The sequence below is a fragment of the Podarcis erhardii genome (assembly GCF_964252035.2).
Source record: "Podarcis erhardii genome assembly, chromosome: 4".
Classification (NCBI taxonomy): Eukaryota; Metazoa; Chordata; class Lepidosauria; order Squamata; family Lacertidae; genus Podarcis; species Podarcis erhardii.
Window position 1 is genome coordinate 88081826 of NC_138508.1, and position 288358 is coordinate 88370183.

The following is a 288358-nucleotide window of genomic DNA, read 5'->3' on the forward strand; positions in this document are numbered from 1 at the left end:
ATTTTCTTTGTTTCTGCGTTCTAAAATCTTATTAATTTCAATCATACAGTGGTACCTCGGGTTACATACGCTTCAGGTTACATTCGCTTCAGGTTACATACATTTCAGGTTACAGACTCCGCTAACCCAGAAATAGTACCTCAGGTTAAGAACTTTGCTTCAGGATGAGAACAGAAATCGTGCTCCGGCAGCACGGCAGCAGCAGGAGGCCCCATTAGCTAAAGTGGTGCTTCAGGTTAAGAACAGTTTCAGGTTAAGAACGGACCTCTGGAATGAATTAAGTACTTAACCTGAGGTACCACTGTATTCCCTTATACAACAACAGCAATATTAGTAACTTCTATTTGTGTTGACACATCAAATGATTGATAAAACTACAAGTGAGGAATTCAAACTATATCCTTGTTCTTCCAGTGTGTGGCAATTATTCTGTCTGTGGTGTCTCTTCCTGTCCTTGTAAGATGTTAAGTCTTTCTTTCCCCTGGTTGTTGCTGTTATTCATTATGCCTTGGGCAGGGCTGACATCCCATTTTTGTTCCAGAAATTTCTCAGTCCCTCCATCCTGTGCTGCGTTCTTTTGCAACTTTAACAACAGCTGCAAAAGTCATTCTGTCCCAGTAAATATTACCTGTTGTCACCGTTTTCCCTCTCAGCCTGGGAAGAAGAGCTGTTGAACTGCAGATGATGTCAAACCCAGCTGATCTAGATCTTTAGTAGTAATCTAGAGGTGAAAGATTGTGTATCTCATGAGCACCTCTCTGACCTGAGTAATTTCCCTGCGCAGGATTTACTAAAATGACTTAATTTTATTTTTTTTGGAGGGTTGGCTGTGATGACTTCACTGAATGCCCAGCTCTTAAATTTTCTTCACCTTTAATTAAATGCATTTACATGTTGCAGCCCCTTTAAAACGAGGCGATAGAATAATAGTGTTGATTCATTGCTTGACTGCTCACTTTTATAGCTGGTCCTCTTTCTTGTATACTTTATGGCAGTGCTTCCTCCAACTTTCTGATGGTTGAGTCTGAGACATTCTCTCCCCCCCCCCCCCGCCAAATTAAGATTCCAGGCACAATTTCAGTCTTGCATCCAAAAAAGTTCACTCTTAGGACATATAAACGTAAGGGCCAACCTAGATGTGTTAATTCCATATTTGCATTTAGCATGCAGATTTATAAGTAATGCAAACAGCATCATCTGAAGGGGAAGGTTTGCTATATAAGGGGATCAGAGCTGGCATGGGGAAGGAATTTAACCACTTCATCTCCTGATTCAGTCCTAAGCAGTTGGAAAACATATCTCCTCTGAAGCTACTATTTCGGTTGGGAGGAAATTCTCCATTGGTGCCAGTGGAGGTTTTACCTGCAAAGCAAATGTCAATTTCAGGAGAAGAAATGCTTTCCTTCAGGATCACAGCAGGGGAGAGAAAGGGTAAGTTCTTTCTCCATTCCAGCTGTTAGCCTGTAGATGTCTCCACAGTTGATGCCATTTGCATTTTTAAAAACATGCAAAAGTGCACTAACTTTGTTTTTTTATTATTATTTATAAAATTTTATTGGAGATTTTATTTACAACATAACATAAACCCCCCATACAAAAATCCATCCTCATTAAATGTGAACATAACATACAATAAATATAACATACAACAATACAAACAACCAGATAAAATACTTCCTTTATCCTGTATCTGGCCTCCTTATTTACTTCTTATAAGCTGTTTCCTTTATGAATAATTATTAAGATTTTTCTAATTCTAACTTAAATATCCACGAAGTCTCCTGCAGACATTAATCGAAACAAGTCCAGGTATGTATTTTAGGGCACTGTTTTGTGAAGTATTCTCTGCATTTCCCCCACTTTTGTCTAGTGTGATCTCTAAATGACCCTGTTAATCTAGCCAATTCAATATACTCTAACAGTTTGTCTTGCCATTCCCTTTTTGTTGTCACAGTTTCTTTTTTCCAGTCTTTAGCAATTAGGATCCTTGCTGCTCCTGTGGCATAGAGGAATAGTTTCTGATCTTCTCTTGCTCTACCTGTGTCCGTTATCCCTAGTAGAAAAGCTTCTGTATTTTTCATAAAGTTATACGTAAACTTTTTTTTAAGCTCGTCATATGCTATGTTCCAGAAGCTTTTGATTTTTCCACAGGTCCACCACAAAAGTGCACCAACTTTGCTCCCACCTTAATCCCTGCTCTCTTCCCGCCCCCCAATTAAAAATAGTCGTATGTTTCATTCTTACACTACCCAAGGCTGTGTAAGCAGAGAGGGCTCAAGACATTGTGGTACCTGAGGTGGTACCAAAAGAGGCAAAATCATGAACCATTTTAAAAATCATTTTATATCTCAACAGCTATCATTCAAGTCAGACTGCTTCACCCTGTCTAACGGTAGGGCTGGCCCAGCGTCTCAAGCTGCATAGGGTTGCCATAGATCCAGAAATTCCCGGACATGTCCTCTTTTGGGGGTCCAACATGCCCATCTGGTGGGAATTTTACATTTTAAAGCAAACGGGTTTAAAAATTTTCTCTGTGTGTGCACACAGCTCTGGTTCAGGCTCTGGCGCAGGTGACCCAAACTCTGGCATGGGAAACTCTGGCTCGGTGGCAGTGGAGGGGCTATTGGGCGATTGCCCTAAAAACGCTCACCAACTTTTTGTGTCCGGATTTTTACCTCTTGAAATATGGCAGCCCTAGCATACACACAGGGACGCAGGTGGTGCTGTGGTCTAAACCACAGAGCCTAGGGCTTGCCAATTGGAAGGTCAGCAGTTCGAATCCCCACCACGGGGTGAGCTCCTGTTGTTTGGTCCCAGCTCCTGCCCACCTAGCAGTTCAAATGCACATCAAAGTGCAAGTAGATAAATAGGTACCACTCTGGCGGGAAGGTAAACGATGTTTCCGTGCGCTGCTCTGGTTCGCCAGAAGCAGCTTAGTCACGCTGGCCACATGACCTGGAAGATGTCTGTGGACAAACGCCAGCTCCCTTGGCCTATGAGCGAGATGAGCGTGCAACCGCAGAGTCGTCTGCGACTGGACCTAACAGTCAGGGGTACCTTTACCTTTACCTAGCATACACACCCAAAGGATTCTGGGATCTGTAGCTTAAGAGTGCTGGAAATGGCAGCGCTATGAGGGGGGTAAACTACAGTTCCCGTGGCTCTTGGGAAGACATCATATGCTTTAAATGTGTGGTGTGTATGCTGCCTATTGGTAAGAGCTAAACTAGGTGTGATATGGGAGTCCTATGATTGGATCTCTTGCCGTCTTTTTCTGCCACCCCCTTACTATTAGGCAGAGTCAGACACCGCTGCTGTCACAGCACTGCTACTAACTGCAGCCAGCTGCTAAACATTTTAATTCTGAGAACCACAGCCTGTCAGACATATCGATAATGGCAACTGACACTGCTATGTTAGCAAAGAGAGAGAATTTAACACTGCATGGACTCTACCTGGAGGATAGTACCAACATCACTCAGCTTCAGTAAATGAAGTTCTTCAAAACATTCCGTCCTTAAAGCTCTATAATTGTCACTTAGGAGCACCCTTTTATTTTTAAAAGAGCAGCTGACGAAGGCCGAAACCTAAACATTTTGCCACAAAAACAAAACCCATGTTTTGTTAATCACATCAAGGTATATGCTATTTTAGAGATTAACTGAACCCTAAAAGTAGAGACATCACCTTGCCAACAAAGGTCCGTATAGTAAAAGCTATGGTTTTCCCAGTAGTGATATATGGAAGTGAGAGCTGGACCATAAAGTAGGCTGATCGCTGAAGAATTGATGCTTTTGGATTATGGTGCTGGAGGAGACTCTTGAGAGTCCCATAGACCGCAAGAAGATCCAAGCTATCCATTCCTAAGGAAATCAGCCCTGAGTGCTCACTGGAAGGACAGATTGTGAAGCTGAGGCTTCAATATACTTTGGCCACTTCATGAGAAGAGAAGACTCCCTGGAAAAGACCCTGATGTTGGGAAAGACTGAGGGCACAAGGAGAAGGGGACGACAGAGGACGAGATGGTTGGATAGTGTTCTCGAAGCTACCAGCATGAGTTTGACCAAACTGCGGGAGGCAGTGGAAGACAGGAGTGCCTGGCGTGCTCTGGTCCATGGGGTCACGAAGAGTCGGACATGACTAAATGACTAAACAACAACAAAAGGAATCTGGAGGAAGTTTGCATGGTGCTTGATGCTTTTCCATTTTCAAGGTTTTCCTCTACTTCCATGGGGACTAGAAGCGTTGTTTTGAACAAAAAGAGAGCGAAGAGAATCCAGATCGCAGGGATACAACTCTACCAGACGCAGAAGTGCCCTCGTGATGGGCCCGATCTGGCTATCTAAGGGGAGTTTCAGCATATGGTTTTCCACTTCCACTTCTTAATATTTTGGTCTCCAGTGAATCCGCATAGAAAGGCTTTCTTCCTCTTGCTGGAGTCCACGAATGAAAGGCTTTTCTTTCTCTGATTGCAGGCTAGCTTGCCAAGAAACAAATTCGCACTGGAGAACATCACTTTAATTTATTTATGGGACGCAGATGTCATGGAAGTCTGTCCTCTTCTCAGGCTTTTTTGGAAAGCGTCAGGCTGACCCAACGCAACAGAGTTCATATGGCAGAGAGGCAAACTTGGCCAGGAAGCAAAGGCAATAGTCACTGCAAACCCCTGAACCAAAACATTCCTTTGGTGTTTGAATTTCCCTATAATTTGTGCGGATTCCCTTTTTTTTCAATGAAGCTAGCAGTGGATAACTGGCTTAGTGCAGTCAGACAAAACAACTGTTCTATTCATTCAGTAATTAGATGATAGCAGTAATGCATGCTTTATGGTTTCCGTTCTTCATTCTTTCCTTGCTTTTGAAAGCCCTTGGAGACAAATGTTGGGATGTTTGGCAAAAGGGAGCCTGTTGTCGAAAAATATCCTGCCTTTGTGTGTGTGTGTTAAAAAAAAATAGGGTTGCTAATAAGTCCTGTTCTCAAAACCTAAACATTAGCTCAGCTTAGCAGAAAAAGACCAGCCAAGGGGAAAAACAAATCTACGATCATTATGAGGATGAACTTTTGCTTTTCTATGTTTAAGTTTATGGAGGAAAGCTCTCATTCTGTTTTATCACCAACATATGCCCTAATTTAGAATAAAACTAAGAATATCCTTAATGTAAATAATTCTAAGTAGAGCTAAGCTGAACCAGTCTTGCTCTATAAATGGCACAGGGAACAGAGGGAGAGAAGGAAGGAGGGAGGGAGGGAGAATAGAAAGCCCAGGACTATCTAATACTCTTTAAACCCTACATTTAGCTTTCATCACATAGTAAGGGTTAATGTGGTTGATCATTTATTTATTTATAATTATTTCAGACCTGCCCTTCATTGAATAAATGATGTCAGGGCAGTGTACACTAGAATGCGATAAAACATTTTGACAAATTTAAGCATCAGCAGGGAAGAATTAAGAGAAGGAAAACAAACAAACAAACAAATCAAATACTTGAAAACCTCATTGGCAAAATCCTGCACAAGTAGAGATGTCTGCTGTTGGTCCCAAAACTACGTCAGCACCAAAGGTACCATAGAGGAGAAGGCCTATCTAAAATGAGGTGGCACTATCAAGAATACCCTGTTATGGGTTGTGATGAAGTAGATCGCATGCAACATGAAGACAACTTTGAGGGTCTCTACTAAACATCTTCACTCACAGGAAGGTTGCTATGGGAAGCAGTGGTTCTTTAAGTATTTCACTTCCAAATTGTTTGGAGGTTTAGACACAAGCAGTAGGGCTGCCATACTTCTGGAGTTTCCCAGACATAGGCAGGATTCATTGCAACCCATATTGGAAGTGTTGATTTTGATGATGATGATGATGATTATTATTATTATTTTGGGGGGATTTTCTCAACAACTTTTGTGCTTGGATTCTCACTTTTTGAAATATGGCAACCCTAACTAACAGAAGCACTTTGAATTTGGCCTGGTAGGAAACAGACAACCAGGGCAACTCCTCCAGGACCAGTGTCTGATGGTCCCTCAGTAAATGGCTGCCTGCATTTTACACAAGTTGCAGAAACTGGACCACCTTCAAGGGCAGCCCCGCATTACAGTAGTCTATCTAGGAGGCTACAATGGTATGCGTCATTGTGAGGCAAGAGCAATTCTGTCCAGGAATGGCCATAGGTGGCAAGCCAGCCAAATAACTATTTGTCATTTGTTCTAACAATGTTTAGGGGGGCATAGTTAATCTTTGTTGATTTCTTTGTTCGGTGCAAAAAAATGTTACTAGGATCACCTCACATTTTTGAAATTATGGTCCGGAGTTCATGGAAACATTTGGAACACACATAAAGGTAAAGAGACCCCTGACCACTAGGTCCAGTTGTGGCAGACTCTGGGGTTGCGGCACTCATCTCGCTTTATTGGCCGAGGGAGCTTCCAGGTCATGGTGCCAGCATGACTAAGCCACTTCTGGCAAACCAGAGCAGCGCACGGAAACACCGTTTACCTTTCTGCTGGAGTGGTACCTATTTATCTACTTGCACTTTGACGTGCATTTGAACTGCTAGGTTGGCAGGAGCAGGGACTGAGCAACAGGAGCTCACCCCATCTCAGGGATTTGAACCGCCAACCTTCTGATCGGCAAGTCCTAGGCTCTGTGGTGTCCCTTAGGAACACACATACACACACCTATATACTGTAAAGAATACATGGAAGACCTGGAAAATGGCACCCAAGAATGGCAACTTGGCCACATGGCTGAGGGTGCCTGGGGTCATGGGTGCAAGCAACGTGCATGGCCCTGGCACCAAAATTTTTGGGTGCCTGATGCTCTTCATGTGGAATTTTGTGGGTGCTTGGGCCCCCGGGGCCCCAGGGACTTGGCATATATGATGGTGCCCACAAGCATACAACTCCTCCCTACTCAGTCATGTGAAATAGAAGCTACACCATGTCCTGGCATGATTACAATTACCATTTCCTCTGCCCTGCTGCACAGCTTTGGCTGCTCTTGCCTGAAATCTGGAAGTTATTCTACAGCACGTACCTGGGACCACAAGGCGAGTTCTAAGAAATGTTATGAAGGATGACAGGACAGTAGCTCAGCGGTAGAATATTTGCTTTGCTTGCAGATCTCTGGTTCCAGCCCTGGTATCTCCAGGTAGGGCTGGGAATTTCCCCCTGTCAGAAACCCTGGAGAGCCTCTGTCAATTCGTGTAGACAAAGCTGAGCTACATGGACCAACAGGTCTGAAACGGTGTAAGGCAACTTCCTATGTTCCAAAGCTGCTGCCCTCTGCTCCCTATGAAAGGGGGACCTCTTGAAATCCCACCATGCACTATTTGCAGCTCAACTCTTGTCTGATGCAGTGGTGTAGCATGGGTTGCCAGTGGCCGGGGCTGTGCAGAAAGGGTGAGAGGTAGGGAAATGGATGGAATATGCATGTGCATTCAACTGCCTAATGGCATCTGCATCACCCAGGAGATTGCAGCTGCCGAGGTAAGAAAAGAAGAGTCGTTCTGTTGTCTGGAGAGGTCACTTTCTGGTTCGCATGGAGAAGCCATTTTCAACGGAGCCCAGTGACGGAAGCACACAGCTGTATTGAGGCAGCACCGGGTGTTGAAATTTTGTGTTCTTAACAATTTTGTGCCTGGGACAACTGCCCCTATGGGGCACTGGGTTGATGTCACACCCTTTTCTGGTGTGTCTCCTCCCCGTGATACCTCTTCTTATTCTTGTTGTTTTTAAGGTGCTCTCTCCTGCATGTTTAGTTGCGAGATGCTTTAGGAAAGTATTGACTTCCTCCGTCTCCAAATGGGTCTCCCTGGCTTATGTTTCGTGGTCACATTCCAGTATGACAGAGCCAGAGTGTTAGAGCTCAGGAAACTCACGACTCCATACCTCCTACCAACTTTCACAACGATTAAATTACCCCCGAGGGATATATTAATAGTTTCAAGCAACATCCCAGGGGAGGAAAGTGCTAAACAAATCATTGAGACAGATTATTGTTCTTTGAAAAGAGTTGAAGATTTGTAGACATCACTGTGTTGTCTCTGTTCACATGTTGTTAAGGTTTATGAAAGGGGAAAAATGAACCATACATCAAAGGCTGCATTGGGAAATCACTTATTTCATTTTCCTTATGCTTTCTTACCTGATAATTTCCATATTTTATGTGACTTTTCACATGAAGTGAAAGACAGTTCTGGAAAAACCAGTGGATTTTAGTGAAAGCTCAGCACACATTTCTGTTCTAATTGCTTCCATGAAAAAAAAACCAAAACAACCCCCAATGTAACTCAATTAGCCTAGATATTTGCAAGAGTTTTTGCTCTGTAATTTTCCTGCCATTTTCATGGATCACACCACGTGATGAAATTTGGAGCGACCTTTCAGCATACAGTTCTTTTCTACATGTTTCATGGGTGAAGCATGGGAGGAATAGGGGCACACATGCCCATAAAGGGTGGCAACATGTCCAATGACACCCACTGTTGTGTCACATCACGCCCACTGCTGCGAAAACAATTTAGCGTAACGTGGTGGTAACTTGATCAAAAAGCCACCGTTCCATAACACAACATGTAATGCACTGTAGAAGGAGCATTAGAAATCAGGAGAGAAGTTTCAGCATTGTAACCAGTGAAACTAATGCCACAATCCCTGTATCTCAGAGGTTTTCAACCTTTCAACGGCTCCCTTGACCATTCTTTCTGCAGCACCTCTGTAGTCCTCAGGAGCCCAATTATGTCACCTTTTGCTTGCAGAGCTGGCAGTGTCTCGCCCTTTTTTGAACACCATTGTCCATTCCCAACAGCAAGGGCTGGTGGACCAGCTGGCTGGGCTCCCTCACCCACTTGCTTGCTTACTCCAAGGCCATCTCAGCTCCTGGCAACCAGCACACCCTGAACAGCCCCAGAGGCACCATTGACCTGGGGAACTTGTAGCCAGGGCTGCTGCAACAAACAGCTGCACAAGCCTTTGGGACGCAGAGATGTGAGAGGGCATCAGAGGAGGGAGGGGAGGAAAGAGGGGTGGAGGCCAGTGTTGCCCACAGCACCCCTGACCACCATTCAAGACACCCCAGGGTACCACGGCACACTGGCTGAAAACCACTGCCTGTATCTGAATGCACCCAGAGCCAAACACCATGGAAAATGAGTGGGGAATCTATGTTGCCATATTCCCTCCCCCTCACCTTTAAAAATATCCTCTTCAGATGTTTCTGGACTCCAACTTCCTTCATCCTTGACCATTGGCCGGGCAGTGAAGAAGAGAAGAAGAGTTTGGATTTGATATCCCGCTTTATCACTACCCGAAGGAGTCTCAAAGCGGCTAACATTCTCCTTTCCCTTCCTCCCCCACAACAAACACTCTGTGAGGTGAGTAGGGCTGAGAGACTTCAAAGAAGTGTGACTAGCCCGAGATTACCCAGCAGCTGCATGTGGAGGAGCGGAGATGCGAACCTGGTTCACCAGATTATGAATCTACCGCTCTTAACCACTACACCACACTGGCTCTCCAATGATAGTTGGAGTGCTACCACTTCAGAATCTAAGGAGTTGCAGGTTCCCTACCCCCACCAGAGAATCACAATTCTAATATCACACTACCTTCAGGTCTCTGAAGAAACCATGGGTGGTTCTCAGCACCAATGGATAAGCCTTTTTGGGTCTGAGGGCCACATTCATCCTTGGCCAACCCACTGTGTTTATATGTGTGCTTGCCAACTGGGTCCAAATGTGAACCCCCTTGCACAAAGGCAGTGACAGACAGGACACACACAAGCCCCTCCTCAACTCAGTTATGCAGATCAGCTAAGGAGAGGGGACAGTTCCCTTGCCATGTTCATTAAACCATCCATCCATCCATCTATTATCATCATCATCCCATTTATGAATCATTTCCCATGTGGGGTGTGTGTGTTAAAATAATTGCATATACAGTCTAAAAAACAATTATAAACTTTGAAAAAACAGCACATGCATGAAATTAGTTCAAATCCACGACAGATACCAACCAGAATAAAGATTTTAGGTTTATTGAAAGAGGAATGTCTTTAGCAAGCACTGGAAAGACTGAATACTCCCAAATATTCCCAAATACTCCCTGTCTGATACTCCCAAAGTTAGGTGCTGCCACACTGAAGGCCCAATTCTGGCATTGCGTGGAATGGACCTCCTAATAGAATGGCATCTGTTGACCAGGTAGGGCATGAGTTACATCCCCATCAGGGTGCTGGGCTGGGCAGAGAGGTTTAAATATTTATTCTTTTCTTTTCCTGAGACTGTCAAAATTGGTGGGGTCCTGGGGACAAGGGGTAGGCAGAAAACTCTGCTTGGGGTCTCTGATTCAGTTTGTGGGCCAGGGAATATCCATCCTTGGTCTACATAGTTGTAGACCAATGCACTCGTAAATCACATTATTTATTTTAATAATGGAAAATACCTGCCATGAAGAGAAGCAGGTTGATAGAGCTCCAAATGCAGTAAATCCTTCTGGAAAGACATGGAGGCACCAAGGCATGGGGTATCACCCCATTTCTCAGTGGGACGCTTTCATTCTCTGGTATAATGCATAAATTACAAATGCTGCATGACATGAGCAAATTTCCTTTTAAAAAGAAGAAGAAATTATATAACCTCCCCTATCATTTGTCGTGTGGAGCTTGTTTGAAGTTTGATGTAAGTCTCAATTGAAATATTAAACTTTTAATGAACTGGGAATCTTGGAAATTCTTCTGAGGCAGACGTTTATTTATGATATCGCAGTCAGCATTTCCACGATATCCTCCCATTTTCTGGGATTTATAACTTAGCTATAAAAGTTCGTTCTAGACTGAAATTTGGCACCTCCATTCTCCTCGGGCCCGAGGGAGATAAGCCCTGCAGCAAGTTTGAAAGCAAGCACGTAACTATGTTGTAAAAGGAAGACAAAAATTGTTACAGATTAGGGAAAGCTAAATGGTAGTCTGGGGGCTGAATCTGGATCATGGGGGTGGGAAGAGAAAGCCCCATCCTACTATGCACCTCAGAGGCCTTTTCCTGTCAAAGAAACAGACAGGCAAATGACTTAGCAAAAGCCCTGTAGGTTGGACAACAGGAGCTATCCACTCGTAACAAACCCCAGGTGCTCCTTCCTTACTTGTTTACAGGAATGAGCAGCTGAGCTCTGCCAAAAACTCAGTTACTGTTCACACAGGGAAGAGAGGTTAAAGAGTTCTTCACCTGGATCTCATGGATGAGCAAATCAATGTCCCTCATCTTTTATTCTCCATCTGGTACGCAGGCTGAGACCCTATCTGCCCGCAGACTGTCTCACCAGAGTGGTGCATGCTCTGGTTATCTCCCGCTTGGACTACTGCAATGTGCTCTGCATGGGGCTATCTTTGAAAGTGACCCAGAAACTACAACTAATCCAGAATGCAGCAGCTAGACTGATGACTGGGAGCGGCCACCGAGACCACATAACACCGGTCTTGAAAGACCTACATTGGCTCCCAGTACGTTTCCGAGCACAATTCAAAGTGTTGGTGCTGACCTTTAAAGCCCTAAACGGCCTCAGCCTAGTATATCTGAAGGAGCGTCTCCACCCCCATCGTTCTACCCGGACACTGAGGTCCAGCGCTGAGGGCCTTCTGGTGGTTCCCTCACTGCGAGAAGCCAAGTTACAGGAAACCAGGCAGAGGGCCTTCTTGGTAGTAGCGCCCGCCCTGTGGAATGCCCTCCCACCAGATGTCAAAGAGTAAAACAACTACCAGACTTTTAGAAGACATCTGAAGAAGGCAGCCCTTTTTAGGGAAGCTTTTAATGTTTTATGTATCACAGTATTTTAATATTTTGTTGGAAGCCACCCAGAGTGGCTGGGGAAGCCCAGCCAGATGGGTGGGTATAAATAATAAATTATTATTATTATTATTATTATTATTATTATTATTGGGACAGGGAACCGTTTTCCCCTCCAGATGTTGCTGGAGTTCAACCACTATCATTCATGAGCACTGGCCTTGCTGGCTGAGGCTGATGGGAGTTGGAGTCCAATGGCTTCTGGAGGGCTGCAGGTTCTTTGCCCCTGATTGAAAATACTGTCTCTCTAAACTGAAAGCCAACTTAAAAAACAAGAACTCTCAGACTGCAATATTTAGAGGAGCAGTGGTTCAGGGTTGGGAAGGCAGGTCAAAGACCTATTACTATTCTCGCCACAGGGTCCTAACGGGGTCCCTGTCTCCAGCATTCTATAGCATGGGTAGGCAAACTAAGGCCTGGGGGGCAGATCTGGCCCAATTGCCTTCTAAATCCGGCCCATGGGCAGTCCGGGAACCAGCGTGTTTTTACATGAGTAGAATGTGTGCTTTTATTTAAAATGCATCTCTGGGTTATTTGTGGGGCAGAGAAATTTGTTCACCCCCCCCCCAATATAGTCCAGCTCCCCACAAGGTCTGAGAAACAGTGGACCGGCGCACTGCTGAAAAAGTTTGCTGACCCCTGTTCTATAGTCACCTGATCAGCATGAAAGGAGAATTTTTTAGACTCTTTGTGTTGACTGTAGCAAATCAGAGTGAAAGGAGGTGAGTCAGCCATGGAAGACTGGCTCCTAGAATCATTCTGGAGTAGGGCTGGGTGATATATCAATATATTGTCCAAAACCGGTTTGAAGTCCATATTGTGATACCAGTTTCATAACTGTTGACCTGGCAAGATATTGCGAATCGTGATGTGTGTGTGCTATGCAAAAATCATGATGCGGCAAAAACCGTGAAGCCAGCCAATGCCTCTACATAGCTCCATCCTTATTTCATACACTGTGATATATATTGAGATGTTTAGCTGGTGATATATCACGATGTTGTAAACCAGATATTGCCCAGCCAGCCCTATTCTGCAGAAGGTACATGGGATGAGGATTTGTTATGTATGCTCCAATGCTAAACATTTAGGAACACTGAAAACACAAGTTTTGTTCCATTTCAAGTGAATGGAGCTCAAGTTCTGTTACGTACAATGAAACAACCGAAGTCACTCTGAAAGCACTACAAAACATTTGCCCCAGTCCTTCTTAGGCTGTACCACAAAACCACCCCTTTTCTAAAATGCTTGTAAGGTTTCCATTGCAGCCAAAATGTCAGTTTCCCTTCCCTCACAGAAACTGACTGCTTTGTTCCTCAATCAGTTAAGTCTGTTTGTGAACATTCTGCATCTACATTTTCTGTGCCTACTTGCTCAGGCAGCCTGTCAGAAACTTCCATGGTACAAATACAATGCCTTATCGATTTTTAGCCCCACTCCTGATTATCTGATTTAAAGAAGGGCAATGCTCAGTAGTAGTGATGTATGGAAGTGAGAGCTGGACCATAAAGAAGGCTGATCGCCAAAGAATTGATGCTTTTGAATTATGGTGCTGGAGGAGACTCTTGAGAGTCCCATAGTCTGCAAGAAGATCAAACCTATCCATTCTTAAGGAAATCAGCTCTGAGTGCTCACTGGAAGGACAGATCCTGAAGCTGAGGCTCCAGTACTTTGGCCACCTCATGAGAAGAGAAGACTCCCTGGAAAAGACCCTGATGTTGGGAAAGACTGAGGGCACAAGGAGAAGGGGAGGACAGAGGACAAGATGGTTGGACAGTGTTCTTGAAGCTACTAGCATGAGTTTGACCAAACTGCGGGAGGCAGTGGAAGACCGGAGTGCCTGGCATGCTCTGGTCCATGGGGTCACAAAGAATCGGACACGACTAAACAACAACAACAATGTGGTGTAGTGGTTAAGAGCGGTAGACTCGTAATCTGGGGAACCGGGTTCGCGTCTTCGCTCCTCCACATGCAGCTGCTGAGTGACCTTGGGCCAGTAACACTTCTTTGAAGTCTCCCAGCCCCACTCACTTCACAGAGTGTTTGTTGTGAGGGAGGAAGGGAAAGGAGAATGTTAGCCGCTTTGAGACTCTTTCGGGTAGTGATAAAGTGGGATATCAAATCCAAACTCTTCTTCTTCTTCAGTAGCTTGTGCATTGCATGAATGGCTTTATTGAAGTTGCTACCCTGACTTCTAACAGATATGCATGGATCTGGATAACAGGGAAGCAGCTGTGAGGATCTGGGAATAGAATCCAAAATAAATACCCAAATGTGAGACATGATAGACACTTCTTCTGTCTAGGAAGAAAGACAAGGAACCATGCCCGACAGGATGTATCAGACCCCTGTTAATAAGCATATTGTGTTCAACTCATCAGAAAGCCAGACAGTTTATTTTCTATGAATGTGCTTCAAACTGTTTAAGTCTGAAAACCGCTTAGATGATTAGACAGCCAATACGGGTCCTGTAGACAACAACACAATTTATTACTGTGTCACAGAGTCTTCCAAAATGATAACAACAGCTTTTTCAGCCATCCCCCAGTTCCAAGATGAGAAAGAAGTGAATCACCACCAACTCTCCCATCTGTTTCCATCTGCTTTATTCCGATTTATTTTATTTATTTCCCTTTTACCAAATAAAGACTCTTTGGCAGGGTAAACTAATCTTTCTTTAACAGCTAAAAACGGAGTACGGGGAAGAGCAGTCTGAAAACGTATGTTTCCCGCCACCCGTCTCCTAGAGACTTTGCTTGGAAGCATGCACAAAATTAAATAATTGCTTTATTGTACATTGCGATTTAATGCATGAGAGATTGGTATTTCAACTGCCTGTATCTTCATTTCCCCCCGTAGCCAGTTCCACAACTCATTTGTTGAACTGAATTTAGAACTGCTTGAATTCTATTATTATTATTATTATTATTATTATTATTATTATTATTATTATTATTATATACCCCCCAATACCCAGGATTACCTGATTGAAACTGTTGCTCTAATAACCTGGGAGTAAGAACTATAGAACTCAATGGGACACACTTCTGAGTAGACATATATAGTAATAATAATAATAATAATAATAATAATAATAATAATAATAATAATAATAATTTTTTATTATTTATACCCCGCCCATCTGGCTGGGCCTCCCCAGCCACTCTGGGCGGCTTCCATAGAAACCAAAAATACAGTAAAATATCACACGTTAAAAACTTCCCTGAACAGGGCTGCCTTAAGATGTCTTCTGAATGTCAGGTAGTTGTTTATCGCTTTGACATCTGCTGGAAGGGCGTTCCACAGGGCGGGTGCCACTACCGAGAAGGCCCTCTGCCTGGTTCCCTGTAGCTTCACTTCTCGCAATGAAGGAACCGCCAGAAGGCCCTTGGCGCTGGACCTCAGCATCCAGTCAATGGGGGTGGAGACGCTCCTTCAGGTATACTGGGCCGACGCCGTTTAGGGCTTTAAAGGTCAGCACCAACACTTTGAATTGTGCTCGGAAACGTACAATTGTGCTCGGAAACGCACAATATAGGATTGTGCTGCTATGGTGAAAACCCAAGGGTGAACAAACGCACACATATTTTTTTTTAAAGAGGCATGTTTAAAGTTGGCCGTTTTCTTTGTTGAGGTAAAAACCCCAGCCCAGCTCCACATCAGGACCATGCTGCAGACCAAAGAGGTTCGCCCTTTTATCCCCAAGCAATTTTCTTGTTGAAAACACTTCCCCTTTTTACCACTATTTCCACAGAAGTTGCTTTTTATTACAAGCAGCAATGGGGCGGAGGGTGATTTTCATTGAGAAAATTGCCCTGGGAGGAAACGGTTAATCCCTTCCATGTGCCATGGTCTCAGCTGAGATCAGAGCTACACGGAACTGCTTTTCCCCACCCAGGAAAGAAAATGGTCAGTGCTACATATTATTGTTTCTTTTCTTTTCTGAAAAAAAGCTTTCTTAGCATATTGTGTAGCTTGAGCCTAAGTGCACACGTGAAAAAGCAAGGAATGCAAGCTAGACAGAGTCTGGACAGTACAGTGGTACCTCTGGTTATGAACTTAATTCGCAAAATATTGGAAGACACAAGATCTACCCACTCTGGAAGAATGGCAGATGAAGATGATGGACTATATGGGACTGGCAGAAATGACCGGCAGAATCCGAGACCAGGGAAAAGAGTCGGCGGAAGAAGATTGGAAGAAATTTAAAGACTATTTACAGAAATATTGCAAAATTAATGAATGTTAGAATGATGTTGGACAGAAATTAAGTGGTTTCCAGCTGTAATGCTTAAGAGATATGAAAAATAAGGTTCAGAAATAAGTAAAAACTAATGGGGAGAATTTGCGGAATTAACAATTTGAAATGGAATACAAGAAAGGGAGGTATGAGGAGGTCTGGAAAATAAGTTAAGAGAAAATAAGTAATGGAAATTTTATGTGTTTTTCTTTTATTTGTTTTTGTATTCTTGTATTTTTGTTGTTTTTTTCCTTTCTTTTTGTTTTACAATGTATTATTTTTGAAAACTTCAATAAATATCTTATAAAAAAAAATGAACTTAATTCGTTCCGGAGGTCCGTTCTTAACCTGAAACCGTTCTTAACCTGAGGTACCACTTTAGCTAATGGGGCCTCCCACTACCGGTGCGCTGGCTGGCGCACGATTTCTGTTCTCATCTTGGGGCAAAGTTCTTCACCTGAGGTACTACCTCTGGGTAGCTGAGTCTGTAACCCAAAGTGTTTGTAACCCGAGGTACCACTGTACAGTGGTACCTCAGGGTACATACACTTCAAGTTACATATGCTTCAGGTTACAGACTCCGTTAACCCAGTAATAGTGCTTCAGGTTAAGAACTTTGTTTCAGGATAAGAACAGAAATCGTGCTCTGGTGGCACGGCAGCAGCAGGAGGCTCCATTAGCTAAAGTGGTGCTTCAGGTTAAGAACAGTTTCAGGTTAAGAACGGACCTCCGGAACGAATTAAGTACTTAACCTGAGGTACCACTGTATAGACAAACCACTAAGATGGCGGAACCAGTATTGTCATCCAGGCTTTTTTTATTTTACATGCTAGGATGAGCCCTTGGGATCTGGTATTGAGGCTTGAGATAAGGGAGAAATTTGATCCAGTTCACATTTGTCGGTGAACCTACCTAATCTGCACTTTCAGGAGTAATGTTCCGACTGAAACACAGCCATCTTTCGAAAGTCACAGTCCTTCGAATTTTGCAACGTAGTTCTCAGCCAAGTAATGTGGAGCGGAAACACACATGCTTGGTAAAGTGTGCATAAAATGCACAGAATAGTGACAATAAGATTTTAAAATGTATTATATAAACTAAAATGGTTTGGCAAGGGAAGTATATTCAGCAAAATCGCTGGCAAAATTGCGTGCAAAAATCCACATTAAAATGCTGCTGGATTTTCACCACGACCTGGTTTTTTTTTTTTGAGAAATCGCAAACTGATGTGGAAATTTGGAAAACTGAATTTAGGAGATGAAAAATGAGAAACAGAGAGAAACTGAAATGGATACATTCATCCATTGTTTAATCCCAAAGCTCAATCTTCCAGGCTTCAAGTCAGAACGTAGGACCAGTGGCATAGGAAATAAGATGCCAGAATCTGACTCTTATGAAAGAGGCTTATGAATTTGGAGGTTACTTGCTAGTACCTTACACAGAATTTGGCCCCATATGCAGTATACATTTAAAGCACTATCACACCACTTTAAACTGTCATGTTTTATTCCAAGGATTCCTGGGAACTATGCTTAAAAAGTAAAGGGACCCCTGACCATTAGGTCCAGTCGTGGCCGACTCTGGGGTTGCGGTGCTCATCTCGCTTTATTGCCTGAGGGAGCCGGCGTACAGCTTCTGGGTCATGTGGCCAGCATGACTAAGCCACTTCTGGTGAACCAGAGCAGTGCACAGAAATGCTGTTTACCTTCCCGCCTGAGTGGTACCTATTTATCTACTTGCACTTTGACATGCTTTCGAACAGCTAGGTTGGCAGGAGCAGGGACCGAGCAACGGGACTTCACCCCGTTGCGGGGATTCGAACCGCCGACCTTCGGATCGGCAAGTCCTAGGCTCTGTGGCTTAACCCACAGCGCCAAAGCTACAATTCCTGGAGTGTTTCAACTGTCAATACCTCATCCCAGGGAACTCTGGGAATTGTGGCTCTGTAAAGGGAATAGGGGTCTCTGAACAACTCACAGAGCCTTTAACAAATTACAGTTTGGAGGATTCTTTGGCGGAAGCCATGACTGTTGACAGTGGTGTGATACTGCTTTAAATGCGCAGAGGGGACTACAGATGGAATCCTTTATCCTCGGAGGGAAATAGCAGACAGGAGTAGGTAGGGAGAATATCCTCTTAGTTCTTTGGTCTTTATTTCGCTTCCCAAAGCATCTTACTTGGTTTTTCTTTTGTTTTTTAAAAAATGGCATCAGGACTTTGTTATACGTGTTTATGCTTGTAATGTATACTTAGCTCCTAATATTTTCTATTCCTGAAGTCCAATTTCTCTAATGAATGGAAAAGAAAAAGGAAGAGCAGGTAAGTATCTCTCTTAGTCTATACCCAGATTGTTCCCATTTACTGGAAATAAAGAGTCTAAGTTCCTGCCTTGAAGCACTGTCTTAAACTGCAGTCAGATGTACAATCTTCCTAATCAGGCCTGCGAAGGAGGCCGCAATTAAGGCTGCCTGGCAAAGCACAGACAAGCAAACAAAAAATTATTAACCATCACTCAGGATTCCTGTTTCTAATTTGGAAGAGGAAACGACGCATTAATCAAACCCAAGCCCTCAGCTCAGAGGCACGTTTTAGAAATATCCTGAAACAACAAGAGGAAATCTTTGCAGCATTTAGAGAAAACATCTCCTGATTGGTTCGGATGTGTAGGAAAATAACTTTGGACGTGCAGTGAGGTATGGGGTAGGATTCAGCGTTCTCGTTGCCTCCAAGCGAAATAACGCGAATGCCACTTGAAATCGGAGCACATGACAACACTTAGGTATAGAGCTGGTTTTGTTAAAGGGGAAGCAGTCTTTCCTCCCTATTTATATTTTAGAATCCACGCGCCATTTTCCCAGCAAAGAAAATTCACGGCAAAGATGTACATCTGAAGCCATGGCACCAATCTCTTCTCTCATCTCAAACCCCCAGCCGTGTGCCTGTTTCCATCTTAGACCTAATGCAACAGCAACAACGATGGAAACAAAGGCAACTATAAAAAAAGAAAAGCAGCAACAATTAAAAGCAGAGAACAAGCAGAGAATGGACAGTCCTAAAAGCTGCTGAACTTGTGTGATTACATGTCCAAATGAGTACATCCTGGTGAAAGCTTTCCACAACATTTGTGGTTGAGTTTTCACCATTCACCAAACAGTCTTCCCATGACTGATGAGCTCTCAGCAAGGTAAAAGATCTTAACCAACGAAGGAACAAACTCATCTGAGTAATTATGGTTCATTTTTGGTTTTTCAAGGAAAACAAGACACAAGATAAGATAAGTGTGAGGCTAAAAAGTGTATTACTATTTGGGAAGTTCAAAGACTCAGAACAAACAGAGATGCCTAGATCGGAAAAAAACTGTCTTTACATATTCCTTTAAATGAATTTAGCAAACAGGAAAACAGCCCCTTCGTACTAAGTGGAATCACCTGAAGTCCTTAGTTAGGATTTATATGCGCTGTCAGAAATGGTTTCCATCATAAGTGGACTGTGAAGATAATTTTCCATTTTTTTGGCAAATCAATGTAGACTTTCTGGCTGAAATTCAGGTAAACAAATATGTTCTATATGGAATCATTCTGAAAATATTATTTTAAGGATACTGGAATAAGAAGTCCACATGGCTATGATTTTTCAGAATGAAGGGAAATGAGGGCCTCACGCTACCATAAAATTGTTCCCTATCTTTTTCCAGAGTACATAACTGGTGGATGCCCAGTTTTTGCAAAACTATTTAACCTTCTAAGGGGCAAAAGTTCCTCCCTGCACCACCTGTGCAATGCTTTGTGTTATTGTTTCTGTGATAGTACGTGTACTCACCAAGCCCTACACCCTTTCAATTATACGAACACAAGAAGAGTCTGGATCAGGCTAATGGTTTATCTAGTCCAGCATCCTATTCTCACAGTCGCCAACCAGTGGCCAAGCCTGTGGGAAACCAGCAAGCCAGTTATAATAATTAATATTAGAAATATTAGAGGCGGAACGTTCTAAAGATTCCTAGAGATGCTACCTAGGAACATAGAAAGCTGCTCTATACTGAGTCTGACATTGGTCCATCTACCTCAGTATTGTCTACACTGACTGACAGAGGCTCTCCAAGGTTTTAAGCAGGAGTTTTCCAACCCTATCTGGAGATTTTGGGACCCTCTGGCCACCACCACCATAGTTCATTTCTGTCCCGTTTGCCTGCCTGCCTGTGTGTTTGAGTTCACCTGAGCAATTGGATTGGGCTGCCTTTTTCCTTTCTCCTCCTGGTTGGTTGCAGGAGAAGTGACCGACCAGGTGGAAAGAGGACCTCCTCAGGCTCCTTCTACCAAGACTGGGGCTGGGCTGCAGAGGGAGGGAGTGGGTAGGAGCTCCTTGGCCCAAGCAAGCGGGCAGCCTCCTTTTCTCCCTCCTGGCCAGTCCTCCCTCCCTTCACAGCCCAGCCACTTTTTCAACCTTTTCAATGTTATTTCAGACATCGTGATATATCACTATACAGTCATACCTCATGTTAAGTTTGCTTCATGTTACGTTTTTTCAGGTCGTGTCCTGCGGCAACCCAGAAGTACCGGAAAGGGTTACTTCCGGGTTAGGCTGCTCGCGCATGTGCAGTAGCGCCAAATTTCGCTTCACGCATGTGCACAAGCACCAAATCACGCTGCGTACCTGAGCAGATAAGGTGCTTCAGGTTACGGGCTTTTCATGTTACGAACGGGTCTCCAGAATGGATCCAGTAATACCTCCATGAACGTCTGCCTTGTCTAGCGTCCATTCCGGCGAACATCCTCGGCAAACCCGGAAGTACCAGAATGGGTTACTTCTGGGTTTGCCGCTCGCACATGCGCAGAAGTGCAAACCTCTGTGCGCATGCGCAGACGTGGCGCTTTGCCCTGCATCCTTTTCGGCTAGCGATCGGGGTTCTGGCACCATAATTCAAAAGCATCAATTCTTCGGTGGTCAGCCTTCTTTATGGTCCAGCTCTCACTTCCATACATCAATGAGGCTATTATTGGAATGCAATTGAAAACTAATAAAAATTATTATTAGAAATGCCCCAGCCATATCTGACCTTTCTATCTGATTGACCATCAAATCAACTCTACTACAATATCATTCTGGCTTCTAGATCAGGGGCAGCCAACCTATAGATGTTGTGGACTACAAGTCCCATTTTCCCTGACCATTGGCCAGGCTGACTGGTTCTGATAGAAGTTTGAATTCAAAACAGCTGGAAGATGCTCTGTTGACTGCCTTCCTTCTTTAAGATCCAATTCCAGCTGGTTCTGTTGCCCCTGGATGCTTCAGAGAAGCTGATGGATCTTGCTGTGCATACCCTCACCCAAGGCTAGTGGTCACATGGGCAGGGGCAGAATATGTGGAAGTGGCCTTCAAGGCAATTGCAAGTGTCTCCTTAGGAGGTAGATGTGGATGGAGAAAGAGCCATTGCTCAGTGGTGGAGCTTCTCCTTTGCATGCGGGAGATCTCAGTTCCAATCTTTGGCATCTACAGATAGGGTGAAGAAAGAATCCTCGCTGAAACCATGGAAAGCCAGAATGTCACTGTAGACAATACTGAGATAGATGAACCAATGGTCTGATTCAGTATAAGGCAAGTTCTTATATACTGTTCCTAATTAATATTGGCTTTGAGGCAGAACATTTCAGGTCTTTCTTATTTGAGCTTCCGCTGCTAGCACTCTTTCCCAAGACAACATGCTTTTTTCTGCGTATTTGGTCTTAAAACCTCATGCAACTCTGAATAGAAACTCGCAAAATAGTGTTTCTGAAATGCTACTATTCCAAGCCAAATTCCGATGGATCTCAGGGGAGTAAAATGTCCCAAAACTAATCCATGTGTGTTTGGTGCTAGAAGAAAGCCACTTATACTTCTCTAGATCAGATTTTGTTTGATTTTGTTAAAATCCCAGTACTTTCCACTGATGGGAGTTGGGGTCCAACCTCATCTGCTGGGTCACAGGTTGCCCATTCCAGACTTCTTAGATATAAAGTTCTGTAAAGCCTACTCAGAAATAAATCCAGTTGAAATCAAAGGAGATCACTCCCAGGTATAATGGGTACATGGCAGAAGTGTCAGCTTACGAGGCGGGTGGGGGGAGCAACATAATGAGGACATCACAATTTCCTGGTGTTGCAAGTGTGATGTCAGGACTTTGGGAGGAGCCAGGGGTGAAGCTGAATGAACCGGCCATACAGCTTCAATGGCCAATGGCTCTTCCTCCATCTCCTCCTGCTGCCACCACTGGTGGGTAGCTGCTTCGATCCTCCTTTCCCCCTAAGACAGGAGGAGGAGCCTCCATGTTTTTCATACATTGGTGGGGCCCGGGCCTGACCCACCAAAACATGGGAGTGGGCAAAAGAGCCCTGATACAAAGTTGCAGTCTAACGATATAATCCTATGATGGTCTACTCAGAAGTAAGACATTCAGTGGGGCTTACTCTTGGGTAAAGCCTAAGTGTCCTTCATATTTATAGATGAAGATGCCAGCTTTCTCATTTCCTAAGCATGACTCTCTGTCTCCCTGAATAAATTAAGCAATAATAATAATAATAATAATAATAATAATAATAATATTTTTTATTATTATTTATACCCTGCCCATCTGGCTGGGCTTCCCCAGCCACTCTGGGCCTCTTCCAACTGAATATTAAAAACAATACAGCATCAGACATTAAAAACTTCCCTGAACAGTTGTCTTTTAAAAGTAAAATAGTTGTTTATCTCCTTGACATCTGCTGGGAAGGCGTTCCACAGGGTGGGTGCCACTACCGAGAAGGCCCTCTGCTTGGTTCCCTGTAACCTCACTTCTCGCAGCTAGGGAACCGCCAGAAGGCCCTTGGCGCTGGACCTCCAGAGATGATTTCAGATACATGGTAGTTCTTTGGTTAACAGTTCTCTCCAATTCAGGCATCCTCAATCCCCAGATTACAATTCCTCCCCACTTCACTTATTGACTTTCTTTGCATCCTGTGAGCTGTGAATCAGAATAAATATATTCCTTATCTCTACTGCAAATCAAAGGTTGGAAATTCCACCTGTCACCGCTCATGCCGTATTTATGCCCTCTGTTAACTACATGGTTGAAAGCCATATCTGACCTCATGCTGGGGGTGTTTCTGCAAAATTTAAATGTTTAGAGAGGAAAAGTTACATTTTGCAAATTTCCTCTGATTTAATTACGGTACATGCTTTCCCTGTCCATACAAGTTGTATTCCAATCTATATAAAGTCTGGAAATCCAAAAATGAAGCCTAGCAGACACTGGTCAACAATAAATTTGTTGTCTGCATTTTTTTTCAGTTGATTTAGGACGAATCTGATGCGCTGAATCCAAAAATCACATTGGTTTTGCTCAATCAGGTCAAGTTTTTGAGCTATGGCCACATGTCATTTTTTTTACATTTTTGTTCACATGTACGCTTGTGTGGAGCATTTTAGAAGAAGTTGGTGGGGGTAAAATGCCATGTCGAATAATTGTTTTGATTGGAAATGATTATTTTAATGACAAGAAGTATTCAGGTCCAATAGTTCTGGGTGAAGAACTTTCTGGTAGTGAAGAACTTTATTGGCAACAATAAGGCCAGAAACTATACGCAGAACTTGTCAACAACATGCTGACTGCTTTCAGAAACCTGGGCTGCAACATGAGCGTCAAGATGAACTACCTATTTTCACATATGGACCGGTTTCCTGAGAACCTGGGTTCAATGAGTGACGAGCAGGGGGAGAGATTCCATCAGGACATGAAAGATATGGAGACCAGGTATCAGAGTCGCTGGGACGCAGTCATGATGGCTGACTACTGTTGGACTCTGAAGAGAAACCTCCCTGCCGCTGAGCATTCCAGGAGTTCCAAGAAACAGAAGTTCAAGCCCTGAAGTTTGAAAAATGGTGAAGCAACATGCAATTTACGTGTACTTACCTTTATCAATGCCCACCATTCAGTTTCCAGTAAACCTGACCTGATGGAGAGAAACGGATGCAATTTCCTGATTCAGCAGTGCAAAAATACCCTAAATCAGTTGTAGAAATCTAGACAATATTCAAAAAGTAAAAAATTGTTGCCCAGTGTAATGTATCAGCCGCCATTCTGAAAACAGGATCCCATACTTCAGCCTGCAAGCCTATACACAATTACCTGGAAGCAGTGATGGCCAAACAGGACTGGTGGTCAGGGATGATGGGAATTGTAGTCCCAAAACAGCTAGAGTGCCAATTTTGGCCATCACTGCTGGAAGGGAACCCAACTGAAGTCAATACAGCTTATTTCTGGATGGGACTGAAAAATTCAGATGGGGAGAATTTTGCAAGCAGTCCTAATAGAAACTTTTGGGAGCCCATGGCAACACTTTATTTTTATTCACAGCTGCACTAACTATGTGGCATTGCCTCTGCAGAAAGTAAAAATATATACAGTGGTGCCTCGCAAGACGAAAAGAATTCGTTCAGCGAGTCTCTTCGTCTTGCGGTTTTTTCACCTTGCGAAGCAAGCCCATTAGAGGCTTAGCGAATTAGCGCTATTAGCGGCTTAGCGGCTTAGCTGATAAGCGGCTTAGCGGATCAGCTGATAAGCGGCTTAGCGGATCAGCTGATAAGCGGCTTAGCGGATCAGCTGATCAGCGGCTTAGCGGATCAGCTGTTAAGCGGCTTAGCGGATCAGCTGTTAAGCGGCTTAGCGGATCAGCTGATAAGCGGCTTAGCGGATCAGCTGATAAGCGGCTTAGCGGATCAGCTGTTTAGCGGCTTAGAAAAAGGGGGGGGGGGAAAACCCTGCAGGAACTCGCAAGACATTTTCATCTTGCGAAGCAAGCCCATAGGAAATTTGTTTTACGAAGCACCTCCAAAACGGAAAACCCTTTCGTCTAGCGGGTTTTCCGTCTTGCGAGGCATTCGTCTTGCGGGGCACCACTGTATTATTTGGTTTGATTTCTACATGTTGCTGTTTGGGCTTTTTTTGGTATTTGCTTCTTCAAAGCATCAAGGTGGTGCCACTGTTTCACTTATCAGATCAAAGCTGCAAAGCATTGCACTTGTTGAAAATGAAACTCTGTACTTATGATTTTCCCTTTGGAGGTTTACATGCCCTGTTAGCAGCAGTCAGGTGCAATCCATACCAAAATCTTCTAAGGGAATCCACATAGCTCAAGCTGTCTTTCTGTTTCTTGATCCCAATCCACCTGACAAATGTTAACATGTCAAGTTTCACCATAACCTGCCAAGCAGAATATTATTGCTATCAGAGGTTTATTGGGTTTATTTCCCAATCTGATTTAAAAAAAAGCCGTGATTAGTCCTTCACATGATAGTTCTGCTAGTCTTTTATTGTTCTCTGTTTTTATGGGTGTGTCAAAATTAGCCTTCTTTTGCAAGAGACACTTGTTTTAGCCGAGCATTATGCTCACCACGTTTGCTGGCAAAGAGGCAATATCAGCTTTTTGACTTGAGAGATTAACATTTCCTAGCCATCTGCAAAATAAAATACAGTGGTACCTTGCAAGACGAATGCCTCGTACGACGAAAAACTCGCAAGACGAAAGAGTTTTTCGTTTTTTGAGTTGCTTCGCAAGACGGATTTCCCTATGGGCTTGCTTCGCAAGACGAAAACGTCTTGCAAGTTTGTTTCCTTTGTCTTGCAAGTTTGTTTCCTTTTTCTTAAAACCGTGCATTCACTTCGAGGAGCAACTCATAGCACGCGGTGTGGTAGCCTTTTTTGAGGTTTTCGAAGACTTTGGTGATTTTTGAAGCTTTTCCAAAGTCCGTGCTTCGCAAGACGAAAAAATCACAAGACGAAAAACTCGCGGAACGAATTAATTTAGTCTTGCGAGGCACCACTGTAAATGGGAATAATGTAAGCACATGCAATGGAGTACATATACGTAGACTTTCTTCAGAAAAATTGCATGAAACCATAGCTGAATGTAGACAACCGTTTATTGAGTGATAACTTTCTGCAGTGTGCCTGGAATCACTTGGTAAAGCTGATAATTCTTATCATCTTGCCAAGTGGTAAGGAGAGTGTTACACCCCTCTGCTCCCCCCCCCCGATTTTTTTACAAGATGCAAAAGGGTAGTACAATTCTCCTCACCCTTGGGCTAGATTATATAGAGAGCCTACACATTATTCAGAGAAGAAATCAACGCTGGACAGATGTTCTCCATGCCACAATACAAATTACCCTCAGGGATGAGGAGTCCTAAGACCATGGCTATAAATGCAGCCCTCCAAATCTCTCTCTCTCACTGGTCTTTGGGACACATCCTGGGCCACACCCATCCTCCCCAGGCCACACCCCTCTCCACCTTTACCTCATATTCTCCTTTAGTGTTGTTGCCTGGCTCGAATGTGTCCTGGAACTCAATCAATGTCCCCTGGTTGCCTTGAAGGAGGGAAGAGGGGTGTGTGAGTGTGTGTTGAAACTAGCTTACTGTATGATATATAGATGGCATTTAACCCAAAAGAAGCTAGCTCAAATGTACAAAACATATCAAACAAGTGTTGGACTGTGAGGGGTCATTTTATCAGATGTGGCAGACCTGCAGAAAGGCAAAGGCCTTTTGGAACATGAATACAGTGGTCCCTCAGGTTAAGAACTTAATTCGTTCTGGAGGTCCATTCTTAACCTGAAACTGTTCTTAACCTGAGGTACCACTTTAGCTAATGGGGCCTCCTGCTGCTGCTGCGCCGCCGCCACACGATTTCTGTTGTCATCCTGAAGCAAAGTTCTTAACCTGAGGTACTATTTCTGGGTTAGCGGAGTCTGTAACCTGAAGCGTCTGTAACCCGAAGCATCTGTAACCCGAGGTATCACTCTATATAGAAAACTATCTCAAATATGCATAGACATACATTATTCCCCCTGTACTATTTCTGGGTTAGTGGAGTCTGTAACCTGAAGCGTCTGTAATCTGAAGTGCCTGTAATCCAAGGTACCACTGTATAATGAGATTAAGAATTTTATTAAAACTGACTTTTCCCAAGAGGCCAGGATCTTTGCTGCTGGGGATATTAGACAGTGAAATCCAGATAGAAGCCTCAATGGCACTGCTTCCCCACCCAAAAAAATGTCTAGGGGTGCTCTCTTTTTGACTCAAGAAACCACCATTTTATAGTTCAATTTTGGGAAAATAAATACAGTAAATGGACATCAGGGGTAGCAACGGAACTGATGATTCACCATGTTAGAGAAGAAACAATTTTTATTTTATTTTTTAGTTTCTTCTCCCATTAGATTCACAAAATGTTTAGGGGTATGCATAACCCTGCATCCCCCCATAAAAAAGCACTGCTCAGTGGTATGTATGTGACTACAGCAGCAAGGATTCTCTTTGCACTGAAATGGAAGGAGGAGAGAAGAGCCTCAAAATAAGAACGGTTGAGGAAAATCTTGGAATACGTAGAGATGAGAAAACTGATGACACTGATAAGAGACACAAATTTAAAATCCTTTAAGGAAGACTGGAAACCCTTTCTAGTCTTTTAAAAAAGTTATTTCCCATATGCGAAGAGCACTGTGGGGTTTGAAGTGTAAGAAAACAGCAAAAATATCAAGAAACATGTTACAGAGGATGAAATTGGATAAGATGGAACCTTAATTGTATATAATTTGAGTTATAAACACTGATGTTGGTTGAGAGGGAAGTCACTAGTTCTGTTGTACTGGAATATAACTTGAGTAACAAATGCAACTTTCAATATGAAAAAAAAGAATAAAGTATTATTATAAGAAGCAAAAGAAACGAGCTTACTATACAAAGGTAAAACTCACACCCACCTTGGCTCCACCCACCTCTTTGCTCCACCCACCGTCTTTGCTCCACCCACCTCTGTTTTTGGCCCCGCCTACCACTGGTTGCCCAGAAGAGGATGCAACCTTCTGACTAAAGAAGATTCCCCACTTCTAAAGTACCTCATGCCTTTCCAGCTCGGCACACTGACACAGGTCCCAACTTCACAACCAGATAGAAAGAAATAAGAACTACTTGCTCAGTAGGAGGAAGATGGGGACAGGACCAGAAGGGGCTGGTGTCAGGGACTGGCCGGATGGCAAGGAGGGGTGGGAGGCACCAGTCTGTGAAGTCCCTAGAGAATCTTCTAAGGAAGAAGGTTCAGAGCACAGGGGATGGTGGTGGGACACTGAGGACAGGCCAGAAGATGAGAGGGTGGAGGAATGGTGGGCCACCGAAGAAGCAACAGGCATGATTGAGAGGGAAGAGTGAAGGGCAGAAAGCAGTTAAGACTCAGAACATGAAGCTTCCCTGTCCTACTCTGTTAGATTCTTAGGAGCCAACTCTTAAGGGTCAGGGTCCCTTCAGCCCCCCCCCGAAATATTCAAGGAGGCCAGGCCCCCCAAAGTTGATAGGTATTGCCATTCAAATGGGATTGATTGTGTGGGGCAGTATTTATCTCGTCCCCCAATGTTTTAGTCAAGTTGGAACCCCTGGTTAGCGTCCCCTCCCTCCTCAGCAACAAGGACATGGAGAGCTATGCATGTGAGCAAGAGTTCTTTCCTAACATAGTTTACATCTATGTGGGCAACCTCCAGAGGGGTCTTAGGGGGATGAGGTGAAGCAGGATCTGTCACTCCTGGCAATTGTGCTATGGAAGCTGGTCCTGTCTTGAGGCTACTCTGTGTTGTTTGCTGTTTTCTTGAATGAAGAATTAAGCTTCCTAATCGTCTCTGCCTTTGAGTGCTGACCTGCATCTGAGCCAGCCCTGACACTGAGGACCCCCTATTTTTCAAAAGCCAAGCCATGGACCCCCTACTTTTGAAAATGCTAGTTACCTGTGCAAAGCAATTTTTCTGAAGAAAATGTGGGGCAGGCCCCAATAAGCAAAGGATTTTTTTGGCAGGGGGAGAGACAAATTTAATTCACTGTGCAATTACCAAGATAAGTGAGTTCCCGGGCAGGGGATGACGCTGCGGACCCGCTGGATGTGTTCTGTGGACCCCCAGAGGTCCCCGGGCCCCTAACTGGGAACCACTGCTTTAAGCAAAGTACAGTTGTACCTCTAGATGTGAACGGAATCCGTGCCGGAGCCCCATTCGCATCTAGAAGCAAACGTAACTAGCGACGGCATGTCTGCACGCGCATCGCTTTTCGGCACTTCTGCGCATGCCCGTGACGTCATTTTGAGCGTCTGCGCATGCGCAAGCGGCGAAACCCGTTACTTCCGGGTTGCCGCGGAGCGCAACTCGAATGCGCTAACCCCGAAGCACATTCAACCCGAGGTATGACTGTAAACAAAAAAATTGCAGTGTTAAAAGGGGGGCTAGGGGACAAGAGTGAAAAAGACCCAGGGCTTGGTCCCCACCCATTCTAGGCCACCCCCTGCAAAGTCCCTGTCTCTGCAACAGTATGAGAAGCAGGACAGGAGGCTGCAATGAAGGGGGAACCCACAAAAACGGGCTTTCAACTGCCTGGATCCCTGTCCCACTTATAAACAGAAGCAGTCCTTAGCTTCTTCTTCATCAAGCAGAATTAAATATCAGTGACCCTTTGCCTCTGAAACTCTTTAAAAATATATAAATGAGGTGGGGAGTGGTGGGGATAAAAGCTCTGAGTGAGGATCGCCACATGCGCTGCAATGCTCTGTTCCAACATTAACCACTGTGCGGCAAAGCTGCTAATTCCATTTCAATGATACCGCCAACAGGCTGGTTGTGCAGGCTGCCTTTGATCTACCTTTGACATTCATTTACCTTAATAAGAGCTGGCTTTATAGGACCAATTAAAATTACAGCCTTCCCTTATTATCTCTACTAAGCACGGCAGAATTACAGTGGGTCTCAGGAAATGTTTTCACTTAACATGGAAGTTATGTATTCTTGGCTCCTCCAGCAAAACTGGATTTATAAAGTGCGTTTTCTTTAAACCCACCCCCCACCCCCCACCTCAGCCCGCGTAACAAAGATTTCAGGCCCACGGATTAAGAGTTTCCATTGCGAGAGAACTGGAATGTTTGCAGCCTTTCTTCTTCCTCTTCTTCCTCTTCTTCATCATCCATTCATTCATTTAGATCAGAGGTTTTCTGCCTTTTTGAGTCCACGGCCCCCTTGACCAACTACATTCTTTCTGTGCCCCCCCCCCCGTGGGGCTCAGGAGCTCAGTTATGCCACCCCTCAGCCTCCTCTCCTCTCTCCTTGGGAGTCCTCTGGGCAGCCGCTGCTGCTGCCCCTGGTCTCTGAACTGCCCCCAAAGAGAGGTGCTTCCTCACGCTGCCCCACGGGAGGCAGAGACGCAAGAGGGCATCTGATGAGGGAGGAAAGGAAATAGGGACACAGTCACAGACCAGTGTTGCCCACAGCACCCCTGGCCATCATTCAAGGCACCACAGGGTGCCATGCATAGCTGTCAACTTTTCCCTTTTCTTGCAAGGAATCCTATTTGGAATAAGGGAATTTCCCTTTAAAAAAGGGAAATGTTGACAGCTATGGTGCCATGGCACACTGGTTGAAAACCACTTATCGGAAAAAAGCTCTCTCCAGTGTACAAAGGAAATTGGATATAAAATGCAGCTAAAAGACACACTCCAATTAAAAGCCAATACAGTGGTACCTTGGGTTAAGAACTTAATTCGTTCTGGAGGTCCATTCTTAACCTGAAACTGTTCTTAACCTGAGGTACCACTTTAGCTAATCGTGCCTCCCGCTGCTGCTGCGCCGCCGCCACACGATTTCTGTTCTCATCCTGAAGCAAAGTTCTTAACCTGAGGTACTATTTCTGGGTTAGCGGAGTCTGTAACCTGAAGCGTCTGTAACCCGAAGCATCTGTAACCCGAGGTATCACTCTATATAGAAAACTATCTCAAATATGCATAGACATACATTATTCCTCCTGCTCCTCCAGATACTATGATTCTTCACTGACTGAGCATAGCATACCATGATGTGCTGTTTATCCCAGTTCTGACCCCCAAGAGGCACTATGTGGTCTCTCCCCACATGTTCCCTGTCTTCCAGGTCTCATTTCACAGCTGGATTAACCCCTTGGATGCCTGGACTCCTGAAATGTGCTCTACTTGGGGCTGTCCTGGAAGACAGTCCAGAGGTTGCAGTTAGTGCAGAATGTGGTAGCTAGGCTGTTATTGCTGTTGCTATTATTATTTCCTAGATTTCTGTACCACCCTTCATCCGAAGCTCTCAGGGAGGTACACAGCATAAAATGACAATATAAAAGATAAAAACACAAAATACATAATACAAAGAGAAATGGAACAATATCAGCTACTCCCCAGTGTTGCAGCCTGGTGGAACTATGTGTCACTAGTCCTTAGAGAATCGCATTGGCTGCCTGTGAACTAGAAGGTCCAATTCAAGGTATTAGTACCACTCAAGGGTGCCAACTTGAATAAAATATTGTGGTGGCCCAGATAAGCCCCGCCCCACATAACTGATCACATGATGCAGTGCAACACACTATTTGAATGGGAATGCCCATCAACTTTGTGGGGCCCCGGCCCTCTCAAATCTTTTATTGGTAGTGGGAAGCCCTCATGGCCCCTAGGAGTTGGCTCCTATGGTACCAGTATCCAAATCCCTAATGACTCATAACACAGCCTCCTTAGTGAAGGGTACCAGTCTCTCTCATTATTAACTTTTAGGAGATATTTAAAAGCATTCCATTTAGCTGGGCATTTGATGACTGAAAGTCCTGTTCCTGGCCAACCTTAAAATGCTTGCTTTGGGAGTATGTGACTGCTTTTCGTTGTCTTTCAGACAGTTGCCTTAATTGTTTTTAGAAGCCCTTGTACATAAGAAGAGCCTTGGAGGATCTGAACATCTAGTCTAGCGTCTAGGTAAAAAGGTATAAAAAAGTAAAGGATCCCTGGACGGTTAAGTCCAGTCAAAGGCGACTATGGGGTTGTGGTGCTCATTTTGCTTTCAGGCCGAGGGAGCCGGCGTTTGTCCACAGACAGCTTTCCAGGTCATGTGGCCAGCATGACTAAACCACCTCTGGCACAACAGAACACCGTGACGTAAAGCAGAGTGCACAGAAACGCTGTTTACCTTCCCACAACAGCTGTACCTATTTATCTACTTGCACTGGTGTGCTTTCAAAGTGCTAGGTTGGCCGAAGCTGGGACAGAGCAACAGGAGCTCACCCTGTTGTGAGGATTCGAACCACTGACCTTCTGATTGGGAAGCCCAAGAGGCTCAGGGGTTTAGACCACAGCGCCACCCACATCCCTCTAGCCTCATTCTGGTGAACCAGGTGCCCATTGGGAAGTCCACGAGCTGAACCTGAGCTCTACAGCACTCTTCTTACTAGTGATTCTCAGCAACTGGTATTAAGAGGTTGCCTCCCCTATCAAATTGGCAGCCCACTGTGCCTGCACTTATTTTCCTTAAGGAGAGACACCTCTGGGAGCTAAACTCATGAGTTCCCAGTGTAATGTGTAGTTTGGTCTTAAGTGCCAAGAAAACATGTCTCGTTTATCTTACGTGGTGTGTTATGACACAGTATTTTCAGAGTGGCTTTCATCTCACTGACAGGGAGGGAAGGAATTAGGAGTGGGTTTTGTTGATTTTTTCCAGACAGGGGTGTGCTCTCATTCTTTGTTGTATGACTTCTGGATTTGGCCCATAACAGCAATTACCTAAACAGCCAGTCATCAGTTTCAAATTATTCTGTTTGTATTGATGTACATCCTCCGTTGCAAAACAGTGTTGAGAAAAACTAATATGTAGTAAGATTGAGGTATGGCCAGGTTTGGTTTCATATCAAGAACAGGCTGAGGCAGCCTTGATGCCATGGTTGTTTAGAGTGTTGTAGGGCTTTCCAAGGTTGTGAAATACATGTGTGAGTCTCATTAGCTGAAAAGAATACCAGATGGTTTCACACGGTCTACCTCAACTCATGAGAAAATCATAGAACAAAGCCCAAGTGAAGGAGGAACAAACATCTTTCTGAAGCTAGTCCTGGTAGTCTTGACCTGGTTCCCCAAGCAGCAGAGCATTCTCTGGCATACCCTTTTATAGTGTCTGTTTCCTTGTTAGAAGAATAAAATATTGAGGCTTGTTCACAAACACAGGTACAAGCCTTCTCCAGTCTCTACACATGGACAAGTGTTTGTGTGAAAGAATGTACACCTATTAGTTTGTACAGGTTGACTATTCAGGTACACAAACTGTACACCCATGGAACTTTACATGTGAATAAGTACATGAATGTACAGGTCAACTATTGTGTCCACAGATTGGACACTCACTGAATGTTACACGTGAAAAAAGCATACACATGTCCAGCACAACTGTTGTGTACATAGACTGTACATTTGTGGGGTGGTACTCAATACAAGTCCTACTGAGAGTATGCCCATTGAACTTAATGGACATGATTAACTTAGGTTCATAAATTTCAGCAGGTCTCGTCCAAGGAGGACTAACTCTTCAACTCTTTATGTACACAGGTATACAGATTGTACACTGAGCAGGTGTTGCATCCAGTAGCAAGTAGCCACAGGTCATCCGAAGCTGACAAACAAGCATCTTCTGGTAGTCAAACAAAATCTTAGAGATGGCTATCTTTTAACTTGGCATGCTATAGAATTGCATTCCCATCAAATGCAAGCCTTCCTTTCCCCATTTCCCAGCCATGTGCCAATTTGTTGTATCTCTGAGTGCAGTGGTTCTTAAACTTTCTCATCCTGTGGACTGTAACTCTAGTTTGCTGGCTTGTGTGGGCCACCATGTTTTTGTACTTAAAAGGTCTGTTGTTTCCTGTTTTTGACCTAATCTTATCCACTTGGGGGCATATCCACACTTCCTCTTGACCTGCTGCTTCTCCCCTCCCCCACCTCCGAAAAACCTCTCTTTGGTGCTCACTCAGAGCCAACAGCAATTGGGTTTTCCATAGATATTCTGATGTAAAGCTAAATAGTGGGTTTTCCCTAGGAAAGGAGTGAAGGAAGGGGCAAGCTGCTCAGACCCATGCTTTCTAGCCACGGGACAAGCACTTCCACTCATAATAGCATCCTCCCTGTTCCTTAGCATATTGTAGCATTGGCAAAGCTGTTCCACAAACTTCCTTCAATGAACTTCCCATCCTGGAACCTGAGGCTATTTGGTTCTATTCAATTACTCCTACATTTTTATCCTGCTGAGAAGGCAAGAGGCTTTTCAGTTGGTTTTAATATTTGAACTGGAGAGTAATTCATCCCAGCCATACCTGGTGACACCAGGAATTCAAGATGGGACCTTCTATATTCAAAACAGATGATCTACCACTGAGCTAGGGCCCTTTTCCACAGGGTACAGAACCGTCTTTCTCTCATACTACAGTTGTCTTACATGTATTCAGTAGGAATGGGTAACCTGTGACCTCCTGGTATTGCTAGATTCAAACTCTCATCAGGCTAGTCAGAATGGTCAGTAGTCAAGGCTGATGGGACATCCAGATTACTAGTTTATTGAGCATTCATCCAGATTTGCTCAGAGGTTTACCCAGTGGTTAGACCATATCTAGTCTTCTTTGAGCATTTGTTCTGATTTGTCTGAGGTAATAAGACAAAGAGCATTCATTCTGATTTGCTTCTGTGGAAGTTACATCGTTTCCTGTCAGTCCATCATTATACCACACTTTTTAGTGCATTTCCCCATAACTTTTCTAACTGCAAAAAGTCCATTTGTTTTCTTAAAAGGCAGATTTGTTGTGACAGAGTGCTTTAATCCACTTTTAATTGCACAAACCTAAATTTCCAGTGTGCGATTTAATCCCTCACAAAATTCTGGAGATGACCCTGAAGGGCTTCAGGTTGCCCACACCTGTATTCAAGTCTTACACAACTGCAGAACAGAAATAACAACATGAAACCTTCTTTTAAAAATCTTACCTCCGTACAGAGAGCAGAGCAGAAGACTGGGTCACTTTCAGCCCTGCACTTAAACAACAACAACAACAAAAACTAACAAGCTTTGTTATCCCTTAAGATTGAAATATGTTGTGTTGATTTTCGATTCTCAGAGTTTGAGAACTGTAAGTTGAAAAACTAACCAAAACATTATTGGAGCAATAATGCATGATAAAAGTGAGTCTTGGGATAACTGAGCACTGGTAGCTAGTTCTATAACGAGGAGGAAAACCCACGATAGATTGGCACAAGTCGTGCTCCAAATCTAAAAATGAAAGTCACAAGAAGAATATTTATACATCTGAATGCTTAGAGGTTGGCTGCCAACACACCATACATTTGAAGCATGCAGCATCCTGCAAAGAATTCTGGGAACAGTAGATTATGAAGGTTCCTGGAATTATAGACCTTTGAGAGCGAAAAACTACAATTCCCAGGATTCTTTGGGAAGTTATGTGCATTAAATGTATGGTGTACACACAGTGTGTCAGGAACTGAGTGCTTTGCGAAGTATTTATTCCACATCAGAGACCTTTTCAAAGAATGGTCTAAGTAATAAAACAAGGCAGCGTAATAAAACAAGGCAAGGCCCAGTTTAGATAATACCCTCCACCTATGTTGTAAGCTGAAACCTCTTCCTGGGATCCCCATTTCAATCCTGTGACCACACACACTGGCCTAAACAAGTGCATTTCTCATGCCAGAACTAACCGCCTCAGGCTGTGCAAAGCTGGCATGTGAACGCTCCATGTGCTTAGACAGGTATTTGTGGTGTGGGCATTTCCATGTGACTCTACGCCACATGGCATGAGGACGAGACTTTGGGAGGTAACCTGCTAGGGTTGCCATATGTCTGGGAATTCCTGGATATGTCCTCTTCTGGGGGTCCTACCTGCCCATCTGGGGAGAATTTTACATTTTAAAGCAAATGGATTTTGGTTTTAATTATTATTATTATTATTATTATTTGTGTGCAGGCTCTAGCTCTGGCTCTGGTTCCGGTGTGGGTGGATCTGGCTTGGAAATGGTGGAGGGGGCCTAGAAAAGCTAAACAACTTTTTGTGTCTGGATTTTTACCTCTTGAAATATGGCAACTCTACTGCAGGCAGGGCACAGGTGGTGTTGTGGGTTAAACCACAGAGCCTAGGACTTGCCAATCAGAAGGTCGTTCGTTCGAATCCCCGCAATGGGGTGAGCTCCCGTTGCTCGGTCCCTGCTCCTGCCAACCTAGCAGTTCGAAAGCATGTCAAAGTGCAAGTAGATAAATAGGTACCGCTCTTGCGGGAAAGTAAACAATGTTTCCGTGCGCTGCTCTGGTTCACCAGAAGCGACTTAGTCATGCTGGCCACATGAACCAGAAGCTGTACGCCGGCTCCCTCGGCCATTAAAGCGAGATGAGCACCGCAACCCCAGAGTCAGTCACGACTGGACCTAATGGTCAGGGGTCCCTTTACCTTTACCTTTACCTTACTGCAGGCAGGCAGTAGTGTTTAACTTGGTCCTCAGTCTAAATTGGTGAACAGCTGTGGCTTGGTTTTTCCAGATCTCCATGCCCCTGCCAGGCCTGAATGCAATTCTAATAATAATAATAATAATAATAATAATAATAATAATAATAATAATATAACCAACGATGTTTCCCCAGTGAACAATATGCTAAAAGCAAGTTATGACTGAAACAATGCTCATCATCCATTTCCTCTCTGGGGGGAAATTTCCTCTGTGACTGTGGCTTGAAATCAAAAGCACCAAATTCAGGATACAGCTGTAGACCTTCTTAGTGTCCCCATTTTCCACAACCGGTTCCAGATTTACTGAAGCCACCCCGTTTTCTGATTTGATCCCGGAATGTCCCGCTTTCCCTTAGGACACCCCTATCTGCATTGGAGAAATGTTGGAGGGTATGCATCTGCAAAAGAAGAATCAAGAATGCTATGCAATCTCCAATGCTTGCTCAGCAGACTTTTGCTTGAACAATAGAACTTCTCCTTCCTCTCCTCTGCAGCCCCCAGCTGTCTCTGGTGGCTGAACGTGGCACTTTCTGCATCATGCAAAACATGAACTGTGCCATTTAGCTATGGCCCTCCCTCAGTTGCTGTGCACTGAACCCACTAGTACCCACATGCCTTCTCTAAGTCCACTTTGTGGGATGTGATACATAAGTAGCAGTCAAGTACAACATTCCTTGTTTTCCTAGAGTGGACATGCAGGGGAATGTTTGGTCCAGCCAGTTTAAAACTTCCTGTTTCCTCCTAGACTGAGACATATTTCCTTTAGCATGTGACTAAAGGTGCACGTAACCTTACCTGCTCGGGTAACAAAAGGGCAAGGCACGCAGCACACTTCTTTCTTTTCTACCTTCTTTTCGACTCCTCTCCATCTTCCTTTCGTCGTGTGAACTGCAGTGACTGCCTGTCTGCAGTCACTGGGATTATCCCCCCATATGGGGTAGATCCAAATGTATATACTTTGTAACTAAGCCTGCCTTCAGGGATCCAACTGTGAACTGATGATGTGAGTAAACTTATTTTATATACTTTACACAAGATTGTGGCGTGTTTATTCTTTTAAGAGGGATATAAAGGGGATTTACTGTACCAGGAATCTAATATTAAGGGGCTTAAACAAGCCTGCAACCAGCTATCTGCTGTACATTTAAAAGGGGAATGTAAAACTCTGCTAAGTTATAGAACTTGCTAGCGCAAGTTAGGAAGGATATTAATAAACAATACATCCTCTTCTGCCTCCCTGAACATTCCCACATGCTTGCCTACTATTGGGCAGGCAGTGTTGCAGCATGGCACTGTGGCCCCTGCACAATCCACTGGGTGTTGGGAGCTGGCCGGATCATAGCCTGCCTGCAAATTGGCCAATCGCAGGCAGGCTGCTGTGCAGGATCTCCCCAGGGGCAGCGCCAACTGCGCCAGCTGGCATCACTTGGGTCCACGCCCAGGGAGTCAATCGAAGGGCCTGCCCAGGCCTCTTCACCCAGTGTTGGATGATGGGGAGGTTGTAGCCCCTGCCTGCCCCTCCACAGAAAAGGGGACCGTGAGGAGCTGCTTCTGTCTGGATGTTCAGGCTGGGCCTAGGGCCATCACACTCCTCACATGGGGACCCCTCGGGTATTTGATGTAAATCATAGCCCCTCCGCCCCTGGTTGGGTTGACCCTAGAATACACTCTCAGCAGACCGAGCTAAAACGGTAAAATTTTAAAATCCAAAACTTTCACAGCTGTAATCAAAAAAGTTGTGGCCTATTTGACCCATTCTTCATTTACACTCATCCTATCTGGTTATTTTACTATACCAGGTGCGAAGGGGTCAGGGTCCTTGGCACGCAATAAACAAACCAAAGATAGAGAACCAAGTCAAGGGATATTTTCCTATATCCCATTTTTTAATAGCCTGTGAAGTCAGTGATCTTCCAGACCTCTTTAAACATCACTTTACAAGCATAACACTCAATTATAACTTCATTGAAATACCTTCAGATAAGGAAAATAAAGATGCTTTGAGTCTCATTGGAGGGGAAAGTGAAGCAGCAATGTTACTTCTGAGAGACCTTCCTTTTTGCTGATGAAAACATAGTGTAGTATCACTTTCCTTCCCCCAAAAATGTCTGAGAGGGGCTGATCCAATGGTCCTCTGAAGGACTTTTCAGGTTGCTAAGTGCCATGCAATATTTTCTCTGTTGCAGAAATGGCAACAATATAGACAGTATGCTTTTCATTAAACCCAAAGGTAAAGAATAAAACAAATTTCCATGAGGGGAGTACAGACTGTGTGTCTCCTCTGTAACTGGATGCAAACGCCCCGAGAACAATGTGCCTGCTGTCTGTAGGCACGAAGTCCTCTGAGTGAAATTGCAGAAAACAGATCATGGTATCAGAGCTGCATGGGGCACTTAAACAAATGGCTTTATTCAGCTACAACCCCTTCCAGGTTTGTGCTCCTTGCAAATGCAAGGCTGCTCTTTCAAACACCCCTTCTTTCCCAGATTAATCATTTGAAGACTTTCGCGTGGTATCAAACAAACAAAGGAGGAAGGATGTGCCAGGAAGCAACAAAGAGGTGCACTTTGCTCCAATGAGTGTGACACAACGGCTCAAAAGACATTGCAATACAGTCATACTGCCGGTTCTGCATTCAGTGGTTCTAGAGAATCAGAGACAGCGGGCAACAAGCTATCATGTACAGGTGAACTTCCTTTCAACAGTGCACTCAAGGGTACAGGTTTCAAGAATTGTAGAAATTTGCCACACCATAACTTGCTAACCAGAAGATTTGGTCTTTCTGAAGACCAGAATTAGCACAGACTGTGCGGCCATTCAGTTTTCCTTTATGTGGTGAAGTGGTGAACAATGATAGCAATACTCTCTAGGACCAGGTTTCAAGTTTTCGCCCAAGTGGGGAACCTGTCTGGGTTGTTATACTGTTTCTGGATGTAGGTGATTGGCTTTTATCTGTCGACATAAAGTGGATTTGTATACATAAATGGGGGCGGGGAACTGATTTGATAGCAGACAGTATAACATTACAGTGGACCCTCCAGATACAAACTTAATTTGTTCCTGAGGTTTGTTCACACCCTGAAAATTATGTAAATAGAGACGCGTTTCTGCGCACACGCGTGGCACGATGGAGTGCTTCTGCGCATGTGTGCGCGGCAAACCCCGGAAGTATACACTTCTGGGTTTGCCGTGGCCATAACCCGAAGAGTCCGTATCCAGAAGGATACGTAAGTAGAGGTACGACTGTACAAACTTTCTTCTAGTCATGAAGTTGTAGAAGTCTAGATTCGCATCTTTTTATAAAGAAAATAAAAGAAAAAAGTTTCAGCCCACCCCTTTTACAGATTGTTAGTGTACTCTAATAGACATTCTCCATTGCCCATGTTTGGTTAAAGAGGCCAAGTTTCTAAGAATTCTCCCACATTCCAGACTTATTGCTTCGCCTTCAAGTGCCAAGCAGTTGAGTACACAAGGCCACTCACGGCAAGTCATTTGTCTCTGTTTTCATCATTGCTTTCTCAAAAGAACCACAAAGACAACACTTAAATCATTAGTGCGTGTTTGGCATTTTCCTATCAGGGAGTTGAAATACTGGGAACCAAAAGGAAAGATCCATCTTTGGGAGAAGTTGATGAGGGGAAACAAGGACTGGAACCACAGCCCAAATGTTTATATGGTGATTTAGTATGATGCTAGACATGAACGTATTCCAAAAATGAGCATTTGGAGTCTTCTCTACTTTTGCCTTGGTCCAACAATTAGTTCTGGGAGTACTCCTCCATCCAGAATGGTTTCTTTATCAGTTTCATGGAAGGGAGCTGATCTGGCCAGGTTCAGGTTCCCACTGATGCACACAAAGCAATCTATTTCAGAAATAGAAAGGAATGCTTGATCTGGCGTGTCTTCAAAGCTACTTTGTTCTCTACCCCAGATGCTTTGCTGTCTTTCACTTTGGATCCCCGGAAGTTGTTGGACTATGATTCCCACCATCCCTCACCACATGCTGGCTGGGGATGGTGGGAGTTGGAGGCAAGCAACACCTGAAGACCCAAGGTTGAAGAACATGGACCTAGCTTAAACAAGGATGCTTGAAATTGGCTTCATAAACATGGCAAGGAGAGCAGCAACACTTGATTCACAATCTCAGATAAACATCAGTCAAGGAGCAGGCCTGGGTCACTGACATCAGAGATGCTACAGCCATTGTGACACATTCACAAATGGAACCCTATGTAAAACCAGCATTAAGGCTCCCTGTGTTCAATAGGGCTCCCTCCAAAGTAAGTGTGTGCAGGATGGCAGCCTCAGTTACATGTATTCTATATATCCTCCAGACCTTCTGAGTGTCCCTGTTTTCCAGGGACAGTCACAGATTTACAGAAGCCGTCCTAGTTTCTGATCTGATCCTAGAATGCCCTGCTTTTCCTTAGGACGTCCCTATTTTCTTCGGAGAAATGTTGGGGGGTATGGTAGGATGTCCCTATTTTCATTGGACATATGTTGGAGGGTATGGAGTTATGAAAGCCCCAAGCCAAGGAGAAAAGTAACTATACAACCTTTATGAGACATCTGAAGGCAGCCCTGTATAGGGAAGTTTTTTAAAAATGTTTTATGTTTTATGATGTTTTTGGAGTTTCATTCATCTCTTCTTCTTCTTCTTCTTCTTCATTGGAGAAATGTTGGAGGGTATGATCCTTAAAGTGCAGATTTTGAACAGGAATAGTATTTGGCCTATTAAGCATCACATAAAATATTCAGACCCTGCCTTTCCTCATATAGTTCAAGGTGGCCACATAACATATGATTCTAGGCCCACAGTCTCCAACAGGCAGGTCATGCCTGTTGTACTATAACTGGATTTCCCCTCATCCTATATGTGGACATCTACAAGTACCACATGATATCTGCCCTGTCTTTGCAATAAAGCAATTCCTCAGAGTGGCAGTGCCCAGCCTTTGGACTGATGCCTTTGTTATACTACTTTTGCCATCTGCTAAAAACTGTTGTGCTCCAGCTAGCAGGCAAGTAATTTCAGTGTGCAATTTCAATGTGCGATTTTAGCAGGCATCTTTGTTTTAAAATTGCTTTTTCATATATTAATTTTATTGTTTTTGACATTTGCTTTGATTGATACTATTGCTGGTTTTTTTAGGTTGTCTTTTGTTAAACACTTAGAGGTTTTTTAGTTTGAGTAAGCAACGTATGCATTATGTCAAAAATTAGAGAGAGAGAGAATTTTTGACATCATGAATATGTTATGCATTACATAATGTGGGCCTTTCTTTCACCATGAATATAGTGATGGGTGGAAAGAAGGCCCACATTATAGCCTGAAGTTCGTGGTACAATTTGGTCTTTGAAGGGCTGATATGATATTTTCTAGCCATGGGCAACTTAAGATGGAAGGGAAATTCCTATTCAGAAGATAGTAAATGCAAGTTTGTACATGAAATAGTCTGATCAGTGTTCCTGTGCTTCTTAGATTTTGAGTTTAGAATGGCTATGAGCCATCTTTGTAATCACCACAATGGAAGGCAATTTAATGATTTTCAATATTTATTTGAGATTAGGAGTGTTGACAGATTTAGTGTTTTTTAGATTGATTAATCTTCTGCCTCTTAATGAATCAGCCAGTGAATCTCTATACAAAATTTATAGATATTTGAGTGTTACCTAATCCTTAAAATAGGGGCTTTTATAAGTTCATTAAGTACATGTGAGACTTTATAAAAGTAAATAAAGATGATCAGTCATTTGTCTGGAAGGAAGTCTTTCTTCATTTTTATTCCTTACCACAGTTATGTAACATTCAAAATAACCTTGAAACATACGCAAAATATATTCTAGTGCTAAAAATTAAAAATTGCTTCATTGATTGAATTGATCTTCCCTGATTCAAGGTTTGAGCCCAAACTGAAGTCTACAGATTGCCTTATTTCTCCACTCCATACAATATTAAACCCCACAGAAGATTTTTTAAATATTATTATTATTGAAACAGTATCCCACAAATTCTAAATTTGGTGTGGTGTTGGGATATGTATGAGCCTCAGACTGCCCAAATAATATGGGACATTTCCAGAATTAAATCAACATTTGTAAGTCTTGTATGACTCATTAACAAATTAGTTTCACGGTTGACTTACATTTGTACATGTCAGGGTGTGAATTTTATATACAGATCAACAAGATGGGACAGATTGAGGTGTGGACATATTTATGTAAGGGATCTGTAGGTTTAGAAATAAAGAAAGCAGAATAGGCTCCCTAGTGATGCCTTTTGATTTGCCTTGTTCTTTTTTTACACACTCTGATATCCAAGAAGCTTTGAAGATGACAATTAGATATTGTGTATTAAGTAGAAGCCAAAGGCTTGTGACAGAGCAAGTCAGAAAGCTAAGGATATTTCAAAGCCTTAACTAAATATCGGCATATGCCATGAGCCAACCCTTCACTCACAGTTAGTGGAACACATGTACGGTATTTCTGTCCCCTGCTTCTCTCTCATTCTCCCGGCCAAACAACACACAAGCTGGCCAACAAGTGCCACATTTTCTCAAGCAAGATGAAGAAACAACCCCAGTTGCGGACTCTCCAGTTGCCACTCTTTCGTCTACACCAGCTATTCCAGCTGAAGGAGGAAGGTTTCTTTGAATTTTGAACTTCTTTGAACTGCTTTGAACTAATTTGAATTTGGAGCTGCAAACTAATTTGAACTTGGAGCTGCAAACTAATTTGAACTTTGAACTCATTCAAACTTGGAGCTTCAAACTAATTCGAACTTGGAACTTGGAACCCTTAGCCCACTTAATCCCCTTGGCCCACTTAATTTCCCTTAGCCCATTTAAGTCCTCTTGGCCCACTTAAGTCCCTTTAGCCCACTTAAGTCCCATTAGGCTATTTAGGTCCCCCTAGCCAACTTAGCTCACTTACATCCACATTAGCCCACTTGAATTCACTTTAGTCCCTTTGCGTCACCTTAGACCACTTAAGGGACATAAAGGAACTTAAGATGGCTAATGGGACTTCATTGCTTAAGGGGACCATAGGGGGCAGACTTCCACATTTCAAAAGAATGGTGCCAAACAACAACAGATGGGTGATCAACACAGTTTCTTGCGGATACTCTTTGGTTTTCTCCAGGAGTGCAAGAAAGAGATTTATCACCCCTCCGTGCTCCAGGATAAAGGGAAAAACACTGGAATTGTTGCTCAGCAGTCCACCAGCTAAGTGCTATAGAACTGCATGGGGTTGAGATGTTGAGATGTAAAGCACAAGAGGGGAAAGGGTTTATTGTCCCTTCCACAAAATTTTACTGTTCAGGATCCCACCATTGCTACCAAGTTCCCAAGAGTGTGACATACCGTATTTTTTGCTCTATAAGACTCACTTTTTCCCTCCTAAAAAGTAAGGGGAAATGTGTGTGCATCTTATGGAGCGAATGCAGGCTGCACAGCTATCCCAGAAGCCAGAACAGCAAGAGGGATTGCTGCTTTCACTGTGCAGCGATCCCTCTTGCTGTTCTGGCTTCTGAGATTCAGAATATTTTTTTTTCTTGTTTTCCTCCTCCAAAAACTAGGTGTGTCTTGAGGTCTGGTGCATCTTATAGAGTGAAAAATACGGTACATATAAACAACACCACATCACCTCTCATTTGGCCCTTATGCATAAATCTGTTTCTCTTGCTTACATTACCAGGTTGCTAAATCTTACTGCCATCCCAAGTACAGACAAAAGGGCTAAGCCTGTCAAAATGTTTTGCTCCAGCTATTTGGCAAACAAACTTAATATTCCAGTATTTCAAGCATCTGAATAGTTTTCCATTCTGCTCCTGTTTGTCCTTGCTGTTGCAATCGCTTGAGATCTGGAATGGCTATGAGTTTGAAGTTACAGAGGGAGCCCTCAGAGAAAGACTCTTATCTGTTGCTTCGGGTGTATTTCAAGTTAAGTGTGTCCTTTTGAACTTTGGCTCCGATGTTCTTGAGTCAGGACTAGGTTCAAACTGTTTGGCCACATCCCCATTAGATTTCACTGCATTATCCAAGCAGAGCATGCCAATATCCCTTTCGAAGTCATGAAGATGCTGTAATAAGGTAAAGAAACTCTTGGAGATGGTATGCTCTTTTGCCAGTACTTGAAAATATTACTGATCGAGCTTTCAGTTGTCTGTGCAGTTGGGTCGCAGTGTCTCCAAGAGTGAAACCAGAAATGATGCTAAACAACATTGCTAGAAGTTGCATCTTTGATTCTGTAATTTTGTTGTTGTTTAGTCATTTAGTCGTGTCCGACTCTTCATGACCCCATGGACCAGAGCAAGCCAGGCACTCCTGTCTTCCACTGCCTCCCGCAGTTTGGTCAAACTCATGCTGGTAGCTTTGAGAACTCTGTCCAACCATCTCGTCCTCTGTCGTCCCCTTCTCCTTGTGCCCTCCATCTTTCCCAACATCAGGGTCTTTTCCAGCGAGTCTTCTCTTCTCATGAGGTGGGCAAAGTACTGGAGCCTCAGCTTCACGATCTGTCCTTCCAGTGAGCACTCAGGGCTGATTTCCTTCAGAATGGAGAGGTTTGATCTTCTTGCAGTCCATGGGACTGTAATACAGTAGTAAATAGCCACTGCTATTTTAATTAGGCTCATAAGCATTCAGGGAAGGAATCAGTGGCACGCAGTCAGTGGATTGGGGGACTAGGCTAGTTCCCTAAATGTTCTCCTCTGCCTCCTTTCCAAAGGCTGGGAAGCTTCTGCCCAGCTTAGGGAGGTGCGATGCTCACGTGTGCAACATCCCCCCAATTGCCCTTGCAAGCTGTTGTCTCTGGCCGTAACTGTTCCCCTATGGATTTTTTTTTTAAAAAAATAATTTTTATTTGATTTTACAAATGTAAATTAGTCACAATACGAAATATATATATCTGTAAAATGAGATTTCTCTGGATCTCGAGACTTTCCCCCATCCCCTCCTTGGGTCCTGTTGTCAACCTTTCTGTTATGTACTGAGCTGAATAGGATCCAAATGGCAGCAGTCTGATTGGTCCCAGAACAATAGGATTCAGAATGCAGCAGTCTGATCGGTCCACAGGAGCCACCCAATCCAGCTCCAGGTGGAAGTGAATCCGCGACCTGATTGGCCTACAGGAGAATCCCAGAATTAGCCAATCGCATGGGGCCCATTGTGTAAATAATGTATATAAGTCAAACATTCTGGGGGAACTTCCATTCCTCCTCACCACTATGAGCTGAATAAAGAGCATGAAATCCACTCTCGACTCAGAGTATATTTCACTTTCCAACTGCATATTATTCCATAGTCTATATTTTGTATCTATCCATATTGTCCATAGTGTTTGTTACACTGCAAGTGGGATCAAAATCCTGCTAATGTTTTCATCTGCTTACAGTAGTCTCCTAAATGAATTATAAACTCTCCCCATTCCTTCTTGAATTTCTTGTCTTCTTGGTCTCCGAGTTTCCTGGTCAGTTTTGCAATGTCAGCGTAGTCTAACAGCTTAGTTTGCCATTCTTCTCTAGTAGGGACTCTTTCTTCTTTCCATCTCTGGGCTAGTAGCATCCATGTGGCTGCTGTCACGTACATAAAGAGTCTTATCTGTTCCTATGAAAGATTTCACCTCATGCCACTGGAAGGGATTAACCCTTTCTTCCACATTGCAGGAAGATCCATAATGAAAATGCCTTTCCCTTGCATCTGATATTATCCCTAGGAGGGAAGCTATTCTTGGTTCCAATAAGATCTCCCCCTCCCCAGGGTTCATAGCAGCTACAAAGGTGAGGGAATTTTCGCTGGGACTGTGGCAGGCAGAAAGGACAGTGTTGAACCCCATTCTCTATGCTCCACAGTTCTTGTGAATGCCACCCCTGTGACTGTTATATTTTAACAATCAAATCAGACACAACTTCAAGCGACTCGGCAGATGTCACATCTGTGTAATTAATCTATAGATAAAACCAGACGCTTAATTCCAAAATGCTGCTGCGTCAGCTACCCAGAGAGGCGTATCTCTGCATCACCCATGCCCCAAAGCCAGAATATGTGTATCTGACCTGCTTCCCACCAATCTCAAAGCAGTAGTAATATTTGGCCAGAGGTTACAGATAACCACCTATTCCTATGGCTACAATCACTGTGCAACAGGTTTTAAGTGGCTTCAGGCATGAGAGGTTGCCTGTTTCCCCCAATACATTTTCACTACAATGTATCTATCAGGATGGCACACTGTATTAATACATATATCAGGATGTACAGTGGAACCTCGTGTTATGGACAGGATCCGTTCCAGAGGCCCATCCATAACACGGAACCGACGCAAGCCGAAGCGCCGCATCTGCGCATGCGCACGGCACAATTTAGCACATCTGTGCATGTGGCGAAACCCGGAAGTAACCCGTTCCAGTACTTCTGGGTTGCCGCAGGACGTAACACGAAAATACGTAACCTGAAGTGGACGAAACATGAAGTATGACTATATAGAGCAGCCAAATTTCTTCTTCTTCTTCTTCTTCTTCTTCTTCTTCTTCTTCTTCTTCTTCCTCCTCCTCCTCCTCCTCCTCCTCCTCCTCCTCCTCCTCCTCCTCCTCCTCCTCCACCTTTCATCCATAGATCTCAGGGATGCTTAAAAACAGGAGATTACTTTGCCCTTTTCTCCTCTATCCTAAAAATAACTGCATTTTTTAAAGGCATGTGATATTAGAGAAAGAGTCCTTTCCCCCATTTATAAGTGTGGCTTAAAACAAAAAGTTTCACTGTTATTGCTTCCTAGCTCCAGTTTTTATTATATTACAATATTTTATTTAATTAAACAAATATAAAAAAGGAATAACAATATCCCTTCTTACATATCCAGTTAGGTAGCCGTGTTGGTCTGACACAGTCAAAATATATATATATATATATATATATATATATATGCTTTCGTAGATTTTCACGGGTACAGGAATGCAGGTTTTGGTGTCCTCGGGTGTCTTCCCGTGTAAAAGTTGGGGTGTCTAGGCGACGTTTCGACGAGGTCTCACTCGTCATCTTCAGGCTGGTGCTTTCGGCTTCTTGTTACTGGAACAGAGCAGGATCTCAGTGTTTGAGTTCCTATAAATACTGTAGAGGGGGTGTGGTGTATAGCCTCCAATGTTCTGGAAAGAAACAGGACACGAAATTAATTTTGCAGATTCCAAATTGCTCTTTAACACGGAACATCACCACAAGAGAATAATCATGGAAGCCATCGAGATAGAGAAACACCCTCACAACATGAACAAGCGTGACGACACATCCCGCTTGCCAGACATCTGGAAATTAGCCCTCCCCACAAAAACTGACACCAGATCCAGAGGCACACAGAACGCCAACACCAATCAACCACACCAGACCCAAACCCAGACCCTCTCCACAGATGAATTACAGACACCATCCAGTAGCCAATCCATGGTGACACCTCCGGATGCTGCACCCCCCTGCAATCCCTACACAGATCTGGCTGACACAAGCCACAAAACCACAGCTCGCCCCTATACACGAAGCCAAGCCAGAGCACAACTAAGTACAGTACAGCCATCTTCTCATGAAAACTCTTCACAAAGTTCAAGAGGTCAAGACACAAAGACTTTAGCAACTAATCCACACCTAATGACCCACCTAAGTGGTACTCAGGATATCACTCAAGAAATCACTCAAGATATCTCTCAAGTAATTAAGGAACAAAAGAAGAAAAGGCACACTAGCCTGGGAACTTCCTCTCTGCCCAGAACATTGGAGGCTATACACCACACCCCCTCTACAGTATTTATAGGAACTCAAACACTGAGATCCTGCTCTGTTCTATATATATGCAGGTTTTGGTGTCCTCGGGTGTCTTCCCGTGTAAAAGTTGGGGTGTCTAGGCGACGTTTCGACGAGGTCTCACTCGTCATCTTCAGGCTGGTGCTTTCGGCTTCTTGTTACTGGAACAGAGCAGGATCTCAGTGTTTGAGTTCCTATAAATACTGTAGAGGGGGTGTGGTGTATAGCCTCCAATGTTCTGGGCAGAGAGGAAGTTCCCAGGCTAGTGTGCCTTTTCTTCTTTTGTTCCTTAATTACTTGAGAGATATCTTGAGTGATTTCTTGAGTGATATCCTGAGTACCACTTAGGTGGGTCATTAGGTGTGGATTAGTTGTTAAAGTCTTTGTGTCTTGACCTCTTGAACTTTGTGAAGAGTTTTCCTGAGAAGATGGCTGTACTGTACTTAGTTGTGCTCTGGCTTGGCTTCGTGTATAGGGGCGAGCTGTGGTTTTGTGGCTTGTGTCAGCCAGATCTGTGTAGGGATTGCAGGGGGGTGCAGCATCCGGAGGTGCCACCATGGATTGGCTACTGGATGGTGTCTGTAATTCATCTGTGGAGAGGGTCTGGGTTTGGGTCTGGTGTGGTTGATTGGTGTTGGCGTTCTGTGTGCCTCTGGATCTGGTGTCAGTTTTTGTGGGGAGGGCTAATTTCCAGATGTCTGGCAAGCGGGATGTGTCGTCACGCTTGTTCATGTTGTGAGGGTGTTTCTCTATCTCGATGGCTTCCATGATTATTCTCTTGTGGTGATGTTCCGTGTTAAAGAGCAATTTGGAATCTGCAAAATTAATTTCGTGTCCTGTTTCTTTCATGTGTTGGAAAAGAGAGGAAGTTTTTTCTTCTTTTTTGACGGCATTCTTGTGTTCTGCGATACGTGCATTTATTCGTCTGTTTGTTTGTCCAATGTACGTGGCTGGGCAGACTTTGCAGGGTATTTCATAGATCCCTTGGTTTTCCAACTGGATTTTATCCTTGGGGTTTCTGAGGATATTGGCTATTTTTTGGTTGGTGCAAAAGGCTGTTTTGATATTGTGTTTATGGAGGATTTTGCTAATTTTATCTGTAGTGCCCTTGATATAAGGAAGGAGGGCCATGCCATTGTTTTCTTCTGTGTCTTGGTTTTTGGGGGGTGTTTCCTTTTGGATTAGCTTCGTAATCCTGTTTTGCTGGTATCCATTGGCAATTAACACGTTTGAGAGATTCTGTAACTCAGTTGTCAAGTGGTCTTTGTCAGCCAGGCGTTTGGTTCTGGAGATGAGAGTCTTGGCTACGGAGTTTATTTGTGCAGGGTGGTGGTGTGATTGTGCATGTAAGTAGCGGTTGGTGTGTGTTTTTTTCCGGTAGATAGTGTGTCCTAGGGAGCCATCAGGTTTTTTGTAGATTAGGACGTCAAGGAAGGGAAGTTGGTTGTTGGCTTCTATTTCCATAGTGAATTGTATTTTGGGGTGTAAGTTGTTGAGATGTGTGAGGAAGCTATCCAGTTTTTCTTTCCCGTGTGGCCAAATTACAAAGGTGTCGTCAACATATCTGAGCCAAAGTTTGGGTTTGTGTTCTGACTTGTCTAAAGCATTGGTTTCAAAGTGTTCCATGTACAGGTTTGCGATGACCGGTGAGAGGGGTGATCCCATAGGTGCTCCTTCTATCTGTTTGTATCTTTGTCCATTGTGGATGAAGTACGTGTTGGTTAGGCAGTGGTTGGTCAGGTCCAAGATGTATTCGGGGGGATTGTATTTGTTTTGAATAGCTGTCAAGGCTTCATTAATGGGCACTTGTGTGAAGAGAGATACAACATCGAAGCTCACAAGTAGGTCATTAGGATGTAGGTTTTGCTTCTTTATTGTTTCTATGAACTGGAAGGAGTTTGGTACGTGTGAAGAGATGGATTCTGCATAGGGCTGAAGTTGCTTGGCGAGAAATTTAGCGAGATTTTGTAGAGGTGAGCCTATGGAGCTGACTATTGGTCTGAGTGGTGTTCCTTCTTTGTGTATCTTGGGGAGGCCGTAGAGTTTGGGGCATCTGGATGATTTTTCTCTGGGGATGATTCTTAGCTGGATTTCTTCACTGATAGGAGAGGCTTTTATTTTGGATTTGGTGGTTTTTTCCAGGTAGGTGGTGGGATCTGTTTTTATAGGTTTGTAGGCAGGATCTTGGAGTAGATTTGATAGTTTTGCTTGGTAGTCCGATGTGTTCATCACCACTGTGGCATTACCTTTGTCTGCTGGGAGAATGATTATGTTGTTGTCTTTCCTCAGGTTGGTGAGTGCTTTCTGTTCTTCTTTGTGTAAATTGCTTCTGGGTGGTTTGCTGGAGCAGAGGATGTTGGTGACTTCAAGTCTGATTTTATTGGCTTCATCTGGGTTGATTTTGGTTAGGCTAGCTTCGACTCCGCATATGATGTTTTCCATGGGGATGCGTCTCGGGGCGACTGCAAAGTTGAAACCTTTGGAGAGTACTTTGGTTTCAGTTGTGGTGAGGATCCTGTCTGATATGTTATGTACTGTTTGTTTCATGGGTTGCTGTGGAGGGTGGCTGGGCTTCTGGCGTTTCTCTAGTTTGTGGAGTTTGTTGGTGTGTGTGTCTGTCTTATGTGAGGTCTCCGTTTCAGCTCTCCAGACGGCTAGTTGTTTGCATTTGTCCCAGAGTGCAGGGTGGATTTTGTTACAGAGTTTGAGGTGAAGAGTGAGTAGATCTTTGTTGGTTTGGTCTAGTAGGTATCTTTTCTTGTGTAGTTCGTTTCTGATTAGGGATAGTTCAGTTCGTTTCAGGATCCTTTCGGTGGCTGGGGTTTTAGAATGGAATTTAAGTTGGAAGCATGTGGGAATTAAGTTGTTGTCTCGGCAGTTGCGTAGGAACAAGAGATCACATAAGATGGTGGCTCTTCGGACTTCTAGTTTCTCGTAGGTTCTTGTCAGCTGGAAGGTTTCCTCCCCGTAGAGGTAAGATATTTGCTTTCGTAGATTTTCACGGGTACAGGAATGCAGGTTTTGGTGTCCTCGGGTGTCTTCCCGTGTAAAAGTTGGGGTGTCTAGGCGACGTTTCGACGAGGTCTCACTCGTCATCTTCAGGCTGGTGCTTTCGGCTTCTTGTTACTGGAACAGAGCCTATACACGAAGCCAAGCCAGAGCCCCTATACACGAAGCCAAGCCAGAGCACAACTAAGTACAGTACAGCCATCTTCTCAGGAAAACTCTTCACAAAGTTCAAGAGGTCAAGACACAAAGACTTTAACAACTAATCCACACCTAATGACCCACCTAAGTGGTACTCAGGATATCACTCAAGAAATCACTCAAGATATCTCTCAAGTAATTAAGGAACAAAAGAAGAAAAGGCACACTAGCCTGGGAACTTCCTCTCTGCCCAGAACATTGGAGGCTATACACCACACCCCCTCTACAGTATTTATAGGAACTCAAACACTGAGATCCTGCTCTGTTCCAGTAACAAGAAGCCGAAAGCACCAGCCTGAAGATGACGAGTGAGACCTCGTCGAAACGTCGCCTAGACACCCCAACTTTTACACGGGAAGACACCCGAGGACACCAAAACCTGCATTCCTGTACCCGTGAAAATCTACGAAAGCAAATATATATATATATATATATATATATAATTCCAGTAGCACCTTAGAGACCAACTAAGTTTGTTCTTGGTATAAGCTTTCGTGTGCATGCACACTTCTTCAGATGGTACACTGAAACAGAAGTCATCAGACCCTTATATATAGTGAGAGGGTGGGGGTGGGGTTTTTCTCAGGAGGGTAGTAGGAGGTGGGTGATTGACTCATTGGGTATGGTAAACCTGTTGACGACTGTTAACGACTGCAATTAGTCCTACAGGAAAAAGCGAGGGATAGTATGCAGATGATTAGCATATGTAATGAGACAGGAATCCAATATCTCTGTTAAGACCAGGTCTCTCCATAGTTTTCAGTTTAGTGATAAGTTGTAATTCAGCAACTTCTCTTTCAAGTCTGTTTCTGAAATTCTTTTGTAATAAGGCAGCTGCTTTGAGATCCTGTATTGAATGTCCTGGGAGATTGAAGTGTTCTCCTAAACATTAGGAAGAACTTCCTGACAGTAAGAGCTGTTCGACAGTGGAATTTGCTGCCAAGGAGTGTGGTGGAGTCTCCTTCTTTGGAGGTCTTTAAGCAGAGGCTTGACAACCATATGTCAGGAGTGCTCTGATGGTGTTTCCTGCTTGGCAGGGGGTTGGACTCGATGGCCCTTGTGGTCTCTTCCAACTCTATGATTCTATGATTCTATTCTATGATTCTATCCTACTGGTTTCTCTGTCTTGCGATTCCTGATGTCAGATTTATGTCCATTTATCCTTTGGCGTAGGGTTTGGCCTGTTTATCCAATATAGAGAGCTGATGGGCACTGCTGGCATTTGATGGCATACATGCCAAAGGATAAATGGACATAAATTCATATGTATGTATGTATTCATATATATATATATTCATATATATTCATATACAGTATATGAATGGTACTTAGGGTAGAGATGCAGAAACTATATCTATATCAAACTCATGGTGAGTTTTTTCTTCCCTAGTAAGTTTTTTCTTTTTTCTTTTTAATTAAGAGATTACAAATATTGATTGGCGGAATGTTAATTGGCTGCAAGCAGCACTCTCTGCTTAGATGTGAAGTCCGCCTGAAGTACACATGGGAAGTTTGTCTCTGTTTCTTCCATTTCAGTCTTTAGTAGCAGCCTCTACTGAATGACTGTGAGGATTGTCTGTCTCTGAGCCTTTCAAAAAGCAAAGCATTCACTGAGATGCTTTTTCTTTGCTAAAAGACGTTCTCAGCTTCAAGGATGGCTACCAGCCAGAGAAGCAATTTCCTCTTTTACCCTTGCCTTCTTTTCCATCCACCTTTTTTTTCTTGAAAAAAAGGGTGTTGTGTTTTTTTTAATAAAAAAATCACCAGCTTATATCAGGAAGCAGTAAAGCCCAAAGATGGTATAATGTTTACTCCTTTTATGCAATTAATGGAAGAAATAGTATCCTGTAAGAAAAGTGAGAGGGCAAAGCAATTAAAAATGCCCAGAGGGGATGGGGCATGAGCCTATGTTATCGTCAAATAAATTAGGATGGGAATTTGAAAGAAAAGACAACAACAAGCAGGCTTCATCCATAAATACTTTAGCTTTCATTGTTTGGTGTTACAGAAGCCCATATTATTACGCAACAAGTTGCATTCAACCTTAATTGTAAGGACATAAATTCTCTCTCTCTCTCTCTCTCTCTCTCTCTCTCTCTGTGTGTGTGTGTGTGTGTGTGTGTCTGTGTGACATGGCTCTGTGCTAATAACTGAAGGGAAGTGTGTGTGGGGAAGGGGATGAGATGCAAAATATCTGCATATTCAACTTATAGCAGCCTTCTTGTATTTATTGGCATGGTAACAGATAAGGTTGAAGTACCTTGGATGCAGTTCTGGGTGGAGAACTTACTTTAACTGAGCTCCCCACCAATACTTAAGCCAGTTGGTATCCAAACAGAATCAAGCTGTTCCCAAATGCTACGCACACCAGGTTAGATAATTTGCAAACTGTCTTCACTGGCATTTTAAAATGCCTTTGGACATTTTAATTGTGTGTGTGTGGTGTTTTTTTTAAAGACAGCCTAGTAAAAAGAACGACTCATCCGGTTTCTATAAACTCTCCACACTCGGAAACCCATTTCAGAAGCAATAAATATTGCATCTCCTTGCGGTCGTTTTGAGAGTGAGCAGAGACATTTACCTCAATAAAGTCCTTAAAGGGCTTGAAAAGTTGATGTGCTTCAGATCAGGCAAGGCCTTTGCTTTGATAGCTCTTGCAGTGGCAGAATACTGAAGCATCTATGTATTAGTGCTCAATCTGCCCTATAAATCTAAAGAAGTATCATATTGAACAACTATGGCTTTGCCCAAAGAATCATGGGAGATGTAGTTTTTTTAAAAAAGGTGCCAGGAGTGGTTAAGAGCTACAATTCCCAGAATTCCTTGGAGAGAGGGAATTATAAAAATATGGCGCCCTGTGCAAGGCCAAAACTTTGTACATCCCAAATGGATCTTCTCAATTATGAACCTCCTCAATTTTGCACCCTCTCAGCTCGGTGCCCCATGTGGTGGGAACACCCACACTGCCCTAAATCTCTCTCTCTCTCTCTCTCTCTCTCTCTCTCTCTCATATCTATCTGCCTGACATTCCACAACCAAAGAAATGGGTTAGACCTGGTATAATCTGCATGCAGAGATGACAAAGCTGACTGGAATACTCAGAAACAAAGAGGACAATTTTTTATTTTTATTTTTGTTATAAAAGAATGGGAAAAGTTTATAACTTATCTAGGAGACCACTGTAAGCAGATGGAAACAAGAGCAGGATTTTGACTCACTTGTAGTGTAAGAAACATTATGGATAACATGGTTCGATATTAAAACTGGAGAACAGACTAATATGCAGTTGTAGATGATTAAAATAAGACTCCATGGATGGGATAGGGGGGAGTCACGAGAGTCGGAGAATCTCCATATACAGTATGATTTTATGGATGTGTGTTTATTTGTACTTTTTATTTGTAAAACTAATAAAATGTCGGGTGGCGCTGTGGGTAAAACCTCAGTGCCTAGGACTTGCCGATCGCATGGTCGACGGTTCGAATCCCTGCGGCGGGGTGAGCTCCCGTCGTTCGGTCCCAGCGCCTGCCAACCTAGCAGTTCGAAAGCACCCCCGGGTGCAAGTAGATAAATAGGGACCGCTTACCAGTGGGAAGGTAAACGGCGTTCCGTGTGCTGTGCTGGCTCGCCAGATGCAGCTTGTCACGCTGGCCACGTGACCCGGAAGTGTCTGCGGACAGCGCTGGCTCCCGGCCTCTAGAGTGAGATGAGCGCACAACCCTAGAGTCTGGCAAGACTGGCCCGTACGGGCAGGGGTACCTTTACTTTTACCTAATAAAATGTCTTGGAAACTAGACAGGTATAATCTGGCTTCCTGTGATATCCTTTTCCGCCGGTGGCGGAAAACTCATTCTGAATCAGACCGGACACGGGTTAGAGCTCAACGTCGAGCCTACCAAGTGGCAATGGCGACGGCGAAGAGGGCCTTCTTCACCGCCTCCATTGCATCTGCAGAAAACAGCAGCAGGAGACTTTTTCAGGTGGTTCACAATCTATCAGAACCACATGTACCACCGGGGCCTGGTAGGGACCCCAAGATCTCCTGCAATGCTTTTGCAAAGTTTTTTGCAGATAAAATCACTCAGATTCAGAAGGAGGTAGACTCCACCGTGGGAGCAGGGCCAGGGCGGGAGAGTGCTAGAGTTCTGTCTGGTCCTGTTACATGGGATCAATTCCAATCTGTTACCTCCGAGGATGTGGACAGGCTGCTTGGACGAGTGAAACCGACCACCTGTCTCTTTGATCCTTGCCCATCCTGGCTGATAAAAGCGAGCCGGGAAGGGCTGGGCGATGGGATCTGCGGGGTGGTGAATGCTTCCCTCTGTGAGGGAGCCTTCCCAGACCCGCTGAAAGAGGCGGTCATTAAACCGCTTCTTAAAAAAACATCTTTAGACCCGGCCAATTTGGCCAACTATCGCCCAGTCTCAAATCTGCCATTCTTGGGCAAGGTGATTGAGCGGGTGGTTGCTGAACAACTCCAAGCACGCCTGGAGGAAACGGACCATTTGGATCCCTTCCAATCGGGATTCAGGCCTCACCATGGGACTGAAACTGCCTTGGTCGCGCTGGTTGATGATCTCCGGCGGGCTAGGGACAAAGGTGAGAGCTGTTTCCTAGTTCTGCTGGATCTCTCAGCGGCCTTTGACACCATCGACCATAACATCCTTCTGGACCGTCTAGAGGGGCTGGGAGCTGGGGGCACTGTTATACAGTGGTTCTGCTCCTTCCTCCTGGGCCGTGTCCAGAAGGTGGTGGTGGGGGTGAGTGTTCAGACCCCTGGGCTCTCACTTGGGGGGTGCCTCAGGGTTCTGTCCTCTCCCCCATGCTTTTTAATATCTATATGAAGCCGCTGGGAGAGATCATCAGGGGGTTTGGACTGGGTGTTCATCAGTATGCAGATGACACCCAGCTCTACCTCTCCTTTAAATCAGAACCAGTGAAGGCGGTGAAGGTCCTGTGTGAGTGCCTGGAGGCGGTTGGAGGTTGGATGGCGGCTAACAGATTGAGGTTGAATCCTGACAAGACAGAAGTACTGTTTTTGGGGGACAGGAGGCGGGCAGGTGTGGAGGATTCCCTGGTCCTGAATGGGGTAACTGTGCCCCTGAAGGACCAGGTGCGCAGCCTGGGAGTCATTTTGGACTCACAGCTGTCCATGGAGGCGCAGATTAACTCTGTGTCCAGGGCAGCTGTCTACCAGCTCCACCTGGTACGCAGGCTAAGACCCTACCTCCCCGCGGACTGTCTCGCCAGAGTGGTGCATGCTCTAGTTATCTCACGCTTGGACTACTGCAATGCGCTCTACGTGGGGCTACCTTTGAAGGTGACCCGGAAACTGCAATTAATCCAGAATGCGGCAGCTAGATTGGTGACTGGGAGTGGCCGCCGGGACCACATAACACCGGTTCTGAGAGATCTGCATTGGCTCCCAGTACGTTTCCGAGCACGATTCAAAGTGTTGGTGCTGACCTTTAAAGCCCTAAACGGCCTCGGTCCTGTATACCTGAAGGAGCGTCTCCACCCCCATCGTTCAGCCCGGACACTGAGATCCAGCGCCGAGGGCCTTCTGGCGGTTCCCTCATTGCGAGAAGTGAGGCTACAGGGAACCAGACAGAGGGCCTTCTCGGTAGTGGCGCCCGCCCTATGGAACGCCCTCCCATCAGATGTCAAAGAGATAAAGAATTACCTGACGTTCAGAAGACATCTTAAGGCAGCCCTGTTCAGGGATGTTTTTAATATGTAATGCTGTATTGTTTTTAATACTGATTGGGAGCCGCCCAGAGTGGCTGGGGAAACTCAGCCAGATGGGCGGGGTATAAATAATAAATTATTATTATTATTATTATTATTATTATTATTATTATTATTATTATTATTATCACATGCCAAAGAAACAAAATTTAAGACAGCACCTCAATAAGTAGGAGTAGGCTTGATTTTTTTTGTCTTAGGTCTTAGCATGTATGTTAATATTTTAAACTCTTGTGGGATATGCTAATATACCACGATTTACATAAAACTGGGTAAAAATGACCAGGTTTGTGGCAGCAACTATCATTCTAACCAACTGAAATTTCAAACACTTCTTGACTTTGGTTCTGTATGTATCGACCACTGTGCAAATAAAACATTTTTTCCTTTTTTTCCAGACATCTGCCTATTTCATGATTCAGTGTAATTCATTTATTTTTTAAAAAAAGAAATTAATTTTTAAACCACCTTTTGCAGCCAGCTGTAATGCATCTTCATATGAATTCACCTCAGATTACATTCCTATTTTCTCCATTTATTTGGCTAATTTGGCTGTAATGTGACAGATCTTATCATGTTTCACAGACTTTGTTTTGACACCAAAAGGCTGTGCAAGCCTTTGCTTGCAAAATACGACATTCCATAAGCACCCTTTAAAGCCCTCGCCCAGTTTATTGGTTTAGTCATAAATATTTTTATGCCTCTCCTATGGATATTTATGGATTTCAATGAGTTTACACATAGACTTCACACGGTAGACTTCCCCTCACCCCTAAACATACGAAGGAAATGAAGTAATTCTTTGATGTTCCCTGCTGTTTTTTGAATGCATTATTTTGGTAAATGGAATCTAGATCTGAGATTAAAGTTCTGTAGCAAACATTTCTAGAGGAAAAGGGGAGTGAGGGGAATTTCCCAAAAGATCAACCTCAAATTTACCCTTTATTGTGCCAGCTTGCTTCTGTTTGCATCTGCAGTCTCCATGACTGTCTCATAGGCATCATTTTCTGTAGGGGTTTTTTTTTTCTAAAGACTCTTCTCCTTATTAGTAACAGTGATAGCATTGTCAGATTAGATATAGCAAGATCTCTCTTCAGGTGTGAATATTTGGATATTTGAGATCCATACCTTATTAGAATTGTGTGAGGAGAGTGGGAATGTTTTGACTGCTAAGCCCCATCCCATCAATTCAAATTCAAAAATGTCAAGCGAAAATGGAAAGGCAAGGGGAATCAGCGAAATAGTGACATAATCATGATGATATGATGTGAATCCTCAAAAAATGATACCTTGAAACAAACTGGATATTTTTCCAAGCAAGTAAATAAGAAGATGATTCTGGGTCTCTCTTCCCTTCTCCCCTTGGGATTATTTTGCTTTAAGCTCAGCTGCCTGTTTTATTTAATCTGTTTCTAATTATTTCATTCAGCCATTGTTTGCCCTCTATTCTTAAACTCTGAGTATCTTTTTTCATATGTGTGACTTTTTCACATGCCCACTTGAGTCTGCGTCCAGCAATTTTAGTTCATTTTATTATTTCTCAGCCAATCAGCTAGTCAGTTTTGTGGATTGCAATGATTTTTGTGTGCACAAACACTCGCTGTCGTAAGCAGCAAAGCATCACACAACACACCTTTTGTCATTTCCTCCTATAATTATACAGTGGTACCTCAGGTTAAGAACTTAATACGTTCTGGAGGTCCGTACTTAACCTGAAACTGTTCTTAACCTGAGGTACCACTTTAGCTAATGGGGCCTCCTGCTGCCGCCATGCCACTGCTGCCCAATTTCTGTTCTCATCCTGAAGCAAAGTTCTAAACCTGAGGTACTATTTCTGGGTTAGCGGAGTCTGTAACCTGATGTCTGTAATGCCAGGTACCACTGTAATTCATATATTACCACACCTACTACAATTACACAATAACACCTTTATTGTTAGCAATCCAGTATTCTGTCTAACCATGAGGCAGGCTGTGGTAACATGGAGGTGGGCTTTTTCTGGTGGCACCAAAGATCATAGAATTGTATTGTTGGAAGGGACCCTGAGGATCATCTAGTCCAACCCCCTGCAAGGCAGGAATATGCAGCTGTCCCATATGGGGTTATCAGTGCCATACTCTAACCAACTGAGCTATCCAGTGTTTAGAACTCTCTCCTTGCTGAAATATGAGGTGCTCCATCAGTGCTGACTTCCCGCCAACTCCTGAAGACACACCTGTTTAGGCACGCATTCCCCTGAACTGAACTTCTGATTTTATTGTTTTAACTCTCCCCCCTCCCACTCTTTTAAGTGGCATACTTTTTAATTGCTTCTTTCATTGTACATTTTAATTAAGGATTCTTTTTAGTACCAATGGAATTGTTATTGCATATTTTGATTATGTGTAAATTTTACCGTTGTAAATGGCTTAGAAGCCATTTTGGCATATAAGTGATATATACATTTGATGATGAGGATGATGATGATGATGATGATGATGATGACGCAAGCCACATGGGGCCCCCAGTGGCAGAGTTGGGGGGAAATTGCCGGTCCAATCACTGGCTGAGGTGTATCAGCAACAATCAGATACATCAAGGCAAGGTGCATCATAGCCATTTTATTTGGTACCTGCGACAGGTAACCTCACAAGCACCTTCAGCCTCCCTGGCAGCAAAAATACAGTACAGTGGTACCTCGGGTTACGTACGCTTCAGGTTACATATGCTTCAGGTTACAGACTCCGCTAACCCAGAAATAGTACCTCGGGTTAAGAACTTTGCTTCAGGATGAGAACAGAAATCATGCTCCGGCGGCAGCAGCAGGAGGCCCCATTAGCTAAAGTGGTGCTTCAGGTTAAGAACAGTTTCAGGTTAAGAACAGACCTCTAGAATGTATTAAGTACTTAACCCGAGGTACCACTGTAATAATAAATTAAATTAAACACCTAACAATTTACTACCCTTTCAAGGTATGCTATAATCAGCTGCCTCACTCTAATAAAAGCACCGGTCCTGGAAATGAGGTCTGTTTTTGTATTTGATCCAGAAAAAAAATGTGCTGGTTCTCTGGCGGCATTGTCCATGTGTCACAATTCTGCTTTAGAAGGGACTATAGCAGCTGTAGAGAATCCTTGATTCCTGAACTGATATCTTACTCACCGATAACGTTAGCTGGAAGTTTCTTGAGTCCCTGAGGTAGGCCTCAGGATGGAAAAAAAAGGTTCCTTGCCCCTCCCTCATGGTCTGGCTTCATTATTGTTCGCGAATGACAGGTCTTGCCATGGGATGAGCAAAGAGCTATACACTAAGCAACGCTGACCTGAATGTGAATTGTTGGGCCTATGAGCATCTACTGTACCTATCCACAAGATTTTGGCTGCCCTTTCTTTGCTCCTTGTCTCTGTTTCCCCTCGCAACATAGTTTGGAAAGAAAACGACTTGTTTAGCTGTTCCAAGAGCAGCTGTTTGTCCTGATTGTGGGGACAGCTCTGGGAGTTCATGGCCATTTCTGAAATGTGAAGTGCCGCTGGAGAGCTCATCTTTCTCGGAAGCTCCTGGGCCTTCTCTCTGCAGCTACAATGCAACTCTGCTTCTTGAGGCCAGTTGTAGTTGTGACTGTGTATAAAAGAACACGGTGTTTTGAGAGGAAGTGGAGGTATTTGAAATATAGGTAAAGGGACCCCTGACCATTAGGTCCAGTCATGGACGACTCTGGGGTTATGGCGCTTATCTCACTTTATTGGCTGAGGGAGCCGGCGTACAGCTTCCAGGTCATGTGGCCAGCATGACTAAGCCAATTCTGGCAAACCAGAGCAGCGCCCGGAAACACCATTTACCTTCCTGCCGGAGTGGTACTGATTTATCTACTTGCACTTGGACGTGCTTTCGAACTGCTAGGTTGGCAGGAGCAGGGACCGAGCAACAGGAGCTCATCCCATCGCGGGGATTCGAACTGCCGACCTTCCAATCAGCAAGTCCTAGGCTCTGTGGTTTAGACCACAGCGCCACCCACGTCTTGTTTTAAATATATTCAGCTGCAAAAGGTTGATGTTGACATGTGATGCCTTTGCTTATGCATAGAAGTTGCTTGGATGTCAAGAGGTAGAAAACCAAACCCACCATATGTGGATTTCAAGACAGGTGCTTGCTACTCACCTCTGCAAAGTAAGGATTATCACATAAAAAAACTTCTGCAAATAAACGACAACAACAATTTTATCATTTATACCTTGCCCATCTGCCTGGTTTTCCCTAGCCACTCTGGGCAGCTTCCAGTATGTATAGAACACAATAAAACATCAAACATTAAAAAACTTCCTGATACATGGCTGCCTTCAGATGTCTTCTAAAGGTTGTGTAGTTCTTTATCTCCTTGACCTTTGATGGGAGGGTGTTCCACAAGGAGGGCCCCACTGCCGAGAAGGCCTTCTGCCTTGTTCCCATTGCCAGAATGGTTCAGTCATCAACACCAGTTTCCAGAGAACCCCGGAAATGGTAGCTCTGAGCAACCCTCAGCACCCTTAGAAAACTACATTTCCCAGGAGTCTTTGGGGGGAAATCATGACTGTTTAAAGTGATATAATGCTGCTTTGAATGTATAAAGTAGATGGGATTTTATACAGCTTTAAAAGGGTAGTAAACAAATCCAGGGATAAAAAGGCCGTCAATGGCTAACAACAGCAACAATTTATGACTTGTACCCTGGCCATCTGACTGGGTTTCTTCTGGTGGGTGGCTTCTGACAGCATATAACAAAACACAGCAAAACACCAGACATTAAAAACTTCGCCATACAGGGCTGCCTTCAGATGTCTATGGAAAGTCATAAAATTGTTTATCTCCTAGTTTATCTCCTAGTGATGATGGCTGTGTACCAAGATCAGAGGTAGTAGCCGCAGTAGGAGAAGGCTGTTGCCCTCATTTCCTGCTTGTGGGTTTTCTTGAGGGATCTAATTGGTCACTGTGGGAAACAGGATGCTGTGGTTGAAATGCCTTAGTTCTAATCCAGCTGGGCTACTCTTGGGTAAAGAGAAGATGCTTCCCTTACAGAAGTTTGATCTTTCTTTTTTCCAGCGGGGCAGATCTATTCTTGACATTCACAGCAAAATGATAGGCCAATGTTATGGAGTGTTGGTTTGCGTACCTATACAGTTGTATACTGAATACTGAATGAACATGCACAGCTTCTCTTCTTCGATTCCATGGAAGAGAAGAACTTCAGAGGGGAACAGCTTGTAATGCACCTGAGCATTACAAGCCAGACCACTTTGCATTCTGAACCAGGGAATTACAAACTTCATCTGCGTAAAAAACATTGCCGGCTGCTAACTAACGTAGACATATTTGCAAACCTGGTTTCATAGGGTGCTAAATAAAATGGATGTCTTTAAAGATAAAGGTAAGGTAAAGGACCCCTGGATGGTTAAGTCCAGTCAAAGGTGACTGTGGCATTGCGGCACTCATCTTGCTTTGAGGCCGAGGGAGCCGGTGTTTGTCCACAGACAGCTTTCTGCGTCATGTGGCCAACATGACTAAACCGCTTCTGGCACAATGGAACACCGTGACGGAGACCAGAGCATATGGAAATCCCGTTTACCTTTCTGCTGCAGTGGTATCTATTTATCTACTTGCACTGGCATGTTTTCGAACTGCTAGGTTGGCAGGAACCTGAGACAGAGCAATGGGAGCTCACCCCATTGCAGGGATTTGAACCGCCGACCTTCTGTCTGGCAAACCCAAGAGGCTCAGTGGTTTAGACCACAGTGCCACCCGCGTCCTTACACTCACCCAACTAAAGGTAAATGCTGCCATTACAAATCTGGAAGCAAGTCTGGAAACAAAACACTCTTCTAATGTGTCTTGCAATCCGCTGCATTTTGGCTTCTCCCTCACTTATTGTACACCCTAAGATATCCTCAGCATTCCTGCAGAAGTCCTTTGCTCTTCATATATCTTGATTTCCTCAGCCAGTCAGATGTCTTCACTATTGCCAGTTTAGTTTCTGACTTATATGTTGCTTCTTTCTCTCTCTTGTCCCAGAGACCTCATCAGATGCGATGCAGCTGCAGGAATCTGAGACGCCCTCCGTGCAGAAGCTGAGAGTGTGACACTCCCACATGGCGCGTCTTACGAGGGTGCTGCATCTGCAGGTCTTGAGCCAATTGTTCCTGCCAAGAGGATATGGGAATTTTATATTTCTGGGTGGAAAGTCCCATGGAAATTGGGACATCTGGTACTTTCACATTCCATCTTTAACTTATCACTGAATACTGTAATGCTCTTAAGTGTCAAAAAAGGGGCGATTCCCCCCCTTAAACATTCTGGAATAGACAACAGATGTAGGATTCGTGGGTTGGGAGGTCCAGCAAATGTTTGATGCATGGGGTCAGGAGTTTCTTTCTTGTCCCCATGCTGAGGGACAATCGGAAGAAGCATTAGGGAGCACGCTATGAGGCCTTGTGAAAAGATTGACACCAACGTGAGTTTCTTATTTAAGAAGCAGGCAAGCTATGTTCATGAGGACTACTCAGATCCCTCCTAACTAGGAGCCCCAGCTTCCATTCATATTTAGGTGAGCAGCAACATATGAAACCCCCTTCATGGAATTCCTGTCACGGAATTCTACTCAATATTGATCAAGAGTGGATTCCACCATATAATTGGTAGAGTAGAAACTTAAACATGTTGCTTGTTTCCCAAAAAATAGACCAGAGGCAATTTATGTTTCATCCAGCAGAGCTTTACTGCTACTGAAAGCAAATGAGCATAATGGTCACAAATCCAATACATTCAGGATTGGCATAAGAAATCCAGTTGCAGCAGACTTAACTTCAACTTGCAATAACTTTTAATAAGTCTAAACCTTAACACTATATACAGAACACCACACCAGAAGGAAGAGAGATAGAATGAGAAAGTGAAACCCAGGTTCTTTCTGGCCTTCCTTTTATAGTCAGCATGATCTCGACAGAAAGAGATAGGAGAACCAGTTTAAACCAACTGTACTCAGCTTCTCTGAAGGAATAACCCAAACATCATGAACCTTCTGGTTATTTCTTTCACACAGAGATGCTTCCAGAACCCTCTTGAATTAATTAGAATAGGAAAGATCTCTACACATCAGATCAATACTTTCTACACTAAGAAATGCAAGCTGACACAGATCACCATGTCACCATGTTCCGATACTGTACGAGGGGCATTCATTAAAGATTTCCCCTGATGTACTTCCCACGGACTGAGACAAATGAAACTCGGCACAGTTATTATTCCATCTCTACATAGCTACCAGCAAGAGTCACACATTTCTCCCATCGCTTTATGCAGCCGTGGAGACCTCGTCTGTAGAAGTTGGCAGGTTGCGTCAGAAGCCACGACTTGACCTCAGAAATCAGCATTTCACTGTTTGGAAAAAGCTTGCTCTTCAAAAATAACTTCATGGTTGGAAAGAGGTGGAAGTCAGATGGTGTGAGGTCAGGAGAATAAGCGGGGTGAGGAAGGATTTCATAGCTACACGACCGTGTTTTCATCTGAGCAACATGCGAGTTGTGAATCGGGGCGTTATCCTGTAGGAGGCAGGCATCTTTGGTCAGCATACCACGCCTCTTGATTTTGATGGCCTTCCACAATTTCTACAGCAGTGAAATGTAGTATGTCCTGGTAACTGTGGTACCCTTTGCCAGGAAATCCATCATCACTACTCCACACTGGTCCCAAAAGACCATGAGCATGACCTTGCTCACTGATGGTTGGACATGTGTTTTCTTTGGAGGTGGTGAGGCAGAGTGCTTCCATTGTTTGGACTGAGAAGTCATCATGGTTTTCATAACACATGGCCAAAAGAGCCTGTGAACAGGTGACTCGTTCCTGCTTCTGGAAAGGCACCAGCAGACGGGGAACCCACCATGTGGACACCTTTCCCATGTGCAAATGGTCATGGATGATTTTTTCTACAGAGCCCACACTGATCTTGACATCTGCAGCTAGTTGGCAAACGGTTATGTGGCGATCCTCCAAAATGGCGGCCTCTACTTGCTGGATGGTGTCTTCATCAATGATGGACTGTGGTCGCCCAGGAATGGGAGCCGTTCCACCAAAGTCCAACCACACTTGAACTGATGATGCTAGTGTTTGACTACGTCATATGGTGGGGCACCTTCCCCATAAGTCCCTTTCATCTCATTGAACATCTCCCGTGGTGTGCGCCCTTTCATGTACAGGAACCTGATGACTGCTTCAACTGGTTCCATTATCAGACATTACTCCATGTTAGCACCCGTAGCAGAGAAACTGTTATGAGTTCAGAGGTAGAAATTACCACGTTACCTATAGAGAGATGTATCATTATACATGTGCAGTTTCATCCTCCTATGATAACTGGAAGTGGGTCAGGGGAAATCTTTAATGAGCGACCCTTGTAGAATACACTGACATCTTAAAGTCAAAGTCATTACTTGCAGTATGTCAGGAATGGCTCGTGTAGTGGAGCAGAGCCATATCAAGAGCCTCTTTGCAGCATAGTCCCTTCCACTTACCAGAATGGGGAAGGATGAGGCAAGGCGCTGCATGGACACGCTAGCAGAGTCAGTCCTGCTGGTGTCCCTGTGTAGCCTGGACCTCATTGCTTTGTCTCTCCCCTTCTGGTAAGTGGCACTGATTCTGCTGTTGGGAGGTTACTGCTGCAGCTGCGGGATGGTCTACTCCAGTGGCTTAATGTCACGAGCCAGCATCAGGCCAGCAATAAAAGGCCTAGTGTCAGTGACGTCAACTCTTCATTCAAAGAAAGCGAAACAGCTCAGGCCTAGTGATCACAGTAACTCTTCCTGGTAGGTCTATCCCAGTTTTGGGGATTGAAGGTCCCTGCCTTCCCACCACAGTCCCTATTAACTTGGATTTGAGAGCCTTAAATATCTAGGGCCATGGCCTCGTGTAGCATGAGCTCTTAATTATGCCTTGATTTGTTTTGCAGGACATTGAGGTCACAATCAAAGTATCCAAGGAAGCTGAAATAATCCTTTGCCAATTTCTTGGCGTTTTTAATGTCCGACTTATGCCTATTCATGCACTTTAATAGAGAACACTCCATTAGGCCTATGCAAACATAAACAGGATATTGTTGAAAGTAGTTGGCACTGAGCAATTAAGTATATGGGTCCTTGATAACATTTCTTCTGTTATTTGTCCCTGTAAATACAGTTACTCCGAAGGTGAAGGAATACATTTGGCTCAGGGATGTGTTAGAGCTTTTGCTTTTGCTTTGCACAGTGGATCTGAGCATTTATTTATTTATTTATTTATTTGGGCTTCCACTGTAGTCAAATTTTTATTAAACTTTAAATTCTTAACATATATATTCCAGATTCTGAATTTTTACTACATTTCTCTCTTTCTCTTTTTAATTTTCCTTTTCTTTATTTTTTTGACAAAGTAATAATTATAAATAAATAAGAATAAAATTGTGAACTGCACCACCGAGACCATTCCCTTGTAACTATCCAACCCCACCAAATTTCAACACCTCTTGCGATGGTTTGACCACTTTCCTTTTTAACAATACAAATTCTACATTTCTCTTTAAACTTTGACTTCCCGCTTTTCCTTCCATGCTGTTCTTAACCCCACCCCATTCATTTACATACTGCACTCTAATAAACACTTCACCCAAGAAATCTTTTTCTATTCCATATATTAGCAATCTTCTACCACTACTCATATTTCAAATCCTGCTCATGATTTCATTTGATTATATATATATAGATTTTTAGATTTTCCAAAAAGGGCTTCCATTCTGTGAACGGTCCATCATGTTCATTCCGCATTCCATGACTAATCCCCTTCCCCCTTAAAAGTCCCCCCCAAAACGGAACCCCAACAAAATGGGCATAAAACGGGGTATTCCCCACCTGTAAAAAAAGAAGCTCAACAGCTTTGACCTGAACCCCTAAAAAATGGGGCATTTCCCTTCCCTAAAAAGGTAGATCACTGTCAGATTTTAATTCTGAAAGTAGATCGCAGTCCCTCGGGAGTTGGCCATCCCTAAATCCATTCTTCTTTCATTGGTGTTTTCTCTTCTTTCCTGTTCTGAGCATACAAGGTTCCAGCTGCTGTTGTTGCATACATAAGAATCTGTGCTTTTACTAGAGTTCCTTCTGGTTAATGCAGCCTACAGACGCTCCCATGTCCAGGGAGCCGCTGAAATCTAAATGTTGGCCTTAATTAATACTGTCTTAAGGGTAAGCTCTTGTAAAATCTAGATATCAGAGCTGATGAAACAACAGTGCACTTGCCTCTCAATGAATTAATCATGATGGAGGAGTGTATTCTGAAAAGGATCTTAGAAAAATACCGACAGAGCACTTAGGATAAACTTCTATTTCCTATTATGATTGCACTACACAGAGGAAACACTATGAGAGGGAGGGGCTTCTTTTATTTTTATCTTGCTTTGCCAAATTCACTATGCCTCAAAACCAGCGTTTTCCAGTCGCTTTCTCTGTTGCTTTCTCCACCTCTCCATTTTGACCTTGCAGGGATAGCCAATATGAGGCATTGTAAAACCTAGGCTGGATCTACACTGACCTGTTTAACGTTATTACATATGCCATTCTAAAATTTCACAGGGCATACTTGTTAATTAAATTGTGTTTTCTTTTACCTTGTTTCCCCCCATCAAATGTAAGTAATACCTGGCTCAGGAGTGCCAAATTGGCCCTGTAATCATGAGTACCTAGGACCATGGGTGCCATGCAGCGTGCATGGCCCTGGCACCGAAATTTGTGGGTGCCCTGCCCCTTCATGGGGATTTTTGTGGGTGCTGTGGCACCCAGGGCCCCAGGGAGTTGGCACCTATGTCCCGCTCACACCATTTCCCAAAATTCTGTTTTTCCCCTGCTGCTGGTTGCTCTGCTCTAACCTCTGGTGTCACGTTTTACCTAATTCTTTCTCTTGCCTTCCATGTCCTTTTCTTATCTGCCCCCCAACACCATTGGAGGTGGGGTTTGGAGTTTGAATGCAGTAAGAAAAAGGGTAAAAATGCTACATAGGGCCATATGAGCAGAGTTTCACTAATATAGCAGCATAAACAATTAAATTTTTTTGGTTTCTATGGAAGCCGCCCAGAGTGGCTGGGGAGGCCCAGCCAGATGGGCGGGGTATAAATAAATAAATTATTATTATTATTATTATTATTATTATTATTATTATTATTATTATTAAGCTCTAGCGCAGGGGCCATGCTAATCTTCTCTGCATCGTTCCAATTTTAGTATATGTGCTATGAAAAATTGGAAAAGTGGTATTATACCGACAAAAATAGAGTGGCTTGCCAAATTATTGGAGTATTACAATATATCTAAAACAATGGAAGAAATTGGAAGGATCTCAAAAGAGAAGATAGACAGGGACTGGAAGGTGTTTAAAGGATACTTGCAAAACCATATTGAAAAATCAGAACTCCTATTAGAATAAACAAGTTCTGTTTTAAATACTGAAATACTAAATAAGATGGATAACAGTGTGTAACAGAAAAAGAAGCATGAAATTAGGTTAAAGGTGTGTGAAAGAAAGTAATAAAAGTGGAAAGAAATTGCAATTGAGTAGATTGAAAGTCTAACACAAAAGTGGTGTGAGGGGTGGTGGATGGTGAAGGAAAAAGGAATTATCTGTGGGATTGAGTGTAGGTATGTTTGAACATTTTTAAGGATTGTATGAAATGTACGTTTGTATGCTTGTATATTTACAATATGTGTGTACTAATGCTGAATTATTTTAATAATAAAAACTTTTCAAAAAAAAGCTCTAAAAAAGACAATGTAAAAACACACCATGAATGTAAAAAGTAGGGCGTCATGTGTCCATCTATCAAAACCTTTCCATAACCCGTTCTTAACATTAAAAACCATGAGTGTAGATCTGACCCTAGTTTCAAATCTCTGGCCAGTTTAGCTGTGAAGCTAACCTGGTGGTTTTGCATCAGTTGTGCTGAACCCCCCTTACGGATCTGTTCTCATGAAGAAACCCCATTTATACTGTCCCAAGCTCATTGGAATTGGATGCAGATACAAATTTGATCATTGGCTCTGTAACTAGAAGCCGAGTTAGTGCTAAATCAAACTTTATTATTGATGAAGCCTGCACAAAGTAGCAGCTGATTCTTCCAACCAGGCCACAACACTTGAGTCAGGTCTCTGGCGGGGCTGGCATCCTGGGTCATAGCTTATTCTCTTAAAGGGTCCACATGCCTGGTGTTTAGTTGATAATGCTGGTTCCATCACCCTCTGTTGCTCAAAAGCCACCTAGTTCTTCAAGATTCTCCACCCATTCTTCCCCACTGCTTCTTGCACTTGTTGCAGTCTGCAGAATGCTTGCACTAGGTCATTCTGGTTCCTTCCTTGAAAGCCCTCCTCAAACTGCTTTTCCATGGCACAAGCGCAATAGCATATAGGCAAAATAAATATACCATGAATGAATGAATGAATGAATGAATATCAGTTAGGTCCCAGGCTCAGAATCCAGTGTTGGCTAATCAATAAAATAGCCATTTCTTTCTTTCTTTCTTTCATTATGGAGTGAATACAGACCTTCCAAGTTTCCCTGTTTTCCCAGGGACAGTTCTAGGTTTACAGAAGCCATCCCGGTTTCTGATTTGATGCTGAAATGTCCCTATTTTCATCAGAGAAATATTGGAGGGTATGGAGTTATGCGACCCCCAAGCCAAGGAGATAAGTAACGATACAACCTTTAGAAGACATCTGAAGGCAGCCCTGTATAGGAAAGGGTTTTTTAAAAAATGTTTTATTACATTTTTATATACAGTGATACCTCGGGTTAAGTACTTAATTCGTTCCGGAGGTCTGTTCTTAACCTGAAACTGTTCTTAACCTGAAGCACCACTTTAGCTAATGGAGCTTCCTGCTGCTGCTGCACCGCTGGAGCACGATTTCTTTTCTCATCCTGAAGCAGAGTTCTTAACCCAAGGTACTATTTCTGGGTTAGCGGAGTCTGTAAGCTGAAGCGTATGTAACCTGAAGCGTATGTAACCTGAGGTACCACTGTATGTTGGAAGCTTCCCAGAGTGGCTGGGGCAACCCAGTCAGATAGATGGAGTGTAAATAATAAAATTATTATTATTATTTACTCTGGAATAGGATGTCCTTATTTTCATCAGAGAAAGGTTGGAGGGTATGGCATGCTTCCTGTGACAGTGGAGGTGGAACATAAGGCATCATGCCTAGTAGCCATTGATAGAATTATCCTCCATGATATATTTTCATTAACTATGGTGGACCTCAGCCACTAATACAGCCTTATCCTCCACGAATTTATCAAATCTTCTTTTTGAAGATTTCTACCAGTGAGGGGTGTGAGAGAAGATGGCCACACTGAGTTTTATTCTGATCCTAATCCCATCTGCTGAGGAGAGAAATCAACACAAAGACCTCCCTAGAGAATAGCATGCCATGCTCCCATAATTGGATACACCTTGACTTTTGAGTTGTAGGACAATATTTACTCTCTTGGGGCAACACTCTGTGTCCTCCCTCTATTTATAAATTCCATAAAAGCTTGCTGAATAGGTAGAGCTCTCCTTCTCCTTTCCACCCCTCCTCCAGCCCAGGCTCCTGCTGCACTCACAGTTTTTAAACAGGAAGTGCTTCTCCCAGCACAAAGAGAGCTCTGAGCATCTAATTGCAGCTTTCTGTTAGCAAATGGAACTGGCAAATCACTCCCCCCCACAGCTAAAAGTTACATGCCAAACTCTCTTACAGGCTCCGGTTTAGAGAGAAAGGGAGAGGAAGAAAGGGGAAAGGAACCCCCACCCTCGGAAGGGGGGGAAATCTGCTTTTTAAATTATTCCACTGCTTTGCGGAGAGGAAGTATTAATTACATGACTGCAAAATGTAGATCAGGGTGGGATTTAATTACAGGGCAGGCTTTGTGTCTGTTGTCCGACCAAATTCGACAGGAAGTGTTCCCGATGCCAGCAGTTTCAGGTGTTTTGTAGCCTATTTTATTCTCTCGTTCTCACCAGGTCTGAAAGGTAGATCAGGTGACTCTGTCTGTTGCCCCATTGTCTGCAAATCCACAAAGCTTCCATTACCCACAGGGCAAATACACCATTTCTTTTTCTTTTTTTAACAAGGCAAGAAGTTTCAACATTTTTTTTTTTTTATAGGCAACATAATGTGATTCCAAATCCATTCTGGGTTCTCTCCCCCGCTTTCTCATCTCCCCGCCTTCTCGTTAAAATAAGATGCATGACCCCCCCCCCAATTGCTTTCGGCACAAGGCATGCCTGCAAATATGTACTTCATTTGTCTGCCTAACACCTTATGGCTGCCTGCCTGTTCTTTTATCGTGAATGGGAAGTGTTTTTCAATAGCGAACAAACCGATTGCTCTCGATTTATTTCCAGCTGGTGGGGTGGTGTTTTATGTTCCTTTTTCTTTTTGAAATCCACTGACTGATTTTGGTGAATTTTAGATTGCTTAAAAAATACATTATGTCCTTTATTTATTTAGATCAGGGTTTCCCAAAAACTTGGATCTCCAGCTGTTTTTGGACTATAACCTTCATTTAGCAGGACTAATGGTCAGGGATGAGGGGAATTGTAATCCAAAACAACTGCAGACCCAATTTAGGGAAACCCTGATTTAGATACATAGTGTGCCTTAAGGTAGACAACAGAAGAAAGATCCTGCATCAAAACAGTTGTTGTTTAGTCGTTTAGTCGTGTCCGACTCTTCGTGACCCCATGGACCAGAGCACGCCAGCCACTCCTGTCTTCCACTGCCTCCCGCAGTTTGGTCAGACTCATGTTTGTAGCTTCAAGAACACCGTCTAACCATCTCGTCCTCTGCCGTCCCCTTCTCCTTGTGCCCTCCATCTCTCCCAACATCAGGGTCTTTTCCAGGGAGTCTTCTCTTCTCATGAGGTGGCCAAAGTACTGGAGCCTCAGCTTCACAATCTGTCCTTCCAGTGAGCACTCAGGGCTAATTTCCTTAAGAATGGAGAGGTTTGATCTTCTCGCAGTCCATGGGACTCTCAAGAGTCTCCTCCAGCACCATAATTCAAAAGCATCAATTCTTGGGCGATCAGCCTTCTTTATGGTCCAGCTCTCACTTCCATACATCACTACCGGGAAAACCATGGTTTTAACTATACGGACCTTTGTTGGCAAGGTGATGTCTCTGCTTTTTAAGATGACAAAGGCATCAAAACAGTACTAATTGAAAATTCATCATCTTTCCCTGGTTTTTCTGAACCCCCAAAGTCCAGACCAACCAGGTATGTCATACAGTGCTTCCCAAAGATGCTCAGACTAGCACTTTGGTGAATCAATAGCAGATGGAATACCCACAATGCACCTGTTCACAAGTGGCAGAAGCTAGAAATGCAACTGGAAATCAAGCTTCTTATGTGGTCAACAAAACCTGATATGGCACCATCTCAAAGACTCAAAGTGCTCTAATCACTGGTGGGTTGCTTACCTAAAGGAAACAGCAAGATTTGACTGAAATTGTCAGGATGGTGGAGCTCTCCTAACTCTTAGGGTGGGTGGATCTACACACAAGGGACAACTCGCTATAAATAACTCAGAAATTAAACCGTTATAACAAAAGGGGGAAAAAACGCTATGGAAAATCGCAATTATTATTTTTTTGCTCTCCAGCGCTATCTGGAGATGGCATCCCACAGTGATAAGATCAGATATGCTGCCTTCTCTCTGACAGTTTACAGGCAAAGAATAGGCAGAGGCATATCTCCATCCTTAATGTTGCAGTGCTTAGTGCTAAGACAAGAGATAAGAGACCCCTCATCTCTCATCTTAGCACTTCATGCTTACGTCAGAGATCATAGATCTCTATGCCTGATGTCATATGACACCAGCTGATTGATAAATGCATAGGATCTAAGTCCTAGGGGCCAAGTTTCCTTCGCCCTCCCAAGTCGATGAGCATTGCCATTCAAATGGTTTGTGCGTGCCATGTCATGTGATCGATTGCACTGGGCGGGGCTTACCTGCCCCCCCCCCAATATTTTATTTAAGTTGGCACCCTGGATAGGTGGGTGTGGTTTGTTTCTTGGTTTTATTGCTTTATCTTTTGTAAACTGCTTTGAGGTTTTGTTTACAATCAAGCGGTGTTTTAAATTTATGAACAGACAAACAAACAAATGGTTTGTGGGCAGGGCCGGATTTGGGTTTGATGAAGCCCTAAGCTACTGAAGGTAATGGGGCCCTTTATATGTCCAGCTGTCCTTTGTCAACAACCAATTGTCGCTGTTTTTTGTTGTTGAATATAAGCTATAGGGTCATTTATAGACCTGTTGTTGTTTAGCCGTTTAGTCGTGTCCGACTCTTCGTGACCCCATGGACCAGAGCACGCCAGGCACTCCTGTCTTCCACTGCCTTCCGCAGTTTGTTCAAACACATGCTGGTAGCTTCAAGAACACTGTCCAACCATCTTGTCCTCTGTCATCCCCTTCTCCTTGTGCCCTCCATCTTTCCCAACATCAGGGTCTTTTCCAGAGAGTCTTCTCTTCTCATGAGGTGGCCAAAGTATTGGAGCCTCAGCTTCACGATCTGTCCTTCCAGTGAGCACTCAGGGCTGATTTCCTTCAGAATGGATAGGTTTGATCTTCTTGCAGTCCATGGGACTCTCAAGAGTCTCCTCCAGCACCATAATTCAAAAGCATCAATTCTTGGGCGATCAGCCTTCTTTATGGTCCAGCTCTCACTGGACCTATTAGGTATCTAAAGCCATTTGCCACTGTTGCTGTATGCAGGTTTTTATTTGTTTTTTATCTTATATTACGGAAATGCACATCCAGGGTTTTTTTCTTTATTTTTTTTGGCCTCCCCAAGAGAGTGGGGCCCTAAGCTGCCGCTTGTTTAGCTTATACATAAATCTGGCACTGTTCGGGGGCCAAATATAGGCCATAGATTTCCCACCCCTGACACAGGCCTCTGGTTTGATCCAACAGGGCTCTCGTATGCACTCTGCCTGACACCTGAGTACAGAGACGCAGTGGATTTCTCTTCTGCAATCAGCTCTCTCCGCACTCCGGGTTGTGACCTTGTTTGTTTTGTAATAGCGTGTGTACATCACAAATCTCTCTTTCTGCCTTCTCCTTGAAGCAGTCTTTGATGTCTGTTTCCCCCCACTGCCCCTCCCGAAAGTAGCTATGTTAGCAACTTTTGCAACCCCGGTGGGGGTTTTATTAAAGTGTCAGGATAGCCTGATAATGGAACGGTAATGTAGAAGAGACCATTAGCAAAATGTGAAGGGATACATGTAACTTTCAGTCCTCCTAACAAAGGCAACCTTGTGTAGAATGCAAACGAAACCTAATGCCTACAAAGTGCCTGAGGTTTTTTATTATTATTAAAAAAAACCCATTTACTGGCTGACATTAGATAGTGACCCACTCTGGAACAACTGATTATTAACTGAATGGGTAATTCAAAATATGTCGAGGTAGGCTCAATTCAGTTCCCAATGGAGTATCCATACTGTACATCTTTCACTATGATGTTTTCCCTCCCTCTGTCTCTTTCTCTCTCTCTCTTGCGTGTTTGTCAGTGTCCCTCTGTCTTCAGCGGCAGCCAGGCAACAATCTTTGTGCCTGAATAATTCTGATTTCATGTTTGTGCATGTGCAGGGAGAAAGGTATTTCAACAAGAAAAGTCATGCCTATATAGCAGCTCTTCTGTCCCTTCAAATGTCACATGCTGATTTCACATTTACATTTAAAATAAAATAAAAAAATACAACAGCGATGCAAGCAAGCAAATAAACAACACATCACACAAATCCATACGTTGAGCAAAAATGGGTGTCAAACGTGACAAGGTTCAAGGCTCACTTGTAATGGGAGGAGCAGAAATCGAGGCTGAAACTTGTTAAGAGGTGTTGCTATCTTTAAATATAATTATTTCCCTGTGACACTACTCTTGGCTGAATATGGGTAGCTTGATCATTCTACAAATCCTGCAGGGAACGGGACCGAGGGAGCTGAGCAAGCCAATTCCTCCTCTCTCTTCTCCCGCACCCACCCAGGTCAGGCTAACATTTCATCATATGAGCCAACTCTAGGGGGCTATGGGTTCTTGGTCACCCATCATAATATAATTGTGGGGGCTGGGCACCTACAAAATCAATGAGCAAAGCTGGCAGGTGGCAGCAGCGCTGTCTCTGACAGAGAAGCAGTTCACCTCCACCCTCCGCAGCCAATGAGCAAGGGAACTTTTTCTGAGGTGGGGGGCTCGGACGCGGAGGCAGAGTCTCTCTGCCTCTGAGTCTGAACCCTTCCCCATGAAAAACGGTGCCTTGCTGTCTGTGGAGAGAAGGAGGAAGATATAGAGTGGTACCTTGGTTCTCAAACTTAATCCATTCTGGAAGTCCATTCCAAAACCAAAGCGTTCCAAAACCAAGGTGAGCTTTCCCATAGAAAGTAATGCAAAATGGATTAATCCATTCCGGACTTTTAAAAACAACCCCCCAAACAGCAATTTAATATGAATTTTACGATCTAACGAGACCATTGATCCATAAAATGAAAGCAATAAACAATGTACTGCAGTCACACAATTAATCGATCAATCAGTAGCTGAACTGGGTTCCACACAGTCACAAAAAACAAAACAAAAAAGCCACAAATACAAAACCACAAAATAAATAGCAAAAACAGGCAGACCGCAGCGTATCACTCAAAACAGAAGCGTAAGACTCAAAATAGTGCACGTTTGGCTTCTGAAAAAAGTTCGCAAACCAGAACACTTTCTTCTCTTTTTTTAATAATATTTATTAGAGTTTCAAATAATACAAAAAGCAGAAAGAATAGAAAGAAAAAAGGAAAGAAAGAAAAAAAAAGATTCAACCTTTACAATCCATATTTTCAATAACTTTTTTCCAGAACTTCCCCTCGCCTCCCCTTCTTGTATTCCATGTCCAAATATTTGTTCAACAAGTTCTTATCCCTAAATTTTTAACCTTAATTTGTTATTATATTTAATTCAATTTATATATCAACTTTTAACTTATATACATCAATCATATATGCTTACACACTTTTTCTAAGGTCGACCCAGTTTCCCTTCCACGAATTCCCCATTTTTATAGTAATGACAACACAAGAATAGAAAAGAAAAAAAAATAGTAGAAAGAGTCAGACACCCTTCGGATTTCCAAACCCCCACCCTGCCTTCCCCGGTTTCGATCACTGGGCCGTTGTCCATTTAGTCCATCTGCTATCAGCCCGGCAACCTCACGTCTGAGGCCCTTAAATCTCTCTCAGTCTCTCTCTGCCGGTTTCTTTGGAAGTCCTTTATATTTAACACCAAGTCTCGGAGAGGCACTATCCCTATAGTGTCCATGTTCCTTCCAGCCAGACCTCCATGGTTAAAGGTGGAGCTCAAATCTTGTTTCTTACTTCTTTTAAGTCCAAGTAACCCAAAGGCTCCAACTCCCACCTTGATCAAATTTATAGTCCATAGATCTTCAGATCCCCACAAAAGGAGATCTTTCCATTCCTCATTTTTAAATTCAAACCAAATTTCCCTTGTCCAGTCCTTATTTTCTTTTATATCCATCTTGACAGGCCTCCGGTTCTCCTTTGCCTTCTGCAGCATTGCAGCCCCTCCTTCCTGCTCCTCCTGTTCAGCGTATATCCCTTTCTCCACTTCCTCAGTTTTCTCAAATTTCTTTTCTTGTTCAGCTGCCTGGGTTTTGTACAACAAGTTCTTTTCCAACTCAGTAGATTCATTTGCTGTTGGCTTCGAAGTTATGGCACTTGTAGACAAAACATGACATTGCTCTTGCAACTTACACAACTTTCCCAAGAGAAAAGCAACCTCGTCCAGGTCAGCTAGTATTTTCTGACCTATTTCCATTCTTGTAATGTCCCTGAACCCCCTCTAGAGGGATTCTGGTTGTTCAATATTCCTTTCACTTCCAACCCAAAAGTCAAGTTAATTTGTTTCAGTTCTTTATTTTCAACCACTTGTAACTATATTGTATCTAATGTAACTGGCAAAAACATCAGGAACAAAGTTCTCTGTTTTTTCTGACTTTGACAGCTAATTTGACAGCTGTCAAAATCTTCTATGTCTCCTCCGCAGGCTCCTCTCGCGGATCACTCCCTGTCCCGGGATGGGTGGAACTTTAACTCAAAAAATTAGCTCTTATCCTCCAGCACAATTACTTATGCTATCAATCCGTGCAATTAATAACTTTTATCCAATAAAGAAAAGGCTCTACTCTCGACCTTAGTTGTCAAATCCTTGCTTTAAATTGTATACAATGGGGGGGAGACGGACTTCCTTTTTGCACCTCCCCCGCTCGTGCCGAATCCAAGAAAGTTTTTAGTCCAATATCCAAATTTCCAAATTACTCACGGGTTGTTTAGATTTTAGTCCAAATTTTCAGAAGAAGAAGTCAGCGCTCTCCGTCGAATGGCATGCGGCTTCGCTCGGCAGGGGAAGCAGAAGACTCACAGCACCGCGCTGCTCCCCGTCCCCCGCTCCACAGCCTTTAAAAAGGCTCCTTCACGGGTCGGGGGGCGCAAATGGTGCCCGCCGAGTCACCAGGTCCACGGGCTTCCGCGCCCGTGGTTTTTGAGGGTCCCCGCGTCACCGGCGCGGCAGGACCCGACCCCTGTCGAGCAGATTCCCTCCGGAGCTCGGAGGGAATCCGCCATTCGGCTATGGCGCCAACCCGGAAGTCCTCGCAAACCAGAACACTTTCTTCCTGGTTTGCAGTGTTTGAGTACCAAGGCATTTGAGAACCAAGGTACCACTGTATAAGAGAACAAGGGAGCCACAAAAACAAAAACACAAACTATATAGCAGAAACAGACACTCAAATCGGAAGTGTGGCACTCAAAACGGAAGCAAAACACTCAAAACGGAGAACGTTCGGCTTCCGAAAAAAGTTCACAAACCAGAACAGTTACTTCCGGGTTTGTAGTGTTTGGGTTCCAAGTTGTTTGAGTACCAAGGTGTTTGAGAACCAAGGTACCACTGTATACAATCTGAGCCTACAGTGGAGGGGTTCACAGCATCAGCAACCCCCAACTGTCTTGCTTCACCCATAGTCACAGCCTTGCGTGCAAGCAGAAAACGGGCATGGCTTTTTCTTTGGCTTCCCAGCCTGCTGCTTTCCATTTCCACCTTCTAGTACAGTGATACCTCGGGTTACATACGCTTCAGGTTACATACACTTCAGGTTACAGACTCCGCTAACCCAGAAATAGTGCCTCAGGTTAAGAACTTTGCTTCAGGATGAGAACAGAAATCGTGTTCCGGTGGCGTGGCAGCAGCAGGAGCCCCATTAGCTAAAGTGGTGCTTCAGATTAAGAACAGTTTCAGGTTAAGAACGGACCTCTGGAACGAATTAAGTACGTAACCAGAGGTACTACTGTATCTTGCTCACATCATTCAACTCTCAACTCTGGCCTTTGTCTTTCTAAATATAGTACCAGCCAGTTGAGGAAAGAGGATGCACCCATTTCTCTTCTGGAGCTGAACCACTTCCCTTGTTTCCTTAACTGTCCGGGCGAAAATCGGGAAAATATCAGATTTTCCACCAAAATAGGTTTTTATTTTTAGATTTTGCCCCAAAAGCACAAGTTTGGGCAGAACTATGAAAGGTCCCCTGAAAGAGCTCAACAACTTTGCTACCCCCAAAAAACTTTGCCAAGAAAAACTCAACAACTTTTCTGTCCGAATTTTCACTGTTTGAAATATGGCAACCCCAGTATTGCTCCAATCTGAATGCAGAAGTTTACTTTCTTCCATGGCACGTAATGGCAGCAGGATGGAATATTCCCTTCCCTGATAGATCAGTGGACAGGATGGGAATAATTGTGTATATGCACACTAGATCTGAATGCTTTCAGGAAGTGTAGATCATGTATTTGGTTGTTGTTGTAACTCAAAGGGAATTGAGTCAGGCTATACAAATTCCATTGGAATGAATGGAAAATGTGCTGTAGCATGGGCAGATTGAATTTTTGCCATGTAACATGTGGGTGGAAAACTGATGTAAGGCATGTAAGCTGAAAACACCGTTTTACACCACTTTCTCACACAAGATCTATGTATACACAGGGCAGGAGGCTCCAGTAAGGCAATAAATGCAATGGAAATGGTCATAAACAAACTCTCTTTACGAGCTTATTAAAACATTCACAATGTCGAAGATTAATGTTACGGGTTGAGAGGAGATATTTAATTGGTGTCAATTAATTTCTACTGCAAGACATCTTCTAAGGAGACAAACCCATTATTTTCAGAGCATTTCAACTCAATGCCACCTCCGTCCTCCAACATACATAGCTGTATGACAGTAAAGGAGAACTGCGGTCCTTAAAGTTACTTAAACATAGTTTTCTATCATAGTTCTGTGAAATGTACATGAGTTAATCACTAAAGAGGAAAGTAGCCAGAGAACACTTTTGGCTATGTCATATGGGCAAGGAAAAACATGTTTCATTTGCTGTTTCATTCTAAATCATTCCATAGGTATTTATTTAATTGCATTTCTAAAAATATTTAAAGACTGCCCACGCATATAAAATATCAATGTGATGCACAAGAAACTACACATATGCAATAAAGCATAAAATACCATTAAAAACTGTTATGTACTGAGTTGAATAGGATCCAAAAAGCAGCAGTCTGATTGGTCCTGGAACAATAGGCCTCAGAATGCAGCAGTCTGATTGGTCCTAGAACAATGCAGCAATATGATTGGTCTGCAGGAGCCACCCAATCCAGCTCCAGGTGGAAGTGAATCCGCAACCTGATTGGCCTACAGGAGAATCCCAGAATAAGCCAATCACGTGCAACCCATTGTGTAAATAATGTATATAAAGCAGATATTTTGGGGGAACTTCCATTCCTCATTACTATGAGCTGAATAAAGAGCATGAAATCCACACTTGACTCCGAGTATATTTCAAAAACAGTACAAAGTCATCAGAATAATGGCTGGCTCATCTTGAGAAGATTAAACAACTGGCTAGGCCTAAGTTCTTCTTTTTCTTCTTTTTCCCCATCTTTTTCTTCTCTTACTCCCTTTCTCCTCTCTTTCCTCCTGCCTTTATCGTTTATTTTTCATCCCCTAGTTTACGCAAGTATGCCTTATTTACTGTGCGCTGGAATACGAAGGGAGTTGTGGGAGGAAGAGGGAGGGTGGAATGGGAAAAAAGAAGGAAAACTGGGTGGAATTGCACAGTTGAGTCTTTGTAAGATTTGGAGGGGGGAACTGAAATAAACTGTTAATAATAATTTTTAAAGTCACTTGGTTACTCAAGGCTACAGGTGCTTTTGGTGGTCTTTAAAGGTCCTTGTTTATTGATAAATATGTAACAGCTATTTAATTGTTTCAGGGCAATTGCTCAGGGAAAATGTTGATCACAAATCTGAAGGTGGCAGTTGCACATTTTCTGAGAACTTAGAGCATGAACTAATAATGAGCTAATAATCATGTATATATTCCCCAAACATGCAAGAAATTTCTCTCTGGAAATGCAAAGGGCTGCTGTCTAATGCTAGGAGCAAAGATGGACAACTGCTTTTCTAGAGCCTCTTGCCGGCAGTATCAAGGATTGAATTTAATGATCCATATCTGAAAGGGTTGGAGCTAAAGCTGACAGGGTCAAAACTAATTTTCCATGTGATACACAGATTTGATATGACTGTACTGAACCCTCAGACAAGTTGTTCAAACTTACTGTTCTTTTTGATGCTTGGAGTCTAACCATGGCCCTTTCCTGATTACATTCTAACAGCATTTCTGTATTTGCTTACACAGGAGTATGTAACGTTGACTTCAGTAAAGATTGCTTTTGAGTGGAACAGGATTTCACCACCAGCCTCTGACAGCCACACTGCCTGTGTGATACAGTTCATGTCTACAGAGAAGCAAGTTCTTTTGGTTTCAAGGAGGCTTACTCCCAGGCAAGTTGCTATAGGATGGCAAGCATAGCCAATGGCCAGGGATGATTGTAGTCACGGCTTTTTAAAAAGCCAGATCTTGGTGGAACTCAGTTGCATCACCTCTCAGGTGGATTCTGGCACCTCTCAGGTGGGCACCATTGCCTTCTAACAGAACAGGTGAGTTCCGGCACCTCTTTTTTCCTAGAAAAATAGCACTGATTGGAGTTGTAGTTGAGAAATACCTGTCAGTACAAAGTTGATTCAGCAGGAAAGGGTAGGTTAAATAATAATAATAATAATAATAATAATAATAATAATAATAATAATAATTTTATTTATACCCTGCCCTTCCCAGTTCAAAAACTGGGCTCAGGGCAGCTAACAACAAATTTAAAACACTTAATTATGAAAGCAGCATAAAATACAGTATAAAAACATGAATAACAATAAAAATCAAAAATCAAAAATCAATTTAGGGGAAATAAGCATTACATAATCTCTAGGGCTAGCTGGCTGAATTGGTCTTATTTGGGCCAGCGAGGAGGCCAGGGGAGAATTAGCTGTGGGGTCTCAGAACGGGTGATCTTCATAAAAGGGGAGGGGGAGGGAAGAGAAGGGAAATAAAAGATCAGGCTGAATTCAAATTAAAGGCCAAGAATAGCTCTGTCTTACAGGCCCCACGGAAGGAGGTTAAATCCTGAAGGGCCCTAGTCTCATGGGACAGAGCATTCCACCAGGTCAGAGCCATCACTGACCCTGGTGGAGGATAGTCTGACTTCCTTAGGGCCCGGGACCTCTAAACTATGGTTATTCATGGACCTTAAGGTCCTCTGCGGGGCATACCAGGAGAGGTTGCACTAATGGTGTACAGAAAAGGGAAACACATATTTGGCAGAGCAGATAAAGGCGACATTTGCTTATTTGATTGATATTTATTTATTTATTTATATACTGCTTACTTCCCCAAATGACTTCTAAGCTTTGGACAAGTGTGAAGACAATTGTAAAAAAATATAATGGCACATCATTTTAAAAGAGAGAGAGAACGTTAAAAACATCCATAATTGAAACGTACAATAAAACAAGCCCATTAAAACAGTGAAAACAGCAATTAAAACAATTAGATCAGGAGGTGCGAGTCGGAAGAGCAGGGGAACACTTGTCTAAACAAGTGTGTCATGAAGAGCCAGCAGAAGGCCAAGACCAATGGAGCCTCACCTATTTCCACAGGGAGAGCATTCAGGAAGACTGGTGCTACTTGTGAAAAAGCCCGCCTCTGTGTTACAACCTGATAATCATCAACCCATTGGCAAAACTATGGTAATCAGGTTCCATTTGTTGATCTTAATGCCTTTTGTTGGGCATGGGTTGGTTTCCAAAATAAATGCTTCACGTTTGCTAGTTTGCCCTCCCATTTTCTGAACTTTTTCTTTCACACAGGACTATTACAAAATGCAGAAAACTCATACATTCTCAACAGACGCAGAGTGTCATGATGCCAAAACAGATGCAGAATGTGCACACAAGTTCATAGCAACTGCATCTTTGTGTAACTACATTAGATTAAAAAAAATAATGTTAAACACAATCTCTTTGAGACGACACCAGACAGGCCTTTGAAGCATTCATGCTCACTTAAAAAATGTATCTCGTAAGTTTCACGCCCCTGCCCCTTCTCTTGTAAGCATCACTTCTAGAAAACATTGAGTCCATACAGAGATGGTCAGGCTATATCCCCAAATAATGTTAGCATGGATGTTGCAAGGTACTTAGATGACTTGGGGTATAAGTCCACGGTACAAATTTGCATACGATAATTCATATGCATAGAAACTTCTGGGAAATTAAGATAATGGATGGGCTCACCAGTACTGAACTTTGCAGTACTCCTAGCAACTCTGTAGACAAAGTTTTTGTTTTAAAGAAAGTTTTAGAAGGGGTGGAGGGGCAGGAAATCTGGAACCAGCCACTACACACCTGAGTTTTGGATCCTCTGGGCCAACTCCTAACAATGTCCTTGAAGCTTCATTGTCTCTAGCATCCTGTCAAGTGAGAAGATTTCACCAACAGACATGGTAAAATATGTAATAGGATCGATGGTCAAATGCAGGGGTCAGCAAACTTTTTCAGCCGTGGGCTGGTCCACCGTCCCTCAGACCATGTGGGGGGCCGGACTATATTTTGGGAGAAAAAAATGAATGAATTCCTATGCCCCACAAATAACCCAGAGATGCATTTTAAATAAAAGCACACATTCTACTCATGCAAAAACATGCTGATTCCCGGACCGTCCGCAGGCCGGATTGAGAAGGCGATTGGGCTGTATCCGGCCCACGAGCCTTAGATTGCCTACCCCTGGTCAAATGGCTGTCTGGATACATAATAGGCCATAAAATTTCTAATAGCAATGCCTATGCATCTTATGCATTTTTGCGGGACGCGGGTGGTGCTGTGGGTTAAACCACAGAGCCTAGGACTTGCTGATCAGAAGGTCGGAGGTTCGAATCCCCACAACGGGGTGAGCTCCCCTTGCTCAGTCCCTGCTCCTGCCAACCTAGCAGTTCGAAAGCACATCAAAGTGCAAGTAGATAAATAGGTACTGCTCCGGCGGGAAGGTAAACGGTGTTCCGTGCGCTGCTCTGGTTCACCAGAAGTGGCTTAGTCATGCTGGCCACATGACCCGGAAGCTGTATGCCGGCTCCCTCGGTCAATAAAGCAAGATGAGCGCCGCAACCCCAGAGTCGGTCACGACTGGACCTAGTGGTCAGGGGTCCCTTTACCCTTTACTATGCATCCTTTTATGTCATCATTCTTCCCAGTCCAGATATTTATTGGCTACAGAGATCTCATTTATGCTACTTGTTTGCTTGTTGTTGTTGCTGTTGGCACCTGTCTGGCTAGAGAGATAATGGAGTGTGCCTCTGGGGGTGAAGTCAAACTTCTGCATTAGCAGCACCAAAAGTGACTTCTTTGGGGCACATCGGGGCAGTGTGTATGAAGGTCCTGGGCTGCTCAGATGCCAATATCCACCTCTTGGCCTTGCTGATGTGGCCCAAAGGAAAGCAGAGCGACATGTTTGGCTCTAGCTTGGTTGTAGGAGTTGCCAGAAGGAGGTGTACAAGGAACCATCCAGTTATCTTAGGTACTTCACTCCATATTTGTATAGAGTTAACCCCTTAGCCCTTTCTCCTCGTGAAGATATTCCGCAAGGCAGCAGAGGTTTAGGATCAGAGTTTTTCTTCTCCTAGATAGGCTACCTTCCTAGGTTGATGAGCCCCATCTGCCCCTCACTTCCCTTTACAGCAGAGCAGATACCACTTCCCAGTTTCTTTTCCTCTTTTCTGTATTTGAAGCCCTTTGTGGCTTAGATCCCTTGTATTTACGGGGCTGCCTCTCCTGGTATGCCCCGCAGAGGACCTTAAGGTCCATGAATAACAATAGTTTAGAGGTCCCGGGCCCTAAGGAAGTCATACTGTCCTCTGACCTGAAGGTATGATTACCTGAGGGTCTCCCATCCTGGTACGGATCAGACCTGCTTCAGCAAAACCATCCTGTGCCAGAGGAGACAAAACCTGCATTTACCTTTCCAACACACTCCTTGCCCCCATCCAGGAGCAGCTGTAGTGTTTTGGTGTGAAGAGGGGAGGGAGCATATGAACTGCCTTTAAATCTTTGTCCAACTGCACTGGCTACCAATGAGTTTCCAGGCCCAATTCAAAGTGCTGGTTTTGACCTATACAGTGGTACCTCGGGTTAAGTACTTAATTCGCTCTGGAGGTCCGTTCTTAACCTGAAACTGTTCTTAACCTGAAGCACCACTTTAGCTAACGGGGCCTCCTGTTGCTGCCGCGCCACCAGAGCACAATTTCTGTTCTCATCCTGAAGCATAGTTCTTAACCTGAAGCACTATATCTGGGTTAGCGGAGTCTGTAACCTGAAGCGTATGTAACCTGAAGCGTCTGTAACCTGAGATACCACTGTAAAGCCTTAAATGGCTCGGGATTGCAATACCTCAAGAACTGCCTCTTTCAATATGAACCTACCCGGACCTTAGATCATCTTCTGAGACCCTCCTTCATGTGCCGCCTCCTCAAGAAGTCCGGAGGATGGCAACACGAGAATGGGCCTTCTCTGCAGTGGCTCCTCCTATGTGGAATTCTCTCCCCAGGGAAGTTCGCCTGGTGCCTTCATTATAAACCTTTAGGTGCCAGCAAAATCATTCCTTTTTAACCAGGCCTTTGGTTGATTCGATTTACATTCTATGCCCTTTGAAAATGGTTTTTTTTCGGGGGGGGGGCTGCTATTGGGTTGTTGTTTTCATTTTTATTAGGTATTTTGTGGTTTTATATCTTGATTTTATGCTGTGAGCTGCCCTGAGACCCCCGGGTATAGGGCGGTATATAAATTCAATAATGATGATTGTCAGATGGTTACGGCTCATGAGTAACCAGGCAGGACTCCAACCTGTCTTTTACAGGTTTTATTTAGGTGCAAAACTATTTACAGTGCAGAACCGCAAAGTTCATGTCTGCCTCAATTGCTAGCAGAATCCGGGAGTGCTTGTTTCCTGGACCTCCCCCAACATAAAAGTCTCGTTACGCCCAGCCTTTTCCTTCCTTCTTTGCGCTTTAGACTACTGCGCAGGGTGGGTGACGGAAGGAGCGTGCTTCCCTCCTGGCCGGTTTGGCCAGGGGTGGTCCTGAGGCTCCCACCAGCATCCTCTGGTCCTTTCACCTCTTCCCCACTGGAGGTGGGACTTTCCTCCTCACCGGAAGAGGAACTGCTTCGCAAGATTTTCGGAGGCTCCCTGTAACACAACTGCCCCTCTGTTTCCAGCCCCTGCTCTGATGGCAGTTCCCTGATAATGATGGTGATGATCACAATAATCACAGCCTTATATACTGAGCCAAGCCATTGGGCTTAATCTACACAGAGGCTGGTGGCAGTTGTCCAGGGATTCAGGCAGAGAAATCTCCCATTCCTACCTGGAGATGCAATAGATTCAACCCCAGATCTTTTGCCCACAAAGCAAATGTTCTGCCACTGAATTATGGCCTTTCCCTGAGGGCATGGATAACTTCTATTAGACTTTATAGATGGGAGGGAGGAACCAGACATGTGACTGCTGGATTTGATGGCAGCTACATGTTTATTGTCTCGTTTGGCCCTTGGCCCAAAGCACAACTGTTTAATTCCTTTGTGGGGAACGTTGGAGACTGACAGTACCAGGAAGTTCTCTGAAACCCAACCTCGCTTCATACAAATTGCTCTCCTCCTTCCTTTGTGCTCATTTCGCTCCGTCGCAGCTGTGTTTTGTTCAGGGGTCATTGCATAATTTAATTTGAACACCTCATTGTCAGCAATGATTATAGATTTCAAATATCAGAAGAGGAAGCTTCTGATTATGCGAATTGTAAAGGAGACCAAACAAATAAATGAAAAGGGTTTTTTTTTTTTATACAGTTAATTTTTTTAAGACCAGAGGATTAGTTTCAGCTATTTACATCCCCAGTGAGTTAAGCAAACTATCCTGTTGTGGCAAGTTTTTTTTCTATTTTTTTTTTTTTAACAGAAGATGAAGTATTTTCCTGATGGGCCATTAGCAAAAGGCAAGCATGAGCTTCCATTCATCATTCTTCTCAAATATGTGGACCTGTTTTTCATCAACAGCTGTTGGCATGCAAACCAGGGCAGTTGAACTATCTTTTCAGCATGTGCAGAAGGTGCGAGCGGCAAACAAGCTCATTAAATGTCTGTTTCCGGAGTGAAGACAAAAGTCGTATGAAAGCAGGGGAGGTTGTGGCGGGTAGGGAGGGGGAGAGGTGGAAGTTGTAAAACAATTCAGGGCTATTAAATTATTTTTTGTAGAGGGAAAAGAAAGTCTTAAAGTGTGATGAAAAAATATTGATTTCATTTTATGTGGAGCTAATGAGATGGCCCGAAAGGCATTGCTCGCTAGAAAACATTTGCTTTTTCAACTCTCCCTAGATTATATTGCATATTATAAACAGATGACATCTTTTATTCGTAACTTTTTTTTTAAAAGAACTCACAAAAGCCATTGAAAGTTGCTCCAATGTGCAATGGTACAGGGCCTTGTGCACATCAGCATCTGTTATAGTTGAGTTTTCCTGATGCACTTTCAACCAAGCCCAGAGTATGCACGTCAAAACCATGCCAGGTTCAGCTCTGCAAGTGTGCCAAGAAATATGTTAGAGTTCAGTGCTATAGACTACGGTCACCTGTAATGTTTCCCATTGCTCCATGCAAGGGGTGGGGAATCTTTTGCACTCCAGATGTTACTGAACTACAATTCCCATCATCCTTGACTCTGGGCCAAGCTGCTGGCTGGGGCTGAAGCAAGCTGGTGTCTAACAATGACTGGAAGCTCACAGGTTCCCTACCCCTGCTATAAATGCACAAAACCTGCAGTCTGGGGTTGTTGTTGTTGTTTTTTTTTTAAAAAAAAAATTAATTCAAAATTATAACAAGACATGTTATCCAAAAACATATCATCCTTGTCCCCCCCCCCCATTTTTCCTCCCTCCCCCCCCACAAAACCCACCCCCTGACTTCCCTCAGTTCCAGTCTTTGGTTTCTCTAAGAATGCTGTTTTCTGCATGTTACAAAGTTGTATAGATCCTCAAAATATTTAGCTGATTATTATCAATAAAAATTTGTGAATGTTTATTCAAAACCTGCCAAGGAGTCCAGTTCGCTTTGTTGCATCTTCAGATACTTTGTAAAGGGTTCCCATTCATCCTTATAGTCACAGTTATCCTAGTCCCGTAGCTTATATGTCAGTTTTGCCAGTTCTGCAAAGTCCATCAATTTTTCTTGACATGATTCTTTAGTTGGGGTTTCTTCAGTCTTCCATCCTTGTGCTACCAGAACTCTCGCGGCCCAGTCTGGTATTGCACAAGACAGATGTGCCGATTCCAAGTTGAAAATGCCATTCCGAGTTGAAAATGTTTCTTAATTCCCATTTCTATGATGTCACACCCAGTTATTGCTGTGGAAATGTTTCCCGATACAGTTCCCTTTGAACTGTACATCTGAAACTGAATAAGTTCAAATGTTGCATTTCTAACAGAGATTGTAGTGTGAGAATCACTCACCAAAAGAGGTACGATTCTCCCTCCCCAGCCTTTCACCACCACCACCATGAGTGAATATGTCAGCTTTCTTAAGTGTTAATAACTGCAACAACAAAAACTTTAATATTTATACCCTGCCCATCTGGCTGGGTTTCCCAGCCACTTTGGGTGCCTTACAGGATCTCTAAAAGCATATTAAAAACATCAAGCATTAAAAAGCTTCTGATACAGGGCTGCCTTCAGATGTCTTCTAAAAGTCAGATAGTTTATCTCCTTGATATCTGAAGGGAGGGCATTCCACAGGGAGGGCACCACTACTGAGAAGGCCCTCTGCCTGGTTCCCTGTAACCTCACTTATTGCAGTGAGGGAACTGCCAGAAGGCCCTCGGAGCTGGACCTCAGTGTCCTGGCTGAACGATGAGGATAGAGACGCTCCTTCAGGTATATAGCAACGAAGCTGAAGCTCAAAAGATTCAGGACAAACAAAAGAATGCACTTTTTTGCGCAGCACACTGTAACTTGCTCCCACAAGAGGCCACAATGTCCACCAACTTGGATAGCTCTAAATCAAGATTAAACACATTCATGGAGGATAAGGCTGTGATGACGACTAGGTATAAGAGAGAAATTTGATTCAGCTCACATTTTAAGTCAAATCAATCAATTGCTCACATTCGGAAACAATTTGAGAACCCAAACACAGTCGCGCTCCAAAATTCACACTGGTTTGAATTTTGCGATGCAGTTCTTCAAATAAGGAATGTTTACAAGAAGGCACGCATTAAGGGGGGGGGGAGAGAAATGTGCTCAACAATGAATATATTTTGAACAAAATGAACAAAATTTTAATATAAGCGAAGCCTTAAACTGAGTTTCCTCCAGCTGGGAAGAGTGAGCCATTTGATATGATTAAAATTGAGTCTTGGACCATTGGATATGTTTGCTTTATGTTAACGCAGCACAGAACATAAGGTAACTAAACAATAAGAGGGCTTCAGCACTGTGTTTGTGATAGCACGTCCTGGCATAATGATTCTGCCACCTGCATATTTTAAACCGACGTGGCCAACCTCTAGGTTACCTTAATATTTACCCACCAGATGGGCCCTGCGTGAATTCCTGGGGCTGCAAGAGCCCACAGCAGGTGATACACAGAAAATCTGCTCTGCAGGATCTTCTCAACAGGAGTTGCCCAAGAGCAAAATGGAGCATAACCGAAAGGTCAAAGGGCATATTCTAGGTACTTACATCTGGCCATAGTGTCCGAGCCCTATGATGATGCCTAGAATGCTTTACACAGTTCATTGGGAGATTGATCCAAGATGAAGGTAGTTGTGGAGAAGTTTCTTTACTCAGGTTTTAGGTGGTGTGCTGTTGCACATTAGGGTATACAGTGGTGCCTCGCAAGACGAAAAGAATCCGTTCCGTGATTCTCTTCGTCTAGCAGTTTTTTCGTCTTGCGAAACAAGCCCATTGACGGCTTAGCGGATTAGCGCTATTAGCGGCTTAGCGGCTTTTAGCGGCTTAGCGGCTTATCGGATCAGCTGATAAGCGGCTTAGCGGCTTAGAAAAAGGGGGGGGGGAGGAAAAAAAAGTCGGAAAAACTCACAAGACATTTCATCTTGCGAAGCAAGCCCATAGGGAAATTCGTTTTGCAAAGCGCCTCCAAAACGGAAAACCCTTTCGTCTAGCGGGTTTTCCATCTTGTGAGGCGTTCGTCTTACGGGGCACCACTGTAAGTTGTATATCCTAATCTAATTTGAACAAAGAGGCTCAGGCCTTTGGCTTAAAAAAGACAGTTTGGAGTTGGGCTCTCAAATGTTACAAATAGTAATGGAGACTTTGTGACTGATATCCTCGTTTTCAGCTATCAGAGAAAAGAGAACAATTTTGATAGAGTAGTTTGTGCATCCTCTTCCATTGTATGATACCTATATTTGGACACTGCTAAATGCTACTGTTTCCCTGAGCTATTGCTGATGCTTCCTTCTTGTTCATGAATGGTGACAAAGTCTTCTCCATGATGGTGAGATGTATTGTTTTTCCAGATAAATGATAATAATTATTTGTACAATAACATCTGCAAATGTTATGCAAGACCGTGTCCTCTTTGGCGGTGCCTAAGAATGTTGAATGTGTGCTAAATAAGGAAATATATATATATAACCACAGTAAAATCTATGAATGTGTAAATGCACAATAGGGGTGCGTGTGATCTAAGTGACATTTTCTGTTTAATTTGAATGTTAATTATGTTTGATCCCTCCTGTTGCTTTGACTATGACAGTAAAGTCCAATGGGCCCCAGAAATCCCATATAGATGCCTGAGCTATAAGAATCTTAAGCAAACACACACAAATGAACTGATTTCGAACACATCACTGTGGATTCAAGTTTTTACCAACCATTGTTCCAGAATATTAGGATTCTGGGTTGATGGTGCTGTGGAGTTCAGCTAGCTCCAACTATTACAAGGAAGTTGACCTTGTAAAAAGGCTCTGGAACCTTCTACCATTGGTGGAAATGGAATGCACGTAACATCAGTTTATGTGCTAAATCACGAGCCTTTGGAGAAATGGAAGTGGTGAAATTAGTAATAAAATAAAATAAATGCTACATTTAAAAGACTGAATTTATTGTAGATTATTCTGTTGCCAGTATATGAAAGAAAATGAACAAATATCCCCAAATTGCTTTCTAATCATTTAGATGAAACACAGTCTACCAGCTTTAAAGCAGTTGGCTAGCTTCTAGGTTGCTGAGTGGCTGAGTATTTCTTTCTTAACAAATAAATCTGAGTTTGTTTGATGAATTAATGCTCAGTTATAGTGAGGCACCTGTCTCATAAATGACCATTAAGTGATGTCCGGAATACTGGATGCATTCGGCAAGGCAGCTATAATTTATGTAATGATTCAACACATTTCACATCCTACCTTGATACAATTAGGATAGGAAAAGCTTTCCTGCTGACATTAACAGATGTTGTTGGAGATTGTTTTCCTGCACTCAGACCGGAGGTAATAATCAGTGAATGAAATTGCTTCTCCACAATGCAGACATTCACTCTGCCAGTCAAGGACTGGACAAAATATGTGAAAAGGGCCTGCGGTAGATGTCAGCATTCACTGAAAAAAAACTTAATGTTATTCAGTTTGTTCCAATCTTTTAAATCAATAACCAGGTTCCTTGGTGTTACTTACCCTAATCGCTGTGATCATTACGTATCGACAACAACAAATATCAATAAAACAATGTAAGCTAGTGTTTGCATATTTTCCTGAAATAGTAGAAAGGTATGTGTGTCTTTGGGGAGGGAAATTTTACAGGATTCTTGTGAAAATAAATTATTGCTGAGTTATGGGGTGTTTTTCTCATATATACAGGCTGGGAACTCAATTTTCTGTGTTCTATTCCTTATTAGTGATGGATGTACCTGACAGCTTTGGTTTCTCTCATTCCCCCACCCCCCAAAATAAGCTCAGGTCTCCACATTTCAACACCAGTTTGTGATATATATTTTTTTAAAGTTCTCATGAACATTTGTTGGCATGTTTGTGTGAATTTCCGCCAACAGATACTTCTTTATTTTGCACTCCTTATTTCATTGGAGAATTGCATTGTGAAATTTGGAGAAGTGCAAATTTTGAAGGACAGCTGCGTTTTGGTTTGGATATTGCTTTGGATAGGGTGAAGTAGGTAGGTTCGCACTGGAATGCAAACTGAACCAAATTTCTTCCCCATCCCTAGTCTATATGTAATCAACCCTGCCCTGCCCCTCCTCCAAACACCCTAGCATCATTGACACGCCAGAAGAAAGTATCAGCAAAATTGGTGTGAACTTCAATGTTTGGAGAAGTAAAAAAGGAACTTTTTCTAAGGGAGGAATCAGTCCAAAGGCTAACCCCAACATACTCATCATTAGAACAATGGAAAGCTGATTTGGAGGGAGTAGTTGAATATCTGAAAAGGAGCGTTCTAGAGTGCAATGTTTTGTTCTAGGTCCTCCTTGTATCTCTCAGTGTACATATATGTGGGTAGAGCAGGAGGGACCAGGCAAGCTTCCACACCTGAAGATGTCCAAAATATTGAAGTCGGGCACGGAAAAGTGGTAGACCTTCAGCCACAATCACAATACACCTCTTCCATTGGAATGGCTGTTAAAACCAATGGACGTAGCTGAGATGGAGAACTCAATGTGTTAGATGAACCAAGTGTGTGTGTGTGTGTGTGTGTGTGTGTGTAATTAAATTTCCTCTTTTATAACAAATTACAAATAACAATTGTCCAATTTCACATTTTTCATCCCCCCCCCCCCAGTGACTTCCCTCATCTTCCCTTTCTGGGTTATCTTCTGCATGTTAATATACATAAAATGTCATTACATTATCTTCCTCCATGTTTTAATTAAATAAAATTGTGGTGTTTATTCAAAACCTGCCAATGAGTCCAATTCTTCCTCCATGTTGTTTTTGTAAATAAATTGTAAAAGATTCTCATTCATTTTTAAAGACTCTGTTGTCCTTTTCATGCAATTTATCTGTTAATTTTGCTAATTCTGCATAGTTCATCAATTTTTCTTGCCATTGTTCTTTTGTTGGTCCTTCTTCTCTCTTCCAACCTTGAGCTAATAAAATTATTGCCGCTGTTGTAGCATACATAATATTTTCCATTTTTCTTTCAGCAGTTCTTGACCTGAAATGCCTAGCAAAAAGGCTTCTGGTTTTCTTTTTGTTTTGTTTTTTACAAACGTTATTTTAAACATTTTTTTTCCAATTCATTATATATCATTTCCCAAAAGTTTTTAGCAATTTTACATTCCCACCACATATGATAAAATGTGCCTTCCTTTTCTTTACCTTTCCAACAATTTTTGATCCTAGATGAACCAATGGTCTTACTCAGTTGAAGGCAGTTCCCTACTTTCCCCAACGGAGGACCTTGACATATAGAATTACAGTGGTACCTCGGGTTAAGTACTTAATTCATTCCGGAGGTCCGTTCTTAACCTGAAACTGTTCTTATACTGAAGCACCACTTTAGCTCATGGGGCCTCCTGCTTCCTCCACGCTGCTGGAGCACAATTTCTGTTCTCATCTTGAAGTTCTTAACCTGAGGTACTATTTCTGGGTTAGAGGAGTCTGTAACCTGAAGCGTCTGTAACCCGAAGTACCACTGTATATAGCATAATATCCCTTTCTTCCTCAGACTTCCATGGAAAGTGGAGGAACAGCCAGTTCTAGTGCTCTCCTCTCATGCTCAGTTGTGATGCAAGGCAGAGCTGTCGCGATGCAAACATAATGCTAAAAGGGAACCTGTTTTCTCATTTCACTCAGCTGCACCTGGTCTGCACCCTGGGCATAGTCGCTTACTATGTGTGGTGGTATGTAAAAGGGAGAGCAGCTGGAGTTGGGTAGATTTATGAAAATATTTTCAGTGGTACCTCTGGTTAAGTACTTAATTCATTTCTGAGGTCTGTTCTTAAGCTGAAACTGTTCTTAACCTGAAGCACCACTTTAGCTAATGGGGCCTCCTGCTGCCGCCGCGCCGCCGAAGCACGATTTCTGTTCTCATCCTGAAGCAAAGTTCTTAACCCGAGGTACTATTTCTGGGTTAGCAGAGTCTGTAACCTGAAGTGTCTGTAACCTGAAGTGTATGTAACCTGAGGTACCACGGTATGTCCCTCCTTTTGTTCCCCAAAGCAGCTCACACTTCCCTTTAAAAAGCAATGTAGAGTCCATTAAAGTAAATGGGGGGAACGAGTTAAAATCCAGACAATGGATTTTGTTTTTTGTTTTTTTAAAAAATACATAATAGAAGGAAAAACTAAATCAAAGGTGCCACAGAACAACATAGGTTGGTGGGAACGTATGGGAATGCCATTAAATGCCATTAAAAGGAAGGCAAATAGGTCTCCTGGGGGTAAGGGATTCTACAACCTTGGTGCCTCAACTTAAAAGGCCCTGTAGCAGTGCATGATTTAATCAATTCTAGGCCTAAACGAGGAAGATGTAAAATAAGAACAAGGATGAGTGCCTGTGCGTGCAGAGTTCATTGCTGCAACCACTAAGTACAGCAGGGACCGGGAAAGGGGTTTCCACACCAGAAGAGAGAAATATTAAAAGAAGCACCTACCCTCCAACATTTCTCCAATGAAAATAGAGACGTCCTATTCCATAATAATAATTTTAATATTTATACCCAACCCATCTGACTATGGATTGACCCAGGTACTCTAGGTAGGGCTTCCAACATATATAAAAACATAATAAAATATCAAACCAAGAAAACTACCCTATATAGGGCTGCTTTAAGACGGCTCAGGGGTCAGCTAACTCCATACCCTCCAATATTTCTCTGATGAAAACAGGGACATCCTAAGGAAATGAAGGACATTCCAGGATCAAATCAGAAACCGGGATGGCGTCTATAAATGTGGGACTGTCCCCGGAAAATAGGAACACTTGGAGGTGCTGTAAACAAGGCCACAGACTCTCTTTTAAAAAGCACTGCTGTACTTGTTGACGCAAACTTACTCTATCCATGGTTATCTCTGTTATTTTTTGGGGGGGGGCACCCAGAAGGATTCAATTATTAATAAAACTAGGTTAGATTAAATTTCTCTAGGCCAAAGGAAATTGGGTCCATCTTCACTTTAGGAATACGAGCCTTTCGTCCATTTACCGGTACATAGAGCCTTTAGTACTTTTGAATGCCAGGAAGGTGAACCAAGAAGGAGATGCAGAATGGCTTGCTTCGCAATGATCCTTAATATAAGTAATGACTGCACCCAAAACCCTAGGATTTCCCCCTCTATCTGCTCGTACCTTCTTTTAATAAAGCCTTTCCCCTGCGTAATGAAATGTGAAGGGCTCAACTGTTATATGGATTTTAATTTGGAAGTAGCTGTGGGGAAGGGTGAACCCTAAGATGAATTGGAGGAGGAGGGTTGGTTGTTTTTTTTTAAGAAATAAAATCTATTGTCCATGCTGACTGTTTTCCTATTCCTTCAGCACATCTGGTTCTCAGTTTAAAACCGGAAAGTGGAGGGGAACATATAATATTGGCAAGGTATTCTGCCTATAGGGGAAAATAAAGAAAGACACACACATGCAAAAAAAGAAACAAACAAAAACAAAACCTGACATTTTTCTGATGAAGCCCAGTGTCTATGTAAAGCAAGAGTTTCCTGTTGACAAGGAAATATTTCTGGAGTTTGGACAAATGGAAAAGAATATTCCAATTCTGCGCAGTTTATATATTTTTTGTTTTTAACCCTTATCAGCCGGGATAGCAAACATTTTGCAAAACTTAGTTTCTGCAAAACTGTGAGATTTTTCAATATTTGAGTCTGGAGTGGCAGGTATTTGTCCCTGTCTGCCTCCTTGCTGAGTTCCATAAGAGCAATATTAAGTCTGCATTCACATGGCAGCATATTCCGTTTCCCTGACAAATCACTAGCTGCTATTTTCCGCGTTATATTTGAACTTTCACATGACATAAAGGCCATTTCCAGAAATCTAGACGAATCTAGTGAAAGTGTAGTGCTCATTTCCTTGCTAATCACTTCCAGAAAAAAATGTATCTGTCTGCAACCACATTAAGACATTCTTCTTCTTCTTCTTCTTCTTCTTCTTCTTCTTCTTCTATTTCTATTTGTGTTTCTGGTACATTTCAACAGAAGAAAAAACTGAAAGTAATAAGAAAATAGGAAAAAATGAGCTACATATTACATATTCTATTACATTCAAAAACACAATCATTGACAGGCTTCTCTTCCTCTCTTACCTTGGTTCCTTTTATATGTCACTTCCTCACACATCTTCTTAGTTTCCCCAATCTTATTCTACCCCTCCCATTAATTTCAGTTCTAACTTCCGCTGCTGAAAATACTAACATCTTGCTAGGCTAATTGCATACCAGTTCTTCCTTGCCGTTTGCCCTGGTGAATTTCGGGGGGACAGAAAGACTTATGCAAGGAAAGGGTGGGGAACAAGTGTGCTGTCCAATGATGTTCATCACTGTGTCACACCACGCTCATTGTTGTGAATGAAATTTTGCATGATATGCTGGTATATTGGTCAAAAAGTCCCAGTTCCATAATGCAACAGGTATTGTGGTGTGAAAGCAGTTTTGGAAAATGGCATATAAGTGCTAGCATTGTAATCAGTAAATCCACTGCAATATTCCATGCCCTCCAACATTTATCTGATGAAAATAGGGATACCCTATTCAACAACAACAACAATTTTACTATTCATACCCCACCCATCTGACTGGGTTGCCCCAGCGATTCTGGCTGGCTTTCAATGTAAATAAAAATATAATGAAACACGAAACATTAAAAAAATCTTCCCTATACATCAGCCTTCAGATGGCTTGGGGGTTTGCATAACCCCCCACATACCCTCCAACATTTCTCTGATGAAAACAGGGATGCTCAGTGCTCCCCCCCTAAAAAATGTTAAGGGGTACTCTCATTTTCCTACTCATACTGAAATACTGCCTCTCAATGAGGCCAAACCTAGATCCACAAAATGTTTAGGGGTATGCATACCCCTGTGTACCCCCAGGAAAAAAAAGCCCTGGGGATACCCTAAGGAAAAGTGGGATATTCCAGGATCAGATCAGGAACTGGGATGGCTTCTGTAAATCCGAGATTGTCCCTGGAAAATAGGGACACTTGGAGGGTCTGATATTGTCAGGTTTCTGTCAGTGGCTCTTGGCTGGTTGCCGAGCAAAGTATAAAGACAAATAAAAGTTTATTACAGTGGTACCACGGGTTAAGAACTTAATTTGTTTTGGAGGTCCGTTCTTAACCTGAAACTGTTCTTAACCTGAAGCACCACTTTAGCTAATGGGGCCTCCCACTGCTGCTGCGTGATTTGTGTTCTTAGCAAAGTTCTTAACCCGAGGTACGATTTCTGGGTTAGCGGAGTCTGTAACCTGAAGCATCTGTAACCTGAAGCCTCTGTAATCCGAGGTACCACTATACTGTCCTTTTTATTTCAATCTTTACAGAGAGAGGCTATAGAACCCAGCCTCTTGGATAATGGTATTGTCCCAAAATGAATCTCCACCACCCGTCTCTCCCACTTCCTCATTCGTCAATCTCATCATCTCTCCTACGGGTGCTGCTACCTGCCCTCTGTCTTTGAGCTCTTTGCTCTCCTACTTTTAAGGCTCACCGGTTCTGGGAGATGGAGAGTCTGGAATGCTTTCTAATGACAGCCTGTCTGCTGGGCGTTGTTCTGGCTCTTCCATAATTTCCCAGCTTCTCCCCTCATCTGCCTCCGAGCTGTGAGCTCCCTCAAACCCCTGTTGTAAATCTATACTGTCTTCCTCTTCCTCCTCCCTAGAAGGGTCAGAATGGGGAGGCGGTCTCTACCATTCCTGCTCTGCCCAGTCCCTGACAGATATTCTCTGTGTCTGAATGCCCCTGAAGATTAAGGAGGAGGAAGCTGACAGGCAATGCCAGACCCTGGACAGGATATAAATAGGAAGGCAAGGAGGCAAGAATTGATTGATGGCAACATGCAGTTGGTGAGCAGTGCCTCTGGGTTTCTTAATAGGCAGTGCTTAAGTGATGAGCCCAAACTAGGCTTGAGTGAAGCTGGCATGCTCCAATAATCCCCATTCTGCGGTAAAAACTGAGCGGACCAATTCCATCCAACACCACCTCTCTCATTACAATAGTCCCCAATGTCCAGACGTGAGGAAAATGAGCGCTGCACGGTTTATTGGATACTTAATGGTGTTTTGGGTGTTGGGTTGCAAAATATGTCAAGAATAGCAGCCTGGAAAACGACAGGCAGGCAAACCGGTCATCCTACAGAGGTTCAACTAGCAGTCAAGCAGTCTATATGCAGCTCAGCCTGCAGCTTAGCAACCAGTTAACTCAGACTGTAGAGCCAGGAAGGATTAGCAGGTCTGTAAGGTCGGATGGGATATTATTGGCTCCTCAGGTCACGTGACGACTGATGGATTGAATACTATAGTATACCCTCTTGTCAACTGCAGCAATGGTGATGGCTGATGTAGCACAGGAATGAGCAGGTCAGTCATTCCCAACTGTAGAGAAGAGGGTGCCTGGGTTTTATTATAAAACTGGGTCCGACGACAGGATTCCATTCAATTCCCGAGTTTGAGATACTGGTCTTCGGTCTTGTACATCCCCTGTTTATTCCATCAGCGCTGCAAAAACTGAAGTCTGTGTACACTGCAGGAAGGTGTCTGAGCAAGCCAAGAATGTGTTCTCCTCTTATGGCAGAAGCAGATTCACACATGGCTCCATTTTTGCTCTTCCTCCCAATCCATCTTGAAACGCTGTTGGGAATGGTCCAGTTGGTGTTACAGGACGTACGGCGTTAATGTTTTCCTGCAGATCAGTAAATATATGTTGCTGATATACAGCAGATCGGATGCACAAATAATGCAGCTTTAAAAAATAAATGTATTGAAACCTGGGTGTTTTCCCCCTCCTTAAAGGACTGCATTATACATCCCTCTCATTTTTGTTCTGTTTCTGGAAGGTTCCATGTGGCTTCCTGGATTTCAGAGACATTCCTTTTCCTTCCCCTTTGATGCCAAACTATTTTATGTAAGTTCTGAGACAATCAACTTGGCCATCTCTTTCGATGCAATTTCCTTCTGATTTTAAATTTGTCACTGGGGAAGACTTTCTCTTCCCCTAAGCCAAACAGCTGTTTTTTATTTTATTTTATATTTTTCTCTGGTTCTGCCTCCCCCACCCCCTACTCCCCAAGTGGTCAACTTCCTTTTTTGGAGTTCATTCCTTTCTTCCCCCTCATATCAAAATAATAAAATACAGATTACAAATGGAATGGGATTTGCTTCAGTTAAATTCTGTTGATTCCGCCATCCTTGCTTCCCCTGATCTGGGTCTATGCCTATAGTAATAATAGTCATCATTCCATTGTTTGTTGTAGCACTTCTTGATTTTTTTTAAAAAAGAAAGACTGCTATGGAGGAAATATAAGTCATGCAAATCTATCTTGAGTCTCCAATTCAAAAGCCCTGTTTCATTTATTTCTAAAAATGTAACCTATTTTTCTCTGTAAAAGAGAGAGAACCCAAAATGACTTACAATAAGATGTAAGCCGTAAACAAACCCGTGTTGCAGTATAGACAAGCTGAACAATATAACACAACACTATGGCCAATAACAACGGCACTAAAAACTATTTATGTTGTTGTTGTTGTTTTGTTGTTTAGTCATGTCCGACTCTTCATGACCCCATGGACCAGAGCACGCCAGGCAATCCTGTCTTCCACTGCCTCCCGCAGTTTGGTCAAACTCATGCTGGTAGCTTCGAGAACACTATCCAACCATCTCGTCCTCTGTCGTCCCCTTCTCCTTGTGCCCTCCATCTTTCTGAACATCAGGGTCTATTCCAGGGAGTCTTCTCTTCTCATGAGGTGGCCAAAGTATTGGAGCCTTAGCTTCAGGATCTGTCCTTCCAGTGAGCACTCAGGGCTGATTTCCTTAAGAATGGAGAGGTTTGATCTTCTTGCAGTCCATGGGACTCTCAAGAGTCTCCTCCAGCACCATAATTCAAAAGTATCAATTCTTCGGCGATCAGCCTTCTTTATGGTCCAGCTCTCCCTTCCATACATCACTACTGGGAAAACCATAGCTTTAACTATACAGACCTTTGTTGACAAGATGATGTCTCTGCTTTTTAAGATTCTGTCTAGGTTTGTCACTGCTTTTCTCCCAAGAAGCAGGCGTCTTTTAATTTCGTGACTGCTGTCACCATCTGCAGTGATCATGCAGGCCAAGAAAGTAAAATCTCTCACTGCCTCCAATTCTTCCCCTTCTATTTGCCAGGAGGTGATGGGACCAGTAATACAAATGATCAGAAATTACAACCAACGTCTCTAAATCTTCTCCACCAGTCACGGCAGAATAATTCAAAAGTTTGATATATACATAATCTGTCACCAAATGGAACAGAGTTCATCAGTGACTACAGTATCATATGAGCACTGATCCAGAGCATATTTTCTACAGCGTTTATATTTGCTTACATGTAAGATTGGCTTGTTAAGAAATTGTACTGCATCCTTCTCGTATTAATTCTTACAAGTCTGGCTGATGAAGAATTAATCAAATTGGCTGATGAAGCATTGAATGAAGCAGATGGTTATCCGGAAACTCTGTCCAGGCGATATTTGGTGACAGATTATGTATATATCGAACCTTTGAATTATTCTACAGTGACTGGTGAAGATTTAGAGACTTTGGTTGTAATTTCTGATCATTTGTATTAGTCTATAAATAGTGTTTAGTGTCATTGTTATTGGCCATCGTATTGTGTTATATTGTTCAGCTTACAATAAAATGTAGCAACCTTAAAAACCACCACTTATCCACATTGTAAACTCTCACCTTGGCAATGAGAAAGTTAATGATACCCTTCATGCAAAAGCTTACCAAAATAGGAAAATTTTCATTCTCTTCTGGAAAAAAAAGTGTTGGGTTTAGGTGGGTCTTTCCTGTAGGGAGTTTAGTAGACGTTGGACCACTCCTTTGAGTCTTCATTCTGCAGCAGAGATTAAATTGTGAGTATAAGGTGATGCAATTTACTTATTCGTTCATTTAACAAAATGTATATACAACTTACTCAACAAAAAAACCTCTAAGTGGTTTACAAAGAACAATCTAAAATATTTTTTTTAAAAAAACCAATAAATTCAAACACGTGAACATAATTGCTTGTATCAAAAATATAAATAAAATCAGCAGATGAACTCAAACCTCATGTTAAAGTTGTTAAGCAAGTAAAATTAGAGAACAAGAAGAGACAGCTTTCAGAGAGGATTGGAAACCATTTGTAGATTGTCTAAGAAATCATTGTAAGAATGTTAAAACACTAGCCGGTTTGGAGTAAGCTCAGCAGTAAAATAAAAATAAAAATGCAATGTGAAAAAAAATGGAGGTATGAATAATTAGAATAAGCAGCAGAAATAAACAATTTGAGGAAACCATGGAAGGGAAGTTGACTAAAAGAAAGTGTTTGATGAATTGATTGAAATATATTGAATTTTCGTTTTTCTTTTCTCCTTTTTCCTCTTTCTTTTTTCTTCTTTTTAAAATTAGATGGTATTTTGAAAAATCTATAAATAAAACTTTTTTTAAAAAAAGAAAAAGAGATCTGAAATCTTATGTGATGAAGTTGCTAAGAGTAGATATCAAATCTGGGATACTCCTGGCTGAAATGTCATCTTGGTCACAAACTCAACAAACAGATATAGGCAAGCTGCCATTTCCCCTGTGTAAGTCCCCCACCTGTGATTTAATGATGTGCAGCAGAATGGGGACCAGGTAGGATGGAGCTGCCATGCTAGTTTATGGACTAATGGGTCTCTGTTGCTTTCAGGAGGGTCAAATTGGTGAGGAGGTCAGCATGGTGGAAATGCACCGACAGGAGTGACAGATGAGCTCTGGCAGTGTCCTTCCTGCCACCATGAACCTCCTGGTAAGTGACAGCAACACACCTGCCAGAAAGTAGCCCTGCCTTATCCAGCAAGCTACTTATGAATACAATCCTGCTCCTAGCAGGAATGGAGGGGAAATCCATCCTGAATGGATTTCTACACAGCTTACTATGTTGAGCTTTGTTTGCTTGTTTGTTAAATTTACACACTGCCTCAAGGATCTCAAGGTGGTCACATGGGTCTCCTCCCTGTTTCATCCTTGGTGACTGGGCCAAGGTCATCCAGTGAGCGTTGTGGCTGAGTGGGGATTTGAGCTCTGCTTCTTCTTGTATTTGGGACACGGGTGGCGCTGTGGGTTAAACCACAGAGCCCAGGACTTGCCGATCAGAAGGGGTTTGAATCCCCACGACAGGGTGAGCTCCCGTTGCTCGGTCCCTGCTCCTGCCAACATAGCAGTTCGAAAGCACATCAAAGTGCAAGTAGATAAATAGGTAGCACTGTGGCGGGAAGGTAAACAGCGTTTCTGTGCACTGCTCTGGTTTGCCAGAAGCGGCTTAGTCATGCTGGCCACATGACCCGGAAGCTGTACGCCGGCTCCCTTGGCCAATAAAGCAAGATGAGCGCCGCAACCCCAGAGTCGGTCACAACTGGACCTAATGGTCAGGGGTCCCTTCACCTTTACCTCTTCTTGCATTGGCCACCCAAGTTATATCCAAGCCTCTTATGCGTTGTGAAACTTAAACAAGAACAACACACAAAATAATTCTATACAAGTTAAATTCAAAATTGCATGCAAAAAAAGAGGTATATCATGCATATAATAAACATAACAGAGTCAATCCCATTCGGTATTATATTTCTGTAAGCATAATTTCATGCACTAGTAACTGAGAGCTTTTTATAGTTATATGAAATGTTTCACGCATCTGTTCTTGTGCTTGTTCCTTTAGGAACCTTGCTGTGTATAGCAGGATTATAATGCATATAATATGCAATAATTATTCATATTTTTAGCAGAACCAGTAAAAAAACAAGTCAATTCTCATTAAGATCAAGGAGGAAAACAAAAGCTAGAAAACATCCATGGGGATAAATTCAACATGGAGATGATTATTATTTTTCTTTCTTTCTTCTTTTTTTTTTAAAAAAGCCCCATCCCTAGTTCCTAGTAAGAGTAACTTTGTCAGTCACCATGACTACTTGTGACCTTTTGTTCTGGAACGTGTTGTCATTGTTTTTATTTCTATATTTAACGAATAGGACTAAGAATGAATGTGATCACTGTAAGCCAGAGGTTTCCAACCTTTCTGAGTTCATGGCTCCCTTGACCAACTCTGTTCTTTCTGGGGCTCCCCATGGGGCTCAGGAGCCCAGTTATGTCACCCCTTCCCTACAGAGCTGCCAGTCTCTCACCCTTTTTTGAACACCCTCCCTTGTGGAGTGTTCCCTCAGCCTCCTCTCCTCTCCTCTGGGCAGGCGCTGCTGCCACCCCTGGTCTCTCATCTGCCCTGCCTTGCCCCACAGGGGCCTGGGACTTGTCTGTCTATTCCCAAAAGCAAGGGCTGGTAGACTGGCTGGCTGGGCTCCCTCACCCACTTGCTTGATTACTCCAAGGCTGCCTCACCTCCTGGCAACCAGCAACACCTGACCAGCCCCTGGTCGCCTGAGGAGCTTGTAGCCAGAGCTGCCACAACAAACAGCTGTGCAAGCCTTTGGGAGGCAGAGACACAAGAGTAGGGTTACCAGATGTCCCTGGTTCCCAGGGACAGTCCCCAGATTTGCTAATCTGTCCATGGACAAATTCTGTCCCCAGATTGGCAAATCTGTCCCCGGGAAACATGGCAGCGGCAGCCTCCACAGCCCAGAGCCAGCTTGGTAGCGCAGTTGGCTCTGGCTGGCTTCAGAAGCTGTTGGCTGCTGAAGGGGAACCGGGGATGTCTGGCGGTACAGATCTCCTGCCCCCATCCCCCTTTGTTTTGACAGATCGAGGGAGGCTCAGGAGTTGCAGGCAGACAGCCATTGCCCAGGAGGGGTGCAAGGTGCACAGTTTCTCTGCCAGGCAAGGTGCAAAGCCCTTCTTTCACACCCTGTGAAACAGAAATGCACTGATGTTTTTTAAAAAAACTGGGCAACGACAGCCCATCCGCAACTCCTGAGCCTCCCCCACTCAGTCAAAACAAAGGAAAGAAGGCAGGAGATTGTGGGAGGCTCAGGAGTCATGGGCGGGTGGCGCGCCGTTGCCAGGTTTTTAAAAAACATCAGTGCATTTATGTTTCACAGGGTGCGAAAGAAGGGCTTTGCACCTTTATACAATATGCATGCCTGCTTAGGCCCAAGGTCTTTTGCCTCACCATCCCCACTACTGACCCCCTGTTGCTACTCAGCTTCAATAATAATAATAATAATAATAATAATAATAATAATAATAATAAATTTATTATTTATACCCCACACATCTGGCTGAGTTTCCCCAGCCACTCTGGGGGGCCTCCAATCAAGTGTTAAAAACAATACAGCATTAAATATTAAAAACTTCCCTAAAATAAAAATCTGGTAACCATATGCAAGAGGCCATCAAGAGGAGGGTGGCAAAAAAGAGGGACGGAGACCAGTGTTGCCAACGGCACTCCTGGCCATCATTCAAGGCACCCTGTGTGCCACGGCACACTGGTTGAAAACCTCTGCTATAAGCAGCTGCGCAATTTTGCAGAACTTTTAGGAGAAACTGGCTTTGCTACTCAGGAGGATTAAAGAAAACAATCTTCCTTTCTTTTTTAAAAAAAAACAGCACCAACCTGCAGTGCTTAGAGCTTGCCATTCCCCGTCCCCTCTCCTCAATGTGTGCAAGTGAGAGCGAGAGCTTTCACAAACTGGTTCTACAGTCCTTGGCATTTAAATCAACTGCCAAGTAGCGCTCACAGTGGATTCTTTGCAAATAACTTACAGTTAACCACATAAGATGCACCGGGATTAAGCTAAACCTTCTTTTGATACCTAATGTGCTATGCTTTCCAGAGCAATTTGGTGGCAGAGACAAACTGTTAAAAAGTGCAGGAAATTCAAATGCATCCCAAGCGAGCATGGGAAATAGAAAATTCCTATTTGTGCTGCCTCCAGTTCTTTGCCATGTTTCTTCATCCAAGCCAAAAACCGCGTTGCTCAATATTCCACAGTGGCCAGTGAAAGGATGAATGGAATTTAGTGCTCTTTTGTATGCTCTGTGAGGGAAGAGAAAAGGGCACAGTAAAGCTTTTATTGACCCAACTCCAAATCCAGTGTGTCTAACTAGGAAATTGTTCATTCAGTTGGAAGCCAAAAAAGCATCGATGCTTTAGTGAGGCTGAGACAGCAAAATCAATTCAGAAAACAACGGCTGTGTTGAGTATGTTTTTAGGGGAGGGGAGTCTCAAGCTAGCACAGTCTGTGGCCATGAACAGGACAACACACTTTCGCTATGCTAAACTTTATGAAATTAGGATCAATGAGAAACTGCAAGTACGGCAATTGCTGTTGTTTCTAAATCATAATACCAGCTGTAAAATAATCTCATAGGAGCCAACTCCTAGGGGCTGAGGTCCCTTTGCTCCCCGATAAAATGTTTGAGGGGGCTGATTCCCCCAAAGTTGATGGACTTTCTCATTTAGATGGTGTGTGCTGCGTCTTGTGATTGATTATGTGGGGCAGGGCTTACCTAAGCGCCCAATATTTTATTCAGGTTGACACCCCTGGATACTGTAACCCCTAAAGTAAAATCCCCACTCTTTCAGGTCTCTTAGTAGACTTAACAGTCCTCTCAAAAGGCTGCTGGATGCTCACTATTTGCTTATCATGGTGTTTCATGGTCTTTCTTGGGCATTGGTCTTCAGCCCTTGCCTCCTGCTTGGCAAATCATTTTTCCTGGGTCACCTTAGTCTGCATAACTTGTTTTACATCAGATGGTCACTGGAATAATGTAGTTCTGAAGCTTGAAGGGAAGGGACCATAGTTCAGTGGCGGAAGAACACTTTTGTTTCACATGCCAGAGGCTGCAGATTTAGTCCCTGGCATCTCCAGGCTTAGGAAGGAAATGAAAAGACCCTCTGCTTGAGTTCATGGAGAACCATTGCAACATTGGGCTACACCAGCCTTTCACCAATCTGGTGTCCTTCGGAGGTTTTAGAGTACATCTCCCATTAGCCCTGATCATCGGCCACACTGGTTGTGGCTGATGAGAGATGCAGTCAAAAACATCTGGAGGGAACAAGGTTAGGGAAAGACTGACCTGGACAGACAAAGTGTCTGACCTGGGAAAAGGCAGATTCCTGATTGACTGCACATTCCTTGTTTCCCTGTCTCCTAGCAGCTTCACAGTCCCAGATTTACAGAAGCCACCCCGGTTTCTGATTTGATCCCGCAATGTCCTGCTTTTCCTTAGAATGTCCCTATTTTCATTGGAGAATAGGACATCTCTAGGGCTTTTTCCCCCTAGCCAGAACTTGCTGGAACTCAGTTCTGGCACCTCTCAGGTGGGCGCCATTGGTATTCTAAGAGAATGAGGGATGCGTTCATGGTGAGTTCCAGAACCTCTTTTTCTAGAAAAATAGCACTGGACGTCCCTATTTTCATCGGAGAAATGTTGGAAGGTATGCTACGCTGCTGAATGTATTTGTCCAAATCCAACAGCAAACAAAGCTCATCGGAATCTGATAAACTGCTGAACTATTGTACAGTCCTCCTGGCCCATTCTGCACCTTGCAGATTGGAACAAAGTTATCCCTCGATCCAACATGAAGTGTGTTTAGATATTTGAGAAAAAAATATGCTTAGAAATACATACTTCTTGAGAAAATATGTTCAAGAATACACATTTAAATATTTTGTTAAAAAACACACCACACAGATGAATGCAGAAACCAGACAAAACATATTAAAGAATGAACATATGTGGAAATGAAATAGACCTATTTTTCTAGAAAAAGAAGTGCTGGGACTCACCATTGTTGAATGCCTACCTTGTCCTCTTATAATGGCAATGGCGCCCATCTGAGAGGTGCCCTGAGTTCTAGTGTGTTCCGGTTGACAAAAAGTCCTGAAAAGACCAGAAACAGACCAGATGTGTATGCATGTAGACTCATTCCACACATAGAAACCAAAAGGACTTTACATTTTTTCTTTAACTGGGTGACAGCCTGAGAAATTATGAAGAAATCACCAAGAGGCTCTAACGGTGGAGGGAGGCAGAAAGACAGAAGCAGTAAGAGGGGGCACAGAGACATTTTTATTAAATGTAGTGCTAGGGAACGCATTCTGTTAGTAACAGGATTTACACCGGAGCAGTGGATCTTCTTCCCCTCTCCCATGCCCCCACCCCATCTGTTCCAGGTCCCCACCCCAAACCCTCCAGAATAGACTTGGCTGTGGTGTGTGGTTTGGGCAAGTTTCATTGTGCAAAAATAAATCCATGCCAACTGGATACTGCCCAGAGAGTAACCTGCTGGCCCACAAGTTGCAAAGCACAAGGAAATGTGTTTGGAAGCGGTATGCGGTCTCATTTTGTGTGTGTGTGTGTGTGTGTGTGTGTAAGAGAGAGGACGGCGAGAGAGAGAGAGAGTGTGACTGGATGTGAGAGAAACTGGGCCCTACCCTTGACACATTCAACATCCTGGAGCCAGCCATGATTTCAGTAATATGTTTAAATAAATCCAAAGGGATAGACTTTCAGCTCCAATTAGAATAAGCAAGATTTCATTTACTTTTGCCTTTCTACTTCCTCTGAACTTCAGCAAAACTCATTTGGTTCTAGCCAAAATATGCTTGTCTCCTTGCCCGGTGTTTTTAATCCAAGGCTTGTTCCGTACGGTCTTTGAGACTCTGAAACGGCATCTCTAAACCAAGTTCCGCTATGCTCTTGCCCAGTTTCTTGAGGCTATGCTTTTCTTTATGCACTCTCTGTTGAGAGCAATTGAACCAAAACTGGATGCTCATGCTGCGGTCATAACTTCAGAGATCCAGCTACAATGAGGTGAGGGAATCATCTGGAGAATGTGCTCTTTCCTATCTTGAGGAGGGGGGTGCAGAAATCCTCTCCTCCTCACGGAGGGGAGGCGTTGTGATCGGGAACCGTTCCCGTGCGGAGCAGGGGGTGTTCTGGCCCCTGCTCGTCACCATCACTGATGCGCCACGCCCCCAGGAAGCCTGCCTATCAGCGGCAGGCTTGGGGGCGGGGTTTAGCCACTTAAACGCAGCCGTGGAAGCTCCTTCCCTCATTGCGCTGCCGGTTGCTTCATCGGATCACCCATCTTTGAAGACTTCGTCGTTCTGCAAGCTTGCCAGTCACAGGACTTCGAGGGCTTCGTTTTTCTCACCAGCTTGTCGGCACACCTTTTTTTGCAGTGAGTAAACAGCATCGCGGCTTTGGAGCGGACTCCTCGGAAGCGGCATCCGCTACGGTGGCGAGGTTTGGAGGCATGTGTCTAAGGAATCCGGCAGTCGTGGATCCTGTCCGATGCCCTGCTGGGCTGCTGGCCATGGGGTGACCCCCAGTGACATCAGGGGAGAGCTTACAGTTGTATTTGCATCAACAGGCTCCCCCTACTGGTGATTAACCCCCGCTAGACTCACCCCTCACTGAGTGGGTGGAGTCAACTTTGCTGTTGTTCCAGTGCCTAAGCCAATACCTCTCACATGCGGTAATCAATAAAGTTGTGGCCTTTTCTAGCCCATAAACCTATCATACCGTGTCCATGTGTCTTTCTTATCCCAAGCTAAGGGGGCGGGTCCTCGAATCACAAATGAACGTTTCCAGCCAGATCTCTGAACTGAGGAACATGCCTGCATTGCTGCCACATCTCTTCCTTTGCTTTGAAATGACCTCTTAAATTCTCACGCATTTGGATTTGGAGCATGGATAGAATGTTGCCAAACAGAGGAGCATCTGAAATTGATGCTCATCCATCCAGTATAGTATTATGTACGTTGATCAGCAGAGGTCCTCTGGGGTTTCAGGGAGAAGTCTCCCTGCATGGTGATGCCAGGAGATGAACCTCGGAACTTCTGTGGGCAAGGCAGATGCTTTACCACTGTGCTGGACCCGGGGGGGGGTGGTTACCGAGAGGCGTGGTCAGAGTCCGGTGCTGGGTCGAGGGTCTGGAGACTGTCCACCAAGGGCGAAGCGGGGTCCAAAGTAAGAAGCCGGGCGTGGTCGGGAACTCCGGAATAACAGGTCTGGGTGCTGGCAGAAACAGGTTCCCAACGACGTTGCTCCCGCAACCTGGGACTGGGCTGACTGGCCTTTATCTCCTCTGAGGCCAGGGGCGGTCCCAGCCCACAGGTGACCCGCCTCTCCTGGCCTTAAGGCGAGCACTCTTCCTGAGAGAACCCAGTTCCCTCTGCCTCTCTGCCCTGAGCCTCTGGGAGACGCGCACCTGCAGGCAATGGGTCCTCAATCACCTCTGGAGCCAGAGTGGATACATCTGGTGTCTACTCCTGAGGACCCGGCACAGGTGCAGGCTCCTCAGATTCAAGCCCCTGCCTCGGCTCAGCCAGCCCTGGAGGCTGGGACTCCTGTGCAGGCTGGGACTCCTCAGATTCAGCTTCAGAATCAGATTCCCAGGCCACCACAACCACTGAGCAACACCCAAACAGACATTCATAATAGTCTTCAGGAGCGAGCCATTCATACTGTCGTGAGAAAGTGACATCAAAAAGCAAGGAGACTTCAAATGACTTGAAAATCAAACTTCAGGAGAAGGCCTTTGACAATATTTCTTGGAAATTTATGAAGGGAAATTTGAATGAAATGGGAGTGGGACGGGGGTTTGAGAATGGGATTGACGCAATATATTCAGAACAAAAGGCCAAACTGATAGTTAACAATGTGGTTACAGAAGAGTTCAAAATTGAAAAAGGAACACGACAAGGCTGCCCGATTTCCCCTTTGTTATTTATTTCGGTTCTGGAGGTGCTCTTGAACTTGATCAGAGGGGACCGGTTGGTGGAAGGGATTCAGGTCGGAGCGAAACAATATAAATTGAAAGCTTTTGCAGATGACCTAGTTTTGACCCTGCAGGAGCCAGAGTCTAGTACGAAAAGAGTATTACAATTGATACAGGATTTTGGTCGGGTGGCGGGATTTAAATTAAATAAACAGAAAACTAAAGTGTTGGGGAAAAATTTGACAGATATAGAGTCGGAACGGTTTCAGAGAGAAACAGAACTAACTATGGTTAAAAAGTAAAATACCTAGGGGTAAACATAACAGTAAAAAACCTGAGCCTATTTAAGGATAATTATGAAAAATGTTGGTCTGAAATTAAGAGAGACTTGGACAGTTGGACAAAATTGAAGCTTTCTTTGTTAGGCCGAATTGCTGCTATTAAGATGAATGTATTGCCAAAAATGTTGTTTTTGTTTCAAACATTACAGATTGTGGACAAAACGGAGTGCTTTCGGAAGTGGCAGAAAGATATATCTAAATTTGTCTGGCAGGGCAAAAAGCCCAGAATTAAGTTTAAGATATTAACAGATGCGAAAGAAAGAGGTGGCTTTGCCCTGCCAGACTTAAAGTTGTACTATGAAGCCGCAGCTTTCTGCTGGCTAAAAGATTGGCTACTTCTCGAAGACACTGACGTGCTGGATTTGGAAGGTTTTAACAATGCTTTTGGTTGGCATGCATACTTATGGTATGACAAAGTTAAGATCAATAAGGCCTTTAAGAACCATATTGTCAGGAAAGCACTGTTCAATGTCTGGACGAAATATAAAGACTTATTGGAAAACAAAACTCCAAGGTGGCTCTCACCTCTGGAGGCTAAGGCCCGAAAAAGACCCAATATGGAGGCCAAATGGCCAAAATATTGGGAATTATTAGAAAAAGATGGAGACAATTGGAAATTGCAGAGTTTGGAGAAAATGAAGGATAAGGTGCGAGACTGGTTACATTATGCTCAGATTAAAGAAGTTTTTAAAAATGACAAAAAGTTAGGGTTCCAGGTGGAGAAATCGAAGTTAGAAACAGAATTGTTAGAACCCAAAACCAAGGTACTATCTAGAATGTATAACTTGCTGCTAAAATGGAACACACAAGACGAAATGGTTAAATCGGCTATGATAAAATGGGCACAGGATATTGGGCATAACATTATGTTTGAGGACTGGGAAAGGTTGTGGACCACTGGGTTGAACTTCACTGCATGTAATGCTCTGAAGGAAAATGTTATGAAAATGATATATAGATGGTACATGACCCCAGTTAAACTTGCCAAAATATACCATTCGTCTGACAATAAATGTTGGAAATGTAAAGAAAATGAAGGAACATTCTTCCACCTCTGGTGGACATGCCCTAAGGTGAAGGCCTTCTGGGAAATGATATACAATGAGCTGAAAAAGGTATTTAAGTATACCTTCACTAAGAAACCAGAGGCCTTCCTTCTGGGTATTGTCGGCCAGAAGGTGTTAAAGAAGGATCGAACATTTTTCATGTATGCAACAACGGCAGCAAGGATTCTCATCGCAAAAAATTGGAAAACTCAAGATTTACCCACACTGGAAGAGTGGCAGATGCAGCTGATGGACTATATGCAACTGGCCGAGATGACTGGCAGAATCCGAGATCTGGGAGAAGAAAAGATGGAGGAAGACTGGGAGAAATTCAAGATGTATCTACAAAAACATTGTAATTTGTTTGAATGTTAAGAAGGATGCTAGATTATAAAAAACTGGCCACCACTAAACTAGATTTAAATTTGATGATAAGTGAGACTAAAGAAAATATAAAAATTTTATTGGAAAAAGTGTTAAATCATATTGGAATGTGTGGACATGAGATTGTAAACAAGTTGATAATTTGTTTGGAAAATTTTTTTTTAATGATGTAAATGGGAGAGGGGGACGTGAGGGAGTCCAAAGAAGTGAAGAATTTGTTGTTATAAAAGTAAGATTGTTTTATGTGTGCATTTATATTTTAAAAAAACCTTAATAAATATTTATAAAAAAAAAAAAGAAAATCAAACTTCAGACCTTCTTTAAACTGAAGCCATCATCATGTCTTTATTCTAGCCTTGTAAAACAGACCACATTTGTATCTATTTTCTCCTATGATAACAGATACCCATTGTCAGGGGCTCAGGAGCAGAGGCACAGGGGAGAGAGGAAATGGAGAGCGAAGGGGAAGAATCTGAGGGCAGCGTAGGGGAGTATGACAGTGGCCCGAGAGATTCCATGAGTTTCTCCAGCAATTCAGAAGATTCCCAGAGGGGGGTGCCGATGGCCAGGGCAAGGGGGGTCCCAGGGGGGATGCACCAGAAGCAAGGGGCCAGCGGGGACTCCCAAAGCAGCAGCGGAAGATCAGGACCAGTTCCCCCACCAGAGCGTAGTGGGGGGGAAGAGTCCCATGTATCAGGGCCAGCGTCTCCTCCAGTAGGGAGAGATGATGAGTCAGGGCTGACCACGCCTCTATCAGAGAGTGAGAGAACGGAGGGGAAGTCAGGTCCAGCTAGCCCCCCCGAAGAGGGAAGCAGTGACAGGAGCAGTGTAACGGTCAGGAGAAAGGTTGCCGGCTGGGCGCGCGCGCCAAGTTCAAATGTACAGGCGCGCGGGACAGCAGAAAACCCGGATTGGGAACCAGGTCCTAAAGCCCACCGGAGGCAGGGGGAAGACTCAGGGGACTCAGCGTCAGAAGAGTCCAGAAAGGGCAAGACCCCAGCGGACAGGCGGACCCAGAGGAGGAAAGAGCAAAGGAAGAGGTGGAGCAAGGCTAGAGTCTTAAACTGGTGTCTGGGGGGAGGAGATTCAGACGGAGCTTCAGCAGTCTAGAGTTCGAGACGTAGAGCTGCGCGCCGCGGCTTTGAAATCGAAACTGAACTTCAATAAAGACTTTTGTATATAACAAGAACTGGCGTTGGTCCTTTGTGAGCTGGGACCTCGGGCAGCTCTGACACCCATGTTTGCCATTTCTGACACACAGAAGACCTTATACACGTGGCTTGAGAATTTCAACGCGAGAAGGAAAACATGAGCCCCCTGGCCTCCGTATCGTGTCCTTGCAATTCTCACCCGGCCATACCTCCCCAATACCCAATAGCATACCATGCAACTATCCTGTTTTAAGTGGGGCACCACAGATTTACAGAAGCTGCCCTGACCTGACCCCAATCCCAGATGTCCATGTTGGCTCCTGTGTTTTGGCCGTATCAGAGTGCAGGACCAAAAGATGTGCATTCACCCCATGCTGTGTCAGGACAAAAAAATATAAGTAAAATTTAGCTTCTGCGCACAAGCCACCACTTCTTCCTCCTTCCACTGCAGCTTTCCAGCTGACATACTTCTTGGAAGTGGCACCAGCTTCTGGAAGTACAGCAGTGGCAGAGGCCACAGAAGCTGTGGTGGAGGTGGCAGCTGTGGTGGTGGGCGGGTGAAGATGCAAGGGGAGAGGGGGAGCCAAGGAAGGAGCTGGAGTGTGAAGGGGTGCAGCCTCCATTGAGGTCTTGTCCTGACTTCCTTCACTCCAGTGTTGGAGGTTGCCTTGGAATGAACCTCAGTCTCCAGGAATCTCCTGAGGACAATCCTAGAGATGTAACAAAGCACCACTGCTGTCTCACACAAGTGAGACAACACGGGTTCAACTTACAAAAGCAATTGTTATGAGTTGAGGGGGGAGGAAGAAAGGAGGCTGCATGTGAGATCCTACAAATATAAGCTAGGCTGTTTTCCTGTGTTGAGGTGATTGGCTGGGCTATGAGCCATTAGGAGAACAAAGGAAAAGGAGCTCTGTGTGAGATGGAAAATGAGTTGTAATTCGTTAGAAGGATGAATGATGAAGCCAGAGTTTAGAGTTAAAAGTTGCCATCAAATGGGGTATTATTATTATTATTATTGGGGTATTATTGAATGGGGTATTATTATGGGGTATAATAATAATAATAACAGGGACGCGGGTGGCACTGTGGGTTGAACCACAGAGCCCAGGACTTGCCGATCAGAAGGTTGGCGGTTTGGATCCCCGTGAAGGGGTGAGCTCCCGTTGCTCGGTCCCTGCTCCTGCCAACATAGCAGTTCAAAAGCACATCAAAGTGCAAGTAGATAAATAGGTAGCACTGTGGCGGGAAGGTAAACAGCGTTTCTGTGTGCTGCTCTGGTTTGCCAGAAGCGGCTTAGTCATGCTGGCCACATGACCCGGAAGCTGTACGCCGGCTTCCTCGGGCAATAAAGCGAGATGAGTACCACAACCCCAGAGTCGGTCACGACTGGACCTAATGGTCAGGGGTCCCTTTACCTTTGCATAATAATAATAATAATAATAATAATAATAATAATAATAATAATAATTCAGTTAGAAGAAAAGCTGTAGGCTGGAAAGGTAGAGAGGGAGCAATGTTTGATTTCAGTTTGAATCCAATGCTGCAGCTATGGGAGAAACTATACCCTTTTGGGTTGCTAATGCTGTGAGTCTATCCGCTGTGGGCTCAGGTTGAAAATATGTATAAATAAATCCAATTGTCATAAATAAACCACAATTTGTGCTTTGCCTCACTCCAAAAGGAAACATTAACCCTGGATAAGCGTCTGAAACTCCTGGAATCTCACACCGCTGGTCCGCAATTGGGGTGGCGGGCAACAATATTGAGTTCTCACAAAAGATCCTCAGCCAATTGAAATGCAACCTTTAGCCTTCAATTAGAAATGCAAACAAACTGGCTAGCATAACTTGCAAACAGTCTTCTTAACAGTCTTACTGGTGTTAAACTGCTGGCATAAAGTAGAAACCCCACGGAAGTGAGTATACAGCCTCTGACTGCCTCTATTTTTCTTATTTCATATTTTTTAATTTAATTTAATTTCTATACTGCCCTATACCCGAAGGTCTCAGGGCAGTTCACATAAAACATAAAATACATAAAATCAAAACAACAACAGCCCAATACCCGCCCCCGCCCAAAAGAGAGCCAGCATTTTGTAAAGGGTACAGTATGTAAATCGAGTCAGGCAAAGGCCTGGCTAAAAAGGAAGGTTTTTGCCTGGTGCCTAAAGGTGTATAATGATGGCGCCAGGCAAACTTCCTTGGGGAGAGCATTCCACAGATGGGGAGCCACTGTGGAGAAGGCCCGTTCTCGTGTTGCCACCCTCTGGACCTTTCGAGGAGGCGGCACACGAAGAAGGGCCTCAGAAGATGATCTCACGGTCCAGGTAGGTTCATATGGTAATCTGCCACGTAACCAAACTTGAAAGCCTATTCATTTTGCACAGCAAGGACGGCCCATCATATAACCTGGGATTCTAGAGGCCCTACAGCTCACCTGTGCTCCTCTTCCACTACATCACTGATGATAAGGCTTGTCTTTTTGGAATCATGACGGGTGGACTCCCCTTGATGAAAGTGGAAACTGACTGCATTCCAAGCTTGTTGAAATAGTTTGGGTATTTGCCATTTTTTCTTCCTGAGAAACACTCTTCCTTAGAAATGGGGAATATGCCTTCCTTCTTTGTCAGGTGTCACTTTCCCAACCAAAATGATTTGTCTTTGAGAAAAGGAATTTTGGGAAGGGTAGCTATCACTGAGAGGAATGTTCATCACTAGAATTCCTCTCCCCCCACAGCCATTCTTACATAGTTTTAGAATGGCTTTCATCCTTCTTTAAAAACCCTTTACATTCAATAAACTGTCTAACGTTCTTCCTTCCCTTATTTTTACTTCTGATTCATTCACTTTTTTGGGAGGGGTTGGGCAATGTGGAATGTGGCCCTTTCCCGCAAGGACATCTGGCCCTCAGCACGAATAACGTTCCTCATCAGCGGCATAGTGTGGGTTGTCAGCACCCGGGGCAAGGCAAGTAATTTGCGCCCCCTAACCCGGGGCAAGGCAAGTAATTTGCGCCCCTAACCCCTAACCTGCCGCCGCTGCCAGCTTCTTCTTGCTGCTGCCTGGGCTGGGGTATTTATGGTAAGGTAGCCATGGCGGCAGCGGCGGGTCCGTGTCAGGTGATCTGAGGCGAGTTGTCGCTGGCGCTGCCGCCCAAACGACGCCGCTTGCCCGGAGGAGGAGGGCAGAGAGGCAAGGAAAATGCAACATGGCCCAGCAGCTGCAGCTGCAGCAGTGGCGGCGGGGCTGTGAGGAGGGGCTGCCTGGCGCGCCTTCTGTGGCCCTGACATGCGGGGACCGCGGCGAGCGCTGAGAGCCGCTGCCTGCCGGACGCCTTCAGCCCGGACGCGTGCACAGCTCGTCGGTTCCACGAGACATGGGGCTCTGCTACAGCCTGCGCCCGAGGCTCTTCGGCGACTCCGGAGGTGGCGAGCGCCCCCCCAGATGTTGCGCCCAGTGCGGCCGGCCACCCCTGCACCCCCCACGCTATGCCACTGTTCCTCAGCCCTGGGCAAGATGATGATCTCATATACTACACTAAATATATTGCGGGGGGAAATCGAACATCCATTTATATCTTTAGGATTTAGAATGGAAATCTAAGTAAACACCTGGGACCATTGTGGAACAGTAACAGGACCATTTGACCACCTTCTGACTCTTCCAAGAGTTAGCCTGCCAAGATAATCTATGTGGATGGACAGATTGCCAAGATCAGGAGCCACCAAATTAATATTTCTACTTTTTCCATTAATAATGTTGGGCTCCATCTCAGATAAGCACTAGCAATCCTTTTTTAATCAACTTTTTTGAGCACCATCTTGGAGACGCATCAACTGCACTCGATCACAAGGTCAAGTTCATCGGATTAAAAGAACAGCTGAGGTTTCGAAGAGCCGCATCCAGTGTTTTACGCTATTTACATAAAGTGCCATAATTTCTGCAGAATATTAAACGCTTTGGAAAAAACAACAACACCTTTTGCTAAGAAAAAAACAACAAATCAAAATCCTTCATTGATTCATTGCAGAACAATGGCAGCTTCCTTTAGACCAAAGAACAGTTTGGAATGCATGAATTCAGCTGAATGTTATCTTTTAGACAGTTTGGTGTAATTATTTAATTAACGGAAATTGAGCATTGTGGTATTGAAGGATTTGAAAGAGGGTTGAGGGGTGCTGTGGCTAGCTCATGGTGCAGCCTCATTTCAGAGCAATTCACATTTTCAAATAATGAAATGGTGAGTTTTCATGGTTTGCCCTTCTGTACCTCTTTCAGCTTCGTGTCGCAATTCAACCAAAGAAAGCCGTCTTTTGCCAGATAGCAGGGACATTGGTTGCTGAGGCAACAGGTTGATTGGGGTGGGTAATGGGGGTGGCGGAGAGAGTAGGCCTTTAAAATAAAGATGGCTCATTTCCAACTTTTTCCCCTTCTGGCAAGAAAACAGTGCTGTGGACTCCTGAAATCAATAAACCTGTTGTTTGCTGTGGAGATTTCACTTGGATTTTCAGCATTAAGCTGGGGAAAACAAGACATTTCTGTTATATCATTTTAAAGAATTTGAAAGAAATAGATAGTGCATTGAGATTCAATTTAAAATAATTGATAGGAAAACAAGAAAAAATGCTGAAGGTCTCAGAAAACACCATCTTACTTAAGATACAGTTACTGGGCTTTGTGACTTGCAGATAGCTTGGGCCATGCATACATTAGGGAAGATCTGACAGACCCTCCAAGTGTCCCTGTTTTCCAGGGACAGTCCCAGATTTACAGAAGCCGTCCCAGTTTCTGATTTGATCCCGGAATGTCCCGCTTTTCCTTAGGATGTCCATATTTTCATCAGAGAAGTGTTGGAAGGTATGGTAGAATGTCCCTCTTTTCATTGGAGAAATGTTGGAGGGTATGGCGTTATGTGACCCTGAGCCAAGGAGGTAACTATACAACTTTTAGAAGACATCTGAAGGCAGCACTGTATAGGGATTTTATATATATATATAAGTTTAATGTTTTATTATGTTTTTATATGTGTTGGAAGCGGCCCAGAGTGGCCAGGGCAACCCAGTCAGATGGGCAGGGTATAAATAATAAAAATATTATTATTATGGAATAGAACATCCCTATTTTCATCAGAGAAATATTGGGAGGGTATGGATCTGCAGTTAGTGAGCCACCAATCTGAATGTAGGCCAGCGATCATGCTTGCAGGAAACTCCCTGTCCTTTGCAGTGCTAGGCAAGCAGCATAAGCAAGATGGGCTTCCATAACCTAGGCTAGAAGGTCGCATGAAGCCTGGCAATTACACAGGCCTACGTTAGAGGCAGAGGTTACGTTTGGATATATTGATAAGGTAGATTTTCCCATTTATTTTGGTTTATCTTGAATGAGCCACATGCTAGTATATGTGGCATGATCACTCACACATCCCTAGCTCAAATGGGATAAACAAACCAGTAAGCTTTGGTTGATAGTGATGCCCAAACTGGAGACCATGGTCTGTTGAACCCTAACAACTTGATCACGATTCAGCCTGAATCTATGGTTTGTCATTGGCTTGATGCTCATGTCTTGTTAAAGGTAAAGGGACCCCTGACTGTTCGGTCCAGTTGTGGACAACTCTGGGGTTGCGGCGCTCATCTCACTTTAATGGCCGAGGGAGCCGGCGTACAGCTTCCGGGTCATGTGGCCAGCATGACTAAGCTGCTTCTGGTGAACCAGAGCAGTGCACGGAAATGCCGTTTACCTTCCTGCCAGAGCGGTACCTATTTATCTACTGCTTTGATGTGCTTTCAAACTGCTAGGTTGGCAGGAACTGGGACTGAGCAACAGGAGCTCACCCCATCGCGGGGATTCGAACTGCCGACCTTCTGATCAGCAAGCCCTAGTCTCTGTGGTTTAACACACAGCGCCACCCGTGTGCTTCATGTCTTGTTAGAAGCCAACAAACCACAACCTGTGGTTTTGTTGTAATGGAAAGTCAAAGCTTCTTGGTCTGTTTATCCTGCTCACACTGTGGGACAAGTGAAATAGAAGAAATCATGAATACATGCATTTTTAATATGTATGTTACCCTAATGCATGCATTTTCCCAGTCGTGGAAAACAGGGCAGGGCTCTGCTACACACCTGAGCATCCACTGGCTTGCACAGTGCTGTCCTCACACCTCTTCTTCTCTGTTCTGGTATACAAGTGTACCTGGAGATGCAAGTGATGGAACCTGGGACCTTCTGAATAATAATAATAATAATAATAATAATAATAATAATAATAATAATAATTTATTTGTAGTCTGCTCATCTGACTAGGTTGCTTAAGCTACTTTGGGCAGCTTCCAGCATATACAAAAACATGGTCCTTCCCTACCTTATGATACAGAATTTTACAGGTGCATATATTATCAATCCAGTTTGATTTTTGTAATGATTTCCCCCAGTGATAACATCCTTGCCCTAACCCTTTGTATTCTTCCCAGAACTTCACCATTGCCTTCCAGCATACAAAACACAACATATGCCGGCATGGGTGTTCAGCAGAGGAGGGCACTCTAGTTGGTGTTACCCCGACATTGTCGGAATTGGTCCCTTATTCTCAACTCACTACACAATAAATGGATTACACATTTAAAAGGACTGTATGCAATCAAGAAGAAATTTTAATTAATCACCAATAGAACTGGCTCTGTGGAAATAATGTGGCCTGACAGTTTAAGGTTTGATCAGCACATCATGGAGATTAAGAACACTTTTTGACTTGAACAGTCAGAGTCCCAGAGAGTCAGTTCAGCCTGAAATACTTTTGAAAAGCTAGTGTGCACAGATCACACAATGTCATTGTCTCTCCTAATGCTGCCATTCCACTGGGAGCCAATGCGGGGCTCTTTTAACTTCCGAGAAACCTCCCAATATCATGCTGTCCTGGTCAACACTGAAGCAACAGAGATTACAAGACATCAAACTACAATCTTTTTATCCCATGCTCTGTGTGTATAAAACAAGGAGTCAGCTTCCCTTTGAAGTACTAATTGACTGTCTGTATCAATCAGGGCCTAATCCCTTTCCTGCATACATTTAGATCTCCACAGTAACTGAGACTGGTTTTCCTCTGTTACACACAGGAAGGCACCGGGGGTGGGGGAGTGAATGGTCACAACGATGAAATCAACCAATGATCCAAATTTGAGACAGCAAAGCTAAAAACAGCTCCATTCATGGTTTGTGCTTTCACTAGGCAAGTCAATAGCTGAAATCTTCAGATGGTTTACTCTAAGTATTTGTACGACTGTAGCACTTAAGTGTCTGTAGTATATTTGCAAGGGAGGAGGGTGGGGAGGAGACCAACTGGCCCTGCCCCTGCGATCTCATTGCCAATGCCTTCTTAGCACCCCTGCAAGGTCCAAAAAATGCCAGACGACACTTCTCTGAAGTAGGCCTTCTGAATACAGTGGTACCTCGGGTTAAGTACTTAATTCGTTCCGGAGGTCCGTTCTTAACCTGAAACTGTTCTTAACCTGAAGTACCACTTTAGCTAATGGGGCCTCCTGCTGCTGCCGCACTGCCAGAGCAGGATTTCTGTTCTCATCCTGAAGCAAAGTTCTTAACCTGAAGCATTATTTCTGGGTTAGCGGAGTCTGTAACCTGAAGCGTATGTAACCTGAGGAACCACTGTACTCTAGTGATCCAATGCCAGAGTGCGGGACTTGAGGACTGAAACTGATATATACAGTCCCTGTTGGACACTTTTGGGGTTTTGCCACTTAGTAGAAGATGCAGGCAGATGCTGCAGACTCTGTTTCCTGTTTGCTTCTTATAAGGGCAGCACATCCTGTTTTGCTGCCTGAGGAGAAACAATGAATGTGCTGCCCTACACCACTACCCTGCCCCTGCCAAAGTCTCCCTTTCCTCAGTCATGTGGCAGGGACCTCAAAGCAGCGACAACGATGGAAGGTTCTGGCAAGGTCTCACGAGTGCTCATGGAGCTCTTGTGAGATCTCACCACGTTCATGAGGTCGCAAAAGATTCTAGCGAGATCTCACCAGAAGCTGCCACTGCAGGATGAGGCAGCGGGGTGGAAGGGATGCCAACAGAAGGCATTGCCTCTTGGGGTTTATGCCACCAAAGATGGCTGCCTCATCCCGCCTCATAAGCAGGCGGGCCCTGCCTACAACCTCCCATCAATCTAACCAGCATGGACCCACTTCATATATGCACTTCCTTTGAGGCAAAGATGGTGAAAGTCCAAAGCCTTATAATGTAGCCAGCTGTTGCAGAGGAATCTGAGGAGAAATGTAATTAAAACTGTGAGAGATGTTGGCTCCTTGGGAGGAGTCTCATGAGCTTATTCCACACCCATCTGACAGAGCTGAGGAGCACATAGGTCTGTCCTAAGTGCTTGCAGCCTTTATCGTATTGTATATTTTCCTTGGGGTGGACAGGGTGTTAAGGGAGCGGTAGTACCTCTGGTGAGGGGACACATTTTGCTCCTTCTGAGGTAGTCTGTCCACCTTAGGTCCACACCCTGCACTCAGTTCTCACCTGTGGCTGTCAATATGCAACAGTGGCCACAGCCCAAGAAATGGCTTCAATTGGCTAAACCAGGTGAGGGTAGCCAATGGGTCTGAAACCCTCCATGAATTAGGGATAGATTGAACCGACGAGACCAATAGTGGGCCCAACGGTCAAGAAGGCGGTTTCTGCATGTGCTGTAGAGAGAAGTAAGAGAGAGATGGGGCTTGCCCATATGGGAAGATAGCCCATCTAGGAGAAGGAAAACTCTGATGCTAAACCTCCACTGCATTGCGGGATATCTTTAGTAGAAGAAAAGGCTAAGGAATAAACCTTACACAAATCTGGAGTGGAGTCCCTATGATGGTTGGATGGCACCTTATATGCCTCCACCTGGCCATTCCTGCAGACAAGCTGGTGCTAAATGTATTGCTCTGCTTTCCTTTGGACCACATCAACAAGGCCGAGAAGTGGGGTCTTGTTGCCTTCATACTCACTACCCATTCCTGCACCCCAGGGAGGTTACTTTGGTGCTGCTAGGACAGTGCTTTGGTTTCACCCCCGGAAGTGCATGTCAATGTCTCTCAAGACAGATGGAAGCCAACAACAAAACAATATTTTCCATGGACCTAACTAGCCAGCGATATGAAGCAAAACAAGCAGTAAGCAATCTTGTCGAGCCATACAGCCAGGTCCTGTAATCCACTATGCACTAACTACTGTACCCAAATTGTAAGCAGTGATATTTTCTCATTTATCTCCTGCTACAAAGATAATGTGCTTCCATCACCAAATGGTTAGGTGGTTCAGTTGAGCAGGAATTGGATTGCATCTTAATAGTTTTGTCCAGAAGGTATCAGGTTGCTAGGGGGTGAGTGGCCACCACACAGGGGGCAGCTTTTTCCTCCCAGTAGGGTCCTGAGGACATCGTTGTTGTTAAGTTGTGGGTGAACATATCAGACGACACAGCGATTCTTCTAACAGCTCTTGTTTATTCACAGGCCAGAACAGAACTGAACTGAAGGGTTCAGACAGCCTGCTTATATAGAGCTCCAGTACAACGTAACTGTAACAATTTTCTAAAACTATCCAATCACTGAACGTCACTTTCGATCCCTTATTTGCATAACTATCTACAGTATCCCCCTGCTGGCCCAGGGTGAGAACTTCAGTACATAACAGTTGTGATATAATGTCCTCCCACAAAGGCCTTGAGGGCCGAATTTGCCAAAGGGTGTACTACAGCCACAGCTGGAAAAATTCACCTAAGTTGCCAATAAATCATAACGTAAGAGCTCCCCTTGAAAATTAAATCGGTTTTCACCACCCCACACCAAAATGGCAGAAAACACAGCCTCTCCACTTTCACAATATGAGAAGGGGCTGTAAGGGGAAGGCAGAGAGGCCGTTTCAGCCCTATTTAAAGCTGTCTAAACTATAGCTGGATCGTGCCCAAATTGTGTAACATATATATAACCGTATGCTGGGAAATGTTCCTCGCTAAGAGGTAAACAGAGATGTTCCGAGAACTAATAACAAGAGGAAGATGCATAATTGATCACCAGAGACTCAGTGAGAGAAAGCAGCAAACTGCAGCAAGATTAAAGACAACAGAAGAGATATGGAATCTGGAACAGAACATAGCCTGGATTAGAATCTGCCCGAGGCTTCCTTGAGGAATGTTGGCGTTTTGCCAGTGAATTACTTTAACATGCAAAAAGGTGGATAAGCATAAATGACCTTGAGTTGCAACTCAAGTGTGGAGAGAAATGCTGTTTGTCCCTCTAAGCTGTTGTGAACCCTGTAAATTGCGTGGCAAGAGAGCAGTGCCGAGGGGAAGCAAGAGGTAACAGCAGACTCCCATCCACTCGCTGCTGGGGGATGGCTAGAAAGCAGGGCCACACTTTGTGGGCCATGAGGAAAGGCAGTTATGTGGCTAGTTAACTTTGTCTCTAGGAGAGGAATGTAGCACACTGCACTTTCATTTCTAAAAGGCTGGGGAATTGGGGGGATATTATTGGTAGTTTGGTGGTAATAATAGTAATAATAATAATAATAATAATAATAATAATAATAATAATAATAACAATAAATGTCCCAGTAATAATGATAGCATCTTAAAAAGTAGAGACATCACCTTGCCAACAAAGGTCTGTATAGTAAAAGCTATGGTTTTCCCAGTAGTGATGTAAGGAAGTGAAAGCTGGACCATAAAGAAGGCTGATCACCGAAGAATTGATGCTTTTGAATTCTGGTGCTGGAGGAGACTCTTGAGAGTCCCATGGACTGCAAGAAGATCAAACCTATCCATTCTTAAGGAAATCAGCCCTGAGTGCTCACTGGAAGGACAGATCCTGAAGCTGAGGCTCTAATACTTTGGCCACCTCATGAGAAGAGAAGACTCCCTGGAAAAGACCCTGATGCCGGGAAAGATGGAGGGCACAAGGAGAAGGGGATGACAGAAGACGAGATGGTTGGATAGTGTTCTCGAAGCTACCAGCATGAGTTTGATCAAACTGCGGGAGGCAGTGGAAGACAGAAGTTCCTGGCGTGCTCTGGTCCACTGGGTCACGACTAAACGACTAAACAGCAACAATAATGTGGATAATATTGTTGTTGTTGCTACTTCTCCTAGTGGTTATCATTAGTATTAATAATAATGCTAGTAGTAGACAAGGCTTTTCCCCCCAGGCATTTCTCAGGTGGGTACCATTGCCATTACAGTGGTACCTTGGTTCTCAAACCTAATCTGTTCCGGAAGTCTGTTCCAAAACCAAAGCATTCCAAAACCAAGGTGCACTTTCCCATAGGTAGTAATGCAAAATGGATGAATCCGTTCCAGATTTTTAAAAGCAACCCCTAAACCAGCAATTTAACATGAATTTTACTATCTAACAAGACCATTGATCCATAAAATGAAAGCAATAAACAATGTACTGCAGTCACACAATCAATCAATCAGTAGCTGAACTGGGTTCCACACAGTCAAAAAAACGGAACAAAAAAGCCGCCAAAACAAAAACGCAAAATAAATAGCAAAAAAGGGCAGACCTCAGTGTAACACTCAAAATGGAAGTGTGGCACTCAAAACGGAAGCGTAACACTCAAAATGGAGCACGTTTGGCTTCTGAAAAAAGTTCGTAAACCAGAACACTTTCTTCCAGGTTTGCAGTGTTTGAGTACCAAGGCGTTTGAGAACCAAGATACCATTGTATAAGAGAACAAGGGAGGCATTTATGGCAAGTTCCAGCACCTCTTTTTTTGGGGTGGGGGTGGGGTGGTATAGCACTGGAATCATCATCATCATTGGAACAGTCCTAACAGTAGTAGTAATAATAATAACAACTGAACAGTAATGAACTTGTTGTTGTTGTTTAGTCGTTTAGTCGTGTCTCTTCATGAGGCCATGGACCAGAGCATGCCAGGCCCTCCTGTCTTCCCCTTCATGGATCACTGCCTTGCTGTGGCGAAGGGGCTTGAATAACTCAGAGAAGCTATGAACTATGCCGTGCAGGGCAACCCAAGACAGACAGATCATAGTGGAGAGTTTTGACCAAACGTGATCCACCTGGAGCAGGAACTGGCAAGCCACTCCAGTATCCCTGCCAAGAAAACTCCATGGACAAAGACAACAGGCATATAAAAAGTAATGAACTACTATCCATAATTGTTCGATCCCTGTATGGGACAGCTGCATATTCCTGCATTGCAGGGGGTTGGAATATATGGTCCACAGGGTCCCTTCCAACTCTACAATTCTATGATTCAAAGTATGCAAAATGTTCACATTGGCAATTTTGTGTGACATATTCTCTCTCTCTCTCTCTCTCTCTCTCTCTCTCTCTCTCTCTCTCTCTCTCGTGTGTTAAAAGTAGCCTAACTTTGTTGCAGCTCATCAGCTCCATGGAAGCAGAGATAAAAATGGAGCAGGGAGCAGTTGTCGACCATCTTGCAGGTGCAAGGTGGGTCCCATATTGCACAAGCCAAAACTAGAGGAAATTTAATGGCGTGAAATGCTGTCATCACTTGGAAATGGCGCTATGTGGATTTCCTATGAACAGGTGGAATTATCTTTTGGCTATCAGTCGGAATGTGGAGAGTAACTATGGAAATAAACAGAATGAATAACCCCAGAGCTGGATCAGAAAGTAAATGAGAGCCATTTCCACCAAGCAGTTGTGTTCACAGTAGTCATCGCCCTGATTTGGCAGAGCTGCTCCAAATTGGAGAGGAAAAGGTCCCGAGGGCCGAAGCAGGCAGAAGGCAGAGGAGCTTCTAACTGTATCGCAGCTGGCAGTTACAGTCCTGGAAGACCGAAAGGCACTGGCCTGTGTTTGGGTTTATGAAACTTCTAATCTCCTTAGCTGCAGTGTAGAGTTGCAAAAATGATTAATGGAAACATGGAGCATGGCCAGGAAAGAACATTACAGCTCTCCATTCTGATCTAATTCATAACACAAAGCTCACCAATTCACTCAGCATGTCCAGAGCCACTGACAAAATGAGGGTGATTTGCAATACCAATGGAACATTTTACAACAGGCACCAAGTATTGGATTCTCATAAGGCTGCCAGTTTCATGGGTGCAAAGAGACATAAGTGGTGGAAATGGTGGCATTCTTTTTTGTCATAAAAACAGTGCAGGAAATATCAGTGCTCGCTTTCTCCAAAGCAACTGTTCTCAAAACGAATGAGCCAGTTCTCATAACCTTGGTTGGAGTTTTCTGCCTCCTTGCACGAGATGAAGTGATCATGTGACCTGCCACCATAAACTCAGATTACACCAGTATGCAAATCCTCAGCCTCTTTTTAAAAGGTGCACAATAAGAACAACAATAATTTTATTATTAGAACCCTGCACATCTGACTGGATTTTCCCAGCCCTTCTGGGCAGCTTCCAGCACATCTAAAAAAACATAAGATGTCAAACATTAAAAACTTCCCCAAACAGGGCTTCCTTCAGATGTCTTCTAAAAGTAGTGCAGTTCTTTATCTCCTTGACATCTGATGGGAGGGCGTTCCACAGGGAGGGTGCCTTTACCGAGAAGGCCCTCTGCCTGGTTCCCTGTAACCTCACTTCTTGCAGTGAGGGAACCACCAGAAGGCCGTCGGAGGTGGACCTCAGTGTCTGGGCTGAACAATGGGAGTGGAGATGCTCTTTCACGTAGCATGTGAACATACCCATGTTTTTTAAAGTGAGCAAGTAGGTAGTCGGACCAAAGTACTGCACTGTCAAAGTACTGCACTGTTCAACTTCAGTGACCCTTTGCTTGAAGGAGAAGCACTCCAAGTCTGGTTACTGGTACAGTGGTCAATAGCTCCGGTCTAATCCCAATATCCTCCAGCTGAAATATCCAAGAGGAATTGCAACAGTAAAACTAAGATAATGAAAATGAGTTTCCAGGAAATTTAAATATTTTGTGCAGGAATGCTGAGCACAGCTCTTTTTGATCAGATTTCAGGACTGGCTCTTCCATCCAGCTGTCATATATTGTCCCTCAGGTAAATGTAATAGCAAGACAAACTCGACTACGAACGTAGGTTCCTTTGCTCTTTCATTTTTGCTGGAAGGTTTCCATCACCCCCTAGAAGGAGTCTAGGAATGCTGTGCAATAATCGTGCACAGGGGCTTTTGAAAGCTATTTTCAATTTTAAATGAAACAAAAAGTTCCAGTATGATTAAAATACCTTAGAGCAATAGAATTCTCTAGCGTATGTAACAACTACATAAATTATTGCAAGAGAAGGTTCTGCGGACTGTTGTAGAAATTGGTCCAAAGAGGCCCTCCTGTCTCATTGCACTTCATAGAAAGCCTAGGTCCAGGCTCTGAAAGATGTATTTTCACCTTTAAGAACATCCGAAGCAACATGTGAGATGAATTTAGAGGGTCCTTCTGAGACAAAGGATCCACAGGAAATCTGTGTAAAGTTAATTCCAAATAAATGAATAAAATTAACAAAATTTCTGATATGCAAGTGCAAAATAATTCTATGAATTGGAGAAATGGAGAAACCAGTGGTCTTCAAGATGTTGTTGGTTTCAGTTCCCATAATCCTTCATTGTTGACCATGCTTGCTGGTGCTGATGCGAGACAGGCTCCACATTTCTGCTATAGGCAATATGGCTGTCATGTTCTGAACTTGGTCCCGTAGCTGTTCCTTTGATAACCGCTTAATTTACCAACATCAGCTGATGACCATGCTTTGAAAAGCCTCAACTGATTATCATTGGACATTATGCTTCTGTTAAAGGAACAAGAGTAGCATGGGCTGTTTGTTTCTGATAAGCTGGCATCCCTCACAGATAGGCTTTTCCATATTAGACAGCCTGTGTGCTTTATTCCTGAGCTGAAGTTTCTTAGGTCTCTTCCCGTTCTATTTTTCTGATATCTGAACCCTGTCATTCTTGTTGGCTTTTGCCAAATGAAGTGTTGCCTTTTGCAATGTTGCCAACCCACCCTCCCTCCCTCCCCCATCACGTGAAACCACCCAGAACTATTGGGTTGTGGTCTAATCTCCATTTCAATGCAAGCTGCAAGATGTTACAGTCTTGGCATGCTAAGCTCCAGCTGCAACTCGGATCAAAGAGCAGCTGAAATTAATGGTACAGAGAGCATAACTGTAAGAGCAGTCAGGTGTTTTTATAAGTGAAATGAGTCCTCAAAAGCGAAAGAGGAAAGAAACAGATGAAACAGACTAGTCTCGATAGATATATTTATGAACGGACTAGGAATTGTCAACTCTTCCCTATTTAGTACAATAAAGTAATGGGATGTTAAAAACAGTGTAGCCTTTGATGAGGCAGGACTGTGCATGATATGGTGTTTTATTGCAGACCAGCAGCCCTGGAAGTCATTTGGCTTGCCTCGATTTTATGGGAGCTGAGCAGGCAACTTGGTGTTAACAGAATGGTTCTTGAACAATAGGAGTTTCTGGGGAAGGTTCCTGGGACAAGCAACATCCTGTTAAGGAAATATGAATGGACATAGGAGTACCAGAGGTCCAAGGAAGAGTCTACTAAGTGCTGGTGGCAGGATAGGGTGGAATAAGGTTGGTTCTGGATCTCTCATATGGTTCTTCTGATAAGCCCCATGTCTATGTAACTCGTGAAAATGGTAAAGTGGCTTATCAGGAACATGGTGGCTAAGGTCTTGTGTAATTTGTCTCTGATGAGATAGAAGCACTTCCCCAAAGTCACATTTTAGCATCTTAAAAGGTAAAGGTAAAGGTAAAGAGACCCCTGACCATTAGGTCCAGTCGTGACCGACTCTGGGGTTGTGGCGCACATCTCGCTTTATTGGCCAAGGGAGCCAACGTACAGCTTCTGGGTCATGTGGCCAGCATGACTAAGCTGCTTCTAGTGAACCAGAGCAGTGCATGAAATGCTGTTTACCTTCCTGCCGGAGCGGTACCTATTTATCTACTTGCACTTTGATGTGCTTTCGAACTGCTAGGTTGGCAGGAGCTGGGACCGAGCAATGGGAGCTCACCCCTTCGCGGGGATTCAAATCGCTGACCTTCTGATCAGCAAGCCCTAGGCTCTGTGGTTTAACCCACAGCGCCACCCGCGTCCTTTAGCATCTTAATTATCTATATATTTAAACTGGATTGTTTCTTAAAAACCCCACAGCAATCAGATAATTTCAAAATGCATGTCACAAAATGGCGTGATGGTATAATTCAGTGTTTCCCAAACTTGCATCTCCAGCTGTTTTTGGACTACAATTCTCACCATCCCTAGCTAGCAAGTGGTCAGGGATAATGGGAATTGTAGTCCGAAAACAGGTAGAGGCCCAAATTTGGAAAACACTGATGTAATACCTCCCAAACCAGGGATGTACAGTGGTACCTCTGGTTGCGGATGGGATCCGTTCCGGAGGTCCGGTTGGATCCCGAGGTTTCCACAACCTGAGGACAGTTTCTGCGCATGTGCGTGTGGCAAAACCCAGTCAAATACTTACAGGTTTTCCGCTTTTTGCATCCTGAAGTTTACGTAACCAGAGGGTTATGTAATCAGAGGTACTACTGTATTTACAAAACTTCTCCAAAACAAAAAGGTTACATTTATCTGGCTGGTGAAGTATTTTAGAAGGCTTCAGAATTAACGCCTGTGGTGAGGAATTCCATTAGCCATGCAGAGAAATCACTCCACATATTTATTCAGAAGTAAGCCCTCACTGAGTCCAATTATTCCTGGGTATAGAATGGGATTTATTTATTTAATTTTCCTTACGTTTACATCCTCTCTTTTGTCCATCTTGGAACCCAAAGTGGTACACAAGTGATGGCCTCCTTTGCCTGAAGACCATGCACCAGGCTGTGGCCAAAATGGTCAAAAACCTTTAATGTACACTTAGTTGGGATATTTCAGAGTAAAACCATGGAATCCAATGAACCAGAGTTTCTGAAACATGTTGCTAGATGGCAACTCCCATCATTCCTGACCGCTGCCCATGCTCTGACTGCGTCTGATGGGAGTTGGAGTCCAGCCACATCTGGAGGTCAACATGTCCCTCACCCTTGATTTACCTCCTGCCACTTCCAGTAAACAAACACACTCTGTTCAGGTAGCAGCTGTCTCTCATAACTGCAACATGTGTCCTACAGGCAGAAATGACTGCACATAAAAGTATCGGACACAGGTGTCTGGGTGTCAAAGATCATTCCCTGCTTGTACGCTCCATAAGGATGCAGACAAATGTGTGAAACAGGCCGGGGGGACTTGGCAAAAGTCATTCAATGTGGGTGCTGTATCGGTGACCCCCCCCCCCAGGTCACAGGTCGCGTTGCCTTTGGTGCTGTACAAGATTAAATCCCCGCCTTCTGCGGTTAACAAAATAACCCGCGGCATGCTGAAAGAATGCCTGTGCATCTGAATGTTATTTAAAACAAGAGCACCAAACAATCACTCTGGATCAATTAAATTAAGGACCAGATTCTCAGAATCAAGTGTTAATAATGAGTGTTCTTTCCTCTTTTTTTCCCTTTTGTTAAGTGCAGTGCAGGGTGGTAGTGATTCAGAGAGATTATAGCTGAGGAGCAGTGGTGGCTGGTGCCCATTGAAATTGGTAGGGCTAAAGGCAGGGACACAAACAGCAGGTGGCGCCGGAACCAACGGCAGGCAAAGCCCACTAATTCTTTGTCCTCATCCTTCTTCCTGCTGAGTTCTGCTAGAGCAGGGGTCAGCAACCTTTTACAGCCAAGGGCCGGTCCACCGTCCCTCAGACCATGTGGTAGGCCAGACTATTTTTTTGGGGGGGGGGAATGAACAAATTCCTATGCCCCACAAAGAACCCAGAGATGCTTTTTAAATAAAAGCACACATTCTACTCATGTAAAATCACACTGATTCCTGGACCATCCGCGGGCCAGACTGAGAAGGCAACTGGGCCGCATCCGGCCCCCGGGCCTTAGGTTGCCTACCCCTGTTCTAGAACAACACTGAGGCTTAGGATGAGGAAGTTGACAAGGGATGCTTCTCTGTGGAATGGCTTTAACTAAGAAAGTGAGTGGTAGCTGCGTTTGGTGGGGGCAATGCCTCATTTGCTATCATGCACCAACCTCCACTGCTGGGGAGGGAAGAGTATTTTTTTTAAATTAAAAAATCCCTTTTTGAGAGAGAAATTGTATTTTTCGCTCTATAAGACGCACCAGACCACAAGACGCACCTAGTTTTTGGAGGAGGAAAACAAGAAAAAAAATATTCTGAATCTCAGAAGCCAGAACAGCAAGAGGGATCGCTGTGCAGTGAAAGCAGCAATCCCTCTTGCTGTTCTGGCTTCTGGGATAGCTGCGCAGCCTGCATTCGCTCCATAAGATGCACACACATTTCCCCTTACTTTTTAGGAGGGGAAAAGTAGAGCAAAAAATACAGTATATTGAAATGCAAACACTTTGTTTTCATGCCCCAGCTGTTTTCTTTACCAAAAAATGTCCTGTTTGCCAGAGCAAGGAACAGCTTGCATTCATTATTCGATGGCAGGGAAGTTTTGACTAGCGCTGAAGTTGCTTCTCTTTGAAGGGGAGAGAAAGTAGTTCAACACAAGTTCACAGAGCTGCATGAATTGGCTTCCGGGACACTTGCTAAAAAATTGTTATGTTCAGAAACGTTACTATGATTTTTTAGTTAGTCACTCAGTGTGTGCCACAACTCTACAATTCTATGATTCTATGCTTTTTTGACCACCACCTAGTAGCACTGGCATTGGACAAGCTTTGGGCAAACTAATGACAGTGTCCTGGAAGAAGCAACGATCACCAGTGTCAAAGCAATGATTCTTCAACATCAGCTTCATTGGACTGGTCATGTTGTTCGGATGCCTGATTATTGTCTTCCAAAGCAACTACTCTATTCCAAACTTAAAGATGGAAAGCATAATGCTGGTGGTCAACAAAAAAGGTTTAAAGATATCTTAAGACATATCTTTAAAAATGTAGTCTAAACACCAACAACTGGGAAACACTGGCCTGCAACCGTTCCAATTGGAGAACAGCCTTTACCAAAGGTGTCGTGGACTTTGAAGACGCTCAAACTCAGGAGAAAAGGGAGAAATGTGCTAAGAGGAAGGCATGTTTGGCAAACTCTCACTGTGATCAACTCCCACCCAGAAACCTCTGTCCCTACTGTTGAAAGGTGTGTGGATCCAGAATTGACCTCCACAGTCACTTACGGACTCACCGTGAAGACCGTGCTCATAGAAGACAATCTTACTCGGCTTGATTTCATATCTCCCTGTGCAGTGGTACCTTGGGTTAATAACTTAATTCGTTCTGGAGGTCTGTTCTTAACCTGAAACTGTTCTTAACCCGAGGTTTCACTTTAGCTAATGGGGCCTCCCGCTGCCACCGTGCCACCGGAGCACGACTTTTGTTCTCATCCTGAATCAAAGTTCTTAACACGAGGTACTATTTCTGGGTTAGCGGAATCTGTAACCTGAAGCGTCTGTAACCCGAGGTACCAACGTATTATACTAATGTTTCCAAACGGTAATAAAGTACAAATAAATGCATAAATATGTGTGGTGGTTTATCTTTGCAAATTAGATTTCTCTTGTAAAGCTTGTATACTATATAAAAATTGACATTTATTGAAAATACTGTTTTTTCTTCTTACAGTGGAGAATGAAGAGGGATTTTTCCATGGAGGGTACTGCTAAAAAACATATAAACCCTGTGTTCTTTATTTCATAAGCCCCAGGTTTGTTGTGTAATTAACATAGAAATTTTGGGTTGTGCATGCAAACTGAAAGGCAGTTTTCAGCTTTTCTTTCCATTACCTAATGTCAAGTCATTAAAATACGTTTTTCTTCACTGGATCAAATTTTTGCTACATGGAATAATTATTTTGATGTTATAGACTGGCATACTCTTTGGTCTTCTGTAAGTTGTATAATGAAGAAAGAACCAGGTGCTTGTAGCATTAAACGTATTGAACAATGATAGTCACCTGATTTGATAATTCCTACTTTGGCCGCTCTTTCAGTGTCAACAGTTATTCAGTAACCACTGTTCACCACCCACTGGCTGGTTTTTCGTTTCAGTTTTTTATTATTATTTTAAAAAGAGGTCCATTTTATTCAAAGAATATGCATGTCACCCAAGAATAAACCTTCCCCCCTTAATTTTTATTGACTTCTAAAAAACAACAACTGGAATATCCTCCCTCTCCTTTTCCCCATACCCAAAGGCATAGCTCAGATGCAAACAATAATATCAATATGAAGGAAAATATTAACAACCATATATTACAGAATGCGTCAGATACAGTTTGTCCTAGAGTCATTGTTCATTTGCTGGATGAATAGCCACCAGACTGCCATGAATGTCTCTCCTTTCTTTTGCCACACAGGTTTTGTGTGTGTGTGTGTGTGTGTGTGTGTGTGAGAGAGAGAGAGAGAGAGAGAGTTTTCCAGAAAGTGTTATGCTCCAGATTATGCCACTGATGTACATTTGGCTTCTTTCCAATTTCTAGCTATTAGTATTCAAGCTATTAGTATTAAGAAGCAACCAGTTAAGCATTTGTATACGGTACATTCACAACTTACACACATTTAACTTGTGTGCATTTAGTTTTATATGCTTGACAAAGTTAAAAAGAAAAAGAAAGAGGGGGGGGGGGGAGAGGCTGTAGCAACCACCATTGCACCCAATGTGCTTTGACCAGCGCTTTTTCCCCCTTTAAAAATGTTTCTCTCATTTTGACTCAAGAAAATCACCATTTTATTTATTTATTTTTAAATAATATTTTATTGCATTTTACACAAAATGACACAAAAAAGCAAATTTCCATAGACATTACACAAAAAAGAAAAAAAAAACCTGAAAAACATAGACAAAAAAAAAGAAGAGAAAAAAGAAATTTTAGCATAAAAATAAAAGCTCACTTTTCAATTGTAACCTTCAAAACCTTATTTTCCTTCCTTCCACCCGCCTCCCGATCTTGTATTCTATGTAATAATTAGTTCAGCAAGATCATTCTTTATTCATTTTCATTCTTTGTCCCTCCCTTAGTACTCTTATTTAACTCAATCACTAGAACCCCTTCTTTTCCTTTTCAAAGTCCTCAACATTCAAAGGTTTTACAGTATTTTTGTAGGTAAACTTTAAACTTCTTCCAGTCCTCTTCCACCTGCTCTTCTCCTTGATCTCGAATTCTGTCGGTCATTTCAGCCAGTTCCATATAATCTATTACTTGCATCTGCCATTCTTCCAGGGTGGGTAGATCTTTGCGATGAGTACTCTTGCTGCTGCTGTAGCATACATAAAAAAGGTTCTATCCTTCTTTGGCACCAATTGGCCAACCATACCCAGAAGAAAGGCCTCTGGTTTCTTCAAGAAGGTATACTTAAATACCTTTTTCAGTTCGTTATATATCATCTCCCAGAAAGCCTTAATCCTTGGGCACGCCCACCAAAGGTGAAAGAATGTCCCTTCAGTTTCTTTACATTTCCAACATTTATTATCGGGCAAGTGGTAAATTTTTGCAAGTTTGACTGGGGTCATAATCACCATTTTATAGTTCAAATCGGGAAAAATAAATGCAGCAAATGGCCAAAAGTACAAAGAACATGCATTACTCATATTGAGGCCAAACTTTCATCAGTAAAACAGCCCACATCCACATTCTACACTGCTTCACACATTAAATGCTTGCTTCCATCTGAGACTCAGGAAACACTGGGAAAGGAAATGAAGCCAACATTGGAGGTGGTAAGAACAAAACTGAGCAATCACAGTGCTAGATTCCAACTCCTACTTCACACATTAAACGCCCGCTTCCATCTGAGACTCAGGAAACACCATGACAGGAAATGTGGCCGATTCACCATGCTAGAGAAGAAACTATTTTTTAAAAAATAGTTTCTTCTCCCCTTAGAGTCACAAAATATTTAGGGGTATGTGTACTCCTGCATCTCCCCAGAAAAAAACACACTGGTTTTGACTATATGTGATTTTGACTTTAGGCACTATCCCCAGAATGCATAAGTTGCATTCGATATGAGAAGCAGATATAGGGGAAGTGTTGAGTGCAGTGCAGTGAATGCCAGTTATGCAATAGTGTTCTATTGTTTATAAATCTTCTGCCAGAATTGTTCCGTTTACTCTGAACGAATAAGTAACTGCCGAGGAAGCAGATGGAAGGAAGCTTTTCTCCATATTGGGATCACTGAATGCTTAAAATTGAAGACATGTTTGCGGGCGTGTGTGTGTCCGCATGTGTATGGGAGTTTGTACCTTGAACACTTTTGAAAATACTATTAAAAACATGAATTTAAACACCCCAGAAGTGAATTATTTTATTAGCAACAACAAGGGACCTTATTCTACATGAGATGATGTTCTCAAATTTTCCATCTCCCCCACCCTCTTTTAATCCATAACTGCTGGTGGAATATTATTCACACATGGACTATGTATTTTCTCCAGTATAGTAAATTAACTTGAGAAGGTTGACAGCTCTTGTTTCTGTTTACCACACAAATAGTATTAATAGTGGAGTTGCATGAAATAAATGTCAGGTTGTGGGACTATTTATCGGAGCTGAGGAACCTCTCCTGTTACAGAAGGTGCAGGATAACTAAGCACTGTTGCTGGTCATCAAAGGAACATAGTTCTAACACTCTGTGGTTCCATATAATTCCATAGTAGACCTAATATGCCAGTGTCCCCTGTGGGATAAATCAGCCTCATATAACCAACATACTTAACTTTCATGCATGAAGGGGTTTAGTCCACAGAGTCTTGCCAGGCTTAGCTAGGTTACACCGTCTCACCTTGGGAAGAAGGCTTACCAAACTCTTTGTTCTCTCACTTCAACCATATGAACCCTAGCAGTAAGGAAGTCTAAGCTGGATGCTCCAAATTTAGACCACATGGCTTAAGCATGCCATTTTTGCCTTTCTATTCAAATAATTTAGAAACTCTTACAATTTTTGGAATCTAAGTTAAACTGTCTGTCTTTTCTTGCTGCTGTATGAAACGGCACATGAATCTACCTTTGAAGAGTTTGTAAATCAATCATTTTTAACTTACTAAACATGTGGTCTCTTTCTATGCTAAGGGAAGTGGGGAACTTTGGAAGGAACTTAGAAAGGGATCTTACAATGGTCTAACAGGCTATATTTCTATGCTCTACTTTGCTGCATGTTTTGTAATTTTAAATCTCTGCTGGGGCTCACAAACCAAAGAGTATGTACCCCAAACCTGGACCTAGGAATCCAGGGAATTATAATTTTATATTTTACATACTATATTTTCTTTTTTAATTAAAATACAAAAACCAGCACCCTGCATACAGCTTGTGAAAAACAAAAACAATGAAGGAGTGTCCCCACTCAGAAGAAGAAGACCACACTGTAATGAACACTAATGCTGGGATTGGAAGTCTGTGGCTAACACTTATTGTTGAACTCAAACTCCTATTAGTGGGGTTGGAGAGCCATGGGGTAGACTTCATATCTGGTAACCAATGTGCCCCTTTGGTTTCAGATAGTACATGGGTAAAAAGGTAAAGGTAAAGGGACCCCTGACCATTAGGTCCAGTCATGGCCGATTCTGGGGTTGCGGCGCTCATCTAGCTTTATTGGCCGAGGGAGCCAGCGTACAGCTTCTGGGTCATGTGGCCAGCATGACTAAGCTGCTTCTGGAGTATCAGAGCAGTGCACGGAAATGCCGTTTACCTTCCCGCCAGAGCAGAACCTATTTATCTACTTGCTCTTTGACGTGCTTTCAAACTGCTAGGTTGGAAGGAGCAGGGACTGAGAAACCGGAGCTCACCCCATTGCGCGGATTTGAACCACCAACCTTCTGATCGGCAAGTCCTTGGTGCTGTGGTTTAACCCACAGCGCCACCTGCGTCCCTCAGTTCATGGGTAGATGAGTCTAAGAAGCCTAGCACACCAATTTTCATGGCCCTCTAGCAGCTATGGTGGTTCATTTACCGAAAGTAATGTATTTAGTATTAACTCTGGAAGTGTATACTCAATTCTGACCAAACTAAGCCCCCTAGAGCAAAATCATCCTTGGAAGCTTACTTTGGTCAAGGAGAATTAACAGGGGCACATTTCCCCTGTCTCTTTCAACACAGGTCACCATATAGGGCAAGCAAATTGAAATAGATCTAGAAAATCAGTTTCCTCCAAGAGCACCTAGCAGGGGGAAGTAAGAGATGAGTGACTCAGGTATGAATTGTAATGGGTCTTGTGTTTACTCATTGGCAGAAAGGGTGAAGGTGAAGATGCAGTGATGCTGTCTCCTGCTTTTCCCTCCCAGACAGATGGCAAAGCAGGAAAAGGTCGATAACTTTGTTAGACAAACTCACCAATATTCTTTTCCTTGCTGTCTCTTATCTGTTGTTCATTCCATCCTTCCCTTGACCTCCCGCTGGAGTGGGTTCATCAAGCACAGATAGACATCAGCAGCTGAAAATCAGATTTAGAGGTCAAAATATGTCCAGTCTTTCTCGATTTACAAGATGTTTCCCCCTTTATTTCCAGCACTGTTTTTAAAATTGCATCACCTCATTCTTTCACTGTCTTTTGTAGGAAATAATAGACCTTTGCTATCCCAATGAGATAGCACAGAAGCATGAGTCCGTTTGTGGCAGGTACCTTCCATGCAACTCATTTTAATACATCGAAATGGGCAGCTATTCCAGTAGTTTTTAAAAGAGCCAATAGTACCAAATATTGATCACATCCATATGCCCAATCTTGGGAGATTTGTCCCCCCTCTATTGTTAACAAATTCCAAAAGAGCAGTTCATAAAGAAGAGTACATGCAGGGACAAGAACAGTCTGAAGGCATGTTCTTTTGACGATAATGATGTAGGATTTATAGAGGACATCAAGAATAAGCTATGTTGTGATCACTCATAACGCAGCTTACTTTTTGCGATGCTCTTTGTACCCCCAGGCTAGAGTGATAATCCATCATGGACCTTTGAGTAATTAAAACAAGTCAGATAAATTGAAAGAGTCCATCTTTAGGTTTTGGGTCGTTTTTTTGTTTTTGTTTTTTTTTACCCTTTAATAAATTTTGCATGACTTGGCCATCCTCTGTTCCCATACAAATGACAGCAATATGGAAGAAAATTAAACATGTGTGCTCCAGCTTGGATCAAAATATAATTCGACTGTGGCCCTGGCAAAGACTGAGCTCCTGGCATCGCATTTATATGTATGGATTGCACATCTGCCACACTGTCGCAAATATGCAGTAATGATCAGAAGAGAATCTCTCTCTTTTTGGCATTTCCACTTGGTCAGAAATACTTATTTTAGAAATTTAAGCGTTGCTGCAGAACATATGGTTTAGATAATGGGAAATAGCTTTTTTTTTTAGAGCTCATGTAGCATAGAGGCTAGGAGTATGAAGTGAGCCAGGATGGAAGGAAGTTCTGTTTCAAATTTCATCTTGACTATAATAGGGAAGTCTGCACCTCTCAACAAGGCAAACAAGGCCTAAAAGGCAATAATAATAATAATAATAATAATAATAATAATAATAATAATAATTGTAATACCCCCCATCTGACTGGGTTGCCCCAGCAACTTTGGGTGGCTTCCAGCATATACAGAAACATTAAAAAAATCAAACATTAAAAACTTCCCTGTACAGGGCTGCCTTCAAATGTCTTCTAAAGGTAGTATAGTTACTTATCTCTTTGACGTTTGATGGGTGTTCCACAGGGCAGATGTGACTGCCGAGAAGGCCCTCTGCGTGGTTCCCTGTAAGCTTACTTCCCGCAGTGAATGAACCACCAGAAGGCCCTCAGAGCTGGACATTAGTGTCTGGGCTGAATGGTTCTCTGGGCTTCTCCTAGCTAGATTTCCCCCTACAGAGTCACACATCGATACACCCTTGGGGTGCTTTTGACTGGCTAGAAGGTCTCCTTGAACTGTAATAATGCCTCTCACTTGATGTGTGTGCATGCCACCCAATTTTGTCTTGGCTACCCCAGGCTTAGGGACGCGGGTGGCGCTGTGGGTTAAACCACAGAGCCTAGGACTTGCCAATCAGAAGGTTGGTGGTTCGAATCCCTGTGACGGGGTGAGCGCCAGTTGCTCAGTCCCTGCTCCTGCCAACATAGCAGTTCAAAAGCACATCAAAGTGCAAGTAGATAAATAGGTACCACTCCAGCGGGAAGGTAAACGGCATTTCCATGCACTGCTCTGGTTCGCCAGAAGCAGCTTAGTCATGCTGTACACCGGCTCCCTCAGCCAATAAAGCGAGATGAGCGCCGCAACCCCAGAGTCGGTCACGACTGGACCTAATGGTCAGGGGTCCCTTTACCCCAGGCTTTATTCCTAAATCCTTCTAAATGTAGATCAAGTTACATTCACACATGTCCAGATCCTGAAGCAGAGCTCTAAGGTACATGGCTAGGCAAAGTACCGGTACTATGGTGTAGTGAAATGTGAGTAGGCATGAATAGGACGAACAGCTCACACAGGGCCCCCTGAATTATCCATGATTGACGTATGTGCATGAATTCATGCATTCACCCCGCCACCATGATCTATATGACCCCACATCTAAGGAAGAAATACATGGAGGGGAAGAATTATTATGTGAATTCCAGAGCCAGCCCATTGGATCATATAGGAAGATAGAATGCCCTTTGGGGTTTTTTTTTTGATAGCCATATTTAGAACCTCACATATTTCATCCTTGCATTGTGTCACAAATGTGGATAGCTGAGTAGTTTCACTTGTCTAGAAGTGTGGCCAGGCTAACAATGCTGACTTTTAATACTTCCTATGGAATGAGCTTTTAAAAGCTGTACACAAGTGTTCACCATATGCCCCGCATACCCAATCTGTTGTGTGACTATGGGGCTGATTGCTTACTGCTGTTCTTCATGTCCCAGGACAACCTTAGTAAAGAGGGATTTTTCTTTTCTTAAAAAAGGATTTGGCTGGGGTGGCACACAATTAATACATAACATAAAACAAATGGGACCAGACTCAGTATATTAGTTAAACAAAACATGAAATAGATCTCATCCTAAAGTTCATTATGGCTTGCTTAGCTGTTGCAAACTAAGCACCAAATACCATTTCCTGATGTTTGAGAGCACAAATGTGCATGTACACTAAGGTTACCAGACGTCCCCGTTTCCCGGGGACAGTCCCCGGATTTACAAATCAGTCCCCATACAAAATCCATTGAAGATGAAAAGTGTTCCCGGATTCATTGAAAAAAAAATCTGGTAACCTTAATGTACACTCCAACAAACAGATATATTTGTGGGCAGATTGCTGATTTAAAGTGGCTACAATTGAAAGATGGTCCAAATGAATTAAACAGGATGACTGTCAAACAGGGATAAGTCCCAGAGTCATCACAACACACACAAAGAATTTGGTAACCAAAATGTCCACATGGCCGCTGAAATCATGGCATTATGTGTTACCACTGTGTCTATTGGAAGTAAAGTAGGCCTTTACTTTGTCTTGTGACCACAAAAGTCCTGTCTAAAATAGAAATATCAAACTTCTGTCTCTTCTCAAACTATGCCTTGCCAACCAAGCAGAACAAAAGACTCTGGTTTTGCCCCTTGGATCACCAAAATCTGCTGCTAGGGTCTGCCCCAGATCTGTCCAGTTCTTGGACTTAGCACCCTAGCTCTACCACTGACACATGCTAGATTTGCTCTGCTCCAAAAAGAGATACGGGATCAGTTTTGCAAGTTGGCAATCTTACTCATGATCCAGGAGCTGGAGAGGAATTCTTTCTTGCAAACTGATTTTACAGCACACGTACACAGTTAGCCTTCCTTCTAGGCTAATTGATGCTATCATAGCAATAAGGGTTTCTGTCTTTGTTGCTGAATAATAATAATAATAAGAAGAAGAGTTTCGATTTGAAATCCTGCTTTATCACTACCCTAAGGAGTCTCAAAGCAGCTAAGATTCTCTTTTCCCTTCCTCCCCCACAACAAACACTGTGAGGTGAGTGAGGCTGAGAGACTTCAGAGAAGTGTGACTGGCCCAAGGTCACCCAGCAGCTGCATGTGGAGGAGCGGAGACATGAACCCGGTTCACCAGATTACAAGACTACAGTGGTGCCTCGCAAGACGAAATTAATTCGTTCTGCAAGTTTTTTCTTCTTGCGAGTTTTTCGTCTTGCAAAGCACGGTTTCCCATAGGAATGCATTGAAAATCAATTAATGTGTTCCTATGGAGACCGCTTGCCAGGCTGGCGGTGCGGAGAAGGGCTTTTCTCCCCACCGCAAGCCTTCAGTACAGTTACGGGAACAGAGGGGAAGGCGCGCAGCGCTTCTCCTCTGTTCCCGGGGCTTGCGGTGGGAGGAGGGTTTTTCCTCCCCACGCCAACATTCAGAACAGCATTCTGAAAGTTGGCGGTGGGAAGAAATACCCTCCTCCCACTGCAAGTCTTCAGGACAGCCATCCAAAGGCTGGCGCGGGAAGAAGGTCTCTCCACCCCACCGCCAGCCTTCGGAGCAGCCATCCGAAGGCTGGCGGTGGGAGGAGGTCTCTCCGCCCCACCGCCAGCCTTCGGAGGAGCCTTCTGAAGGCTGGCGGCGGGAGGAGGTCTCTCCGCCCCACCGCCAGCCTTCGGAGGAGGTCTGAGGACAGTGGGGAAGACGCGCTGCACTTCCCCGCTGTCCCGGAGATTTCCTTATGGGCTTTCGTCTTGCGAAGGAAGCCCATAGGGAAATTCGTTTTGCGAAGCGCCTCCAAAACAGAAAACCCTTTCGTCTAGCGGGTTTTCCGTCTTGCGAGGCGTTCATCTTGCGGGGCACCACTGTACCGCTCTTAACCACTACACCACACTGGCTATCAGTTTATAACAAAACCACCTGCTTTATTAAGCAAAATATTAATATACTGCCGACTGATATAAAATATCATGACTGTGTACAGCAATGGCCTCTCACCCCTTTTCAGGTGGGTGCTGATTGCAGAACTTGCCTCCGTCCACCACCCTCAACCACTAGGGTCCACGTTATTAGAGGAATTCCTCAGCTGGCAGAATCAAGGGAAATGCCAGCTTTAAATGGGCCAATCAGTGGCCCTGCCAGATGGGCAGTGCCTTGCCGGCTGGCCAGACATTAGCTACAGGCCATGTCTGTTCAGCCAGCAACACAAAAAAGTTGACCATGTCTGCCCTCCTCAGCACAGCTAGCCAAAAAGCAAAGGAGAAGACTGAAGAAAGAAGAAAGATAAGTAAGCCTAGGAGGAGAAAAGCAGATGGGAACGGCTCTAAATAATGTACAATAAAACCTAAAACATCATAGAAACAAGACAAAATAATCATTAAAACGATTGGCTAATCAAGGAAGTTTAAACAGCTGCATCAGCCTGTCAACAGAAAAAGGTCTTCAAGCGAATCCTGAAAATCATAAATGAGAATGTCTGCTGAAACTCTGCCTGAAGCGTATTCCACAGCATGGGAGCTGGCAAGCTTCTGACGCACAAGGGGCAACTAACAGTGTTTCCTCAGTTTGGTTTGGGGCTGCAACATAGGTGGAGTGTGAGTCATGGCCCTAAACAGCCATGGGGCTGGGGTTAACATTGGAGAGGAAAACATAGAGGCTTCATACAGGTGATATACATAGAGAGAATGCAATTTTCTGTATTTTGCTTGCAATGGAGACACAATTAGTTGGGATGAGAGACACATCTTTATCTATGGCTACACTCATGGAATTCCTTAGTCCACAAGGTTTGTCCACTTTTCTGCTGGGCAGATGAGGTTTTATATGGTGAGCTTTGCTAAAGGTATTATTATTATTATTATTATTCACTGATCCTGTAAACATGAAGGAGCATCTTCACCCCCATCACTCAGCCCCGACACTGAGATCCAGCACCAAGGGCCTTCTGGTGGTTCCCTCACTGAGAAGTGAAGCTACAGGAAACCAGGCAGAGGGCCTTCTCAATAGTAGTGCCCACCCTGTGGAATGCCCTCCTAGCAGATGTTAAGAAGATGAGTAATTATATATAATTATATAACATTTAGGAAACATCTGAAGGTAGCCCTGTATAGGGAAGCTTTTTAAGATTTAACCGTTTACTATGATTTTATATACTTTTATTATACATATGTTTTTATAGGGAGTGGGTGGCGTTGTGGTCTAAACCACTGAGCCTCTTGGGCTTGCTGATCGGAAGGTTGGCAGTTCAAATCTGTGTGACTGTGGTGAGCTCCTGTTGCTCTGTCCCAGCTCCTGCCAACCTAGCAGTTCAAAAGCAAACCAGTGGAAGTAGATAAATAGGTACCGCTGTGGTAGGAAGGTAAACAGTGTTTCTGTGCACTCTGGTTTCTTTCACAGTGTTCCATTGCACCAGAAGTGGTTTAGTCACGCTTGCCACATGACCTGGAAAGCTGTCTGTGGACAAACGCCGGCGCCCTCGGCCTGAAAGCAAGATGAGTGCCACAACCCCATTGTTGCCTTTAACTTAACTGTCCAGGGGTCCTTTTCCATTACCTTATGTTTTTATATATGTTGAAAGCTGCTCAGAGTGGCTGGGGCAACCCAGTCAGATAGGCAGGGTGTAAATTAATCATCATCATCATCATTGATATTTACATTCTTTTATTATGGTTTGGGTGATGTAATAGCAGATTGGGTGACAATATCTCTAGAGGCATTCAAATCAGTCCAGTTTTGAACCATCATACCAAATTGGTTGAAGTCATGTTTTGGTCTGTCGTTTTGATTCAAAATGGTGTCCAACATTCAAATGCAGACAAAGACCTCCTCTACTGCAGGAACCCTGATGCCAAACTGGGTGATGATATGGCGTCCAAACCCATAGAGATCAGACAGAGAAATCACTTTCCAAAATAGATTGCCATTCCTTCTTTCTACTCAATTTTAACAAGACCCATAAAAACATAGAACACTAATTGCTTGGATGAATCCGCTGTGGGCTTCAGACATAGCCTATAAATTTCACATGATTGGAAAGGTTTCCTGGGACGATATGCACCTGCAAATTGTTAGCCAACACCCAGTGACACATTTTACGGTCCTTCAGCAGCTCATAGTTTTATGCAGCTGTAGGACTACATGAATTCTGAATGCTTGACATTTGTCCTAAGTGGTGTTGACATTTCAGGGACTTAAAGAATCAAACAAAACACACAAGAACACAAATCCTTTGCATTTGATTTGCCCCATCAGCAGAAAAAGGAAGTCCTACCATCTCAGGAAGTTCAAATTATACTCAAAAGACATACAGCTGCAGAAATATAAAACAAGTAGTTGAAGGTCTGATTGCTATTAATGTATGGTATCTAGCCCTCCTTAATGGCTAGTTGCTTCCTGCTCCATAGGGTATCTACACACACACAGAGAGAGAGAGAGAGAGAGAGAGAGAGAGAGAGAGAGAGAGAGAGATTAAATTTATTTCCATATTTATTATTTTCTCATGCTTATATGTCAGACTACTAAGAACGTGGAGTTGTTTGTGAATAACCTCAAAAAGGAGCTCACAGGAGTCCATTTCTCATGTGAAAATTGCCATGCCATGGGGATAATTTATAAAGGTATAGGAACTCAGGAGCTCAGAAATACTAAGTCTGATCTATAAATTAATATTGTTCCTTCTGTCAATATTAGCAAAACAAGGAGCTCCCTCCCAAGGCATAGGCCTTTCTGCTGAAAAAATATCTCACATGGTCCAGAAAATGTGAACAATATTAAAACTTTTTGAAATAACTACGTCCACATTCAGCCTGCCAAAGGATGGCTGTCAGTTTCCAAAGCAGCAAATCAATAAGAACACAATTCAGAGCAATGTTTGGAGGCAATATACAGTGGTACCTCGGGTTAAGAACTTAATTTGTTCTGAGGTCCGTTCTTAACCTGAAACTGTTCTTAATCTGAGGTACCACTTTAGCTAATGAGGCCTCCCACTGCCGCTGCGCCGCCGCACGATTTCTGTTCTCACCCTGAAGTAAAGTTCTTAACCCGAGTTACAGATGGGTAGCCGTGTTGGTCTGCCATAGTCAAAACAAAATAGAAAAATTCCTTCCAGTAGCACCTTAAAGACCAACTAAGTTAGTTCTAGGTATGAGCTTTCGTGTGCTGTGCATGCACACGAAAGCTCATACCTAGAACTAACTTAGTTGGTCTTTAAGGTGCTACTGGAAGGAATTTTCTTAACCCGAGGCACTATTTCTGGGTTAGTGGAGTCTGTAACCCGAAGTGTCTGTAAACTGAAGCGTCTGTAACCCAAGATACCACTGTACGTCTATATCAGGGGAGGGGAACCTCTGTCCTGAGGGCAAAATACATGCACCCAAGCTCCTTTATCTGACCCTTGAGATTGTCCCCAGGCTACACCTCTCACTGGGCTGGCTTTACACCTTCCTTGCATTTTTGCTTGGCCGGAATTTGCCCTCAAACTTTGATAATGATCCTTGCTTGCCGGAATGGAGGATAGAGAGAAGTGTTTGTAGACACTAGCCTACTGTATAAAGGTAACTTTCATATTTATTGATCCATCCACTTTTGCCTCTGCCCCCCACCCCCAAGTGGCTCCTGCAGGGTTGCCCAGAAGGGAATCTGAAAAAACCCCACCATATCAGAACTTCCAAGTATCCCTATTTTCCAGGGACAGTCCCAGATTTGCAGAAGCCGTCATGGTTTCTGATTTCATCCTGGAATGTCCCACTTTTCCTTAGGACGTCCCTATTTTCATTAGAGAAATGTTGAAGGGTACGGAGATATGAGACCCCGAGCCAGGGAGATATGTAACTATACAACCCTTAGAAGACATCTGAAGGCAGCCCTATATAAAGAAGTTTTTTTAAAAAAAGTTTAATGTTTGGTTTTTATATATATTGGAAGCCACCCAGAGTGGCTGGGGCAACCCAGTCAAATGGGCAGAGGATAATTATTAAATAGGATGTCTCTATTTTTGTTGGAGAAATATTGGAGAGTATTCCATGCCTGCTTTAAATACTTGATGGTGATTATGAGCAAAAGGAGCACAACTATCTACTTTATGCTGTGTGTTTCCAAGATGGAACCAGCTTCAGCTGAAGCCTTTCTGAAGTATGCATTTAAACCATTAGTAAAGGTAAAGGGACCCTTAACCATTAAGTCCAGTCGTGATTGACTCTGGGGTTGCGGCGCACATCTCGCTTTATTGGCCGAGGGAGATGGCGTACAGCTTCCGGGTCATGTGGCCAGCATGACTAAGCCACTTCTGGCAAACCAGAGCAGCGCACGGAAATGCCGTTTACCTTCCCGCTGGAGAGGTATCTATTTATCTACTTGCACAGGAGATTTTTTTAACCATTATAATCAATCAAATTTTATCGAACCAGTCTGCTGTTGTTTGAGGGTTGCTTTTCTTCCAGTGTTTAGCTCTGCAGATTTTTGCAGCTGTTAACAAGCTAACTATTACTTTCAGATCTATTTCTAGCAAAGTTTTTGGTTCCAGAGATGAGGAGCCACCTCTCACTTAATTCATTGTGTTGCTGATTAAATCCCAAAACATCTGAATTTTTCAACATTCTGTGCAAACTAGGGTCTGTCAACCCTACTCTTTCAGCTTCCTGCTGAAGATCTTCATTTTTGAACAAGCCTTTTAGGTATTTCTTTTTAAATAGTCTATAGTTGTATTGGATTTCAGATCCACCCCCCCATATATGGAATTGCTTTTATATATGCAATGGTTTCACTTGTTTTTACATATAGAATTGATTTTTTTTAAAAAAATAATTTTTATTAATTTTACAACATAAACAAAAAACAAACAAACATAACACGACTTCCCCAAACCTCCCCTTCACTGCATCCTTATTTTAAACATTTTTTTAGCAATCCTTCATCCCTTTTTATATTTAATTCTCTTTAAAGCTTTTTTTTATAAATTTCAATTTTTACAGCTGTAATTCTTTATATCCAATCCCTTGACATCTTAACATTCTGAAATTTTGCAACAATTTTTAAAATAGATTTTGAATTTTTTCCAGTCTTCTTCCACTGTCTCTCTCTTCTGGTCACGGATTCTGCCGGTCATCTCTGCCAGTCCCATGAATTCAGTCACCTTGGTCTGCCATTCTTCCAGAGTAGGTACTTCTTTAGTCTTCCAATACTTCGCCAAAAGAATTCTTGCTGCTGTTGTTGCGTACATAAAGAATGTTCTATCTTTCTTTGGAACCGTTTGGCCCACCATGCCCAAGAGAAAAGCCTCTGGTTTCTTTATAAATGTCCACTTAAGGATTTTCTTAATTTCATTATAGATCATTTCCCAGTAGGCCTTAATCTTCGGGCAGGTCCACCAAAGATGATAAAAAGTTCCTTCACATTCATTACACTTCCAGCAATTGTTATTGGGCAAATGATATATCTTTGCAAGCTTGACTGGGGTCATGTACCACCTATAGATCATTTTCATTATATTCTCTTTCAAGGCACTACATGCCGTAAATTTAATACCTGTGGTCCATAACTGCTCCCAGTCAGCAAACATAATATCATGACCAACATCTTGTGCCCACTTAATCATAGCTGATTTAACCGTTTCATCCTGTGTGTTCCATTTTAGCAGCAAATTATACATTCTAGACAAATTCTTAGTATTGGGTTCTAGCGATTCTGTTTCTAACTTTGACCTCTCCTTCTGAAATCCTAGTTTCCTGTCCTACATATAGAATTGATTTAATCATTTTATTGTTTTCGTTGTGAATCACTTTGAGATATTGCAAGAGAAGCAATCCATAAATGGAACTACCGTAATTAATCAATAATTTGTTTTCCTTTCTTACAGTTTCATATTTTCTATGCTAAGAAAATATTGCTGTTCTACATAATCTGAAAAGTATTGGAAGAAAAGTGTGGTTTTTTTTAAAAAAGACTATTTTAGAGTCTTCTTTATAAACTTACCTTCTGTTGAGCAAGTGGGATATACATTTTGTTAATAAATAAATGATCCCTGGGAGTATGGATACTGAGGTAAACAATAATTCACTTCTGATCCAATAATGCCTGGTTATGTTAGGATTTCTGATAGTGTCAGTGCAGCACTTATAATAATTGAATCAACCCCAGGAACTTAAAGATAATTGAGTTTTAATAGATACCCTGTATCCAATGTGCCATTTATTATCAATTCTCTCTGTCATGTTACCCTTTAATACAAGGTAACAAACACTGAAGTAGTCAGGAATCATATCCTCAGTGGGAATATTCATGTAAATAAAGCAGGGCAGATACATTCCGTGTGCATTAATTAGCAAAATTAAATGTATACCTTCCCGCACAGGTTACATAATACCCACATTCTTAAAACTTGTCGTTTGCCATCTGTACTCAGCATGTTGTCACACATGATCGTTAACTTTGAAAAGCAAGTCTTGCTGAACAAAGGCCATGGAATAAATGGGTTGCCGTAAGAAAACAATTTAAAAAGAGTCACCTGTTGAGAAAAGACACTTAATCAAACCTTGGCTTAAAAGAGAGAGAGAGAGAGAGAGAGAGAGAGAGAGAGAGAGAGAGAGAGAGACCACCCAAGATTAACAGACCACTCCCCACTCCCTATGCACACACCAGTTTAAAACCAAGTACGTTATAAGAAATGACTGATTGTAAGAGTTTCGGATCGAAACCATCCTTTCTAAAAGTAGACCTTTTAGAATACCAAAGGGATGAATTACATGCCAGATGATTGACTGCAGATGATGCAAAATAGTGCTGATTTAAAGGACACATTTGGAAGGACAGAAAGCCAGCTTGGTTTAAGGCAGGCATAGGCAACCTCGGCCCTCCAGATGTTTTGGGACTACAATTCCCATCATCCCTGACCACTGGCCTTGTTAGCTAGGGATCATGGGAGTTGTAGTCCCAAAACATCTGGAGGGCCGAGGTTGCCTATGCCTGCTTTAAGGCAATAGCAATGGTCTTGGGGCCTGAGAGAACCAGATTTTGATTCTTGCTTTGCGGTAGTCAGCCGCACTCAGACCTACCTGGGAGTCATCCCCATGCATATGTGCTGGCTCAAGTGACTGGCATAGAAACAGCTACCTGACCTAATGTGCCTCTCAAAGGATTCGTTTATTTTATTATTATTTTGGTGGGGGCAATGTCAAATAACAAATCTCCCTGGGAATATCAGAGAAAGGTTGCATAAAATGCCTTATAATAAACAAACAAATAAAACAAGCATTTCTTTTGCTCTTCTTTTAACAGAAGAGGAGCTATGACCTTATTTGAGTCTGCGACTTCCATGTTTTGACACTCTTGCGAGCAACTCTCTCGTGTGTTTTTCAACAAGTCAACAATGCTGTGTTATCAGAACAGCTCTAAGGGAGCCTGACCTGAAATCTGAAGAAGTGTGCATGCACACGAAAGCTCATACCAAGAACTGACTTAGTTGGTCTTTAAGGTGCTACTGGAAGGAATTTGTTTTGTTTTGACTATGGCAGACCAACACGGCTACCTATCTGTAACTGAAATCATGGTTCCTCTTTCGTTATGTTTGGGGTTGGGTTTTGTTGCCTTGGTTGAAAATAGGGATGGGATATAACCTGCCAGTTCCACTCTGCAGTTTATGTAGTTTTTGAGATAATGACAATTTCCAATTCACAATAGACCCGGACACCAAAGCAGGTCCAAAGAATTTCAGACCCTCCAAGTCTCCCTATTTTCCAGGGACATCCCTGATTTAGAGAAGCCATCCCAGTTTCTGAGTTGATCCCAGAATGTCCCACTTTTCCTTAGGATGTCCCTATTTTCATTGGAGAAGTGTTGGAGGGTATGGAGTTATCTGACCCCCCCGAGCCATCTGAACACAATCCTGTATAGGAAAGTGTTTAATGTTTAGTGCTTTATTATGTTTTTAAATTTCATTATGTTTTTATATATGTTTGGAAGAAAGGTGTCTCTGTCCAAGATGACCAAATGAAGGCATTGATGCTACAAGTGGCTCAGGTGGCAGATGTTGTGTGGTACGTTTGTAGCATATCTGTGTTTTGCCTGGGGAGGAGATGGGTTGTACAAGAGTACACTTTCTTGTACTCTTGCCCCAAAGATGCTGTCTGAAGCAACAGCTTCTTATGTACTGTGACTAAGATATCTGTTTCATTGCCATGAATGAATTTGGGAATTGGATAAAAAAGGAATGGACTAGAAGGCTTGGCGAATGTTCTTTAAAGGTCAGTGGCCAGACTGTACCAGCCATGCCTCATTAGGGAAATTTCAGGTCAAAGGCCTAGAAGAACTTGGAAATAATTGGAATGCAAGGAGAGGCTATGGGGAGAATATGCATCCTCATCCCAGTCCCCACGTAAGAGGAGGGAGTTAATCTGTGTCTGTAAAAGCAAATGTAGTTTTGGGAATGGATAGGGATCAAGTGTGCTGCTTTGTCCCCACAACTGATGTCATGCACACGCATCACATGACATGCTGACACTATACACACATGTCACACGACATACTAACATATCACATGCATGTGTGAGTGAGACAGGCAAGCCGCATGTGTTGTGCGATTAAGTTAAGTGCATCATGCAGTGTGTGTACACAGCCTCTGCATTTGGGGGCAGCTCCCTGCTTGATTTTTTTGGGGGGCCCTTGGTCTCCCCAGTGCCCCACATGGTGCCTGTGATAGAATATTCACTCTCCAGAGACAGATTTGGAGCTGGAAGCATATTTCAGGGTGCAACTAGGGTTCTGATGTAGGGCAGGGGCTTTGCTGTATGGATGAATGATTAAACTCTTTGCCACCAACTGTTGCCTACCTATAGCTTTGTAAATCAGGGCAGGGAAACTGGATCCAGGCAGTGGGGCAGATCCTTATATTCCCCACCCACTGTGGGCCAGGTTTGACAGGTGATGTGAGATGGCCTGTTTTTGCCTGCAGAATTTGCAATCTGCAGGTAAAGGCACCACATATTGCAGCTGATCATATTGTTGTTGTTTAGTCGTCTTAGTCGTGTTCGACTCTCCATGACCCCATGAACCAGAGCATGCCTTGGAAACTCTCACTTTCTTCTCAAAGCTCCTCCTTTTTTATGTCCATGGAGTTTTCTTGGCAAAATACTGGAGTGGATTGCCAGTTCCTTCTCCTGGTGGATCACATTTAGTCTAAACTCTCGGCTATGACCTGTCCGTCTTGGGTGGCCCTGCCCGGCATAGCTCAAAGCTTCTTGGAGTTATTCAAGCCCCTTCGCCACGGCAAGGCAGTGATACATGAAGGGGCAGGTGATCACAGAACCATAGAATTGCAGAGTTGGAAGGAACCCTGGGGATCATCCAGCCCAACCCCCTGCAATATAGGAATACGCAATTGTCCCATACAGGGATTGAACCTGCAACCTTGGCATTATCAGCACCACACTCAAATTGACTGAGCTATCCAGCTGATCAGGGCTTGCATGGCGTGGTAATGCAGGCAATGGCTTTTCCACTTGCCTTGCCTCACCTCCCAGCCCTGGGAGCCTTTCCCAGATCATGACTTTGAGAATAGCAGAAGCAGCTGGGGAGAGAGGAGTTCAGGGACAGTTTTTTAAAAATTATTTTATAAGTTATGTGTCCTTGTTTCTCAATTTAATCCTTTTACATGGTTTTGTATGACTTGTGGTCTTTTATGCATTGTGATTTGCTGCTATTTTTATCGATTACAGATGAGTAATTATTTATTATAATTGATAAGTGTAAACTGTTTATTGCTTGCTGATGTTTAATTTTAGTGTTTACTATTGGATTCTAATGGATCATTGCATATTGCTTTATTTGAGTTAAGTTGTCTATTTTAAAGTGACTTTTTATATAGGATCAGAATGTTACTGTTAATGTCTGATGTTTTATTGTTATTTTTTGTGAGTGTTGAAAGCCACCCAGAGTGGCTGAAGCAACCAACCCACCCAGATGGGTGGGGTATAAATTTTTAAAAAATTATTATTTCTTCTTATTAGTGGTGCCTAAATAAACCCAAGATTACAAACAGCACCGCTATCCCCCCCACACTATTGCTTTCCTGTGATTTCTCTTCCAAGAGGAAGCCATAACTGGGTAAGTGCTACCCATGGAACAACTAGCCATTCTGAGAATTGGGTGAAATGTCAGGAATGCCCTTTCCCCCCAATTCTTCCTGTGTTCTGTCTGTGTTTCTTCCAGATATTGCCGAACAGCCAGTGTCGATCCTCTCTTTCCAGCGCTCTAATTACAAACTAACTTCTCCCAATGTTGCAACTGCTACTGAAAGGAATGCCATTAATTTTTCTCCTTTCTTTTCTGACTTTGTCTGCAGCTATGGGTGCAGAGATATAGGGAAAAGCAGCAGAGACCACCAGCAAGTAGCAGCTGTGCTGTAAAACAGCAGGAAAGAGTTGTTCAGAGGGGAATAAAAAGAAGGGGTCTCACCTTCTTCGGTAAAAGTTTGCGACAACATGAAAGGCAAGAGCTGTGAAACTAAATCAAGCCTTGACAGACAAAAAGAAGGATTTAAACCAAAGTGAAAGAACGTGGGAGGTTGCATTTTTTTAAAAAACCAAAACCACGAAAACATCGTGACATCTATTTTCTTACCACCACCCCCCCCGACCTTTTAAGCAGCATCATGTTTTAGCAATAGAATGGAGAACGTTTCTCTAAAATAGGAAATTTGCAGCTGAAACCGGAAGCCTTACTGTTGCCAAATTCTGCTAGACTTCCTTCGAAAACACTGTCATGTCGAATCATGTAACTTTTCTCGATAAATATTCTGTTGATTTTGGAAATCTCAGGCTGAGCTACCTCTCAAGGTTATGGTTCAAAAGTATTTTGAATGTGCATTCTGGGAAATGATATACAATGAGTTGAAAAAAATGTTTTATATAACTTTTGTGGGGGGAAAAAACAGAAGCTTTTTTTACTAGGAATTTTAGATGCAGAGATACTAAAAGAGCAGAAATGATTGTTTATGTATGCGATAACAGCAGCACAAATACTACTGGCCCGGAGACAGAAAGAAGATAAAGTCCCGACCAGAGGCGAATGGCTGATGAAGATGATGGACTATGCCCAAATGGCAAAAATGACCGGGAAAATCAGAAACCAAGAAGATAGAAACTTTAATAAGGAATGGGGAAAATTTACTTAAGAGAACACCGTAAACAACTAAAGGCTTTGGTGGGATTTGAGTAACGCTTGTAATGTATTAAAAACTAAGGAGGAAAGGGATTATTTCAAGAAAGCAGAGAAAATATATGATGCAGTGGAAAAAGTTTGATAATGGAAACCATGGAGTGGTGGAGGAAAGTTCAAGGTTTCAGGAATCCTGGATGTTGATGATGATGATTGTTTGGATTTAAATGTATAGAATAAAACTGAATATATTTTTTTGGTAAAAAATAAATAAAACAGGCATGAGCCAGGAAAAACAATAAAATTGCAATGTGGCTATCTCAGAATGACCAGTTCAACTTAGAAGAGAAGTAAAATATCTATATGAAGCCGCTGGGAGAGATCATCAGGGGGTTTGGACTGGGTGTTCATCAGTATGCAGATGACACCCAGCTCTACCTCTCCTTTAAATCAGAACCAGTGAAGGCGGTGAAGGTCCTGTGTGAGTGCCTGGAGGCGGTTGGAGGTTGGATGGCGGCTAACAGATTGAGGTTGAATCCTGACAAGACAGAAGTACTGTTTTTGGGGGACAGGAGGCGGGCAGGTGTGGAGGATTCCCTGGTCCTGAATGGGGTAACTGTGCCCCTGAAGGACCAGGTGCGCAGCCTGGGAGTCATTTTGGACTCACAGCTGTCCATGGAGGCGCAGATTAACTCTGTGTCCAGGGCAGCTGTCTACCAGCTCCACCTGGTACGCAGGCTAAGACCCTACCTCCCCGCGGACTGTCTCGCCAGAGTGGTGCATGCTCTAGTTATCTCACGCTTGGACTACTGCAACGCGCTCTACGTGGGGCTACCTTTGAAGGTGACCCGGAAACTACAATTAATCCAGAATGCGGCAGCTAGACTGGTGACTGGGAGTGGCCGCCGGGACCACATAACACCGGTTCTGAGAGATCTGCATTGGCTCCCAGTACGTTTCCGAGCACGATTCAAAGTTTTGGTGCTGACCTTTAAAGCCCTAAACGGCCTCGGTCCTGTATACCTGAAGGAGCGTCTCCACCCCCATCGTTCAGCCCGGACACTGAGATCCAGCGCCGAGGGCCTTCTGGCGGTTCCCTCATTGCGAGAAGTGAGGCTACAGGGGACCAGACAGAGGGCCTTCTCGGTAGTGGCGCCCGCCCTGTGGAACGCCCTCCCATCAGATGTCAAAGAGATAAAGAATTACCTGACATTCAGAAGACATCTTAAGGCAGCCCTGTTCAGGGAAGTTTTTAATATGTAATGCTGTACTGTTTTTAACACTGATTGGGAGCCGCCCAGAGTGGCTGGGGAAACTCAGCCAGATGGGCGGGGTATAAATAATAAATTATTATTATTATTATTAAAAAGGGTTACCAAGAGAGATACCTTTGTTGAAACCTGGACTCCTTTCTTTTCATATGTAAGGGAAGGAGATAACAATTCTCTCCCACCAACAAGTGCATTGCCTGGTCCCCACAATTGAGGGAGGTGACACCATGTGCCATGTGTGAGTGACATCAGCACGCCAGTGATATTTGTGTTTTAAAATGTGTGCACTCAGACATATGGTATTCCAATTTGGATACAAGCATTTAATAGAGAAGTTGAACAAATTCAAGCGACATTTCTTTGTAAGATCCTTGGTGCCCCTAAATGCATAAGTTATTTAACCTTATGTGCTGAATCTGGTCAACACCTGACCGAAAACCAAAGCATGGCTCTCCACAATCAAAGCCTGGCTGAAAGTCCATTTTAGAACAACACCCAACTCCTTCTTAACCTCTATGCTTGAAGACCATATTTTATCTAGATGGTATAGCGCAGGGGTGGCCAACTCCCAAGAGACTGCGATCTATTCACAGATTTGAAAACTGGCAGTGATCTACCCCCTTTTTGGGGATTCAGGTCAAAGTTGTTGAACTTTTTTAAGGAAGGAGGACAGCCAGGGGTACAGGGCTAAGTTGTTGAGCTTTTTGAGAGAGGTGGGAAGCCCCAATTTTTGAGAATTCAAACCTAAGCTCAAGGGAGAATGGGGAACAGCCACTCACCAACAGATTGCTGGAGAAACAAACAGCATCAGTGAGTAAACTCCGTCTTCTGTTCTGCAGATCATGTGACAATGGAGGGTGGGGCAGGATTCTATTTTAACAACGCTAAGGAAAGGGACACAACGATCGACCCGGGGATCTCCCACTAGATCGTGATTGACCTGTTGGACATCCCTGGTATAGAGCAATTCAAGACAAAATCTGTAGTTTGGCCATTGCCCTCAAGAACCTTGAAGTACGTGATGAAAATCAAGCAGTGGCTCTAAGACCACGAAAGACAGCACTTGTTACCTCATACTCTGAGCTCTTGTTCTTCAGAGGCCTTAGGTATCAAAACATCCTACGGGACCTGTGTCAAATATCTAAAGGATCTACTACTCCCTTCCCATCGAAGAGCTTTTCTGCTTGCGAGACTAAATGCTTTCCCCTCCTCAGTGACCAAAGGCAGATTCTCACACATTCCATTTCAAGCCTGTATGTGTGCCTGCAGCCAAGAACCTGATTCAATGGACCACATTCTCTTAGATTGTCCTTTACACAGCAGACCTCGCCAGCTGATGCTGAGCAAAATGTTGGACATCTGGCCCACAACTCCGAGAAGAAGCCAAATGGGGTTTCTCCTGGCAGATTGGGACAAAGATATTACTGCTTTAGTGGCTTCCTTTTTAGCCACAATTTTACCCAAAAGGGTTCCCAATGAACTATCCTTTCAGGAAATAGACATGGCATGGCAGAATATCCAAATGTACACAACCATAGTGTGACTTTATGGCCCTTGATAGCTTCACCTTTGTCTTTTTAATTACCGGTATTCCAGTTACTTGAAATGTTTTATATAGTGGTACCTCGGGTTACATACGCTTCAGGTTACAGACACTTCAGGTTACAGACTCCACTAACCCAGAAATAGTACCTCAGGTTAAGAACTTTGCTTCAGGTTGAGAACACAAAATCATGGTCTGGCGGCGCGGCAGCAGCAGGAGGCCCCATTAGCTAAAGTGGTGCTTCAGGTTAAGAACAGTTTCAGGTTAAGAACAGACCTCCGGAACGAATTAAGTACTTAACCCGAGGTACCACTAAATGCCAATAAAGGTATTTGATTGATTGACTGAACACACCCTCCAACCCCAAGACTCCTATATGTGTGAGCAGTCTCCTGGTGTCCTCCTACTAGGGAAGGCTTTTCACGCAGCAGTATTTCACCTTGTTGGATTTAAGAGCAGCAGTTCTGGTTATGTTAAATCAATTTTAAGTTCCCTCGTTTTGCCAGAAGATCAGCATTTGGAGAACAGCTTCACATATCACATTTTAAACCAGACTCCTTTTAAGATGCTGAGAGTTCCAGCATCTGAAATTCACTTCCTTCTCACTGCAGCATGTGTCAATGTCATTTCTCTTCTCTTGGTTGGCAAAAAACCCTCCCCTAAATATGCTTATGATCCCTTTAAAAAGAGCCATCTATATTTGACATCAGAAGCAATATGTTAAGGTTTTATGTCTCCAAAACTGAGAGACAAAAATAAAATAAAATACTGCTTTTAATTCACTTACCATGTATTTCCCTCCTTAAGTCCTTCTGCATATGGGCTCTTTTCAGTTTTCGTCAACTAGCATAAACATCAAAAACAAAGTTATGTAAAATATTTACACATAAATACATAATGATAAACTATATTGTGAAAGTTATCATCCCATCTTTCTACTACTTTTCTTGGCAGCAAATGTTGAGAGTATCGGAAGTAATTTCTCTCAGATGATCCCACTCTGTAGAGAGAACAGGCAATGATGGCAGGTCTTGACTGCAGCATTATTGATTGCTATTTATTTCTGAAAAATCACTTGGAGAAAGCTCCTTCACAATTTGAAATGACAAAGTCAGAAAAAGATAAAAAACAGTGCTAACCTTTCAAAAATTCCAGTCAGTTTCTAACTGTAAATACCTGCCTCCAAACACATAGACCATATGTATGGGCTCATCAGGGGGTTTCGATTTGTTGTAACTCACTGAGTTTACACTTAGTGGTTTGCTTCTGCCTAATACATTCAGTGTTGCTTAGGAAGCCATTTTAGTCCCATCACTTGAGGAATGCTCCGCCCTTTATAAATTCCTGATAAAATATTAAAACTTCAGTAGCTGATACCCGAACAGCCCACTGACGTCCCCATTAGTGTCTATTTGTGTCACCAAGCGAGAACTGAACAGCGCTCAAAGTGTTTTTATTTCTTATTTAGCCCCCCCCCCTTTTATGACAGTGTGGGTTCATATGGGCCCAATCATAACATCAAGCGACTACTCCAAATATGTATAAACTTTCATCAAAAGCAAGTCTTTCAAAGTTCATGCATCTTTCATCGTCTGTGTAACCCTTGCTCACCACTTAAAAGAAAGGACCAAAGGATTTATGATGAAGTCAGAATAAGCGTTCTTAAGAACATTTCATGTGCTGAACAGACTAGACAGCAAAGATCAAAATAAAGGCCTAACCACCAGAATAAACTCACGAGACATGTCTCTAAAGTGCAATCAGATGGCCCTATCTTTCCCTCACACACTTGTGGTAGCATGACTACCACTGAGTCAACCAAAACCCATAGAAGAACCCTCCAAGCGTTGTGACCTTGAATTTGATATTTGTGTGAGGAAATCCATCCTTTCAATTCAGCATATGATTGACAGGGCACCCTCTTGGCGAAAAGCCTTTTAACTAGGGCTGCGCACACCAAATTTTCACTTCAAATGTTGACCTTTTGACAACTTTCTGCTGAATCGTTGGGCAAATTATGCAACAATTGATTATACCTGCACACATACAGGAATGATTTAGGCTGGTCTGTTGGGGCTGGGCCAGCCCAGCAGCTTCACAGTCACCTAGAATGACTTGTCTTGGGCTGAGAAGTTTCAGAGCTGGCCTTCAAGATGACAAGGCCCAGGGGGAAAGAGTTTAGATAGTCCTGAAGGGCTGTTTATGGGAGTCCCCTGACTTGAGTGAGCCAGTCTTTACATATGGTTGAGAGTGGGGCCGTTGACACATGATCACTGTGTTTAATGGGAGACAGACTCCTTATCTGTGTAGAAATGTTAGGAAAGATATCAGAGAAGCCTTTAAACAGTTCCATTTTTTAAAATGGTGTGAAACCAGCCATGCTATTCCAGGATACAATATCCCACCACTCCAATAAATGCCAAACATTTTCCTCACCATTGAAATCTTGTCCTAAAGGCCCAGGTATATATATATATCTGTTTCTCTCCATCTCAAAGCCTCTTCCAATGTCTTTCCTTCTTTCTTTTCATGGTGGGAAGCTCAATTAGTTTCATCCAATACTGTGCAGATTTTCTTGCATGGTGAGAATGTCCTTTTTTGCTGCTGGTCAACATTTAAAGAATATGTATAGTTACTGTAAGTGTGTTTAGGTAACCCCCCCCCCAAAAAAACCCCTCTCCTGATAGTGTGTGCCCCTGTGAGCTCTGGCTTCTGTAAATATCCTTCTTTTTCTTTGTGTAGCTTGCAACTGTTCAGTGCTTATCCTCATTACAAGTTGACCTAATTCTAGTAGGACATGATTTGTACAATTAGAGCCATTGTATGGCCTCCTTTCAAATGCCAGTGTGTTTGAATAAGTACTGTACGTATGACACTTTAAAAGTTACACTTGAAAGGTCCTGTCGTGGAAATCTTAGTAAAAATTGTAGCTGCAAGACTTTCTGGGGCTTTTCCCACACCCTAAGCTGCATTATATAAGCATTGCAACTGGATTCCCTCTGAATTATTATATAACAATAAAACTGCTCCACCCTTTTGAGAAGCAGAAGCAACTCACTGGGTTGGGTGGTGTTGTGCAGAGAAGTCAGTGTGGTGTTCAATGGTGTGTGGTGAAATTTGTTTTAGGGGATGTGGTGGGAATGTAAAAAGGTGAAATGCTTCTGGGAGATGATATATAATGAGTTAAAAAAAATGTTGAAATATACATTTATAAAGAAACCAGAAGCATTTCTATTGGGCATTGTGGGGAGTGATATAAATAGAAAGGAATGTGAGCTCTTTTTATATGCAATAACAGCAGCAAGAATATTATTGGCCCAAAAATGGAAGCAAGAAGAATTACCGTCGATTGAAGAATGGAGGATGAAGTTAATGGACTATGCAGAATTAGATAAACTAACAGGAAGGATTCGAAACCGGCGAGACCAGAAATTCACGGAAGACTGGAGTAAATTTACGGACTATTTGAAAAGTAATTGTGAAGAACAGACGACGTTTGTAGGGTTGCAAGACGTTTTGTGAGGAGTATTATTAGAAGTATTGTAAAAATGGATAAGGGGGAGGATGATTTGTTAAGAAATGTAAGGGCAATATAAAGTTAAGAAATGCATAAGAAGTGGTGCTGATGGAAGTCCAAAAAGATTGTATAAGTGATAAGTTTTGTGGTACATTTTATAATTTATATGTTAAAATTAATAAAAAATATTATTTAAAAAAATTGTTTTAGGGGAAGAGTTTGGGCTAGAGGTTCCAGCTTGTGAGGGAGATTGGGTGGGGCACAACGCACATGCGACTTCCTGATGTCATGCTCGTGAGCATGGTGCCTCCTTCCTGGACAGAAACTTCCCAGATTTTGGGAAGGAGGTGCCAGGGCTCCCACAGGATGCTGCAGCCCTTCTGCCTCCTTCCTAAAACCAGGTGGGCTTTAGGAAGTTGGCAAGAGAGCTCTTGGACCCATCAGAGCATCGTGCCTCCCTCCCTACGCTGGGCAGAAGCTTCTCGGGCTTTGGGAAAGAGGTGCCCAGCTTTAATACATGAATATGCTAATTTACCAGGAACGTTTAGGGGGCTAGCCTAGTCCCCCGTGTCCACTGACCACACACCATTGGTGGTGCCAATGCACTGGTGAAGGCAACCTGCCATTAACGCTGGTGTCTTTGCATTGTGTTGGTCTCTCAGCTGCCTCATCCTTCATTCTGCCCTCCTGGCAAGCAACAGTGATCTACCTACTAGGAAGCTGGTATATAGGCCAAGTGCATATGGAAGCAAATTATCTTGTTTTCTCTCTATAGTTTACTACAGGGGGAGGCAGTTGGCCAGACTTGTATATATGCCAACAGAACTTACTAGCCTGCAGAAATCTTTACTAGCTTGCTACAAGGCTTCCGTGTTGAGTGCAGGTGAGGGCAATCCCATCCTCCGCAGCTCACAGGAAATGTGAGCTTTTGACTCCTTGGCAGGTTGTGTTTTTTAAAAGAGGGGGCAGAGGATCCAGCACTCCTCTGCAAGCCCTTTGTGTTTCTGTGCTGGTTGCAGAGAAATTGACTTTCTTTCCTCTATGGCTGGCTTAGGAAACCATCAACTTTTCTGGACTCCACAGGCCCTCTCATTCACCTCCAAACAGGGATGGGGAATCTGGAGATGCCTAGGTTTGAACTGGAGACTGTCTATATGCAAAGCAGAAGCCATTCCCCAAACTCTTTGCTGCATAATTCCTATAGCTCTAGCTGTTTTTAAGACTTACTGTATCAATGAGAAGCAAGCAGACAATCAAAACTTAGAGCATCTACACATATACATTTGGTTGCAGTGAACATAAGAGCAAAACAAGCAGGCAACAGAAAACCTCCCACAAATATATCATCCACAACACACAAACCAATAAACACTAGTCATGCGAAAAGGGAAAGGGGATTACTCAGTCTATAATTTCACTCTGTAAGGCAAAGGTAAAGGGACTCCTGACCATTAGGTCCAGTCGTGACAGACTCTGGGGTTGCGGCGCTCATCTCGCTTTATTGGCCAAGGGAGCCAGCGTACAGCTTCCGGGTCATGTGGCCAGCATGACTAAGCCGCTTCTGGCGAACCAGAGCAGTGCACGGAAACGCCGTTTACCTTCCTGCCAGAGCGGTACCTGTTTATCTACTTGCACTTTGACGTGCTTTTGAACTGCTAGGTTGGCAGGAGCAGGGACCGAGCAACGGGAGCTCACTCCATCACGGGGATTCGAACCACCGACCTTCTGATCGGCAAGTCCTAGGCTCTGTGGTATAACCCACAGTGCCACCCGCAGCCACACTTCACTCTATAAAGTCACCTAATATTTGTTTACCTTTGTTTTGATTTTGAATAACTTCATTTTGCTGCCAGTATAATATAGAATGTTAGTAAAAATTAATTTCCCAAAATGCCAAGAGGAGATTTCTCTAGGAACCCTAAAAAAGTAAGAAAAGCTGCTCTGAAACAGACCAAACACTGATCTGGCTCAATGGCCCAGAACATGCTTCTGAGAAGCCCACCAGCAATAGCCCTGTTTCATTGCTCACCTCACCCCAACCCCAAAGTATTCAGTAGCAAACTGCCTCTGAATCTATAGCTTTGATGATAGCAAAGGACAGGTTCACTTCATCTGGGAGATCAGATTTTTCTTTTTTCTTTTGTCAGAGTATATTCCAAAAATTACTCGCCATATGCTTCCCCCTCGCAGACACTGACAAAATAGCATTTTCACCAGCAACTTTTTGAGGTTTTAATAGCTTTTAAGAACTCATCTGTAGCTATTGTGTTGTAAATTCTTTAGCGGCATGTGTGGGATGTGCTAGCAAATTCTTGCAAAGAGACCTTTCTCTGGAGGTTTTCATCCCGCTTGATTTAGAATGAGCAGGATTTTACAGTGTCAATAACCCCCCAGCTGTTTGCAGAGCCCTGTCCTGGTGATGGGAAGACATTGTAGCCTGAAATCCATCTAAAGCACGAACTTTTTCTTTCATGATCAAGCTCGCACAAAAGGATTGCATGCAATGTTAGATAGATTTGCAGTAGCTCCCACTTCGTAAAAGTAACAGTGGGGCAAAAGCTTTATTAGAATGTGTGTGTGTGTGTGTGTGTGTGTGTGTGTGTAATATTTTACATCTCAAGCAAACATAGTAAACTAAAAAAAGCCTGTTTCCAGTGACTGAGACCAGCAGCGTAGCTGGCCCATGGGGGCAGGGTGAACTGTGTGGCGCCTCTCCGCTGCCTCCCTCTCAGCTGTAGGGCAGCCGAGGGAGCGGTGGTGGGCAGACGCAAGTCCCACGCTGCAGTTTCAGGCAGCGTGGAGCCTACAGGCCCCCAAGCCACCATGTCACTCCCAGGAGAGACGCATGGCTCGGGCACACTGCAGGCCCCATGGTAAGTGCCAGCCCCCACAGTGTGGCGCCCAGTGCCAGCCACATTTCGTTACATTTGTTGACTGAACTAAAAAGTTTAGTGAACCCATTTTTTAAACCAACCAACCCAAACTCATATTTTGGTCACTCCCCTCAGTGATGACACTTGGGGTGTCCCGCACCACCTGCACTCCCCTTCCTCCACCACTGGCTCTTCTTGTATTCTAGGTAAGTGGGGTATCACTTATGAGCACAGGAGCTTGTTTCGTGCAGTTGCACTCACACAGCACCTCAGCTTCCTGCACTCCACATCAACAGTAGGCTGCAAAATAGCGAAATGAAGTAAACAATTTCATTCATAAGAAATTCCCACTGTGAATCTTATTTTTCCTTCTTTTAATAATTTCAATGTGTGCGTGTGTGTGTGTGGGGTGACAATAAATTTCCCACACCGGGTACCACCTGACCTTGCTATGCCACTGCCCCTCAGCTCACTGCCCCTCTCCTTGCCTCTATTCCCAGCAGCACCCCTTGCCTCAGGCCTCTGAGAAAGAGACTTTGGGGCTTGGGTTCCCTCCAGTCTCTGGTTCACCTCCCCAGGCAAATCCAGATGCCTTCCCTGGGGAGTCTCTCCTTGCCTTGGCAAAAGGCGGGCGGCAGCACCTGGCAAACCGGGTGGCAAGCTGGACGCTGGCCTGATTCACTGCAGGACAGTTTGGGGGAGAAGGGGAGACAAGCTGCCACATCATACAACCATATGTCTGGCAACGAAAATCCACCTCTTTATTTTATATCTATTAAAATTTTATATTTAATTCTCAATTTCTTCCCTTGCCAGACAAGGCTGCTCTGAGCCTGGTTTTGGCCGGGGAGGGCGGGGTATAAATAAAAAAGTTATTATTGTTGTTATTATTATTATTATTATTTAAACATAGAAACATATTTTTGCCATTCTCTGAAGCATCTTGTTCTGCATACTCTTGGAGTGGTTTGAAATAAAAATAGAATTTGGGGTAAAATATATTCATTTTTATAGCCAAAATTCTTCCCATTAGAGAGAGTTTCATTCTTCCCCATAACTCAAGGTTTTTTCTTATATCTATTCATGTCTTTACATAATTGTCTTGAAATATATTGGAGTTTTTCACTGTTAACCATATTTCCAGATACTTCACCTTTTTCTCAGTTGTCAGCCCACTGGCCATCTGCCAATCTTTTTTTGCCTGTGCATCCATCTTTTTCACCAAAACCTTAGTTTTAGTTGTTTTAAGATCTGCACATTTCCTTATTTCCTCCAATAACTTAGGTACACCTTTTTTATAAGATTTTTTTATTAGGAATTGTAACATAACATTTTATCAATAAAATATATCATCCTCATTTCCCCCCTCCATTTTTTCCCTTCCCCTTCCCCAAAATAGAACCCCCCCTCCAGCCCCCCCAGACTTCCCTCAGCTCCTCTCTCTGGTTTTTCCATACTTAGAATTTTCTGCATATTATAAAATTGTAAAAATCCTATTTGTCTATATGTTATTAATAATAAATTTGTGAATGTTTATTCAAAACCTGCCAAGGAGTCCAGTTCATTTTGCTGTTTCTTTAAATACTTTGTAAAAGGTTCCCATTCTTCTTTAAAGTCACATTTGTCCTTATCACGTAGTTTGTATGTCAATTTCACCAATTCCGCATAGTCCATCAGTTTCTCTTGCCATAGTTCTTTAGTAGGGGTTTCTTCATTCTTCCATCCTTGTGCTATTAAGACTCTTGCCGCCGTTGTCACGTACATAAAGATATTCTTAAATTTCCTTGGCAGGTCTTTCCCTAAAATCCCTAACAAAAATGCTTCAGGTTTTTTGACAAATGTTAATTGGAACATTTTCTTCCACTCATTATATATCATTTCCCAAAATTTTCTAATTTTACTGCAATCCCACCACATATGGTAAAAAGTCCCTTCTTTTACCTTGCCTTTCCAATACATGTTTGAACCGGTTTTATACACTCTTCCTATCTGTACTGGTGTTGTATACCATCTATACATCATTTTCATATAATTTTCTTTCAACAGAGAGCAATCTGTAAATTTTAAATCAGTTTTCCATAATCTTTCCCAGTGTTCAAACATTATATTGTGACCTATATCCTGTGCCCATTTAATCATTACTGATTTCACCTCTTCATCTTTTCTTTCCCATTCTAACAGACTACTACATCCACCTTTCAGCAGCTTCAACTTCCCTTCTACGACTTCCTTTTGGAATCTGGATGTTGTATAGCTAAATCCTTTCTTGTTATCTTCTTTGTATATTTCATGTAGTTGCCAATAATGTAACCAACTCTGAAAATGGTAATAACTTAGGTACACTTGTCAATGGTTCTTCTACAGAAAACACCACATCACCCGCAAAGGCTTTTATCTTATAATTCCGTTGGCCCACCCTTATCCCCTTTATGTCAGAATTATTTCTCATCCTCTGCACCAAAACCTCTAGGGCTGATATAGATTGAAGCAGTGATAGGGGGCATCCTTGCCTTGTCCCCTTCTATACCTTACATTTTTCCTGTAATGGCATTATTTACAATCAGGTTTGCAGTTGGATCTGTATAAATTGCCTTAATTCCTTTGGTGAAAATGACTCCTAATTCCATTTCCCCCCTAATAACTTAATCATAAATGACCAAAAACAAAAAGAAATCCAATAGGGACTAATCTAAGGTTCTGCACTTTGGCAGGAAGAACCAGCTGCACCAATATAAGATGGGGGATACCTGGTTTGCTAGTAGTACAAGGGAAAAGGATCTAGGGGTCTTAGTGGACCACAAGCTTAACATGAGTCAACCCGAGGAGTGATGCAGCAGCAAAAAATGCTCATGCTATTTCAACAACAGAAAAGAAGACAATAATACAATGAAATTCAAAACAGTAACAATTTATTGCACGTTTATTCAAAATCTATTAAAAACTTTCTTTCTTTCTTTCTTTCTTGTTCTGCCCAATCTCAGTCCATATTTCATGGCTGCTTAAATCATCTGTCCCCCTCCTGATTCTCAGTGAGTGCCTCTTCTTCTGCCAGTCTTTGGCCAGTTGAGATGTCCAAATAGATCAGCAATTTCTTCAAGGAGGAAAATCACAACTCCTCAACGATTATGTCATCTGGATGGAAAAGAATGAAAAAGAGAGAAAATCAGTTCAGTCCTCTCCGCTTCTTGTAGCTGGAGTCAGTCTGGGTGCTGCCCTCCCAGGCCAGGTGGGAAAGGTCTGCCAGGCAGGGAGCAGGTCCTCCAGGACTCCCAGCAAGAAGACCTGGGAGGTGTGTCTTGGGCAAACAAGGGACAAGGGAGTTCACTGTCCCCAAGGTGTGGGGCTTACCTTCTTTCAGATTATTCCTGAAACATGTCAGCTCCGGCCGAATTACTGTGTTCTGCAGAGGAAAGACAAATATGAGTCAGTTGACTCTATGAACCCCACCCTGGATGGGTGTAAGAGAAGCAGCCCCACCCAGGAAGGATAGAAGCAACCAAAGAACTGAATACAGGAAGGCAAAATACTTACTCTGAGGTTCGGGAATCTTCGTGAAAGGGCCAGCAGCAGGGATATGCTGCTGGCCGCTAATTTCCTTTGGTCTTCACTCCCCAAAAGGGCGTAATATCGGAGGTCCTGCGGGATGAAACAAATGGGACAGTTAGTTGGGTAAGGGACAGGAGGCAACCCTAAAACCACTCCTGGTGCTATCAGGATACTTACGGTAAGCAACTGGAGAAGGGTGCTAGTATTGGGGGCTTCTAGGAGGAGACCCCCCAGCAGGCTTTGAAATGGCCTCTTCAGTTCCTGTGGGAAAAGAGAGAAGAGAGGTTGAGTGTTAAATTTTGTAAGAGTGTAAAAAGAAGAAAGAGCTGTGCAAAGAGAAGTTAAAGCAGAGGACATACCTCTTTGTCCTCCTCTGCGCTCCCCAGAACTGCCTCTGTTGTTCTATGGAGGATTGCACTCATCATCGAGAGACTGAAGTGGGGTCTCATAAAACTGGAGAGAGAAAGGGAAGGAGTTAGACACTGACTCCTCCAAGTCTCCCTTGACCCTTCTCCCTCCTGCCAGACTTGCCCACCCAAAGCTCCCCCTGGAGTTCTGTCCCCCTGCAGCCCCGCCCACCCCAAAGATCCCACTCACCTTAACTGCAGGAGGGCCTCGAAGGCCAGGGCCAGGCTCAGGGGGCGATCCCTGAAGTACTCCAAGTGCCCAAGGATGTTCTAGAAGAGAGCAAAGGAGGAAAGTCAGCTCCTTCCGGGAGTCTCCAGAGGACGGCTCCAACCCCAAACGCCAGCCCCTTTTTGCCCCTCCCTCCCCATGGGGGTCCCTCACACCACCCACCACTCACCAGAATGGCTTTGGCAGTCTCCTCCTTGGAGTACTTCAGGGTTCGGAGCCCCCTGAGCCGAGCTGCCTGACAGTCCTGGATGATGCCCAGGAGATAAAGCTGATCTTTGTCTAGCAGCTGAAAGGCAAAGGTCAGGCTGTCAGTTCCTTGTGGGGGGAGGGCTCCTCCACATCTGAGAGTGCAGAGTGGAGTGCAAGAGGGGGGCAGGTCTGAGGGATCCCCTCCCTGCTCTCGTTTTATCCAATACTCACCGCAACGGAAGGGATGTGGATTCCCAGCACATCTGCAAAGAGAATGACATGGGGACAAGTGAGTTCCTCCCTGAGCCCCTTACAAGGCTTTTCCAAGAGTTTTCTCCTGGATTCCAAGTCCTACTACAGGAGAAGGACACCCCAGGCCTTGGGGGCCAATCCTGACCTCCTGCCCCCAGAACATGGCTCCCCAGGGAAGATACTCCTCTCGCTGACAACTGCACCCCTGCCTTACCCCACAGCCCAACCTCCTGATTCTCCCATCAGACTCCACAAAACGGGGTGGTTGCTGGGGGGGGGGCGGTTGGGTTTCCAGATTCTGTCGCAGATAGGCGGGTTGGATCCAGCCGTCTGGCTCTGTGCATCTTTTTACTAGATGCGCCCCCCAGCCGATTCCTGCCCTCCTCCATCCCCAAAAGGAGGGCCACTTGCTCACCCGACACCGCGGGCTGCTCCAGAACTTCTAGGGGGGCCACCTTCTTGCAGCTCATCAGGCGCCTTAAGCGCCTGAACCTAGAAGAGACGAGCAGAGACAACGACTCAGAAGCCGGCAGTCCCAATTCAGGGTGTGTGTGTGTGTGTTTGTGTGTGTATGAGGAGGGGTGTCTGGCCCAATTCCTGGCATCTCTCTGCAGTTCTGAGACCTGAAAGGGCATCGGCAGAGATGGAAAGAGGTAGCCCAGAGCACAAATGTCTGGCAGAGAGAGAAAGGAGGCCACAAATGCTATGGGTTCAAGAGTTCCAGCCCAAAGGAAAGAGAAGCATTGCCAGCTATTAAAGGGCTGCTTTGCATCGTCTTCCTAGGATAGCCCTGCCCTTCCTGGAGAGGGAGAAGACCTCTAGGAGGGTCCTCCAAGCATCAAGATGACCCAGAAGAAGAGCAGAACATGAGGAAGGGGGTAGAGCCTTTCTTGCAGCCAGAGAGACCCCCAGGAAGGAGGAGAAGGCCAATTTTGTAGGGCAGCTGGAGAGATGCAAAATGGAGCCAGGCAGAGGTGTAGTGGTTGAAGGGCTGGACTGGGAGGACCTGGGAGAACAGGGTTCAAATCTCCACTCAGCCATGAAGCTCCCTGGTGGACCAGAGAGCTGAAGCTGTGGAGGGGACCCCAGGACTCACACCCTGCCCCCAGGAGACCAAGAGAAAGCAAAGGAATGGTACTTACAGCCTGCACATCTTCTTGATGAAAAATCTGCCCCTCCTGTCTAAGCTAACTACCTATCTAAAATTCCCACCCAAGCCTGATTCCAAACTCTGATCCCACCCCTACCCCCAAACCCAGCCCTAACCCTAAACCTAACCCCCACCCTAACCCTACACTTACCCCTAACTATTTCTCTATAAACAAAAGTAATATATATGAAATGCGCACAAATGCGCGCAAATGCGTGCAAATATGCACGAATGTGCGCAGATGCGCACAGATGCGCACAAATGCGCACAAATATGCAAAAAATAAAAATAAAAGAAATAAAAATAATAATAAAAAATAAAAAATAAAAAAATAAAAATAAAAATAAAAATAAAAAAGTAAAAGTAAAATAAAAGTGTTAAAATAAAAAAGGTAAAATAAAAAATAAAATTAAATTAAATAAAATATAATGAATCAAATAAAAGTAATAAATAAAATAAAAAGAAAAATAGCAAGCAAACCTCTCCTCTTCTACAACTACCACCACCACTACCACCACTACCTCTCTCTCCTGACTCTCCTCACTAACCCACAATGGCCGCCTGCCAGTCAGAGGCTTTTAAGGGAAGAGCAAGAGATGTCACAAAGGAGGGCAGGTCCTTGTCACCATGGCAACCCCTCCACCTGGACCTGGCCCCTCCGGAGAGGTGATGCTTCTCTGTCAGAACTTGGAGGCACCTTCTGTTCCGCCTGCAGCTGGGCTGTATCTTCTATCCACAGATTCACATCGGCATTTCACATCCTTCTTGCTGCAGCCCCATTTCTAAAGGGAGACCACCCCTACATCCTTCAAGGCAGGCTAGGGGTCTCCATAGCGCAGCATTGGACCATCTGCTTTGCATGCAGGCCTTCTGTCCTGGGAATGTCCCGCCCCCCCCCTCGAAACCCTGGATAGCTGCTGCCAGTCAGCCCAGGCTAGTTGAAGAAGGATATTGAGCAGCTGGAAGGTGAGCAGAGGAGGGCGACCAGGATGATGAAGGGTCTGGAAACCAAGCCTGATGAGGAACAGTTGAGGCAGCTGGATATGTTTAGCTTGGAGAAGAGGAGAGAGGAGAGCCATCTTCCAATATCTGGGGGCTGCAAGAGAGAGCAAGGTGAGATGTGCTGCCGCTGCAGTTTTGAAGAGTTAAAAGGTACGTTTCCCTATTTTGCCACATCCTAGTATATTATAGGGTGCTTCCAGACTGGTGTTTATTGTGGGATTGGCCCTGCTCTCACATACACCCCCATGACATCAGCATCAAAATGCTGGTCTGTGTTTCATTCCTTTTATATTCAGAGTCACAGTTTTCACAGAAAATCAGGTAAGTAAAAACAAACAGAGAAAAACCTGCTGCCAACGTCCCATTTGCAATGTCTGAACGGCCAGTTTGCAGTATTCAGGCTCCAGCCGGAAGGACCCATAGACATGTCAGTTGCTGCACAACTGGGGTGGGGTTAGGGCAGGATGCAATCATATTGTACACTTCAAATGTTTGTGCATAGCACCAGCAAAGGTGCAAGATCCTGCTGGTGGGTAAATACGTATCGGAAGGTATATGCTTGAGGGTTTCCTATAGACATCTAGCTGGCCACTGTGAGAACAGGATTCTGTTCCAGATGGGATTCAGCAGGGCTCTTCTCAGTGGCGTAGCTAGCCGCTCGGGTGCCGAGTGCAGTCTGTGGGGTGGGGCGAACAGCCCAATGGGGGCAAGGCAAGCCACACATGGGGCCAGGGAGCGCTGTGTGGAGCTTCTCTGCCGCCTCCCCCTCGGCTGTAGGGTGGCTGAAGGAGAGGCAGAGGGCAGACGCAAGTCCCACACTGCCACTACCCAAGCCACCAAGTCACTCCCAGGAGAGACGTGTGGCTTGGGCACACTGCAGGCCCTGTGGTAAGTTCCGGCCTCTGCAGTGTGGCATCCAGTACCAGCCACATTTTTTTTTTTTTTGTAAATATTTATTAAAGTTTTTAAATATAAATGCACAAATAATAAACAATCTTACTTCTATCACAGACATAATTTCATCACTTCTTTGGACTGCCTCGCGTCTCCCGCTCCCATTTACATCGTTAAAAGTTTTTTCCAAACAAATTATCAACTTGTTTACAATCTCATGTCCACTCATTCAAATATAATCTAGCACTTCTTCCAAAAAATTTTATATTTTCTTTAATCTCACTTATCATCAAATTTAAATCTAATTTAGTGGTGGCCAATTTTTTATAATCTAGCAGTACCAGCCACATTTTGTTACGTTTCTTGACTGAACTAAAAAGTTAAGTGAGCCCATTATTTTTTTTCAAAAAAAGAAAAGAAAAGAAGACCTCATGTTTTTTTCACCCTCCTCAGTGATGACACCTGGGGCAACCCCCACCCCCTTTCTCCGCCACTGACTGAGACAGTTTATTATACCCATACAGAGGTGACCATATACTTTCAGAAATACTAATCAGTCCTTCTTTTGACATTTCAACTTTTGAGTCAGAAATTGAACATGACTAATGCTTTGATGCCCTTGGTTTAAGGTAACCCCTACATGCTCAGATGTGATTTTCTCTTTCCTTACATAGTCTCATGTTCAAAGTCTTTGAAAAGCTGGCGTTAAATCTAAGTCCAATCCACGTCCTCATTTAGAATGCCGAATAAAACAAAGCCACTTCCTGCAAAAATCGGAAGGGACAGCTCTGTGGGAAGACCTGCTGGGATGAGCAGTTTATGATGTTGTGGATCTCAGTGGGCTGATTTCCAGCTCAGATGGTGTTAAGCCCCCATCCCCAACTCAGCTGAAGATATGCCAGCATAACGTGCTCATCCCAGCTCAGCCATAGCTCAGCTGGCTGAGTTGAAAGTGACGGAGCCATTTATGGTGTAAGCCATGGGTAGGCAAACTAAGGCCTGGGGGCTGGATCAGGCCCAATCACCTTCTAAATCTGGCCTGCAGACGGTCCGGGAATCAGCGTGTTTTTACATGAGTAGAATGTGCCCTTTTATTTAAAATGCATCTCTGGGCTATTTGTGGGGCCTGCCTGATGTTTTTACATGAGTAGAAGGTGTGCTTTTATTTAAAATGCCTCTCTGGGTTATTTGTGGGGCATAGGAATTTGTTAAATTTTTTTTCCCTTTCAAAATATAGTCCGGCCCCACACAAGGTCTGAGGGACAGTGGACCGGCCCCCTGCTGAAAATGTTTGCTGACCCCTGGTGTAAGCAGTGGTATAATGGGGGAGGGGAACCTCAGACCCAAAATTGCTAGGGGGCACAAAATTTCAACACTTGGCGCTGCCTGAATGAAGCCGCATGCTTCTGTCGCTGGGCTCTGTTGAAAATGGCTTCCCTGTGCGAACCAGGAAGTGACGTCTCCAGACAATGGAACAACTTTTCTTATCTCGGTGGCTGCAAGCTCCTGGATGATGCCGAAGCCGTTAGACAGTTAAATGCACGTGCATACTCTGCCTGTTTCCCACCCTCCCACTCATCCCTCCATGCGGTCCCGGGCTCTGGCAACCCTCGCTACGCCACTGGGTGTAAGTGCACCCAAAAGGGACATTGGGAAGGGAGGAGCGGTGTGTGACCAGTGAAAGGAGATTTAGGCTGGATCACGAGCCCATTCTGCTCAGTCATGTGATCTGGCAACCCAACATAAAACATTATTTTAAATGTTTCTTTCCCCTCTGCCATGCTTAGGCAGAGCAACAGCAGAAGCCCTGCTGCTGAATGTGTTCCAATGTGGTGTAACTTTATACCAGCTTGCTTTGTGCCAACCTTCCGCACATGGGATTGACATCCCCAGCATCCCCCACGCCTGTCAAGGGAGCTGACACATAGCACACTTTGCAGAGCAGAGAGAGAAGGCAACCCCTCCTAACTTGCAGTTAGTCCTTTTAAGGGACGCGGGTGGCGCTGTGGTCTAAACCACTGAGCCTCTTAGGCTTGCCGATCAGAAGGTTGGCAGTTCGAATCCCCGCAATGGAGTGAGCTCCTGTTGCTCTATCCCAGCACCTGCCAACCCAGCAGATCAAAAGCACGCCAGTGCAAGTAGATAAACAGATGCCACTGTGGTGGGAAGGTAAATGGCGTTTCCGTGCACTCTGGTTTCCATCATGATGTTCTGTTGCTCCAGAAGCAGTTTAGTCATGCCGGCCACATGCCCCGAAAGCTGTCTGTGGACAAACGCCGGCTCCCTCAGCCTGAAAGTGAGATGAGCGCTGCAACCCCATAATTGCCTTTGACTGGACTTAACCATCCAAGGGTCCTTTACCTTTACCTAGTCCCTTTATTAAGGAATCAGAACAGAAAACACATGGAGACTCGAGCGATAAACTCCAGCATAGCAAGCAGCTTCTCAACTGTCTTGCACCTCCGACCTCACTCCATTCCCTCTGCGTCAGGCCCTTCCCTCTGTCTATGGCGAGCTCCAAGGGACCCTCTCTGTCTCTGCTTGGCTCTCTGCTCTGTTATATGTCACAAATGAGATGAGCTGCCAGGCTGCAAGCAGAAACACTGTTCCGGGGGGCTCTGTAAAGCTGCTAAGTCTGACTCCTCTCTGTGCTCTGTGCTGGGGTACCTGCCTGTTTCCCCTTTTTCCTCATCCTCCAAGCTCCCAGTCTCTAGTACATCCCAGCTCTTCCCCTCCTCTGGGGTGCGTCAGGTTGCCCAGGATCCCGGATCCAAATTCTCTTTCTTTGCACTTTCCCCGAGGGTGCTCTCAGTCAGGCGGTTTCTACCACTCCACTTCACCTAGTCAGTCCCTGACAATGCCCTTAGCAATCCTCAATGTATGGGTCAGCCCTCCATGCATAAGGATTTATTGCGGCAGTTTGCTTGGTTCTGATGAAGGTACTCTACTTTTGCTTGGAGATAATTCTTCTGCTGAACCAATACAGCCATCTGGAATTTTGAGTGAGTGTGAGTGTGTGGTTTATTACAAAACTCCATTTAAGCATTATGAAGTATTTGAATGCTGACATATTTAATAGCACCAGAGATGTTCTCCATGTGTTCATAATCTGCCTGTTGCCCTCAGACATCAGACCTTGAGGGAAGTACACTCTGGCCTCTGCCATTGGCCAGGGACCCAAGGGACCGAGGGAGGCCACAGCATCTACCTCCCAGGAAGAACATTATGGCCGGAGGAAGACAAGTCTGTCCCCATCCATCAGGAAGCAATGAGTTTGTTTCCTCCTTGCCTGCCAGAAAGAACACTTGGCTCCAATGGCAGAGCAGAAGGGAAGTACACTATGGCCCCATCCATCAGCCAGGGGACGAAAGACGGCTGGGTCATTTTCAGTCCCTCCATCCAAGCAAGACCACCAGGGCTGGAAGATCAGCCTGGTCCCAAACTGTATATAAATCACTGTTTTTAGTTCACCACTTTGTTTCTGGCACTGTCAAACTGTTCTCCTTTCCCCCCTTCCATTCCCCTCCCCTCCTGCGTTTTCTCTTTTTAGATTTGTCAGCCTGCCTCTCCTTCTTCAAGCTTGGTTCTTATTTGGATAGGGTCACTGGAGGCAGGTAACAGGTTTATCCCACTCCTCAGCTGAGTAGAATCATAGAATCATAGAATCATAGAATCATAGAATCATAGAATCATAGAATCATAGAATCATAGAATCATAGAATCATAGAATCATAGAATCATAGAATCATAGGATCATAGAGTTGGAAGAGACCACAAGGGCCACCGAGTCCAACCCCCTGCCAAGCAGGAAACACCATCAGAGCACTCCTGACATATGGTTGTCAAGCTTCTGCTTAAAGACCTCCAAAGAAGGAGACTCCACCACACTCCTTGGCAGCAAATTCCACTGTCGAACAGCTCTTACTGTCAGGAAGTTCTTCCTAATGTTTAGGTGAAATCTTTTTTCTTGTAGTTTGGAACCATTGCTCCGTGTCCGCTTCTCTGGAGCAGCAGAAAACAACCTTTCTCCCTCCTCTATCTGACATCCTTTTATATATTTGAACATGGCTATCATATCACCGCTTAACCTCCTCTTCTCCAGGCTAAACATGCCCAGCTCCCTTAGCCGTTCCTCATAAGGCATCGTTTCCAGGCCTTTGACCATTTTGGTTGCCCTCCTCTGGACACGTTCCAGTTTGTCAGTGTCCTTCTTGAACTGTGGTGCCCAGAACTGGACACAGTACTCCAGGTGAGGTCTGACCAGAGCAGAATACAGTACTCTTTTGCTTTCTCACATGTAAGCAAAGAAGTGAGAACTACAAAGCGTGTTCTCCTTCATGGAGAGCACGTGTTGTGGTGGGGTCTTACAAGACATCCCACTGTTGCTGGCGGGAAAGATAAGTTGGCCACCATTGCAATTGGGCTCATCTTGTCGTTGGGGAGAATTTGATGTTGCCATTTTGTGATTGACAGCCATAAGCTTTATATTCCCTGTGCGCAGCATTGAGCTTCCTCTTTTCGCTGCGCGCATGGGATCACCCACCCACCCTCCCTATATTTAGGGTTGTTCGCTTGACCTTGCTATGCCTGTCATGGGGTCGTCTGCTTTTGGGGCAGGGGCCTGGTAGGAATTTGGCCACTTGGCTGATTGGCTGGTGCCATTTGGTTTTTGCCTACTGCGTAGCAAATCGTCACAATCGTCACAGGTTGCGGTTAGGCATTGGTTTTATGAATTGGTTGGTGGAGGGGCATGGATTGGCTGTGCCTGCCCCTCCAATACTGCTGCTGCAAGAGTATTCCATTAAAGGAATCCAGGGGCTTGCCATGCTTTTATCTGAAACCTGTCAAGGGGCTAGGGCCACGCAAGAGCCCCGTGAGCATTTGGGGAGAGGTGAGGCCATGGTACCCAGCTCCATCTTTCTCCCCAAAATGTTTTCCCTTTCTGACTTTCACGTGCATGCGAATGTCAGTCTGTCCCCGTGTGGGGTAAGATAGTCGCAACCAATGCCTCAGCAACCACTCACATTTTTTTTGTATTTTAATAAAGTTGTGGCCAAAATTATGCCAAAAACCTAAAACAAAAATTCTGTGTGAATTGTGTTTTATTTGGGGTGGCTTGGGGACCTCAACACACAACAAAATGTGTGGATGGCTGTTCAGAGTGCCAGTCAGCCAGCCGTTGCATTCCAGGATACTCCATTCCATTCCCTCATTTCTAGGTTTTGTTTCTATAAACAGTCAGTATTCAGTCACGACTGAGTATACCCAGCCCTCATTGGAATGATTTCGGTTCTTTCCCCTATCCTTTAGCTTTGGATGTGCAGCATTCCTGCGCTCATGGCATTGCAATGATTACAAGTCAGTTCCCACGGGGAAAAAATGGTGAGGCTATATTCCTGATCTGGTTTGAAAATATTTATGCAAATCTGTTTCCCCAGAGCTGTACACAAGCTGCTCAACCTTGCAAGATTTGCTGGAGCTAACCAGAAAGAATAAGGTCAGAGCAAAAAATTAAAATGTATTGAACATTTCAGGTTCCCTTCTAGAATGAACACATACAACAGAAACTCTCGTATTTTCTTTTGAGAGACAGAGAGAAGTATGTTCATTCTTGCTGGTGACTGAGCTCACTGCAGGAAGCCAGAAGCAGCTCTTGCTTGCCATAAACCCAATGGTGTTTTTCCCATATAAATAAATGGTTCCCATTCTTTCATATCTGAAATAGGTAAAGTGATGTCCTTGGGGATACTGTCCTGTTGAGGGCATGGTGTGTGTATGTGTGTGTAAATTTGTCTCTGTGCAGAATGCACTGCACCCTCAGGGCTCTTTATGAATTGAAGGCTTTTCTCAAAACACACGTACTGACAATGACATCTCGCTAGTTAGAAAAGAAAAAGCATAGCCATGACACTGAACTCCAGTGTTAATGCTGCAGCTCAGGGAAAGCTCTTTACAAGAGAGAGAGAAAAATGCCTATGAATGGATCTTACCTGAGCTTGCTTATTGCTGCTTGCTCAGCACCTTAGGCAAATATTTGTTTTCTACTGTGGTACATATTTGGCATTGTTTGAGCTAACCCTTCTTTCAGAGTACATATGGTTTTGTAAAAATGCCAATACCTCGCTTTTGAAACACAGTTTATGCAATCTCGGAATGTCATTGCATGCTTGTTTTCCAGCAGGGATATTCATACTTTCATCACCTTATCAGTAGATCGTTAAGGAGAAATTTCTCCTGCGATTCTTTATGCTCCTACAAGGTAGGCAGTGTGTCATAATCTTAAGTTGCTCAGATCACTAAGGCTGTGATCCTAAGCTTATGCACTAGGAAGAAAATGCATTCTACTTTGCTCAAGGCTGTTTCACAAATTACATGGTAGACAGTTCAAGTTGCCACACCGAGTTTATTCCCATCAGGGAACTGTAACTGAACAGGCACCTGAGTGAGTGTACTTGTCTGTTACACATGTTTTCACAAATGTGATTGTCATATTCATGGTTGCCATTTGCAAGGGAACAAAAGTACAAAATTGGGCCTGAGTGTCTAAACCTGCAAAGTACTTTCCCAATGTATAAAAACCAAAGAAGTTTAAATCCACATTTAACACGCGCACACACAAATTTAGAAGATATATATCAAATACTATCTAAAATCTCAGTGTTATAATCATGGCAATATAAAATTACATCAGAACATCACCTTATGTGGCCAGCAAAATGTGACCAGCAATATTGCTATAGACCAAAGATGTTTCAACCCTAGAAGGGTCTTCCCAAATGGTCAAGATGCTTAAATATCAGTGTTGTCACCAAATATGACTCTTAGCTAGTCTGTATAGACCTCATGGACTGAGCTATCTTATCCATAGAAAATGTTCATGCCCTTTAATAGATATGAATGTGTAATGTTGTTATGCAGCTTGCCCGATCATCTGTGATTCAGGGGTTTACCCCAAGATGTCAGCCAGCAAACATGCATTTTTAAAGGTGCATGCCATATCAAGAACACTGTACTCCAGAAACAGTGATGGTCATGGTTCCCCCCCACCCCCAAACAATGTTCAAAACAGAAGCAAATGTCTTTCTATTGCATGATAAAGTACATAAAATCTGTCATTTGGCCTGTTCTGCTGAGGCAAGGGATCCCTGCAGAATTGACTCTATGGCCACAGGATTTCCTACTGCCACCCAGATGTGCCACAAATTCCCTGTTGGGTTTGGGATGTTTTTTAAAAAACTAAATTTTACGCTAATTAGGGACATACGAAGTAGCATCTGCTCAGTATAGCCTATGTACGCTAGCCTTTCCCAAACCTTGTGCTGTCAGATGCTTTTAGAATACAGTTCCTATCATCCTTGACCATTAACCATGCATTCCCTCCCTCCCACCCCTCTGTGCAGCCCTGGGCACTGGTAACCCATGCTATTCCACTGAGCAAAAGGTTGGGGAAGGCTGGTAAATGCTAATTCCCTAGTACTGATTCCCCGAGTGTGGATCAGTGCCACCATCCACATCTGTAGCGCTGAGTGAAGCCAAAGGTTAATTACCAAAAGAGAAACAACCCAGACATTATAATTAAAGAAGCGGACAAAGGTGGAGCTGTCGTCATCATGAACAAAACTGACTACATTCAGGAGGCTCACAGACAACTTTCCAATACTGCCTTTTACATTAAATTGGACTCAGACCCCACACAAGAATACAAAAAAGAACTGAACAAGATTGTTAAGGAGCTACCCCCACACATCCAAGAACAGATCCTCACTAACACACCAACAGAACCTCGACCAGGAACTTTCTATCTTCTACCTAAAATACACAAACCAGGAAATCCAGGACGCCCCATCATTTCAGGTATTGGCACTATTACAGTGGGTGTCTCCGGTTATATGGACTCTGTTCTGAAACCATATGCCATCAGTGCTCCCAGCTATGTACGTGACACCACAGATTTTCTGAGGAAAATACAATCTTTAAATAATCTTCCCAACAATACTATACTAGCTACTATGGATGTGGAATCTCTGTATACCAACATCCCACACAACGATGGTTTACAAGCTATAAGGAACACCATTTCAGATAAAACCACAGCGGACTTTGCCACCAAACTCTGCCAATTTGTCCTTACCCACAACAACTTCAAATTCGGTGATGACCTGTTCCTTCAGATCAGCGGCACAGCAATGGGCACCCGCATGGCCCCACAGTATGCCAACATCTTCATGGCAGATTTAGAACAACGTTTCCTAAACTCCTACCCACTCAAACCTCTCTTGTACCTGCGATACATTGACGATATTTTTATCATCTGGACACATGGTCAACAGACCCTGGACACCTTCCACCAGAAATTCAATGATTTTCACCCCACAATCAACCTAACAATGAATCAATCTATGCAAGAAATACATTTTTTGGACACTACTATAAAAATACAGGATGGGCACATAGACACCACCTTATACCGTAAACCAACTGACCGACAAACATATCTACATGCCTCTAGCTACCATCCCAAACATACCAAACAGTCCATTGTATATAGCCAGGCACTACGTTACAGCCGCATCTGTTCCAATTCTACAGACAGAGACTCTCACCTAAGAGATCTACAGCAAACCTTTTTAGAACTAAAATACCCAACAGATGAAGTTAGACAACAGATCAACAGAGCCAGACTGATACCCAGAGAGAACTTGCTGCAAGACAGACCCAAAAAAGAAAATAACAGAACACCTCTAGTCATCACATACAGCTCCCAAGTTAAAACAGTACAACGCATCATCAGAGATCTACAACCTCTCCTGGACAATGACAGTTCTCTTTCTCAAGCTCTGGGAGGAAGACCTTTCATTGCCTACAGACAGCCACCCAGTCTTAAACAACTCCTAACCCACAATAATACTACAACCAGACCTAACACGGACACTGGCACCAGAGCCTGCAATAAACCCAGATGCCAACTTTGCTGCCACATACACCCGGACAACACCATTACTGGCCCCAACAACATCACACATACCATCTCGGGACTATTTAATTGCTCATCGTCTAACATTGTGTATGCCATAAAATGCCAACAGTGTCCTTCAGCTCTCTATATTGGACAAACAGGCCAGACCTTACGCCAAAGAATAAACGGACATAAATCGGACATCAGGAATCACAAGACAGAGAAACCAGTAGGAGAACATTTCAATCTCCCAGGACATTCTATACAAGATCTCAAAGTAGCTGTTTTACTACAAAGGAATTTCAGAAATAGACTGGAAAGAGAAGCTGCTGAATTACAACTTATCACCAAACTCAAAACCATGGAGAAACCTGGTCTGAACAAAGACCTTGGATTCTTATCTCATTATACATGACAAAGCCATTTTTCACCTTTTCACCCCTTGCTTTTTCCTGTAAGACCTATTGCAGTCGTTAAGAGTCATCCACAGGCTCATCACAGCTATCTGCCAATCACCCATTCCCACCACCCTTCTGAGTAATACCCCTCCCCACCTTCTCACTATATAGAAGGGTCTGGAAACTTCTGTTTCAGTGTATCTGAAGAAGTGTGCATGCACACGAAAGCTCATACCAAGAACTGACTTAGTTGGTCTTTAAGGTGCTACTGGAAGGAATTTGTTTTGTTTTACCAAAAGAACTCTTAGCAGGGGGACGGAAACACCCAAACAGCCCAATAAGGACTGAAGATTCTGAGTTGTTCTACAAGATGCTGGCTTAGAATTGGATTGTGGGGTGGGGTGGGGAGATGGAAAATCAAGGCAGAGAGAGGTTTTAATATAGAGTGTCCTAGTTGGTTATATTTTGCTCCACCCTTTATGGAAGGGTGACATGGATATTTTAAAAATAAATAAATAGTAAATTTATTTAAATAGTAAATCCTCAGGGCATTGCATAACAATCCCTGCTTAAGCCCCAAAGTGTTTTGTTTGATCACTGGATGTGCTCGAGTCAAATAAAAGTTACAATATGGCAATGTGGTCAGTAAATGCTGAATCAGGGATTCCAGCCCCATCTTTCTCTCTTTTTTTCCAAGGGCAAAATCTGAATACATTTCATGTAAAGAAGTTGAGCTTTGGGGATTATTTATAGGGAATCTACTGAAATATGTATAAGATCCTAATATAGCAATTATATTTTGTCTGCTAGGATGTGGTCAACCACAACTTCTGCCTTGAACTCCAAGCCAACCCTCATGCTAAAGCCATCAGAGAACGTCTATAGCTGGATGAAATTGTGGTAAATATGTGAAGAAAAGGTAGGTCACCTCCAAAGCAATTCAACATCGTGCTGCCATTCATCTGGTAAAGTGGTTGGCTGCATATATCCAAAGGGCATATGTCAAAGTCAAAATTCACAAACACTTTGAAATTGCATAGCTCTGAATATGCTGCTTCCGTCCTTAAATGCAAGTGTGGAAAACTAGTCTGCCTATTATATATTTGGATAATGAGACACTTGGGCTTCCAGTGAAAGAGATGTAACCCCAAACTTGCTCCTTTAGAGGGAATTCAACCCCACCCAGAACAGGTAACTTGCCAGGTATTAGAAGAGGCCTCACATTAACTTGAGACAAAATTAACATGGAAAACACACTTCCATTGGTAATCATAATTATGCCCAGGAAAAAATTACATATCCTCCAAGTGTCCCTATTTTCCAGGAGTGTCCTTGATTTAGAGAAGCCACCCCAGTTTCAGATTTGATCCCAGAATGTCCCACTTTTCCTTAGGATGTGGCTATTTTCATTGGAGAACTATTGGAGGGTATGGAGTTATCCAACTCCTGAGCCATCTGAAAGCAATCCTGTATAGGGAAGGTTTCTTTTTAATGCTTTCTTATGTCTTTATATATGTTGGAAGCCGCCCAGAGTGTCTGGGGCAACCCAGTAAGGTGTGTGGGGTATAAAAAGTAAATTATCATTATGGAATGGGACGTCCCTATTTTCAGTGGAGAAATGTTGGAGGGTATGAAATTAAAGTTTGATTTATTTGTAAAACTCTGTTAATAGAAATCTACCAATTCACCTCAGTAGAGGAATTTCAGAATCAGATTAGACTGAGTTTACACAACTTGGAACCCAATGGCTATCAATTGAGTCCTGCCTCCATGTTTCCAGTTGGAAGAAAATACGAATAAATAAGAGATTGCCTATGTGACAGGCTCAGCTTTATGGCCAGTTTACAAGGTATGCAAATTTGGCTTCAACTGTTGTGTGCAATTTCTGCACAGTGCACCAACAATACCTTCTATTGTTTTGCTGAGGGCTCTGCATTTCATCTTTGACCAGGTGCTTGACTATATTAACAGTTGTGTTTCTATAGTGAAGTAAACATCAGTGCCTGAGGGAATATATATATATATATATATATATATATATATATATATATATATATATATATATCAGTGTCACTTGCAAACACATGGAAAGAAAGATGAAGAACTGCATAGTCCTCCAACTTTCTCCCAATGGATTTACTCCAGGTAGTTTCGATACAATCAAACATTTGTGCAAAACAGTGAGTAATCTGAGCACAGTTCTACCCATAGACAGATCTGATGCTATCATGTTGTCCATCAATAAATTATTTCGTATTTGTTCATCAGAGACTAGCCTGCCAAGCCCATAGACGGATGCTTTTGAGTCCTGACTTCAACTGAAATGCCTGTCTCTGTCAATTACGAATCTATCTTGCAAGCAGCGATGAAATAAATCAGGACGGGTGTCAAGAAAACCGTCTCAGGTCACATTCACATTTCTGGTGCCAAAGAAACGCCCTCTGTTCCCATCTTTAAACATAAGGCAACACCCCAAAACCACTGGGATGCAAATGCAGGAATTGGCGCACGTATTCCTAGCTGGAATAATGCACATGTCCACACATGTTTCTCCTTTGCAGTACAACAATCAACATACTTGAAATTCCACAGGTCAGCTGGTTCTGGGAGAGTGTGGGAACTGGAGTCAGCATCGCCTACATCTCCTATTCCATTCAACGTGCAAATCAGCGGGGTTTCAGCTGTTTAAAAACAAGGCTGTATAGGCCTGCGGAGATCACTGGAACTGTTGGACTAGCAACAGCCAACGACGAAGATGGGAAAGCCTAGCATCACCTTCCATTCCCTGTTAATGTATTAATACTGGCTTAACTTGTGGTTTGGAGTTGGGTGACACTGATATGCAGAGAACACCCAGCGCGCTCGCTCTCTCTCTCTCTCTCTCTCTCTCTCTCTCTCTTTCATCTGAACCATGAGTAGTGGTGGAGCCCAAAATGGGTGCCTGGAGTCGGCTAACTTGGTGGGATTGAGGCTAACAAAATAATCGAGATCAAGACAGGTACTGTTGGTGAATTGCTTGGAAGTGGTATTTGACCTGTTCTGGACAAGGTTACACTGCTGCTTGAGGATTAGGTCAGAAGTAGCTTGCCAGATTGCCCTTACCACTATGTTAGCTTCCAGGCAGGTGGGTAGCTGTTGTTCACTGGGAGACAGGGGTGAGATGGTGGGAAGGTTAATATAGTGCAGTTGCACCAACAAGATTGACTCTGCCAGGGCGTTTCATTATGCCAGCCTCCCTGCACGACGCCCCTCCCAGCAATTCACCTTCTTCTCACATGTCCTCCTCAGGGTAATCCTACATTTGGGTGGTGTGTTTGTGCAGAGGCAAATTGTGCAGAGTGGGACTGGTTCAGTTGCACTGGGTGTGGAGTCTCTGGGGGTGCTACCGGGAAGGCCACAACTATGATTTAGAATGGAGTAGCAAAGGGGTGCCAAATTTTGGTGTTGCAGACGCGGGTGGCGCTGTGGGTTAAACCACAAAGCCTAGGCCTTGCCAATCAGAAGGTTGGCGGTTCGAATCCCCGCGACAGGGTGAGCTCCCGTTGCTCGGTCCCTGCTCCTGCCAACCTAGCAGTTCGAAAGCACGTCAAAGTGCAAGTAGATAAATAGGTACCACTCCGGCGGGAAGGTAAACGGCGTTTCTGTGCGCTGCTCTGGTTCGCCAGAAGCGGCTTAGTCATGCTGGCCACATGACCCGGAAGCTGTACGCTGGCTCCCTCAGCCAATAAAGCAAGATGAGCGCCGCAACCCCAGAGTCGGCCATGGCTGGACCTAATGGTCAGGGGTCCCTTTACCTTTACCTTAGGGTCAACATACGTCCAGGAAAACCCAGACATGCCCTCTTTTGGGGGACCAACATGCCCATCTGAGTGGATTTTTACATTTTAAAGGAAATGTTTGGGGTTCGGGGCGTGTGGCTTGGGTGGCTGTCAGGGACTGGATTGAGGGGGACGAGCTTGAGGAGGAATTGTGGAGATCGTCCCCCCTTCTCCTGAAGCTTCCATAGAAGAGGAAGGCAGTATTGAATTACAGCAGACTTCCTCAACCTTGGCCCTCCAGATGTTTTGAGACTACAATTCCCATCATCCCTGACCACTGGTCCTGCTAGCTAGGGATCATGGGAGTTGTAGGCCAAAAACATCTGGAGGTCCGAGGTTGAGGAAGCCTGAATTACAGCATGGTTTGAGGGAGGTCACAGCTCAGAGACTGCTGAACAGAAGAGTTGGGAGGTGTTGGGAGAAGAGAAGGGGGAGACAGAGGCAGAGCAGCCAGCTGACACGTTATCACTGGAGAGTATTTCTGACCCCCCTTCTCCCAGAACCTGGCGTTCGTTGAGAGTGCAAGAGCAAAGGACTCAGAGACAATTAGCCTCTGGTGGCCACCATAAGGGGAACTGCTGTAGCTAGGAAGAGAGGCAGGAGGAGCTCAGTTGAAGCAACGCCATTAACGGCAGATAAACTCCATTCCTTTGTCCATGGTGATGATTGAATAAACTTATTAGTAAGAACTCTTCTTTTTCTCTGCTTCTTGCTGCTACCGGGGGAGGGATAGAATTTCTCCGAAGCATGACAGTGGCTTGGGCTTGGGCTCAGACGCAGGCAGCTCGGGTGTGGGCACGGGCTGCTGTTCATGCCATGGCCTCTGCCAGCCCAAGCCGGGGAAAGAGGTGCATGGGCACAACAGCGGTGGCCCTGCATGCCTTTACCCACACACCTCATTCCCCAGCTCAGGCTGGCAGCGGCTCAGGCTGTCCTCTTTTTTGCTCTTCGAGGTATGGCAACCTTAGGTTGTGCAGGGCGCTGGTTAAATGTGAGACCCCAAAATCTGTCATTGGTGTGTGTGTGTATGTATGTGTGTGTGTGTAAAACAAATCAGCAGCCACCAAAGAGAGATGATCCGTTCAGGAATAGGATGGAGTGAAGGGCTCAGTCCCAACTCCCTTATATGCATGATAGGCCACCAGACTGAGCATGTGTTATACAGACCAATCCCTCCATGGGGATTTCCTCTTTTGGGCCTTGCCAAATGCACACATGGTATCCATTTGAGTCTTCAGTTCCTGCTGCAGCTAGGGATCTGAGCACATATGGACATAACTGGATCAGGGAAATGGGAGGGATTTGACACGTGTACTACGCTTATGCCAGGATGCAAAGAGTGTGCAGTCAAAAACCCTGGAAAATAGGCTTTTTAAAGGCTTTTCAGTTCAACGGAAATGCTGTCAATGCCTTGTAAACATTGAAAACTAAGCTAAAACTCAAACCGCTCCGCTTCGTACTGGAGGGGCACTTATCAATTACATACGCAAACAGAAAATGTTTTCCACTGAAACAGGCTTCTAAATGAGCTTCTGTGTCTAGATGAAAATGAAATCTTTGTAGGTTTTCAGATCTACTGGGGTGAACTAAAATTTTCTGTTCTAATTCATGAAGTCTTTAAAAACCTTGCTCTTAACTTATCAAAATACTTTTAAATATCTGTGGGTCAGTTCCACTAACATGCGAACACAGGCTTCCATTTCCTTACCTCCCTCATTGTGTTTACAGAGAATGCAGTGTAAACTGTGTATGTGTGTAGTTTGTGTATATGGAGAGAGGAAGAGGCCATCTACAAGTTTGCAATTTACCAGAGTTTAGTCTATGAAGAATGAGCTATAAACAAAGACGGCCAAAGGCCACTTGCTTTGGCCAAGAATGCTTGGGTTTCTGGCTATATTGTTTTCTTGGCCTTCAAGCTTTGTTCTTGCAACATTCGCCCCCCCCCCCAATAGATGCTCAAACCAAAAATTCTGCACTAGTGCCTCATTATTAGCTATAGCCCCATGTAACATGATCTCTCAATTTATACTCAGAATGAGCATGTTTGTCCAACCAGTTTTCTGATGCATGTATTGCCCAGGGAGGCACATTATGTGGCCCATGAGAACAGCAAAAGAACCAGACTGTACAATGCCGATGGGATAAAATCCAGGCCAAATCTTTATTGACAGCAGCAGGCAGGGCAAGGGTTGGCATGGCATGGGGTCCCAGGATCAGTTCATCATTCCACAAGCCCCACGTTGATGGAATGGATCTGCCCCAAACCTGTTCTATGGGAGTCGGCCAGTGTTGAACCTTGCTGTGGCACAAACTTAGCAAGCAAAGTCTCACTGCATAACCAGGGTGCAGATTCTTACCAGGCAGATACCCCAGCATTGAGCTTCAGTCAATCCTTCCTTTAGGCACCTTATGGGGGCTCCTCTATACCAGGGACATTCAGTTCCCAAGAGACTGTGATCTACTCCCAGGGGAAAAAACCCTAAAAAACTAGCAGTGATATACCGGGGGGGGGGGGGAGCCAAACTTATTGAGCTTTTTTTAGGGGGGGGGACATACTTCTGATGCTTGGGGGGGGGGGGACATGTAATAAATCGCTTACCAGGTAGTAAACCCAGCAGTGGTAACTCCGTCTTCCATATCGGCAATCGTGCGCAAGTGACGGACAGAGCGAGGGGGTAGGGCCAGATGCTCTTTCCCCCCTGCGGAGGAAAGTCAGCACGCGATCAACCATGATCAACCGCTATCACCAGGGATTGACCTGTCAATTGCAGTTGACTGGTTGGACACCCCTGCCCTATACTATGTTGATCTGCTCAATGCCATTTCTGCCTTCATACAAACAACATTCTTCTACCTAACAAAGTAAGGCCATAATGTCACTGAGGGAAAGGTGGAAAAAGAGCCAATCAGGTTGAGAGAGGAAAAAAATTATTTCTGGCCCTATCGACCAGCGCCCCATAATTTCCCAGTAAAGGCTCTAACCCAAGAGTGGGTGGGCAGGTATCTCTCAAGGCAAAATGGCCGTGACCTCAAGGCTGAATCAGCCTTATGTAGGCTTTCCCCATCCCTTTGCAAGGGCTCGTGGGACTGCTTTTTTTGTCTCTGTTCAGCCCAGTGGATTCCATTCCACCAGCATCAGGTGAATGGAATGATGTAGTGATGCTGGAGACCTATTGCCATGCCAACTCCGAGCCTTCCTGCTGTGGTCAATAAAGATTTCATTCAAACACCCAGTGTTCTGTCTGTTCATTTGCTGTTCTTCTGGGTCACATATTGCTCCTGTCAGGGCAAACACTTTCCCTTCTTGAAGACTGTCCTGTATTTAATAAAATGTGAGAGAGTGGGACTAAAGAGTAAATCTGCCATTTGGTTACTCACTGTTTCTTAAGGTTCATGGTGTATGCTAGCCAAATTGGTCCACTTTAAATTTCCGTAGGATTCCCTTGCATATCTTCTCTTTCTCTCAGAAATTCAGCCAAAGTAGAACCCTGTTAACTTCCATTCACTTCCATGGTAGACTAAAGCACATGCTTCATTCCATGCTACTGAAATCTGTGGGCCTCAAACATGCTTTATTTTGACTAACTCGTACCCTACACGCTTTAAGCCAGTCCTTTATTCTGTGGCAGTTTGCCATTTGGAAAATACTTCCTCAAATATCGTAAATAATATATCAAAACAGGAAAGCCTGTTCCTTATTTGGTGCCATTTCCCTTTCTTCAAAAGCATTTACCTTACGGCTACATATGTAGACTCTGCACTTGATGGCTTCCAAGTTATTTTGGGGGGAGAAATCTCAAAATAACATAATATGCATTTTTTAAAACATCTGCTGCAGCTGATGTCTTGCGGGGGAACCAATATGTTAACTTGCCCTCTGGTCAATGAGTTCTTAGTGTGCTAAAGAATAATACGGCAGCAGATGTACAATAAGAGCCGGGAGGCTGGAACATTTGGACTTTCGCCTTGTTCGTGGTAAAAGGAAACTAACAGAGGCTGTGTAAATACAACTCACCCTGCGTGGCTCCAATAGAAAGAATATTGCTGTTTTGCCTTTCAAATCACCAACGTAGTCTCTCTCTCTCTCTCTCTCTCTCTCTCTCTCTCTCTCTTTCTCTCTTTCTCTCTTTCTCTCTCTCACACACTGTATTTTGATGTTGGCACCATCTCCATTGAAAAAGTAGACCTCTTCTTCTACCAAACTGGCTTCCAGTCTAAAGATTGACACTAACCCTAAGATTGATTTGGGAGCAGGTATTTGAGGTCCCTTCTTGCTGCATCACTGTGTTTGCTCACCACCTTAACATATTAGCTAGTGCTTGATTAACTTGAAACATTATTACTCAGGACCACCTCTTCCCATATGGACCTACCCAGACCCTGAGATCATCTTCAATGGCCTCGTTAGAGAGTAAAATTCATGTTAAATTGCTGTTTTAGGGGTTGTTTTTTAAAGTCTGGAATGGATTAATTCATTTTGCATTACTTTCTATGGGAAAGCATGCCTTGGTTTTGGAACGCTTTGGTTTTGGAACGGCCTTCCAGGATGGATTAATTTTGAGAACCAAGGTACCACTGTAGTTTTAGGCAATAGAAATTGTTGTCTTAATATCATGGGTCCAATAAGGCTCTTACATCCAGTATTATGATAATGAGTTGAATATATTGATCCAGACAAGTGGTGGCCGAATGTATGGATGAAAGAAAAGATCCATCCATCGATTTTCTGTTGAATTTGTATTCTGAGACATAGGATTCCAAGCCAAAAGTCGATAAATGAGAAAGGCTTACTATGTTTGTGGAGGGTATCATTGTTGAAATCATTGAAAATCTTGATATTTCTTTTTATATATATATAATTTTTATTAGATTTTTAACATATCATTTCCAACAATAATTAAACATACTTTTACATCTTATTCAAATTTTTGACTTCCATCAATCCTGTCTGAAAATTTTCCAGTCTAATCTCTCAGTATGAATTTCTTATCTTCCCTATTACATTTCAAACTCATAACCAATATCTCTATCTTTTTCTACTTTGTAACACTTCGTATATTTCTCGGATCTTGATATTTCTAATCTGTTACTGATAATGATTAGATCTTATTTGTTTGTTGCCCTAGATATGATTTAACACAGTTTTTGAAATGTAAAACTTTTTAAAAGGTAACAACTAAGCAAATATAAAAAGAACTGAGGCTGCCTCCACACATTACACACAACTGTTTGTTTCTTACCCTTCCTTCTTATAATACTTCACGTGGCATTATTCAGTTTCGCTTTTACACAAGAGCCAAGTTCTCCCATTCATCAAGATAATGTTTATATTCTTCCTGTCCCATTTGTCAGTGTTGGGTCATTCTCCATTGATCGAGGGGTCGAGATAACCTGAAAGTGTGCTTGCACGCACAATGCGAAGCGCTCTCTCCAAACGCTTGGACCAGATTTATCTCACCCTGCCCCACTTTCCTCTGGGAAGAATTAATGGAAACAGGAAATCTGCAAACATTTAAAATGGATACATGAGATTATTGAAAAAATGCCTTTCCTACAAATAGAGCTTTTAAAAGAAAAATAATCTGCAGTGTTTGGGACTAGTATGAAGTTAACTCAAGCCACATTTCAAAATAGTGCATATGATGTATATCACTCTCTTTAACTTTGTATTAATAAAGACCTTGGGAGTAGTAATGAGAGACGCTTTGAGGCTGGCAATAGATGCTCTCTATCCCACACACAGGATGTTGGATGACCAACATATAGGGTATGTAACCACCTTGGGCAGTTCCAGCAGGTGGCAGGCTGTGACCGGCATAGGCAAGTGATGAGGCTTGCTCAAAATGGCAGAGTACCTGGCAATTTTTATAATGGAATCATTGACATTTTGATAATGATTTAGTATCACTGTAGGTTTCTTAGTTGTCACAGAACTACCATTCCCAGAGTTCCCTGTAAAGAAGGATGAACTGCTCAACCAATCTGGGAACTGCAGCTCTGGGACAGCAATAGGGGTCTACTAGCAACACTTAGCAGGGACGTGGATGGCGCTGTGGGTTAAATCACAGAGCCTCGGACTTGCCGATCAGAAGGTTGGCGGTTCAAATCCTGGTGACGGGGTGAGCTCCCATTGCTCGGTCCCTGCTCCTGCCAACCTAGCAGTTCAAAAGCACGTCAAAGTGCAAGTAGATAAATAGGTACTGCTCTGGCGGGAAGGTAAACGGCGTTTCCGTGCGCTGCTCTGGTTTGCTTAGTCATGCTGGCCACATGACTCGGAAGCTGTACGCTGGCTCCCTCGGCCAATAAAACGAGATGAGCGCCGCAACCCAGAGTCAGTCATGACTGGACCTAATGGTCAGGGGTCCCTTTACCCTTTACCTTTTAGCAACACTTAGCACCCTTAAACTACAGATACCAAGATTTTTGGGGGAAGCCACTGCTGTTTAAATAAGGCTGCCACATGTCTGGGTTTTCGTGGACACTTCTGGGAATCAGGCCGCAAACTGGCGTCCAGGCGGATTTTTGCTGAATCAGCAAAATGTCCAGAAAAACCCAGACATATAGCAAGGAGGGCAATTAAATAATAAAAAGGCTTCAAAATTCCCCCCAAAGCCCCCAAACTTAATTTTTTGGGGGAGATGTTCCCCCAAAAAGCTCAGCAACTGCATTTTCACTTTGGGGAAAATGGCAACCCTAGAATATATGCTCTGAACATGGTCTTACAATTGTTGTAGTAATAATAATTTGCTGAGTTGGAATCCTAAATGAATAGCTATAGCCGAGAGAGCAAGAATCAGGTTCATTATTGCAAAAAATGCTGTCAGGCTCCCCCACCCCCAAAAAAGTCTGTCATAAGATGTCTGAAACTAGTTTGAAAAGCCATCTACTCCAGAAACAAATTTACTCCATTATCATCTGTCATTATTTGTAAGCAAAAATGAATTTCAATGGAGTGAATATTCTGAAATAATTGGATGACCAAGTTCAACAGTCCACATTATATAACTGTCCCATAAGCATTGTACACCAACAGTATCCAAAGAATCCAAGAGAAATAGCTGACTGGAAAAAAAATAGAATTCCCCAGGTCCATGCAGAGGCATATTTCAGTCCATAAGAATGCAACCCCAGTTCAAGACATATCTGAAATCATCTTTCTGGCTTAAAAAAAGATTGCTATCAACTGTTACATTATCCTTTATTCAGCAGAATGTTGAGAGCTGCTCTTTTCACACTAATAATATTTTTGAACACAAAATATATATCAACATTGTTTCTTCTAAAGAGCTCTTATCAAACCTTATAAGTCTTAGGAAGATTACTTTTTCCTAGAACTGCCTTAATTTTGTTTCTTCTTCACCTTACACATTTAAAATGAAATGCCCAACCAAAGAAAATGAATGTGTATGCTGTAGATTTTCATAGTGGATTCAGCCACCCTGCGATTTCATTTTTCTCATAGCTTTCTAATATTTCCAGATGTTGCTTTTGCTCAGCTAATCACTCCGCTGTGCTTAATTGAGGTTTTGGTATTACCAAAATGGCCTCTGATTGGCTTTATTGTCTGTTGCATTTCTGGTCTGTTGACTGTAATAAAACTGATGGCGATTTCCTGTAGATAGTAGAAAGCAATATAAATAATTGTACAGTTGTTAAGAATGGGTAGAAAGTACATTCGCTCTATACAGCGATATAAATTCCGCCATAAGGGGGCAAACCGACGGCAAGATTTGCTGGGATAAGCAGTTTAGGAAGCAGAGGATTTCTGGCTCAGTTCATTGATTCCCAGTTTAGCAGGTGTTAGGTCCCCAACTCCTATTCAGCTGCATATATGCCAGTTTAGCTGGCTACATAGATGCTAGCTGAGCCAAGGCCAGTGTAAGTCTTCAAAAATGTGCATTGTGGGATGAGGACCAGGGTGGGGTGGGGCTTAGGCGTGATCCTAAGCCCTTTAAGTTTTGTCACATGACCTGGCAACCTGTCAGGCAGCAGAGGAACTATCCCCCATGGCAGGTTGCCAGGAACGGATAAGACAAGGAAGAGTCCACCTGCTTTTTATTCAATATTCACAGAGAGAGGCTTGGAAATGCAGCCTCTTGGAAGAATGGCGTCCTGAATAAATCTCTACTCCACCCCCCCCCCTCTGCTTCATTCATCAACAGCACCACCACCTCTATGGTTGCTGCTACCTGCCCTCTGTCTTTGAGCTCTTTGCTCTCCTACTTTTAAGGCTCACCGGTTCTGGGAGATGGTGGGTCTGGAATGCTTTCCAGTGATAACGTGTCAGCCAGCTGCTCCAGCTCTGCCAGCTCCTCCTCTCCCATTATTTCCCAGCTTTCCCCCTCATCTTCCTCTGAGCTGTGACCTGCCACAAACCACTGTTGAAATTCTGAACTGTCTTCTTCTTTGGAAGGGTCAGGCTAGGGAGGTGGTCTCCACCATTCCTCTTCTGGCACAGAACACTATTTTAAAGGCTCCTGTCATACCCTCCAACATTTATCCAATGAAACTAGGGTGTTCCTATTCTATAAGACTAAGAAAAAGAATAATTTTATTATTTATGCCCTGCCATCTGACTGCATTGCCCCAGCCACTCTGGGTGGCTTCCAACATATATAAACATTAAACACTTAAACAAAAAACCCTTCCCTATACAGGGCTGCCTGTATAGATGTCTTCTAAAAGTTGTATAGTTACTTATCTCTTTGGCTTGGGAAACAAATAACTCCATACCCTCCAACATTTCTCCGATGAAAATAGAGTTGTTCCAAGGAAAAGTGGGACATTCTGGGATCAAATCAGAAACCAAGATGGCTTCTGTAAATCCAGGACTTGAAAATAGGGGCATTTGGTGGGGTCTGTTGCTTTCCCTCTGTCTTTTACTCTGTTATCACCAGTTTGGGCACTGCTTTCCTTCTGGGTGAAGATAGAGGAAAAGTAGGTGTTGATCAGTTCCGCCTTTTCTCTGTCACTTAATGGCATGTTTCCATCTTCCCCATGCAGATGTTAGGTTAAGATGTTAATCTGCAGCTACTAAGTGCACATAAAAGTACAAGGAAAGGCACAAAAGGAAACACACACCCCTTCATTTATCATATGCGAGCCTGTACCTTTTCCACCAGATAATCCTCAAGGCAAGAAATAGAACATTTGTTTTAAAAGTTATGAGGATAAAATAAAATAAAAAATTGCCACTTCAGTCAAAATTGAAAAACAGAAGAGAACCAAGCATCACTTGCCATTTTATTTTGTCTCCGGTTACGAAGTGCTGGAAACAGCTAGAGCTAAATATTATGGCAGATGAAAATCTGTTGCCCCTTCTATCGTTGTCGTCTTTCCCCTGCAAACATCTAGAGGGACTCAAAGCACAAACTGACATTGTACTGTCAGGTTTGCCTTCCTCTAATTCCTTGGCTGTCCTCCAGGCTTCTCTGTCTGGCGCATGGCACTCTCCTCAGGCCACACCCCTACTTTATGCTTTCATTGAGGTTTTATTTTATTTTATTTTATTTTGACTGGCTGGAATGTATTCTTGACCTCTGATAATGTTTCTGGCTCATCTGAACGGAAGATAGAGAGGAATGCGCAAGAGCCCAAAGGTGAACTATGGGCTCCTCGCTTCATCCACTTTTCCTTCTCTCATCTGACCCTCGTAAAGTTGCCAGAAAAATGAATAATGCTCTCTGTCTGAAAAATATTCCCAATACTCTTATGCTGCATGCATGGTTTCCAGCTGCTCTAGGGAAGACAACGACATACTTGCAGTAGGCAAACATTTGCCATAGCATCTAATGTCACCATTATTGGTTGTTTTCGTTCCCCCTCCTGTTAAGACATGGTTCATTCCCTTTAATTTCGCTGAGGAAGCAGATGCCTCAGTTTACAACACTTCCAGACTGAAACTGGCCAAGCCCAAAGTATTTTTTCACCACTGAAAGGGTAATAAGTAGATTATTAAATACATTATTTGTGGGGGGCGGGGGAGAAGTAGGTGTGAAGTTTGTCGATTTTGCTATAAACATGAACATGAAGAGTGCTGTTCTGAAGAAGGGAGAATAGGAACAGAAAATATGCAGCCCTTTCAATCAAATTATCTCCTTTTAGCTTGTAGTTTAATTCTCTGCCGCAAGAAAACAAAGTTTTGACTTGGCAATGGCTGAATCTCAGCAGGACAACGTGGAAAAGTACTTGATAGTATACCGTATTTTTTGCTCTATAAGACTCACTTTTTCCCTCCTAAAAGGTAAGGGGAAATGTGTGTGCGTCTTATGGAGCGAATGCAGGCTGTGTAGCTATCCCAGAAGCCAGAACAGCAAGAGGAATTGCTGCTTTCACTGTGCACCAATCCCTCTTGCTGTTCTGGCTTCTGAGATTCAGAATATCTTTTTTCTTGTTTTCCTCCTCCAAAAGCTAGGTGCGTCTTGTGGTCTGGTGCGTCTTATAGAGCGAAAAATACGGTAGTTCTCTGATTCCCTTCCACAGAAATTGAAAGAGTATGATTAGCGCCGTTAGTTATGACATTTGCAGACTTTGTCTGGCATGATCCATCCCCTCCCTTTTAGGAAAGGAAAGCCATTCATAAATTCTTTTGCAGTGTTTTGTGTGTGTGTGATGGAATGGCCGTTTCTAATTCCGAATGACTTCTGAAAAGGGGTTTCTCCAGCTCTGGTCTTTTTCCTAATCTTGCATGTAGTCAGCTAATTACTAGTCAGAGTCAAGAGCATTCAGCAATAGGACCTTTCCCAGGCTCTGACTTGCACTCTCCCCCTGCCACCATGTAACACGGCCAGTCTATCAGCTGTTCGCTGGATATTGAACAACAGCTGCCATCCACAGCAAACATCCGGCTTCTACTGAGTGCCATAAAGGGCCAATTGACAGGCGCAAGCTTCAGAATGCAGAGGAATGCATCCACAATTACAGTGTCATTCTTAAGGGTATAATAGTTCTAGCAGAAAAAGAAATAAGGGGGTAGGTTGACCACCCATATGAACAGGACTGTCGGGACTGTAGGTCAGGGGAAGAGCACAGACTCTGCATGCAAAACGCCTTCTCTGGCAACTCCAGGTAGGGTTGAGAGAGACTTTGACCTGAAATTTAGGAGAGTTGCTGTTGCTCTGTACAGACAATAACTGCTTCCGGGTTCTGTCCTGGGCCCGTTGTTGTTCAACGTCTTTATAAACGACAAATGCTATTCTAGGCTACATCAACACAAGTATAGTGTCCAGATCCAGGAAAGTAATAGTACCATTCTCTTCTGCCTTGGTCAGACCACACCTGGAATACAGTGTCCAATCCTTGGCACCACAGTTAAAGAAGGATGCTGGCAAGCTGGAACGTGTGCAGAGGAGGGCAGTCAAGATGATGTGGAAACCAAGCCTTATGAGGAACGGTTGAAGGAGCTGGTTATGTTTAGCCTGGAAAAGAGGAGACTGAGCGGAGATATAATAGCCAACCTCAAATATCTCAAACTTGTTTTCTCCTGCTCTGGAGGGCCAGGACTTGAACCAATGGCTTCATTTAGGATTTGAAAAATGAAAGAGAGAAACAGAAATTGGTGGAAAGTTTGGTCAAAGCCACTCAAAGAGCTTCATGGATGAGTATCTTCCTGGGCCATATTCAAAATCTGCTCCATTGCACCTCATCTATCTGTCTGTCCGTTCATCTGTCTGTCTGTCTGCAGTGATCTTATATGCCATTTTGACCCAAAAGCCACAGGATGCCTTTTCCCAACCAATGTGGTTTAGATCTAGCACCAGAGAGTGTTACATGAGCCTTCACTTAAATACTTCACAATGTTTAATTCTCATGTTTGTAGAGACACAAACACTCCTTAGTGACAGAATTATCTCAACAATGCACAATTATTACCAAGTGAAGTAAAAAAAAAAAAAAAAGTATTTTGGATTTAATGAGGAAAAAGCTGGGGTGTTGCAACTCCCTTGAAATGTAGGTTACTACTTCAGCCTAACCCATTAAGTTTTTAGTTTTTTTAGTTTTTGAGGCTGTGGTATTTGGCATCATTTCTTCTGTTCTTTTGATAAGTACCTAAACAGGATGTCCTTGTAAATTAAATGAAAAACAGCTCTGGAAGGTTTCCTCCCTCAGGAATAAGCATTAAGATTGGCAGATGGTTTAAGTGGAAATACACAGGAATGCACTTTAGCCAGTACTTGGAAATTGTTCCTGCAGATATTACCTAGGTAGATTCACAAAGTCCCATTGGGCATCTGTCTGCAATGAGTCAGTTTCTAATGGCCTGGAGCAGAATCCTTTAATCCAAATTGTTTTCAAACCACCATAGTCTTAAGAAGCGAAATGTAAAAATAACTTGGAAGTTAATGATCATCTCAGCTAACTTCTCACGGCATGCTCTTTAATGTTGCTGGTATTAGTCTGGATAGTGATGATTTAGTTCATCATAACCCCAGAAGCCTCCCAGATTAATTCATCATTTTGGGGGCACCTTTTTACAAACCATGATCCAGTATGGCTTGTAAAAAGGTAACAAAGACACTCACTCTCCTGAAATACATCCATGAAGGTCAGCAGGAACCCATTCAAAGCCTACATCTGCATCAGATATGTTCCTTTTTGCTGAATCGCAATGCCTCAATTTAAAGGGGCAGATCTGCACTCATGGTTTTTAACGTTAAGGAAGGGTTAAGGAATGGTTTTGATAACGATATGAACACATGACTACTTTTAACGTTCATAATGTGTTATTAAAATGTGACACTAGAGGGCATGGCAGAGAAATCAGCAACTGGCAGTAGGGAAACAGCGTTATGACAAAAGAAACAAAGGTTAAAAAAAAAGAAAGATTTTATTTACAAGTATGCCCTGTTATGTTTTAGAATGATATCTCTAATATTGTTCTAATAATGTTAAACAGGTCAGTGTAGATCCAGCCAAGGTTTCCTCTACTAACCATACTGTGGAAGATTGTGACTGTGGCTGGATCTACACACAGGGGGAAAACCCACTATAAATAAGTCCTAAATTAGATTGTTATAACAAAAGAAAAAAAAAACCTGTTTAAAATTGCTTAGTCAAATGTTGTGCTCTACAGTGCCATCTGGTGTCGCATCTGTACAATGGTGTTACAACTGTGTGTAGCTGAGTTCTCTGTTCCTCTTCACTCTGCTGCCAGGTGCTAACCGCTGCTGGGCAGTTGCAAGTCCCCTGGTTTCTTTAGCTTTAAAACAGCGCTTTTTAAGAGAAGATGCTTCAAATAGAAAACTGTTCTCTGTGAAGTAAGATACTTGGACACTCTGCCGTGAGGCTTCCCGCTTTTCCCCCCAAGCGTGCCACATGGTTGGTCAATGATGGTTTACAATTCACGGGGATGCAGGAAAAGGGTGTAACATTTGGGCTGAAGGTGCAGGGCAGTGGGTGTCTAATGGCATTTGAGAGAGTGCCTCTCTGGGATCGCCTCTCCTGGTATGCCCCGCAGAGGACCTTAAGGTCCACAAATGACAAAAGTTTGGAGGTCCCAAGTCGTAAGGTAGTTAGGTTGGTCTCAACTAGGGCCAGGGCCTTTTCAGTACAGGCCCCGACTTGATGGAATGCTCTGTCACAAGAGACTAGGGCCCTGTGGGACTTGACATCTTTCCACAGGGCCTGCAAGACAGAGCTGTCTTTGGTTTGGACTCAGTCTGACCCTTATGTTTCCCTCCGCTTATGGTTTTGATCTATGGGCTACTATTAAAATGAGGCTGCATTTTAAATTGTATTTTAACCCGTATTTTAAATTGGTTCCCCCTCCCTCCCATTATGTTTTTATTGTAATTTTACTAGTGTTAGCCGCCCTGAGCCCGGCTCTGGCCGGGGAGGCAGGTAATAATCATCATCATCATCATCATCATCATCATCATCATCATCTTTTGAGGTGGATGAAAAGCGTTGCATCTTCATAAAGCTGTTGGTTTGCATTGATAGAAACTTATCGGAATGAAGGAGCTAGCAGATCAGACTTTGCCGCAAACTTCTGCTGTAATCTGAGTAGCGTTTGACTCTCCTTTGTAACATATGTGCAAACACTGTTCAGAACAAAAGGTACTCTTTAAGTCCTCAACAGCCCTAGAATGGAGACCAAGGCCAAGCAAAGTACTGCCACCGGGACTGCCAGTGGGTTTAAGAGTTCTGCAGGATTTTATATAAATACAATAGCTCTCCAAATAAAAGTTGAAAATGTACTGTATACAAAGAGTGGAGAAACTGTGTCTTTTTCAAATAAGTGGAAGTACAGTTAACCCATACTAGATCTCACTGTCACCTTTCATCTGTTTGTGGGTCTTCCACATATAATAACAAATATATTTAATACTTACTGGTGTTTCAATATTAGTAGCAGTAATATTAATGGTGCTTTCCTACAGCAGAGAGCCAAAGGATTACTTTAGATGTTACCATGATCTTCTGTGTGCCTTGGGACAGCAGATGTTTTCCTATTTAAAAAAATTGATTGCAAAATTGTTTCAGCATGACTGAGGTGGGATGCCGATGAAAGAAGCTCAGGTCCTAAATCCCCTGGGGTATGCAGAACCAAATGTGCGAACCTTCGAACTCTAGGTTTATATGTTTTGTGAATCGGATCCCAAAGGCAACTGTGTCCTTAAACAGCAATTGCTGTCAACATGGAGTTGACAGATGTGTCCTTTGTCAATAACAAATGCAGCTTGATCCTCTTAGTAAAGTTCCTTGGAATCCATGTAGATTGCTATTATGAAAATACAGCTCATTAAGCAGATTAGACAGATTTATGGGAGACATCTTATTAATTTCTATTTGCTATGATCGCTAAGTGGAATGTCTGTGTTCCACAGATAATTTTGGGGATAAGCCATAGGGGAGTGACCTTCCATAGTCAGCTTCCAAGATGCATCTGGCTGTCCACTTTGAGTAATGGAATACTGGTCTAGATTTAATAAAACCTACTGGGGGAAAAATAGATTCCTTGCTGTCAAAAGGATTTGTATGTCCAGCAACACACTGCTGCAATATGCTAAAAGATGGTGGTGCAATCTAATGAGCCTCAGCCCCCGAGATTATTATACTAAGTCCCTAATAGTATCTGATTTCTAAATTTAGAGACCTATGAAGCCTTTGACATTTTCAAACCCAGGGTCTACGGTTAACCCGAATCTGAAATAGAGGTTCTCTTGCTGTTTTCTTATATATTATGCTGCTATATCCATCTATCCTGAAAAAAACCAGTTAAACCTAATGGAAATTGTTTATAACTAGGGTCATGACTCATATACGACCAATCTATTCATACCCTCCAACATTTTTCCGATGAAAATAGGGACATCCCAACTGTTCTCTGGTGAAAATAGGGACATCCTACCATACCCTCCAACATTTCTCTGATGGAAATAAGGATGTCCTAAGAAAAGCAGGGAGGGACGCGGGTGGCACTGTGGGCTAAACCACAGAGCCTAGGGCTTGCCGATCAGAAGGTCGGCGGTTCGAATCTCCATGACAGGGTGAACTCCTGTTGCTCGGTCCCTGCTCCTGCCAACCTAGCAGTTTGAAAGCACGTCAAAGTGCAAGTAGATAAATAGGTACCCCTCTGGCGGGAAGGTAAACGGCATTTCCGTGTGTTGCTCTGGTTCGCCAGAAGTGGCTTAGTCATGCTGGCCACATGACCCGGAAGCTGTACGCCAGCTCCCTTGGCCAATAAAGCAAGATGAGCGCCGCAACCCCAGAGTCGGCCACGACTGGACCTAATGGTCAGGGGTCCCTTTACCTTTACCTAAGAAAAGCAGGACATTCCAGGATCAAATCAGAAGCTGGGATGGCTTCTCTAAATCTGGATTGTCCCTAGAAAGTAGGGACACTTGGAGGGTCTGACCTATTTTGTTTCATGTGTTTTCATTCTCCTTTTCTCATTCTGAAAGATAGCTGTGGAGCAACCTTCCTTAGGGAAACTTGCAGTCCTGCTGTACAATGTGAGCCACCAGTTGAAGACCAATTGTCTAAACCAGGGATGGGAAACCAGTGGTCTTCCAGTGGTTGTCGGATTCCCACTCTCAGCTGCCGCTACCCAACATGGCCAATGGTCAGGGCCATGGTTTTGATGGTTTTGATAACTATATGAACACATGACTACTTTTAACGTTCATAATGTGTTATTAAAATGTGACACTAGAGGGCATGGCAGAGAAATCAGCAACTGGCAGTAGGGAAACAGCGTTATGACGAAAGAAACAAAGGTTAAAAAAAAAAAGATTTTATTTACAAGTATGCCCTGTTACGTTTTAGAATGATATCTCTAATATTGTTCTAATAACGTTAAACAGGTCAATGTAGATCCAGCCAAGGTTTCCTCTGCTAACCATATTGTGGAAGACTGTGACTGTGGCTGGATCTACACACAGGAGGAAAACCCACTATAAATAAGTCCTAAATTAGATTGTTATAACAAAAGGAAGAAAAAAAAACTGTTTAAAATTGCATAGTCAAATGTTGTGCTCTACAGTGCCATCTGGTGTCGCATCTGTACAATGGTGTTACAACTGTGTGTAGCTGAGTCCTGTGTTCCTCTTCACTCTGCTGCCAGGTGCTAACCGCTGCTGGGCAGTTTCAAGTCCCCTGGTTTCTTTAGCTTTAAAACAGCGCTTTTTGAGAGAAGATGCTTCAAATAGAAAACTGTTCTCTGTGAAGTAAGATACTTGGACACTCTGCCGTGAGGCTTCCCGCTCCCTCCCCCCAAGCGTGCCACATGGTTGGTCAATGATGGTTTACAATTCACGGGGATGCAGGAAAAGGGTGTAACATTGGGGCTGAAGGTGCAGGGCAGTGGGTGTCTAATGGCATTTGAGAGAGTGCCTCTCTGGGATCGCCTCTCCTGGTATGCCCCACAGAGGACCTTAAGGTCCACAAATGACAAAAGTTTGGAGGTCCCAAGTCGTAAGGTAGTTAGGTTGGTCTCAACTAGGGCCAGGGCCTTTTCAGTACAGGCCCCGACTTGGTGGAATGCTCTGTCACAAGAGACTAGGGCCCTGTGGGACTTGACATCTTTCCACAGGGCCTGCAAGAAACCAGTGGTCTTCCAGTGGTTGTCGGATTCCCACTCTCAGCTGCCGCTACCCAACATGGCCAATGGTCAGGGCTGATGTTTGACAACATCTAAAGGGTCAACGATTCGCCGCCCCCGACCTAAATGATAGTTTTGGCCATTCTTACTTTCAGAATGAGTCACACAATGGGTCAGATTAATGTCTGGCAGTTCAGAAAAAAGTGTCAGATATTTAATATTTCCCCCATCTTCCTGCTCTTAAAACACTTAACATTAAAATCAATACAAATGCAACCACTTAAAATCCATTCACTTGTCTACTTCGTCTTTTATGAATGATTATATATATAATTTTCAGGGAAGTGTTCTAGCAATGTATTTCGCTTTAAAACATGCAATTAAATTTCAGAGACATGCCCTCTTATCCCCGTGATTCAAGGACTATTATCGCCATAACTGGGAACAGAAGTGCTACTCATTGCATTGAAATAATGCTATTTGCAACAAATGTTTACATCTTCAGCAATGAGCTACATCTTTATCCAAAAATCAATGCCTGATCTATCCATATTTGGATAAAGGGCAACCAGATCTAAAGCAGGGCAGAGCAGTGACATTTTCATAATTATATCTATCTATCATCAATCAATCAATCAATCATCTATCTATATATTGAAGAGCAATATAGCAAGTACAGTTCATTATAGAGGGATGGGCATATCTGATCCAACTGAGATTTCTATCTTCTACACAATGATTAAATATATTCAGGAGTCCTATACACCACAACATCTGGCAACCCTGTTTGTGTGTAAAGAGAGTTTCTAAATCATGCCATACTCCTAAACATATTTATTTTCAGGGAAGGTTCATAGGTCAGTAGTAGAGTATCTATCTTAAATGGTACCAGTTTCGATCCCTGTCATTTCAAATTCAGAAGCACAGGGTCCCATCACAGCTATACTATACTGACAGTGGGGGGAGGGGGGCTCTGAACATTGAGGGGGCCTGGCCCCTTGAAAAAAATAAAGATCAGGAGATCCCACAGAGCTTCAGCCACTAGGATGCAGCGCCCTTGCACGGGATACAGTGGTTGTATCCAATGATGGCTTTGCCTGGAAAGTGCTTCTGGTCATCTAAGTTGGCTGTGAGTCCTGGAAGACCTGCTCCTGCCTTGCAGGCGCTTTTCTGCCTAGCCTGGGAGGGCGGGGCTCCAGCTACAAAAACTGAAGCTGCTGAAGAGGCCAGAGTCCTCTTGGCTGTCTTTCTGTGCAGACCCAGCTCACTGAGCTCTGAGCACCCGCAGCCCCTGTCATGAGCCACCATTCGCAGGATTTGCAGCTACAGCAGCAGATATCTTCTATGCTTATGAGGAGGGGTCAGCAAACTTTTTCAGCAGGGGGCCGGTCCACTGTCCCTCAGACCTTGTGGGGGCCAGGCTATATTTTGAAGGGGGAAAAAAATGAATGAATTCCTATGCCCCACAAATAACCCAGAGATGCATTTTAAATAAAAGGACACATTCTACTCATGTAAAAACACGCTGATTCTCAGACCATCCACAGACCGGAGTTAGAAGGTGATTGGGTCAGATCCAGCCCCCAGGCTTTAGTTTGCCTACCCATGCTTATGAGAATATTTTATTCGTTTGCTAGTGTAAAGGTAGTGACACCAAAGAAGGATGTTCTTCTCATTATAGGGGATTGGAATGCTAAAGTAGGGAATCAAGAGATAAAAGGAACAACTGGCAAGTTTGGCCTTGGAGATCAAAACGAAGCAGGGCAAAGGCTAATAGAGTTCTGTCAAGAGAACAAACTGGTCATCACAAACACGCTTTTCCAACAACACAAGAGACAACTCTACACGTGGACATCACCAGATGGGCAGCATCGTAATCAGATTGATTATATTCTCTGCAGCCAAAGATGGAGAAGCTCTATACAGTCAGCAAAAACAAGACCTGGAGCTGACTGTGGCTCAGATCATCAGCTTCTTATAGCAAAATTCAAGCTTAAACTGAAGAAAGTAGGAAAAACCACTGTGCCGGTAAGATACAATCTGAATCAAATCCCTTATGAATACACAGTGGAAGTGAGGAACAGGTTTAAGGATTTAGATTTGTTGGACAGATTGCCTGAAGAACTATGGGTGGAGGCTCGCAACATTATACAGGAGGCAGCAACGAAAACCATCCCAATGAAAAGGAAATGCAAGAAAGCAAAGTGGCTGTCCAACGAGGCCTTACAAATAGCAGGGGAGAGAAGGCAAGCAAAATGCGAGGGAGATAGTGAAAGATACAGGAAATTGAATGCAGATTTCCAAAAAAATAGCAAGGAGAGACAAGAAGGTCTTCTTAAACGAGCAATGCAAAGAAATAGAGGAAAACAACAGAATGGGAAGAACCAGAGATCTGTTCAAGAAAATTGGAGATATGAAAGGAACATTTTGTACAAAGATTACCATAATAAAGGACAAAAGTGGTAAGGATCTAACAGAAGCAGAAGACATCAAGAAGAGGTGGCAAGAATACACAGAGGAATTATACCAGAAAGATATGGATGGCTCGTACACCCCAGGTAGTGTGGTTACTGACCTTAAACCAGACATCCTGGAGAGTGAAGTCAAATGGGCCTTAGAAAGCACTGCAAATAACAAGGCCAGTGGAAGTGATGATATTCCAGCTGAACTATTTAAAATTTTAAAAGATGATGCTGTTAAGGTGCTACACTCAATATGCCAGCAAATTTGGAAAACTCAGCAGTGGCCAGAGGATTGGAGAAGATCAGTCTACATCCCAATCCCAAAGAAGGGCAGTGCCAAAGAATGCTCCAACTACCGCACAATTGCACTCATTTCACACGCTAGCAAGGTCATGATTAAAATTCTACAAGGCAGGCTTAAGCAGTATGTGGACCGAGAACTCCCAGAAGTGCAAGCTGGCTTTCGAAGGCGCAGAGGAACCAGAGACCAAATTGCAAACATGCACTGGATTATGGAGAAAGCTAGAGAGTTCCAGAAAGACATCTACTTCTGCTTCATTGACTATGCAAAAGCCTTTGACTGTGTCGACCACAGCAAACTATGGCAACTTCTTAAAGAAATGGGAGTGCCTGATCACCTCATCTGTCTCCTGAGAAATCTCTATGTGGGACAAGAAGCTACAGTTAGAACTGGATATGGAACAACTGATTGGTTCAAAATTGGGAAAGGAGTACGGCAAGGCTGCATATTGTCTCCCTGCTTATTTAACTTATATGCAGAATTCATCATGCGAAAGGCAGGGCTGGATGAATCCCAAGCTGGAATTAAGATTGCCGGAAGAAATATCAACAACCTCAGATATGCAGATGACACAACCTTGATGGCAGAAAGTGAGGAGGAATTAAAGAACCTTTGAATGAGGGTGAAAGAGGAGAGCGCAAAATATGGTCTGAAGCTCAGCATCAAAAAAACGAAGATCATGGCCACTGGGCCCATCACCTCCTGGCAAATAGAAGGGGAAGAAATGGAGGCAGTGAGAGATTTTACTTTCTTGGGCTCCATGATCACTGCAGATGGTGACAGCAGTCACGAAATTAAAAGACGCCTGCTCCTTGGGAGAAAGGCGATGGCAAACCTAGACAGCATCTTAAAAAGCAGAGACATCACCTTGCCAACAAAGGTCCATATAGTTAAAGCCATGGTTTTCCCAGTAGTGATGTATGGAAGTGAGAGCTGGACCATAAAGAAGGCTGATCGCCGAAGAATTGATGCTTTTGAATTATGGTGCTGGAGGAGACTCTTGAGAGTCCCATGGACTGCAAGAAGATCAAACGTATCCATTCTGAAGGAAATCAGCCCTGAGTGCTCACTGGAAGGACAGATCCTGAAGCTGAGGCTCCAGTACTTTGGCCACCTCATGAGAAGAGAAGACTCCCTGGAAAAGACCCTGATGTTGGGAAAGATGGAGGGCACAAGGAGAAGGGGACGACAGAGGACAAGATGGTTGGACAGTGTTCTCGAAGCTACAAACATGAGTCTGACCAAACTGCGGGAAGCAGTGGAAGACAGGAGTGCCTGGCGTGCTCTGGTCCATGGGGTCACGAAGAGTCGGACACGACTAAACGACTAAACAACAACAACAACAGTGTAAAGGTAAAGGTACCTCTGACCATTAGGTCCAGTCACGGACGACTCTGGGGTTGCAGCGCTCATCTCGCTCTATAGGCCGTGGGAGCCGGTGTTTGTCTGCAGACAGCTTCTGGGTCATGTGGCCCACATGACTAAGCCATTTCTGGCAAACCAGAGCAGCGCACGGACACACCCTACACCTTCCCACCAGTGCGGTACCTATTTATCTACTTACACTTTGATGTGCTTTCAAACTGCTAGGTGGGCAGGAGCAGGGACCGAGCAATGGGAGCTCACCCCATCACAGGGATTCAAACCGCCAACCTTCCAATCGGTAAGCCCAAGGCTCAATGGTTTAGACCACAGCGCCACCCGTGTCCCTTCTTTCGCTAGTTAGGCTGTTTCAAAGATGCCTTTTATATTTGACTTCACTTAGTAATGCATTCCTTTGAAAGGTTGAAGATAATTCTTTTGTTAACTTTGCTCTACTAAACATGCATTCTGCAGTTGACCTCTGTAGTGTTTCTTTAAAAAAAAGGTTACGATAATATTTTAGTTTCCTCTTAATGAATGTTTGAATGAATGTTAATTGTATTTAAATGTATACTTTATATTCAACTTTCCTCAGTAAGGTTTTATTCTGGATTCCTTTATTTGCTGTTTTAATGTAGGTTGTAAACTGCTTTGAGATCCCCCCCTAAAAATATAAAGCAGTAAAAAATGACATGAATAATAATAATAACCCCAACACGCCTACCCCCTTCTAAGATTAGAAAGCCTTCTAACATTATGTATCAATTTTATAATTATGCAATAATTATAAATAGGGATGCTTTGCAAAAATCAATGCAGATCTCCTTTCAGCTAGAGCTACTAATTTCTGTGCACCTACTGTATACAGTCATACCTCGGATTATGAACGCTGCGAGTTGTGTGTTTTCGGGTTGCAGACTGCGCCGAACCCGGAAGTACTGGAACAGGTTACTTCCGGGTTTCGGTGCTCACGCATGCGCAGAAGGACAAAATGACGTCACGTGCATTAGTAGAAGCACCAAATCGCGTCATGCGTGTGTGCAGATGCGGCGCTTCAGGCTGCGAATGCTGAGGGTTGCGAATGTGCCTCTCACACATGACTGTATAGACAAATGATTTGGAGTGCTCAGATATCTTCTTTTGGCATGACGTAAGCTGTGCTTAAAGGGATGCGGGTGGCGCTGTGGGTTAAACCACAGAGCCTAGGACTTGCCGTTCAGAAGGTCGGCGGTTTGAATCCCCATGACGGGGTGAGCTCCCGTTGCTCGGTCCCTGCTCCTGCCAACCTAGCAGTTCAAAAGCACCTCAAAGTGCAAGTAGATAAATAGGTACTGCTCCAGCAGGAAGGTAAACAGCGTTTCTGTGCGCTGCTCTGGCTCACCAGAAGCGGCTTAGTCATGCTGGCCACATGACCCGGAAGCTGTACGCCGACTCCCTTGGCCAATAAAGCGAGATGAGTGCCGCAACCCCAGAGTCGGCCACGGCTGGACCTAATGGTCAGGGGTCCCTTTACCTTTACCTTTACCTTTACCTTTAAGCTGTGCTTGCTTGAGGTCCCATTAGTTTAGCCTGGCAATGCCCTTTAGGTGCCTTAGTGATGGGATGTCCTCAAAGCTCACTTTTCAGACTCTGTGGTTCAGCGTGTGAGATAGGGACCCCTTTTGACGCCAAACTTCCTCATCCACCTGGGGTTCTGTGGTTCTGGGTGTGCGTGTGACAAAGCAAGGCCTCCCTTCTCACCTTCAGGGTGTGGCCCTCCAATTGGGGCAGGTTAGGGAGCTATGCCCTAATTCCTTAGGGAAAGGTGGTTTACCCAATGGCTATAGTTACCCAGTTAAGTTAGTCCTTGCCCCATAGCCATCCCCCTCTGCTGATTTTAATTTAATAAAAGTGGGCCAGTTCAACCCCAGCTTTTGTGTTTGCCTCTTTATTTCCTTATCGGGATGCAAATAGTGTTTTACAAGCATTGAGTTGATCTGTTTTTAAGCTTTTATAAGTACTGGGCCAACACATATTTCTACACCTTTGTATTCTATGGATTTAATGCCATTTATATTTTACATATGAATTTGATGGGGGGAAAAATCACTCAGAATAACATCTGTAACATCCTTTGGAAATATATAGATGCAAATAGTGTTTTACAAGCATTGAGTTGATCTGTTTTTAAGCTTTTATAAGTACTGGGCCGACACATATTTCTACACCTTTGTACTCTATGCATTTAAGGCCATTTATATTTTACATATGATTTGATGCAAAATAAAAAATTCACTCAGAATAACATCTGTAACATCCTTTGAAAATATTTAAATAATAAAAAAGAGGTAGATTACATAAGAAATAACAACTGGAAGTTGAGGGTTAGCTCGCTCTGATACTTAAAACCAAGTAACACTTTTCAAAAACCATTATGTAGCAATCACATTATATATGTAGAGCCCTAGACTAATCGTCTAACATTTAGATCCATTGCAAACTGTTTCTCAGATGCGGGAGGTAATGGATATGCTAGTTGAAAGTTGTTGTAACTCAAGCAACGGAAAGAATTACCTTATGGCAAAAATTTGCAAGCCAGCGAAATTCATCTTAGCTTAATGTATGGTAATCAATACCCTGTTTACCAATAGTGGGGAACAGTATTGATGACCTGGGTGGAGTCTTGGACTCTTCTGTGGGGAGACAAACAGATACATAAGATTGACTTTAGTAGTCAGTGATGGCCTGTAAAGTAGTCACTCACAATTATACAGCATGTGCTGGGAATCCCAATGCACCCCTTGTACAGGAACCGTCAGGGCGGAAAGCAGAGGTCTGCAAGGGCAGTGAAACAGAACTACTCATTCATTTGGTGATGGATGCACAGATGTTTTCCTCCCTCAGGGAGGATGGAGGAGGAGGAAAGAATAAAAGAGATAATAGCATATCATGTCAGCAGCTTTCCCCAGGAACTGCAAAAGTGATTCGCTATTATCAAGGGAGTTTGGGAGATAATGCATTTGGAAGAGCTGCTCCACACACAGGAAGTGGAAGCCTGGGAATGCAAGGAGGAAGAAAAGAAGAAGAACGAAAAGAAACGTAAAGTCAGCAACATAAACGAGAAGTGGAAAGAGGCAGTAAATATAGAAGCACTAATATTTAGTATTCACCCTTCGTCTTCTTTGGGACTAGATGAATTTGGGCTTTTTCCTGTGTGAATTGTTCTGTATGAAATAAGAAAGGTGATGTTTAAATGTCTTCACACACAGAGGATATTGGAGAATTCTGATGGAAACTGCCAATGTTTGCATATTCATCCTATGTCCGGAATGGAAATTAATCCAGAGAATACAACTGGTATTTGCTGTTGTTGTTCTTTTCAGTCCAGAAACAACATGTAATTGATGGTGCCCCTCCCCCAACAATTATATGTCCTTTGCATTGAAATGAACGGTGTGGAATAACGTAACTACAATGTCATTAATTACATATCTAATTATCTAATTTCCACTTTAGCAGACAGTGAAACAAATAATATTTTTGTTGGAAGCTGACCTGCAGTAGAAGGGAAACAGTACTGCATGTGACAAATGTTTGACAGAACAGAAGACAATGCCCTCCTCCTCCTCCTCCTCCTCCTCCTCCTTTCAGTGGAACCAGTTTGAAGTTCTGGCACCAGGGCCAGAAGAGTCATGATGCAACATGACAGGTTAAAATCTGGCTTTTCAGATCATGACACTACGAAACATATATATAGCTAAGGCTAAGTTATTAGGAGAGGGGCACATTTTGAGGAAAATGTTAGCAGTGGCAGAAGTCATTGTTATTGAAATTTGTTTCCCATATTTCTACATAAACAGTTCCTTAGGAGGAGAACAACATAAAAAAGAAAACAGAATAAACAGTAATTAAATTTATAATAACATAATAACTGAAGCATATTAAACTCCTTAGGGTAAACAGTGACCAATTTACAACATCTACCCACTAATGACTCCCTTTCTTGAGTCTCTTGAGTCTCTCTCTCTTTTTTTAATGATTGTAGTTATATTTAGCAAACTGCTAGGCATTGGTAAGAATATTTGCCCATTCTAGAAGTCCTGCCATGGACGATAATGAAGCCCTGTAGCTCATATATTCAATTAAGCCATATCTTAACAGGCTTACGATGAAATTGGACACTGATGCTAAATCTTAACGGTTCTGAGGAAGGAAGCAGAAGATGTGAGTTTCTGAGAATGGGACCTCAAGGAAATCATAGGTAGGTGTGGAAATAGTTGGGCAATATAGGCAAGCCCATGGGGTTTTTTTGATCGTGCAGTCTTATATATCTCTAACCCAAAATCAGCCCCACTGAGTTCAAAAGGGCTTACCCCTAAGTAAAATTGGTGTAGGTCTATAGGATGACCCTCGGAGCCGCTGGTGTCAGTCACATTTTTCTAGCCTGGATTGCACTGTTTTCAGTATTGGTGGGGTCCCCATTGTTGGTGAGGCCTGGAGCAATTTCCCCTATTGTCCCCCTTTCCTAAGCCTGAGCAAGAGGTCATGCAAACACAGTCAAAGCTGGTGGTTGTCCAGGCCAGGAGCAAGTCAACAGAGAGGTCATGTAAACACAAAGCTGGCAGTTGTCCAGGCCAGGAACAAGTATGAAATGCAAGTCTTCACTTTAAAAGTTCAGTCAGCTAACATAGGGTTGCCATATTTCGAAAAGTGGAAGTCCAGACAAAGTTGTTGGGAAAATCCACCTGGATATCATTCTGCTGCCCAATTCCTGGATGTGTCTGGGAAAATGCGGATCAGGGCTGCATTTAGGTTTGATGAGGCTCTAAGCTACTGAAGGTTTTGTTGTTGTTGTTTAGTCATTTAGTCGTGTCCGACTCTTCATGACTCCATGGACCAGAGCACGCCAGGCACTCCTGTCTTCCAATGCCTCCCGCAGTTTGGTCAAACTCATGCTGGTAGCTTCAAGAACGCTATCCAACCATCTCATCCTCTGTCGTCCCCTTCTCCTTGTGCCCTCCATCTTTCCCAACATCAGGGTCTTTTCCAGGGAGTCTTCTCTTCTCATGAAGTGGCCAAAGTATTGGAGCCTCAGCTTCAGGATCTGTCCTTCCAGTGAGCACTCAGGGCTGATTTCCTTCAGAATGGATAGGTTTGATCATCTTGCAGTCCATGGGACTCTCAAGAGTCTCCCCCAACACCATAATTCAAAACCATCAAATCTTTGGTGATCAGCCTTCTTTATGGTCCAGCTCTCACTTCCATACATCACTACTGGGAAAACCATAGCTTTTACTATACGGACCTTTGTTGGCAAGGTGATGTCTCTACTTTTTAAGATGCTGTCTAGGTTTGTCACTGAAGGTAATGGGGCCCTTTATATTTCCAGCTGTCCTTTGTCAACAACAAATTCTCACTGTTTTTTGTGTTGAATATATGCTATACGGTACTTTATGGAACTAATAGGTATCTAAAGCTATTTTTGTGTAACAAAATATGTATCTTATCAAAGTAATTTGTTTTTTATCTTATATTTTGGACATGTACATCCAGGTTTTTTTCTTTTAATTTTTTGGGGGCCCCCAAGAGAGTGGGGCCCTAAGCTATAGCTTGTTTAGCTTACACGTAACTCCGGCACTGATCCGGACGTATGGCAGCCCTAGCTAATATGACAAAACAGCATCCTTTCTAAGTCCCAGAAAACCCCATTGTTCCTCTGCTTTTGAATGTGTGTTTATATCAGCAGCAGTCTCCTCTCTTTCTCTCAATGTTATCCTATCAGTGAAAAGATGTGAAAAAAGAGAAAAAGGAATATTTGAAAGACATTGCCTCCAAGTGACCACTGTGACTGTGAGTCAGGTATGAAGTATGTTGCTTAACAAATGCTTTTCCTGTTTAGAATAAACTTCATCATCTTTCTCTGAACATGCCTCTGTGAATTAAAAACCTGAAAGTGATTGACCTGTGTTCAAGATACATTGCTTCATCTCTCTCCAGCTGAGACTATATTATAGGTAGGCAGTTTCCCTGCAACCAATGAAGTAAAGAAATAAGTAATAAGAAGAGTTAACAAAGACACGCAAAATGGGATTTCTTATGGGCCACATAGAGGGAAAAGTCAAATTTGGGGAGAATGTGAACCAAGGCCATGTAGCATTCAAGAGAATTTCCACTGGCAAGCTTTTTACCCTGCAGAACTACTTCTTTATGTAGAAGCTGGTACTTGTAACACCTGGGCCATGAATAGACTTTTCAAGCAGTAATTAGACACTTTGGGGACAGCAGAATCTCAGAAGTAGGGTTAGGAAAGGGTTCTCTTAAAATAAATTAACTCCCCCATCCTCTGCCTGCCAGAACATCACTTAACGATAGCTTACTTGTTACGATGTCAGAAAAGAAGTTGGATCCTTACTGGATTTCATTCTGGATTATACAAGGGGATTTCCTGCTGGATTCTCTGCAATATTCTCCAAAGGCACCCACACAGCCACCCAATATCACATTACAAGTTTTCAAAATAAATCTGTTTTTGCAGGCTAATGAGTAATGAGCCATTTAAGAGAAATCACTGAGCCTCACCACCCCCATTCCCGTGTCCAAAGAACTTAGCATTCAGTGACAACTCTAAAGGGATTTATTTAGGCCTCAAATAAGTATTTTGGGGGACTTAATTAGAGGAAGTGCTTGAGCTGCTGGATTCAAATGCCAAAAGGGATTCGTTGGGGACTAAAACGAATCCTTTCCTGTTCTCAAATTAGCCTTTTCAAAATAGTTTGGAAGGAGGGGGTACTTAAAAAAAAGAGAGAGAATTCTTGTTTTATGTTGAGCCCTGTGTTGGAAAGCAGTGCAGCCATCACCCAATTTAGAGAGATGCATTTCAAGAATAATAATTTCAAGAATATTACTGTTATCCTTACTAGAGGCTAGGCCCATAGCTGTCAACGTTTCCCATTTTTTGATGGGAAATTACCTTATTCCGAATAGGATTCCCTTTGCAAGAAAAGGGAAAAGTTAACAGCTATGGCTAGGCCTTGAGAATCCCATGGACTACAAGAAGATCAAACACATCCATTCTTAAGGAAATTAGCCCTGAGTGCTCACTGGAAGGAAAGATCATGAAGCTGAGGCTCCAGTACTTTGGCCACCTCATGAGAAGAGAAGACTCTCTGGAAAAGACCCTGATGTTGGGAAAGATGGAGGGCACAAGGAGAAGGGGGACGACAGAGGATGAGATGGTTGGACAGTGTTCTTGAAGCTATCAGCATGAGTCTGACCAAACTGCGGGAGGCAGTGGAAGACAGGAGTGCCTGGCGTGCTCTGGTCCATGGGGTCACGAAGAGTCGGACATGACTAAACGACTAAACAACAACATGACTAGGCCCCTGTTCTCTCTGCTTGCTAACCCCCCTTGCCTTTCTCCCTTAGAGCTTCCCTTTTCCACCTCATGCAATGACTAAGGTTGAGTCTCAACATTGTTTCTGAAGCTCCTTTGCTCTTCTATTCTGCTTCTTCTCTTCTTCAATTCACCTTGACCCCCATTCCATCTTTCAGTGGTTCCATTCCCAGCCTTCCCAAGTTGAGTGGGAAATCTGAAGGTATAATTCTAAGACTGTTCAGTTGACGCTTCCACACAATTAATACTGTAACTTCTGAATAAGAATTAAGAGAATTGGGAAAGCAGGCTGGAGGCATAAATCAGTGACACAGATAGGGCACCTGGGATAGCTTTAACAGAGGATTATCCAAATTCATGGAGGATAAGGTTCTTGGTGGTAGGGTGGACGTGGGTGGTTCTGTGGTCTAAACCCCTGAGCCTCTTGGGGTTGCCGATCAGAAGGTTGGTGGTTTGAATCTGCATGACGGAGTGAGGTCCTTTTGCTCTGTCCCAGCTCCTGCCAACCTAGCAGTTCAAAAGCACGCCAGTGCAGATAAATAAACAGGTACCGCTGTGGTGGGAAGGTAAATGGCGTTTCCGTGTGCTCTGTTTTCCATCACAGTGTTCTGTTGTGCCAGAAGTGGTTTAGTCATGCTGGCCACATGACATGCAAAGCTGTCTGTGGACAAATGCTGGTTCCCTCGGCCTGAAAGCGAGATGACTGCCGCAACCCCATAGTCACTTTTGACTGGACTTAACTGTCCAGGGGTCCTTTACCTTTACCTTTATGGTAAAGATTTAATATTCACTCCAGTTTATAATGGGTGGGAATCTGTGGCCCTACACATGATATTGGACAATGACTCCTTTCATTCCAAATCATTGGGCATGCAGGCTAATTGGAGTTGGAGTCCAAGAGTATTTAGAGGACCACAGATTCTTAACCCCTGGTTTATAATAAGAAATGGCTAGGACTGCCCATGCTCTGCCAATTTATGCAGGCCAGCAAACAGGAGCAGAGTTGTCCTGGATGGTTAGAACAGAATCATCTCCTTTGAGCAGCAGAATGGCCTTTGATGTTTAGGAGTGCTGCTCAAAGAGACCTGATGGGGATTTTGTTTTTTGTTCCTGCTTGACCATTTCTGGAACATATGGACCCTACAAATCATATCCTTGCCATCATAGCCAGAGTATTGATGCTTTCTTCTGACTGGACAGACACTTAGCATTCATTGCAGTAGCATCCTGCGTTTAATCTTTGATTTATATTCTAATCTACTTTCAATTACCCAGCTTTTGAAATGCAGCTAATAGAGAAGTACTAAGGACGGGGCCTTTAGAGCAAAATCGATACAAATTATGTTGCCTGATCTCGTTAGTCTTAGTAGTACTCACTTAAGAACCACTGTCAGCCTTTGCCGTCTGCTGATAACTACACAAGGATATCTTAAAGTTAATCTGCCGGCAAAGTAGAATTGTTCCATATTAGACATCATCAAGATTGCATGGTGATTATCTTCCATTACACAGCAGCTCAAGGGAATCATCTGCGTTATGGAAAGAGTCAACAGTTGATAGGTTTTACTAAATAGAATAATGTATAAGCAAGGGTTATAATGCAATAAATATGTTTGGGGAAGTTGACGAAGGAAGTTGCTTCCTTTTTGTTGTAAATGTAGCAACCATTTATTTTATTAATTTGAGGCCAGCAGAGCACTTTTGTGTTATTTGGACTTTGATGGGAGATTGCGCTCCATGAAAAAGTTAGTCCTAGTGGTGGCATAAGATTGGGGAAATCTGATAATTTTGATTTCTCGGTCCAGTATATCTGAAGGACCGTCTCCACCCCCATCATTCTACCCGGACACTGAGGTCCAGCACCGAGGGCCTTCTGGTGGTTCCCTCACTGCGAGAAGCCAAGTTACAGGGAACCAGGCAGAGGGCCTTCTCGGTAGTGGCGCCCTCCCTGTGGAACGCCCTCCCACCAGATGTCAAAGAGAATAACAACTACCAGACTTTTAGAAGACACCTGAAGGCAGCCCTGTTTAGGGAAGCTTTTAATGTTTGATGTATTACAGTATTTTAATATTTTTTTGGAAGCCGCCCAGAGTGGCTGGGGAACCCCAGCCAGATGGGCGGGGTATAAATAATAAATTATCATCATCATCATCATCATCCCCCCCACTCTGAAGTTCACTTCTTCACATTTACACATCTGTTGCTAAAAGAAGACCTCATGAAAATTCACCAGCGTTTTTGGCCCTGTTTTCCCTATATACAGATTTTTTTATGCAGTTTCATCTAATATCCTGGTTACTTCTACATTCTTGTTATTGTATATATGCAAATCTATGCACACACTTTACCCCACAACATGCATTTTTGTGTACATCACTCGGCTGAGAACTGCATGGCAAAATCTGGAGAAGTGTAATTTTTGAAAGCTGGCTGTGCTTTGCAAATTACAAAGTTTCATCTTTAAATGGGAAGGGATTTGAATTTCTCCTTCATCAGTAGCACTCTGACCTCAGTGCTACAAATCCGTAATCTACAAAGTTTCAGGGAAAATAGTGTATCATTGACCCAGGTAATGTTAGTGTTCTCATCTCTAAACAGGACAAGTTAAAAGCGGCCTGTTTTTGAGAATGCAATGAGATAACCATTATTAATTGGTTACGCTCCCAAATGGCTTTAGAAAATCCAAGTGATATTGATTTCATCTGGAGCTAGCTTGTAGAATTGCTTTTCTGCTTTTGGAGGAAGAGGCAGAGAGGCACAAACAAGGGTAACACCTGGAAAGAATACTACAGCAGCTGCAAACTCCGCAAACAGCTTATTATATACTTTATGATCAACTTTAGAATTTGCAAATAGCACTGTATACTGTTCTCAAAAAAGGTACAGATCTAGATCAATCATTTAACTTTGAGTGGTCTCATAGATTTAGGAATAGCAGGGCAGGTCACTTTTTGCAATGACCTTCCAAACTCATGACACACAAATACACCACAAAGAGGGCTGCCAAGTCTTGAAAGAATATTAATAAAAAACAATCTGGCACCTGGATCCCAGAGTTGCTATCCTGAAGCCCTCCAGATGTTATTGCACTCCAACTCCCAGCTGCTTGGGCCACCATGGCCAATGGTCAGCTGTGATTCAGCAACATGTAGAGCAGGGGTCAGCAAACTTTTTCAGCAGAGGGCTGATCCACTGTCACTCTGTGGGGGGGGGCAGACTATTTTTTTTGGGGGGGGAGGACGAATTCCTATGCCCCACAATAACCCAGAGATGCATTTTAAATAAAAGGACACATTCTACTCATGTAAAAACACACTGATTCCCGGACCGTCCGCGGGCCGGATTTAGAAGGCGATGGGGCCTGATCCGGCCCCCGGGCCTTAGGTTGCTTATCCATGATCTAGAGGCTTGTGGGTCATCTTTTTGTGCTTTGCTTGCAATCTTGGTTTATTAGGAAATAAATATCAAATATCACTAAGGAAAGTGTTTGCTTCAACCTTAGAATAGGGATCATAAGAATATCTGGCCCATAAGCCAATCTTGCCCCAATAAGGGGTTGAATTTGGCTCGCCTGGTTGTTTTCCCCAAATCGCCTCCACCTATCCATCAGCTGATGTCACTGGTGATGTCAGGTGATGGGCAGAAGGTCTGCATTGGCTTCGCAATCCTGTTCTCAGGATCTCATACTTTTTCTTTTTCTTTTTCCAATCTTAAAGGTGTGGCTTTTTAACAACCCTCCACTCGCTTCCCTAGAAAACAGGAACCAAAGGTATCTTGACAAGTGGGTGGTGTTTCCCACATGAATGAATGGATGAATTTACTTTATTACGGTCACAGGCCAGCATAACAGTATGAGTTTAAGTGAATAATTATTAAATAAATGGGAGCAAGAACCAAACATAGCTTAAAGCAGGGGTAGGCAACCCAAGGCCTGTGGGCTGGATGCAGCCCAGTTGCCTTCTCAATCCAAATCTTGAAAAGGATTGGGCCCATGGAGCCAAAAAGTTTTCCCATGCCCACTTAGAAGACACATTTATATCATTTTTTGCTGTCTGTGAGGAAATTGCCTGTTTTAGTTGTTCCTTTATGTTCTGTTGCTGTTTAATACTGGTGAGGGATGAAATATTTTTTGCTAGTTTAAAGGACCTGTGAATTACTCCTTATAAAGGCGAGGAAACTTTTCTTGAAATCATCTGCTGTTTCTGCTGCATTGGGCATATTAAAAGTACAGTGGTACCTCGGGTTACATATGCTTCAAGTTACAGACTCCGCTAACCCAGAAATATTACCTCGGGTTAAGAACTTTGCTTCAGGATAGGAACAGAAATCATGCATCTGGAGTGGCTTTTCGCAGAGTACAGATAACTGAACTTCCTTCTGGTTGTAATTGTATAAGCCATGGATGGTCAAGGTGATGCTCTCCATCCTTGACCATTGGCCATGCTGGCTGGGGCTGATGGGAGCTGGGAGTCCAACAACATCTAGAAGGCACCTTCTACTTCTTCCATGACATTTATAGTTCTTTAAAATTTTATGTCCCCTCCCCAGTCTTAAAAAACACATACACCCACACCATCCCTTTACTTTTTCCATCCTGTAAGAAAACTGCAGACCCTCCAAGTGTCCCTATTTTCCAGGGATGTCCCTGATTTAGAGAAGGCATCCCTGTTTCTCTTTTGATCCCAGAATGTCCCACTTGTCCTTTGTTGTTGTTTAGTCGTTCAGTCGTGTTCAACTCTTCGTGACCCCATGGACCAGAGCACGCCAGGCTCTGGTCCATGGGTCCATAGCTTCAAGAACACTGTCCAACCATCTCGTCCTCTGTCATCCCCTTCTCCTTGTGCCCTCCATCTTTCCCAACATCAGGGTCTTTTCCAGGGAGTCTTCTCTTCTCATGAGGTGGCCAAAGTATTGGAGCCTCAGCTTCAGGATCTGTCCTTCCAGTGAGCACTCAGGGCTGATTTCCTTAAGAATGGATAGGTTTGATCTTCTTGCAGTCCATGGGACTCTCAAGAGTCTCCTCCAGCACCATAATTCAAAACGCTTGTCCTTAGGACATCTCTATTTTCATTGGAGAAATGTTGAAGGTTATGAAACTGTCCTTTTCTTTATCTGCACTATCTTTCTGCTTCCTTGTATAAACCACAACAAGAAAGTTAGCACCTGCAAAGGACTGAGCGAGAGGAGCTGGAAGAGTGTCCTACAGGTGGCTGACCTTTCTCTGGCCTTCCACAATGGGAGAAGGAGTTCTGTGTTTAACAGGCTGCCCCATTCCCTCCCCAGGCCTTCTTTTGGCTAGAGGCGCATTATACATAATGTGGCTTTGAAAAATAAACACATGACTGTTTTGTAGACTTAACCTAAGCATTTAGCCCACTTTTCTGTCATTCATAACTAAAGGACCACCAGCAAGCTTAGCGCAACCTCTGGCCTTCATTAAGCACATTGTAGGTTTCCCTTCTTCCCCCCCTTTTTTTCCTTAAAAAAAAAAAAAGTCTTTCCCTTTCTGTCTTATTCTGTGTCACTTCATGGGTTAAGTACTTGAGAAAATGGTCAATTTCGAAGCAATAGATTACCCATTCATGGCTGGCTGTTGTTTTTCCCCCTTCTCCCTTCCTCCCCACCCTCTTGTGTTTCTTTCTTTGCTGTTTCAATGAAAGATGGAGAAGAACAAAGAGATTTGGAAGAAAGTCAAGCTAATCAGATTGAAATCTCCTTTAGTTCAGAAATGCAGGAGTTAAGTCCCCTAATTCAGACTCTGAACTGTTCAGTAAATTGAGGGGAAGCCACAGAGAACATTCTTTATGGGGTTTTGTAGTTTCTGGGAAAGGAAACGCAATGCGCTTTCAAAACGGTCACATTAGCCCCACTCCCTGAGGCACCTCATCTGCAGGAACGTTTTTCTGTAGCTGCACTGTAAACATTGTCATCTGGAAAAGGGAAATGTATGAATATATGGGCTTTGGAAGGAACAAAATGATTCATTTGGAGCTGTCCAAAACACCTTGGATTCACTGAGAGTATTTCATACGGAGGCTATCATTCCTCTCCTTAATGACTGCAAGGATGTGTGTTGAATTGTGCATAAGTACAAGTCATGGATGGGATGTGTTATCACTGCCACCACCTTTTAAAATAAGAAATATCACTGAGGAGAGCATCTATTTGTAGCACCTGCACTACGTATGAAATGGTCCATAGAACCCTGTTTGTTCGAGCTCTGCAATAGCTCTTGGAATCCTAAACCACCAGTAAAACAGACAATTAAAGTGGAAATAATGCGTAGGGCATGAGTGAAAAGAGAATGAAACAAGCATGTTTGAAGGAGAATCTAGCAAGCGTGGCTCAAAATCTCCAGCCCACCCCAATTTCACTGTCCCATGATGAACTTGGAGGAGTATTTTGATAATTGTTGGGTGGTGGCGGCAGTTTAGTGATGTTAATTGTACTTGTTTCTTTCCCCTTCCCCAAATAACTTTCTAACAGGTAAGGTAAATGGTAAAGTTAAAGCACCCCTGGATGGTTAAGTCCAGTGAAAGGCAACTGTGGGGTTGCGGCACTCATCTTGCTTTTCAGGCTGAGGGAGCTGGTGTTTGTCCACAGACAGCTTTCCAGGTCATGTGGCCAGCATGACTAAACCGCTTCTGTGACGGACACTGTGACGGAAACCAGAGTGCATGAGAACGCCGTTTACCTTCCCGCCACAGCAATACCTATTTATCTACTTACACTGGTGTGCTTCTGAATTGCTAGGTTGGCAGAAGCTAGGACAGAGCAACAGGAGTTCACCCCATCATGTGGATTCAAAATGCCGACCTTCTGATCAGCAAGCCCAAGAGGCTCAGTGGTTTGGACCACAACACCACCCACTTCCTAACATTCTAACAGCACTGAAACGGACCCCATTTCCTTCTAGAGTCCCCCTTTGGAATGATATCATACAATGATAAAGCATCATTCAAAGGTGCATTCTGGGTCAGGGAAATGGCAGATGCCAGCCTGAGGCTACCAGGTGGAACACCCATTTTTTTATTTATTTTATTTTATTTTATTTTATTTTATTTTATTTTATTTTATTTTATTTTATTTTATTTTATTTTATTTTATTTTATTTTATTTTATTTTATTTTATTTTATTTTATTTTATTTTATTTTATGCACATCCTACCTTTATTCCCAGAAGCTCAAGGTGATATGCATGAATTATGGTATGGCAGGTGGTGGTGATCTCAAGAAAAGGTGACAGATAATATACATACGCCATACTCAATGAGACACTTAGGAAGTTTATTTTGGATAACTCTCCACCCTTTCTCCAGTCCAACCCCACTTAAAAGAATGCAGCTGCCAATATCATAAGGTGGTTTCAATTTTCCAGACATTAGTTTACATCATAAAGCATATCTATTAGCATGTGTAAATGACTGGCAAGTTTCTCCTTCTATGAATACCCCAACTTGGGTAATCTTAGAAATGGCTTATTTTAACACCCGTATTTGGGTTGCTAGTAGACCCCCAATGTATAATAAAAAGAGAGTGTCTAGACCACATTCAGTTTTAGCAATAAGAGAAATGGTGTATATTGTCTCCTTAGTTACAATTTGACCTATATGCTCAAAATAAATTATGAGATAATCCATATTTGAGGATAGAGAGGCTGCCTTTTTTGTGGAAGAAATGAGCTGAATATGGGATATAAAATAATCTGGAGCTCATCGTAGAATCCATTACAGTGCTGTTATGCTTGATTCCTGCTTGTGGGCTTCCTGTAGGTTGGCCACTGTGGGAACTAGATCAGTCTTTGGCCTGATCTAGTTTCAGAACACGTTTCTGGATTAGATCCTAAAAATACTTTTTCTGGTAAACTTCTGAAGATAATGAGATTTGGTGATACCAGTGCACTTAAAGCTACGACGCTTGTTTTCAAAGAAAATATTGGCTAACGAGTGTCTGCACATAAGATTTGGAAATTTGGATGAAAGATGAATGGCTCCAATGTAGTAAATCGGAGGTCTGAAACTCAGACTGAAAGCACCTGTCGATTAATCAAAACTATTTGTCAAATTAATTAACCACTAAATGTGAAAGATATAGCTCACACTATTTTTTGAAAGGCTATTCAGTAATGATGAGTATAGTTTTAAAGCCAGTTTGTAAACACAATCCAGCCTGCCCAACACTCCTTAGATCTAAAGACACAGCACAAAATTTTCATTTATTATTGTATTACAAAATTATCTGATAGGACCCTGTTGTGGATCAAGTTCATAGTTGGCGAAGAAAGAGGGTTTCACCCTCCAGAGCTATTTTCCTGTTGAATGTTGCCATAAAATCTGTTGTTTGTCCTTGCTGGGAAAATCATGGACAGCATGGGTCAAGTAGCAGCTGCAGCTAGGGAATTTTTCAGCATGAAAAGGTATAGTGGGGAAAGGGTTAAACCTCCTCCCTACCATACTGTAGTCGCAGTCTGTGCCTGACACTCCCCAATTGCCTTTTTTTAAAGTCATCAAGTGCTCCAACACCACATCTTGGTGAGCTCTTAGACATAGTGATCTCAGTGGAAATACTGAAGTATGTACATTGTCCATTGTACCTAAAAGTGTGCAGTTTTCCATCTTCTCTTCAACTGATGGCTCCAGGGGAGTGTGAACAGGCTTCTACTTAATCAGCAGTAGTCTTCAGTTTCCATAGATTTGTCAGCTATTTGACTATAAGTCCATGCACCACAACATATGCAATTCCAGAAGGTCCCCACAACCTTCGGGAGTAGGAAGGAAAAGGTGGAAATGAGATTTTCTATTAGGATAATCCTGCTCGCCCTTCTCTGGATATATGTCAATGTGTTTGAGATGAACTTCCAAAAATAAATTACATAGATTATAGTTGACAGAACACATTATCATCCTTACACAGTTGAATTGAAACAAAATGCTGGAGAAACATTTAATGAAAAGAAAAAAATACCACACACAACAAACAAAGAAACACCACCAGTCCAAAGCTTGGAAAGTAAAAGGAACCATTTCAAGCTCAGTATCTCCAAAAAGGAATTAATTTCAGTTCATATCTGTCCCTTTATAAAATGAACTAGCTCAGTTCACATCAAGTTCAGAGTTCAAGTTCATCTAAATTATCCTTGGCCATTTTTTCAGCATTCAGATTGTTACAAGCTGTTGTCCTGAAATATAAAATATACTTAAGAAAAGTAAACACACCCACAGTGGAATGTAAATTATTTAATTTATTTCCCCCAACAATTATGATCTTTAAGCTTAAAGGCTCAATGCAACTAGATAGTTTGTTTGTTTGTTTGTTTTGTTTCAGTGTTTGAAGTTTTACTCCATAGCAAAATTTATTCACATTAGGTTCACACGGCAATTATGGAAATTACTTCCAAGGTGCAGTTCATATATTTTTGAACTAATTCAGTGAACTTTATTAAACTGAACTTGTTCATCCCAGTATCAAGTATCAAAGCAAACCCACTGTATATAGGCTTTTTTTTGGCAGGGGTGGGGAATTGTTGTTGCACTAGCTGTGTCACAAAGCAACGCAACCCAGAAGCAAGTTTCAGGAGACTTCTGTAGGGTGATCTCCCCCCCACCTCGACCCACCAATTGCCCTCTTCCTATGTGCTATAAACTCGCCGAGCATCCCTTTGACTAATGTAGTCAAAATCAACTGCTTTCCATTTTCAACCTATAAATGGTTGACCACGTGATACAATTTCCCTTGAGAAGTTAAACTTTTGGAGACTGGGAAACGTCACACTGCTGTGTAAAAGAATAGATTCAGCTGTGCCTGGGAAAATCCAAAGCCCCTTTCACAGTCCACTTGAGTCTTAGTGGTTCACCCCATCATCTCTAGTCACTCCAACCCCTCTTACGGACAAACACAATGGACAGCCCACTTTGCCGAGTTTCACAAAAAGTTCCCAGTCCAATAACAAATAGAATTAATTATAGGGGAAAAGACCCCCCAAAATTATATCTTTTAAAATTTAAGCCCATTCTATTTCTCCTTTATGGCTGCGCCTCCTGCTCTCATTTAACTTTAGCTGAGTGATCCTGATCTGTAGCGGGAGTGAAGAGGCTCAGATACAGCAGAAGAGGGAAAGGAGGAAACTCAGCAAATTGTTCCTTGAAGGAGATCAAATAATTTTCGTGTGGCTAATGCGTTATTGCATTAGGTGGACTGCCATTTGATTTGCTCAGTGGGTTGATTAAAAACAAGAGCAGCTATTAGCAGAGTTCAGAGTAATAACAAAATAAGATGCACCGCTAGGCGAGCAAAGTCAAATTAGTCACGTTGTGGCTGGGAAGGAAAGTTGTATTTGTATTTTGGATGTAAGGAATGCTAAGAAAGTACGAAGGCGGATTATAGCTACTAAGTACAGTGGTACCTCGGGTTACATACACTTCAGGTTACAGACTCCGTTAACCCAGAAATAGTACCTCGGGTTAAGAACTTTGCTTCAGGATGAGAACAGAAATTGTGCAGCAGTGGTGTGGTGGCAGCAGGAGGCCCCATAAGCTAAAGTGGTACCTCAGGTTAAGAACAATTTCAGGTTAAGAACAGACCTCCAGAACAAATTAAGTGCCGTATTTTTCGCTCCATAAGACGCACACACATTTCCCTTTACTTTTTAGGAGGGAAAAGGTGAGTCTTATAGAGCAAAAAATACGGTACTTAACCTGAGGTACCACTGTATTTACAATATACACCAGGCCAGGAACTGTATTGAGCTGTTTAGCTAGTGGGGTTCTTGGTTAGTTTGGCTGGAAAGCTGGAGCCATTTCTGAGGTTTTCTAGTGTCTGTGGAAGCAACACTGATTCCCAGGATCACTTGACTTATGAGCAGGGCTCAACCTGGCAATGGCAAACAACAGATTTACTGTATTTACACTACTTCAGGGAGATCACTTTTTATGAGTCAGAACATTGGTCCATATGGCTCAGTATTACGTACACTGACTGTCAAGGAGTCTTCCAGGCTTTAGACCATGGGTAGGCAAACTAAGGCTCGGGGGCTGGATCCGGCCCAATCACCTTCTAAATCCAGTCTGCAGACGGTCTGGGAATCAGTGTGTTTTTACATGAGTAGAATGTGTGCTTTTATTTAAAATGCATCTCTGGGTTATATGTGGGGCATAGAAATTCGTTCATTCCCTCCAAAAATAGTCTGGCCCCCCACAAGGTCTGAGGGACAGTGGACGAGCCCCCTGCTGAAAAAGTTTGCTGACCCATGCTTTAGACATTGCCCAGTCTTGCCTGAAGATGCTAGTATATGAAATTGGGGTCTTCTGCTCAGGACAAGAGCATTCCGTGTGACAAATATATTGTTGGATATTCCACTGACTGTTGGCATCCTTCAGCAAACGTTTGGTGAGCAAATAAAAGTGATTAGATATAAGATTGACGAAATGGTGAATGAAAGAGAAGCAGAGAAGAATGAAATGCAAAGTGGAATTAAAGAGGACACAGAGACTTTGGAGGAGAAGGATTGCCAGATCAGGATGGTGAAATGGCAGAGTTGGAGGCAACAGATGGTGAAATGGAAAAGTCCTTCACAGAGGTGTTTAGAGGAATGAAACAACCAAATGGGGGAGTTGTGATGTTGGAGGAGTGGAATGAAGCATGGATGGAGAGAAGAGACATCCTGAGTTGAGAAAGAGAGAGAGAGAGAGAGAGAGAGAGAGAGAGAGAGTTGAGAGAGAAAGGACTCTGTGTACAACTTGGAGTCAATTCAGAGGAGAAGCCTATCAAATGTCTGACTCTTTTCTTGGAAAAAGAATGGAAGCAGTGGAAATGGCATAATTTTTTAAATCGTGATGGGAAACCATGGCAAATATGACAGGACATGAGAACAGCAGATACACAAAAGACTGCAAATTAATGAATACATAACAATAAAAGAATCATGGGATATTATTTTAATATATGATCACAGCAGAGATGGACAGACTTATTATTGTTTAATACAGTGGTACCTCGGGTTACAGACGCTTCAGGTTACAGACTTCGCTAACCCAGAAATAGCACCTCTGGTTAAGAACTTTGCTTCAGGATGAGAATAGAAATCACATGGCGGCGGCAGCGGGAGGCCCCATTAGCTAAAGTGGTACCTCAGGTTAAGAACAGTTTCAGGTTAAGAACGGACCTCCAGAATGAATTAAATTCTTAACCAGAGGTACCACTGTATGGAGGAATGGTTGCTAAAGTGATTGGAGACAAAGCTGATACATTTGATTAGAGAAAAACCATTGCTGACATTTATTAATAACAATAATCAGAGAACCCATTTTGGACTTTGTGTGTGAAAAGGAAAATGAATTAATCTGAGAAATTTGGGTTGTAAGATCAGGAAAATATTGCTTGATGGCTGGGTGTCATTCTAGAGCGAATATTTTGAATAATTTCTTTTATGTAACTGACAAACGGAAAATTGGAAGTCCTTTTTATTTTCCCCCCCTTCCTTTTCCTTCCTTGCCATTCTTTTCTTCTATATTTTTGCTTTCCTTTGGTGTCCTCTGCTCTGGGTTATTTTGAGGGTTCAAGGATTACACACACACGAAGGTGGTGGATGGTCGGTGGAAGGACTCTGAGTGAGAGGCAGAGAAGAAAAGACTTCTCAGGGACAGAGAAATTGGGAGAAGAATGGAAAGCTCCCAGGTGACTGTTCATCACTATCTATATGAGACATGGGTTTGAGAGAGGAACCTGCATTTTCAGTTTTCAGTTTTCTTTCTGTTTCTGTTCAGATTAGTTTCTTTCATCTTATTCTACCATGAAAAAGATTTAATAAAATATTTAGAAACAAAAACCTCAGACTTTTTAGACTAAGGAAAGTGATGGAACAATGCACTGGAAATTGTGGGGTAACAAATTGCTTCATGCAATGATATATAGCCTCCCCACCAGAAAATCTGAATGGATGGTCAATAAATAGACAATGTCATTCAACTTCCCCACAAACTTTGTACGAACAGATCATGAAGAATATTCAGTAAACAGGTAATCTGTTTGAATATTCAGTAAACAGGTAAACAGGTAAACAGGCCGTAACAATGCTGGTTGTATCTCATCTCTTCATGATCATATTCATTACTGACTCTTTGGGAGATATCAACTTACATGTTCCATCAACACAATGAAACGTTTTCCTTACATTATCGTGTAAGGTTATTGTGTCAATAGGTACAAAAATTCATACCTCGGATATCTGGTCTCTAATGACTCTAGTCTTAACACTACGCCCAATGATAACACCAAACAACTCTTTTGTGTTAATACAGAACATAAGGAATCATTTAAAAAATATTTATATTCCAGGAGGTTCTGAATGGCAAAAGTAAAGAATCTGTGGTCATTTAGATCCTTGGGGTTAATAGTTTTTTTCTGTTTGCTTTAATTTTGGGTCAAACCCGAATACTTTTGTTGTGATGCTCTTAAATGTTGAGATCATTCCTGCAGGTGCAATGGGAGAGGCATGTGAAATAGCACAGAACTTTTGACTTTTGTAGGAAAGATATGAAGCATGAAATGGTGCAAATGAGAAAAACCAAATGAATAGGTTTAACCCTGTTTGGGTTGCCTGTGATTCTTAATATGTGGGAGAGTTAACTAAGTTGGCTGTTATACACTTCCTTACCAAGCAGACATCAATGGAGCCTAAACATAAAATTCTCAGTAAATGGGAATAGGTCTCATATGCAGTTTAAAAATGTAGATCTCGGTGGATAATTCGAGGAGCTAGATGTTTGTTTGCGCATTTGGCTGTATATTGGCATTGTGGAGGGAGAAACAAAATTAAGAGAATGATCTGATTTCTGCTACACTGTTATTCATACAACATGATGCTGTTTGCATGGGTGGCCCAGTACTGATGCCAAGAGAATTATTAGGATATAATTTTTGGAGCGAGTGCTTTCCTTGATATCTTCCTTCTGCCATAAGTATATAAAAATACATGTATGATGAGGCTGATGAACAATAAATAAGGGTTAGTAGGTCATCCTGGTTTCAATCCATTTCACCAGTATTAAAAGACCTACCCTAGATTCAGACTAATGGTTTTGATTTTTAAGACGTGAAACAAATTAATACCAGAGTACTTAAAGCTGTCCTGGGCAAACTGGAGGCTTATGGGCTTTTGTTCCAAATAAAAATTGCTCCAAGGCACCTCTCACATTAAAATAAGAGTACACCTTAAAATATGTGCACATCAGCTTTATCAAAATAAAACTGCCACCCCTGAAACTCCCAAGGAACAAAGAAATAACAAATTTTGTAATGCGTCATTCATAAAATCAGCGGGGGGGGGGGGGAATTATTCCTGCAGCTGAGCAACATGGCCCATCTAAAGGTCACCTGAAACAGAGTTCTTGCAACTTTCAAAAAGACAGGTGTAATGGACTTCCGGGGTCTTTTACTGATGTAACAGGGTTTCTCTGGGTTCAGATCACAGGCAGGCAAGACCATGGAATTGAGGCAGTCAACTCAGTGCTGGGGATTTCCTTGTCCCACAGGACAAAGGGACTGGCAAGGACTAGTTAATCCAAAATGATAAGAAGTGCTTGGCTAGAAGAGAGCTTTAAGTTACAGTATTCCCAGGGGGAGCACTAAGACAAGAAAAATCCCTCTTTAACTGGGAGGAAAACAAAAAGGATTACATTCCCAGATTAGAGTCCCGCCTCTTGCTTTGCAAGGTGCCTTTTGCTCTCTGCCCAATAACTCTGTCCATGTCTTCCTGGTTTATAAATTTCATATTCTCTTGGCTTCCCTCCTTGCTTTGGGAACTTCTGCAGGTTGCCTCTGCTGCTGGGCAGTCTCCATCTGCTCCTCCCTTCGGTACATCAAAGAGAGGGTGTTTAAATGGTGTGAAAGTGGCCATAGATGGAATTACCAGCTTCACCCTGTATGCCATACACTGGGATGACCTGCAATCTTAAGCTACTACAGGTCATGAATTCTACAGTGGTACCTCAGGTTACATACGCTTCAGGTTACAGACTCCGCTAACCCAGAAATAGTACCTCGGGTTAAGAACTTTACTTCAGGATGAGAACAGAAATCGTGCTCCGGCGGCGCAGCAGCAGCAGGAGGCCCCATTAGCTAAAGTGGTGCTTCAGGTTAAGAACAGTTTCAGGTTAAGAATGGACCTCCGGAACAAATTAAGTACTTAACCCGAGGTACCACTGTACTAGCATAGTTTAAATTCTACCACCTCAAACTAAAGGAGGATAGCTGGGCATGCATATTTCTCAATGAATAAATCAATTTATGGATGTTGTTGAAGGTTGTTAGGAACTTAGGAAGTTCCTCTGAAGTTTGGCCAAAATCTGTTCCCCTCAGAATTCTAGCCATTTGCTTGCTCTTTGGAACGACAGAGAACCCATGTTCTGCAGAGGTACACCTCTACCACTGTCACAGTTGTCTCTTCTGTAGGCTAAACACACCCAGCACTTTCAAGAACATGGTTTCTACCATACCAACTATGCTCCTCTGCACCCCCTGTGGTTCATCAGCATCTCTCTTGATGTGTGCCTAGAACTGGACACAATAAAGGTAAAGGACCCCTGGACAGTTAAGTCCAGTCAAAGGTGACTATGGGGTTGCAGCGCTCATCTTGCTTTTAGGCCGAGGGAGCCGGCATTTGTCCACAGACAGCTTTCCAGGTCACGTGGCCAACATGACTAAACTGCTTCTGGTGCAACGGGACACTGTGCCGGAAACCAGAGTGCACGGAAACACTGTTTACCTTCCCGCCACAGTGGTACCTATTTATCTACTCATAGTGGTGTGCTTTCAAAGTGCTAGGTTGGCAGGAGCTGGGGCAGAGCAACGGGAGCTCACTCCATCGTGGGGATTCGAACCCCCGACCTTCCGATTGTCAAGCCCAAGAGGCCCAGTGGTTTAGACCACAGTGCTACCCACATCCGCACTGGACACATTACTCCAGATGCAGCCAGACTAAACAGAGTGGAACTGCTACATCTCATTATTTGGACACTATGTTTATGGATACTATAGTAATGCTTCCCCAGCCACTCTCAGCTGTCCTATGAACCAGGCCAGAGGTGAGTGGGGAAAGGAGAGTCCACAGAGGACAAGTTGCAATAGGGAATAGAACAGAACCACTCCAGTCATCAGACACAGGAAGTTAAACATATGGAATGGAGATCAATGAGATTTAAAAGTGCGTAATTTTGGCTGGATCACATTCTCTCCCAGTAATTTCATTTTGCATTTTAAAATTAACTTATAACGGAGGATTCTTATTCCAGAAGGAGAGGTCAAAGTTAGAAACAGAATTGCTAGAACCCAATACTAAGAATTTGTCTAGAATGTATAATTTGCTGCTAAAATGGAACACACAGGATGAAACGGTTAAATCAGCTATGATTAAGTGGGCACAAGATATTGGTCATGATATTATGTTTGCTGACTGGGAGCAGTTATGGACCACAGGTATTAAATTTACGGCATGTAGTGCCTTAAAAGAGAATATAATGAAAATGATCTATAGGTGGTACATGACCCCAGTCAAGCTTGCAAAGATATATCACTTGCCCAATAACAACTGTTGGAAGTGTAATGAATGTGAAGGAACTTTTTATCATCTTTGGTGGACCTGCCCGAAGATTAAGGCCTACTGGGAAATGATCTATAATGAAATTAAGAAAATCCTTAAGTGGACATTTGTAAAGAAACCGGAGGCTTTTCTCTTGGGCATGGTAGGCCAAATGGTTCCAAAGAAAGATAGAACATTTTTTATGTACGCAACAACAGCAGCAAGAATTCTTTTGGCAAAGTATTGGAAGACTAAAGAATTACCTACTCTGGAAGAATGGCAGACCAAGGTGACTGAATTTATGGGACTGGCAGAGATGACCGGCAGAATCCGTGACCAGAGGAGAGAGACAGTGGAAGAAGACTGGAAAAAATTCAAAATCTATCTTAAAAATTGTTGTAAAATTTCGGAATGTTAAGATGTCAAGGGATTGGATATAAAGAATTACAGCTGTAAAAATTGAAACTTAAAAAACTTTAGAGAGAATTTAATATAAAAAGGGATGAAGGATTGCTAAAAAATTTTAAAACAAGAATGCAGTGAAGGGGAGGTTTGGGGAAGTCGGTTATGTTTGTTTGTTTTTTGTTTATGTTGTAAAATTAATAAAAATTATTTAAAAAATATATATATAACGGAGGATTCTTTCTTTAATGGCTGCACTTGTGCAATGTAATATGAAATAAATTAATTTCAGAGTCTGGTATAGTCTTTCAGATCTTACTGATCAGCAGTTTCTGAATGTAGGTCAAATGCCACTTTTCTTGCGTGGCTTTAACTTCAGAGTTGTCTGCTGGTTATCTTTCCTTTTTTTAAAAAAACCATTCATTCACTGCATTTGTTAAGCAGGTTTTGGAGGCTCATAATGCTTTCTTAGAAGAAGAAGCATCAAGTCCCTCCATTCTTCTCCAATTTGAATTAAAATTGAAGCTGGAGAAGAATTTCCCCAAACTGCTTCTGGACAACCCCCAAACCACTAAACTTGCCAGATCAGCATGACTCCAGCGTTCAGCCTCAATGAGAAGGGGGGGGGCTCTTTTCTAGCAAGAAAATAAAATAAAAGATAAGATCTAAGCTTACTGCTCACTAGTGACTTGCCAGTAGGTTCCATTTGGTTTGGTGACTTACAAGCTTAGCATTTCTTGTTACCATATGCATGCTTTGCATACATGATGGTGAACGTGGTGTTTCTAGAGCAAAGAGCCACAGAAATAGTAGATCCTTCAATTGATGGCCTTCCACCTTTTTTCTTGAGGGATCTGCCTTCTCAGATTTCAGGAAGTCCTATGCATTACAAAGGTTTCTAAAGGAGAGCACATCCACTTTAGGTGCTACGCTCACCAAATCACCAAATGCTCACTGTCACTATGTGTTCACACAGTGTGTTTTTAAAATTATTATCATTCAAAAAACATCAAGGGTTGTTGTTATTTTTTGCAGACTTTAAATTGTGAGCATAAAGGTGGGCATCAAAAGTTTACGTTAAATTGATGCCTCTTTTAGGAAACGTCTGATTTCAAAGTTGCTGGTTTTTTCCCATGTCTCGTGTCTAAATTAAGCTCGGATCTTAGATGATAGTTTCAAATCCCTGTGTTAGACATGGAATTATGAGAAGCCTTAACACCACCACCTATTTGCTAAATATATTCACATATGGGAAGTAGTTGTAAAGTCAAATAGCTTTCTTTGATTCCCCCGCCCCCCCAAGGTAATTCATATATTGTGTGTGTGTGTGTGTGTGTGTATGTGTATATATATATATATATATATATATATATATATATATATATATATATATAAAACCTACACAGAGTGCCCTTATATTTGGAAGCAAATAGCATCCTCTAGTGGACCAATTAGGAACCAAACACTATGGACTAAAAAACATGAACATTTCAAATAATTTAGACATAAGGATACAGGATTTTAATAGTCACTGGAATTCATTTCATATCATTTTAATTTGCCTTCGTTAAGGGAAATTATTAATCTATTTTAGATGGCGTTGGGATTATTATTTTTTTGGGTAGTGGGGTGGGGGGCATTAGCAGACCTTCATGGCCGTGAAACCCATCTCCAAAACATTGTTACTTTTATTCTTTGGCCCATCTATGAAATTTCTCACATATTCCATTTGAGGAAGAACTCAGTAACTCACTTTAGGGCCATCTGGAAGCCCTTTATTGACCAGAACTGAGTTGGGATGCAGTCTGCACTGTGCCAATGAATGTCCAAAGCCCCTTGAAAGGAGAGGATATTGTATAATGAAGTAGAGAAGAGGCAGAAGTCCTGATGGGGTCTTCACAACCGTTGTTCATCATGTCTATTTAGTGGGAAATTTGACACTATGATCCCTAGGGGTGTACAAACCTATCAGCTTTGGTTTCTCTTGGTTTCTTGTTCTTCCATTCATCAAGTTGAGTTTTCCACATTTCTTCATCAGTCTGATATATTTTTGAAGTCCTCATGAAAATTTGTCAGCATTTGACAGCGCATTTCTCTTAATATACACGTTTGGGCAGGGTATGCGATTTTCCATAATCTCTGCATTTTTTTGCAAACAATTTTCCTAAATATAATTTGTTTGTTGAGCAGGATTCGTATACCACTTACCGTATTTTTCGCTCTATAAAGCACACTTTTTCCCTCCTAAAAAGTAAGGGAAAATGTGTGTGCGTCTTATGGAGTGAATGCAGGCTGCATGGCTAAGCCAGAAGCCTAAACAGGGAGCCAGAACAGCAAGAGGGATCTGGCTTCTGGGATAGCCTCTTGCTTTTCTAGCTTCTGGCTTAGCTGCACGAAGCCTCCGCAGTGCAGCGGGATGAAGGCTCCCCACTGCCCTGCGGAGGCTTCGCTTGGCTCTTGTGGGAGGTGGGGGGAAGGGACAGAGCGCGGGACTCTGTCCCTTCCTCCACCTCCCAGAAAAGCCAGCAAGAGCCACGTGCTCTTTAAAGAGCCATGCCTAGCGCGTGTGCGGCTCTTGCGGGCTTTTCCCCGAGGAGGGAGAAGGACAGCCCGTCACTGATAGGCTGTCCTTCTCTCACCTTATAGAAAAGCCCGCAAGAGCCGTGCTCCCTTTAAAGAGCGCACGGCTCTTGGCTGGCTTTTGCGGGAGATGGGGGGAGGTACAGAGGGCAGCTTAGCCACATGCAGCCTCTTCTGGGGAGGGGGAGCCTTCATCCCGCTGCCCCGGAGAGGCTTCAGCGCCTATCCCAGAAGCCAGAACAGCAAGAGGCTATCCCAGAAACCAGATCCCTCTTGCTGTTCTGGCTTCTGGGATTCAGAATATTTTTTTTTCTTGCTTTCCTCCTCCAAAAACTTATTGCGTCTTATCGTCTGGTGCGTCTTACAGAGAGAGAAATACGGTAGCTGTAAATAAAGCCTCAAAGCAATTTGTGTATGTTATGAATCTTTGCATGTTATTTTCACAAATATACAGGGCTTTCTGAGGACATCCCTCCCAATATAAGCATTTTGCACACATTTTTCCATTGGAGAACTGCATTGCAGAATTGAAAGAACTGTGAATTTTGAGGGGCAGCTGCATTCTACCTTGCATATTCTTTCAGGAAGAATGGATTTATTTATTTTTTTAATTATTATTATTATTATTATTAGAATTTATATACCACCCTATGCTTAGAGGTTGCAGGGCATTAAAATGCAAAGTGAACTGAATTCCTCCCCACCCTCCACCTCTAACGAAGACTGCAGTTTTATTCAGCCCCCAGATTTCCTGAGATTTCCTTTCCAATCGCCATCTGCGCCAATTCCTTCCTTTCCCCCTGGCTTATTTTCTCCCAAAAGAATTCTGCTGCGGAAGAACTATTGAAGAGCCAGTAGAATTTGGCACTCCTCTCTCAGCATAGGCCCAAGTATGCGGTAAAATGCTTAGTCCCACGTTCTCTCCAGATTTCGAAATGAGGTTACAAGGCAGGACTATCCAGCTTAGACCAGTATGTGCTCTCTCTAAGGAGTACAGATGTTTGTTAATGGCTTCTCCAGATTCCTGGCAGAAAATCTTAAAATAAGATTTTTGAAGGGATAGGCAAGGTAAACTTAAACAATATAGTACAATATGGACAATATACTCTAGCACGTTGAATTATATTTGTGGGCTCAGTTATTAGGCTATGCTTTGACTTCTTTTTTGCAACATTATAATGCTGAAGAATGCTTTTGCAAAGACTTTAAACACAGGGTAGCTAGTTTACAGTTATGTTCTTAAAACTAGGAAAACTATGGGTTGCTTTAGTCAGGCTTGTATTTTTTGATGATTTACCATGGGAAACATATATTGATGCCACGTCAACCCACTGGTCTCCCTAGCTCAGTACAGTGGTACCTTGGGTTAAGTACTTAATTTGTTTCGGACGTCCGTTCTTAACCTGAAACTGTACTTAACCTGAAGCACCACTTTAACTAATGGGGCCTCCAGCTGCTGTCGCGCCGCCGGAGCACGATTTTTGTTCTCACCCTGAAGCAAAGTTCTTAACCTGAAGCACTATTTCTGGGTTAGTGGAGTCTGTAACCTGAAGTGTATGTAACCTGAAGCGTATGTAACCTGAGGTACTACTGTATTGCCTACACTCTCAAGTAGTGCTTCTCCAGGGTTTTAGACCAGGGGTTGGCAAGGCTTACCGGGTATGGGCTGGATCACTCCTGCGGAGATCCTCTGTAGGCCAGACTGGCGCAGCTTGATGCTGGAAACTGCGTCTGCGCATGTCTGTGGCGCCGGAAATTGCTTTTGTGCATGCCCAGATGCTGGAATCGCTCCTGTGTACATTTTAGGTGATTTTTGGTGCCTGGGCATGCGCAGAAGCAATTTCCAGCACCACAGACATGCACAGACATGATTTCTGGCATCTGGGCATGTGCAGAAGCGATTTCCAGAGCCACAGAAGAGAGTTCCCATGCCACGCTGCGCCAGTTTAGCGCAGTGTGCGGGGACTCGCCGAGTGGGTGGCTTGGTTTGGGGGCGGCTCGTGGGCCAGTTAAATGGCCTCTGTGGGAGCCAATGTAGGTCTTTCAGGACTGGTGTTACAGTGGTGCCCCGCAAGACGAACGCCTCGCAAGACGGAAAACCCGCTAGACGAAAGGGTTTTCCGTTTTGGAGGCGCTTCACAAAACGAATTTCCCTATGGGCTTGCTTCGCAAGACGAAAATGTCTTGCGAGTTCCTGCGGGGTTTTTTCCCTCCCCCCCCCCTTTTCCTAAGCCGCTTATCAGCTGATCTGCTAAAAGCCGCTAAACCGCTAATAGTGCTAATCCGCTAAGCTGTCAATGGGCTTGCTTCGCAAGACGAAAAAACCGCTATACGAAGAGCCTCACGGAACGGATTAATTTCGTCTTGCGAGGCACCACTGTATATGGTCTCAGCAGCCACTCCCAGTCACCAGTCTAGCTGCTGCATTCTGGATTAGTTGTAGTTTCGGGGTCACCTTCAAAGGTAGCCCCACGTAGAGAGCATTGCAGTAGTCCAAGCGGGCGATAACTAGAGCATACACCACTCTGGTGAGACAGTCTGTGGGCAGGTAGGGTCTAAAGTTGAACCATGTTTCCCTTGACATTTTTATTTATGCAACATGAGACACATGGAGCGTAAACTGGGGGGGGGAAATGACAGGGATTTCCCCCCTATTAAAAAATAAAGGAAAATGGGAAGCAGGAAGTTTACAAGGAGTTCACGTTTCTGCTTGCTCAGCAGTTAGGAAAGGAAGCCTCTTCCATAGCAGAGAGACAGAGAGAGGGAGAGGGAGAGAGGGAGAAAGGACGAGAGAAAGAGAGAAGAGAGAGAGAACCAAGGAGAAGGGAAGACAAATCATGGTCTCCAGCCAAAATAATAATAATAATATGAGGGAAGGACATTAGGGAATCCGCAAAGGAGAGAAGGAGGCTGGATCTTCAGCCAAAAGCCAGGGGTCAGGCTCGCCTGAGGGGAAAGCAGGTGACGATGACTGATCCAAGGTGCTCATTAGGAGCCTATCAAGGGAGAAACAAACAGAGGGGCAGGTGTGCGCAAAATAAATCTTGGCACTCAGAAGACCTCTCAAACACAATAGCCAATTTAAAATAAAATACCACAATTATTCAGAGACATTAGAATATATTGAACAAAAGATAAATATTCTAGCATAACTGCATGTGCAGTCTGTTCTGGGAAATGCATGGAGCAAAGCAACGGCAAAAACTGGTGGTGTGGTTGTCCAACAACCACTAAGCTACTATTGCTGTGGAGCAACCTTATCAATTGCCATTAGGGGGCAGCAGTGGAGACTGTGGGTGTCTCGGTCAGCACCATATATGTGCCCAGTGTCTTATCCGCTGGCACTCAGGGTAGGCATACAATGGCTGGGAGGTGTCAGCAGGGACTGGTAGCCAGTCCACAATTGTATGCTTAGATTTTCTCCACCATCACGTCCTTCATAAGTGGTCTTCCCTTCTCCCTTACTTTCTGCACACTCTGCCACTGGCCACTGGTGTAATAAGGTGGCATTTATTCAAACTTATATATTTTCATGAGATGCCATAATATTCAATAGCTCCGACAGAGAGAGAGAGAGAGAGAGAGAGAGAGAGAGAGAGAGAGAGAGAGGTGAGACCTGAAGTATAGGACCACACTATATTAATACAGGACGTAACATTCTACATTGAAATACGGGACAATCCTATTTTATACAGGCCAGGGGACAACACTACTAGTGATCCCCATGTGATTGTATCTGTACCAGTGCTTGGAATAACATGAACCCACTGATTATATCATAATCAGGGTGGGTGGGAGAGATGCATAGTTACATAAGATGCCTTATTTACAGCATGTTACCTAATAAGAGAGAACTATGTGGAAGACAGAAGTGCCTGGCGTGCTCTGGTCCATGGGGTCACGAAGAGTTGGACACGACTAAACGACTAAACAACATGTGAAAATGCATCACAGGTGGTATCTGACCAGAAAGGCTGGCAAAAATGAATAAAACATACAACAATAAGTGCTGGATATGTAAGAAACAAAAAGGAACCTTCTTCCATATGTGGTGGACATGCCCCGCAATTGGGAAATTTTGGAGCATGATCCACGAGGAAATAAAGAAAATACTAAGAATATCATATAGTAAAAGGCTAGAGGCATTCCTTTTAGGAATTTTAAATGACGATATTCCAAAAGACAAAACTATTTTTTTCCTATATGCGATGTCTGCAGCAAGAATCCTTGGTGGCTAAGTATTGGAAAAGAAATCAGTTACCCACTAGGGGAGAGTGGTTATGTAAGCTTTCAGAATATTTAGAATTAGCCAAATTGACAGATATAATAAGACAAAAACCAAAAAGTGAAGTGAAAAAGAAATGGGAGTGTCTAAATGAATACAGTGGTACCTCGGGTTACATACGCTTCAGGTTACATATGCTTCAGGTTACAGACTCCACTAACCCAGAAATAGTACCTCAGGTTAAGAACTTTGCTTCAGGATGAGAACAGAAATCGTGCTCTGGTGGCGCAGCAGCAGCAGGAGGTCCCATTAGCTAAAGTGGTGCTTCAGGTTAAGAACAGTTTCAGGCTAAGAACGGACCTCCGGAATGAATTAAGTACTTAACCTGAGGTACCACTGAGGTTCGAGGACAAAAATCTGGCTGAGTCTGGAATAACCTTGTGAAGTGAAAGGATAAGAAAGAGGGATTTATATCTGGATGCTACGATAGAGATGTTAAGGAAAACAGGAAAACAGGAAGACACAATGAGAGGTAAAGGAGGTGCTGAGGGATTGGTGGAAGTCAATGTTTGTTTTTCTTTTTAGTGTATATATTATTAACTTGTAAGATGTGGATTTGGGTTTTTTTGTTTTTTGAATGTCGGTTTTTGTGTTTTGTGTATTGTTATTTTTCAATATTTTTTGTGTTGTGTGGGAAATACTAATAAAATTTATAATTATTATTATTTTTAAAAAAGATGCCTTATTCTGAGTCAGACCACTGACCCATCTAACTCTACAGCGACTCACAGTAACTCTTCAGGAGCTGAGTCGTATCTGGAGATGACAGGAATTGAAACTGGGACTTTCTGTGTGCAAAACAGATGTTCTGCCTCTGAGCCACAACTCTTCTCCAAGTGGCAGGTTGCGTGTGTACAATGTGGCAGAAAGAAGTACAGAAGTTTATACTTGCCCAAGGAAGCAGGAAGGAGAAGTCTTCTGGAAGGAGAAAGTGGAAACCTCTCAGAAGGAACTACATGGCCTAGCTGCCTAACGTACAAAAGGCTGAGTGCAAGTACTGGAGAGAGAGAGGTACTGTTTCTTTCAGTGCTTAAGGAAGAAGCTGTAATCTTCAACCAAGCCCATGCTTTGATAAGCATGTAAATATAAATACATTGCATCTGAAGTGGTACCTCAGTTGTTGAACGTAATCTGTTCCGGAAGACCGTTTGATTTACGAAATGTTGGACAACTGAGGAGCAAAGTGTGGTCTCCAAGTCAATTGAGAAAATTGAAAAACACGCAGAGGAAGCCATTTGTCTTCCGAGGTGTGTTTGAAAACGGAAGCAATTACTTTTGGGTTTTTGGCGTTTGGCTTCCAAGGTACCCATGTATTCTTCTTTAGCTATACAGTGGTACCTCGGGTTAAGTACTTAATTCATTCCGGAGTTCCGTACTTAACCTGAAACTATTCTTTAGAACCACTTTAGCTAATGGGGCCTCCTGCTGCTGCCGCACCACCGGAGCACAATTTCTGTTCTCATCCTGAAGCAAAGTTCTTAACCTGAAGCACTATTTCTGGGTTAGCGGACTCTGTAACCTGAAGCGTATGTAACCTGAAGCGTATGTAACCCGAGGTACCACTGTATGTTCTCCAAGTAACAGCTTTTTGAATATTTTAACAAGTGTTTGGACACTGTTTTAATTTCAAGAAAAGAGTCCGTATTGCATATGATTTGGCTTCCTAGCTGCAGTGTAACTACTCTGCTAACACTCCAGATGTTTGAGCTGGGCCAGTACTGAATCAGAGCAGTGTAATATCATATTACATTGGGATTATTTTAAAAAATAAAATAAATGCAAACTATGGTGTGTCTTGTTTCAGTGAAAGTAATTTATTTTTTTTTTGCATATATTTGCCACTTTTGTGTTTTAATATTGCAAAAACGAGCATTATTGTTGATGACCTATGAAACAAACCACAATGAAATCAACTCAGTTCTGACTCCGCTGGACTTGTGCTGAACCTATGTGGACAAGTGCAAAATGAGTTCTGTCCTGCCAGGTGCTTGGAACTCGGGGAAATGGTCTTTAAGTAAGGAATGAGCTGACATAAATTGCATGTTTTGGTTTACTTGTCTTCTGTTACAGCTGGATGGCCTGCTGTGCATACTAAGTTCCATCGCTGGCAGGGCTGAGACATTTTTCATAGCAGGACTTGCACACTTCATTATTTAAACATCTCTGAGGGACAAACAGAGGGTCACAGCAATGTGAGCTGCTCATCAGAGAATGCAGCTGCTGACCCTTTCGAGAACCCCTTTTCTAATCTGACATCTGCAAGAGCTATGAATATTGTTTTGACCAATTATGTCTTCAATTTCCCCAACATTAAGCATTAAAATAAAACAAAAAACACGAATCCCGTTGTTGAAAGCGTTGTCCATTATTATTATGGAAGAAATTATCATGGAAGAAGTTGTGCATCTCTTAATAAATGATTCCTTCAACAAGTAACATTGGCCAAATATTTCCCGTATTGTGGAATTATATAAGCTCTGATCGTACTGGTTGCTTGAACCTGCTGATTGGCTATGGTCATGGTTAGAGATCCTGTTCCATGTTCTGCAGGGGTGCCAATTTGACTAATTTGGGGGGGGGGGCAGGGCTTCCTTCATAATCACATGACATGGCACACATGCACTATTTGCATGACAATGGCCATCAGGTGGGGGAGCTGGCCCCCTTAAATTTTTTATTGGGGGACCTTGGTCCCTGGAAGTTGGTTCCTATGGTATTTTGCCACCAAAGGAGGTGGTTTCATTGCTGGTTTAGAGCTGGGAAGTCATGATTTTTCCAAGCTTTTAATTGATTTAACTACAGTGGTACCTCTGCTTCCATACTTAATTCGTTCCGGAGGTCCGTTCTTAACTTGAAACTGTTATTAACCTGAAGCACCACTTTAGCTAATGGGGCATCCTACTGCCACTGTGCCGCTGCTGCACACTTTCTGTTCTCATCCTGAAGCAAAGTTCTTAACCCGAGGTACTATTTCTGGGTTAGTAGAGTCTGTAACCTGAAGTGTATGTAACCTGAAGCATACGCAACCCGAGGTACCACTGTATATGCTAACTGCTGGTTTTGTTTTTACTTTGTTTTTATAATGATTCCGCTGTTCCCAGTTTTTATTGCATCAAGAATGCGATGAATCATTGGGAACTACATTGGGGGCATTCATTGGGACCAAAATTAAATGCTAATATAAACAAACATTTCATGGTATTCTTAATGCACTGAGTTACACAGGTTGCTTACTGAAATATTGTGGGTATTAGCTATGGTTAAGAACCTTAGAAGAGGTAAGGTAAAGGTAAAAAGGGCAAATGACCCCTGGATGGTTAAGTCCAGTCAAAGGTGACTGTGGGGTTGCAGCGCTCATCTCGCTTTCAGACTGAGGGAGCTGGCGTTTGTCCACAGACAGCTTTCTGGGTCATGTGGCAAGAATGGCTAAACAGCTTCTGGCACAACGGGACACTGTGACGAGTGCCAGAGTGCATGGAAATGCCATTTACCTTCCCGCCACAGTGGCACCTACTTATCTAGTCATGCTGGTATGCTTTAGAACAGGGGTCAGCAAACTTTTTTAGCAGGGGGCCGGTCCACTGTCCCTCAGACCGGGGGGGGGAGGGGCAGACTATATTTTGGAAAGGAAAAAATGAACAAATTCCTATGCCCCACAAATAACCCAGAGATGCATTTTAAATAAAAGCACACGTTCTACTCATGTAAAAACACGCTGATTCCCGGACCATACGCAGGCTGGATTTAGAAGGCAATTGGGACAGATCCAGCCCCCGGGCCTTAGTTTTACCCATGCTTTAGAACTGCTAGGTTGGCAGGAGCTGGGACAGAGCAACGAGAATTTACCACTATCGAGTGGATTTGAACTGCCGTCCTTCCGTTGGCAAGCCCAAGAGGCTCAGTGGTTTAGACCACAGCACCACCTGTGGCCCTTAACCTAAGAAAGACCCTTAACCTTTACATTTTAACCTAAGAAGAGCCTGATGGATAAGGCCAATGTCTCTTCTAGTACTGCATTCTGTTCTCACTGTGGGCAACCAAATGCCTACAGGAAGCTAACAAGCAGGATGCAGATGAACAGCACTCCCCCATAGTCTGATTTTGAGCAACAGGTATTCATAAGAAAACTGTCTCTGACCATAGTGGTGGAGCATATCCACTGTGGCTAGAAGCCAGCAGCGGTGAGTGAAAATGAGACCCACTGGTCAGGAGCCAAAAAATGTGTCCCACGGCTGAGGAGCAAAAATGGTGACCTGCTCGTAAGGAGAAGGAAAATGAGCAAAAAAGTGACCCATGAGTCAGGAGTTGAAAATGAGGAAAAACACGGCACAATGGTTAAGAGACAGAAAATGAGTAGGAAAGCGATCTGAGCAGGTCGGCTGTTGAAAACTGAATGAAAAAGGGGCCCTGTAGTCCAGGAGCTGAAAAATGAGCAAAAATATGACCTGCAGATTAGGAACCAGAAAATAAGCCAAAAACCTGTGACCAGTGGATTATAGGCCAAAAAATGAGGGGGGGAAATGACCGATCAGTAGCTAAAAAATGTGTCCCCCATGTGGGTAATCAGGAAAATTAGGGGAAAAGTGACCTAGGGGTCAGCAGCAGAAAAAAAAATGAACAAAAATGTGACCCACGGGTGAAAAGCCAGAATATTAGCAAAAGCATGACCTGTCGGTTAGGATCCAAAAAAAGAGGGGGGGAAACAACTTGACCCATAGGTGAGGAAATTATAAATGATCCAAAAAGTAACACACACATGCACAAATTTTGCTGCTTTATTTATTTATAGAATCATATCTACATATGGGTTTGATGAATATTGTTAACATATGTTGAATATTAAAATTACTGTATTTCTGTATTTCTAAAGATAAATTTCTAACTATTCAGATGACTTTCCTCTTTTTGTCTTCTTTTTTAAACAACAACAACAACAACAAGAACCAGCTATTTCCATAGTTACAGGATCCAGAGTTATTCATCCTGGAAATCTGCTTTTTAGAAATAGGTGTCACTGGTAGAGCAAACCCCCCCCCCCCCCCGTTGCTCTGGGATATGTTTGCGTGTGTGGAATGAGTGTCTCTGCATCCACCTTTCCCAGCTTTGCTGCTCTCCTGCCAGCCACCAACAGCCTTCCCCTTCTGCCCATATAACACACAGGCAGGAGGCATGACTGCTGGTTAGATTCATATGTGCATTTTTGTAAACATTACTCGACTGGAGAACTGCGCTGTAAAATCTGAAGCAGTGTGAATTTTGAGGGATGGCTGTGTTTCAGTTCATGTACTGTTTTGTAAAGTTTGAATCGGGCAGATTCACCTTTAAATGTGAACTGGATCCAGTGCTTTTTTCTGGGGGGGGGGGGAGAGAGGCAGGGGTATGAATACCCCTAAACATTTTGTGGGGGTGCGGGGGGCGCTGTGGGTTAAACCACAGAGCCTAGGACTTGCCAATCAGAAGGTCGGCCGTTCGAATCCCCATGACGGGGTGAGCTCCCGTTGTTTGGTCCCTGTTCCTGCCAACCTAGCAGTTCGAAAGCACGTCAGACTGCAGGTAGATAAATAGGTACCGCTCCGGCAGGAAGGTAAACGGCATTTCTGTGCTTCTCTGGTTTGCCAGAAGCGATTTAGTCATGCTGGCCACATGACCTGGAAGCTGTACACTGGCTCCCTTGGCCAATAAAGCGAGATGAGCGCCGCAACCCCAGAGTGGGCCATGACTGGACCTAATGGTGAGGGGTCCCTTTACCTTTACCTTTAAACATTTTGTGAATCTAAGCTTGGCCTCATTGAGGGGCAGTGTTTCAATATGAATAAGAAAATTAGAGTACCCCTAAACATTTTTTTTAGAAAATAAGCACTGACTGGATCCAATTCCTCACCCATCCATAGGTGGCACTTAGGCTTTCAAAAAGGACTCCATAGTTGGTTAAATTCAGGGGAACCCTCATGAAACTTGATTCTGGACAGACCAGAAAATATCTCATCCTTGTGGTTCAGCTTCCACATGCACTATAGTCAGGACAGAGAACTTCAGAGCCTGGATGAGATTAGTGCCAGGTGAGTGGGCAGCCATTCACATGGGAGCCAAATTTGTGCCATTCAAAGCGTCCTAGTATGGAGATGTAATTTAACAACCAGTCCCTCTTCTCAAGCAACACTGAGAATTGTGGTTCTGTGAGGGGGGTAGAACACACCCTCCAACATTTCTCCACTGAAAATACAGACGTCCTATTCCTGTCATTATTGTCATCGTCGTCATCATCATCCCCCACCCATCTGACTGGGTTGCCCCAGCCACTCTGGGCAGCTTCTAGCACATAGAAAAGCATAGTAAAACGTTTAACATTTTTTTAAAAACCTTCCATATAGTTACTTCTCTCCTTGGCTCAGAGGTTGCATAACTCCATACGCTCCATCATTTCTGCAATGAAAATAGCAACATCCTAAGGAAAAGTGCTGAGGGATGCAGGTGGTGTTGTGGTCTAAACCACAGAGCCTAGGGCTTGCCAGTCAGAAGGTCAGCGGTTCGAATCCCCACGACGGGGTGAGCTCCCTTTGCTCTGTCCCTTTTCCTGTCAGCCTAGCAGTTGAAAGCACATAAAAGTGCCAGTAGATAAATAGGTACCACTCCAGCGGGATGGTAAACGGTGTTTCCGTGTGCTGCTCTAGCTCACCAGAAGCGGCTTAGTCATGCTGGCCACATGACCTGGAAGCTGCATGCTGGCTCCCTTGGCCAGTAAAGCGAGATGAGTGCCGCAACCCCAGAGTCATCTGTGACTGGACCTAACAGTCAGGGGTCCCTTTTCCCTTTATCTTTTAGGAAAAGTGGGACATTCTGGGATCAAATCAGAAGCTGGGACAGCTTCTATAAATCTGGAACTGTCCCTGGAAAATAGGGGCATTTGGAGGACCTGATAGAGGCATCCTTACAACTCTCAGCCCCATGAGAGCCAACTCCTAGGGGCTGTGGGGGCTTTGTCCCCCACAATAAAATATTTGAGGGGTCAGGGACGTTGCCAAGTTGATGGGCACTGTCAATCGAATGGCGTGTGCGCACCGTATCATGTGATCGGTTATGCGGGGCAGGGCTTACCTAGGCCCCTGCAATATTTCATTTAAGCTGGCACCCTTAACAAACTACATTTCCCCTAATTCTTTGGGGAAAGCCACGACTGTTTAAAGTGGCATCGTAGCGCCACTTCATAGTGTGAATGCAAGCTTTTTTGTTGTTGTTTAGTCGTTTAGTCGTGTCCGACTCTTCGTGACTCCATGGACCAGAGCACGCCAGGCACTCCTGTCTTCCACTGCCTCCCGCAGTTTGGTCAGTCTCATGCTGGTAGCTTCAAGAACACCATCCAACCATCTTGTCCTCTGTCATCCCCTTCTCCTTGTGCCCTCCATCTTTCCCAACATCAGGGTCTTTTCCAGGGAGACTTCTCTTCTCATGAGGTGGCCAAAGTATTGGAGCCTCAGCTTCACAATCTGTCTTTCCAGTGAGCACTCAGGGCTGATTTCCTTAAGTATGGATAGGTTTGATCTTCTTGCAGTCCATGGGACTCTCAAGAGTCTCCTCCAGCACCATAATTCAAAAGCACCAATTCTTCGGCGGTCAGCCTTCTTTATGGTCCAGCTCTCACTTCCATACATCACTACTGCGAAAACCATAGCAAGCTTTTAACTCCCATCACTTCCAGCAAGCATGAGAGCTCCAGAAACATCTGGAGGGCACAGCTTTGGCTAATCTGTGACCCCCTAGATCAGGGGTCGGCAAACTATGGTCCCCGGGCTGGATCAGACCCACCTGGGTCCTAAATCCGGCCTGTGCCGCGAAGCCAGAACCCACCGCGAAGTCGAAACTCCCGGCGATGGCGAGGGGAGGAAAAGGCCGAGCGGCGAGGCTCTGCCACTCAAACACCATGCCCGGTTTACCTCAGCGGCGTTTGATTGGCAGAGATGTCCCTGCACCACGCTGAGGTAAACCAGGCATGGCATTTGATTGGTAGAGCTGCCGCTGCTCAGCCTCTTCCTCCCGCCACCTCTGCCGCTGCCCTGGTGCTGCTGTGGGCCAGACAGCAGAGCGGATGAGCTTGCTCTGCCTACCCACGAGAAGCAGTGGTAGCAGAATATGCAGAACTAGACAAGCTAACGGGGACAATTCGGAACCAGAGATTTCCCAAGGACTGGAATAAATTTACAGAGTATATTAAGAATATATGTGAAGATCAATTAACATTTATAGGTTTTCAAGAAGCTCTGTGATAATAATGGAAAGAAATATTGTTTTATAATAATTGTTAAGATCAACTGGGTTAAAAAAACAAAACAATATAGATGTAAGAAATGTGAAAATATGAAAATTTCCAGATAGACGGGAGGAAGTCTGAAAGTGGAAAGATCAGATTTGGATGTATAATTAAAATGGAATGTTTTCTTTTTTTATTATTCTTAAATTTGAAAATTTTATAAATAATTTTTTTTTTAAAAAAAAAAGAGAGAAGCAATGGCGGCAGTGGCAGTGGCGGCAGCCCCTGGGAAGGTAAGCACAGCAGCTGAAGCTGGGGGGGGGGAGGGGAATACTTGCCCGCCTCACCTCTTCTTTCAGCTCCCCCCCCCCCCCGGTGCTGCTTCTCCGGCCCGCCACAAGGTCTGAGGGACAGTGGATCGGCCCGCTGCTAATTTTTTTTGCCAACCCCTGCTCTAGATGATACTGAACTAAACCAAACTACAAGAAAAAAGATTCCACCTAAACATTAGGAAGAACTTCCTGACAGTAAGAGCTGTTCGACAGTGGAATTTGCTGCGAAGGAGTGTGGTGGAGTCTCCTTCTTTGGAGGTTTTTAAGCAGAGGCTTGACAACCATATGTCAGGAGTGCTCTGATGGTGTTTCCTGCTTGGCAGGGGGTTGGACTCGATGGCCCTTGTGGTCTCTTCCAACTCTATGATTCTATGAACTATGGTTTGCATAATCCCTGGCTGTTGGCTATTCTGGCTGTAGCTGATGGGAGTTGTAGTTCAGAAACATCTATAGAGAGTCCTCAGTTAACTATACCTGTTCTGGATCTCTCTACTTATTTTCATATTCATACAGTGATACCTCGGGTTAAGAACTTAATTCGTTCTGGAGGTCCATTCTTAACCTGAAACTGTTCTTAACCTGAAGCACCACTTTAGCTAATGGGGCCTCCCTATGCTGCCACGCTGCTGGAGCACAATTTCTGTTCTCATCCTGTAGCAAAGTTCTTAACCCGAGGTACTATTTCTGGCTTAGCAGAGTCTGTAACCTGAAGCGTATGTAACCCGAGGTACCACTGTATTCATGTTTGCTCACTTGTGCACAATTCCTAGTAATAGTAATAACAGTCAGTTTACTAACAGACTTGCTTCAGGCGTCAATGCAATACAGGCAGCTGTGGTGCACATGATTGCTGCATTTGATAAAATCATTAGCTTACTTAAGTAGAAATGTCTGAAGGTGCTCTCATGAATGACCTGGCGCCTGTGGCATGGAGAGAGTGGGGCAATCCATGGGAAACATATAAAAATAACATAAAGGTGTTCTGCAATTTAATTCTAGATGGTGTTTGAAACATTTGGTTAAGTTTCATACTTCCAGTAGATGGCACCCTATGCCTCAATATGAAGGTCTGCTTGAAGGGTTTAGCAAGCATTTTGAAAATAAAGTACATCTGTGTATCTGGGGTGGAATGGTAGCTTCACTGGTGTCTTTTAAAGTGGGGGACAGAGGGAGAAAGACTGCCATTTAGGAGACAAGAAGAGAGAGAGAAAGGAAAAAGAACTATTTTATTTTAGACATGTCTGATTAATGAAACAGCCATACAGTTTGAAGAGCTGTTACGATTATGCGACTGGCCCGGAGTCCAGGGCACTTTTAATTTGATATAGCTCAGAGCAGTTCTACACATCACATAGAACTACTTATATGAAGCTCCACAGCTTGAAAGGGAAGACGGGCATTGCACCCACTGCCTTGGCTCTAGCTGCTGACCCCTGCCCACTGAGCTAAGTCCTGAATAGGCAATTGGCTATCTTTGAGAATGGTCCTCCATATGGTCAGGAACTCCAGTCATGCACCGGTTCTGATTGTATGGAGAAATCTCCTCTTGTACATCCCCCCTGTTGAATACAAGAATCCTCATCAGCATTGGCATTCTGCTGGCCTGAAGATAAGGCTGTTTAGACAAACGTTCTCCTGTAGTGAACTTCTGGTGTTAGGAAAAAATGTGCAATAAAATGGTGATGACTTTTCCTGAGTTGTTTTTTGTTTAAGCGCAAATTGCTGCATAAACGTGGAGAACTGGATATAAGATTGGCAAAATGAGAAACCAAGAAAACTGAAATCCATAGATCCATATACTCTCTCCATCAGTTCCTCCTGTTCACTCAGTGTGTGCGCACAAATATCACAGCTGACTTCCTGATTTAGGCAGGAAATCAGTCCCATTTTGAAACCAACCCTGCAATTTGTAGGTATGTAGGTGTGGTTTTCCCAGTAGTGATGTATGAAAGTGAGAGCTGGACCATAAAGAAGGCTGATCGCCGAAGAATTGATGCTTTTGAATTATGATGCTGGAGGAGACTCTTGAGAGTCCCATGGACTGCAAGAAGATCAAACCTCTTCATTCTAAAGGAAATCAGCCCTGAGTGCTCACTGGAAGGACAGATCCTGAAGCTGAGGCTCCAAGACTTTGGCCACCTCATGAGAAGAGAAGACTCCCTGGAAAAGACCCTGATGTTGGGAAAGATGGAGGGCACAAGGAGAAGGGGATGACAGAGGACGAGATGGTTGGATGGTGTTCTCGAAGCTACCAGCATGAGTTTGACCAAACTGTGGGAGGCAGTGGAAGACAGGAGTGCCTGGCGTGCTCTGGTCCATGGGGTCACAAAGAGTCAGACACGACTAAATGACTAAACAACAACAACAGGTGGTGACTGAACTGTCCCACTGGAAATGGTGACCAGGTGAGCAGGGAAGAGCTGTGTGTGCTTGCTATTCTCAAGGATTGAGCCAGTGGGAGAGAAATGATCCTAAGTGGCCCTTTTGACTTGTTATGTCAGGTGTGGAGACCCATGAGCCTTCCAGATGTTGCTAAATTATCATCCCTTGGGCCATGTGTATTAGGGCTGATTGGATTTGTATTTCAGCAAGATCTCGAAGGCCAAAGGTTCACCATCCCTGCGTTATGTGGAATATATTCATCTGTTTTCCTGCCATATCTGTAATATGTGAAATGTTAATTTGGGAGAGTGTGCTGTGCTATCTCAAAGTAATCTATGAATTCAACTGTTAATCATTAGGGAGTAGGGGGGCCTCACCATCACTGAACTCCCAGACAATGCTAGAGATGTTTCCTCCCCCCTGGAAGGAAGTCATTACCTCGGCTTGTCATACATCCACCAGTCTCCATGCTGTTCACCCAGCGATGGTGAGATAAGTAAGGGTTTGATTCTGCGATTGATTCCCCATTGCGAATCTCATTCACTTTATAATGTGGGTGTCAGCTGGCAGAAGGCTTTGCTCACAAAGGCTGTTAAGAGCTGATTGGAACAGGCTTCACAATCCTGCTGGAGATGAACAAGATGCAATAGAATCCTGCTGACCCCGTTTTAGTCATATTGTTCCCGCAAGGTGTTCTCATGAATTTTAAGGGGAGAAAAAGGCAGGGGGGAGGGCAGAAATGCAGGTAAACCTCAGCATGCATACAGTTAAGGGGAAGAGACGGGGCGAACTGCATATGCATCAGTATTCTTCACAATACAAAGCAGAATCGCAAAGATTGCCATGCACTACAGTAATGGAAACACTTGATAGCATGAACGCCCATGTTAAAACACGTAGCCATGCCTATACATTCGAGAAGATAATGTCTATTCATTTAGGCACTTGCTAGAACAGAAGAGTTTCTTAAAAGCAGAATTGGAAAGAGTTTGAGGCTTGGGGGTTCCGATCCTCCAAGAGCAGTTTGCCTCTCCAGGGAACTGTTTTGCAAGCATACCTAAAAGATACAATCCAACACAGAGTGAAGACACAAATAAGCCTGTTGCTTATAACTTGAGCCAATTCACACAACTGTGTGTGAGAGAGAGTGCTTTTTATTCCCCGCAACTGCGTAAGGTTGCAATTTGCATAAGTAAACTGAGCGCAAGTTGCTGACTCAGTGCAGTTTAAAAGTTGCATAGACATTGAGTACTAGTTGTGCGGAGTATGATGATTGAAATGAGACTTCTATGGGATAATGTGCACAATCAATTTATGCGATAGGGCCTATGGAGCCCACACATAATAATAATCAGCAACCTCAATATTACTTGTTTTCATGGAATCATTATCACTGCTCTGCTATCAGGGATAATACTTCTTTTGCTAGCTCATCACCTAACAAGGACTAGGGTGTGATAAGAATAAATGACAGCGGGTTATTTAGGATAATGGTTTCACACAATCAAGCAGTAAGGTCATTAACCTCAGCTACAATGGGGAAACTGTTAAATCCTTTTGCTTGAGAAAGGCGGTCAAGTATGATGGCTAAAATTCCCTTTCGGCAACAGGGGTGTCAATTTTTTTTTTTTTTGTTTCAGGCCAGATTTTGCAGTGAAGCCTCCCTTGTCCTCATTCATCCTGTCGACCCAGTAATCAGGATGGAAGGCAGGTCTGCAGTTTGATCAACAGGTCTACAGGATGAGGCCAATGTACTTATAAGGTGTGCCAAAGATTATTCTCTCTCTGTATTTTCTTGCCTTTACCAGCGTAATGCTGTTTGGAGCAGATTCCAAAAGGAACACAACGTTTGCAAGAGAAATGCAAGCAGACAATAAGAGAAGCTAAAAAAGAGTTTGAAAAGCACTTTGCTAAAAATATAAATACCACCCTGAACAAAAACATTTAAATACAATAGCAGCAGGAAACCAGCTTGGGAGGTGATTGGACCTATGGATAACAAGGGAGGCAAAGGTGCACTAAAGGAGGAGGAGGAGATTTCAGGGAAGCTGAACAAATAATTTGCAGGGTCTTCATAATAGAATACATAGGGCTGTTCCTTCAGGCACTGACCTTGGTAATATGGCTGCCTGTGCGAAGGCACAATTTGACACACATCCCCATTGTGCCACCTTTCCGAAGCCTGAAAGGGGAGGTGCTGGGCTTTGGGAAGGAAGCACGAGACTCTGCCAGGGTCTTAAAGCTCTCCTTCCTCTTTCCTAAAGCTGGGAGAGCACTAACAAGGCTTTGGGAAAGGAAGAGGGAGGACTCTAGGACCCTGTTAGAGCCCTCATGCCTCCTTCCCAAAGCCCAGCACTTACAAGGCTTTGGGAATGAGATGGGCACTCTTTTGGTCCTTGCATCTTGGGGGAGGGGGCAGAGGGAACCAGTTGTGCTGCCTCAAAGCCACTTCTGGTTCCTCCTACGTGAACTAACTTTTGCAGGAAGGAAGTTGGAGAAACTGAAGCAAATCTTGACAACGTATGAAGGTCTAGAGCAGGCATCCCCAACTTTCGGCCCTACAGATGTTTTGGACTACAATTTCCATCATCTCTGACCACTGGTCCTGTTAGCTAGGGATCATGGGAGTTGTAGGCTGAAACATCTGGAGGGCGAAGAGTCGGTGGAGGAAGATTGGAAGAAATTTAAATACTATTTACAGAAACATTGTAAAATTAATGAATGTTAGAAGGATGTTGGAATGAAGTTATGTGGTTTTAGCAGAAATGTTATAAGGGTTTAGGAAAAAAAAGACTGTTAATTGGTGAAAGGAGGGAAAGTAAAGTTACATCATATTGAGATAAATTACAGAACAAAAATTGGAAAAGATGGAAAGGATTTGCTGAAATAGTTAACCGAATTAGAATACAAAAAAGGGAGGTGTTGGGAGGTCAAGGAAACAAGCAAATGAAAGATAAGTTAAGGGAAGATTAGTTGTCTTTTTTTCTTTCTTCTTTTTTCCTTATTGTGATGTGTTGTTTTGTTTTTGTTTAATATGGTGTTTTCACTTTTGCTTTTTGTAACCCTTAAAATTTTTAATAAATATTATTTTTTAAAAAAAACATCTGGAGGGCGGTAGGTTGGGGATGCCTGGTCTACGGCTTCTAGATAAATAAAAACAGACAAAACTTTGGCTCTGGGTGGCGCACCTGAGAGTTCTCAAAGAACTCAAATGGAATACTGCTAACAAAAATAGGTAACTTGTCCCTCAGATCAACCTTCATGCCTGAGGACTGGAAAGTGCTCAATGTAACACCATTTTTAAAAAAGAGAATGTGGGAGCAGGGATGCAGATCCAGGAAAACTGGAGGAAAGCACATACTGCAGATTTTTCCACACCAGAAAGGAATCCTAATTGTTTGCTCTGTCTTAGGAGAGTAAACCCCACTAAGCACAGGGAAAGCTACTTCCAAGTAAAGAAGTACAAGTTTGCACTGCCAAGCATTGCACATGCAAGTTCAAGCCAGGCCTTTGACTCAGCTGAGTGTGTGATCGGCCCCCGCTGTAGATCCACTCGCTAAAATTTGACCCCAAGTATCACGCGGGTGGCGCTGTGGGTTAAACCACAGAGCCTAGGACTTGCTGATCAGAAGGTCGGCGGTTCAAATCCCCGTGATGGGGTAAGCTCCCGTTGCTCGGTCCCAGCTCCTGCCAACCTAGCAGTTCAAAAGCACGTCAAAAGTGCAAGTGGATAAATAGGAAGGTAAACGGTGTTTCCGTGCGCTGCTCTGGTTTGCCAGAAGTGGCTTAGTCATGCTGGCCACATGACCCAGAAGCTGTACGCTGGCTCCCTTGGCCAGTAAAGCGAGATGAGTGCCGCAACCCCAGAGTTGGCCACGACTGGACCTAATGGTCAGGGATCCCTTTACCTTTATCTTTAGGAAGCGTTTGGTGTGGTCTGAGAGGAGAGGAAAGTTTTGGTCTGTAATCTGTGGTGAAAGTTCTGCCCATGATCACGGTTCACTTGTCTGTATTTGCAGTGTAATAGCTAAAAGCACAAACTTTCAGAGATATTAGGCAAATTGTGTCCTCCCTAAAAGAGGTCACGTGTTGCGGTGAGACCTGGAGACCGACCTCCTGTGTTGTGGGTGGGTAAGATTGGACAGCCACAACACCTGATTGGTAGGTCCCTCAATGTTGGGTTCAATCTGGCCAATGGGGCACAGTCCAAATGGATCGAGGGACCTATTTATGCCCATGCACGTGATCCAGAGTTTCCTCTTTCAGCGCTTGAATTCAGAACACCTGCCCACCTCTCCCTAATTTTAGGGCATTTTGCGATTGACCTTGCTATGCTGTCATGTGTTGTTTGTCGTTGGGACAGGGGCAAGGCAGGAATTTTCCCCACTTGGCTGATTGGCTGGTTCCATTTGAGTTTCACCTGCCGCGTAGCAACATGTCACAACTTGTAAGATTGGGGATAGGCACTGGTTCATGTGATATGGATGGGAGAATGGTCTCGCCATCCCTATGTGAAGGGTATTCCGTTAAAGGAATCCAGGGACTCAACTGGTTTGGTCTACCCCTGAGAGGGGGTTGTGCCCATGCCTGAGTCCAGGGGGGCATCTGGGTGGTGAACATTGTTCCCAGCGGTTTGCCTACCCAGGTGTTCACCCATGGCTGACCTATGCTGGTGCCCTGGGTCAGCGCTGCTTGCAAGGGTGCAAGGAGCTAGTCGAACCACAGCCTATGCAACCACTCACCTTCTGTAAACAATAAGGTTGTGGCCTAAATCCTGCCAAAAACCAAAAGTAAAATTTGAGTCAAGTGTGTATTTAGGGGGGAGGTCTCTGGGTCTGAACACGCAAATTGCTACTCTCTTCATTCTGCCTGGTATATACAATGGTACCTCGGGTTAAGTACTTAATTCGTTCCGAAGGTCCGTTCTTAACCTGAAACTGTTCTTAACCTGAAGCACCACTTTAGTTAATGGGGCCTCCTGGAGCTGCCGCGCCGCCAGAGCACGATTTCTGTTCTCATCCTGAAGCAAAGTTCTGAACCCGAGGTACTATTTTTGGGTTAGCGGAGTCTGTAACCTGAAGAGTATGTAACCTGAGGTACCACTGTATCTGGGGATATAAATATTTGTCTATCTTATAGAGATGTTGTAATGATTACTAAGCTAATGTGTATGAAGTGTTTTGAGCATTTGAAAATAGGTGTGTATTTTTATTTTATATATTTATATTTATGTTTATATTTCATTCAATTTATATACCGCCCTTCATCGGGAGATCTCAGGGCAGTTCACAAGATAAACACAGATCCCTGAACATAGGAACCAACTCTAGGCACCATGGGGGCTTCGTCCCCCACAATAAAGTATTTGAGGGGTCCAGGCCCCCACAAAGTTGATAGGCATTTCCATTCAAATGGTGTGTGTGCTCTGCTTCATGTGATCAGTTATGTGGGCCAGAGCTTAACTGGACCCCCACAACATTTTATTTAAGTTGGCTCGCCAGTACCTGAAGGTGTTCAAGTGCTGCCTTATTGTTATTATTTTGAGTATACATATTATTTGGCTCGAAGCAACCTTGCATGGACCTTTCAAGGCTTACTCATTTTCATTGTCTGCTTGTGGCTCATAACAGTTTTCTGCAATCCTATTCATATACCAGTTGATTCATCGTCTATTTGTCTCCCTAGTGTTCTGTTTCATATTGTTACTACTGCTCCATAAAGTAAATCAATAATACACATGTGCTTCTGCTGTATATCTAAATCTTTCCAGTAACTCCTTTCTATGATCCGATAAACAATTAATGATGTTGGAATGACATGGACTCACTCTCAATATTGCTACTGCTGCATTTATTATGTGAATGGGAAGTTCTGTACCCACCAGCTCGTGTTTAGTTTGTTTATTCATTGCCTGACTCCTTGATGCCCATGGACTTAAAATCAAGCAATGCTTTTAATTATGGGTGATGATGATACATTCTAAGCAATATAATCAGTGCAAACAAAAATTGTGAAAATATTCCTATAAAAATCTGAACATTAAGCCCACAAAGGCAAACCATGTACGTTTCTGAGCACAATCCAAAGTGTTGGTGCTGACCATTAAAGCCCTAAATGGCCTCAGCCCAGTATACCTGAAGGAGCTTCTCCATCCCCATCGTTCACTAAGGTCCAGCTCCAAGGGCCTTCTGGCGGTTCCCTCACTGTGAGAAGTGAGGTTACAGGGAACCAGGCAGAGGGCCTTCTCAGTAGTGGCGCCTGCCCTGTGAAATGCCCTCCCATCAGATGTCAGGGAAAGAAATAACCATCTGACTTTTGGAAGACATCTGAAGGCAACCCTGTTTAGGGAAGTTTTTAATGTTTGATGTTTTATTGTGTTTTTAATATTCTGTTGGGAGCCACCCAGAATGGCTGGGGAAACCCAGCCAGATAGGCAGGGTATAAATAAATTGTTGTTGTGTTGTTGTTTCAGTATTCATTAATTATCTAAATCTGCTAACACTATCAGCCTGCCTCTGAAAATGTGTACAAGAAAGGTTGAGCAGAAAAGAACATGGCCCCCAATAAAGGTTGCCAAGTGACAAAGATACTGTTAAAAGATGTGCAGGTTTGTGGTGGCAGAGAACGATTTTCTAGGGATGAAGGAATATAGAGAGAAGATCCAGAAAAAAATTAAGCTGTGAGTTGAACGTAGTAGAACTAGATGTGACAAAGAACAGTAGGCTGTCTCCAAAAGCACCATTCCTGTCTTGAGTTCCCCTCCTCCCTTTTATAATAGAAGCACATGATGTGATAGCAGTCTGTGATGTGGAGTGGCATGAGGGAAGCAACATCATATTGTCATGTCACAGGCTTCCAGTACGATACATTATTAGGAGACAGGAGGAAGAATTTGATGCAGGCTTCCAGTTTCAGTGACAACCCCATGATCTTCACGATGAATTATTCCACTCTTACATTTCACATTATAACATACTCAGCTAAACTCAAATGCGTGACTCAAATAATGTGACAGCATCCATGCTCATATGAGCATACATTTGGAACGGATATCCACAGTGTTTTGGGTCTCCAAATTCAGACTACTGTCACAGAAGTCACAGGGTTTGGGAAATGGGAAGGCTGATTACAGAAACACCCTTCTGTTTTCCTCTAGTGATAACTGTATGTCCAACTGGAAGACAAACTCATGTGCATCAGCCTCTGGATTGCAGCCAATCTGTGGTATTTTGCAGATCACTATTTTTGACACTATTACTGAGTTCCCACATAGGGAAATGGTCAGGAATATGTGAAAGACTGGGTGAGCCCTGAGTTGGGAGTTGAAGGAAAGCTTATGGGCTGTGAAAACATGACCTGATTCAAGGGTTATATAACAACAACAACAACATCACCACCAACAACAACAATGATGTATTATTTATACCCCACCCATCTGGCTGGGTTCTCCCAGCCACTCTGGGTAGCTCCCAACAAAATATTAAAAGCACAATAAAACATCAAACATTAAAAACTTCCCTAAACAGGGTTGCCTTCAGATGTCTTCTAAAAGTCAGATGGGTCAGTTCAAGGCAGTAGCAGGTGATGTGGTAGGGTGGTGGCACTTACTATATAATAATAATAATAATAATAATAATAATAATAATAATAATAATAACAGTAATTTATTATTTGTACCCCACCCATCTGGCTGGGTTTCCCCAGCCACTCTTGGTGGCTTCCTACAAAATATTAAAAATACAATAAAACATCAGACATTTAAAACTTCCCTAAATAGGGTTGCCTTCAGATGTCTTCTAAAAGTCAGATGGTTGTTTATTTCCTTGACATCTGATGGGAGGGCGTTCCACAGGGCAGGTGCCACTACCGAGAAGGCCCTCTGCCTAGTTCCCTGTAACTTCGCTTCTCACAGTGAGGGAACCACCAGACGGCCCTCAGAGTTGGACCTTAGTGTCCAGGCTGAACGGTGGGGGTGGAGACGCTTCTTCAGGTATACTGAAATAATGTCTCTCCCCCCCCCAACAATGTAGTTTATCTTTTAACATTTCTTCTGCACCCACAAAAGTGTATGCTTTCTTATAACCAGAACAGGCCAACCCATTGAAAAAAGAGTGAATGGCTGGTGGTTAATAATAATAATAATAATTTGATTTATACCCTGCTCTTCCCAGTTCAGAAAACTGGGCTCAGGGGGGCCCACTAGGGGGCGCATAGGAAGATGGCCGACAATAACATCTCTCCGACCCACGGGAGGTATTTGGAGGCTATGTTGGGAGTAATTAGCCTCCCTAAACCCACTCAAGACGGTGAGTGGGGCCGTATGCCTGCTGTGCCCGATACCACCCCCGGATTTTTGAGGGGGATGGGGGCATTAGGCACAAAACCCTCCCGTGGGTCGGCACTCCTGGACGCCATCTCTGACCAGCGCCACTAGCTGCGAGAACTTCAAAAGAAACGATTTGGCATGAAGGAAACACACATACTTCAGGAAATGAGGAGGAGTGAATACTGCAACAAAGAGGTCTCTGGAAAAACAAGATTTAATTTATGAGAAGATACATCAAGATACGGTATGGCAAAGACTGATGGGGGAGGGGGAAAAATGTTTTATTTTACTTATGTGATTAACCCCAAGAATCCCCTCCCTTCAAGAGTCAAAAGCCAGAAATGAGGTTTTAAGGACTTAAGCTGTGTGGAGATAAACTTTCGAATCAAAGTATGTTTTTAGAAGACTGTGGAATGTATAAGAGCTTTGTTCTGACACAGTTAAAAATGTCGCCGTCGCCATCTTGGGAAGCTCTGTCGGAGGAATAAGCCTGGGAGGACAGTGAATATCGGGGGAGAGACTCATCAAAGAGGCTTTAAGTACGACAGAGCTATGAATTTACGAGGGAAAAGGTGATCTTATCTCCGAAGGTGATGATTTATGGGAACCATCTGGATGGAAGTTCACGACGGGAAATCTACGCAGGAGCATTACCGGTGTATATCGGCTTAAGGAGACCATCAGGAGAGACCACAAAGGACAAAGAGAAAATATTTGATTAAGAAGTGATGTGGAAATAGCAAGATAAGACTGGAAAGAACTATGAATATTGTTTGGACTGTTTGAACATCTATTTGGACTTATTTGGACTGATTTGGACATTAATGCAGAAGTAATGATTAGATCAGAATCCCTCCTCGGATCTGGAAGTATGGGACCCCCCAACAAAATCTAAAAATTCGGCACTGTAATTTGGAATTTATGTGATGTGGTTTGATTCGATGTGATTGGCCGGTTAATATTTTTTTAAAAAACAACAACAACAGAAAACTGGGCTCAGGGTGAGTAACAACAAATTTAAAACACTTAATTGGAATACAACATAGGAACAGCATAAAATACAGTATAAAAGCATGGGTTTAGATTGAGAAAAACAGAATTTTGAAGGGCACAAAGTATAAAGTGATGAAATGCTGCTGTTGTTTTTCACCTTGGAAGTTAAATGGACTCTTTCAACTGTCTACATAGAGTTTATGCAAACCTTACCAAGGAAGAGATGTGGTCCACTACCATAAATAAGAGATGTGCATGGAAAAGTAATTTGTAAGGATTGGGTTATCAGTAGTTCAGCTGTTAGCTGTTCTCTAGCCACATGGGGTTCTATGGTGATTTGCATTCAGTGAAGTCAAAGCTTTCCCCAAAATTTCTGTGTGTGCTATTTTAATAAAGGCTGCCTTGTAATTATGCAATGTAAGCAGTTTCAGAGACTTGTTCTCTAGACTTTATTCTGTGTACCCATGCCACAAAATCACAAGTAATCTTGTAATGTTTTACTTGAGATCATTCCCAGCAAGCACAATCAGTTCAATATTTGTATTACGCTTGAGTCTGAGGGTCTAGAAGTGTAAAGGAGTCTGGTTTGTGGGACTGCTCTGGGACAGCTCAATTTATTAGGGAGGTCAGACTGCAAACCATAGATCCTGTCTGTTGCTTTAAGCATTCAAAGGCAGAAGCAGGATGGTGTAGGTGAAGCACTGTAGCAGACCCACAGGAGATGGGTCAGTTCAAGGAAGTAGCAGGTGATGTGGTAGGGTGGTGGCACTTACTATATAATAATAATCATAGTAATTTATTATTTGTACCCCACCCATCTGGCTGGGTTTCCAGGGTGACTTCCAACAAAATATTAAAAATACAATAAAACATCAGACATTTAAAACTTCCCTAAACAGGGTTTCCTTCAGATGTCTTCTAAAAGTCAGATAATTGTTTATTTCCTTGACACCTGATGGTACGGCATTCCTCAGGACGGGCGCCACAGCCGAGAAGGCCCTCTGCCTGGTTCCCTGTAACGTCACTTCTCGCAGTGAGGGAACGGCCAGAAGGCCCTCGGAACTAGACCTCAGTGTCCGGGCTGAACAATGGGGGTGGAGACGCTCCTTCGGGTATACTGGGCCGAGGCCGTTTAGGGCTTTAAAGGTCAGCACCAACACTTTAAATTGTGCTCAGAAACGTACTGGGAGCCAATGTAGGTCTTTCAAATCTGGTGTTATGTGGTCTCGGCAGTCGCTCCCAGTCACCAGTCTAGTTGCTGCATTCTGGATTAGTTGGAATTTCTGGGTCACCTTCAAAGGTAGCCCCATATAGAGAGCATTGCAGTAGTCCAAGCGGGAGATAACCAGAGCATGCACCACTCTGGCAAGACAGTTTGCGGGCAGGTAGGGTCTCAGCCTGAGTACCAGATGGAGCTGGTAGACAGCTGCCCTGGACACAGAATTGACCTGCGCCTCAATGGACAGTTGTGAGTCCAAAATGACTCCCAGGCTGTGCACCTGGTCCTTCAGGGGCACAGTTACCCCATTCAGGACCAGGGAGTCCTCCACACCCGCCTTCCTCCTGTCCCCCCAAAACAGTACTTCTGTCTTGTCAGGATTCAACCCCAATCTGTTAGCCACCGTCCAGCCTCCAACAGAACCTCCAGACACTTACACAGTTTTCACTGGTTCTGATTTAAAAGAGAGGTGGAGCTGGGTATCATCTGAATACTGATGAACACCCAGCCCAAACCCCCTGATGATCTCTCCTAGCGGCTCCATATAGATGTCAAAAAGCACGACCTTCTGACAGCTGAGTCACTGCTGCTTTTACCTGGAGGGAGAGTGTAAAGGTAGTTGGGAAACTGGCACACTATAAAGACATTGGAGCATTGGATTGAGCAGTGACTCAGCACTGTCTGTTACTGATACAGACCAGTAACAGACCACAGACTAGCAGTGAGAATACCAACTGAAGGACGTTCTAAGAAGAATGAAGGTTGGGAGCAGGCAGAAAGGCAGGCAGACAGGGAGATTTGGAAGTTGTCAGACTGTGAGAAGACAGTCTGGCAGATAAAGAACTGGCAAGCTGATAGACTTAGATACCTAGAACTAGACAAGGAACTGTATAGGCAAGATCCAAAGTCTAGCATTAGTCCAGCTAAAGACTTAGGTCCAGAATTTGAGGCATTAATTGCCTGATGATGTCAAGAGGAAGAAATGGGTTGAACCTGCACTGGGACCTCCACTCTGCAGTGTCAAGTGTTTCACTACAAGGGGTACTATAATACTGACCAGGTTCTGCTTGATTTAAGTACTGCTTGATCCTCATTCATGGCTGCTGTTGCCATGACTTGCTACAGCAGATAAGAACGAGAAAGATGGCTAGTGGAGAAACAGGCCAGAAGATGCAGAGACCGCGTGCTGTTCTATCTCATTGACAGGATGGGATCTGGAACTTGAATGCTACTTTTTATTTGTCGGATTGTAAAGGAAAATATTCCCTCTGCACAATTTCATGCCAAAGGATCGAAATAAACCACAAATGTTGTGATTTCTTCCACTCCTCAATTGACAATCAGATGTCTAGCTCTGACATTAAAAACAACAACATTGAATTACATATTTAAAATTTGAAGCTCCTGCTAGCTATCATCTATATAAAAACTTCTGAAAAATTCCAATGTCAACAGTCAACTGCTTATAATCTTAGAGCATTCCTAGGTGGGCCACTGCATAGAGAATAATGTGCAAAGCTGCTTACACTGCATTATCAGAAGGCCACCATTTTGAAACAGCACACACAGTGATTTTCATATATTACCAGGAAGGCTTCTGCACACATTGCAGAACAGTTAATAGATTCCTAAGCAAATGCAAACATGCTTATTAAATTACTTGACAATGAAGGGGATCCAAAAACCTACATGAATTGCAAATGACACATTTTGGAAGAAGCAAAGTGTGGTTAACAGATGAGCTTTGACTACCCTATTTTTTGCTCTATAAGACTCACTTTTTCCCTCCTAAAAAGTAAGGGGAAATGTGTGTGCGTCTTATGGAGCGAATGAAGGCTGTGCAGCTATCCCAGAAGCCAGAACAGGAAGAGGGATTGCTGTTTTCACTGTGCAGCGATCCCTCTTGCTGTTCTGGCTTCTGAGATTCAGAATATTTTTTTTCTTGTTTTCCTCCTCCAAAAACTAGGTGCGTCTTGTGATCTGGTGCGTCTTATAGAGTGAAAAATACGGTACATTTTACATCAATATCATAATAGTTTTTTCGGTTTGGGGGGTTTGTGTTCACACAAAGCTTTCTGCTTTCTGTTGGGCAGATCCCGTAGATCACTGAGATATTCATAGGAGACTTTCTTGATAGTGATTTAACCTGTTACCGATCCTCCAAGTGTCCCTATTTTCCAGGAACATCCCTGATTTAGGGAAGCCGTCCCAGTGTAAGATTTGATCCTGGAATGTCCCACTTCTTCTTAGGATGTCCCTATTTTCATTGGAGAAATATTAGAGGGTATGGAGCTATCTGACCCGCGAGCCGTATGAAGGCAATCCTGAATAGGGATTTTAATGATTACTGTTTTATCATGTTTTTATATATGTTGGAAGCTGCCCAGAGTGGCTGGGACAACCCAGTAAGATATGTGGGGTATAAACAGGCAAATTATCATGATGGAATGGGACATCCCTATTTTCATCGGAGAAATGTTGGAGGGTATGCTGTTGAGTACCATCAGGAGATTGGGAGAGAAGTGTCACCAATATGGAGAGGACACTCAAATCTCTCTTTGCTAGACTGCAGACCCTCCAAGTCTCCCTATTTTCAAGGGACAGTCCTGGATTAATGTCCCACTTTTCCTTAGGACGTCCCTATTTTCATTGGAGCAATGTTGGAGGGTATGGAATTATGTGACTCCTGAGCCAACGAGAGAAGTAAATTACAAACTTTAGAAGACATCTGAAGGCAGCCTGTATAGGGAAGGTTTTTTTTTATATAAAAAAAATGTTGAACGCTTTATTATGTTTTTATATGTGTTGGAAGCTGCCCAGAGTGGCTGGAGCATCCCAGTCAAGTGTGTGGGATATCATTATTAGTATTATTAAGGAATAGGACTTCCCTATTTTTCAGCATAGAAATGTTGGAGGGTATGAGACTGGTGCCTGAAGGCAGTGATGGGCTGGTTGTAGGCCAATAAATTGAAACTGAATCCAGAAAAGACAAAGGTGTCATGTAATGGTAGCCCAGGAAATTGCCTGCACCAGTGCAGCTTTGCTGCCATGGCTAGAAATTATCTTTCAAATATAGTTTAAAATTTTAAAGTTACTAAAATGAATTGAAACTTTTAACTATTAAAAAATAATAATATTTTCTACTGTTTCCAGCAAGGCTGTGGCAGTACAGGAAATTTCCTGAGTTGTATTGCCCAGAATGCCTTGTTTTGAAGCACCCTTGTCCCTGCCTCAGAACATGAGATATTGCTGGTGCTGTTCCCACATAAGCAATTGTATAGGCAGATAATTTCTGGACTGGCTTATGCAAACCAGCCTGGCTGGCTTAGTGAAGAGCAAACCTGTTAACATGACAAAAGGTGTCGGTTGTTTAAATGTTTCCATAAAGAATGTAGGCCTTTCTGTTAGGAATAGTTCGGACTGAAGTTCCCAGGTGTCGGAAAATGTTATTTATGTATGCAACAACAACAGCTCGAATTTTGTTAGCCCAAAGATGGAAAACGAGGGAGGCCCCAAGTAAGGAGGACTGACAACTTAAGATGACAGAATTTGCAGAACTAGCAGGTTCAACATATAGAATAAGAGAGCATCTATTTAAAGAGGAGTGGAAAATCTTTGCTGAGTATTTGGAAAATAACTGCGTACAGCTGATGACGCTGGCAGCATTAAGATAAATTCAACAGTGTGATTAATATTTGAATGATGTCAATTGGGAGAACTGACTAAAATGGCTACAGTAAAATCCAGTGAAATATGCAGGAATACAGTAAAATACACAGGAAATATGCAGGAATGATAGGCAACCATGGAAGGAGAATCATAGAATCATAGAATCATAGAGTTGGAAGAGACCACAAGGGCCATTGAGTCCAACCCCCTGCCAAGCAGGAAACATCATCAGAGCACTCCTGACATATGGTTGTCAAGCCTCTGCTTAAAGACCTCCAAAGAAGGAGACTCCACCACACTCCTTGGCAGCAAATTCCACTGTCAAACAGCTCTTACTGTCAGGAAGTTCTTCCTAATGTTTAGGTAGAATCTTCTTTCTTGTAGTTTGGAGCCATTGCTCTGTGTCCGCTTCTCTGGAGCAGCAGAAAACAACCTTTCTCCCTCCTCTATGTGACATCCTTTTATATATTTGAACATGGCTATCATATCACCCCTTAACCTCCTCTTCTCCAGGCTAAACATGCCCAGCTCCCTTAGCCGTTCCTCATAAGGCATCGCTTCCAGGCCTTTGACCATTTTGGTTGCCCTCCTCTGGACACGTTCCAGTTTGTCAATGTCCTTCTTGAACTGTGGTGCCCAGAACTGGACACAGTACTCCAGGTGAGGTCTGACCAGAGCAGAATACAGTGGCACTGAAATCTGACTGGTTCTTACAAACCCTGTGTAAAAAGTTCTTTTGTGAATAAAACGACCTGGGCCGGAGGCTGGAGGGGAATTATTATTATACGCACTCCTCCCAGAGTCTTGCTGGTTCAAGCCTCTGAGTGTATTTTATCAGAGTTATCAGAGAAGGAGGGAAGTCATATACAGTGGTGCCTCACAAGACGAAATTAATCCGTTCTGTGAGGCTCTTCGTATAGCGGTTTTTTCATCTTGCGAAGCAAGCCCATTGACGGCTTAGCGGATTAGTGCTATTAGCGGTTTAGCGGCTTTTAGCGGATCAGCTGATAAGCGGCTTAGGGCTTAGGAAAAGGGGGGGGACCCCGCAGGAACTCACAAGACATTTTCGTCTTGCGAAGCAAGCCCATAGGGAAATTCGTTTTGCGAAGCGCCTCCAAAATGGAAAACCCTTTCGTCTAGCGGGTTTTCCGTCTTGTGAGGCGTTCGTCTTGCGGGGCACCACTGTATGATATTATGTAAAATGTTTATTTTGAGATTTGTAATTTGAAAACTTAATTAAAATTATTATTTTTTAAATGAAAAAAGGGGTTGATTGGCCATTGGAGAGGAATCCTTTGCCTGGGGAATCAGATGTTACCAAGGTGTGTCTGAGGAAACAGGAAAAGGGGGTTTTCAAGCAAGGGTTGCTGGGAAGAAGGAGGAAGAAGAGCTGAGATCCATACTGGACAGGCTGGCTGAAGGCTGCCTGTGCTGCTGTGGAGTACCAGCCCCTCTTGAAAGGAGCATGCTGTAAGATCTGTACTCCCTTCATGCAAAACTGAAGGTTTAAAAGGTGAATAAACCATATTCCTTAAAGCCACAACAGTCTCCACCTGGTCTCAGTTCTCTAAAGGACCACAGATCCTGTATGTAACCTCATGGGCTCTTGCCAATGCTTGGCAGAGAGAGGGGCAGGTACCCAATTTTTGTAACAATATTGTGCCACTCCTGATAAAACCTTGGTTGAAGTGACACCCCTATTTCCTTGCCTTTCCCATTGACCACAGGCAAAGCCCCCATCTGCTTCCCCTCTGCCTAGTGGGCTGAACTTCATAGCTTGGATTTGTTTTGTTTTCTGCTGTTTATGTGTCAGTTTGGATTTCAATCTCATTTTCTTTCAATAGGTTAAAAGAGAGAAAGGAGAGTCCCCCCTAATATGATTCCCCTCTCAACTCAAATGTCCAGTTGATGTCTGCCACCCTTTGCTGAGAAGATAGGGTGTGTGCTCGCCACATCCGAACACCACACACATTTGAGTCAGAGAGAACTCACATTTGATGCAGCCGCAGTAATTTAATTTATTGCCCTCTTGTGAGAAAACATAACAATAGACTCCTTCATTCTGTGAGAATGTGGCATCCTATTTTGAAAATATAATAAATGAAACACAAAATATATTAATGCAAAGTTATGGCTGACATTTAACATACACCATAGTCTGCGAAATCAAAGTTATTGCTCCCACCCAAACCGTATCTCATTCGCTTTGCATAAACATGCTCCGTAAAATATGTGTGCAGGGAGGCTGAGTTATGGTTTCCATGGAGACGCTCACTCTGAATATGCATATTTGTCACTTTCCTGCGTAGAACTTTCAGTAAGAAATTGCCTTTATTAATAAACTCGGCTTCTTGGATGTTAGGAATATATTCATTTTAATGGCACACAGAAAACTTTTATGAATGGACAGGCACCATGCTCCCCTCTGCTGCCCTCCAGGATACCCAGGTCTGTTTCCCTGTATGCTTCTTGGTTTAGTTCTCACTTAGGAACTTTTAAAAACATTGTTGGTACCAAATAATGTGATCAGCAGCCTCACCTGATGTATAGGCCATTCGGTGGGCAATTGAATGTTTGCAAATTTACCTACTGGCCTGCACCTGCACACCCAAAACAATGTGATGTTCAGAACATGAGGTCAGCAATTCTATATGTTAGAGAACTCAACACAGGGATGCCATCAGTCTGTTGCACCAGACTGAAGGGCTACCTTGGCCATTATTCTGTTCCTACAGTGTCCCATAAGCAGCTCATTGTTCCCTGTAGCATCCTTGCTGTGTGGCATCTATAGTAAGGTTACCAGACGTCCCCGTTTCTGGGGACAGTCCCCGGATTTACAAATCAGTCCCCTGGCAAAATCCTATCATTCCTACTGAAGTTGAAAAGTGTCCCCGGATTCATTGAAAAAAATCTGGTAACCTTAATATATAGTTCTGCTCACAACCAGCAACTGTTTATGGACTTCTGTTTTAAAGTGGACATGGTAAGAGGCTGGCTCAAACAAATGTTGCAAATGTTCAAAAGGTGCAGGGGAACCAAGAAATTAAGGTTGTGTTGTAAACGTGAGTATTACAAAAGCACTTTTTTTTTTTAAAAAAGTACATTTTACTTAGTGAAATTCCAAACTAACTGATGTGTTATGAAGCTGGATGAGTTACCCTAGCTGGATAAATGAGTCTTTGTTATGAGTGTCTATTTTGTATTATTTTAGTTTTGTTTAAATGTATCTTTTATGTGTGTGTTTGACTTTTGTGTGTGTTTTATTATACATTGCCTTGAGATGATTGTGATATATATATTGTCCAGTAGCACCTTAGAGACCAACAAAGTTTGTTCTTGGAATGAGCTTTTGTGTGCATGCAACAATTTTATATATATATATATATATATATATATATATATATATATATATATATATTGTTGTTTAGTCGTTTAGTCATGTCTGACTCTTCGTGACCCCATGGACCAGAGCACGCCAGGCACTCCTGTCTTCCACTGCCTCCCGCAATTTGGTCAGACTCATGTTTGTAGCTTCAATAACACTGTCCAACCATCTCGTCCTCTGCCGTCCCCTTCTCCTTGTGCCCTCCATCTTTCCCAACATCAGGGTCTTTTCCAGGGACTCTTCTCTTCTCATGAGGTGGCCAAAGTCTTGGAGCCTCAGCTTCACGATCTGTCCTTCCAGTGAGCCCTCAGGGCTGATTTCCTTCAGAATGGATAGGTTTGATCTTCTTGCAGTCCATGGGACTCTCAAGAGTCTCCTCCAGCACCAGAATTCAAAAGCATCAATTCTTTGGCGATCAGCCTTCTATATATATATATATATATATATATATATATGCAGGTTTTGGTGTCCTCGGGTGTCTTCCCGTGTAAAAGTTGGGGTGTCTAGGCGACGTTTCGACGAGGTCTCACTCGTCATCTTCAGGCTGGTGCTTTCGGCTTCTTGTTACTGGAACAGAGCAGGATCTCAGTGTTTGAGTTCCTATAAATACTGTAGAGGGGGTGTGGTGTATAGCCTCCAATGTTCTGGGCAGAGAGGAAGTTCCCAGGCTAGTGTGCCTTTTCTTCTTTTGTTCCTTAATTACTTGAGAGATATCTTGAGTGATTTCTTGAGTGATATCCTGAGTACCACTTAGGTGGGTCATTAGGTGTGGATTAGTTGTTAAAGTCTTTGTGTCTTGACCTCTTGAACTTTGTGAAGAGTTTTCCTGAGAAGATGGCTGTACTGTACTTAGTTGTGCTCTGGCTTGGCTTTATTTATATTTATATTTATATTTATATTTATATTTATATTTATATTCTATATATATATTTCTACTGCATCAGACCAACACGGCTACCTACCTACTACCTTAATCTAGTGAAATATGTATATCTCATACTTAAAAGGCTATATTTGCCCAAGCATTAAGACAGAAATCTAGCTCCTAGATTGTGCCTTAATGCAATTCTTTGCATCATGGTTACATATAAATTAGATGGAATTCTAGTGCACACTTACCAGGGAGTAAGTCCCATTGAACTCAATTAGTTGTACTTTTTGAGCCAACTTGTATATGAGTGCACTGTTAGGTGAGTTATCTCAGCCCTAAAAGTTGAAGCACACACTATTAGATAACTTTAGACAAAGTGAATGTAAATAATATTTGTCTAAGTCTGGTCAATTGCCGAAAGACAGCATACATATGGAGCAACTAACAGTGATGTTTCTCTGCATCCCCTTGATGTGTGAACTTTGCACAGGCAGTGTAGTCCTCACTGATTTTGAGATTAAGAGTCCATTAAAAGGAGGCCATTATTAAGGTAATGGGGGAACTGTTGCCAAATCATATCATTGTCGAGATATGAGCTTTTGCTCACAAACTTACGTAACTGACTCCTCTAACATCCCATGAGATTTGTAGTTCATTGAATTGATCTGAAGTCACTTAACTGCAGTGGTAATCTGCATGCATACCTCTCTGCTGAACAGCTGGTAACATCTGATGGTCCAGATCAACCTCTCCACCCTTCCAAGTGATTAGTCAAGGCTGTAAAATCTGAGCATCTGTAGGCATCAGTTGGACACTCATTCAAAGTCCTTTTTAAGTAATGGGAACTCCATGCATTTGCTTAGATGTCAAATTGGGGTGGGAGAGATTTAGCCACTGTAAATGCTCCCCAAAGCACTATTTGCATGTACAGTTTCCAGTCCCAGAGTGGATCCATAAGTAAACCTCCTAAAGTCACCCCCTCCCCAAATAAAGGTTCATAGATTCCAAATTATAAATTGTCACAGTTCAAGGAAGGGGTAGAGAGAGAAAAAAATAAAAAGATTTAGCAGATTCATAATTGCCTTTGGGGAACACCCAATTCAACATATTTATAGGAAAGTACTCACGAGATAAAGTTCAACATGATGTAATGAATATGGGACTCATTAAACACTGCCCAAACTTCTGGTGATAACCACTAGACAGTTTTGGGGAAAAAATAATATTAGACAAATTCATGGAGAATAGGCTGGCCAGTGTCTCTTATCCATGTTTGGAGGGTAGAAAGAAACAGAGCAGACTGTTGCCCTCGTAACTTGCTTGTGAGCTTCCCAGCAGCATTCGCACAGCCGTTGTTGACAAGAGAATGGTGGATTGAGATGTCCTTGATCTGAGCTTGACGTATTTCAAAAAGCAGAGGTGTCAATCGCTTTGATAACTACTGGGCATCCAACAAAGAGTCTGGCATATCAATAATAAAGCTGTCCCTAGTGCAACTCACTCTGTGCTTTTCATCATAATCTACCAATATAACTACTTGCTTCCTGGTACAATTTAGAAGCAATTTTCTATTATTTGGCCCATCCATTGTAATTTGGTTTCCTCCCCCCTCCTCCTGAAACTTTATTTAGCACTCTAAGAGGAAGTCCATTTACATCCTTTCAATAGAGAACATTGTCTCCAGCACATTCAAAGACAGGCAGCTGCCTTTAATATTCTGTCACTTCTTATTCTGAGTCCTTTAATCTTTGCTTACCTCTAAATAGGAGGATACTGGGAGTATGGGATAAAGGCATAATGATTAGAACAACAGGAAATTATTGGTAATGGGGAAATGAGGGAGAAGCAAGTTTGACATAAGTACAGGAAAAAGTATTTCTCCACATTAGCTAACGGAGTGGAAATTTGATGAAAAGCTGCTCTTGTATTGCCTGGTGTATTAGCTTGGCATTCAAAGGTGACCATTTCATCGAGTAACACTGATTATCTTGAAAATAGATTGTTCACCACTGTCACACATATGTCCAGAGTCTGAAGAGAAAGAAAAGTGCTATGTCACCGATACATTATGTGCTCAACATTAGGAAATGTTAGCTTTGGGGGCCATTCATCTGAGGCAAAATTACATATCTCAGGAAAATTTCCCACCAGCTTCTTGCTAACACGCATTAGCTTTTTTCCCAGCACGCATGGTTTCCAAATGATTCAAATCAATAAAGTTGGCATATTCTGTACAAGTTACAAAATAGATGGGGCAACCTCATGAACAACTCATTGTCTCACAAGGCTGTGTCCCTTGAGTCATCTGTTTCCACCAAATGGGCTGTGAGAGTCTGTGGGGCAAGCTCTCCCCCCACCAAAACAAACAAACAAACAAATAAATAAATTATGGGTAAGCAATCAGCTGCAAATTTCTGAAATCCATGTGAACCATATTCTCTTGCATAACACCAAAATACAAAAAGTGAGAGTTAAAAATAGAGGGAGAGTCCCAGGTTACTTTAGATAAAGGTAAAGGGACCCCTGACCATTAGGTCCAGTCGTGGCCGACTCTGGGGTTGTGGCGCTCATCTCACTTTATTGGCCAAGGGAGCCAGCGTACAGCTTCCGGGTCATGTGGCCAGCATGACTAAGCCGCTTCTGGCAAACCAGAGCAGCGCACGGAAATGCCGTTTACTTTCCCGCCGGAGCGGTACCTATTTCTCTACTTGCACTTTGACGTGCTTTCAAACTGCTAGCTTGGCAGGAGCAGGGACCGAGCAACGTGAGCTCACCCCATCGCGGGGATTCAAACCTCTGACCTTCTGATTGGCAAGTCCTAGGCTCTGTGGTTTAACGCACAGTGCCACCCGCATCCCTATTACTTTAGATAGTTTGTGACAAAGACAAACTTCTTTATGAAACCTCCATGAAGAAGGTTTCTTTCTGTCATAGAAATAGAATAATGGAGGGACTTTAGATCAAAGGGTACTTGACATGGGCTCCCGTCCCAGCCCTAAAGTACAGAACTATTTACAATGGTTATAATCACTATCATGTTGTGATGTTCTATACTTATTCTCCACATTCCATAAAGATTCAAAGTGTGATGACACCAATACATGTGATAACTGACTGTACAACTGGAAAAGAGATCACACCTTATAGAGAGGCTGTTTTGACTAGCCTCCTTAGGGCTTTTTTAAAGGAAACCACAAAAATTGTTTTTGAGCAAGTCTGAATTGTTGAGCTTTTTCCATCCAGCAAAATTCCCCCCTGACACTATTTTTATACCTGAAAACCAAGACATGTCAGGAATTTTCCTGACGTATGGCAAGCCTACAGGTAGTGTGTGCTCTTACATGTTGCACCTTCAAATTACAAAGAATACAAAACTTTTGTAAAACTAAGTGTAGGGAAACACGTTGTTGTGGATTGGGAGACCCGGGGGGGGGGCGCTTTGCAAGTAGCACTGCTCAGCTGATCAGTAGTGCCTGTAAAGCCCTTTTCGTTTGAGCCCCATCTTTCCCTGCTGTACACTTGACTTCATATATGATGCCTCATGGACCAAACGGGGAGGCCTGGTGGTTCTAATTAAGCCCATGGGTTCCCCACCCCTGTCTTATGCAATCATAATGACTTTTATTAAAACAGACATATGATTTCCTTGTTTTCATTCTATAGCAACCGTTCCGCCAGCTGGTACCATGAAAATGTTTTGGACCACAACTCCCATCACTACTGATGATTGGTCATGCTTACTAGGGTCAGTGGGAGGTGTAGCCTTGTGGTTTTTTTGGGGGGGAGGGGCATCACCTTGGGGAAGGCTGTCCTATTAGAACAAGATGTTGTCAAACAGAATATCTGTACAACACATTGTCAAGTGCAAGGAAATGAGCAAAATAGCTGCTGCAGAACAGCTTTTCCCAAGCTGTTCATGTAGATGACCACAGTATCAGTCAATATCTTCATATTACGGGACCGCCTCTCCCGGTATGCCCCACAGAGAGCCTCAAGGTCCATAAATAGCAACACTCTAGTGGTCCTGGGCCCTAAGGAAGTTAGATTGGCTTTAACCAGAGCCAGGGCCTTTTCAACTCTGGCTCCAGCCTGGTGGAACGCTCTGTCTCATGAGACCAGGGCCCTGCAGGATCTGATTTCTTTCCGCAGGGCCTGTAAGACAGAGTTGTTCCACCTGGCATTTGGCTTGGAGCCAGTTTGATTCCCTCCCCCTTTTTCTTTTCCTTTCTCCTCCTGCGATGAGGCTACATTTTAATATTTTAATGTTTCAATATTTTAATGTTGTATTTTAATTTTGTTTTTAAGTAGTATTCATTCAACTTGTTTTTATTATTGCTTGTTAGCCGCCCTCAGCCCAGCCTTGGCTGGGGAGGGCGGGGTATAAATAATAATAATAATAATAATAATAATAATAATAATAATAATAATAGATAGACTGATTTCTTATTATCCCTTTCTGCTTTTGTTCTACATGTTCTTATCTATTTATTTTATTTTGTTCATAAAGTTTACACACTGCTTGATTGTAACAACAACAACAACCCCTCAAAGCGGTTTACAAAAATGTTCTTCTGCTGTAAGCTAAGCAAATACTTCCATTAAATGACTTTGTTCTGAATGCAGGATTAAGCAACAGCTGTACTTCCAAATGTAAAAAAGAGAAAAGAAATAGCAACAACCTCAACAGAATTGTTGGCCTTAGTTTCAGCACCTTGGACAGCAGCTGTACAAGCACCCTGTACCTCAGTTAAACTCTTCTCATGTTGGCTGCTCTGAAAGCTCAATATATTTGTTCTTCCCATCTGCACAAACGAGTCTTTCAGCTGCCTGGGAGAAAGCAATTTTCCTTTGTCCCTTCAGCAATGACACTGAATAACACTGAGGCAATTCCAGGTCTCCATGGACAGAAGCACCCAAGGTCAGCATAGTACATTCTGTCTACATATAAAAATGGTGCTCTTCACGCAACTCTGCATTACCTTCCAGCCTGTTTGAAATCCAGGTTTTGACATGGAAAAAAAATGAAAAGGCTACAATGGGAAGCCTCAAAAGGTGAACACATCTATTATTCTGTAAACAACTGAAACAAGCTGAAAGCCTCAAAGTCCTTATGAACACGGATTGCCCTTCTTCACTAGCAAAAGTGAACATGAGTAACATAGCAAATTATCTGGGTTGCTGGTCTTCAACTGTGAGTTGGGACTTACTACTGGGTCATCACCTGATCCATGACAGAAGCACTACCACCATGCAAATATATGGGGAAAGATCAACAAATGGTCCCCCAAATGCATGTTTGGTTTAAAAGTGGGTCATGGGTCTTGAAAAAGTCATATTATACATTCCTGGGAGATGCAACACCCCTGTTTCTCAATGAAGCATGAAAAAAAGTGACATTTTACTAGTTTCCATACTGAGACATAGGATATGAAGGACTGAGGCTGGAAATCCTCTTATTTGATATTATCACTTGAATTAGTGATCTTGGAAGCAGAGAGTGGGCAGGACTATGGCAGGGCTGGCAAGTGAGATACCAATCTTAGCTTCCCTGGCCCTTTTCTCTTGGACCTGAAGATCAGGGGGCCTTCAAACCAAAAAACAGTAAATAACCACTACACACACCGGAAATGGAAATCTCTCAATCTCTCTCTCTCTCTCTCTCTCTCTCTCTCTCTCTCTCTCTCTCTCTCTCTGATATAGCTGCCATCTAAATAATGAATTTAAGCCCGCAATCCAGTACACACCTTCCTGGGAATAAGCATCATTAAACTCAATGTGACTTACTTCTACATGGATTGAACTGCTGGATATATCCCCTTTAATAACTCAATCAATGCACTGTTCTCTCTCTGTATCATCCCCATAATTTCTCATGCAAATTACATTCAGCTTCTGAAAAAAGTAGTGTATTAATGGTGCAACGCAACTGTCTGAAAACAAGATATCCTAGATTCACACAAATTCAGGAGAAGGAAATAAAACCTTTTAAAAATAGAAGCTTTAAAAAAGAATTCCCAAAGCAACAGAATTCTTGTGAGTTTTTGGGATGGACGGATGGAAGAAAGGAAGATTTTCGCAGCTTTGTTTCACTGTAGCATTATATTCTCCCAATCGCTTACGGTGGGTGCATAAGTAAAAGTTGAAAATGAAGGCATTAAAACAGACATTAGGGCATTGTAAATAATATGGGGAAAGTCTGTGATTAATGACATCATAAGAAATATGGGAAAAGTCTGTGATTAACATGGCTATTTGTTTGTTTTTATACAATTTTATCCCACCCTTCAACAAAGATGGGCTCAGGGCAGATAACACCACCATATAATGCAATATAATATGAGATACAGTTACAGCAACCAATAGAAAAAGATGACAAGCAAAATATTGATCACTGTTTCACTATACATAAAATACATATTCAGAAGGTCTGGCAGAAGAGACAGGTTTTCAGCTGACACCCAAAGATGGAGAATATTGGAGCCAGCCTCACATCAGTGGGTACAGTGTTGCACAATGAGGGTGCTATTACCAAGATGGTCCTCTCTGTTAGTAGCAGTTCCTCTGACTTCATGCACTGATGTCTTTACCAGGAGGCTCTCGCCAGTACATCTCAACATACAGGCAGCACAGTATGGGGAGAGGCACTATTCCTTCACTATTACGTAAGTGTTACTACTTTAGAATCATTGCTGCATTTAAAAAAGGGATATTCTACATAATGAATTAGTGTAATAAATAATATGGATCAATAGGATTTGCACATGCATATATTTATATTATCAAAAAAAACCCTTCCCATAGCCCCGCTGCTTCATTCCATAGAGAGCTCAAGAACTTGATGCTATATTACTGGAAATTTGTCCTCTTTTGGTATTCATGGGCAGCTAGAGCTAGGAAGACTTACATCCACTTATCTATGCTTGGGGTCCTTGTGGATTCCCCCCCCCAATATAATGTGTTTTGCAGTCAGTTTAGCCCTAGCAAACTATTATGTTTACCCTCTAGCATCAGAGACACCAACTTTCACTCACAGAGCCTTCTAGTCATACTAGTTCTGACAGGAGCTTCTTTCCAAATGTGAGAAATCACTAAAACATCTCCTTAAAAGAGTGGGTGATGTCATTGTGACAGATTGATTAATTGCTTCAACTAAACGTGTTTCTGAGATGCTGAAGTATGTGTAAGAGGACTACTCAAAAGCACAACGTTCTCTTTCCTTTTCTGTTACAGTAACGCACTGCAACTAAAGTAGCCTTAGAAATATACAGCCCCATCATTTCAGAGATGTCTCTACTGATTTATCAACATGAGTTTGAGTCGAATACCAACCTGTTTACAGCTTAGAGGCTTCATATTTGGTGCTAGCCATTATCAGAGAAGGTTTATGAAGATCACTAGGTGTTAGTATAACTCAGCTAGATGCTACTCATTTTTATAGTGACAATACCACTTTGGGACATGTTATCTACCAAAAAACTCCTTTCTTTTTTGTAATAGTAAAGTTACAAAATGAGCAGAATACATTCTGAAAATGAAAATACATTACTTCTTTTTTAGTCTGGTGCATTTGCTTTAAGAATTGATAGGGAAAGCAAGCAAGCTGACAGCAGATACATACTTCCACAGTCAAGGAAACTGCCCTCTGGAGAAGTGTAGGATGATGGACTCCCTAAAGAAATTAGCGATCTGAAGTTACTTGACAAAATAATGATTCAGACCACGCAACCTTTTCAAATTGCTGTCTGTTTGAATGCTAAAATAAGTAATCTTGTTCTCTAAACATGCTGTAAGTATAATGCACTATGCCTTTCATACCCCCTGGAGGATAATAATATCTACTTTGTCAATCGGTGCTGCCATACATCCTAATTTAGTTATAACTCAGATAATGTTTGTCAGCTGAAATAACGTAAGCAAAGGGCACTTTGGAGTGAAGTACGTTTGAATTTCTATATAAGGCGGTTTTAAGACTTTGGAATGTGGTTATGCATATGTAAAACCAGTGAAGAAATGACTCAGTAATGAAAAACTGTTGCGCAGGAAGTTGTAAGTTTGAAGTATTATACTGTCAGAGAGGTTCCAGTCCCTGTTAGAACTTAAAACTGTGAAGATGTGCTTGGGCCAAGTGTGTTCTGGTATTGCTCTATAAGTAACCTATGAAAAGGGATGCGGGTGGCGCTGTGGTCTAAACCACAGAGCCTAGGACTTGCCGATCGGAAGTTTGGTAGTTCGAATCCCGGTGACAGGGTGAGCTCCCGTTGTTCGGTCCCTGCTCCTGCCAACCTAGCAGTTCAAAAGCACGTCAAAGTGCAAGTAGATAAATAGGTACCGCTCTGGCGGGAAGGTAAACGGCGTTTCTGTGTGCTGCTCTGGTTCGCCAGAAGCGGCTTAGTCATGCTGGCCACATAACCCAGAAAAACTCTCTGCGGACAAACATCGGCTCCTTTGGCCAGTAAACTGAGATGAGCGCTGCAACCTCAGAGTCATTTGGGACTGGACTTAACTGTCAGGGGTCCTTTACCTTTACGTTTTTAACCTATGAAAATGGAACATCCTAGTCCATACCCTTCAAAACTTTCCAATGAAAATACTGATGTCCTGAGCACTCCTGCAGGTATGACAAGCACTGAGATCCTTGGAAAAGGATATATTAAAAATATATACAAGGAATCAGGTTATTCTGATTTAGGTACTGTATGGATAAATTGTATGTAGTCATTTCAAATCCAGGCAGTCCCTTTTGCACTATTGCACCCTGCCATATGTATGACATATATATTCAGGTTATACAGTCCTGATGTACAGGGCTGTCTTAAGCATATGTGGCACTGGGGTGCAAAGATTCACCCAGCGCCCCTGCCCCCAGCTTGCCCAGTCCCAGGCTCACAGGAGGGCAGAGCCGGCTGGCCACCTCAGCATCTCGCTGGCTCGGTCGCCCCCGAACTGCAGCAGAAGAGCCCGTTGTGGCGCTCCGACCACTCCACTCTCAGGCCCCAGACTCTGGGCCTGGCACCCCTGAGAGCCCAGTGCCCATGTGCCCCACATCCCTAGCGCCTGTGGGTAAGATGGCCTTGCTGATGTACTTGCACATGTAGTTGAATGAAGGGCATGCATGCACATATGATTAAAAAGAGAAGATGAAAAGCAGAGCAAAGAGATGCACTCTATAGAGTGCAACAATTCTGAAAGGGAGATGAGGCATTTCCATAGGTCAATGTCATCTCTTTTTGGGTGTAAGGTAAAGGTAAAGGGACCCCTGAACATTAGATCCAGTCGTGACCGACTCTGGGGTTGCGGCGCTCATCTCGCTTTATTGGCCGAGGGAGCTGGTGTACAACTTCCGGGTCATGTGGCCAGCATGACTAAGCTGCTTCTGGTGAACCAGAGCAGCGCACGGAAACACTGTTTACCTTCCTGCCGGAGCGGTACCTATTTATCTACTTGCACTTTGAGGTGCTTTCGAACTGCTAGGTTGGCAGGAGCAGGGACCGAGCAACAGGAGCTCACCCCGTTGCAGGGATTCGAACCACCAACCTTCTGATTGGCAAGTCCTAGGCTCTGTGGTTTAACCCACAGTGCCATATATACTAATTAAACACAAGGCACTGCAGATCTCTGGTCTATGAAGCCCTATTAATTAGGGAGGGTTTTGCTTTGCTTTGCTTTGCTTTGCTTTAAAAGGCTTTTGTAGTATCTGCTTTACCACTATAATGGCCCAAGAGATACACGTTTCTTAGTGACTGGTACATGCCCTGAACTTCCTGTTCCATGAGGATAATTTGGCTATCAAATCCTTAGGGAAAATTCAAACTTCATTTGGAAAATCAATAGGTAGCCCACAGATGAATCAGACAGGATGCATTTAGATTTGGGTTTGTGATTTATGCCCACATGCTGCAGAATTTCTCAACTTCATCTTGGAAAAAGAAAAATAATCTTGATGTTTAGAAGAAGATTATTTTTAGCCTTTCAGACTAATAGTTTTCTGAAGTTGAAGTCTCAGAGGGAGCTGCATAATCTGTAGAACATCCTCTATTTTCGGCTTGTTACCCCATTTCCCAGGATGTACTCAGCAGCGCCAGCTCAGCAGACAATTGTAGGATGGTTGTCATAAATGGCACTTAGCCTCCTGGGCTTGGAAATATGACTGGAGTCAACTGCGATGGAAATTTTGTCACAAGAAAGCTGATTGTGTTTACCAAAATGTGAGAAGCTCATGGAGGCAGCAGCTGGTGTCTGTGGGTTATGCTGTCCAAAACTTAGCTAGTTTAATGCTGAGATGTGGATTTGTACTCTTGGTAGACATTTATCACAAATGCCCTTGGCAAACTGTAGAGACTACTCTTGAGTTGCTCATAATCGTTTGAAAGGAAAGCATTTTAAAAACAAGGCACACAATAAATTAGGCTAGTGACTGTTGCAATACAGAAGTAACATAAATGAGCAAACCTGTTTTGTATGCAGAAGTCATGAATTAATGGTGGGCAAGTTGAAAAGGGGTGAATCCACTACCCAGGCACTCAGCTGGTTGTGTGACTTTGCCCCTGGATTCACTGCTCACCTAAACAGCTCTTCTTAGGCATTTGAGAAGAGCAACATATCAAACTGGGATTATCTCTTTTGGGGGGGGGGAGTTGTTTGTATGGGGAGTCTTGTGCCAACATTCAGCTTGTCAAAGTCAAAAGGGCTGATGCAAGATAGAGACAATGGTAGCTAGCAGCCTTTGTGGATAATTATCCTCAAAAGCAATGGCCTCTTTGGTTGAGGTCCTATATATTGATTTCAAGTGAACCTTCCATTCTCTCCCATGTCATGCACATGTCATCTCCTGAACCCTGCGGAGATATGACTAGACCACACCATATCACCAAAGAACTCATTGATTCTATACCTTGAGTCATTTCTTTCCACATAAGCATTGGCTCCCATCTGTTCAGATGATCAGAACTTCACAAATTACTAAGGCAGAGATAGCATCATCATACCCTCCTGATGTATAGAGCATCTACCACCCTTGCCCATTGGCCATGATGGATGGGACGGGTGGGAGCTGTGTTTCACAACATGTGGAGGGCATCACAGTGGGCACTCTTAAGATTACAATGGCTGAGCTGGGATTTAAACTCGCTTCCACCAGCGCAACCTCATCCAACACCCTCCACCCTGTACTGCAATGGGTCCAGTTTGTTCCCTTACATATGATATGACTATCTGGAGGGCACTATTCTGGCTACTTCCATATTAAGATGATATGGGATCAAACTTGGAGTTTGGTAGTAGCCACACTGGGCCTTAGTTATTTCTGTATTTCCTTCTGGCCTAAAGTGACAACAGTCTTATGCATGCAGTATTAAGCAAGATATCCATACATTGTCATATTTGTGAATAAGGAAAGTCAATTTTAATTGAAAACCGGTGAGTGATGAGGATGCACTGTGTGTCTGTATAAAAATAGGCCCGGTAAGTTAATAAAGAAAGCTGAATGTGATTAATCATCTCACTCCTAACACAAATAGTAATAAAAAGGCTTCTTCTTTTTCCCTGGGAGGGGAGAAACCCCAGATTCTTATACATTCACAGATTTTAAATGAAAATGTCAAACATTAAGTAGGAAAACTAGTGGACTTTAAAAAGCTCCATCAAATTACAGCACTTCTATTTCATATTTTCAGGCAAACCTCATGTTCCCCTTGATAGGGCATAATGTCGTGCTTCATTATCTGTGTTAAAAAATTTCCATAAATTTCCATTTCTCCTACAAAGCAAGATAATGTGAGCAATTGTTTAGGAAATGTCAGAATTGTTTTCTCAGTCCTGTATGGAACCCTACTTTCTGTCAAGACATCACTAAAATGCCAACTGAAAATTAGCATTTCAAGTGTCCTTATCCTTTGCTTCCAATGTGGGCTAAGAAAAGCAGAATGGTGGTAGGTTTTTTTTTTGTTTTTAATCCAATCCCTTCACATTTGAAGTTTCTTTGTGGGGGGACGTTACTTAGGTGGCTGCGGTTTCTTGCCTTGTCACAGAATGATTTCAAGGAGATTGCAAAATGAAATGTTAATCTTTTTTAAAAAAAATAAAGCTTTTTAACTGTTCTCCCCCTTCTGATTCTCTTCTCTCTCTCTCTCTCTCTCTCTCTCTCTCTCTCACACACACACACACACACACACACACTTCAAAAATTTGCCTTGAAACTTCCTAATACTATGTAGGCTCTTACATCAAGAAATCCTCAAAAACTGGTACACACTCAGTATAACATTTTAGTTAACACTGGTATAATGGAAACTGTTGTGGTGGACTCTGGGCTTGCCGATCGGAAGGTCAACGGTTCGAGTCCACGCGACAGGGTGGGCTCCCATTGCTCTGTCCTAGCTCCTACCAACCTAGCAGTTCGAAAGCATACCAGCCCGAGGAGGTGAATAGGTACTACTACGGCGGGAAGGTAAACGGCATTTCCATGCACTCTGGCACTTGTCTCAGTATCCTGTTGTGCTAGAAGAGGTTTAGTCATGTTGGCCGCATGACCCAAAAACTGTCTGCGGACTAATACCAGCTCCCTTGGCATGAAGCGAGATGAGAGCTGCACCTCATAACTACAAAATCCAAACTAGAGACAGAGTTAGGACCTGACCATTAGGTCCAGTCATGACTGACTCTGGGGTCACGGTGCTTATCTCACTTTATTGGCTGAGGGAGCTGGCGTACAGCTTCCGGGTCATGTGGCCAGCATGACTAAGCCGCTTCTGGTGAACCAGAGCAGCGCACGGAAATGCCGTTTACCTTCCCGTCGGAGCGGTACCTATTTATCTACTTGCACTTTGACATGCTTTCGAACTGCTAGGTTGGCAGGAGCAGGGACCAAGAGTTGCTAGAAAGTAAAAGGAAAACTTTGTCAAAAAATGTATAAGCTATTACTAGAATGGCATACTAAAGATGAAGAAGTTAAGGCAGTTATGATTAAATGGGCGCAAGATTTTGGTCACAATATTGAATTAGAGATGTGGGAAAGATTATGGACAAAAACAATTAAATTCACTGCATGTACGGCATTAAAAGAAAATATAATGAAGCTGATGTATAGGTGGTATTTGACACTGACTAAACTAGCTAAAATGTATAGATGTGGGTGGCGCTGTGGGTTAAACCACAGAGCCTAGGACTTGCCAATCAGAAGGTTGGCAGTTCAAATCCCTGCGACGGGGTGAGCTCCCATTGCTCAGTCCCTGCTCCTGCCAACCTAGCAGTTTGAAAGCACGGCAAAGTGCAAGTAGATAAATAGGTACCGCTCTGGTGGGAAGCTAAACGGCGTTTTCATGCACTGCTCTGGTTCTCCAGAAGCGGCTTAGTCATGCTGGCCACATGACCTGGACAAATGCCAGCTCCCTCGGCCAGTAAAGCGAGATGAGCACTGCAACCCCAGAGTCGGCCATGACTGGACCTAATGGTCAGGGGTCCCTTTACCTTTAAACTAGCTAAAATGTATAGAACTGAAGATAAGGTATGTTGGAAATGTAAGGAGAAGGAACGGAATTTCTTTCATATGTGGTGGACGTGTCCTAAGATTAAAACCTACTGAGATATGATATATAATGAACTGAAAAAAGATTTTCAAAAATACCTTTAGTAAAAAAACCAGAGGCTTTTTTATTAGGGATAATAGGTGAAGAAATTTCCTCCAAAAGACATAAATATATTTATGTATGCTACCACGGCAGCAAGGATACTTTTAGCCCAGAAATGGAAGCAGCCAGAACTTCCAGCGTTGGAAGAATGGCAGACGAAGATGATTGAATACGCCAACTGGCAAGACCGACGGGGGAAATCCGAAACCAGCGCGACAAATTGTTTGCAAAGGACTGGGATAAATTTGTACACTATATGAACGAACATTGTAAACATTTGCAGGATTGTTTTGAAATATTTTGTTCGGTTATGATTGGATACCTGTTTATAAATATTAGAAGTAAGTCTATTAAGTACGGCGATAAGGTAAATGAAGTGATTTAGAAGTGCGAAGATAAATGTGATTGCATATGGAAGTCAGGGAGGGGAATGGGAGGAAGTCAAAGCTCAATTTGAGCAAAGATATATGCGATGAAGAGATTTTATTTGGTTCTTATAAAGGAATTTTTTAAAAATACCGTATTTTTTGCTCTATAAGACTCACTTTTTCCCTCCTAAAAAGTAAGGGGAAATGTGTGTGCATCTGATGGAGCGAATGCAGGCTGCACATCTATTCCAGAAGCCAGAACAGCAAGAGGGATTGCTGCTTTCACTGCGTAGCAATCCCTCTTGCTGTTCTGGCTTCTGAGATTCAGAATATTTTTTTTCTTGTTTTCCTCCTCCCAAAACTAGGTGCGTCTTGTGGTCTGGTGCGTCTTATAGAGCGAAAAATACGGTAAATATTATATTGGGAAAGAGAGAGAGAGAGAGAAAGAGAGAGAGAGAGAGAGAGAGAGAGAGGTGAACCCCATAGTCAAGTTTGACTGGATTTAACCACCCAGGGGTCTTTTACCTTACCTTTTATTCTACACCAGCACAAATGGACACCAGCCACCACTGTTTGGAATCAATAGTTTTGCATGGCTAACATTTGAATATTTAGGTAGAACAGAAAACAAAAAGACACAAGAATATTGCATACTGAATTACACAGGAAAATAAAGGTCCAGATATAAACTCATAAAGTAGAATAATGTTAAGTTGCTAAGATAAGTCACAAATTATAAATGTAAATGTATATGTTATGCTGGGTTTTAGTGGGGTTTCTCTCTCAATGAAATGTTTGTGAATTAGTACACTATGAAAGTATATTAAAGGAATAAATCACTGGCAGGAACTTTCTCAGAAAGGCAATAGTGTGGATTGCATTCTTTCTGTCTCATATTTTAAGACTGTATTTTCTTTTCTGGTTGAGAAAAACAAGGAGAATTAATTAGTATCATCCATCCATTCATTCAATGGAATTTAGGAATGTTTGCGACAAAACAAAAAACAGTAGCACACAACAGATAAAACATTGTATCCTTAAATTCCTGTTTAAATGAAAGTGGTATCCTTTCTAATCAAAATCCACAACACTGAAAACAACTGTTTTGAAAAGGATATTGGAAAAAAGATCCCAGATACCAGCTACAGATTCCCTGCTGCTTAGCTGGAGACCAGCAATGCATCTTCCAAATAGCAAGTGAAATGAACATGTCTTTACTAACTTCCAGAAGGCGAGGACAGAGCTGGGCTGGCAAACCTCCCTGGAGAAGATAATCCAGAAAACAGGCATTGCCATGGAGGAGGAGGAGGAGGAGTTTGGATTTGATATCCCGCTATATCACTACCCGAAGGAGTCTCAAAGCAGCTAACATTCTCCTTTCCCTTCCTCCCCCACAACAAACACTCTGTGAGGTGAGTGGGGCTGAGAGACTTCAGAGAAGTGTGACTAGCCCAAGGTCACCCAGCAGCTGGATGTGGAGGAGTGGAGACGCGAACCCGGTTCACCAGATTATGAGACTACCGCTCTTAACCACTACACCACACATGGAAAAGATACTTCTCTCTTCCAATCTGACCACAGCTAAAGAAGGTTTTGGGTTGGGATCATAATGTACCAGAAGGCTGTTAGGACATATGCAATTAAAAATACTTATCAGTTTTGTGTCTTGGTTACACTAGACTTCCAGTGTAGTGTTCCTCCTTTGTGGGTGGACTGGTTCCTGAAGTGTGCTAGGACAGGGTGGGGTACCATTGCATTTCTATAACTCTCCCACTTCTTCTCATGTTGACTTAACTAAAACTGGCCTAAGTATCCCACAACCTGTTCCTCTCCCCCTTTGAAACCATCCCACTTCCTGTTTCCCTCACCCACTTCCATCATGCAGGCATGCACACCAAAACTCTAGTATCACCAAGACATACAGAAGGAAAAGGAGTAGCAGAACCCCATTTCTCTTTGAATTTTCCAAGGGACTTTTCCAAGCAGAGATAATCAATCATGTGTTGATTCTACCTCAACTATTACAAGGGGCACTTGGGGGAAAGAAATATAATGGAAGGTCTGAGTCCAGACCTGCCACAAAGCTTGGTCTGCTGCCCAGAGCTTCAGGCTTGGATCAATATCTATTGACCATGTCACTCAGCTGCAAAACCAGGGTCAGAAAGACCCTGCACAAACTTGCAAAGATTTCTGCCATCCTACCATCACATGCTAAACAATTCCCAAACAAGAAAAGTCCTATCTAGAAATGTGCATACTTACATATGCAGAATTGTGGGAGTGTTCAGGGATGCAGGAGAGGATATATTGTTTGATTATAGCCTTTCCAAATTGTGTAAACAAGTTCACAATTTAGCAGAGTAACATTCCCCCTTAGCGGATGCATTTGCTCAGGCTTGCTAAAGCCTCTATAATAACTGTTCTGGTATTTTCCCCTTATTCCCTCAGAAAAGATAAGACACGACACAGTCTTCTATATAAAAAGAGTTTACTCACTCACATTCTGTTCACAATCAGATCCCAGAAGGCAGACTTATCTTAGAAAAGTAACATACACCTGGAAACTATCTCATAAAGAGACAGTCCCTTTGTCCTCTCTTGGCTGGAGAGCATCTTTGGCTAAGCAGATGTTGCTTCTTCAACGAAAGTAGTCATAGAGAGAGAGATGATGGCCAGTCCTATGCTTTTGTTACCTGCACAGGTGAGGCCACGCCCACCACATGCAGTGGAAGTCTGTCCCAGCCCAGAAGGAAACAGAAAGTTTACCTGCTGGCTGGACAAACATTCCTCCCCGTGTGTAAACATGTTCACTCTGGGAATGTTGTACTTGATGGCTTTTGTGTTTCACATCCCACAAGAACGTCACATGCCATGACTTAAAATGTGTACCCTGCAGAATAACAGTCAATATGGTGGGTTAGAACTGTACAACTGGCCTCCAAACTCTGGTGTTGCTGAGCTGCAAGGTCAGGGAAGTACGGATGCGCCAGCAGGAATGCTGAACTGGTTACGCTGGTATGTCTGCAGAGCCTTGACCTTGCTGCCACTCTGCCCCATCCAGGTAAATCACAATGATGTCAGCGATGGAGGGTGTTTCTGCTAGGGCTGCCATATTCCAAAGCACAAAATCTCAGACACATTCAGGGTACCCCACCACACCACACCACATCTCAGTCATTCCCTCCTTCCCTGTCACTGACCCCTTCCTCGCCCACCTGTTCGCTCCCTCCTTCCTTCCCCTCTCTTATCTTTGCCTGTCTTAGGCCTTCTGCTCATGAGATTCTGCATCTCTGGACGATGGGAGGCCAGAGGTCCATGCAAGCCCTGACAGTCGGCAGAAATGCTGCCAGGCCTAGCGCAGCCCCCCAAAATAAAAAACAAACAAACACACCAATTGACATTTCATGTAAATTGCACAAATCTTCCCAGAGGGTCATGCTGCCCCCCCCTAAAGAGGACACATCAGGGAAAACCTGGATGTATGGCAAACCTAGTTTCTGCCCCACCACACCAGCTGCTACTACATGCTTGTAAATCAGTGGATGAGTATGTATGATGAAGCTGTAGCTCAGGCATGGGCAAACTTGGCCCTCCAGGTGTTTTGGAACTACAGTTCCCATCATCCCTGACCACTAGTCCTGTTAGCTAGGGATGATGGGAGTTGTAGTCCCAAAACATCTGGAGGACCAAGTTTGCCCATGCCTGCTATAGCCCCTTATATCTTCCCCATATGTGTATCACAGTGATTTATAAGTAGCAGATTATGCAAAGAGGAAAAGGCACAGACAGAAACTACCTGGTAAGTGTGGATGAATATGTCGTTGTCGTCGTCATCATCATCATCGCCATCGTTATTGTCATCATCCTCATCACATAGCATTCTCCTAGAGGATAAGGCATCAATTCCCATACAGGTGACTCCAGTATAGGAGTTTTACAATAAGTGAATCAATCCTTAAAAATGTAGTAATGTATTTCTTTACACCATAATGGGTATTTTATAAGAAATTATAATTATGTGTTCTAATGTTCGACCTATTCTTAAAAGCCATAGGTGTTGAAATGTATAGTGTTATAGAAGTTACTGAGTAGGCTTCGCTGCTTACATCAAACATAGTTTCCTCTAGGGAACTGTAACGCCAGAAGAAGAAATTATAATGAGCTGCAGCACTCCTGTAGATTTAGTTTATTGTATAGTTTATGGATACAGTTGTGTGGCTGTGTATAAAACAAGATCCATTATCTTCTGGTTTACTATGTAGGCTGTAATAAATATCTGAGTTTCACACTTTGCTTTGGTATTGTTACAAGAGATGCTGGAAGATCTCTCTTAAGGGAACCAACCTCAGCTTTCCTAATGATAGATGTTCCCCATAACAGCATGGCATATTCAAGGATAATGAGTGTCGCCAACAAAGATTGGCACCATCTTTTCCAATATCATAAAACTCCCACTGCCACTTTCCCCCTTCACAACCCACAGTTACAATGATATTTGTATTGGCACCTGAAATTGATATTTTAACCAGTTGCTGCATACTTCCTTGGGTTTTGGAGATAAACAGCTAAATATCACAAAATGAGATGTAGAAATTACATCAGAAGTGTCGTTAGCAATGAGATTTTAAGTTGAAACATGAAATAGCCCAGGCTTAGTTTGTTTCGATGTACTGGGAAACATTCATTTGCAATTAAGAATGTGTAAAACTTGCTCTTTATTTCCATTTAATTATCCTTTTACTTAATGTATACATCAATAGAATTAGCAAGTACACACACACATTATTATAATTACAATAATGCAAAAGGGTTGTAGGAATGTCTATTATTCTGAAAATTATCATTCCAGCACTTTCCTACAACATGTTAATTTAGACATTGCTATAATAATCCTCGTTTTGTTATACCTTTCTGAAACTGATAGAGCAATTAGGATTTTTGCTTTTTTTGCTGCAGCAGCAGTAAAAAGGTTTGCCCTTATCTATATTCCAGTTCTTTTAGTAAACCAACAGAGATATTATTGGCTCCAGAGATAATAAATATCCAGTCATTTCTCTTATTAGATTCCAAATTGAGGAGTCTATTAAGTTGGTCTTCCCATTGGGCTTCAGTATCCACCAATGTTTTATTGTGACTTTTTGCATTGGGTCAGATTGTTAAAAGGTGTGTGCTATTTGTTGTATACGTGGTTGCTGTAAACTGCCTTGTGTATAGTAATATAGAAAGGCAGTACAGTCATACCTTGGTTTCCAAACAGCTTAGTTCCCAAATGTTTTGGCTCCTGAACGTCGCAAACCAGGAAGTGACTGTTCCGGTTTGCAAACTATTTTGAGAAGCTGAACATCTGATGGGGCTTCTGTGGCTTCTGATTGGCTGCAGAAGCTTCCTGCAGTCAATCAGAAGCCGCAATTTGGTTTTTGAATGTTTTGGAAGTCGAACAGACTTCAGGAACAGATTTCATTTGACTTCCAAGGAACGACTGTATACAAATTGAAAGTGAAATGAAAATGAAAATAAAATTATAATAATACACATTTTGAGAATGGACCCAAGCCTGGGTCTGGGTTAGCACAAAATGAGGCACAGTATGTGTTTTTTCATTAAGGAGGAAGGGGCCCTATCCCTAGTGAGCACATTATAAAAGGGAAGGGAATTTGCAGAAAGGAGATTGGCCCTTCTCAAATGTCTATTTTTGCCCCAATATTGAAATTGACAAGCATTTAGTACAGCCCAATCTTACACTCCTCTTAGTCTGAAAGGGCACATGGTAGAAACCGTTCCTTTATTAGGCAACCATAATGTGTTCTCCCTTTGCAAGAAACTGTTCTATTATTTATAATGGAAATACCGACACCATCTCTTAACAGCGGTGCCACGGACATGCTGATAGAAGAATGCGGATCCTGTTGACTCTGTTAAACTGAAAACACTTGACGAAATTGCAGGCATCTTTCCTTTTCAACTCTGCAGGAGACAGTATTAACGAGACAACAGCCTTCTCTGAGACGGTAGGCAAGCTCCATGCACTATGCTTTCACAGGTATTAAGGTCAATGTTTGAAACAATGGATGCAAATCTCCAACAGACCAAATCAAAATGCATACAAAATATGACTTCAGTCATATCCACCTGAGGGGATAGGTGCAATCAGTGATATTTTTGCCATGTTTGCCAAAGCTGTTGAGTTGCACGGGTGGAGATCATTCCTGTGGCTAAAGATTCCATTCTTTCCCGTTAGATGTTGTAAATATCCCACAGGATTAACTAAGGGTTAAAAACATTTGTGGCGATGCTCTGCTATACGGTCTTGCATTTCCTTACTTGGAAATAAGTGCCGCTGTGCTCAAAAGCGCTTACACAGTGCTTTTTATTTTTCCTAGAAAGAAAGGTGCAGGAACACTGCCCTGTCCCTCCTGCTTCTGCACTAGTGGAAAGGGGAGGGCTGCTTTGTGGACAAGCAGAGCAGATGCACAGAGAAGCCTCCTCTCTGTGAGTCAGCTCTGCAAGTTGCCCTGTCCCTTCTGCTTGCGTGTGCAAGCTGGAGAGCCAGGGTGGCTTGCAGAGCTGAGGCATGGGAAGGAGGCTGAAGCCATACTGCACCTCTGCCTCATGAGAAGACCCTCTCCAGAGCTCATAGAGGACATCCTCTTTGTGCTCCAGGGGAAGTCTTCCCCAGGGCCGTCTTAAGCATATGCGGCGCGCAGGGTGCAAATATCCGCACTGCGCCCCCCCCCCAAGTTGCCCAGAGTTGTCAACCTTTTTTAAGGGGGGAACTCCAAAGTTGTTGACTTTTTTTAGGGTGGGCTGGCAAGGCGCGCACAGCAGAGCTGCCTTGGCCAGACGCCTCAGTGGCAACAGCGGAGCCCAAGGTGGCAGCATCAGCAGAGCAAAGCTGGGTGTCGGGGGGGGGGGAGCAGAGCCCAGCTCAACAACAGTCGAGCCCTAGGTGACGATGGCAACTGAGTGAAGCTGGGCGCCTCGTGCGCTGGGTGGGCCTCTCGACGGCCTGCCAATCCCAGGCATGCAGGAGGCCGGAGCCGGCCAGCTGCCTCAGCGCCTTGCTCGCCCACAGCAGAAGAGCTGCGGTGCTTGATGGGCTCTGCTCCGCTCAGCAGCGGCTGTTGGCTCTTCCCAATCCCTGGACTCCAAATCTCAGCCCAGGACTCTCGGCCTGGTGCCCCTGAGAGCCCAGCGCCCGGGTGCCCCACACCCCTAGTGCCTATGGGTAAGACGGCCCTGGTCTTCTCGTGAGCCAGACGCAGCATGAGGAGAGCTGCTGGAACTGCGTTCCAGCACGATCCAGCTGAAAAGAAAGGCCCTGGGCTTACATCTAGATAAGTGTATCTAGGCAGAGCCTTAGTACATATGAATCAATGTGTTCAGATCTAGCCTCAAAATTCCAGTTCCAGTCAATGCATTATTCTTTTACCTTTCTGCGCAATGCCAAGTTGGTTCATCGTTCCGCTTTAGAAGCTAGTGAGCCAAGCTGCCTGACTGAGATAAATTGGTTCCATCCCACACTTTGCCAAGTTATCAGTTCCTTCAAAACAGAGTTGTGTTTATCTACAAACCAATTAGCACAGCGGAGAATGTCTAAGGCAGGACATGTCATGCAGTCTGCTGTTAAAGCTCGGCAGCTGATTATGAGTAAAAGCCATTTTCAAAAGACAATGGCTGAATCAAGAAACAATTCATGTTAACACAGGCCCAGTTCAATTTAAGATAATCCATCTGCTATTAAGGAGAGGTGTCAAATATATATCGAGATATAAAAGCCAGCTCTATAGCTATTCACAAAGAAACAGATCCAGCAACAGGGATTCCCAGATAGGGCTAGGATCCGTTTCCTGTTGTACCCTTTGAGATCTTTGAGACATGTAAATCTGGGACACATTTGAAATGGCGGGGGGAAATCTGTTTCACATTCCAAACATCAGCTGGCAAAAGCTGGGAAAGGAGGAGAGATAACTCAAAGCAAAACAGAATTGTTTCCTCATTCTGGGCAATCCCATCCATGTTCATAGCTGTCAACGTTTCCCTTTTTTTTAAAGGGAAATTCCCTTATTCCGAATAGGATTCCTCGCAAGAAAAGGGAAAAGTTGACAGTTATGTCCATGTTATGCTCGGAAGTGGGGTAGCAACTTATCCGTCACCAAAAATGAGGACAAAAAAGGACACCTATTTGCTTATGCTCATTTATATTCAAAGATGCAAATTTAGCAATAATTACTATAATTTACATAGAAACATAGGACCTCTCATCACAGCGGGGAAGATGGTGACTAGGTGACTTGACTAGGTGACCTGTCAGGGATGTCAAGAGGATTTTGGTTCAGTCCACAATTTGCCCCCCCCTTTTTATCCCATTGAACCAGACCTCAGTCAGAACAGAACACAGATCTGTCATTTAATCTAATGGTTTGATCTCTGTACTTATGAGGTGCCCCAAGGGCTCTTCTGTCTCCCCATCCCATTGATTTTAAAAGTATAAAGTTACTTGGAAGAAGCAGGATGAACAAACTGCAGACCACCTTCTCTGTAATTCTGTGAACAAAAGGCCATGATATGTATACACACACACACACAAAAAGCTTCCACCATGCTGTACTGATGTTCCTGTAGATCCTGCCTCCAGAGGCAATTGCCTCACCTTGCCTCATGGGTGGACTGGCATTGTGTTCTTCAAGCTTTTGCCCCAGATGTTGTTAGAGCAACTCCCATCATCCCTCAACATTAGGTAAGCTGACTGGGGATGAAATAGTTGCAGTTCAATAACATCTTGGGACCCAAGGGTGAAGAACATTGGTTAGCAGACAGAATATCTGATTGGCGCCCTCCCTGTAGAATACCCTCCCATTAGATGTCAAGGAGATAAAGAACTACACAATTTTTAGAAGACAGTTGAAGGCAGTCATTTGACATTTTATTATGTTTTTATCAGAGTGGTTGGGGAAACCCAGCTAGATGGGAGGGGTATAAATAATGAAGTTGTTGTTGTTGTTGTTGTTGTTGTTATTCCTAGGATAGGCTAAAGCCTGGGTTCCAAGCCCCAGTCAACTATAACCCTGGCTACAACCAATCTCTATTGTCAGATATGTTGAGATGGCCATGCCTCCTTCTTGGAGCTGCTTAAAGGTGGTGCTGTGGTCTAAAACACTGAGCCTCTTGGGCTTGCCAATCAGAAGGTTGGTGGTTCAAATCTGTGTGATGGTGGTGAGTTCCCATTGTTCTGTCCCAGCTCCTTCCAACCTAGCAATTCAAAAGCATGCCAGTGCAAGTAGATAAATAGGTACCCCTGCAGCAGGAAGGTAAACAGAGTTTCCTTGCGCTCTGGTTTCTGTCACAGTGTCCCGTTGTGCCAGAAGCAGTTTAGTCATGCTAGCCACATTACCCAGAAAGCTGTCTGTGGACAAACGCCAGCTCCCTTGGCCTGAAAGCAAGATGAGCACCACAACCCCATAGTCGCCTTTGACTGGACTTAACAGTCCAGGGGTCCTTTACGTTTACCTTTACCTAAAAGGCAGGGTGGGATGAGAATGTAATTGTGAGCATGATCCAGCCAATGATAAGCTTTCTAAGCTTGCAGTCCTAAATACGCTAGGGATTAAGCCCCACTGGACTCTGTGGGATTTGCTTCTGAATAATCATTGCATAGGATTGTACTGTAGGGCAGCAATCCCTATGTGCATTCCCCTTTGGAATAACTACCATTGGACACAACGGGACTTCTCAGTAAACATACATCAGATTGTGCTGTAGATTCCATAGATATATGGAATATATGCTTAGTTCTCCTATTTAAATGAATGAGGTCTATTAGCTCTGTTGTGGGATATATGTGTGTGTGTGTGTGTGTGTGTGTGTGTGTGTGTGTGTGTGTATTATTTGCATTTTACATGAATGGATTATATTGGAAACAAGCCATTAGCTCAATGTGGAGGAACACTCACAAAACAAGTTTGAGCTT

General features: G+C 43.3%; 1 protein-coding gene and 2 long non-coding RNA genes across 7 annotated transcripts; 1 reads left to right on the forward strand and 2 right to left on the reverse strand.

Moving 5' to 3' along the window:
• Positions 1–52323: 52323 nt before the first annotated feature.
• Positions 52324–167600, reverse strand: LOC309339821 (uncharacterized protein). Of its 4 annotated transcripts, none has more exons than XM_081858296.1 (9): positions 166793–167034; positions 166357–166388; positions 166106–166222; positions 165898–165977; positions 165660–165753; positions 165478–165561; positions 165286–165390; positions 165103–165154; positions 164702–164886 (listed from the first exon to the last, which is right to left on the reverse strand). In XM_081858296.1, exons 1-9 carry the CDS (start codon positions 167010–167012, stop codon positions 164861–164863), a joined length of 810 nt encoding a protein of 269 aa, XP_081714422.1. In that variant the 5' UTR covers positions 167013–167034; the 3' UTR covers positions 164702–164860. The 4 variants fall into 4 exon arrangements, with proteins under 4 accessions (XP_081714423.1, XP_081714422.1, XP_081714421.1 ...); XM_081858295.1 differs by lacking the exon at positions 164702–164886 and adding an exon at positions 167520–167600 and having other exon boundaries at positions 164893–165154; positions 166793–166869; XM_081858297.1 differs by lacking the exons at positions 164702–164886; positions 165103–165154 and adding an exon at positions 52324–52530 and having other exon boundaries at positions 165260–165390; positions 166793–167035.
• LOC309339887 lies at positions 100534–147905 on the reverse strand. 2 transcript variants are annotated; one of them, XR_014155616.1, is made up of 4 exons: positions 147768–147905; positions 136819–136918; positions 106655–106731; positions 104335–104881 (listed from the first exon to the last, which is right to left on the reverse strand). It is a non-coding gene; the product is annotated as an uncharacterized lncRNA (long non-coding RNA). The 2 variants fall into 2 exon arrangements; XR_014155615.1 differs by lacking the exons at positions 104335–104881; positions 106655–106731 and adding an exon at positions 100534–100768.
• A 292-nt stretch (positions 167601–167892) lies between the features above and the next one.
• LOC309339946 lies at positions 167893–196793 on the forward strand. Its single transcript, XR_014155688.1, has 3 exons — positions 167893–168679; positions 179588–179696; positions 193866–196793. It is a non-coding gene; the product is annotated as an uncharacterized lncRNA (long non-coding RNA).
• Positions 196794–288358: the final 91565 nt, after the last annotated feature.

What these genes read in the sequence shown, in the direction of transcription:
- LOC309339821 (XM_081858294.1), bottom strand. Translation starts at nt 167,012, where the DNA reads ATGCCCTTTCAGGTCTCAGAACTGCAGAGAGATGCCAGGAATTGGGCC. An exon ending in TCCACATCCCTTCCGTTGCG is followed by an intron (nt 166,223 to 166,356) that starts GTGAGTATTGGA and finishes TTTGCCTTTCAG; the next exon opens with CTGCTAGACAAAGATCAGCT. An exon ending in CCCTTCTCCAGTTGCTTACC is followed by an intron (nt 165,391 to 165,477) that starts GTAAGTATCCTG and finishes TTCATCCCGCAG; the next exon opens with GACCTCCGATATTACGCCCT.